Raw genomic sequence first — 223721 nt, forward strand, 5'->3', positions numbered from 1 at the left:
AAAATCAGCCCTGGCATTTAAAGCACACAGGCCCACCTCTGTTGATAAGCTGGAAAAAAAAAATGTTTGCCGCAGTGCAGTGGCGGTGCCGCCAAAGGCGTAGCTACATTATGTTGGGGGCGTGGTCAAAATGGTACGTTGATAAATACATTATAATAAAACATTACATTTATCAGACCCTCCCCATCCACATTACGCCACCCCCCCAGATACATTATGACACCCCCAGCCAGAGCTGGATTAAGGCTCTGGGGGGCCCGGGGCACTTTAGGCAGGGGGGCCCCTATGATGTAACATGGTTATCATTTTAGACAAATACACAGGCAATGCAGTGTGCACTACGGTTAGGTGCACGCAGCTCTGCCTTTATGAGCAGTACAGTGTGGAGGGGGACATACCTCCCAACTGTCCTTGTTGTCGGACCCAATCCTGACTACACAAGACAGTCACCCAAATTCAGGACTGCCCGACTAGATTCAGGACAGTTGGCAGACTGTCCTGCTCTCTCCTACCTGTTCTTGTCACTCTCACCACCTGTGGCTGCTAGTTTCTCTAGTTGCTGCTTGCCTGGATCCTGGAAAGTTGGGGGCCCTATTTGGAAAAAAACATGGGTACATGAAATTTAGAAAATTCCAACCAGCCCCAGCATTAAATCAATAGTATTCCCATTTAATATATAAAAATATTTTCCTCCCTCGAAACAGCCCCAGCAATAAATTAAATGGCATTTACGTTTAAAAAATATAACCATTTTCCACAACCATCCTGGCATTAAATAATTCATATTTCACATTTAATAAAGTCTAATTTTCCCCAAACAGCCCGACATTCATTTATGAGCTTCCAAGCCACCCCAGCATTAAATTTAAAGGTCCAATTACCCCATCTTAAATTGATAGCCCCCACTATTAAATTAAATTGCCCCACCATCACCCCACAAATAAAATAGCACCCATTAAATAAATAGCATCCACCTGCAATTCAAGATTAAATTAAGAACCCCCCTTCCCTCACACATTATATTAACATACTACCCCCCTCACACACACATTATATTAACATACTACCCCCCCTCACACACACATTATATTAACATACTACCCCCCTCACACACATAATATTAACATACTACCTCCCTCACACACATTATATTAACATACTACGCCCTCACAAACACATTATATTAACATACTACCCCCAATAACTTTGCTCTATCCGCTCACTGTATGACCTTGTTTCTCTTCACAAATGGGACGGCACCTGTCACGTGGTGTTCGTCCCATGTGACACCAACAGCAGGCCACACATAGGGGAAGGGGAGGATGGATCATAAGAATCCAATGCCAATGATAGAAGGTGGCTGGTCTCAGAGGAGGGGCCAGCCACCAAGTAATAGAGACTTGGGCCAGTGCAGGGACCGGACCAAAATAGTCTTTTCTCTGCCCGGCCCAACGGGCATATGCCCCCCAGCTCCCCATCCCAGAAAATAGCATTGATACTGCACATTAAAAAAAAAAAGAAACACTGATAAAATGACATCAGTTTTAAGTAATATATATATTATATATATATATATATATATATATATATATATATATATATATAAAATGATTAATAAAATAGAGGATCCTAAAACTTATAAGTTATAGGAACCTTTATTTTATTAATAATTATTAAAGTGATTACTCAAGCAAATATATATATATATATATATATATATATATATATACACACACATACACACACACACATACATATACACACACATATATACATACATATACACACACATATATACATACATATACACATACATATACACATATACACACATATACATACATATACACACACATATATACATATACACACACATATATACATACATATACACACACATATATACATATACACACACATATATACATACATATACACACACATATATACATATACACACACATATATACATATACACACACACATATATACATACATATACACACACATATATACATGCATATACACACACATATATACATATACACACACATATATACATACATACATTGATTTACCAGTCTTTGTCACTTCTCATGGAGTATGAGTCCATTAAGTCGTAACATGGGGCATTTGTATTGAACTACTGTCATACCGAAACTTTATAAACTTTTGTAACATAACTAAAATGACAGTTTTGAGTTTAATAAGCAACAATATTAAGTAAAATTGGCTGTAAAGAAGTAATAATAAATACTTCTTTAAAATTGAATGTGCTAAAAATATTGATATATCTGACTTTAACCAGTGTAAGTTTTGGGCACTGGGTTTAGATGCAGAAAAGAAGGATGTTTACCTTTTGCTGACCTTCTTTTTTCCTCCTGCTTGCTTGTACCATACTCCAAGTGAAAGTGTGATTCTGGAAGCCATGTTTAGCGCTGTAACCTCTTTTGGTATGGGAGGAGCTGCTGCACATGCGCAGCAGCTTAATTTCGGCCATCATGGAATGGCCTGATGTACATCAGCACCGCGGCTGCTGTACATCAGGCAAGCTGTCAAATTTTGTGGGGGCGTGGCGGTATGCCTGCGTCAGGCGGGGGGCCCACAACCGCAGAAGCACTAGAATCGGATCACTGACAGGTGATCCGATCAGCGTGTGGCCGGCGGCGGGGGACCCTCAGAGAGAGGGGGGCCCGGGGCACGTGCCCCCTGTGCCCCCCCCTTAATCCGGCCATGCCCCCAGCCCACTGTACTTATCTATGCTTCTGATGCTGCTGACATTCCTGTAGAGTGAGCAGGGAAGCTCTTAGTCTCATGAGATTAATAAATCTCGTGAGACTTAGAGCTCCGCTGCTTGCTCTGCAGGCTGTGCCCTGTCTGGGACGGAGCACAGATCCTCCTGCTGACCAACTGGATTAAGGCTCGGGGGGCCCGGGCACTTAAGTCAGGGGGGCTCCTATGATGCAATTTGGCTATAAGACAATTTTTTGACAAATACAAAGGCAATACAGTGTGCACTACTGTTAGGTGCACGCAGTTCTGCCTTAACAAGCAGTACAGTGTGAAGCAGGACATATCTCCCAACTGTCCTTGTAGTCAGACCAAATCCTGACTAAGTGGGACAGTCACCCATCAAATTCAGAACAGTTGGCAGACTGTCCTGGTCTCTCCTACCTGTCTTGTCATGGTCACCACTTGTGGCTGCTGGTGTCTTTAGATCAGTTGCTGCTTGTCTGGATCCTGGAATGTTGGATGCCCTATTTGGAGAAAAAAATGAGCAGATGAAATTTAGCCCTGGTGTTAAATCAATATAGCATCCATGTTTTAAAATTAGGCCTCACTGCAGCCACAACATTAAAGTACTAGTATTCACATTTGATAAATACATCTATTTCTCTCCAACTAGCCCTGACATTAAATAGTATTCCAATTTAATAAATAAAACTATTTCCCTCTCTCCAAAGCACCCCAGTATTAAATTAAAAAGCCAATCACCCCATCTGAAATTGATAGGCCCCACTATTAAATTGCCCCCATCTTCACCCCACAATAAATAATTAGCCCCCACCTGCAATTCCCTATTAGATTAACAGCCTACCTCCCACATTATATTAAGAGCTACCCATACACACATTATGGTCATACACCGGCCCACACACACATACTATAGTTATACTGTTACACACATACACACTATAATCATAAAGGTCATTCTTTGGATATTTTTTTGGGGGTTATTTTTTTGGTAATTTGTATTCATTGTCATTCAGAGCTTGATTTATATATTTTTTAACTTTGTCGATCCCATTTTTATTGGCGCCTGTCAGTAAATTCTGTGTTATTTTTTGTTACACTATAATCATACCCTGTCACACAAATAGATAGATACCCTGTCACACAAATAAATAGATACCCTGTCACACAAATAAATAGACACCCTGTCACACAAATAAATAGACACCCTGTCACACAAATAAATAGACACCCTGTCACACAAATAAATAGCTCCCCTGTCCACATATAGCTCCCCTGTCACACATATAGATCCCCTGTCACACATATGTAACCCCCTGTCACTGTAGTGTGGGGTGCAAAGGGTACACAGTGCACCTCCTTCTCAAGCCCTGGCTAGCTGATGGGCATGGGTGTAAATGATCAGGGGGTCCCTGCACATGCAGGTGTTTCTTTGTAGTTAGTGGGACACAGGTAATGTCACTTTGGTGCAGTGTAATAGAAGTCACAATAATTTGGGCGCCAGACCATCTCTATAACAAACTCAACTCTTTATTTACACTCTTCCTCCAGCACGATAATCATAATGGTTGCAGCAATAAAGAAATATATGTACAGCTCCTTACTCTCTCCAGCACAGTTCTTAATGAGCAATACGAATATGGTTGCAAATATATCTCATTACTCCTCCTGCACAGTTCTTAATGTTATCCAGATGTTATATAACATAAATCATTGGTCTCTCTTACACTCCATACTCACTGCAGATACCCTTTCTGCAGGGGCACATGCATGGATGCTAATAGGCAGGCAGCCTCTCCTCCATGCAGCTCTGACACACTCTGTGTACCTCTCAACTGCAGCTCATCCCTCCTCTGCGGGGATGATGTCTCCTGTGCTCTGACACGTCACTCTGTGTACTCTCAGCCTCAGGATCTGACACTACAGCTACCTTGCCTCTTGTAGCAGCCCTCACTCCAGGGCCTCTTCCATGCAAAGTGTCCCCCTCTCTCTTGGGTTCTCTATAGTGGCATGGAGTTCTCCCCCTCATCCAGTGCACACATTCCTTGCCCTGGCTCAGTCACCATGCTCAGACTTCCAGGCAATGCTGGGGGAGCCTGGGAGCTTCCATCCCACTCTCTCCCAGGTCCCCAGCTACCATCTCCTCTTGTGTCTCCCTTCTCAGTTCCTATCCCCCCTTAATGACAGCCCCTCCTTCCTCTCACTTAGTCTCACAGGCTGGGCTGGGTTATCACCATGGTAACCAGTTTATGTAACTTTTCAGAAACTTCTATCTTACCCTCTAGGTGACCCCTCCTCTATTCACTGAGGTAAAGGTTTAACTAAAACACCACTAGGGGGGTGTTACACATATAGCTCCCCTGTCACACATATAGCTCCCCTGTCACACAAACTACCCCCTCCCTCTTACCTTGTGCGCTCCGCAGCGCGCTGTACAGTCTCTCCTAACACATGGGACGGCACCTATCACATGGTGCTCGTCCCATGTGACATCTCCAGAGCCATTCATAGAAGAGAGGGGAGGAGCGACCACACCAGGAAGTAAGTGTAGTGCCGACCCCACTGCTCAGCACACAGACTGTCATGCTGAATTCTGGCATGACAGTCTGTGTGCTGAGGGATGGGGCCGGCCAGCTAGTAACCGGCCCATCTGGCCATCGGCCCTTCTGGCATTTGCCAGAAGTGCCAGATGGCCAGTCCGGCCCTGGTCATGGTGTGTAAGACTATCCTATTGTTAAAGACCCAAAAACAGAGGCTCACATGTGTGAGCTGTGTGTCACTCTTCAGCTGGGAGAAGTCTGACAATTCTCTTACAACTGCCTCAGAAACGTGCCGTCACCTATAAATAGTGGACGCAGCTAGTTTATGAGCTGAATCAATTCACTACGAGTGACATCACCACAGCATTAGTTCCTAATGAATGCATGGGCAATGTTGGGAGTTGTAGTGAAACACGATCTGGAGCGCCACTGGCCGCACATCTCCGAGCAGTGTTGTGCTTGTAAATCCAGACACCACATACTTGAATTGCAGTGGGATACACATCTGACTATATATCCTCTAAAAAATACAAAGCTGTATGAAATGCTCTATAAATTCAAATATCATCCTTTAGGACCAGACCAGGGAGTTTATTCACCCCCAGATCACTCATAAGCTAATATCAGTTTTATGTCAAGAATTTATTTACCGTATTTCCCCATGTATAAGGCGCTCCCATGTATAAGACGCACCTTACTTTTGGCCCCGAAATTTGGAAAAAAAAATATTACGGTAGCTGTCAAAAAAGGCAGGGAGAGTGTAATGGCCGGCTGCTTTGATAGTGATCAGAGCAGCCGGGCAGCACACTCTCCCTGCAATCGCTGCCACTGTGCCTCTGTCCCCCTCCTCCTGGATCCCCGCTGACACTCTGCCTGCTGGCTACTGCATCCCCGCTGACACGTTGCCTGTCTCCGCCTGCTGGATCCCCGCTGACATGCTGCCTGTCCCCCTCCTCCTGGATTCCCCCCCCCCCCCCCCCCGCTGCCCCTGTAACGCTACCCCCCTGTATAAGACGCACCCAGGTTTTGGACCCAAAATTTTTGGGAAAAAGGTGCGTCTTATACATGGGGAAATTCGGTATGTACAAACATGTTTCACGATTTGTTTACCTTTGATGTGCACTGAAAGAATTTTTATTTATTTTTATTGTTCTAATTTTTATGTGGACACTGAAGGATGTTGTAATGAAGTACATTTTCTAACTTAATAAAATTATATTTTAATATCTTGAAATAGTCCACTTTCTTTTTTTAAAGCATATTGGAAGCAATTGTGAAAGTAGCATTATGTATAACACTGTCCTGATTATCGAGTATTCAAATAACTTTCATGGTTTATGTAGAGACAATGAGGGATATCTGTCAGTTTTCTTTTGAAATATGAAAACACAACAATAAACATGTTACATTAATATATATATATATATATAAGAAAACTAAAATAATATAAAGTACTTATATTAAATCTTCATGCATATGGTAATCTAATCATACACGTGAAAGTGATAATTGGGCGGGTGTTCCATGCTAACAAAGCAGCATTACCACGTATAGCGGAGAACATCTTCATTTACCACTTTATAATGGCTGGAGGAAGGGGGTGTGAGCAGGGGGACCAATCAGAAGCCCCAAGGTCTGTCATTACAGCTTCTCAATGGTTCTCACGCTCACACCACCTTCCAAAGTGTCAGACAGCCCCAGTTTTCACTGCAGCGCGTGCTTTGCGAATAACCACAGAGCACGGGGAAAACTACTGTACAGAGAAATCCCCAGGGCACAGCTCTAGGTAGAAGTGCAACTTTAAACAGGTATTGCAATCTTCTACTCAGTTCTAATAAATCTGTTTTTCTCCTTCATCCACTCTGGGGGACACTGCTACAATGGGGTTGTATGAGGGCGCATGGAGTTGGCACTTAAATAGTTAACAACTAAGTTTGCTGCTGACTCCTCCCCTCTGCAATCCCACAGACCTCAGTTTTGTTTAAGTGCCCAAGGAGTTGGGCTGTGTTTAGTACTGCTTAGCAGTACTAGCTGCTTAGGTTTAGATTTTTTTATTTTTATTAGATTATTGGTATGAGTGTAGGTGAGGATGGATGTATTTAACATTTTTTTCCTCACAGATATTTCAAATGGAGCAATGCTCCGTTTTCCTTTAAAAAAAATAAGAAGAATATTTATAAAACAGAGACTGCACAGCTCAGTGTGGTGTTTATTGATCAAGAGCAGTGACAGCGCTAAGCGACTGTCACTGCATTGTCACAACGGGTCCGGCGCTGCCACAGGCAGAGAGTGCCGCACTCCATCCGAGGACCAGACATACTGGGAGATACCAAGTCCCCCGCTGAGGCGGAGGGGGGACTTGGATCTCATAGAGCCCTAGAAAGAATTCCGAATGGGCATTGATACAGGAGCACAACGCAGTGTGGCAGCCTGGGCTGATAGAGGCCTCCTATGGGCGTTTGAACCATCAGACAGCGGGGAGTGAGTGAGAGATTCTCCGGCTGTCAGTGGTACGCTCCGAGACGGAAGATATTCGCACGTTTTCCTGTCATCGCAGTCGGACCACAGAGGCACCTCAGAGACTTCTACTGCTGCTGGCTTCTCACAATTCCTCCTTGTGTCAGCTAAGTACTCCATAGGGGATATATATTTTTAAAAAAAAGAAAACACCAGTGCTGATAGTGTAAAGGAGACCCCCCCCTGCTGATTGGTACACTCCAAAGGTGGGAAATTCAGCCACAGTTTACCTCAGAGGACTCCTGACTGAAATAATGGAGAATCCACCTGCTGCTGCCTTCCCTTCCTTGACAATTGCACTAAGTACCCCAGTTGTTTATGATATAAGTCAGCAGAGTTTTATATATATATATATGTGTATATATATATATATATATATATATATATATATATATATATGTTTACAAAAGGCATATAGGGTTATAACTAGACTCTAACTGCACTTAGGTGATTTTATACAATATCTTCCACTTTTACATTATTATTACCACAGATATTCATATTACTGGTTTGAGGCTATTAGCCAGAGTCAGAACTAGTAATTATTTTACTGTATTTTTATCTGTGAAAGTTGCCTAATCTGTACTTCTTAAAAAAAAAGAAAGAAAAAGAAATATAATGTCTGATAAGAACAAGAATTATTGTGCTGAATTTTATAACTGTTCACTATACCTGTCAAATTATCTGTGGGGTAAATAGACCAGGGGGCCGTTTGTGCTCAGTGTGACACTGTCCTCAAGTACCCCACTGGGGAATAACTAGTTAATGAGGCTCCTTGTGGTAATAGAGAGAAAGCTGTAATATATATCTACCTACAGAGTTTTATTATAGAAGGATCTAAAGTTAATGGAGACAGTATTTTACATGAGTGTTCAATCAATGATTATGAGACATAATTTTATTATTCATAGATAAATTTCCATACTGTTTTGAGGCATTAGCCAGGATCAAAACAAATGTGGTTATACTATCTATTATCTCTGTGGTCTGATTGTTTATGGCCTGTCTGTTTCTTTTTAAAAAAATAACATAAAAACTGAGGAGGAGCACGTTATTTTCCTATAGGACTGCTCACCCTTCACAAATTGGTCTGTTCCTTTAAGCCAATTCACAGAACTGGACAGTAGACAGTTGAAGAAACTCCTGAGCAGTTTTACTTCACAAGCACTGATCAGCAGTATATACTGTGTGTGACTGACAAGCTGCTCTCTATCAGCAGTATATACTGTGTGTGACTGACAGGCTGCTCTGTATCAGCAGTATATACTGTGTGTGACTGACAGGCTGCTCTGTATCAGCAGTATATACTGTGTGTGACTGACAGGCTGCTCTGTATCAGCAGTATATACTGTGTGTGACTGACAGGCTGCTCTCTATCAGCAGTATATACTGTGTGTGACTGACAGGCTGCTCTGTATCAGCAGTATATACTGTGTGTGACTGACAGGCTGCTCTCTATCAGCAGTATATACTGTGTGTGACTGACAAGCTGCTCTCTATCAGCAGTATATACTGTGTGTGACTGACAGGCTGCTCTGTATCAGCAGTATATACTGTGTGTGACTGACAGGCTGCTCTCTATCAGCAGTATATACTGTGTGTGACTGACAGGCTGCTCTGTATCAGCAGTATATACTGTGTGTGACTGACAGACTGCTCTCTATCAGCAGTATACTGTGTGTAACTGACAGGCTTCTCTGTATCAGCAGTATATACTGTGTGTGACTGACGGGCTGCTCTCTATCAGCAGTATATACTGTGTGTAACTGACAGGCTGCTCTCTATCAGCAGTATATACTGTGTGTGACTGACAGGCTGCTCTGTATCAGCAGTATATACTGTGTGTGACTGACAGGCTGCTCTGTATCAGCAGTATATACTGTGTGTGACTGACAGGCTGCTCTGTATCAGCAGTATATACTGTGTGTGACTGACAGGCTGCTCTCTATCAGCAGTATATACTGTGTGTGACTGACAGGCTGCTCTGTATCAGCAGTATATACTGTGTGTGACTGACAGGCTGCTCTCTATCAGCAGTATATACTGTGTGTGACTGACAGGCTGCTCTGTATCAGCAGTATATACTGTGTGTGACTGACAGGCTGCTCTCTATCAGCAGTATATACTGTGTGTGACTGACAAGCTGCTCTCTATCAGCAGTATATACTGTGTGTGACTGACAGGCTGCTCTGTATCAGCAGTATATACTGTGTGTGACTGACAGGCTGCTCTCTATCAGCAGTATATACTGTGTGTGACTGACAGGCTGCTCTGTATCAGCAGTATATACTGTGTGTGACTGACAGACTGCTCTCTATCAGCAGTATACTGTGTGTAACTGACAGGCTTCTCTGTATCAGCAGTATATACTGTGTGTGACTGACAGGCTGCTCTCTATATGTGGGTACTACAGGGATCACTGCTACTGTTCAGCAGTATTCTGTGTGTAACTGACAGGCTGCTCTCTATCAGCAGTAGACTGTGTCTGTCTGACAGGTTGTTTTCTATCTGCGGGTACTCTGTCCTAGACATGGTTCTGGAGGGATGAGTACCTTACATCAGTTTTGCCTTACACATATCTGTACAAATAGATTACTGGAGAATATTTACTAATTCCTTCACATAGTTATCAACTTATTGTTGACCTTCTACTGTAAGGATTATTCTGTTTTATATATATATATATATATATATATATATATATATATATATATATATATAGTGACACAGGATTGTGTTGGATACTATGATTAGCCAAGCAACCGCAGGTAAAGGTACTTTACTGCCGGTGAATGCCCCTAAATCACGAACTACGTGTTTTGGGTCTTTTTGGAAATCCTTTCTTGTGAACACGGACTATTAAGTTCAGCCCGCCAATAGAGGTAGTCTCCTTGCAATTCAAGGACAGTTGCAAACGGGTGAAGATGCTTACTCTAGAAGATGTCTGAATCCCAAGATCTTAAAATAAAAAAAATGTAAAAAATATTAATAATAAAAAATTAAAAATTAAATACTAATCCGCATGACGGGACCTTACTCTCCTTGCGACTGCGGAGGTAGGTGGTCACCTACAATTATTCAAATATCAGTGGGCGGCGTACACCTAAGATATTTGGAACTTGGGGATCATGTCCAGAGTGGAGAAACACCGAGGGCTTCATTCAAACCTGTTCTTGGTGCCCAAAACAGGACGGATCATTTCTAAACCTCAAGGGGCTAAAACAACATCTACGAGTAGACAAGTTTCGGATTGGATCAGTCCTTATTCGGATGGGATCAGCTCCCATTATCAATTCAGGGGTTTCCCCTTTGGCTTTCCAGAGCCCAGAGAGTTTTCACAAAGATTATGGCGGTAATGGCAGAACGTTTACGTGCCTTGTGAGAGAACATTATTCCGCATTTGGACTATTTTCTCCTCAAAGACTTATCAGGTCCTTTTCTCTATTAGCATCTGACCCTGTCTATTTGAATTCTGGAGCAACACAGTTGGATAATTAATTATTCCAGATCCCAGTTGATACCCTCACAGAGGATGAGGTTTCTAGGATTAATAATGGACACCACTTTTCAGATTTTTTTTTTTCCAGAAACTTCTCTACAGATCCCTACAACTCTCTGTACAGTTAATCCTGAGTCACCCTGGTCCTTACTTGTGTTTGGGCATGGAGATTCTAAGGTTGATTTTCGAAACCATCCCATACAGTTGTTTCCACTCTCGCACGTTCCAGTGGAATCTACTAAGACATTGGTCGTGTCACCCTTTTTCATCTGGTGACCCAACAAATCAGACTCTCCAGGGAGATTGTCAACCTCTGAAATGGTGGCTAGTTCAAGAGCTTCTGATGATGGGACGATCTTTTGTCATGTGGTATTGGATTCTGGTGACCACAGATGCCAGTCTGAAGGGCTGGGGAGCTGTTGTTCTCCAGCTTCATCTCCAGGGTCTTTGGAAAGACAGGGAGACGCTTCGGCCCATAGATGTTCTCGAGCTAAGAGCCATGCTGTAAGCCCTCCAGGAAGCTCATTCTCTACTTCAAGGATAACCAGTCCACCTCCAATCCTTCAATGTCACTGCAGTGGCATATGTAAATTGCCAAGGAGGAACAAGAAGTGCAGAAGCTATGCAGGTAGCGGAACAGGTCTTCTTGTGGGTGGAGAAATTTGTTCCAGTGATTTCGGCAGTGTTTATTCCCGGAGGGAACAACTAGAAGCGGATTATCTCAGCAGGCAGGCAATCCTTCCAGGAGAATGGGAACTGCATTCTCGGGAGTTAGTTTGGAAATGGGTGTGTCAGATCTGGATCACTAGGTTCCAAGATTCTGCGCAAGAACCAGAGTTTCTCTGGCTGTGGAGGTAATGTCCATGAGGTTGGACTCCTGTTTAGGATATCACTTTCCACCAATTCCGAGGATTCTTCAGGTCCTAAGACGAGTACTGTTGGAAAGTTTTCCGATCATTTTGGTGGCACCGAATTGGCTCGGTTGGCTCTGATTTTCCAACATCTTGCTGCTAGTGGATGGGTCAGGCTGGGCTTTTCAGTCAAGAACCATTTACACCATCCACACTTGCCTCGGCTGGCTTTAATGGCGTGGCTGTTGAAGCCAACCTCTGACGGTCGAGGAGGTTCTCTTCCAGGGCAGTGCAGACCCTCATAAAGGCTCGGAAGCCGATATCAGCTAAGATCTATCACAAGGTGTGCAGGATCTATGTACTGTAGGGAAGAAGTGTCATAACCCTACCTTTTTCAGATTAGCCGTTTTCTGGTCTTTCTTCAGGATGGGTTGGAGATGGGACTAAGACTGAGTTCTTTGAATGTTCAGGTCTCTGCGCTTTCTATTTTCTTTCAGCGCCAGTTGGCTTTCCTCCCTGACGTTTGTACTTTCCTTCAAGGGGTTATTCATGTTCAGTTTCCCAACGTTTCTCCGTTGGCCCCGGGGGATTTGAACTTTGTTATAGAGGTTCTTCATTGGCCTCCATTTGAACCCCTGAAGTCGACTGAGCTGCGTTTCTTGACATGGAAGTTGTTGTTTTTGCTGGCCATTGCATCTACCAATGTGTGTCGGAGCTTGGAGCCTTGTCCCGTAGGCGTCTTTATCTGGTGTTCCATGAGAATAGGACGGTTCATAAGACTGTACCTACTGTCTTGCCTAGGGTGGTTCCTGGTTTTTATTTATACCATGAGGTAGTGGTTCCGGCCTTTAGAGAAAGGATTGCTCCTTCTGGGCCTTCTTCCTCTGTTAGTCTGGACGTGGTCTGGGCTTTACGGGTTTATGTGGACAGGACTTCTGCTGGTTGCAGGACTGACTCTCTTTTTCTTCTTCTTTACGAATTTCATAGGAGAGGTTGGCCGTCTACCAAGCAGGCCATTGCTCGTCAGATCAGATCTATGATTAAGCTTGCTTATTTGTAGAAATCTACCTGTTCCTCAGGTTCTTACGGTGCACTCTACGTGCGCGGTGGGGGCTTCCTGGGCTGCTCGCCATGGAGCATCTGCAGATCAGCTGGGTAGGGTGGCGACCTGGTCCTCAGTTCATACCTTTACGAGGTTTTGCCAGTTCAACATTTTTGCGTTTGTGTACGCCAATTTCGACCGCAGTGTTTTGCGAGCTAGTAGACCAGAGAATTTGCTCCCTTAGGGGCTACTTTAGAAGGTTCCCATGGTAGCAGTGTCCCCCAGAGTGGATGAAGGAGAAAAGAAGATTTTTGTACTTACGTTAAATCTCTTTCTCCGATTCCATCTGGGGCACACTGCGTTCCCTCCCTTTTGCTGTTCTACAGTTAGTTGAGTTGTTGAGCCCTTTTCTTGGGACTTTAGTATTACTGAGGTCTGTGGGATTGCAGAGGGGAGGAGTCAGCAGCAAACTTAGATGTTAACTATTTAAGTGCCAACTCCATGTGCCCTCATACAACCCCATGGTAGCAGTGTCCCCCAAATGGAATCGGAGAAAGAGATTGAACGTAAGTACAAAACTCTTCTTTTTTGTTACTTATTGAAGGTAAGTTTGACTAGGGTTATCAATCACCGGCTTGTCTGTATTTTTACTACATTTGATTTGTAAGACACCACAATGCTCTGCAGCATTGGACAGTGTGGAAATACATTTGTGGAATACATAAAACCTATGCACATAGTTGGGGAACACTGTTCACCTTGGGGAAAAGAGGGCGATGTGGGAGTAATGGCACTAAAAACTTGTCTACCCTGCTCCCCTCCCCTCTATGCCCCCTCCAGCAGAAAGCTGTTTTATTAATAGTGCCTAATGAGTAAGGCACATTTTTAGTTTAGTCTTAAGTTTTACTTATTTTTTTATTTAAAATAGGTCTATTTTTAGCCTCATCATTGCAGCGTTCAAACTGTGAATGCCGCGGCTGTAATCAGTGAGAGCGCATTTGTGCCACACCCCTGAGGTAGTGTGGGCTCCCGGATAAAGGGTTACCTGACGCTATAATAATGTCCAGGAACCCAGCTCCTGTTCAGGGCAGTGTGATTTTGGACTGGTGCTGCCGGCGGTCTAATCTCGCGCCCAGGACACAGACAGCGACTGGGCATGCAGATAGCAGGGGCAAGTTTACTGGTAGGGAACTGTTGTTATCGCAGCTCCCACCAGTTTTTATACAGGCACCACTTTGTGAAACTGACTAAGGGGAAGGAGGAGCTTCATTATAGGTGTAATCCTCACTGGTTCCTGGGCTTTTCTAACGTTTTTTCTAACTGACATTACAGATGTCAGTTTAAAAAAAAAAAAGGTTGCCTGCACAGATTACCCTGGGAAGGAACCATTAGATATATACAGGGTGTTCGGAAAGTCACTGCGCACTTGTATATTTATTAACACACATGTTTTAATATACAATTTATAATACATGATGTAAACACGAATGATAATTATAAGCAATGTTGAAAATAACCACCGTTAGCATCAAGACAGGCTTGGATCCTTTTTATTTTGTTTCTAAACACCTCTATCAGTTGCTCGCTTGAAATAGACTGAATGAATGCTGTTATCGCTTTCAAGTCATCCAGTGTGCGCGGATGATCTTGATATACTGCAGATTTTGCTGTTCACCATAGATAAGTGTGGTGGATTTAGATCTGTTGAGCATGGTGGCCACCTATCTTTCGAAATAATGCGATCTACAAAAAATTCCTTTAATAGCTGCATAGATCTGTAAGATGTGTGGGCAGTAGCCTCATCCTGTTGAAACCATGAATAATTGATTTAATCACTTGTCATCTGACTGATAAAGGGGTAAAGAATCTCCGAACAATAGCGCTCGCTGTTTATTTTGTTCATAAACAAAGTAGGGCCCACAATTCGACCTCTGGAAATCGCAACCCATCTGTACTTAATTACTCAAGCTAGATCAGGTTAGGGGAGCATCAATGGACAGCACGTGTCAAGGATTTTTAATGAGATTCAGTACTCCGAGCCACTCAAGGAAATCTGTTTTCTTCCTTCTAAGTCACTCCAGTGATTCTTTTACTGTGTGCTTCCCATCATTGTCCTGCTGATAGACTAACATCCTACCCAGTTTCAGAGGCCAGCAGGTTCTGTCCAGTGTTTGTCTATAGTGTGCACCATTCATCCTCCCCTTACAAGATTGCCGGCCACTGCCACATCTCTGCAGTATCTTCTACATGGTATTTACAGATTCTTTGCAGGCAAGAAAAGTGCATTTTTCACAATTTGTTGCCACAAATTCTGAATTTGAAATTGAGACCACTGTAAAGGCATTGAACTCTGAGATTTCGGTGCAGTCCATGTGCAGCAGCCTAGGTGGGACCACCCTCTACTCCCAAAACTTGGTTCTGAACAAGAATGAGCTACAGAAGTCAGTGACTGCAATGAAAGATAACGCACCAAATCTCAAAAGCGTACCACAAACATGGGAAATGGAGAAACATTTATGGAAGGGGTCACACAGAACAAGTCCTGACTGGAAACATCTTTTTTTTTCAAGGCTCTGTATATGCTGAGAATTGAGTTCTTGTTACGTTGATAAGAGCAAGTGTCTGTCGTTAGTTTGTACTCATAAAATTTATCCCAAGTTTAAATATAATTCATTCGGTTTTGTACGACCTGAATTTGATTTCTCTGAACTCCTAAGATGACTTTATATCAAGTTTTTGCTCTTGGAAAAATAACTTTTCTGTTCCCCTGAAACAGGCATGAGATGCATGCATCCTGAACCTCCACTAGATATCCAGCAGCAGGCATTGCTGAGGAACCTGAATAGGAAAAGGAGAACTGTGATTCCAGATGGTAAGAAGGGGTCTTTCTTTTCTATATATGAACCGTATAAGGCACTGATGCCATTTTACAATCTTTGATAATCAGTCTGTAGACTTATAGTGACAAGATTGTGTGTTACCCGTAGCAACCAATTAGCTTCTGTAAAGTAAAAATTAAGACTAGACTAAAAATGTGGCTCGTTATGTACTATTAAAAAAACCTGTGAGCTTCCCTGCTGGAGGGGGCATAGAGGGGAGCAGAGCAAGCTAGACAAGTTTTTAGTGCTATTTCATCCACAGCGCCCTCTATACCCAAAAGCACCCTCTATACCCCAGTGTCCCCCACCTGTGTTAAGAGAAAGAGATTTTACTGCAAGTACAAAAATCTTGTTATCTCTAGTTTTGAAGTAGGTGGGGATAGAATGCTCACAGCAGCACAACTTATTTCAGGAAATTATTGTGCTAATCTTATGGGAGGCACTGACCTGCCAGTTTGTGGGATTGTTAGTGAAGATAGGGATGTATGTGGCAGCGTCATCGTATGAGGAAGGAAAGCCGGAAGTAAGTGAGACAGGACAAAAAGAAGGATTCCCCCCAACAGCGCAGAGTAGTGTGGAACATTACAGTGTCAAATGGATCTCAATATGTAGCAATGTTCATACAGCTGACTTATACTGAGAGTAAAGAAAATTGTGTAATATGTAAATGAAGTAAAAAGAAAATGTATGAGGTACAGATAGTTTACTTTTATCTATGTTTTTTGTTTCTTTTTTTTTTTACCAACAAAGCATGTGGATTGAACTTTCACAGAATTCTGCCAGCACTCGGCGACATGCAGTGAGCAACTTAATTTTAATTCTTCTGATAATACAAGGAAATGTTGACAATACATTTAACTTTCTTTAACATTTTGTGTATTTAGTTTTACTTTAAGGGCAAAGAACATAAACTAGGAAACAAGGAGGCCTGATAATAGAGGGGTTTAGTTAAGCTTCAGTGTCTTCTCTTTGGGATATGCTTACCACACTCTCACATTTTATATATTCAAGCTGAGGGAAGAAATGGGAGAACTATGGTCATATATCACATGACATCTCCGCAATATGGTAACGTGTCCAGAGCCTCTCAGTAAATATACATCACACTGTTGTCACTTTGACTGGTATTAATATGTACTTTAATTCTGCAACTACTGGAAATGGACAGGAGCAACATCAGGAAATTGTATGGAAGTACCAACACTTCAGGCACTAAGAGCTCACTTTATAGTCAATGATTGATTAAAGATAGATCAGTGCAGTCTGAGCCAGAGGTTTCCCAGGTTACAGCGTTCCACCAACTCCTCTATTCTGGACTTAGATATTTATTTGAACTGTTTTCGTCAGTGATGTTGACATTGTTGTAAATGCTGAGGACATCATTTTTACAAGTAAATAGATGCATAAATCAGTTGGTAAACAAATCTATGAATCATTGATGAGTATTATTTATTTGTGTACAAACATGTTTCACGATTTGTTTACCTTTGATGTGCACTGAAAGAATTTTTATTTATTTTTATTGTTCTAATTTTTATGTGGACACTGAAGGATGTTGTAATGAAGTACATATTCTAAATTAATAAAATTATATTTTAATATCTTGATGTAGTCCACTGTCTTTTTTTAAAGCATATTGGGAGCAATTGTGAAAGTAGCATTATGTATAACACTGTCCTGATTATCGAGTATTCAAATAACTTTCATGGTTTATGTAGAGACAATGAGGGATATCTGTCAGTTTTCTTTTGAAATATGAAAACACAACAATAAACATGTTACATTAATATATATATATATAAGAAAACTAAAATAATATAAAGTACTTATATTAAATCTTCATGCATATGGTAATCTAATCATACACGTGAAAGTGATAATTGGGCGGGTGTTCCATACTAACAAAGCAGCATTACCACGTATAGCGGAGAACATCTTCATTTACCACTTAATAATGGCTGGAGGAAGGGGGTGTGAGCAGGGGGACCAATCAGAAGCCCCAAGGTCTGTCATTACAGCTTCTCAATGGTTCTCACGCTCACACCACCTTCCAAAGTGTCAGACAGCCCCAGTTTTCACTGCAGCGCGTGCTTTGCGAATAACCACAGAGCACGGGGAAAACTACTGTACAGAGCAATCCCCAGGGCACAGCTCTAGGTAGAAGTGCAACTTTAAACAGGTATTGCAATCTTCTACTCAGTTCTAATAAATCTGTTTTTCTCCTTCATCCACTCTGGGGGACACTGCTACAATGGGGTTGTATGAGGGCGCATGGAGTTGGCACTTAAATAGTTAACAACTAAGTTTGCTGCTGACTCCTCCCCTCTGCAATCCCACAGACCTCAGTTTTGTTTAAGTGCCCAAGGAGTTGGGCTGTGGTTAGTACTGCTTAGCAGCATTTGCTGCTTAGGTTTAGATTTTTTTATTTTTATTAGATTATTGGTATGAGTGTAGGTGAGGATGGATGTATTTAACATTTTTTTCCTCACAGATTTCAAATGGAGCAATGCTCCGTTTTCCTTTAAAAAAAGAAGAAGAATATTTATAAAACAGAGACTGCACAGCTCAGTGTGGTGTTTATTGATCAAGAGCAGTGACAGCGCTAAGCGACTGTCACTGCATTGTCACAACGGGTCCGGCGCTGTCACAGGCAGAGAGTGCCGCACTCCATCCGAGGACCGGACATACTGGGAGATACCAAGTCCCCCGCTGAGGCGGAGGGGGGACTTGGATCTCATAGAGCCCTAGAAAGAATTCCGAATGGGCATTGATACAGGAGCACAACGCAGTGTGGCAGCCTGGGCTGATAGAGGCCTCCTATGGGCGTTTGAACCATCAGACAGCGGGGAGTGAGTGAGAGATTCTCCGGCTGTCAGTGGTACACTCCGAGACGGAAGATATTCGCACGTTTTCCTGTCATCTCAGTCGGACCACAGAGGCACCTCAGAGACTTCTACTGCTGCTGGCTTCTCCTCACAATTCCTCCTTGTGTCAGCTAAGTACTCCATAGGGGACATATATTAAAAAAAAAAAGAAAACACCAGTGCTGATAGTGTAAAGGAGACCCCCCCTGCTGATTGGTACACTCCAAAGGTGGGAAATTCAGCCACAGTTTACCTCAGAGGACTCCTGACTGAAATAATGGAGAATCCACCTGCTGCTGCCTTCCCTTCCTTGACAATTGCACTAAGTACCCCAGTTGTTTATGATATAAGTCAGCAGAGTTTTATATATATATATATATATATGTTTACAAAAGGCACATAGGGTTATAACTAGACTCTAACTGCACTTAGGTGATTTTATACAATATCTTCCACTTTTACATTATTATTACCACAGATATTCATATTGCTGGTTTGAGGGCAAAGAGTAATTATTTTACTGTATTTTTATCTGTGAAAGTTGCCTAATCTGTACTTCTTAAAAAAAAAAAGAAAAAGAAATATAATGTCTGATAAGAACAAGAATTATTGTGCTGAATTTTATAGCTGTTCACAATACCTGTCAAATTATCTGTGGGGTAAAGAGACCAGGGGACCGTTTGTGCTCAGTGTGACACTGTCCTCAAGTACCCCACTGGGGAATAACTAGTTAATGAGGCTCCTTGTGGTAATAGAGAGAAAGCTGTAATATATATCTACCTACAGATTAGAGTTTTATTATAGAAGGATCTAAAGTTAATGGAGACAGTATTTTACATGAGTGTTCAATCAATGATTATGAGACATAATTTTATTATTCAGAGATTAATTTCCATACTGTTTTGAGGCATTAGCCAGGATCAAAACAAACGTGGTTATACTATCTATTATCTCTGTGGTCTGATTGTTTATGGCCTGTCTGTTTCTTTTTAAAAAAATAACATAAAAACTGAGGAGGAGCACGTTATTTTCCTATAGGACTGCTCACCCTTCACAAATTGGTCTGTTCCTTTAAGCCAATTCACAGAACTGGACAGTAGACAGTTGAAGAAACTCCTGAGCAGTTTTACTTCACAAGCACTGATCAGCAGTATATACTGTGTGTGACTGACAGGCTGCTCTGTATCAGCAGTATATACTGTGTGTGACTGACAGGCTGCTCTGTATCAGCAGTATATACTGTGTGTGACTGACAGGCTGCTCTCTATCAGCAGTATATACTGTGTGTGACTGACAGACTGCTCTCTATCAGCAGTATACTGTGTGTGACTGACAGGCTGCTCTCTATCAGCAGTATATACTGTGTGTGACTGACAGGCTGCTCTGTGTCAGCAGTATATACTGTGTGTGACTGACAGGCTGCTCTCTATCAGCAGTATACTGTGTGTGACTGACAGGCTTCTCTGTATCAGCAGTATATACTGTGTGTGACTGACAGGCTGCTCTCTATCAGCAGTATATACTGTGTGTGACTGACAGACTGCTCTCTATCAGCAGTATACTGTGTGTGACTGACAGGCTTCTCTGTATCAACAGTATATACTGTGTGTGACTGACAGGCTGCTCTGTATCAGCAGTATATACTGTGTGTAACTGACAGGCTGCTCTCTATCAGCAGTAGACTGTGTCTGTCTGACAGGTTGTTTTCTATCTGCGGGTACTCTGTCCTAGACATGGTTCTGGAGGGATGAGTACCTTACATCAGTTTTGCCTTACACATATCTGTACAAATAGATTACTGTAGAATATTTACTAATTCCTTCACATAGTTACTTATTGTTGACCTTCTATTGTGAGGATTATTCTGTTTTATATATATATATATATATATATATATATATATATATATATATACACATATATATATATATATATATATACATATATATATATATATATATATATTGATACAGGATTGTGTTGGGTACTATGATTAGCCAAGCAACCACAGGTAAAGGTACTTTACTGCCGGTGAATGCCCCTAAATCACGAACTACGTGTTTTGGGTCTTTTTGGAAATCCTTTCTTGTGAACACGGACTATTAAGTTCAGCCCGCCAATAAAGGTAGTCTCCTTGCAATTCAAGGACAGTTGCAAACGGGTGGAGATGCTTACTCTAGAAGATGTCTGAATCCCAAGATCTTAAAATAAATAAAATAAAAAAAATATTAATAATAAAAAATTAAATACTAATCCGCATGACGGGACCTTACTCTCCTTGCGACTGCGGAGGTAGGGGGGTCACCTACAATTATTCAAATATCAGTGGGCGGCGTACACCTAAGATAATTGGAACTTGGGGATCATGTCCAGAGTGGAGAAACACCGAGGGCTTCATTCAAACCTGTTCTTGTTGCCCAAAACAGTACGGATCATTTCTAAACCTCAAGGGGCTAAAACAACATCTACGAGTAGACAAGTTTCGGATGGGATCAGTCCTTATTCGGATAGGATTAGCTCCCATTATCAATTCAGGGGTTTCCCCTTTGGCTTTCCAGAGCCCAGAGAGTTTTCACAAAGGTTATGGCGGTAATGGCAGAACGTTTACGTGCCTTATGAGAGAACATTATTCCGCATTTGGACTATTTTCTCCTCAAAGACTTATCAGGTCCTTTTCTCTATTAGCATCTGACCCTGTCTATTTGAATTCTGGAGCAACACAGTTGGATAATTAATTATTCCAGATCCCAGTTGATACCCTCACAGAGGATGAGGTTTCTAGGATTAATAATGGACACCACTTTTCAGATTTTTTTTTTTCCAGAAACTTCTCTACAGATCCCTACAACTCTCTGTACAGTTAATCCTGAGTCACCCTGGTCCTTACTTGTGGTTGGGCATGGAGATTCTAAGGTTGATTTTCGAAACCATCCCATACAGTTGTTTCCACTCTCGCACGTTCCAGTGGAATCTACTAAGACATTGGTCGTGTCACCCTTTTTCTTCTGGTGACCCAACAAATCAGACTCTCCAGGGAGATTGTCAACCTCTGAAATGGTGGATAGTTCAAGAGCTTCTGATGATGGGACGATGTTTTGTCATGTGGTATTGGATTCTGGTGACCACAGATGCCAGTCTGAAGGGCTGGGGAGCTGTTGTTCTCCAGCTTCGTCTCCAGGGTCTTTGGAAAGACAGGGAGATGCTTCGGCCCATAGATGTTCTCGAGCTAAGAGCCATGCTGTAAACCCTCCAGGGAGCTCAGTCTCTCCTTCAAGGATAACCAGTCCACCTCCAATCCTTCAATGTCACTGCAGTGGCATATGTAAATTGCCAAGGAGGAACAAGAAGTGCAGAAGCTATGCAGGTAGCGGAACAGGTCTTCTTGTGGGTGGAGAAATTTGTTCCAGAGATTTCGGCAGTGTTTATTCCCGGAGTGAACAACTAGAAGCGGATTATCTTAGCAGGCAGGCAATCCTTCCAGGAGAATGGGAACTGCATTCTCGGGAGTTAGTTTGAAAATGGGCGTGTCAGATCTGGATCACTAGGTTCCAAGATTCTGCGCATGAACCAGAGTTTCTCTGGCTGTGGAGGTAATGTCCATGAGGTTGGACTCCTGTTTAGGATATCACTTTCCACCAATTCCGATGATTCCTCAGGTCCTAAGACGAGTACTGTTGGAAAGTTTTCCGATCATTTTGGTTGCACCGAATTGGCTCGGTTGGCTCTGATTCGCCAACATCTTGCTGCTAGTGGATGGGTCAGGCTGGGCTTTTCAGTCAAGAACCATTTACACCATCCGCACTTGCCTCGGCTGGCTTTAATGGCGTGGCTGTTGAAGCCAACCTCTGACGGTCGAGGGGGTTCTCTTCCAGGGCAGTGCAGACCCTCATAAAGGCTCGGAAGCCGAAATCAGCTAAGATCTATCACAAGGTGTGGAGGATCTATGTACTGTAGGGAAGAAGTGTCATAACCCTACCTTTTTCAGATTAGCCGTTTTCTGGTCTTTCTTCAGGATGGGTTGGAGATGGGACTAAGACTGAGTTCTTTGAAGGTTCAGGTCTCTGCGCTTTCTATTTTCTTTCAGCGCCAGTTGGCTTTCCTCCCTGACATTTGTACTTTCCTTCAAGGGGTTATTCATGTTCAGTTTCCCAACGTTTCTCCGTTGGCCCCGGGGGATTTGAACTTTGTTATAGAGGTTCTTCATTGGCCTCCATTTGAACCCCTGAAGTCGACTGAGCTGCGTTTCTTGACATGGAAGTTGTTGTTTTTGCTGGCCATTGCATCTACCAATGTGTGTCGGAGCTTGGAGCCTTGTCCCGTAGGGGTCTTTATCTGGTGTTCCATGAGAATAGGACGGTTCATAAGACTGTACCTACTGTCTTGCCTAGGGTGGTTCCTGGTTTTTATTTAAATCATGAGGTAGTGGTTCCGGCCTTTAGAGAAAGGATTGCTCCTTCTGGGCCTTCTTCCTCTGTTAGTCTGGACGTGGTCTGGGCTTTACGGGTTTATGTGGACAGGACTTCTGCTGGTTGCAGGACTGACTCTCTTTTTCTTCTTTACGAATTTCATAGGAGAGGTTGGCCGTCTACCAAGCAGGCCATTGCTCGTCGGATCAGATCTATGATTAAGCTTGCTTATGTGTAGAAATCTACCTATTCCTCAGGTTCTTACGGTGCACTCTACGTGCGCGGTGGGGGCTTCCTGGGCTGCTCGCCATGGAGCATCTGCAGAGCAGCTGGGTAGGGTGGCGACCTGGTCCTCAGTTCATACCTTTACGAGGTTTTGCCAGTTCAACATTTTAGCGTTTGTGTACGCCAATTTCGACCGCAGTGTTTAGCGAGCTAGTAAACCAGAGAATTTGCTCCCTTAGGGGCTACTTTAGAAGGTTCCCATGGTAGCAGTGTCCCCCAGATGGAATCGGAGAAAGAGATTGAACGTAAGTACAAAACTCTTCTTTTTTGTTACTTATTGAACTAGGGTTTGACTAGGGTTATCAATCACTGGCTTGTCTGTATTTTTACTACATTTGATTTCTAAGACACCACAATGCTCTGCAGCATTGGACAGTGTGGAAATACATTTGTGGAATACATAAAACCTATGCACATAGTTGGCGAACACTGTACACCTTGGGGAAAAGAGGCCGATGTGGGAGAAATGGCACTAAAAACTTGTCTACCCTGCTCCCCTCCCCTCTATGCCCTCTCCAGCAGAATGCTGTTTTATTAATAGTGCCTAATGAGTAAGGCACATTTTTAGTTTAGTCTTAAGTTTTACTTATTTTTTTATTTAAAATAGGTCTATTTTTAGCCTCATCATTGCAGCGTTCAAACTGTGAATGCCGCGGCTGTAATCAGTGAGAGCGCATTTGTGCCACACCCCTGAGGTAGTGTGGGCTCCCGGATAAAGGGTTACCTGACGCTATAATAATGTCCAGGAACCCAGCTCCTGTTCAGGGCAGTGTGATTTTGGACTGGTGCTGCCGGCGGTCTAATCTCGCGCCCAGGACACAGACAGCGACTGGGCATGCAGATAGCAGGGGCAAGTTTACTGGTAGGGAACTGTTGTTATCGCAGCTCCCACCAGTTTTTATACAGGCACCACTTTGTGAAACTGACTAAGGGGAAGGAGGAGCTTCATTATAGGTGTAATCCTCACTGGTTCCTGGGCTTTTCTAACGGTTTTTCTAACTGACATTACAGATGTCAGTTTAAAAAAAAAAAAGGTTGCCTGCACAGATTACCCTGGGAAGGAACCATTAGATATATACAGGGTGTTCGGAAAGTCACTGCGCACTTGTATATTTATTAACACACATGTTTCAATATACAATGTATAATACATGATGTAAACACGAATGATAATTATAAGCAATGTTGAAAATAACCACCGTTAGCATCAAGACAGGCTTGGATCCTTTTTATTTTGTTTCTAAACACCTCTATCAGTTGCTCGCTTGAAATAGACTGAATGAATGCTGTTATCGCTTTCAAGTCATCCAGTGTGCGCGGATGATCTTGATATACTGCAGATTTTGCTGTTCACCATAGATAAGTGTGGTGGATTTAGATCTGTTGAGCATGGTGGCCACCTATCTTTCGAAATAATGCGATCTCCAAAAAAATCCTTTAATAGCTGCATAGATCTGTAAGATGTGTGGGCAGTAGCCTCATCCTGTTGAAACCATGAATAATTGATTTCATCACTTGTCATCTGACTGATAAAGGGGTAAAGAATCTCCGAACAATAGCGCTCGCTGTTTATTGTGTTCATAAACAAAGTAGGGCCCACAATTCGACCTCTGGAAATCGCAACCCACACACCAACCTTGAGATCATGTAGGGGTGTTTCGTGCAAAACGTGAGGATTATTGAATGACCACAATCTTGAATCTTGTGAATTAACATAACCCGAGTGATGGAACCACGCTTCGTCTGTGAAAAAGGTCACATCCAACACATTATCTGTATCCTCTCTGATAAATTACTTAAACCATCTGCAATAGTGTATTCTTTTCTCATGGTCAGTTGCTTTCAGTTCTTGTAACACCATTATCTTGTATGGGAACAGCCATAACTTCTTTCTCACATCCTTATGAGCAGTTCCAAGATCAATATCATGCTTCTGAGCTAACTTTCGTAATGATTTTGGTGGACTCTACAGCGTTTGGCATCAACCACAGATCCTGTTTCAGGAAACTTATCGATAATGTTACGAACTGCATTACGATGTGGAGCAGGTGTGTCACTACACACTGATAATACACTAGTGGTATTACCTCACAGAGCATACATAGATTAGGTTTACTGTGATCACTGTTTTGGACTGTTTTCTGCAGTGTATGTGTCCTGCCGGTTTCTCTTTCTGTATCTATTCATCGTGTCAGAAAGAAGTTCCAGGTCCAGAACTGGTTCAGTAATGTATTTCACTTGTTTCATGTGCCAATCCATAATTAGTGGTGAACGGTCAGACCCGCATAGTCTCTGCACAGCCTGTGAGTCTGAGGGCCTGAGTCAGTGTTCGTCTGAGAACGCCGTTGCTGTGGTGGTACCAGCCTGGGCTAGAGGCCTCTTCCTTCGCGACAGGCATCATAGGGACATTCAGACACCTCAGTGGAATCCCGATGACCTGCCTGGGTGCAAAATCTAGAAAGATCTGTCTAGTGTTTGGTCGGGTATATTCCTCTGATACATATCCGTTCTTTCAAGAGGTCAGTGAAATTCTGGAAGAATCTGATAGTGAGGACTTGTGTGTGTGGAAGGAGGATCCCTACAATAGGCAGGGGGTGAAAGATCTGATTGTGGCGGTCAGACAGGCCCTTCATATCACTGACGTTGAACAGGCAGCATCACATGGTTTCATGTTTAAATGGGTAAAAAAAGAGCAGTGTCTTTTCAATCCTCTACTCAATTGTCAGAAATCTGGCAGGAGGCCAGGCTCAACCCAGATAGTTGGTTTCAGATACCAATAAGATATTGCCTGTATTACTTCTTTCCAGAACAGTAGGTTGCATCATGGGAGACATACCCAAGTGTGGATGCTCCCATCACGCATCTGGCTAAGGCAACCATTATTCCTGTTTCTAGTGCTGCATATTTGAAAGACAGCACGGACAGGAGATGTGAGGGGCTGTTAAAATCCTTTTGTTTATAATCTGGTGCTTCCCTCCTCCCTATCATGGCATAGGCATGGATGGTTACAGCCATGGAAAAATGGGCCCTCACACTGTGTGATGGCCTCCAATCTGGTATAGCCAGGTCCAAATTATCCCCACTAGCAGCTCACATTAAGGGTGCTGCTGATTTCCTGGGGGATGCGGTTTTTGACGCAGGTCAGGTTTATCCAGGACCTCCTCATTAGTGGTGGCGACCAGATGCACCCTCTGGCTTCGATTTTGGGAGGCGGACGCCGAATCCAAGAAAGCTCTGGTGGCCCTGCCTTATTATGCGTATGATGGTTCTGGCTTATTTAGCCCAGCCTTGGAAAAGTTAATCTCCCAGGCCACGGGAGGTAAGAGTTCACTTCTTTTGGTGGCTGGTCCCAAAAGAAAGGGCACAAGATTTTGCTCCTTTCATTTTGTTGGGAAAAAAGGGATGTCTCATCGAGGGGATCAATCTTCAGCCCCGCGGGGGGCTGCTCAGAGAGGTAGACAAACATGGATGGGACAACATCCTGGTACCAAGCAGACTAACAAGCAATCAGCATGACTGCCTACACCCCCCACTGGGAACTTCAGTGGTGGGGCTCTACTGCTAATATTTCAGGATCAGTGGTTCAGTTCTGCCACAGACAGCTGGGTATGGGGGGTGACGGACAGAGAGGGTACATGATGGACTTCTTAGGGATGCCTCCACAGCGGTTTCTGTCCACTCCCTTACCAAGAGACGAGACTCAGACCACTTCTGAGGGCCATTCAGTCCTTGGTAGCAGCAGCAGTCATTGTTCCAATTCCAGAGGAGCAATGGGGGTTGGGTTATTACTCCCCACCTCTTTCTTTTACTGAAACCAGATATGTCTTTTCATCCCATTCTGAATTAAAAATCTCTCAACACGCACTTGAGGGTACCCGGTTTTTGGATGGATTCCATCCGGTTGGTTATCAATTCAATGTGAAAGAACGAGTCTCTAGCATCATTAGTTATAAAGGATGCTTATCTTCATATTTCCATATCAGTCACCACAGACTCCTCTGGTTTGCGTTGAACCAGTGCCACTTCCAATTCTGAGCGCTCCTGTTTGGGCTGGCCTGTTTGGTTCCTTCCCAGGGTAATCTGTGCAGGCACCTTTTTTTTTTTTCTTTCTTTCTTTTTTTTTTAAAGGTGATGGCTGTTATGGCGGCAAGGTTACATCAACAAAGTGTGACTGTCTTGCTCTATCTGAATAATCTTTTGATCAAAGCATATTCAGCCACTCGCCTTTGGGATCATCTGGACCTCACGGCAAAGAGGTTTCATTCCCATGGCTGGGTAATCAATGTCAAGAAGTCCAGTCTGATCCCTACGCATGGATTTCTTAAGTCTTTTGTTCGACACAAGATGCCAGAGGGTCTTTCTAAACCCTGGCAAGATACAGAAGATCAAATTCCAAGTAAAGGTCTTGCTGTCCCTCAAGCGACGGTACCCTGGAGGTTAAGTTTAGTGTATCTATTTCCTCCAATTCCAATTTTGCTCGGATCTTGAAAATTCAAAAGGGGGGCAGTAATTCTTTTGGCACCAGACTGGCTGAGAAAATCTTGATACACAGATCTTCTCAACCATAAGCATTTCTCATCCTTGGTGTCTTCCTCTCGGGGGAAGATCTTCTCAGCTAGTACGTTTTTCCATTAGAACCTAGCACAGCTACATTCGACGGCGGAACGGTTAAATCCTTGATTCTTAGACAGAGAGGTCTGTTGAAAAGGGTCATCCAGGTGATCATCAAAGCTCAGAAATCCACATCTTCTAGGAATTATCATCATATATGGAAAACAGGTATCTGTTGGTCTGAGACGAAACAAGTAACGACTGCTTCCTTTCAGTTGGCTAGGGTGCTAGAATTCCTTCAGAAAGGTTTGGACAAAGGTTCAAGTTTCGGCTTTGTCTATTTATTTCCAAAGGATGATGGCAGATGTGCAGACGTTTTTCAGGGGTTCTTCATGTTCAACCACCTTATATTCCTCTGGTGGCTCCATGGGACCTCAACTTGATGTTAACGGCTTTACAGAAGTCGCCATTCGAACCACTGGAGTCTGTATCTTAAAACTTCTTACATGGAAGGTTTTGTTCTTATTGGCTATTTTCTTAGCCAATGAAAACAGCAAAATGCCACACAACCCACGGCGCTTTGAAATGTTATAACCATACTGACATACAATCAATAATCAGTTTCCCTATGTACTTAAATAATGCAACATATACATATAAAAATAGCCAGATGTAGTAGTTCTTCTCATAAATTCTGGAATCAGTCAGCCTATATTTAACACTGTTTAAAATGAGACAGAAATCAATTCTTCAGAATAGTTCTCCCTTCCAACAGCATATACTTCGTGACTTCTTCCAACAGCATAACAGCCCCTCAGGGAAATACACTTACTAGATCTCTGTAGTTAATCAGCGGAAACATCCCCACGGCAATAATTTTGCTCTGCGGACCACGACACTCGGGACCCGATATTATACGGCACACTCTTATACATCCATCGTGAGATATTTACTGCATCAATGAGGATTGTGTATTCGGTTTGATACTCTTTTTTATTAGAAACATAATCCACCCGAAGAGTGACCGCAGGAGGGTATAAGTTGCCAGCTATCGATACATTGGAGGACACAGGCGCTCTTGGTGGGGAGTTGTCGCCGCGGATATCTAGCTGCCAGTCGGTGGAGACTCCTGGAAACGAGAGATTCACTGCGCCTTGTTTACTTTTCTGTGTATACACGTTTTTTACTGAGGCATTACAACGAATTGGAGTATTATATCTCCTTTGCACTATATGCTTACAGCTACATTTAACCTTAACGGTTCAATTACGGACTCCAAGGAGGATACCAGGAATATTCATCAGTCCCTGTAAGGTACAGCAGATGTTTGTTTGTTGAAGAGGAGATATTTTGACATACACAGTGTGTTCGGGCTCCATATATGCAGCTCACTATCACTGGACTCATTCCTTACTAAGGTCGCAATTGTGTGGGTGCACTCACAATATTTTTGTAACTAGGGGTTCTTTGCTGGACATTCTCTCTGTATCATATGTCATTATTGGACATTGGGTCTCTATAGCTTTCAATATTAGTGCTTTTTTCCTAGTTTTATAATTCTATTGTTTATAAGTGCTGCTTTATTGGCCTACTGTGCGTTCATAAATATTTTATTTGCCATCTAAACCCGTAAGCAGTTGAAGGATGTCTCAGACTGCTGAAGTTACATTTCATATGGGGAAATTAATCTGTAAAGAGACAGTGTCCACCACAAGACAGTCTGGAGTATAATGAAGTGACAGTGTCATTCTAAGCAGCTGTACCATCAAAACCGGAATCAAAAACCGCTCTCATTTAAAGGTTATCTCGACAGGCAGGCCTCTGTCTTTTGTCCTCCGAGGACTGAAAATCAGTAACCTCCACATTTTGTCCTGATCTGTCCTGCTGTCACGGGCACTAGGAGTCTTTACCCAGGGATCACCAGATGGTAGGCTTACCAGAGCAATGTAGATGGTAATAGGGTACTCTGGTAGCTGGGTGATCACGGAACATGAAATGATGGCCGATGAGATGCTCAGGAAAGTCTATGACTAGCAACACTGGTAATAATGAGGTAATGATACACAAGGAACTGTATGGACAAGGACACGTGAAGGTAGTCAGTGGTCTGCGATAGCAAGTTGTACCACTGCTATAGTGAGGAGGAATGTCCAACAGGAACAAGGAGGTGATGAGAGTCAGCGGTCTGCAGGTAGCAAGTTGTACCGCTGTCTGAGTGAAGGTATGGAATCCAAGTGGAGGTATCCAGGTAGTCAGTGGTCTGCGGTAGCAAGTTGTACCACTGCTATGTGAGAGGATAATGGAACAGGTGATACCGGAAACAGGGATCAGTGGTCTGACATCAGCAAGTTGTACCACTGCATATATATGTGAGGAGGTGCACAGGGGAAGACTGCAACACAGGATATACACAGGCACCTTATACACGATCCACAGTAATATGCACAATATAGGTATATATATATGTAAATGACTGATCAGGTCTGCAATCTAGAAAGTCTCTTGAAGTAGTCCAGCACAATGATAACACAGTCAATGATGGCAAGAGACTCAGCGGGTAGCAGACTCCAGAGAGAACCAAACACAGTCCAGCAAGATATGCAATACACAGCACAGTCAATGAAAAGTATGCATACCGTGGTTCAGCAGTAGCAGTCAGATGGGATTGCAGCGGTACCTGAGCGGCTGGAGGCCGACTGGATAGGAAGTCCCTGGATAGGAGAAGCAGCGGTCTAGCAGGTGCAGCGCACAGGTGAGTAGACCGACAGGGACACGAATCCACAGGAGTCAGCAACACGTGGAACCGGACTCATAGGAAACCCAGGAGAATGGAGATGATCCAGCAGAGGGTAGTAGAAGAGATACAAATCCAATGCTGACAGGAGGGTAGAGGCCAGTGGAACACGTGAAGGCGTGGAGAGTGGATCAGCAGGAGATGGACAATAGCGCTGACCACAGCGGCAGGACTCAGCGGCACACGGAGGTAACCAGTAGCAACCACAGGAACCAACAGCGATGAGAAACAGGAGTGCAGCGCAGGGCAGGAGCTGTAGATCACGAAGTGTAGCAGATGGTAATGAAAAGCGGCAGTCTCGAGGAAGTCACAGCAAAGATGAGATGAGAGTGTAGTGGACGGAGGCAGCGGATAGTAATCAGCTGGCAGTCACGATGTTGAGCACAGGCGAGTTGCAAGCAGGAGACTGTAGTGCACAGAGGCAGCGGATAGTAGCCAGCTGGCAGTCACGATGTTGAACACAGGCGAGTTGCAAGCAGGAGACTGTAGTGCACAGAGGCAGCGGATAGTAGTCAGCTGGCAGTCACGATGTTGAACACAGGCGAGTTGCAAGCAGGAGACTGTAGTGCACGGAAGCAGCGGATAGAAATCAGCAAACAGACTTGATGAGAAGCAGGTGAGTGAGGTAAAAGCTGGAGTGCACGGAGGCAGCGGATAGCAATGAGCAAACAGTCACATTGATATAAAATAACGTTGAAGTGGTGTAGAAGACTGTAGTGCACGGAGGCAGCGGATAGGAATCAGCAAACAGTCATGATGATACGGTTGATGGTAGAAGTGGTATGGAACCACAGTAGTAGAAGTGGTTTGGAAACCACAGGAATCAGCAGCACTGAATACACAAGTAATACAGGAACACCTTCAGAGACTCATGAGGAATGAGACTCCAAGATCAGGCAACGTGGTGGTGACCACAGGTGCTTAATATAGGGAGGTTGCCTGATCTGCCAATTAAGTTAAAGGGGTATACACTGAAGTATAGAAAAGGGCTGCGCATGCGCAGACCCTCAGGATGGTGGACGGCCACGGTTCCTAAATGTCCGGGAAGAGGCACTCACGGTCCGGTGAGTGACAGTACCCCCCCTTTTAAAGGTGGGCACAGAACGCCTGGAACCGGGCTTGTCCGGATTTTTGGAGTAAAACTTCTTCAAAAGGGCAGGAGCATTAAGATCTTCAGCTTTGATCCAAGAGCGCTCCTCAGGACCAAAGCCCTTCCAATGAACGAGGAAGTGGAGGACTCCTCGCGAAATTTTTGCATCTAGTACCTCGGTAATCTCAAAATCCTCCTCCTGATGGACTTGAACTGGCTGCGGAGCTGAGGGAGGAGTTGAAAAACGGTTGATAATAAGAGGTTTGAGCAAAGATACATGGAAGGCATTAGAAATCCGAAGACTCTTAGGAAGAAGGAGTTTCACACATACTGGATTGATAACTTGAATGATCCTATATGGACCAATAAAACGAGGGGCGAATTTCATGGATGGAACCTTCAAACGAATATTTTTTGTGGATAGCCAGACACGATCTCCAATTTTTAGTGGTGGAATAGCCCGCCTCTTCTTATCAGCGAAAGATTTATATTTGACAGATGTCTTCTTCAAACAGGTTCTAACCTGAGACCAGATATTTTTAAAGGTCTGACAAACAGTCTCCACCGCAGGAACTTGGGTGGGCGGGAGGGCAGGAAATTCCGGAAAAGACGGATGGTGACCGTAGACCACAAAGAATGGAGTTTTGGATGATGACTCATGGTACATGTTGTTATGGGCGAACTCAGCCCAAGGGAGTAACTCTACCCAGTTGTCTTGATTGGCTGATGAAAATATCCTTATAAAAGTCTCAAGATCTTGATTGACGCGTTCGGTTTGTCCATTGGATTGTGGATGGTAAGAAGATGAGAGTGCTAATCGTATGCCCAAGGTTTTACAAAGGGCTCGCCAGAATCTGGACACGAATTGTACTCCTCTATCAGACACAATCTCAGATGGACATCCATGGATACGGAAGATCTCTTTAATGAAATGTTCAGCCAGGATAGACGAGGAAGGCAAACCAGACAGAGGGATGAAATGAGCCATCTTCGAAAATCTGTCCACTACCACCCAAATAGTGTTATGGTTCTTACTAGGTGGTAAGTCAGTAACGAAATCCATACTAATATGGGTCCATGGTTTGGACGGAATGGGTAGTGGTCGCAGCAACCCTGCTGGGGTTCTGCGGGAGGATTTGAATTGCGAACATAATTCACAGGAAGCAATGAACTCTTTGACGTCTCTCCTCATTGAAGGCCACCAGTAACTTCGAGAGAGGATCTCAAAAGTCTTGTGTTCACCGGCGTGTCCAGAAAAACGAGAGGCATGGAACCACGAAAGGATTTTCCTCCTTAGAGTAGGAGGCACGAGGGTCTTCCCAAATGGTAGCGTTTTGGTGGATGAAGCAGCCAGTGAGATACATTTGGGGTCTAGAATGGTATGGTTGGAAACCTCTTCTATATCAGAGGACGTAGCAAAGGCTCTAGATAAGGCATCAGCTTTTTTGTTCTTGGCAGCTGGTTTGAAGGTAATTATTAATTCAAAACGGGAAAAGAAAAGAGACCATCTTGCTTGACGAGGGTTCAAGCATTGGGCAGACTGGAGATATGACAAGTTCTTATGATCCGTGAAGATCGTCACCGGATGGCGAGCTCCCTCCAACAAGTATCTCCATTCCTCTAATGCGGCTTTGATAGCCAGTAATTCCTTGTCTCCGATGGTATAATTCTTCTCTGCGGGTAGGAGACCCCGAGAATAGAAGGCACAAGGGTGGAATTTTTGCTGTTCCGAGCGTTGGGAGAGAATAGCTCCTAAGCCCACATTAGAGGCATCTACTTCTAGGAAAAAAGGGAGTGTCACATCAGGCTGACGAAGGATTGGAGCCGAAGAGAAGGACTCTTTTAATGTTTGAAAGGCTTGAATAGCCTCAGTAGACCATTGCTTAGGATTAGCCCCTTTACGAGTCAGGGCCACAATAGGAGATGCAATGGAAGAAAAGTCTTGAATGAAGCGTCTATAGTAATTGGCAAAACCTAAAAAACGCTGGATGGCACGAAGAGTAGTTGGCTGGGGCCAATGTAGTACAGCATTTACTTTGTCAGGATCCATCTTCAGACCAACTCCGGAAACAATATACCCCAAGAATGGAATCTGGGGTAATTCGAATGAACATTTTTCTAATTTACAGAACAATGAATTTTTCCGTAGCCTGGAGAGGACTTCTGCCACATGTTGGTGGTGAGAAGGCAGGTCCTGTGAAAAAATCAATATGTCGTCCAGGTAGACGACGACACATACATATAATAAGTCCCGAAAAATCTCATTGATGAAGCCCTGAAAAACAGCGGGGGCATTACATAGCCCGAAAGGCATTACCAGATATTCGTAATGCCCGTCTCTGGTGTTAAACGCCGTCTTCCATTCGTCACCGGAACGGATTCTGATTAAATTGTAAGCACCACGAAGATCCAACTTAGTAAAAATACGGGCTCCCTTAATGCGGTCAAATAGCTCAGTGATCAACGGAATGGGATACCGGTTCTTGATAGTAATGGCATTGAGTCCACGAAAATCTATACAAGGGCGTAATGATCCATCCTTCTTTTTGACAAAGAAGAACCCAGCTCCAGCGGGCGAGGTGGAAGGTCGAATGAACCCACGCTGGAGGTTCTCCCGTATATATTCAGATGTAGCTTGAGTTTCAGGTAACGAGAGTGGATAGACCCGGCCTCTGGGAGGAGTCTTGCCAGGAAGAAGATCAATCGGACAATCCCAAGAACGATGAGGAGGAAGACGTTCAGACTGAGCTTTATCAAAAACATCGGTAAATGAAGCATATTGAGGAGGGAGTCCCGGTGAAATAGCTGAAATGGAAGCTTGCTGTACCTTGAGAGGAATGACTTGGGAAAGGCAACGATGGTGACATTCAGGCCCCCAAGACGTGACTTGAGGGGTGCGCCAGTCAATCTGGGGAGAGTGACACTGAAGCCATGGAAGGCCTAGGACAATCGGACTTGTCGTAACAGGAAGAATTAAAAACGATATCTCTTCATGATGCAGAGCACCAATCTGAAGGGTTACTGGAGACGTACTCTGGGTGATGAGACCGTTGATGAGACGTGATCCATCGATAGCCGTCACAGTAATGGGAGTTTTTAAGGTAATCATTGGTAGAGACCATTGATTAACTAACGATTTGGAAATAAAATTTCCTGCTGCTCCGGAATCAATCAATGCCTGTGACTCAAAGGTCTTGGTAGCAAAGGAAATAGTCACATCAAAAGCGCAGACTTTAGATTTCATAGACGATGGAGAGGACTCCAGGGACCCTAACTTCACCTCTCCAGAACTAGTTAGGGCCTGGCATTTCCCGGTCTCTTAGGGCAGGAGCTGAGGACATGAGTGGAATCAGCACAATAGATACAGAGTCTATTCTTGACTCTTCGTTTCCTCTCCTCAGAAGATAACTTGGAACGTCCAATCTCCATGGGAATCACAGCGGGTGACACTGGACGAAATTGAGGGTTAGAGCGAAAAGGTGCTTTAGCAGAAGTCGTTTTCTCAGCCTCTCTTTCACGAAATCTCATATCAACACGATGGCATAGAGAGATCAAATCTTCAAGTGATGAAGGAAGCTCTTGGGTAGTCAGTGCATCTTTAATTTTATCGGAAAGCCCCTGCCAGAAGGCGGCAACTAGGGCTTCAGTGTTCCACTGAAGTTCAGAGGCTAAGATCCTAAATTGAATGACGTACTGGCCTACAGTATGAGATCCTTGTCGCAGACGGAGGATGCTGGAAGCAGCGGAGGTCACACGACCTGGTTCATCGAACACACTTCGGAATGTAGAAATGAATTTGGCACTATCTTGTAATATTGGATCGTTCCTCTCCCACAGAGGGGAGGCCCAAGCCAGGGCTTGTCCTGAAAACAAAGAGATAAGATAGGCCACTCTGGAACGATGGGTAGAAAAATTTTGAGGTTGGAGCTCAAAATGGACTGAACATTGGTTAAGGAAACCCCTACAAGTTTTGGGGTCTCCATCGTACTTTGACGGAGTAGGCAGGTGAAGCGTGGAAGCTATAGACACCTGGGATGGCAATGGGGAAACGGAGGAAAGCACAGGAGCTTCAGTAGTAGCTGTCACCGTCTGTCCAGATGTTCCTTGGGAGGTTAATGACTGATAACACTGAAGTAACAGCTGTTGGCGGGCATCCTGTTGCTCCACACGGCTAACCAGATGTTGCAGCATCTCTTTGGCGGTAGGTTCCACATCTGGGTCTGTCATGGCCTGATCTTACTGTCACGGGCACTAGGAGTCTTTACCCAGGGATCACCAGATGGTAGGCTTACCAGAGCAATGTAGATGGTAATAGGGTACTCTGGTAGCTGGGTGATCACGGAACATGAAATGATGGCCGATGAGATGCTCAGGAAAGTCTATGACTAGCAACACTGGTAATAATGAGGTAATGATACACAAGGAACTGTATGGACAAGGACACGTGAAGGTAGTCAGTGGTCTGCGATAGCAAGTTGTACCACTGCTATAGTGAGGAGGAATGTCCAACAGGAACAAGGAGGTGATGAGAGTCAGCGGTCTGCAGGTAGCAAGTTGTACCGCTGTCTGAGTGAAGGTATGGAATCCAAGTGGAGGTATCCAGGTAGTCAGTGGTCTGCGGTAGCAAGTTGTACCACTGCTATGTGAGAGGATAATGGAACAGGTGATACCGGAAACAGGGATCAGTGGTCTGACATCAGCAAGTTGTACCACTGCATATATATGTGAGGAGGTGCACAGGGGAAGACTGCAACACAGGATATACACAGGCACCTTATACACGATCCACAGTAATATGCACAATATAGGTATATATATATGTAAATGACTGATCAGGTCTGCAATCTAGAAAGTCTCTTGAAGTAGTCCAGCACAATGATAACACAGTCAATGATGGCAAGAGACTCAGCGGGTAGCAGACTCCAGAGAGAACCAAACACAGTCCAGCAAGATATGCAATACACAGCACAGTCAATGAAAAGTATGCATACCGTGGTTCAGCAGTAGCAGTCAGATGGGATTGCAGCGGTACCTGAGCGGCTGGAGGCCGACTGGATAGGAAGTCCCTGGATAGGAGAAGCAGCGGTCTAGCAGGTGCAGCGCACAGGTGAGTAGACCGACAGGGACACGAATCCACAGGAGTCAGCAACACGTGGAACCGGACTCATAGGAAACCCAGGAGAATGGAGATGATCCAGCAGAGGGTAGTAGAAGAGATACAAATCCAATGCTGACAGGAGGGTAGAGGCCAGTGGAACACGTGAAGGCGTGGAGAGTGGATCAGCAGGAGATGGACAATAGCGCTGACCACAGCGGCAGGACTCAGCGGCACACGGAGGTAACCAGTAGCAACCACAGGAACCAACAGCGATGAGAAACAGGAGTGCAGCGCAGGGCAGGAGCTGTAGATCACGAAGTGTAGCAGATGGTAATGAAAAGCGGCAGTCTCGAGGAAGTCACAGCAAAGATGAGATGAGAGTGTAGTGGACGGAGGCAGCGGATAGTAATCAGCTGGCAGTCACGATGTTGAGCACAGGCGAGTTGCAAGCAGGAGACTGTAGTGCACAGAGGCAGCGGATAGTAGCCAGCTGGCAGTCACGATGTTGAACACAGGCGAGTTGCAAGCAGGAGACTGTAGTGCACAGAGGCAGCGGATAGTAGTCAGCTGGCAGTCACGATGTTGAACACAGGCGAGTTGCAAGCAGGAGACTGTAGTGCACGGAAGCAGCGGATAGAAATCAGCAAACAGACTTGATGAGAAGCAGGTGAGTGAGGTAAAAGCTGGAGTGCACGGAGGCAGCGGATAGCAATGAGCAAACAGTCACATTGATATAAAATAACGTTGAAGTGGTGTAGAAGACTGTAGTGCACGGAGGCAGCGGATAGGAATCAGCAAACAGTCATGATGATACGGTTGATGGTAGAAGTGGTATGGAACCACAGTAGTAGAAGTGGTTTGGAAACCACAGGAATCAGCAGCACTGAATACACAAGTAATACAGGAACACCTTCAGAGACTCATGAGGAATGAGACTCCAAGATCAGGCAACGTGGTGGTGACCACAGGTGCTTAATATAGGGAGGTTGCCTGATCTGCCAATTAAGTTAAAGGGGTATACACTGAAGTATAGAAAAGGGCTGCGCATGCGCAGACCCTCAGGATGGTGGACGGCCACGGTTCCTAAATGTCCGGGAAGAGGCACTCACGGTCCGGTGAGTGACACCTGCTCCAGATCTGGGGGTAGAGAAATTTTAAAAACAAGCCCGGTGGAAAAATCTTCTAAGGATAGCACGGAGTTCTGGCATTAAGTTAAACTGGATGGTTTCACACAACAGGGGATAATAAAAGGAGGCGTGAGCTTTAAACTGCAATAGAAAGGAAATAAAACCATTAGTATTTGTTCTTAAGTTAATGTGTCTTACAGCTAGTTTTGTCTGGGAAGTGGAAGGAAATATCTCTTATTACTGTTACTGCTTATCCGCTCATCACTGATCTTCAGGACCTTCGTTAGGAATAGCAGCAGAAGATTAGTCCAGGCTTCACTGTGTCTTTCAGATGTAAGTGTATAAAAATAGCTCAAAGCTTCACTGCAAACACTGTAAAAGAAACTGCACATGATCTCAGCCAAAAGGTAGGAAAGCGCTGTGAAGTGGCGCATGCACACGTACATGGACTAACAGCACATGCGCAGTACCTACAGTGCACGTGCCGTGATCGGTGTCTACATGGACACACTCTAACTGTCACATCAAACAACCCTACTGTGTGTGCTGACTCAAGCACGCACATACTGGTGTAAGACGAAGGGGTGATGACATCATTTAAAGATGACAGAAAATATACACTACACTACAGAAAAGGACTCTATACTACAGGAACGTTCCCTACTTTGCAGACAAAGAATTGGATCCAGGATACAAGGATTTGATAAGTATCATTGATAATATATATCTATAAAGCTAAATGTGTTTGTAATGTTAATTTAATTATTTATATACATATAACTGCATAGCTATTGTTTGATATCTGTGATAGTTAAATCAATATTATAAATACTAATTCTTATTAAAGATACATATGTAAAGATAATAGTGCAAGGATAGTGTAAGGAATAAAGGTGGTGAACCTAGGGTTAATTTTATATTGATATACTATGTTACGTTGAACAATGTTATGATCTATGTGTGAACTGTGAATGCAGGGTTTTCTGTCTTAACATTAAAATACTTTGATTTGAATACATACATATGTTGTGAGTATTGGTTATTTATAACGAATATATACTGTGAAGTACTGCTGACCTCAGTGGTTATTGGATAAATAATTATGTAAAGCTTGTGTTATTAGTGTGGTTAAAAGACTGAGTAAGGCAACATTATTTAAAGAAAGCTGCATAAAAGTGTGAGATTTATACTGAGTGTATCTGAGAACAGAATAAGAGGATAGCGTGTGCAAGCGTAACTACAGGTCCTTTTACATTGGCGAGCCATGGTCCAATTGTTTTAATTGTAATATTCATACTAGGATATAGTAGTAAAAATTGTTATACTGTAAACCATATTCGGTAGAGGGGTCGGGACGAACAGCATAGGTACACGAAGGAGGTGATGCCTATGTGTTATTAGCGTACACTTTTTCTGGAAAGAGGTTTGGACAGATAACATTGTTTTAATTGACCACTAGAAGAAATACAATTAATTACAGCGAATCTAGTTTAAAATGTTAAGTTTCTTGGATACTCGTTGTTTTATTTTTTCTTTAAGAAGGAACGGATTGTCGCACTGTAAGCATTTGTGAGAAACGTGGATTCACTTTTCAAGGTTGCAACAGTCCTTTGGAAGGGTCCTGCCGAGAGGAGAAAGACGTTCCTGAACTGAAGAGGATCTTTCTGGAAGCAGCATTTTTGAGTCTCGGAGGCTTACGGGGACCATAATACTACAGTGAGGAGTAATACTGAACACAGGACAAAAATTACTTCTGTATCTCAACAGGCGAGTATGAATGTTATTACAATTGAGAAGTTGTCAGCAAATAATATGTTTATCCCAGTGATACCCAATAACTACACATCTGCTGAAAATTTAGGGGTAACACTTTTAGAACAGACTTATACATGATACGTTGCGTATTAACAGGCGAACTATGTTCAACAAAAAACTAAACGTCTCAAAATGTTATCTAACTTGGTACATGCTTACGAAGATCGGATTTGGACATCTGAACACGCTAAGATGTTAGTTAAAAAGAAAAAGGGTGCTGATGGAAATTTCCATTGTCAGTGCTGCATTGAAAAGGTTAAAAGTGTTTCCATACTTGAAGCACAATTGGAAGACAAATATATTGCCAATATAGATAGGGGAAGGCAGATTTGTATGCTCAATTATTAGAGTGAAAAATATTACACAGATGTTGATAAGGAATTGGCAGAACTGTATACAAAGATCAATTTATTCAGGGATAAGGTAGCATCTAACGAAGTTCTAATTGCCGAATTACAAAGCTATTTAATCAATAGAGCACAGATGATAACCAATATGCAAAAAATTATCAATGAGTTATCACCCTTCTCCACAACACATAATACATCCTTGGCTAGAAAGCAGGTATGTATAACAGTTAAGAGAAGCAGCAAAACGGAGTATGGGACATAATATGTCCATACTTACTCCTGCGGTAGATTCGAGAGATCCAATACCCTTGGTGGCTGACCCTGGATATCATGTAGCACGCACATTTACTTATTCCCCAACACCCATGGGGAATGGATCTAATGGTTGTGTACAATTTTTAGATGATCAAGTTTTTGGCCTAGGCATCGGTTGGGAAACTGTACATACCGCTTCTACACCACAAATAAGTCACGGTAATGGCACAGGATTGCATGTTCCTTATCAAAATTATAGTATGGAGAAGACTCAATTTCTGTTGAAAATCCGTAAGGAATTTCCAAAATATGATCCCAGTATAGACCCTTTTACCTCTTGTGATTTTGAGGGACATTGTGACAAATTTAGTGTCGCCCCAGAACATTGCAAGGACTTGTTTAAACTATGGTTACCCACTCACCTCAATCAGAGGTATGCAGCAACTGGAAAAACTGCTCCCAAAAATTGTCAATTTCACGATGAGAAAGAGAGACTTTCTGTCCTCATGAAATTGGCAACCGGTCATTGGGAAGTTACCCCAGAAATTCTATCTAACTTTAAACCAACCATTCACAATGAACCATTGTCTCTATGTGATAGGTTTGAAGCCATGTATAGAAAAGTAACAAAAGATCAAGGTACAGAAGTTCCACAAGGCATGATACGGCTGTTTGTGGAAAAGTTTCCATACGTTGACCCAGCAATTCGCTTAAGTGCGGCTAGAGAACCAATGCAATTTGGTCAATAACAATGGCTTTAAAAACAAGCCTCACTTTAGAGAGTTAGATGTGCAAACACATACCCAGTCAAAACTGCAGCAGCTGAATCAGATACAAAAATGTGTGTCGCTTGTAAGTAGACATACTGGCCAAACAGGACAGTCTCATGTACAGTCAGTGACTCCACAGACACATAACTCTTTAGAACAGGTAAACAATTGTGATGTACAGAAAGCACAAGTAGCAGTTCGCACAGCAGATGTCCCTACTGGGAATCTTGTGCAACTAGATTGAAGGTTAGGGACCCCTAAGGACTTGCCCCAATATGCAATATCATATTGGATTCCTCAGGGAGACCCCACAAAATGGCCAAAATAAAAAAATGAATTACTGAAAATTATGCTTGATACTGGGGCAAAAATTTCAATCACCAATGTAGAACATGACTTACTACCAGACAGCCCTCAGTGTGCGGTGACTGGATATGATCACCAACAAGGGGGTGTAAGAGCCCAAATAATTGATGAAGTTGCTATGGAAATCAACAATGATTTCAAAGGGCCCACAAAACGGTCTGTGTGATAAAGAAACAACACTTAGGACCACCTATACATGAAATTAGTGGAGCAGTCAACATGGTTGTACACAAATGGCCAGAGGTCTCACATAACACAGACCTTGAACCTATTGTGTACAAATACCCTGAGCTATGGGCTCAAGGGAAGAATGATTTTGGAAAGATGATTGCGTCCAGGACATACAAGGACCAGATCCACCACCTCCATGTCAATATCGTTTCCCCTCTGAAGCCATGGAACCAGTGATAGAAGCTGTGACTGACTTAGAAGTAAGAGAGGTAGTCATAAAGGGAAATTCCAAGTGCAATAATCCCTTCTGGCCTGTCAAGAAGAAGGAGACTAACACCTGGAGACTCACAATTGATCTCAGGGGTTTGAATAAATATACCCCCATGTCAGCACAGGTGGTAGCAGAGACACCGGACATATTGGCAAGAGTAAACGGCAAATGTAAGGTATTCTCTACCATTGATGTTGCCAATGGATACCATTGACAGAAAGCTGCCATTACAAATTTGCGCTCACCGTGCCGATACGCAATATATGTTTTGCGTATTACCCCAAGGATTGCACAGTAGACCCACATATTTTCATCAGGCATTAGCAGAAGAGCTGAGTGTGTTTTCACACCCAGAATGCTTGCTGTAATATGTGGATGATCTACTACTCCATACAGAGACTATGGAGGAACATTTGACACTCCTACAGGAATTGTTAGGCCTCCTTGTACGTGCAGGGCTCAAACTGAGTACTCACAAAGCAAATCTGGCTAGGTCAGAGATCATATTTCTGGGCGTCAAGATCGCTCATGGGACAAAGGGTATAATGGCCGCCCGAGTTGAGGCAATGGTCAATTTACCTACACCAAATACCCTACAAGACTTGTGCAAATTCCTTGGTGCTACAAACTTTAAGAGGGAGTTCATAGAGGATTTTGCTACAAAAGCGAAACCTCTGTATGAATTGCTCAGAGGTGAGGGACCTTCATTGAAAGGATGGACAGAAGCACAGAAGAGGCATTTTCTACTCTGAAAAGAGATCTCTCTTCTGCCCCAGTTGTGGCCACTCCACACCCAGAGGGTGAGCTGGCAATTCAGGCTCACACTGGCCCAGAGTCCATATCAACAGTCTTACTACAAGAAGTAGAATCTGGGACTAGACCACTAGGGTATTTCTCTAGACTTCTTTCTCCTGTGGAAAGAGGTTTTGATGAATGCGCAAAACAACTGGCTGCAATACATTATGCTGTCAAAGTGACAGAACATATTGTGGGTTTTAGACCCCTCACTATACAAACCCCACACTTTCCATTAATCCTTCTACTCCGGGACATGCTGCCTGGTGTCTCTCAACAGAGGTTTGGGAGATGGATAATGGATTTGAGTGGGCATAATCTCAAAGTAAGTCACAAGGCCAAATATGTATTGTTTCAACTGCTAAACACAGCAGGGACGGAACACGACTGTGTGAAACAATGACTTTGTTTAGACAAACAGCGCATATGGATGACCAAGTCATTTTTATTGATGGGTCACAGTCTCACACGGATGGGAAATATGTGACAAGTTATGCAGTCTTCGATAAGACTACAGGGCTTCAGTTTTCCTAAATTACCTGGTCACCTGATGGCACAAAGGGCAGAATTGGAGGCAGTAAAGGAAGCCTTACTACTCCAACCTTCAGGACCACATACTATATATAGCGACAGCTCATATGTAGTTCGGTCCCTGAAATTACACTTGGATACCTGGCACAAGCGTGGATTCGTGGAAAACCAGAATAAACCCCTGGCGCATGTTTCAGTGCTCAAAGAGTTATGGGAATGGGGAATGATGCATCCTGCAGAGGCTGCGATCATTAAAATTCCTGCCTACCAGTTAAGGAATGATCCCCTCGTCATGGGTAATAACTCTGCAAAAGAAGCCGCCAGACTGGCAGCTTTATCTGGGATTTTCCGAGACCCAGATTACAAAGAAGTATCATTTTTTAAAACAACAATATGAAACAAGACTCTTGAAGCAGGAGCAGTGTCATTTGAAGAGGAACAAGCAAGGGATTCTATTCTCTTACCCCACAATGAAACAGGGCATTCTGTGTCACACGAGCAATGAGGGCTCAGAACCCGTCAGTTGTTCCTGCACAACTTCAGGTAGAGCTGACAAGACTCAACTATCAGTTCCTCGGACACGCTGGCCAAGATAAACTCATGTCCCTATTAAAGGACTATTTATATTGGTCAGGGATGTCAAAGACAGTGGAAGTTGTCACACAACAGGGTCTTGTATGTGTGTACAAGTGAACCCCAGAGCTCCAGCTTTCAAGCCAGCACTACAGCCTGTGCCCCCTGCAGAAGGACCATGGGCTGCCCTACAGATAGATTTTATAGGACCACTACCATTTGGCAGTTGCAGTTGTCGGTATGCCTTGGTAGTTGTAGATGTATTTTCAAAATGGGTTGAGGCCATCCCAACTGTAAATGACTCTGCTGCTACCACACCAAGGGTCTTATGGGAACAGATTCTGTCACGTTGGGGAGTTCCCAGGATCATTGAATCTGATTGGGGAACACACTTTACTGGCAAGGTCATGAAAGCGCTTTGTGAACTACTGGACACTACCTGTACCTTATCATCCCCAGTCAGCAGGAATAGTAGAACGAATGAATTAAACAATTAAATCTCGTTGGACTAAAACACTGTTAGAGAAGGGCTCCTCTTGGATGACAGCCCTGCCTGCATTACTGATGAGTATTCGGGCAACTGAGGCATCTACAACAGGGATCACTCCATGTGAGCTCATGACATGATATACTATGTTATGTTGAACAATGATATGATCTATATGTGAATTGTGAATGCAACGTTTTCTGTCTTAACAGTAAAATACTTTAATTTGAATACATACATATGTTGTGAGTATTGGTTATTTATAACAAATATATATTGTGAAGTACTGGTGACCTCAGTGGTTATCGGATGAATAATTATGTAAAGCTTGTGTTATTAGTGTGGTTAAAAGACTGAGTAAGGCAACATTATATAAACAAAAATGCATAAAAGTGCAAGTTTTATAACAAGTGTATCTGAGAACAGACTAAGAGGATAGCCTGCGCAACGAATGCGTAACCACAGGTCCTTGTACAAGCGGGAAACTTTTAATCTATATTACACATAAAAGAGTAAGCAGTATAGTATAAGATGGTAAATGTAGACCAATTATAAGTAGTTATTGGTAAAATAATTGCCTTACAAGTTGTAATTGGGATCCTATGTTAATGTGTGAGGAGCTTATTTCAGGATATTTAGTGAAAGTCTTATGAGCAGATCACATGAATAACCTAACATTGTCTTGTTTATTCCAATGTGACATTTAACTTAAATCTCTTAATGATTCTATCTGTCCCATCAGTTTTCTGCATACAGGAATGGAGATTTCCTGTATTGTGTCACACTACAGCTGTGCAGAGACTTTCATTTTCCTCTGTGACACAGTTTGATTGCGTCATACATAGAACATTGGGCAGTGATGTCACAGTAATATGATTTGAGCATTCTGTTATATGTCAGGAATATTTCATTCAGTACCTGAGAGCAGTGAGATTTGTGCTTTTCTGTTCGTGCATTTAATACTATGGAAGTAATTTAACCAGACCTACGGTACGTTTGTTAAAATTTGAAGATACCTTTTCATAATGAGCTGACTGTAATCTATGTTTATTGATCTCACATGAGACTCCTGTGTAGGTTTATTTTAAACTGATTTATTAGTAACAAAGTGTTTTATAGATTTGATCTAGTGCAGTGTGTTTGGAGCACACCGCAGGATAGTAACTGGCTGATGTAGTATAAATTATGTACCAATCATAAGCTGCTGATCACGGTATATGGTTGGTATTATTTCATATGGCTGCATGTTTTATCTACTCTGTATCCCCAGTTAAGAGACCCATGGAAACCTTTGGTTACAGTCAACACTGAGTATTAAGGATTATTTGCAGACAATTAATTGGAATTTGTATTACCTTTTGCCTATTTTCATAACTTATTTTGTGGTTAGACAACAATGTTCCCAGTGTATATCGACTCAAGGTTCTATAGTGGACATTTTTTATTTATTCAATAGCTAATTGTGCAGAAAAGTTGGTGTTTTACAGTCTAGAATAATAAAGCAAACATCTGATTAGTTGCAATGGGCATCACTAACATTTTTTCCGTAACCTGTGGAACAGTCTTCATAGCATGTCCCTGACTATAGCAACGTGTCTTGTTTATCTGTCCTGTCCACTGATCACTGTTTCAATAGACCTTTTATTAAGTTTATGCATATATTCATTGTAATCTGCTAATAGCCCCCCATCTGACATACCTATGTACCATTGCACCTGAATTTTAGTTTTAAATAGTTATATTTACTGGAGACTGGTAGAGAGTGGAAAAGTCTGTACAATTCAGAAAGTTAATTTTGTATATACAAATTAGTAATGATTTAAAGTTAAAACTTGTATGGACTATATGATAAATGAGTGAAAGATTGCATGGCTCTTAAGTATATGGTCTTGCTGACTATTAATGTAGTTGGGATAATATTTTATATTCAGAACTTTACAGGGATTATTCCAGGTTCCAGAGTTTCCAGAGTTTCATATCTTATGATCAGGCATAATCTCTGAACTACTGGAGCATGCTTATTTTAGGACTTCATGCTCTAATTACTTGCACAGAGTAGGTGATGTAAGCCCTGAGTTTCTGTCACAGGGGAACTGATATGTACCAAAAATACTGCAGTAAAAGATAAAATGGATTACAAAAACTAAATTAAAAAAAGGTGAAAGGTATATTTAAAAACAAACAACTCCTCATCATAAGCCCACAAGAAGACTGTGTCATGGGTTGTCAAGACCCCAACATTTCAGCAGTTGTCTTTCCAAGCACAACCCCTGGCCCTATTGTAGCGTTATGGACAGTTTGTTAATGAGCACAAATACTAACAGGCTGACACTGGCTAAGCAACAGGGGATCATCTCTTTGTCTTATTCACTATATATGTGGGTCAGGATTGACTAAAAAGGGGTTGTCCAATAGTGATCAAACCCTTTAAATATGTAAATACAAGCAGCAGTTATAATGCTGACTGGGGCGAATTCTGCAAATCCTTGCCTGAGAACCCCAGACTTCTGCTGGTTAGAGTGAGAAGGTATTTGTGTTAAAGAATAATTTAAGGGATGGAATTATTGTTCAAAGCAGAATAATTGCTCCAGACATAGTTATGTGGCTTTGCCAGTCAGTGGAGAAATTGATACAGCAGCCGGTGTACATTAGTTTGGTTGGGTTGTAGTGGATGGAACTAAGTGTAATATATTTCATTAATACTCACTTTGACTAATAAATTGTCAAATTATTAATTAAAATTTTATTTGGCATACAACATGTACCTGTGCTTCCTTGTTCATCTATATTTGTTAAAAAGACAAAAACTTACTCATCCAATCTTTTTCAACTTGCAATCTTTCAGACACTGGATATGCCTCTTGGAGAAAGACCAAAGCTCATGGAAAAACGGTTTCAAGATTACCTCAAATACCTCAATCAGGTAGGAATGGGCTAATCAACATTCTGCTTTGTGACTTTAAATGCAGCTTAGAAGCTTTTCAGTAATACTGCAACATTGTGTTTTACAATGTCAGAATTACAATAATCTTTACATATAAGTATTCTCTAGGTCACACAATCATGTGTTTATGGTGTAGGAAAGGTACACAGACCATTAGTGCCATGTGGAAAGGTTGGGAGTCACCCAAGGGCAAAACAATTGGCTGTATCAGGCTATCAGCAACCATTCACTTCAGCCTGTGTGATTTCAAGTTTTTCCAGGCTCTAATGCCTGGAGAGCCAGCTGTTGCCAGTGAGAACAAGTAGCTGTTTAACCGTGGCAGACCCAGGCCCCCTGAAGTTCTGCAAGTTAATGGGAAGGGGGTTTATTGGTATTTTATTATTTTTTATTTGCCTTAAGTTTTCTATTAAAGGAGAAGTCACCTAAATCAAATATTTAATATTAAACAGCCCCCTTTAACAGAAAGACAGAGTCCAAGGTCAGGAACCCTGGTGTATGGGATATACTCCACCTCATTCGTTCGTTTCTGAATTAGCCAATAGGGAGCCCTCGGAGCACGGGTTTGGAGACTGGTGGTTTGGTGTCCGTTCAATAGAATGGTGTATCAAAAAAAATACTTGTATTTTGCTACTAATCTCAGTAAAGTCACTGTTCATTTGGATTTATTTGCTTTTATATCTGGCTTAGACAGTGGCTGAGATTCCTTTTGTTGCTAGTTTTCTGTACTGTGGTTTCGTATCACTTGTCCAGTCGCAATCTGTCTGTTGCACCCATTCATTCACCTATTTAGCTGAGTAACAAGGGAGAAGTCTAAGCCTTCTTTCCCCCAACATAAAACTAATAATCTATAGAATGCACTTCTTTTTTCAAGTGTCTGGAAGTGTACGTACCCATTACAGATGCGTCACTGAATTGGGAAAACTGGCACTATTAGCTGGTGTTACGCTCCACACCGCTGGAGGCTGGGTACTTTTTTTATTATTTATATTATAATTGAATCCCTCCATTACTTCCCAGGCAGGGTCAATTGTTTAAGTGCCTTCTGCTGTCTATTAATAAAGATTTTGTTCTTTTTTTAGAGTCCATATAAAAATAAAATCCCATCAATTATCTGCCTTTATTTGTTTAATAGACAAAAAATTACTAATAATATATGGATAATAATAATAAAAATATTTATTTATATAATATATGTTTATACAGTTGTGTTTTTTGTTGTTTTTTTCTTCCGCCAATATTCCGATTTATATGAATTTTTGAACACTAATATTTAATCTCATATTTATATTTGTGTGCCTGAAAAATAAATTTTTATTCTTGATAACATAATGCAAACACTGGCATACCTGGTCACATGTTTCATGTAGAATACATCAGCAGCTAGTTTGGAAACAGTGTCCTATCATGTCCAAAACCCAGGCTTGTTGGCAGTTTAATTTAGACGTTGTTCATTGTCAGTAAATTTCAGATTAGGCATAGGCACTAAGTAGTTATACCAAAGAGACCTTGGGTGTAATTCATCAGGAAAATGATCTCTACACTAAGTATAATTAGACAATAAACAAGACAGGAAATTCTGTCATCCACATTGCTTTATTACATGACTATTCAACTGACAAGTTGGGTGTAACTCTCCAAGGGAACTCTGTACCCAAAAAACCTTAGTTGGCCATACTAAGACATTTTTAGGTGCATATGACTAAGGTCAGATCATCTACTGCATTCATTCTTCAAAACTAGGGACACGTGGGTGAGCTGTAGATGGACTGGGTGGAACTAGAACAACCTGCAGCCAATCAGAGCAGTTAGCGTTACAGCATCTAGGAATATTTCACAGCCAATTGGAGAATTGACAGCAGCACAAAGCAGTGATTAGGGCAGTGGTTCCCAAACTTTTTCAGTTCGCGGCACCCTTAGAGTCCATCATTTTTTCAGGAACCCCTCCAAAATAATGACCAAGCAGTACCGTTTTATAAGTAGTTGGGTCAAAATAATGTAATAAGTATTTAGGTCAGAGCAGAAATACTTAGTAAGTTGTTTGCAAAAATAATACACATAAATCCAAGGGAAAAGAATAGTTTTATATTTTTTCACACTGTGCCCCTTCACGATCACACTGTGCCCCTTCATCCACACACTCTGTGCCCTCCTTCATCCACACACACTCTGTGCCCTCCTTCATCCACACACACTCTGTGCCCTCCTTCATCCACACTCACTCTGTGCCCCCTTCATCCACACACACTCTGTGCCCCCTTCATCCACACACTCTGTGCCCTCCTTCATCCACACTCACTCTGTGCCCCCTTCATCCACACACACTCTGTGCCCCCTTCATCCACACACTCTGTGCCCTCCTTCATCCACACACTCTGTGCCCCCCTTCATCCACACACTCTGTGCCCCTCTTCATCCACACACTCTGTGCCCTCCTTCATCCACACACTCTGTGCTCTCCTTCATCCACACACTCTGTGCTCTCCTTCATCCACACACTCTGTCCCCCCTTCATCCACACACTCTGTGCCCTCCTTCATCCACACACTCTGTGCCCTCCTTCATCCACACACTCTGTGCCCTCCTTCATCCACACACTCTGTGCCCTCCCTCATCCACACACTGTGTGCCCTACTTCATGCCGACATTCAGTGAGAAGTGACGAGGGAGGAGGATGCTGGGTAAACTTTGAAAACCGCAAAGCATTCTAACCTGTATTGTGTCTGTATATGGAATTTTTCTCAGACCGACCATAGAACTCATTTACCAACATTGCATTTATGTGAAACATTTGTACTAAACTAGAGCAACCAATCAGACGCTTGCTTTCAGTTTCTAAGTAGCACTAAAAGGGTACAGGATAAATTGATTGCTGTGGTTTAGTGCACTGAAATGCAGCATTCCAACGTTGTCAGACATCGCCCTCAGCTGCGTGACCGCGTTGCCAAAGTATCATTGTGAGAAAATTGTGCTTTGAGGTACAATGATAATTTAATATTTCTCTTTCCTGTCATTGGGGAACGCTGCAAAACATTGGGGTATAGTAGGTGGACCAAGAGTAGGGCACTTTAAATGTAACTTCTTTAAACATTCACTCCTCCCCCCTACTATGCCCCTCCCATCTGGTAATAGGCTTAGTTTTAGATAAAATACTCAGGAGGTAGGGCATTTTTATTTTGGGCTCCTGCTTGGTTTTTAATGGATATTTTGAATTTGTATTTTAAAGGAGGATTTATTGCTGTGGGATTTAATTGCACATTGTGTATTTACAATATTGCTGGAAAGTCTGTAGAACATTATACTTGTGCAAAATGTAATGTGAAATTATCTTTTGGACAGTCTGATCCGGACGTCCAGCGTGCAACATGCAAGTCACGCGTACAGTGTGCGCCTGCACTGGCACCTCTAGGACAGGAAGACCGCGCTTGGGCTCGTTCATTGTCGGGATCAAAAGCCGAACTTGCTCGGGCAATGGCTCAGAAAAGAGAGGTAGGTGACTCTTCTACTTCTTTAAATGTACCACATTCCACCTTCAAGCCAGACAGCACCCATGAGTGGGGCTGCCTTGCCTGAAACGGATTTGGCCATATCTCTTGCTAAGTCCTCTTAGTGTCTGGTGAGTGCTTCATCCTTACTGGAATGTCTACTCGGCGCCCCACGTGGGGTGGCTGCAAAACGCCAGGTTCCGGACTCTATTCAGGTTTCTGTTCCCCTAGCCCTGAATCTGACCTTTCTTCTGACGAAGATAAGGAATTACACTACACACTCTCGGATTTAGCCGTGTCTAGCAGTGTGCCGTGGTGTTGGCCGTGTCTAGCAGTTGGTCCACCTAGTTCTTTGGAGAACTGGAAGAGATTTTTTCTATTAATCATCATCATCACCATTTATTTATACACCACCACTAATTCTGCAGCGCTGTACAGAGAACTCACTCAGATCGGTCCCTGCCCTAAATACACACACACACACACACACACACACACGTGTATATATTTATGTTCTTGCAGACTAAAAGGAATAGCAAGTGTTCCAACGATATCATGTTGGTCTTTTGGTTTTTATATATATTTTATCATATATATATATATATATATATATATATATATATGACACCCAAAAATTCTTTAAGCTATAAAGCGCTTATTAACACCAAGTGCAAATATTAAACAGGAATATACTTAAATTTTCAATAGGCAGCTCCCCAGTCATTCAACACCTGTCTGCAAGTGTCAAGCCTAATAAATGGAATACAAAAAGACAGGGGGCACCAAACATAGTGTATTAAAAGTGATATATGACACTCTCCACAGATATGTAGTGCTCGTACCGAATAATCAGTGAATCTGGGCCAAGATTAGCAGTCACTCTGATGGTACCGGATAAGATAGGAATCCTCTCAAACGAGCCCTTTATTCAGATGGCACATCAAGTCATATTTAATGGCAGCAAATTAGCTCTGCAACAGAGTAAAACAAATGCCCGTACATAAAAAAGGATAAAAACACGCTTATCTGTCCTCTAGCACATGCGCAGATGAAAGGAGTACCAGCCGGCAACGTCCCATACACATCCCACAACGGTCACAGGATACAGACAAGAAACAGCTCTCCGACGCGTTTCGTCTTATATAAAGACTTTTTCAAGGAGTAGTGAATACAAGCCATTATGGACTCTTATATACTTAGTTGTCTTCATATCCAATCAATCAAAATGCGATTCCGGAAGTGTGGGTGGAAGCCATCTCAATCCCGATACCTCACATCCGGTTTGGTCATTTCCGGTATAGCGATCCCCACAAAAAGCATTCCTAATCAAATAATACTATTACATATAGAGCTATTATATCTGAATCCCGATACCTCACATCCGGTTTGGTCATTTCCGGTATAGCAATCCCCACAAAAAACGTTCCCAATCAAATAGTATTATTAAATATAGAGCTATTATTACATATAGAACTATTTAAAGATGTATATACTAGAAGTCCTGTAAACATAATATATATCTAAATCCTCTTAATATATAACATTAACAATATGGGCAAAAGTATCTCAAGCCCAATATGTCATATCCTATTAGATCCGGTATGGCGAATAAAATACCATACCAGTAGTCCAAAAACAGGACCTGTACACATAAAGACATACATTAACATAATTAATATTATAATCAAAGCCATCATTAAAAGTGCTATCTAGTACATGAACAGATATTCCATACAATAGTACAATAATACATACAATATCAAGTACATATAATCAACCCAAAAAATATGGGTTCCATATGACAGATCTAACTAATACAAAGCCAATCTAGCTATATAAATCACTGTTCAATATTAGTAAAAAGTATTAGTATAAAAGACATCACACCAATATAGTACCAGATGACGATAATCCTAAAAGAGAGAAAAGGGTTACCAACTAATACATATTATACAAGATTATACAAGAAAAGAGGCCATTTCAAATGCCTCATTAAGGCCTGTCGGTGCCAAAGTGTCTAATTTATATAACCAATACATCTCTCTACACGTAAGTTTCTTTCCCAAATCTCCACCACGTGTACCCAACACCGCATGCTCAATCCCTTTAAATTTAAGACCACTGGGATCAGCATTCTGACAGGTCAAAAAATGTCTGGAGACTGTATGTTGATCTGATTTATTCTTGATTGCCCTCACATGTTCTTGAAGCCATAGCTTAAGAGCTCTCTTAGTCTTGCCAATGTACATCTTACCACAAGGGCATTCTAATAAATAGATGACAGATGTTGTGAGACAATTAATTTGATCATTGATTTTATATTCTTTTTGATGTGATGAGTCATAAAAGACCTTATTCAGAGGAGAAAGATACCTACACATATTACAGCTGTTACATCTAAATGCACCTTTCCCTAAATTATTGAGAAATGTAGTCTTAGTATCTTTCACCTCTTTAAGTAGGCTAGGTGCTAACAGGGACTTCAGATTCCTAGTTTTCATAAAGACAATATCTGGTTTAGATGAAACTACCGAACCCAAAATAGGGTCCATACAAATTAAATTCCAATGTTTCTTCAAAACAGACTTGATTCTCTTCTCATCTTTACTATATTCAGTAATAAAGGGGACAAAACCCTGTCGTCCCTCCTGATTTTTGTTCTTATATACCAAAATATCTTTTCTATCCACATCATTTGTTTTAACTACTGCCTCAGAAATAATTGGATCTGGATAACCTCTCTCCCTAAATTTTTCTACAAGTATAAGGGATTGTTCCCTATATGAATTATCATCTGAACAGTTACGTTTAATACGATTGAACTGCGACTTGGGGATATTATCTTTCCATTTCATCAAATGACAGCTGTCATAGTGCAGGTAGCTATTTGTATCAACCTCTTTTATAAAAGTCTTAGAATGAATTTCAGAACCTTTACTTTCAAGGGCCAGATCTAGATATTCTATACTGGTACTATCAATCCTGGATGTAAACTTTAAATTAAAATTATTTATGTTTAGATAACACAGAAAATCTTCCAACAATTGAGTAGGGCCATCCCAGATGACAATGATATCATCTATATATCTACGATAGAAGATAATATATATAGAGAAGGGATTATTCTCACTATAGATATACTCAAGTTCCCATCTACCCATAAGGAGATTGGCAAAACTAGGGGCAAAAATAGTCCCCATTGCCGTCCCACATATTTGTAAATAAAAATTCTCCATAAATTTGAAATAATTCCGAGACAGGATAAATTTAATCAAAGTACAGATGAACGTCTTAAGCCCATCATCTAGATCCTTATCTAACTGAAGATAGTAATTTACAGCTTCTATACCTTTCATATGGTCAATAGAGGTGTACAATGCTTGTACATCAATTGTTACCCATTTGTAACTAAATTTCCATTGTATATCACCCAGTAGTTGTAATAAGGAAGTGGAATCTTTCAAAAAAGCAGGTAGAGTAAAAACATACTTCTTAATAAATGAATCTACGTATTGTGACGCATGTGACGTAAGGGAATCAATCCCCGCTATAAAAGGTCTTCCGGGGTTTTTTTCCAAGGATTTATGCACTTTAGGCAAGTAATATAAGATTGGGATTACTGGTGAATCCTGAAGTAAGAATAAATATTCATTTTTATATTTATATTTTTAACTTTTTGACTTTTATGAGTATAGAGAAGGATGCAGCACAGTTCTGGGTGATACAAACTGTTGTCTAAGCCGGTAATATACAGTATACAAGGAGTGTACATTAACACAACATAAACAAGGCATTATTACATATTATATTTAAAGCCATAATAATGCATTTAAAATAGTAGATTTTCCCATAGCTGTAGATGGAATTGACAAAGTTCTATATTGGACAGAACAATAATACACATATTGTGACCCTGAACTACAGTGTAAACCTATTTGACTTGTTTCTAAGGACCAGGCAATATGGGTGTGGAATCTAGGAAATTGTAAAATGATGGAAACATCTAAACATGCCCATAACTTTCAAATAAAATAAAAAACAAAAAATAAAACCACACAGAAATTTTGAATTGATCACATACTTGCCTACTCTCCCGTAATTTCCGGGAGGCTCCCGAATTTCGGAGGGTCCTCCCGGACTTCCGGAAGAATAGGCAACCCTCCTGGATTCTTTAAAATGCTGAAATTCACGGCATTGAATAGTGGAAGCGGGGCTTAATCGTGTCATTAAGCCCAGCCCCCGTTCCAACGCTGTCAGACAGCGCCCTCTGCTGCTTGACCGCGCTGCCAAAGTATCATAGTGAGAAAATTGTGCTTTGAGATACAATGATAATTTAATATTTCTCTTTACTGCCATTGGGGAACACTGCAAAATATTGGGGTATGGTAGGTGGACCAAGAGTATGGCACTTTAATTGTAACTTCTTTAAACATTCACTCCTCCCCCTTACTATGCCCCTCTCATTTGAGAATAGGCTCAGTTTTAGATAAAATACTCAGGAGGTAGGGCATTTTTATTTTGGGCTCCTGCTTGGTTTTTTATGGATATTTTGAATTTGTATTTTAAAGGAGGATTTATTGCTGTGGGATTTAATTGCACAATGTGTATTTACAATATTGCTGGAAAGTCTGTGCAACATTATACTTGTGCAAAATGTAATGTCAAATTATCTTTTGGACAGTCTGATCCGGACATCCTGCGTGCAACATGCAAGTCACGCTTACAGCGTACGCCTGCAGTGGCACATGTAGGACAAGAAGACCGCGCTTGGGCTCGTTCATTGTCGGGATCAAGAGCCGAACTTGCCCGGGCAATGGCTCAGAAAAGAGAGGTAGGTGACTCTTCTACTTCTTTAAATGTACCACATTCCACCTTTAAGCTAGACAGCACCCATGAGTGGGGCTGCCTTGCCTGAAACGGATTTGGCCATATCTCTTGCTAAGTCCTCTTAGTGTCTGGTGAGTGCTTTATCCTTACTGGAATGTCTACTCGGCGCCCCACGTGGGGTGGCTGCAAAACGCCAGGTTCCGGACTCTATTCAGGTTTCTGTTCCCCTAGCCCTGAATCTGAGAAGATAAGGAATTACACTACACACTCTAGGATTTAGCCGTGTCTAGCAGTGTGCCGTGGTGTTGGCCGTGTCTAGCAGTTGGTCCACCTAGTTCTTTGGAGAACTGGAAGATATTTTTTCTAATAATCATCATCATCACCATTTATTTATACACCACCACTAATTCTGCAGCGCTGTACAGAGAACTCACTCAGATCGGTCCCTGCCCTAAATACACAAACACACACGTATATATTTATGTTCTTGCAGACTAAAAGGATTAACAAGTGTTCCAATGATATCATGTTGGTCTTTTGGGTTTTTATATATATATATATATTGCATGCCTGCCTGTAGAGGATTGGACAACATAGACCATGGCATATTTTTAACTTTTGAATGTATTTGAAATTCTTTAAGACTTTTATGAGTATAGAGAAGGATGCAGCACAGTTCTGGGTGATACAAATTGTTGTCTAAGCCGGTAATATACAGTATACAAGGAGTGTACATTCACACAGCATAAACAAGGCATTATTACATATTATATTTAAAGCCATAATAATGCATTTAAAATAGTAGATTTTCCCATAGCTGTAGATGGAATTGACAAAGTTCTATATTGGACAGAACAATAATACACATATTGTGACCCTGAACTACAGTGTAAACCTATTTGACTTGTTTCTAAGGACCAGGCAATATGGACCAGGCAATATGGGTGTGGAATCTAGGAAATTGTAAAATGATAGAAACATCTAAACATGCCCATAACTTTCAAATAAAATAAAAAACAAAAAATAAAACCACACAGAAATTTTGAATTGATCACATACTTGCCTACTCTCCCGGAATTTCTGGGAGGCTCCCGAATTTTGGGGAGTCCTCCCGGACTTCCGGAAGAATAGGCAACCCTCCCGAATCCTTTAAAATGCCCAGCCCCCGTTCCAACGCTGTCCGACAGCGCCCTCTGCTGCTTGACCGCCCTGCCAAAGTATCATTGTGAGAAAATTGTGCTTTGAGGTACAATGATAATTTAATATTTATCTTTACTGCCATTGGGGAACACTGCAAAACATTGGGGTATGGTAGGTGGACCAAGAGTATGGCACTTTAAATGTAACTTCTTTAGACATTCACTCCTCCCCTACTATGCCCCTCCCTTCTGGGAATAGGCTCAGTTTTAGATAAAATACTCAGGAGATAGGGCATTTTTATTTTGGGCTCCTGCCTGGTGTTTTATGGATATTTTAAATTTGGATTTGTATTTTAAAGGAGGATTTATTGCTGTGGGATTTAATTGCACATTGTGTATTTACAATATTGCTGGAAAGTCTGTGCAACATTATACTTGTAATGTCAAATTATCTTTTTGACAGTCTGATCCGGACGTCCCACGTGCAACATGCAAGTCACGCGAACAGCGTGTGCCTGCGGTGGTAACTGTAGTAAAAGAAAAACAAGCTTGGCCTACTTCATTATCGGGATCAATAGCCAGACTTGCACGGGTAACGGCTCAGAAAAGAGAGGTAGGTGACTCTTCTACTTCTTTAAATGCACCACATTCCACCTTCAAGCCAGACAGCACCCATGAGTGGGGCTGCCTTGCCTGAAACAGATTTGGCAATATCTCTTGCTGAGTCCTCCCAGTGTCTGGCTAGTGCTTCATCCTTATTGGGATGTCTAGTCGGCGCCCCCCATAGGGCAGCTGCAAAACGCCAGGTTCCGGACTCTATTCAGGTTCCGGTCCCCCTATCCCTGAATCTGACCTTTCTTCTGACGAAGATGGGGAATTGCTTTGGGATTCGGAGGGAGAAAACTTCTTAGATGATGATGATACATCTTCCTCACACAGTGTAGATAATTTGATTTTGGGTGTTAGAAGTACCTTAGGGTTTGCAGAACCAGAGTGTACTGAATCATCTGGCTTCTCCCTAACTGACAAAAGTAGCAGTTAGTTTGTTTTCCACCTTCTCTACAACTCGTTGTGTCTGAGGCCTGAAAAACACCTAACAAAAAGTTCCAGATGCCAGGTAAATTTAAGCAATTTTACACTTTGTGCCAGAGGAGTCGGTTAAGTGGGAAGGTTATCCAAAGGTAGGTCCTCCTATTGCTCGCCTCACCACAACCACTAGTATTCCGGTTCAGGGGGCAATATCTTTCCGAGATCCCACTGATGTGTTTTTTTTTCTCCTCGCTCAGCTTAAGTAACGGCGGGAAGTTTGTTTTGTCCCAATATGTCCTCTACATTGGTCAACAGGACCATTCAGACCTTTGCAGAACAATTGGCAAAGGGCCTTCAAGATAATGTGCCCAGAGTTGATTTATTGGTTTTGGTGGAGCATATTCAGGATGCTTCTGATTTTGTAGGTCAGGCTTCCTCAGACGTGGTTTCTATTACATACAGACTTTCCACACTTATTATTACAACCTGCTGTTTGTTGTGGTTGCATTCTTGGTCAGCGGATGCGGATTCCAAGCATGACGGGGTGACTCTGTTCAGGTTACAAATCTGCGTCATGACAGGACACATCACAGTCAGGTGGTAGGGGCCATCTACTGTTGTTTCAGGACCAGTGATGGGCTTCGACTTCAAATCTTTGGGTGCAGGGGGCTGTGATTCAGGGCTATGTTATGGACCTGATTCACTGCAATGAGGTTCTTCAACACTTCTTCCTCCCTGTGCCCACAAGAGACTGGCACTTCAGGAGGCTATTCAGAAGTTGTTGGCCTCAGGCATGATTGTTCCGTTTTATAACCTTTTCTTGGACTTATTCAATCCACACCGCTACTAATACCCTTAAATCTATTGATCTTTATTTGATGATCTAATGGTTCTTGTGCTAAAGTCTGCGCTCTGTGTAATGTCCCTAAGCTTTCCTTGCTAATTGTCCATAATATATGGAGTAATACATTTATAATATGTAGAGGAGAAAGTAGCAAAAAAAAAAAAGGAAGATAAACCTAAGTTAAATATATGTGGATAATTATACTGTACAAAAATGCCTATTGGGGCATAGCTATATATAAGTGAACATAAACAATAATTAAATATCCTATGAAATTGATTTGGGATCCATATTTAAGGTGGAAATAAAGGATTTGAGATTATAGGAGCAATATACTAACAGTGAATATATTGCACACACACTCACACTCACTCACACACACACACACTCACACAGACATAACCTACCAGTATGTTTTTGGAGTTTGGGAGGACCCAGAGGAAACCCACGCAAACACAGGGAGAACATACAAACTCCACACAGATAAGGCCATGGTCGGGAACACTTTGATGACCATCTATTCTGAGCTTGGTTATACGAAAGCTGAGTCTATTCCTAGATGGGAGGGCCATGGTAGGGTAGAAGTGTATGTTCAAAGAAGTTATGTTTAAAGTGCCTCACTCCTGGTCCCCCTACTATACCCCAATTTCAGTGTCCCCCAATGGAGCTAGAGAAATGGATTTTTTGGTATGTGGAAAAAGACAATGTACACATCAATAATTTACGCGGCTCCTTGTAGTTTGTAATGGAACATGGTTCCATTTTCTTCATTAAAGAAAAAAAAGAAGAAAAGAAGAAGATGCTAGCAGGCAATGACAGTCGCTATGTGACTGTCTATGCGGGGAGTGTAAGGAGACTCCCGCCACTAGTTGGTATGCCTGGAAGCAGGATATTTTGCGCCAGATCTCTTCAGACAGACTCCTTACTGACAAAACACGGAGACCACTCTCTGCTGCTGGCTCCCCTTCTCTATTTCCCCTAACATAATACAGCTAGGTTACCTCTGTTTGTGTGTAACATTTGGGCATTGCAGGACATTTTGTATATAGATTAGACCAGGACATATAGGGTTCCTTTCAGACTCTGCACTTGTAGTCTAGCCTTACAGTACCTTCCACATATATTTAGATATAGATATATATATATTAACATACAGGGGTACTTTTACTGTTCTGGGTCTTTTAGCCAGGGTCAGAAGAAATAATTGAATTGCCGTGTTTATCTGTGGTGTTTTTGATTACTGTATTACTCTGATAAGAGCAAAAGTTCTCACATTAAATTTTGTAGCTGCCCAAAATTCTCTGGCAAATTGCCTGTGGGACAACAGGATCAGGGGGCTGTTTGTGCACAGTGTGAAATGGGGGATCAGGGTGGACAGTCCCGGGAGGACCCATTTGCAGCTGTGGGGGAGCCTGCCTGGGTTTCCTCCTTGGCGCAGACGGTTCAATGCTTACCCAACTCATCAACCGCCAAGCAGAAGCTACTGCTGCTTCTATAAATGTTAATGCTGGATCCTCCTCAGCGACCTCCATGGAGGTGCCTAATGCCATGGCCCCAGATGGTACAGAAGGTGATATCGCTTAGGCCATCCTATCCCCATCCCAGGTCGCACAGGCCAAACCTGCATGGTCATCTTCTCTGGGTAAACGTCCGAACCGCCTGAACAGGTTATTAGACTCCACTAGGCATTTGGCACCTAGGCTCAAACGCTTCCGACTTTCTCACCCTTTGTTGTTCTCTGACTCCGAGGGTTCCTCTGGAGAGGAAGACAAATTAGTGAAGGATTCAGACATTGCTCATTTGGGTTACTGGGAGGACAATGCCAAAAAAAGGGTATTCAGAATTTTGTGATGGCGGTGCACCAAACCCTCGACCTGGTAGACGAAGACCAGGGTCTTCCTGCAGGGCTGATTTAAACGCAGTACACCCAGAACTGTTTGTTTTCCCTTATCAGCGGAACTCTCTGAGATTGCAGACTCCGTCTGGAAGCAATCAGATAGGAAGTTTTCAGTTCAATTACAGAAAGCATCTCATTGGGAACAATTACCCAGAGTGGTACCTGGCTCGACGGATCATAAAATAGAGGGGTTTCTGAAGACCATCTTTCTTGCGGCCTGCACGGCATTTAGACCCTTGTTCTCATCCGCGTGGGTGGCCAGAGCTATGGAGTCTTGGGCCGACCAATTAGCAGCCGGTCTGCAGGATACCGAGTTACTTCCTTTTGGCTCTTCACCTGAAGGAAGCTTCGGATTATCTTTTTGAGGCAGCTTCCATTTCTTCTTCAGTATTCGCGTGCGCAGTGGTGGTTAAGAGAGGACACTTAGGCTTCGTACCTGAGATGCAGATGGAGAATTTAAAAAATCTTTAGAGGCTTTACCTTTTTCCGGATCGGTCCTTTTCAGTCCCGAAATAGATAACTGATCAGTCAGACGACTGGAGGTCAGAGTACATTTCTGCTGGTGAACTCTCCTACACCTAGGATTTCTAGGTTTGTTTTTTTTCGACAGTCCATTCGTGGGAGCAAGGCCTCTAGGGATCAGAATTCGATTACAGGCAGACCGCTTGCAATCAGGGGACAATCTCAGAAAGGCAGAGGTTCCTTTTCCAAGAGACATCCCATCCCCAAGATCTCGGACAAATCTCCCGCATGATTGGATTTCCCCTCTCCTCGCTGCTGTGGGATGCAGGGTTGCCTACAATTGTTCAAGGAATAGTGGTGGCCGTCCACCAGGGATATTTAGATCTTGGGAATAATATCCAGAGGCTATATCATAGACATCATGGGACCCGCTCCTCAGCGATTCTTCCAGGATTCCTTGCCTCGCGACTTGATCAAGAGACGTGCGATGCTCCAGTTGGTCGCTTCTCTTCTTTCAGCTGGGGTCATTTGCCGGGTCCCAGACGCTCAGATGGACAGAGACTTTTTTATTCAAACCCAATTTTGGTGCCCAAACAGGACGGTTCGTTTCAACCTATCCTAAACTTCAAAGGTCTCAATCTACATCTTCGGGTGGACAGGTTTCAAATGGAATCAGTCCGATCAGTGATGAACCCCAGGAGTTTCTGGCGCCTATGGACATCCGGGACACTTACCTTCATATCCCCATTTGGGAGAGACATCAATCACTTCTTTGCCTTACCGTAGGCAGCTGCCAATTTCAGTCTTTCCACCGCTCCCAGAGTCTTCACGAAAATGATGGCAGTCATGGCGGCAGGTTTGCGCGCCCAGGGGGTGAATATAGTTCCACACCTGGACAATTTACTCATCAAGGTCTCTTTGGTCTCTCTCCCAAGCATCTGACTCTCTCTTTGGTTTCTGGAACAGCACTGGTGGATAATCAATTATCTGAAATCCCAATTGGAGCCTTCCCAAAGGATGATGTTCTTTGGACTACTGATGGACACCTCCGGAGTTTTCCTACCGGAGCAGAAGATTTGCTTTGTACAGAACTCTGTTCAACTACTTCTGGATCATCTGCGCCCTTCCATGTGATTGGGCATGTGGGTCCTGGAATTGATGTGTCCACATTCGAGACCCTTCATTCCAGTCTGTTCCACTTGCGTGTCTTCCAATGGGATCTTCTGAAACAGTGGTTGAGATCTCCTCTCCATCTGGAGACCCAGTGGATACGACTCTCCAAAAAGGGCCCGTCTTTTTCTGGCATAGTGGCTCAAACAGGAGCATCTGATAACGGGTAGGTCCTCTGCCCCATTGGCTTAGATCCAAGTCGGTCCAGGTTTCTATGGACCAACACATTGGCTCTCCTGCCGATCAACATTCTCGAATTACAAGCCATGTTGTTATCTCTTCCAGGAGCAAAACCCTTCCTTCAGTGAAAACCGGTCCGGATCCAATCAAACAATGCCACAGCGGTGGCATATGTAAATCGTTAGGGAGGAACCAAAAGCTCAGGAGCCATGCATGTGGCAGAACAGATTCTGGCTTGTGCAGAAGTCTGGGTCCCAACAATATTTGCAGTTTTCATTCCTGGAATAGACCACTGGGAAGCAGATTACCTCAGCAGACATGGGAGAATGGTCCCGGCACCCTCAGGTTTTTCAACAACTGGTCCAGAGATGGGGTCTTCTGGATCTGAATTATACAATAGTGGTATCTTTGTTTTTTGTCTCTGTTCAATAATCTCACTTTCACTTTATAAAACCCTCTTCTCAATCTTTTCCCCGTCTGTTAATTGTAGTAAAAAAAGAGAGAGGTGTCTGGCTATTGTCAGACCTGTAACGCCTACGGGGAACAGGACAGACGCAAACATATATCTTACCTTCAAAATGATGACCACCTTCCGTCCGCTTCTGAAACACCCCAGCCGCTCTCCTATCCCAGCAGACCAGCAACTGAACCTCTGTCACCTCACTTCACTTCCCTCTAAGGAAGAAACAGAAGTTAAGGCCGTGCGTACCAGAAAAGGACTGTCCGAGACTATGGCAAGGAGCAGAGACACTCAAGTGATTATCGCTTGCCACCACCTCGATTTGTTCTTGCCAAGGGCGCAGGACTACGAGAATTTAGGACTAGGAACAGTCCCGCCCCAAACACTCTACTCACCCCTCGGTGAGGGCCTAACCAGAAGTAAAGGATCAAGAGAGCTATACTCACCTGGGCACTCCAACTTTCGGTCCCTGCTCTCCTGCTCCTCTCCGTCATCTTTGGAAGACAGAAAACAACACAGCCTTCCTCTACTCTACAAGTGAGGCTACAGTGTACCACCCACACAACAGGCACTAGCTAACAACAGGCGCCCTGGCCCTACAACAAACAACTAATGGTCGAATAGTGCAACTTCGCTAGAAACTTGGTGTAGTGTACTCCCTAAGCCTCCTCCTTCTACCTATGGGGAACACCAGCCGGTGTTCACCTTCTACTCCGAAGGACTGATCCTAAACTCTAACCCAGGTCGTACCAATAAGACTATCTTCTCTCTATGGGGTTAGTCACAGAATCCCAAGGAACAGTTGCCATCTGCCCGACTAGGGCTTAATGGAGCAACGCGCTACCTGGGTGGCAGCTTCTGCTCGGAACCATCAGTGGCCACTGCTGGAACTCGGGACGGTCGCGTCCTCCCAAGTGGTACCACCCCAATCTGGAACCGCAAGGGACCCTGCCGAAACTCAGACTGGGACACCCAATTGGAATATTGGGATGCACCCCTGGAACTCAAAAGGGCTGTGCTGCACTGCCAGTGAGGTGCCCAATCACTGCCTCAGGAAACCCGCGTAATCCCAGGGACCTACAGGACGGGAAGACTACCGTGTGTCCTACCCTAACTGTGTGTGCGTTTTAACTACCCCTTGTCCCCACAGACACAGAAAATCACAGGAGTACAGTAAGGAAACAAGAGCCTACCTTGAATGGGGCCTGACGTCTTGCACATGTAAATAAACATACACAGCACAACCGAACACAAGCGCAAAACAATATTGCACCATACAGGCTCAATAACACTTTGCTGCTGTATCTGGAAGGCTGACAACGGGAGACACTTACCCCTGCTACCTAACCAGCCGGTTTGTATAGCAGTAACAGGAGCCTTCTGCTCAACTGTTGCCTAGGACCATCACCTAGATTTACTTACACAACTCTGGGACCTGCACCCTTTCTAACTCAGGGCTCTCACGCCCATACTACATATAAGGCCCTGATGCCCTGGCTTTACCTACTGGGGCCTTGTGCCCCTCTCACTACAGGGCCTTGCGCCCTTCCTCACTATGTGCTCTGAGCCCAGCTAACTAGGGCCTTGTGCCCTTTCTGACTATGGGCTCTATGTCCAACTAACACTAGGGCCTTGTGCCCTGATTATGAGCTTTATGCCCAAATAACAGTAGGGTCTTGGGCCCTGACCATGGGCTTTAGGCCCAACTAATACTAGGGCCTTGTGCCCTTTTCTACCTATGGGCCTTATGCCCAACTGACTAGGGCCTTGTGCCCTCTATCTGTGGCCACGGGCCTAGTGCCTGACAGTATCCCCGGGCCTTGTGCCCGACCTAACAGTAGAGTATACTTACCTGCTCCGCGCAGGATACTCTACTTGCCCCCGACATCTTCTCTGGGTCTTCCAGACCCTCCAGCCTGGTTCGGTGCGGCTGTCTTCTGGGCGGAGGCACTCCTAGCCCTTACAAGGACACCCCGCTGACGTTTCCGGCGCTTTCTTCTAGTGGAATCATAGCTCCTTGCCCTGACAAGGGCACCCTGCCACTTCCGACGGCGTCTTCTTTCTTCTTTACACCGGACGTCCCACAACGTCCTCTCTTCTCTGCTCCGCCGACGGACTTCTTGAGAAATCATGGCGCCCGGCGGCTTAAATAACCGCCGGCGCGCTGATGTCATTTGGCTTGCCGCAGCGCAAATAATTCAAACGGCCACCAATTGGCCAGCAGGGGGAGGTGAGCACTGATTGGCTCACCTGCCCACTGCTGCCCGGACCTGCGGAAGAAGAGGAGAAATACTCGGCGCTGGAACGCAGGGATGGTAAGTGGAGTTCCTTCTATTCTGTCTTCACCCTCTTCACAGGCATAGCAGCGGGACACATCTTCGCCTTCTTCTTGGGCACCGCAGCGAGGCACATCTCCACAGACCTAATATTGAGTGTGTTGCATAGAAACAGAGTGGGGAATTCAATTCCCCCCAGATTAACCCGGTGTTTATCCTACTACGGTTATTACTGTAAATTTAACCCAGCTTTCTGCTTGCAGCTCAGGAAGATGCGATCAAAAATATGGCGTTGAAGTTACCGTAATAACGGAATTTAAATGCACTATTGCAGTAATAACGGTAGTATTGCGCAGGCTGTGTTACTTTTTACAGTAACGCCTCCATTAGTGTGTATAGAAGGACATCATAAAACTACGTCTAGCATATACATTCTCTTTCAAATTAAGTTTGACATTAGAGTGCCTTTAACACTGACATAAGAACTTTGTGAAGAGTAAAAGTGGATTATGTAACATAAGGCATTGGTATTCTAGAATTATATGAACTTAGCCGAGTTAATAACCGCTATGGATGCTAGTAAAACTATTCTAAATGGAATTTTATATACTTATATTTATATTCCTGAGAGTAAATTACTAAGGGAATTTAAAAACACGGCATTGGAAGTTAGCATTTTATTTTATTAGGAGAATGTTTTACTCATTGCTAGTATGAAATTTAATAGGTGATGTTCCTTGTAGTCTGCAGCGGTTTCAAGTGCCGTCTGTAGAAAGCATTCACCAAAAAGGGCCGGACCTGTCTGTAGACAGCAGTGGTAACAGTAGCTACAGGTTGTAAAGTGATGAAATAATATGAATTGTGTATCTTGCTAACATTTGTAGGATGGGAGAATAGTTGTTTAATTACTAGAAATATTTGCACACATGTATATTTGAAAACATTGATACAACAATTTTACAGTAAAAAATAAACACATATATGTCAGTACTCATGGTTTTTTTTTTCCCTTGAAAGCCTGACAGATTAAGACCACTTGGAGCAGTCTATCTACCTGGAATAGTCCATAGACCTGGCATTGTCCTTGCCCCACTGAAGTCGAGCAGGTGGGTGTAATACAAACCAGTAGCTGAAAGACCAATAGTATCTTTCCACACCCTTCTCCCTGAGCCATCTTTCCCCGGCAATGGTTATAATCCAGCACATGAAGATTACCACCGGGGATTATCCAAAGCTCTTGGGGATATAGTCGCCCCCAGGTAGTTGTGAGATCAGGCAGCATATACGCTTTGTGTTCATTCTGTTTTTCTTGTTATCATATACAGATTTTTGTATAAATAACTGACTCCTATATTATGTATAGAAAATAACTTTGTAGCCAGAAAAGCTGATTTGTATTTTGTATATAATTTTGTCTTTTTAAGGATGAACAAATAAATAAAAAGACCAAAATCCGAATTATTAGTTAACGGTCACAATTTGTACGTACAAACAGATTATTTTCAGATGCATTAATGGATCTTAAGGCCATTGTCACACATGCATGTTGGAAGTAGTAATTTATGAGTCAGTCTAAAGCAGTGATGGATTCAGTGATCTTTTATGGGGTCACAGATGTCTGCATAGTATAATAATTATAGCACTGACAGTAGGACAATGGTGAAAAGACTTCTTATGGGAGCTGCAGTAGGTGTAATGATAAAACTGAGAATATATACCTAATAGTGGGCAATTATGAGGAAGGGTTACAGCTTGTAGAGTGGATTGTGGCAATGGCAAGTCACCTATAACAAAAACTTGCAGTAAGACTAGATACACACTGAAGAATTTTCCGACCAATGTGTTATCTACAACGATTGTACCTACGGCTGAAGGTCCGATCAGTCGAGCGATTCATGCGTATACGCTAGACACAATTTACCTTCAGATCTGTGCTCTTCATCTAGTCCTCATTAGAGGATGACAGCACAATAGTCATTCATTCTTTCATTGATTCCTGTCACACTAACTAACCTCCTTGTTATAGCTAGCCACATGTCATTATGAATTTTGTTAGCTTCTGTGACTCTGAAAAGAAATATAGTCTCAGAACAAACAAATTATTCCATCTACAGCACCTCTTTACATTTGTTCACTGGGACATATTCATTGCCGGCATCAGCTGCAAAGATCATGCCTCTAAACTCTATGGAGATTGTGAGTGCATACACACTGCATGATCAGAAGGTGATTGGATCAAGCTTATTAAACAGTATGACAACCAAATGAAACAACAATCGGCACTTTGGATCGACTGACGTTCTTTGTGTAAGTATACACACTAACGCGATATGTGGCCGAGCAGTCGTTTATCGGGTGATTGGCCCGATAATTGGCTGAAAGAGCTCCCGTGTGTACCTAGCCTAGTGATTCCCAAGCTTTCTCAGTTCGAGGCACCCTTGGGGTCTCCATAATTTTTCCAAGGCACCCCTATGCCAAAATAATTACCGGGTAGTCCCGTTTTTTAAGTAGTTGGGTCAAAATAACGTATTAACATAATTAGGCCCCTTCACCATCACATTGATACATTCATACCACTGTTCCCATTCATCATACCACTGTCCCCCTTCACCAACTCACACTCTGTCCCCCATTACTATCCCACATTTTGTCCCCCTTTATTATCTCACACTCTGTCCCCCTTCACCATCTGTCCCCCTTCACCATCTATCTCCTTTAACCATCTCACACTCTGTCCCCTTTCACTCTCTGTTCCTTTACTTACCTTCTTTAATGTCCTCTCTGCTGCTGCTCCTTACTGACACTGTCGGATGTGATGACGTCACGCCAGGCAGTCAGTGAGAACAGTGAGGAGGAGGAGGATCCGACGCTGGATTGGCAAGTTCTTTTTTGTTTTTTTCTTTTGCAACGGCAAAGTCTCAGTATTTTTATGTAAATTGGCAGGAAAGGCCTTCTTCGTGGAACTTGAAGTTCATTTTTATGAACATCATCTTTTCCAAATTTTGAGGAAGTAGCCTCCTACACCGATCACTGACAAGGTTCCCGGCTGTGCTGAAAACTCTTTCCGAGTACACACTGGTGGGTGGGTAGCTTAGGCAGTGCAAAGCTAGTTGGTCTCCAAATTCCCTTTTTTTCCTCCCAGTATGTAAAGGGACTGTCTGATATGTCTATTTCTATGCTGTTGTGAAAATAATCCTCCACCAGCCTTTGGATGCTGATAGTAGGATCAGGTGGAGTTACGGCAGCGGTGTTACTTTTTTTGGTCAATTCTTTTAGACCAGACCAGATGTCAAAAGTTGGTGCAGAGTCATCACTGGGTCTCTTGGGAAAGCTAAGTTTTTTCCTAACAGTTGAGTGAGAAACTGAAGGAGAAGACGTCGTTCTGGCACGTAACACTTAAGCTATCAACTTGCTCCCCAGGAGCTCCTTGCATTTCTTCAGATCTGGGTCAGTTGGAAACAAAGAGAAGACATAGCTCTTAAAACGAGGATCAAGCACAGTCGCCAAACTGAAGTGATCTGATTTCAAGATTTTGATAACTCTTGGATCCTGTCGAAGCAAATAAAGTACTTGATCTACAAGTCTGACATACTTTGCGGAATTGCTTTGTTTAATCTCCTCCTTTAGTTTCTCAAGCTGCTTTTCCAAAAGTATAATTAAGGGAATCAATTGACTCAAGCTAGCAGTGTCTGAACTCACTTCACACGTGACTACTTCGAATGGTTTCAGCACCTTGCACAACACGGAAAGTATTCTCCACTGCGCTTGACTAAAATACATCCCCCCTCCTTTCCCAATGTCATGGCTTGTGGAGTAAGTGTGGATGGCTTTTCGCTGTTCCTCCATCCGCAGAAGCATATACAGGGTGGAATTCCACCTTGTCACCACCTCTTGCTTCAGTTGGTGGCAGGGCAAATTAAATTGCTCTTGCAACTGCTGCAATCTCCTGCACGCTGTTGCCGAATGCCAGAAATATCCAGATATTTTATATGGCACAGACAGCATCTCCTGCACGTCCCTGTCATTTTTTAAAAAGCTCTGCACCACCAGGTTTATTGTGTGAGCAAAACAGGGAATGTGAGGGAATTCACCAAGCTGCAATGCTCTCACAATATTGATTGTGTTATCAGAAATGACATATCCTGAGGAGAGTCAAAGCAGGATAAGCCATGTTGCAATGACATCCCTTAGTTTTTGTAACAGATTGTCAGCTGTATGCCTCTTAGTGAAGCCAGTGATACACAAAGTAGCCTGCCTCTGACAAATGTGACGTACTTGGGTACATGCTGCTGCTGTTTCTGCTGGTGAAGGCGAATCACTAACCCAGTGGGCTGTCACAGTCGTATAATATTTTGTTTGCCAGTTCCGCTTGTCCTTATATCTGTGGTTAAGTGTACAGTGGGTAGATTGGCATTTTGCAGCCAGATAATAACATTTTTACGAACCTTCTGGTAGAGGTGAGGAATAGCTTTTCTACTGAAATGGTGTCGTGATGGAATTTGGTAACGGGGACACAAGACCTCAAGTAACTGTCTGAAACCAGCTGAATTAATAGTGAATATTGGACGCAGACCTAATACTAGCATAGTCGCCATGACGTCTGTGATCCGCTGTGTGACTGGGTGACAGCTTTCATACTTGCTTCCTCTTGCAAAGGATTGTTTAACAGTCAATTGTTGTAAACAATTGTTGTAAACTACTAGTAGTCTTCTTCTTGGTCTGCTTCTGGGATGAAGATTCATCCCCAGCAGCAGCAAAAGCAGTGGGACTAACGCTCAAGAATTCTTCTGAGGAATCCAGGATAGTGGAGGAGTCATCTAGCCTTACCAACTTGGATACAGGACTAACTTCGATCACTACTGAGGATATTGATGAGGATGGTGTTGTGGGTGTAGATTGCTGCCGTCGGTATGTAGGTGAGAGAAGGGACCTAGCTGATGATAGACTGCTTGTTGTTATTTTTTTAGCATAACTTTCTGATTTTCCCAACACCTTGCCATGAACTCGCATCAAATGGCGTAACATGGATGAGGTAGCTAGATGGTTAAGGTCCCTCCCTCGACTGACTGTGGCTTTACATACGCTACAAATGGCTAGACAACTGTTGTCAGGATTTGGGTAGAAATAATTTCACACATAAGAAGGGGATTTTTTGGTCTTATGTCCAGGCTGTTACGAGCCGCGGCGGCTCACTTCCGGTTCTCCCAGACGCCCCAGTCGTCTACTTGACGACCGGGACGTCACTTCCGCCCTGCGCATCCCGGTTGCCTAGGCAACAACCGGGACGCTCTGCCTCGTCTGCCGCAGCGCCCGGCCAGCTGTCCTCTAGCCGGGCCACTGCGCGCAGCAAAAAGTAACACACTAAGATATATGAACTGGCAATGGTTTTTATGAGCCAGTGAGTGTAGTGATCAGCGGCAGCTGTCTTGTGAAGAGGAACACCCAGCTGCACTGAGCATGCAGGAGAGGAATTGCATAGTGAGCATGCTCAGGAACTTAGAAAATATCCCACTAATTCAACTGAGCATGCCCGGGGATGATATTCTGCACTATGGGAGGAGTCTCGCTGCACTCTGCTCCTATTGGTTCCTCTCACTACTTAAGGCAGTGAGGATTAAACCTCACTGCCAGTTATAGCTTCCTGTGTGCTGTACCTCTAGTTTGGATTTCCCGTGTATGACCCCTGTCTTGTTTCTGGACCTCGTTGTATTGCCTGTGACCCCTGACCTTGGCTCGTTATCTGGTGTCGCTGCCTGCTGCCGGCCCTTGACCTTTGCTTGGATCTCACACTGCTGTACTACTTCGCTACCTCAGGGTTCTCCCCAGTCAGTGCACATTACACGACCCTCCGTTCATCTGCAGCCAAGTCTGTCCCCACCACTAGGGGCTCCAGTGAACACCAGACTTCGGAGCAGACTACGGGTTTTGTCGTGCTGACTGAAGGAGTTCCTAACACAGGCATGACAAAGGACTTTTTTGTATTACATGCCAGAACTGTTTCCACTGGTGCAGAACTTACACAAACAACATCATCCCCATCAACATCCTCATTAGAGCCCTCGTTGGCTACACAAATATCTCCCTCATCCTGTTCTAATTGCAAAGTGGCATCCTGAATTGGTGTATCACTGGCTACACTTGGGCTGTTCAGGCACACATCTGCAGAAATGCTGAAAGGGGCCTTCTTTATGGGTACACTATCAGAATGGTAAGGATTATACATAGCACTCATGGATGGACTCTCCTCAGGAATTTGTGTCATTTCTGAATCTGAACATACATTTTCCTCTAATGCCTGTTTTATTCCAGCTCGGCTTTTACACGTAAAAGTATTTGGGCACCACTTTTGGAGTCCAAATTACTTGGTCTTGCGTGGTCACGAGGGACCTTACAAGAAGCCTCAGTAACAGTTTTAGATATCGCACTTATAGAGAAAGGCGAAGGCCTCATTCTTTCTTTGCCACTGCGTGTGTAGAATGGCATGTTGGCAGTTATTTTTTTTGTTCGGCAGATAACTTTGCCTGGATTACAGCTCTTTTTTTCTTGACCATAGTAAAAGGTGTTTTTTTTAGATGTTTGTTTCCCTGACTTAAAAATACTATGAACTTTTACATAGGCTTTACCAGATGACGTACAGGGATTACGATCATCATGACTGGTGGCAGCAGCTGCTTGTTGCTCCTTCTCTTCTGTGTACTGCTGTGAATCCATTTGGATAACACCATACACTTTGACTGCAAATTCACAAGAAAAGCCTGCAAAGCCTAGGATTTGTATTCCAGCAATGACAATTAGCAATGGAGCTCTTCTCTTTGTGTGTTACGTATATAAGACAGTAGAATTGGACTGCAGAATTACACTTAGCCAGACAGCAGTAGTATTTGTATTTTTCTGCAATGAGATTTCACTATGGAGCTCTTCTCTTTAGGTGTTATCTATGGAACACAGTAGAATTGGACTGCAGAATTACACTTAGCCAGACAGCAGTAGTATTTGTATTTTTCTGCAATGAGATTTCACTATGGAGCTCTTCTCTTTAGGTGTTATCTATGGAACACAGTAGAATTGGACTGCAGAATTACAAGTAGTCAGACAGCACTAGTATTTGTAGTTTTCTGCAATGAGATTTAACACTGCAGCTCTCCTCTTTGTGTGTTATGTATATAAAACACTAGAATTTGACTGCAGAATTACATCAACCCTGTAAGCATAAGCACTGTATATGCATTTGTATTTTTCTGCAATGATATTTTGCAATGGAGCTCTCCTGAATGTCACTGATTACGTAGTTTAACACTGCTACCACCCTCCTCTTTCAATTCTATAACTTTGCCTGCCCAACTGCTCTACACTCTGTCCTGCCCCTTCCGTGTCCCGCTCTCAAATGGCGCTAGATCGCTGTGGAGGGCGGTATTTATAGATTCCAAAACTCGCGAGATCCAAGATCCGATGATGTAACAAAAACGTTTTGCCTCGTTTTCGATTCCGAAAAAGCGCGACTCAACGACTCGACTCAGTACTCGGATCCCCTAAGTTTGGGTGTGTTCGGTTCCTGAGCCTGAGCATCTCTAGTTTGAACTCAAGTCCCCAGTGCTATAAATCAGCAATGCTCACCACTGTGCCACCATAAGCTAGTTGCTTTTTTTCTCCATGTGTGTTGCGGGTTTAGCACTATAGCCAAGTCGTAATAAATCGCTGCACATAGTGAATGTCACTTGCCATAAGTGTAAGCTCTAGGTTGACAAAGATGGATTTCACCTTTGAATTGTCCACCTAATAGTACTATCTACCTTTGAATTGCCCGCCTAATAGCACTGTCTACCATTGAATTGCCTGCCTAATAGTATTGTCTACCTTTGAATTCCCCGCCTAATAGTACTGTCAAAGTGATTGTTGTCGACTTTCTAACCCTGTCTATATTTTGGTGTCACCCATATAAATGTTGATCCTGTAACTGTCGAACATAAGTATCACACCCTATTCTGTAACCAACTTGAATGGAAAACTACATGCATTTGATAATGAACGGTACATGTAGCCTTGAGCTTGTTTCTGTAGGAGGTCAGTATTGACCCACTCAACAAAAATATACTTATATGAGATAACAATACAGACAAAGTATTCATCAAGTATCCCAGAAAATAGAAAATATGATAAAAAAATAAAGATAAGATGACATAACACAAAGTGCATGTTTTGGTCCACCCTCTCTATTTTCGTGGTATATATTCAACAAAGCTACTCCTCCATTTATACGGAGATGATGCTAATGTATGCAAAACAATGTCCTTCATATCCAGTCACATACATTCTAGGAAGTCATTGTCAGAGTTTTTCCTCCACAGCTTGTGAAACAGCCTACAGGGCTCGAATACAGAACAAATGTAGTGGTTCTCTATATATTTAACATTCCTTGTTTAGCTCATCAATCCCTTTACAGAAATAAGAACACTGTGTAGGTTATAAGAGACAGATCACCATGTGTCATAGGCTACCCCCAATGGATACATGTGCACTGACCAATGTACCCAAATGTACTTTCCCACAGTGACGACAGACAGAAAACCTGTGGTGGTAAAGTAGTAGTTCCAGATGAAAAACCTATGCAGACCAGAAAAACTATTCTTTGGTACCAGGATAAGTTGCAACATCAGGTACAGTTTCTACTATGCCAGTAGTTGCTTAAGATGTTCTACCAAAGTGATGGGGGTAGGGGTTAACCCCTTTTGAACATGATGGTGTCCAGTTTAAAATTAAAAGCTTCTTAATTCATATCTACTTATCTGACATCTACGGTGTTGGTTGAATTGGGTATCCTGGTTTAAGACATCATTTAAAGCTCTCTCATGGACATGACTGCATCCTCACAAACTATATGTGAAACTGCAATCATTACTATTTATAATCAAAGAGTGAAGGATTAAACATATTCAGAATCCATGATAGTTATAAAATCCGTACTTGTCCCTGTTGACCCAACCATGTGTCCAGAGCTGGCGGCTTACTAACATGGAGACAGCTACAAATCCAGCTTGCAGACAGGCAGCTTCAGTGTTGCCATCATTTAATAGTGAAATGCTGCCCAAACAGGGACTTGAACCCTGGACCCTCAGATTAAGGGCTAGATTTACTAAGCTGCGGGTTTGAAAAAGTGGGGATGTTGCCAATAGCAACCAATCAGATTCTAGCTATCATTTTGTAGAAGGTACTAAATAAATGAAAGCTAGAATCTGATTGGTTGCTATGGGCAACATCCCCACTTTTTCAAACCCGCAGCTTAGTAAATCTAGACCTAAAAGTCTGATGCCTTACTGACTGAGATATCCAGGCTCTTTTGAGAAGGACATAACAGTGACTGAGGAACAGAGGGGGGTAATAAATGCTCTGTTCTGTCTCCTTCTGTCACTGGCTTTCCATGTAAAACAGGACGAGGAGCTGTAATGGTTTTATGAGAAGGAGAGAGCAGTCCCTGTGACTGAGGAACCAGAGAGGGTGGGCAATAACATGAATGAGTGCTGGTTTCTGTCTCCTCTGGCTGTAAGACCACCCCCCCCCCCCCCCATTACTACCATTCTATGTAAGACAAGTATAGGGAAAGAGGAGAGATTCTGCAGTCAGTTATTGTACAGTCCAGTACATGTTTCTTATACACTGAACCCATCTGGATCCTGCAAAATCATATGGTCTGTTTCTGTAATGTGGAAATAAATATGGATTTAGAAGTGGAAATGATACAGGCAGATTGTGTTTTTTTCTCCGAAGATCACCGATTCCCTTAGCTGTGTCCCAGATATCCCAGAGCAATAAAAGCACAGAGGGATTACTTTGAGGGGGTTTACTCGTATGTACAGTAACTTCAAAGAGACAAAGAAAATATTGCTAACAAAATGTAACTTACCGAGCTTGCAGCTTGGGTTAGAGGAACATTGCAGAGCCAAGTAAAGAGGGCGAGTGGTCAAAATGTCGTCAGTTTAATTTGTTAAAGTATAAAATGACTTGTATTGAGCTGACAACACCTAGTTAATGCTGTCCAGTCATTGTGTAATTGGCATCTGTGATATGAGAGGAACGTTATATCTGGTGCTGTTTGATCTCTGGAACAGGATGAGCCACAGTCCCGGGCAGTTTTTCCACCAGTTCCTGGCAGGAGGAATCAGCTAAGCGCTAATGGTAAGTAATACTTAACATTCCTAAGAGAGGCATCTTACAGTCTGCAAGTGTAATTTGTTTGGGATGTGTTTGTTTATTAGTGGCATTAAATATGTTTAAACATCTGTACTTAATTACTCAAGCTGGATCAGGTTAGAGGAGCATCAATGGACAGCACGTTTGAGGTGTCAAGGATTTTTAATGAGATTCAGTACTCTGAGCCACTCAAGGACATCTGTTTTCTTCCTTCTAAATCACTCCAGTGATTCTTTTACGGTGTGCTTCCCATCATTGTCCTGCTGATAGACAGACAGACATCCTCCCCAGTTTCAGAGGCCAGCAGGTTCTGTCCAGTGTTTGCCTATAGTGTGCACCATTCATCCTCCCCTTTCAAGATTGCCGGCAACTGCCACATCTCTGCAGTATCTTCTACATGGTATTTACAGATTCTTTGCAGGCAAGAAAAGTGCATTTTTCACAATTTGTTGCCACAAATTGAGACCACTGTAAAGGCATTGAACTCTGAGATCTCGGTGCAGTCCATGTGCAGCAGCCTAGGTGGGACCACCCTCTACTCCCAAAACTTGGTTCTGAACAAGAATGAGCTACAGAAGTCAGTGACTGCGCTGAAAGATAACGCACCAAATCTCAAAAGCGTACCACAAACATGGGAAATGGAGAAACATTTATGGAAGGGGTCATACAGAACAAGTCCTGACTGGAAACATCTTTTTTTCAAGGCTCCGTATATGCTGAGAATTGAGTTCTTGTTACGTTGATAAGAGCAAGTGTCTGTCGTTAGTTTGTACTCAGAAAATTTATCCCAAGTTTAAATATAATTTATTCGGTTTTGTACGACCCGAATTTGATTTCTCTGAACTCCTAAGATGACTTTATATCAGGTTTTTGCTCTTGGAGTAAAATAACTTTTCTGTTCCCCTGAAACAGGCATGAGATACATGCATCCTGAACCTCCACTAGATATCCAGCAGCAGGCATTGCTGAGGAACCTAAATAGGAAAAGGAGAACTGTGATTCCAGATGGTAAGAAGGGGTCTTTCTTTTCTATATATGAACCGTATAAGGCACTGATGCCATTTTACAATCTTTGATAATCAGTCTGTAGACTTATAGTGACAAGATTGTGTGTTACCCGTAGCAACCAATTAGCTTCTGTCTCTCCAGCGCTCTTTCCACTAAGTGTGTTTGATTGCAGTTGTGTTTTTCACACCTCTCGGAGTCTTCAGAGTAAATCCAGCACGATGGTGCAGCTTTGGAGAAGAGGGGGGATTGAAAATGGGTGGACAGATTGGAATTGGGAGGAATGGATCTCCTAACTACACTTTAAATTACAATGTGAAAATAGAGCTGCCCGGTATTTCCCTGCATGCACATGAAAGTAAATGGCATTTGTACCCCTTAAATCACATCATGGTTTGGCTGGGTTTGCTACTTACTCTATGTGGACTGTTTTAAATATGGCTAATAAGCCAAGCTATTTCAAACATGCATGTGATTTTGTAATATACCAGAACATTCTAGAAGGTGGGACATGCGAATATTCTAGCTGATATATACAAGTGATTGGTCACCCAACCAGCAGTCAGTTGGCAGAGGGCTAGTATCATAGTATCCTATGATAGTATCATCAGATAGTAGGGCGAAACAAATCATTGGAAAAAAGTGACATGGCCTTCAAGAGAAAACATTACTGTAGGTGCAGTGAACATCATTAATGAGAGATTGGTTGACAGGGAAAAAAAAAAATCATTCTCCCACCACTCCATATCAAACTGGGACTAATGAAACAATGTGTTTAGGCCTTGGACAGTATGAGGTACAGATAGTTTACTTTAATCTATGTTTTTGTTTCTTTTTTACCAACAAAGGATGTGGATTGAACTTCCACAGAAATTTGCCAGCACTCGGCATCATGCAGTGAGCAAATTCATTTTAATTCTGATAAATAAAGTGAAATGTATTTTCAAAATTTCCTTGTATTAACATTTTGTGTCTTTAGTTTTATTTTAAGGGCAAAGAACATAAACAAGGGAACAAGGAGGCCTGGTAAAAGAGGGGTTTAGTTGAGCTTCAGTGTCTTCTCTTTGGGATATGCTTACCACACACTCACATTTTATATATTCAAGCTGAGGGAAGAAATGGGAGAACTATGGTCATCTATCACATGACATCTCCGCAATATGGTAACGTGTCCAGAGCCTCTCAGTAAATATACATCACACTGTTGTTGCTTTGACTGGTATTAATATGTACTTTAATTTTGCAACTACTGGAAATGGACAGGAGCAACATCAGGAAATTGTCTGGAAGTACCAACACTTCAGGCACTAAGAGCTCACTTTATAGTCAATGATTGATTAAAGATAGATCAGTGCAGTCTGAGCCAGAGGTTTCCCAGGTTACAGCGTTCCACCAACTCCTCTATTCTGGACTTAGATATTTATTTGAACTGTTTTCGTCAGTGATGTTGACATTGCTGTAAATGCTGAGGACATCATTTTTACAAGTAAATAGATGCATAAATCAGTTGGTAAACAAATCTATGAATCATTGATGAGTTGTATTATTTGTGTACAAAAAAATCTCTATCTTTAATATCATTAAAATAATTGTGTGTGTGTGTATGTTGATGGCCCTGGATGAGTGTTTTTTTCCCTCTTAAAGGGACAAGGAGAATGAATGTTAAAGGAATAATTCTGGGTAAACAATTAAAGACCGACTTTTATTTGCCTGAGCATAGGATGATTTTTCCCTGCAGTAGAAGACATAACTATTCTGGGGACCACAGGGATGCAGGGGCTGTGAATAACAGTGCAATTAATTCTTTTTATGCTATGGGTCATTGTTCCATTGAAGTTTGTCAATATTTTATTTCAGAGTAACCGATATAATCACTCAAATCTATAAAATCATGAGAATAAATGTCTATTAAATTTAATGGGTGGGAGTTAAAGTGTACCAGGAACTGATTGGCTGTCTCTACAGCGTGTACAGGTGAAAATGATTCCTACTTCCAGGTCGGATTTATGTTCCCTGACAATACATAAGATAAGCACTATGACTCCAACTTGGTTTGCAAGATGAAAGAATTCAAAAACTTTATTGACCTATAACCTGATTAGATTATGCCAGATGAGAACCAATATAGTACAGAAAGTTGTACAGAATTTTACATAGAAAACTTTACAGGTCTGTACCATATATATATGTCCAATAATTCTACATCCACTGCAATAAGGAATGATCAACACTTGAATCTGATTCTTGTTTTGTTACCATTGAAGCACAATTCACAGTAGTGATATAGTTCCCGAAATTTCTGTTTTACTTTCCCACAGACTTTCAAACCAAGCTTGTTACTTTTATATATTTAACATTAATTTCTGTACAGTGAAATCTACATCAAACAAAGGAACGTAATTAGAACAGCAGACACAACCTAGACTTGCTACAGTGATTCAAGTTCCAGGTCACTGGAGGAATTGCTCTTAATTTTATTCAAAGCCCTACCATTATTTTACAGGTTATTCAAATGCAACATTGTCAGCCTCTGATTTGAAAGGTCAGCAGCAGTAATGTCAGGGCTAAAAGAGAGTATTAAAGAAAACTAAAAAAATATTTATTTTTTTTCAAATCTCAAAAAAATCTAGTGCATTCCATAAATGATAAAATAATGGGATCTGCAGCAAATCAGTGAAGAAATCATATTGCAGGAAGATCGGCATATAGTGTTTTACGATTTATATTACAGACCTGCACATCTGTACATTATTACCCCCTAGAAGTTCATAGATAAACAGAGTGCAACATAAAATAGGAACATCAGATTCCTTCTCAATCTTCTTGGCGGTAACGTGAGTTAATTCTTCAGTTCAAAATACTAGTAAGCAAAACTGACAATTGCCATCTAACCCCGTAAGCAGTTGAAGGATGTCTTGGACTGCTGAAGTTACATCTCGTATGGTATGTATGTTTCCTCCCTTGTTGTGCTGTACAGCAGTGGGGAAGGAAGGAAATTAATCTGTAAAGAGACAGTGTCCACCACAAGACAGTCTGGAGTGTAATGAAGTGACAGTGTCATTCTAAGCAGCTGTACCATTAAAACCGGAATAGAAAACCGCTCTCGTTTAAAGGTTATCTCGACAGGCAGGCCTCTGTCTCTTGTCCCCCGAGGACTGAAAATCAGTAACCTCCACGTTTTGTCCTGATCTGTCCTGGTCCAGATCTGGGGGTAAAGAAATTTTAAAAACAAGCCCAATTCGGTGGAAAAATCTTCTAAGGATAGCACGGAGTTCTGGGATTAAGTCAAACTGGATGGTTTCACACAGCAGGGGATAATAAAAGGAGGCATGAGCTTTAAACTGCAATAGAAAGGAAATAAAACCATTAGTATGTGTGCTTAAGACGTAAGTTAATGTGTCTTAGTTTTGTCTGGAAAGCGGTAAGGATATATGTATTATTACGCTTACCCGCTCATCACTGATCTTCAGGACCTTCGTTAGGAACAGCAGCAGAAGATTAGTCCAGGCTTCTCTGTGACTTTCAGATGTAAGAGTTAAAAAATAGCTCAAAGCTTCACTGCAAACACTGTAAAAGAGACAGACGTAGCTGTAGTACTAATATATTCAGCCGTGTTTTACAGTATCACACGGCCGCAATGCAACACGCGGGTGGTAGACACATTACTTACTTAAGTAACCGTTGCTGGACCTCATCCCAAGCACTCCTCCGGCTCTCATCCATGTACATGCGGAAGAGAATCCGCAAACCACAGGCCAGGCTGCTGGTCTCCTGTTTCAGGAGGTTCGGCTTCGATTTACCCTTGAAACCTAGGAATTGTGAAAAAACATTTTTCTTTTTTGTTTGTTTTTTACAACGGTTTTCTGCCAAATATATATTTTTTTTTTTACAGATCATTATGACCTTAAACATAAAACCAAGCTTAAGCACTACATCTTCTGCTCCTGAGTTTGACTGCATGGTGCCATACCAGGGACTATCTAATGGTTTATATGTTTAATCATGTACACATGTATCAGCCTGCTCTGCTGTATAAACATGGAATATAAACAGCACTGAGCTATAAGGTGAATTAAACTAAGATTTCCTGAACATAAAATTTAGCAGCTGTCCAGGCCAAGGTGAATGGGATTTACAGTGCATTCATTGTGTTGTGGGCAGCAGCGAGATAAAAACAACAGTAAAATACAGCAAAAAGCTACAGTCATGGAATTGGGGACACAAATAGCAATTATATATATATATATATATATGTATATATATGTATATATATATATATATATATATATATATATATGTATATATATATATGTATATGTATATAATAGGGCCAGCAGTAAATGATGTTATGAGGTCCCACTGCCGAGTCAAAATCCATCCATTACATGTTACACATTACCTCTACATTCACAAGCATGGGCGTTGTAGAAATAAAGCCAGTTTCTCCATACATGCATGCTAGATGACCACAATACCAAGGGAGATAGGCCAAGTAGAAAAGCTGTCTGACTACAGGTGAAATATCTCTGAAATTCAACTATTTACAGCACGATGGATACAAGGCTATAGGTGTTCTGAGCTTAGAGTGTATAGATTCTGCGCCAAAGAAAGGCTGGAATAGGGTCTCTGTCTACCCCATTAGCTATTGGAGGAAGATTACCGTACATAGAAGTCAGAATCTGGAACCATAATTCCACAGCTCTACAGATACTTACAATCTCAACATTACTGCCCACATATTGTAGTGTGCACATAAAGGCAGTTGAAGTGGACTTTCTGTAAATTAAGGTCCTGTAGCGCGTGCACTTTGTTACCATGTTCTTCATAATACAGGCATTGGCCACACTCACCTGCTTTCCAGAGAGCCGTTCTTTGCTCGTTATTGGAGTTAAAAGCTTTTGCAAATCTGTGAGATTCCAGCAGACAATCCAGGAGTTTGAAGAGTTGCTGAGATGTGAGGAAGCGGTACATTCCTTGATCCTGAGTGTCAATGTGGACATCAAGATGAACTGCGTCCCTCTGTAAAGGAAACACACAGCTTTATATCGCCAGCTGTCAGCCAAGCATCAGGAGAATAAAGGAGCTTGTTCACACAGTGTACAGGTTTATAGTAAAACCTGTCTCTCTGTAGCCCTACACTTCTGTCTGTTCAGCCATAGACTTATCTATCCTATTTCATCAGATGTGGTTGTGCAATCTCTTGGGAATCAAAAGATATAATAATGAAATACATTATTTCAAAATCATAATATATTTATATAGCACCACCGTATTACACAGCAGAGAATACGTGTCATCCACCATCAGTCTCTACCCTATTTGGAGCTTACAATCTATAGTCCCTACTACACACACATACTAGGGTCAGAAGCCAAATAACCTACCAGTAGGTCTTTGGTCTGTTGAGGAAATCGGACCACCTGAATTAAACCCAGTGTTCTCCCCAGAAAATGTTGCCAGCCGGGTGTTATTAAGAAGTAGCCGGGTGGGGGCAGTTGTTATAATTTGCAATTATATTGAAAAAATGTTGGGGGCTATTGCCCACACCTGCCAGGACTGGTCAGACTGGTGGGCAGTGGTCTAACACACACTGCTGGCTGTAGTGCTCACATAGTGCCTGTTCTGATAAGAGAAGCAATGGTGTGTCCTATTATAATAGGACTCTGTTGGGCTCCAGGAGCCGTGTGGCAAGTAAAAACAGCCGGGTGGAGCATCCGGGAAATAGGTGCTGGGGAGAACACTGAACCCCACACAAACACGTGGAGAATATACAAACTCCACACTTGTAGGGCCCTGATTAGGAATTGAACTCATGACCCCAGTGCTGTGAAGCAGCAATGCTAACCAATGTGCCCCCAAAAATGAAAGGAAACTTAAATACTCCCATAACATTCCACACAAGCTGCCAAGTAGGCATCCTGACTAGTAAGCAGCCAAAAGAGTAATTGTACTCAGAATGTGTAAATCCCTCCTTTAAGCCTTGCACACCTGTTATAGATTTATAAACACAACACACACCTGAGCTGCAGCCAGGTTCTCAGCATCCTCCTTCTTACTGGTTGCTGGGAAGAACACAATGTTGTCGATGGTCTGAATGAGTTCCAGTTGCACCACACATTTAATTAACAATGCTGCAAACAGCTTCTGCTCCGGTACTTCTACAAGAAACACAAAGTGATTTATCTCTTGCAGGACAGAACATTACTTTTCAAGTTCACAGCAATTTCATATCTTCCATCTCCACAAATGATATTATTGATGAACAAGACAATCTAACATGCCTTGCAGTAATGAAAACACATCATAATTAGAGGATGAAACCAATGGCATTAACATTTTGCAAGGTATGCTACAGGTCAGCAAAAGCTCTGGTTAGAATCTAAAATCAGCAATTATAGGGTAAATACACAACACAAGTTTGTAAAAGAAATCTTTTTTTTATTTTACTTTGACCTCATTAGTTGCTTGTGCACTGTAACGTGAAGTTCCAAACTCTTTTATCCTGCACTAAAAACCCTACAACTCACTTGCTCCGAGTCTTGTAGAGTATGACTCCTCATTGGTGACTGCTGTTATTCCAGACTGGATACTCCGCCTGCCATCTGCTGGCCGGGGCTGGATGGACTCATGGATATCCACAGATTTCTGAGATACAGAATCCTGAAACAGTCACATATATTTCAGCTGCCTGAAAGCTTTGCAATTTAAATGAACACAAAATAAATCAAGGAGACTATCACTATATATTATTTTGTGGATCTAATGATCCAGGTTACACTGCATCTATTAGTGCTGACAGACACAGGTGATCCGAGAGACCTTCCATACCGTACCCTTTTAAATCCCTGATGAATTTACTGCTGTGACATCACAGAATTTGCTACTATAAATGAGGAAGCCCAAACTACCCCACTGAACACCAGGTGACTAGGAATGTTAAGCAATAGTTTCTGGCCCCTTCACTGGAACCAAATGATGTCACAGCCAGGTTCCAAGTACGTGGGTTGTGTGGTCCAGCACACAGCTGACACAACCAGCCAATGTTAGCTAATGTCGGACGGGAGTGAAGCCTGCCTGCCGTTGATGTGAATCTTCAGAGAGGAAGGGGCTAAGCTATATGGTTCGCCTGAAAAGCAGCAGCTACTGGCTGTACTGGGACTGCACAAAACACCAACACAGACTAGTATATACAATTCATCATACAAATGGGTTCATTAGATGTAATCAATACCATACAGCAGGGAAATTAAAATCTTGCTGTGAAATCCCAACAAATGATTATCAGCTAAGCTCTGTGGTTTGAATGGAACACTGGCAAAAGTTCATCTTTGTGCGAACAGATCACAAAGATTTCTAGAATCAAACCTCAGTTTTGCTGGAAAATGGACTGGTAAGACTTCTACAGCATGTATAAAATAATATACAAGTAATCACACACTTCAAATGCAGTATAGGACACTTACCTGCTGCTTTTCAGACTGAGTGCTTAAATCAATATCTCCAGCTGCCGGTTTCCACGTCAATAACCTGAGCAGGAAGAGAGAGTCAAATCTATACCACTGCAGTGACTCTCAGTTGTTACCCTGCAGAGACTTACACCATACAGACTTAGTTACACAGTAGTGCTTGCATTCATATCAGCAGAACACTGTATCCATATTGATTGATGTGTTTTGAATGGAACGAAAATTCAATAAAAACATTAAAATGTAATAAATTATTTTAACAAGTGAAATGCATCAATGTTAAAATCTGTCTTTTTACTGGCCCCTGGTGAGACACAAGGATTAAAGCACTCACGCGTGTGGAATCGTGGTCTTGAAGATATCCAGCATACAATTGCCGGTTTTGTCCCAGATATCCAGGGTGAATTTTTCTCCATTTAGAATAACAACATTTTCTAGACAGTTGGTTCCAGAACGAGCAAGCTGTTCATTGTCTGCAACATATAAAATAGCATAGTGCCGTTTATTAGTTCAATTACATTGCTGGGAAAACCGCAAAATGTGTTTTACCATGATACTGGCTCGTTTGGCTGTAAGAGAGATGAAATACATCAAAGTACAAAATTATCCAGATACAGTTATTATCATTCAATGTGTTCTATTATTATGGAGGTAGTCCTGTGCTGGACCTAACCAATACATGGCTCACTATAAATTAAGACAAGAGACTAATAGCAGTGAGGATGATGATTCCCCACAAATGACTTTATTCATTTAGGGACTCACTGGATGTGGAACCAGGCACAGTGCTTTGGGTACATTTTAAATAAATAACTGCAAGCAAAGCCTCCCTAAAAGATTTACTTTGGACTACCTTCTCAGAGACTATAAAGAAGTTAGAAATCAGTGAGCCCCCCTCATCTTTAGTTGGTGGAAATGATAGGGGTATCTTACGGTTGCTGACCTGTGGACTTGGATAGGGGTTCCCACGTTTCAGCTACCTTGTCTTAATAGGGAGATCATACTAGGTCCTACTTCTATTAGCATTTTAAACATTGTCAGTATGACTCAGTTTTGACTACTCACTGTAACCACACTTCACTCCAAGCTCCTCTTCAGTATCCTATTTCTCCCTCTCCCAATATTATTCCCCCCCCCCATTCCTCATTACTTCCCCTCCTCACTTGTCTGCACACATGAACTGTTCTGCTCCCGTACCCACCTCACTCATCAACCTACAGACACTAGACCCACAAACCATCCTCCCATATCCTCATTCTCGCACTGCTCCTTCACATGGCTGCTGGCTACATTTCAACCATCCCTGGGCCCCATGCAATCCACACAATCTGCTCATGCTCCTTTTTCCACTCCAAAACTTCCCATCCACATTGTACTTTCAATCCCTCCAGTCTTACCCACCTCTCTCCACAACACTCCCTTCCCTTCTTTTGCACTCTGGAATCCATCCATCAACTATTCACCAAAACCCTCAACTTACTTGCCATTACAGAAACCTGTGTTGCCTCCTGTGACACTATATCCTCTGCAGCTCTCTCCTACTGGGTAACTCTCCTTCAGCCACACTCGCAGACCTGGAGACCGACAACGTTGTGGAGTAGGCATCCTACTTATCCAAGCTGCACCTTCTGAGTCATATCCCTGGTACCCTCCCCCTCTCATCTTCCTTTGAAGTACTCGCCATCTGTCTTTTGTCTCTGCTCCAGCTTTATATTGCTGTCATTTATTGTTCCCCAGGTCCAGTCTTTCCCATCCTTGATCATTTTGCAGCTTGGCTCACATATTTCCTATGCTTTGTCTTACCTAATCTCATGCTATGTGATTTCCACATTCTCCTGAACAGCCCCACTGTCTTTGCTGCCCAAAACTTTTCACTTACCGGTACTTTAATCTTCCAGTGGACTTGTTCACCGACTCAATGTGATGAACACTCCATTGACCTTGTCTTCTTTCACTTCTGCTACATAGGTAGTTTCTATAACTCTGGTCTCCGACATCCCAGATTCCTTCCTCATGCTCTTCCCGCACCCAAATCAACAAGCGACTCCTAAATGCTCTTGACCAGATTCACTTTTCAGCCGCACTAAAACTACTCCTCTTGTCTATAACTACCCTGCCCTGATCTGTCTGCCACTATATACAATACCACACTGCCTTCAACCCTAGATACCACATACAGTGTCTGATGTGATATGGTTGAGGTTTGGTTTATCGAACTGACCTGTTTTCAAAAGTGCTTCTGCTGCGCTGAGCACCACTGTACGAAATATCGCATCAGTGCAGACTTCCTTCATGATAAATTCATTCTTTCACCTTATAACACTGACTTTCACTTGTCAAACAAACCTACTTCAGTTCTCTAATATCTTCTAACTCCTGACATCTCTTTGACACTTTCAACTTGCTTCTCTGCTTACCTACACCACATTCCCCTTCCTCCCTCATAGCTCATGCACCTACATAAAAAACAAAAATTACATAATTTGAAACAATATCTCCTCATGCCAGACCTTCAGTGTCCCATAACTCATTTCATCATCTCACCCCACAATTCGACCACTTGACACTATTCCCTCTCAACTTCTCTAGCTCTTCAACCTCTCTCTCTTTCCACTGGCACATCTCCATCGTCCATTAAACATACGATTATCTCTCCAATTCTAACGAAACCATATCTTGACCAGGTCTCTCTCTCCAACTACCACCCTATTCACTTCTTTCCCTTTGCCTCCCAACTACTTGAGATTGTGTACAACTGCCTATCTCCTTTACTCGTCTCTCACTCAATTCTCAACCCTCAAATGAGCTTTCACTCCCAACATTCCACAGAGACTGCTCTCACAAAAGTTATCAACCAATCTACATACAGCAGTCTAAGTGTCAATTCTCCATACTCATCTCCTGGACCTCTCTGCTTCTTTCAACAACCTCTTCTCATGCACACCCTTCAGTCTATTGGCCTTTGTGAATTAGTGCTTACCTGGTTTTTATCATCCCACTGAAACTGTGGCTACCTCTGCAAACTCCTCCCCTTCAATCCTACTATACTTAGGGCTCCCACAAGGCATTACTTCCTCTTCTCTACTATCTTTTGTGATCAACTGTGTCTTAGGTAGCATTGGGACATCCATGTGGAAATAGCCAAAACTCAATATGTTCCATACAGAGCTCATCACTTTCCCTCCTCCTAGATCAGCACTTCCACTCCCCTCCTTCAAGGTCAATAACATCACAATTTCCTCAGCTTGCTGTGTTGCTGTCACACTTGGCTTCACCTCCTGCTTTATTCCTCACATACAGTCTCTCTCTCAGTCCTGTCACCTCCAAAATATAGCTAGAACATACCCTTTTTCTTACCCAAAATGCAACCAAAAATCTTACTTATCCTCTAATCATCTCCCGCATGGACTACTACAACCTGGTTTTCTCTGGTGTTCCCCTCTCCCATCTGTCATCATTTTAATCAGACTGATCCAGACTGATGGGGCAAGACTGATCCTCTTCTCTTACCACTCTCCACTGACTCTCCAGAATCCAATTGAAATTACTTACTCCCACCTCAACATCATCACTACATCATACATCTCATACTTCATCTCTAAATATTTTCCTTCATGCCATCTTTGATCTGCCTTTTAGTTGTTCCTCGCATACTCACCGACAATCATCTAAATCACCTAAATAATTCCCTACCAGGCCTGATCAATCTCTCCCCCGACCATTAAATCTTTAGACACTCTGAAAACCCTTCTTTTTATTAGAGTCTACCCAAATCCCAACCTATACTACTCACACAGGCAGAGTTTTGGTACTGGTCCAATCTTCACTGAGCCACACTCACTCCGCTGGTCTCAGCTCTGCCCTTTTCAGATTAGATTGTCAGCACTCATGCACAGGGCAACCCCTACCCTTTGTTTCACAACCGCACTTATGTTGTCTCCCTTTATGTCACGATTTTACATGCGCTCTATTTTGCTCACTATCCATCATGGCAGAGCAGTTTCAGCTTACATATAAATGACAATATTAATTTATAAAGCTCCAACATATTAAGTAGCACATCTTTTAATCCGTCACATCAATGGACAATAACATTTAACTAAGACTCAGATGATCCTGAGATCTGAGGAAGAAATCTTTAAAATAATTGAAGTGTTTATCATCCGTTTTCATCTTTTGTTCATATGAAGCTTTATGTCCATAGCCTGTTCTACTTGAGATTTTGAACACTTGTCTTTGTGATGTTAACTATCTCCCTCCCCCACCCATCCCTAAACAGGGAGGCTGTTTACCATACTACTTTAGCTGTATGTATGTATGTCTCCTATTTACAAAATAAAATAGTTTAAAAACAAAAAAAATAGCACACTATGCATCATATTTAAAAAAAAAATATGGCGCTCTGCGCAGAAATGTGCTGTAACCGTAACTGTCATTTGACTATGTACTTTAGAGGAAAGCAAAGATCCGCTTGGTTGCTATGCTTTACAGCACGCCTGTGCAAATAGAAGTATGGTTTTTATTCACCAAGCCCTCTACATTGCAAGTTAGTCTGTCAGCTACATCAGTGTTTAGGTAGTACTTCATATAGTTCATGTTCTGTTCAAAACAGCATATAAACCTTGTATTGAAATCAAAAGCGTGTAACAACATTAAATATATCCTATTTATAATCTAGGATTAAGTTCATTTTAGATATAGAAATATTCAGTGAATCAAATGGAAAATTATATTTGACATAAAGTCTGATATCACTGTATTTATTAATGGGTTGCAGCTGCCATATTTCATGCTTATTTGAATTAACATGAAATCTCATTTACACACAGCAAGTGGAGGTATTATGAAATATAGCAGAATGCTTGGCATTAAAAGCTATGACTTCTGAACAAGGATTCTCTCATACAGGAGTATCGGCAAGAATGATAAGATAAGAACAGTTGTAATGTCTTTATCAGTGCAGTAAGCATTGGTTTATAGCCTGGACTCACTCACCTTGCTGTACACACCAGTAGAGCTGAGAGAAAATGTCCTCCAATAAGACGTCGCTGAGCACCTCAAAGTACTGTGTGAAGACGTCACATATTGCATAGAGGGCGTGATTGCATGTAGTAGTCATCCATTCAGCTTTCTGCAACACCACAAGTAAACTATACAATCAGTACATACAAAGTCATGTTTATTAAACATAAACGGCAGGCTTGGCTCACAGGCACAACACTATGATCTAGTCCCCACTCCAATATATGCACACATATGAAGAATGAGATGAAGTAGGTGGAGGTCATAAACTACAGGTCTACATAGACACAGTGCAGTCCACATAGACGTAGCATAAGACTGTGGCCTACCAATACACTAGGATCAATGACATGACCCTGTCTCCAGTGAATCCATGTGTTGATTTATTAGTTCCACAAACACCACCACTACACCCTAGTTTCATCCTACCACCGGTCCAAATCCATCTGTTAATCAAGATTTTCCTGGGGGGAGAGAGGCAATATCCTTCTTGTGGTTTAATTAATGGGGGACAAACAAAAAACTGCTATCTTGCCTGTTCCTTCTGATGGAAGGGAGGTGGCAGATAGGAGCCTTTCTTGTATCAATCAGGCTAGGGTCCAGGAAAGCCCCTCTTGCTGCACCCACATACAGAAACAAGACTTGGCATTCTCACTTTACCAAGTGGTCTCAGTGCCTCTATGACCTGACTTTTACATGTCCCTGGAGGTGGCAGATTTGTGACAGCTGCCTATAATTTCAATGGGTCACCTTTTGCATCAACCAGGCAGACTTTACACTAGAAAGTGCAGTTTTAATTGTGAAAACACGAATGTAATGAAAACATTAAAATAATGTAATAACATCAGTCCAGATGTTCATTTACCCCCTTGACTAAAGATAGAAATAAGGTATGAATGAGCAGTATAGTAGGAGAAAAATGTAATGGCAGAAATGAAGGGCATTTAGATAAAGCGACAGCTTTCGAGTGTGGAATCAGTGGTACGGCAGGCGTGACATATTTGTGGATGGCCAGGCCTGAGGTCAATAAAACAACAGAGATCAAACATAATGGAGGCATCCACAACCCCTGAATGTGTTCACAGCCTGTTATAGACAGACAGCATAATACAATGTCATCCTATTATTGTTTGCCTGTACTATACACAAAGTAGTACTTTTTTTAGGACACTTTAATATGCTGAAAGATTAAAGAGATAGAAGAGAAGATGCCTATGAATAATATTTTGTATTAAACACAACATACATTTAATAAAGGTAAATTATTCTAACTACAGACAAATCAATACTAATATTCCCTAAATTGGAAACTAACCTCTAGCCCTTTCTTACAGTTATAGAAAAGAAGATTTTTTTACTTGCGTTAAATCTCTTTCTCCGATTCCATCTGGGGGACACTGCTACCATGGGGGTTGTATGAAGGCGCATGTAGTTGGCACTTAAATAGTTAACAACTAAGTTTGCTGCCGACTCCTCCCCTCTGCAATTCCACAGACCTCAGTAATACTAAAGTCCCAAGAAAAGGGCTCAACAACACAACTAATTGTAGAACAGCAAAAGGGAGGGAACGCAGTGTCCCCCAGCTGGAATCAGAGAAAGAGATTTACCATGGGGACCTTCTAAAGTAGCCCCTAAGGGAGGGAATTCTCCGGTCTACTAGCTCGCAAAACACTGCGGCCGAAATTGGCGTCCACAGACGCAAAAATGTTAAACTGGCAAAACCTCATAAAGGTATGAACTGAGGACCAGGTCGCAACCCTACCCAGCTGCTCTGCAGATGCTCCATGGCAAGCAGCCCAGGAAGCCCCCACCGCACAAGTAGAGTGCACCATAAGTATCTGAGGCACAGGTAGATTTCTACACATAAGCAAGCTTAATCATAGATCTGATCCGACGAGCAATGGCCTGCTTGGTAGACGGCCAACCTCTCCTATGAAATTCGTAAAGAAGAAAAAGAGAGTCAGTCCTGCAACCAGCAGAAGTCCTGTCCACATAAACCCGTAAAGCCCGGACCACGTCCAGACTAACAGAGGAAGAAGGCCCAGAAGGAGCAATCCTTTCTCTAAAGGCCGAAACCACTATCTCACTATTTAAATAAAAACCAGGAACCACCCTAGGCAAGACAGTAGGTACAGTCTTATAACCCGTCCTATTCTCATGGAACACGTGATAAAGACCCCTATGGGACAAGGCTCCAAGCTCCGACACACGTTGGTAGATGCAATGGCCGGCAAAAACACCACCTTCCACGTCAAGAAACGCAGATCAGCCGTCTCCAGGGGTTCGAATGGAGACCGCTGAAGAACCTCAATAACGAAGTTCAAATCCCCCGGGGCCAACGGAGGAACGTTGGGAAGCTGAACATGAATAACCCCTTGAAGGAAAATAGAAACATCAGGGAGGAGAGCCAACTGGCACTGAAAGAAAATAGAAAGCACAGAGACCTGAACCTTCAAAGAACTCAGTCTTAGTCCCATCTTTAACCCATCCTGAAGAAAGACCAGAAAATGGCTAATCTAACTTACAGTACATAGATCCTCCACACCTTGTGATAGATCTTAGCTGATACCGGCTTCCAAGCCTTTATGAGGGTCTCCACTACCCTGGAATAGAACATCCTCAAGCGTCAGAGGTTGGATTCAACAGCCACGCCATTAAAGCGAGCCGAGGCAAGTGCGGATGGTGTAAATGGTTCTTGACTGAAAAGATTGGGCCTGAGAGGAAAAGCCCAGCCTGAGAGGAAAAGCCCAGCCTGACCCTTACACTAGCAGCAAGATGTTGGCAAATCAGAGCCAACCGAGTCAATTCGGTGGCACCAGAATGATCAGAAAACTTTCCAACAGTACTCGTCTTAGGATCTGAGGAATCATTTGAATTGGTGGAAAGTGGTATCCTAAAAAGGAGTCCAACCTCATGGACATTACATACACAGCCAGAGAAACTCTGGTTCTTGCGCAGAATCTTGGAACCTAGTGATCCAGATCTGGCAGGCCCATTTCCAAACTAACTCCTGAAACACCTGAGAATGCAGTTCCCATTCTCCCGGAAGGATTGCATGCCTGCTGAGATAATCCGCTTCTAGTTGTTCACTCCGGGAATAAACACTGCCGAAATCTCTGGAACAAATTTCTCCACCCACAAGAAGACTTGTTCCGCTACCTACATAGCTTCTGCACTTCTTGTTCCTCCTTGGCAATTTACATATGCCACTGCAGTGACATTGAAGGATTGGAGGTGGACTGGTTTTCCTTGAAGGAGAGACTGAGCTCCCTGGAGGGCTAACAGCATGGCTCTTAGCTCAAGAACATCTATGGGCCGAAGCGGCTCCCTGTCTTTCCAAAGACCCTGGAGACGAAGCTGGAGAACAACTGCTCCCCAGCCCTTCAGACTGGCATCTGTGGTCACCAGAATCCAAAACCACAGGACAAAAGATCGGCCCATCACCAGAAGCTCTTGAACTAGCCACCATTTCAGAGGTTGACAAGTCTCCTTGGAGAGTCTGATTCGTTGGGTCACCAGATGAAAAAAGGAGGACACAACCAATGTCTTAGTAGATTCCACTGGATCGTGCGAGTGGAAACAACCGTATGGGATGGTTTCGAACATCAACCTTAGAATCCCCATGCCCAAGCACATGGAAGAACCAGGGTGACTCAGGATTAACCGTACAGAGAGTTGTAGGGATCTGTAGAGAAGTCTCTGGAAAAAAAACTTCTGAAAAGTGGTGTCCATTATTAATCCTAGAAACCTCATCCTCTGTGAGAGCATCAACTGGCATCTGGAATAATTAATTATCCAACCGTGTTGCTCCAGAATTCGAATAGACAGGGTCAGATGCTTATAGAGAAAAGGACCTGATAAGTCTGTGAGGAGAAAATAGTCCAAATGCGGAATAATGTTCTCTCACAAGGCACGTAAACGTTCTGTAATTACCGCCATAATCTTTGTGAAAACTCTCTGGGCTCTGGAAAGCCAAAGGGGAAAGCCCTGAATTGATAATGGAAGCTTCCTACTGTAAAAACAAAGGACTGATCGCATCCGAAGCTTGTCTACTCGTAGATGTTGTTTTAGCCCCTTGAGGTTTAGAAATTATCGAACTGAACCGTCCTGTTTGGGCACCAAGAACGGATTTGAATAAAGCCCCCGGTGTTTCTCCACTCTGGACATGATCCCCAAGTTCCAAATATCTTAGGTGTACACCGCCCACTGATATTTGATAATTGTAGGTGACCCCCTACCTCCGCAGTCGCAAGGAGAGTAAGGTCCAGTCATGCGGATTAGTACTTAATTTTTTATTATTAATATTTTTTATTTTAAGATCTTGGTATTCGGACATCTACTAGAGTAAGCAACTCCACCCGTTTGCAACTGTCCTCGAATTGCAAGGAGACTACCTCTATTGGCGGGCTGAACTTAATAGTTCGTGTTCACAAGAAAGGATTTCCAAAAAGACCCAAAACACGTAGTTCGTGATTTAGGGGCATTCACCGGCAGTAAAGTACCTTTACCTGTGGTTGCTTGGCTAATCATAGTACCCAACACAATCCTGTGTCACTATATATATATATATATATATATATATATATATATATATATACAGAATAATCCTCACAATAGAAGAATCTCAACAATAAGTTGATAACTATGTGAAGGAATTAGTAAATATTCTACAGGAATCTATTTGTACAGATATGTGTAAGGCAAAACTGATGTAAGGTACTCATCCCTCCAGAACCATGTCTAGGACAGAGTACCCACAGATAGAAAACAAACCGTCAGTCACACACAGTATATACTGCTGATACAGAGCAGCCCGTCAGTCACACACAGTATATACTGCTGATAGAGAGCAGTCTGTCAGTCACACACAGTATATACTGCTGATAGAGAGCAGCCTGTCAGTCACACACAGTATATACTGCTGATACAGAGCAGCCCGTCAGTCACACACAGTATATACTGCTGATAGAGAGCAGTCTGTCAGTCACACACAGTATATACTGCTGATAGAGAGCAGCCTGTCAGTCACACACAGTATATACTGCTGATAGAGAGCAGGCTGTCAGTCACACACAGTATATACTGCTGATACAGAGCAGCCTGTCAGTCACACACAGTATATACTGCTGATACAGAGCAGCCTGTCAGTCACACACAGTATATACTGCTGATCAGTGCTTGTGAAGTAAAACTGCTCAGGAGTTTCTTCAACTGTCTACTGTCCAGTTCTGTGAGTTGGCTTAAAGGAACAGACCAATTTGTAAAGCGGGAGCAGTCCTATAGGAAAATAACGTGCCCCTCCTCAGTTTTTATATGTTATTTTTAAAAAGAAACAGACAGGCCATAAACAATCAGACCACAGAGATAATAGATAGTATAATCACTTTTGTTTTGACCCTGGCTAATGCCTCAAACCAGTTTGGAAATTAATCTCTGAATAATAAAATTATGTCTCATAATCATTGACTGAACACTCATTTAACTTTAGATCCTTCTATAATAAAACTCTAATCTGTAGGTAGATATATATTACAGCTTTCTCTCTATTACCACAAGGAGCCTCATTAACTAGTTATTCCCCAGTGGGGTACTTAGCTGCTGAGGACAGTGTCACACTGAGCACAAACGGCCCCCTGGTCTCTTTACCCCACAGATAATTTGACAGGTATAGTGAACAGCTATAAAATTCAGCACAATAATTCTTATTCTTATCAGACATTATATTTCTTTTTTTTTTTTTTGGTAAGAAGTACAGATTAGGCAACTTTCACAGATAAAAATACAGTAAAAGAATTACTAGTTCTGACTCTGGCTAATAGCCTCAAAACAGTAATATGAATATCTGTGGTAATAATAATGTAAAAGTGGAAGATATTGTATAAAATCACCTAAGTGTAGATAGAGTCTAGTTATAACCCTATATCTGTCTTTTGTAAACACATATATACACATAAACCAATAAAATATATATATATATATATATATATATATATATATCTGGGAAGGAAGGGAAGGCAGCAGCAGGTGGATTCTCCATTATTTGAGTCAGGAGTCCTCTGAGGTAAACTGTAGCTGAATTTTCCCGCCTTTGGAGTGTACCAATCAGCAGGGGGGGGGGGGGGGGGGGTGTCTCCTTTACACTACCAGCACTGGTGTTTTGTTTTGATTTTTTTAATATATATATCCCCTATGGGGTATTTAGCTGACACAAGGAGGAATTTTCAGGAGAAACCAGCAGCAGTAGAAGTCTCTGAGGTGTCTCTGAAGTCCGACTGCAATGACAGGAAAAGGTGCGAATATCTTCCGCCTCGGAGCGTACCACTGACAGCCGGAGAATCTCTCACTCACTCCCCGCGGACGGAGTGCGGCACTCTCTGCCAATGCAGTAACAGTCGCTTAGCGCTGTCACTGCTCTTGATCAATAAACACCACACTGAGCTGTGCAGTCTCTTTTTTATAAATTATTTTCTTCTTTTTTAAAGGAAAACGGAGCATTGCTCAATTTTGAAACCTGTGAGGAAAAAAATGTTAAATACATCCATCCACACCTACACTCATACCAATAATCTAATAAAAATAATAAAATCTAAACCTAAGCAGCAAATGCTGCTAAGCAGTACTAACCACAGCCCAACTCCTTGGGCACTTAAACAAAACTGAGGTCTGTGGGATTGCAGAGGGGAGGAGTCAGCAGCAAACTTAGTTGTTAACTATTTAAGTGCCAACTCCATGCGTCCTCATACAACCCCCATGGTAGCAGTGTCCCGCAGAGTGGATGAAGGAGAAAGAATTATTCTATGGATCAATCAATAATTCACAGTATAAACAATGAATCACTGTAATGCAGTCAATAGATTTTCTATTCCACCCTTAGGGGAGCTGTCATTAATTAGGTATGTTCCCCTTGTAAAGTGATGGGTTATATCCCCGTTAAATGATTTGTACCAGTGCCCTCACTGGTACAGGATGAGGAAACACATAGCATTACAATAGAGCTCTATAAAAGTAGTTGGGCCGCAAAGCAGGTTGCGGAGGAGCCTTAAATAGAGGGGTCACTACAGCCACCCTCCCGCAGATAGCTGGGGCTTCAAAACAAATAAGTGCTATATACACTATTATAGAAGGATTATTGAATACACCTAAAGTAGAGTAATGGTTATAGTTGAAACATACAGCCTTAGGGTCTATTTCCACATATAATCCCTAAACAGAACCCCCCCCCCCCCCATGTGGAATCAGCCATTGAATGATAAATACAGAATCTATTCTGATTGTTATTGTATTTACAGTCACTTGCATGTAGCAATAGTCTTTTCAAATACCATTTCACTGTGTCAGTATCTCACCTCAGTCTGCTGCTCTGGGAGTTTCATGTTATCAAAGATCCTGAAGACAATTCTGAATAAATCCTGCCACCAGTGTTTCTCAAAGGTATGTCCATATGTCTTCATTACCTCAAACATGACGGTCAGACCCCTGTCAATAAAAAAAACCAGTTAGAAAAAAGAACAATTCTGGACTTGACTAAGCACACGCACATTCACTCCAATAGATGCAAACATTCTCTTTACAGCGCATCTGTTGTCTCCAAACAATGGGGGCAGCCATTTTGTGCGCTGACCGAATAATCATCCTATCAATTGACTATAAACTTGTGACATTACTAAGGAATGGGCCTTTTTGTTGCTAATGGATGATGTCTCTAAGAGGATTTTTGAACCAGCCCACAAAATGGCTGAGTGAGTGACAACTGCAAATTAATCATTAACTGATCAAGGGATAGCGAAAATAGGATTGTTGAGGAATTATATACTACACTAGCAACATGCTCCAAATCTTACAGACATACATTTAATCTGTAACCTTCCTCAAAGTGCTTCTCCCTGGCTTTACTAAGGCCTTAAAAATCCCATAGATGCAGTACAGTGTTTATAACATTCAAATCAATTAGATGCTTATTCACATTTTGCAAGATAGTACTTGTAATTTTAGTGTGTGAGTGTGTATATATATATATATATATATATATATATATATATATATATATATATATATATATATATATTCGTTTCAGCTCCTAAATACTGTGTGATCACTGGCTTGACTATGCATATGTGCACACACAAATAGCAGCTATTTGAAGGTAATATATATTAAAATGCAGCCAGTCATGTCACTTGGGAACCAGCATCAGGACCTTGAGGAATATTACAGTCCACAAAATGGCTGCTTCCACTAGTGCCTCAGTGATGCTGCTACAGATATGTAGCTATATTGCATTAACGAGCGCAATGTCAGGCAATAGAACTGGATCTCATCCTGCTGTGGCCAGCTTTAGCAAATTGCTAAACTGCATTTACAAAGCTGTAACTTTCACTGATGTAATGGAGCTTTGAGAAAGTCTTGCTTGGATGAGATGAAATGCGTCAGCTGTTATACTCCAGGTGCAGAGACCTGGCTTCTTTCCTATACATTATTAACTTAGACAAAACTTAGTGTTTGTGGTCTGTGTTCTATTATTGGAGGATTCAAGAGGTGCACGCACCAAGACGGTAACTTTTCAGTTGTTACGGCCATGAAGATTTTGCATGCAAGCTAAATATATGTCCCGCCGGAGGGTTGACCATTAGACGAACTTGGGTAAGACGCATTTGCACTTCACTATTTACTGGAATTGTTATTGCATTATATTGGAACATGAGGATTCTGCTAAGTCCTAACATCTCCGATCTGTTTTGTCAGTGGGATCTGTGTGAGCACCTAATTACTCTATATGGGATTCACTATTTTCCCCTAATTGTCAGAGCTTCAAGGATTCCTTAGGAGAACGTCTACATACAGAGTTTCAGAGGACTGTGTTGATTATATTCTTTTGATGATATTACTGGAATTTGCCCATGACTATATATTTTTATATTTTATTATTTTGGTTTTATGTGTATTGCTATTGATTGGCATGTTTTATTTATGTATCGATTAAATTTCAATTGTACAGAGACCCTCTTTTGTTTTGTTTCTTAATTTATATGATTACTTATCAAATTATATGTTAAATCTGCACAGCGCAGTTCTGTTTTCTTCCTTCTTTGTTTATCACTTTCACGGATGTAACTGGTTCCTTAATGAGCTGCATTCTGTCTATAAAATGACAACAGTCTACAGTATATGTATATAAAATGTACACTGTAAAAAGCATAGTTTAGTGGTATGGTTCCTGGTTACGATTTAATGTGGCATTATGAGCTGTTTTAACCATCAATACCTGTTTTTATCCATCAATACCTAAAAATGTGTATTCAGTTTAATTTACACAAAGACTGCCACATTTGTACATACAAAACCAGTCCCATTTATTATGTAACCACAAACATGTCAAATAAAGAAAACCAAATCAATCAAATGAAAAACACAAATATTTTATATAGTATTCCAAGTTATTGTCATTTTTAGCTGTAAAACAAAGCAACACCTGCATAAGAACCAAGTGTGTGCAACAAGCAACTGAAGGCGGCTAAAATACTGAAATAATTAACACCAATTAACACCATCCACCAGAGGGACTGTCAGGATAAAAAAATGCTAATTGGGATATCATAGTGGTACATTACTTCTTTTAAAAAAATATCTGTCACAACTCTTTTAGCTTAATAAGGAAAGTAAAACTAAGATTCCAAGTACATTGGGGGAGGGGGGGGGGGGGGGTTGTTCTGGGATCTAGTGGGAAAGTGACAACTCCCACTCAACCTAACAGATGCAAACAAGACAAGTATGGTTCTTTCTGCAGATAGTTATAATCTTACTCAAAGCACAATAAACTGAAATAAAACCTACCTAATTGTTGCTTCTGAGTAGGAGCGGTGGTTTTTATATTACATGTGTTGGAATGTAAATGTGAACATATATATGTAGGAGACACTGTATGCGTTGACTCCACATGCTCCCAACTCTTCTGTGCCCCCTGGCACCCACCGCAACTGTAAGCAGTTGGGTGAGAGACGCACGCTTACGCTGCGCAGCTACTGTATGCAGTAGCTGGGTGATGCAGCCAATCCTACACTGTTGTTCTGGGTTCCGTAGCTTGGATGGGCTCAGCCTGCCACACCTGACAGTGCTGTCCTGACCCGTTATCAGACATTGCAGTCTGGGAGCCAAAATCTGGAAACAGCAGGGGTCGCAAGAGCACATGGGATCCAGTCTAAATCGCACCCTTATGACTTAAGAACAGTAGGAGGATTGTAATAATACCTTATTAGGATGTTTATGGTTTCAATAAATCATACCAGTACACTAATATACAAGGGGTTAAACACCATAAAACTAAAACATTAATTAGGATATAAGAGGATAGCACTAGGAACTGAGAAAAGAAAATAATCAGCCCTGGCATAAAAAAAGCTGACCAGTTCATTTCTGCCCCGATTATGTAATTTATTGTAGGGCTTATACATGTATCTGTATATCGCAGGCAGTGCTGACCAAGTGTGGTAGTGCAGAGGGCCGCTACAGCGCACCAAGACTGCAATCATTTATTAAAAGCATAGATAGGAGGCTGACTGAGGCAGTGACCATTTTAGCAGAAGTTTGGGAGCCCATACCAGCCTACTAGTAAAGTGAAGCGCACCAGCCCTTCTGCAAGTACCAGATTGTTAAAGGACCAGGGCCTGTTAAACACCTTCAGTCCCATACATGTGTTCCTATGCATGACCTTGCTTATGTTCAACACTTCACCAGCAGACAGGACCATAGAAAGGCCAAAGATTGTACAGTATTGTTTATATAAAACAAGAACAGAATAGTATTAAAGTGCACTTCTAAGCAGATTGATAAAAAGTAATCCATCTAAAAAAACAATGACATGAAAAGTTGACCATGCAAATAAACAGTGCTCCCCAGCCACAACATTTACCCTTCTAATTCATGGTGGTGTTATTCCACTAGGATGCCACGGCATGAAGATGATTGTGGTAAGGGTGAAAACGATGACCAAGGTGGAAATACGAGTGGTAAAGAAAGTACAGTTCCCACTTACGGTAAAACTGATGTGATTAGTACAAAAAAGAAAAGTTGTCTCGATTTAGACAGTTATTTAGATCTGGGATTTTCTGTGCTCACAAACATAAAAAGGCTACAATTGGTCGAGTAAGAAATGAGAGTATGTCTATCCAATATTCCAGCTAATATCAAAAGGATCTGCCAATCATATCAAGTAAAAACCTCACTAAAAACTTACAGAAGACAAGTTAGTTTCTGTTTGTTTTGTTTATTTTATTGTGATCTATAATGCTTGTGAATTACTTACAGTGTAAGTACACACGGACAGGCTTTTATATCTTCTATTTATCATGCATGTTTTATGTGCTTGTATATTTTTATTATTATTAATAATTAGACTAAGTACTCTTGGGAAGCGGTACTAATAGACAACTAGTGGTGCCACAGATAAGATATATAACTTGTGGGCACCATCACTGAAAAAAGGTTGAAAACCATTGAACCAAACATTGGTCTTGTGTCAGTAACAATATAGCCAGTGTGCAAGTAACAAGACGAGTCCTTCTCGTTACACTGTGATTATGATAATTAGTCGCCCATTCCTCCAACAGACAGCCACTTAACACATTTTTACATTATGACCACTGACATTTTGAGATTCCACCCTGTGCTGCAGACAATAAGCAGTTTGACATGTTTAAAACACTGATGACATTTTATTTCACATGCACAAGGTGTTATCATGGAGAGAACTTTGTCTACTGTATATTCTGATTTAACTTCACAAATATCACTGCAAATGTCACAAAAGAGTGAACTATTCTCGACAATATAAATAAAAACAACCAGAACATGATTTAAAAAAAAACTGTAAAACTGGAATTGCAAATACTGATTGTTACCTGGTTCTTACATCTAATTTGCATCTGTTGATGATGCAGGACAACTCAAACAGAATGGGAAACCATCCTCTCACCCACACCCGGTCTTCAGGGGCTACATTCATATCGTCACTTGTGTACTCCTTGAATGCCTGCAAAACAATACATGGATGATATGTCAGGGGAACTATCATCATCATCACCATTTATTTATTTATTCTCAGTGACTATAGGTTACATAGTAAACAACAATGATTGGTGGCTTTAGTGACCTTAAAATGAGTTAAAGAAACCCAGATAATAAAATGAACACATGTAAGGATAAGGAGACAGGGAGGGGACACAGTGGTCAGCGCTACTGACTCACAGCGCTGAGGCCTTGGGGAAGATTCCACTCAAGTTCTCTGTACAGCACTGTGGAATAAGTTGGTGCTACATAAAATAAGAATAAAGGCACAAAGATAACAAAATAGAAAACCTATCCAAATTTAAACATTTACAAACTTAGGTGTGGGTAAAAGCAGTGGTATTAAATAAACACAGGGACCCAACAAGCACGAGATCACCTGGTTAGAACAGCAGCAGCCAATAAATATAAAGGAGTTGGCCACTTTTGGACAACTTCCTTATGGCAGCACGGTGGCTCAGTGGTTAGCACTTCTGCCTCACAGCAATGGGGTCATGAGTTAGATTCTCGACCATGGTCTTATCTGTCTGGAGTTTGTATATTCTCCCCGTGTTTTTGCGTGGGTTTCCTCCCACACTCCAAAAACATACTGTGTGTGTGTGTGTGTATGTTAGGGGATTTAGACTGTAAGCTCCAATGGGGCAGGGACTGATGTGAGTGAGTTCTCTGTACAGCGCTGCGGAATTAGTAGCGCTATATAAATAAATAGATGATAATGACTAATGTAACCTGTTCCCCCATGTAGCAATAAAGCTGTATATTTCTTGAAAGTAACCACTATAGTCACCACCGCCTCCCATGGATCCCAATTCTGCATCCTTACAATGGACTCCATAAAGGAAGCTTGTGTGTGATCTGTAACCCTTTCCTCCGATAGCACACTCATTACAGATTATACTTGGGAAGAAATAATAAGATGAAAGTGGCCCACTGTAAGGGTCAGCAAGGTTCTCTCAAATAAATATCTTACAGTGTGGAAATTACAGACTGCACACGGTCAGCCTTTGTTACTGGAAGAAAAGGATAGATCAAGGTATCTGACTGTAGATACCACCTATAGTATGCCATAAACATACACAGTCTTACCAGCTATATTCATACAAATGTATCCTTACTTATTATTCATTTTACATACAGTACTTCGCTTCCATGAAGTATGAACAACACTAAGCACTGTTCACACCTCAGGAATTACCATACATGTCGTACTGTATTATTTCATCAGCGCGAGTCTGTCAGACATGCAGATCCATACCTGAGGCCTGTCAGACACGTATTTAGCACAATGGCGGATGAGACGTATGGCTTCCATGCTGGTGTCTGGGAACGCTGCATTACATGCAAACTCTGACAGACATTTCACTGCATCCTGGAAGGAATCGATGGTGGCAGGAAAGTGTTTCTCAAACACCAGGGCTGGGAGACAGGAGGGAGGGAACAACAGTAACAACGTTATACAGGTACCCTTATATTAATAAACTTAAATAAATAAAACCACTGTGGAGAGTCTTTGTGACATCTATTGATGTTTTTCCTACATTTGTGTAAGTATAAGCACTTAGCTTGAAGTGATCACTTAAGAATGGTGTCTGTAATATATAATGAGATCCCTGATACAGCAATATCCAGACAAAAGTCAGGAAAATAAATGGGGATGTCGGATGTTAGGAAAAACATTTTTCTAGCCGATTGTTATTTATGTTTTTCAGAGGAATCATATTATTTTCTTCAGATCACTTCCCTGTTTATGCTTCTTCCCCATAAGAACTAATCTGCTGCTATTGAGCCGCTGACAACAAAACAGGAGTCCCCAGTTGTACATAGGTATGATCCATTCTAGTCTGTGTGCCCTGCTCTCTGCCTGAGAGGTACAGTAGATAAGTGTTTGTATTCACCTAAGCACTGCATGATGGGAATAACCATGAACTGCAATGTATGTCTGGAGATAGTTTCATGCTTGATGATTAACACCAATTTTCATCATCGCTAAATATACAGAACCCCTATGTCTGCAAATTTAAAATGCAGTGACAGGTTTATTAACAATGAATGTTTATTCTCTCTGCATCTCCCTAGATATACTGAGGAACCTATTTTATGCCATATAGTTCATTCACTGAACATGTTCTGCATTGTTTCTTGTACAAAGCGTGAAAATAAAGAGATTTTCTTTTAAGAAAATACAACTGCTAACAATATAATAAAGTTTTTCAAATGTATATACGTATATATTCAGCAGTTATTTTAAATTAGCTAAATAATTAACTCTTCAATGTGTACAGTGCATTTTGAAAATAAATCTTAAATGCATAGTTATTCTCTGATCACTTAAAAAAAAATAAAAAAATAAAAAAAAAAGTTTATTTTTTCTACTTTTCAAAATACCTAATTTGTTTTTCGAAGTATGAGAAATATGAGTATGAGTCTACTTGTCCCTTTTAAAATAGGACATTTCCGTTTCCAGCCCTCTCAGTGTGTCCATACATCTAGTGTATTTAACAGTTGCTATTACTACTGGAGTGGTGGCTTATGTTAACCTTTATTTTATGCTCTTTCTACATATGGAGATTCAACATTACTTAAGTACCATTTCAAATATTTTAATGCAAATTTAAATATAATGTATCAAATAAAAATCTGAGTAATATTGCCTATCAATCAAGGTCTTTTTTCTAGATAGTCATTTAGACCAGGGTTGTCCAACCCGCGGCCCGCGGGCCTCATGCGGCCCAGCACGCCTGTAAATGTGGCCCAGAAGGAGTTTTGGTTGTGGCAAGGGGGCAGCACTGTTAATGGAAAAAAAAAATCCTGCAAAAAAAAAAAAGAAAAGAAAATACTTACCTTGCGGTCACGCGGTCACGTCAGCTGGTACTCCGGCTCCCTCCCTTGTCTCCTCCTCCGTGCGGTGCTCACAGTGAATGTCGGGCGTGATGTCATCACGCCCAACATCCATTGCGGAGCGCAGCACAGAGGAGTCACCCGCGCGAGAAGAACAATCAGCAGCACAAAATTGGAGAAAAGAAGAGAAGAGGACAGGAGAACAAGCCGATTAAAAGGTAAGTTAAGGGGGATTTTTTTTATTATTCCAAGGGAAGCTGACCAGTGAATAAAAGTCACCTGGTCCTGGAGCATCATGGACCTTATCTCCCTGCTACATACTTCTACTTGTAATACTAATGGGGCATTATATATTATTCTCTTTGGCCCATTATAAGTTGTTATCCCTTAACTAACATAGTGGTGTAATTAGCAAAACAGGTCACAATTTGGGGTCACAGTGATGTATATGTCAGGTACCGCAGGCCTGGTCAGGGAACCCTGACATACAATGCCTGGCTTAAATGCACTTTATTGATATTGCATCTAAACAATACAAAAAAGTGATTATAGTATAATAACTAGAGAGGATTTTTAGAACAGGGCGATTGAAAGGCAAGTATAGGGGGATTTGAAAAAAAAGTTATATATTTATATATATATATATATATATATATATAAAATCTATATCACTTTTTTCTCATATATATATATATATATATATATATATATATATATATATATATATGTTAACTATGTTTTCAATGGTTTTTTGGATGATCAGCTATCGTTATTGTTAGTGTATCTTATGTGCGGCCCAAACCAACTCGTCGTCTTCCAATGTGGCCCAGGGAAGCTAAAAGGTTGGACACCCCTGATTTAGACATTCTATAGCCCTACACACCCACAGACTGCTGCAGTGTTCATTTGAAGAACAGATGCCAAATATTATGTTCTGACTTAAACATGCTCTGAATACCGAAAGCATTTCCTGAAAGTGATGCTATGCAAATGAAAATCTCAGAAGTAGCACATATGTGACACAGTATTCTCTCAGACACAATGTATAATACAGACCGTTACATCGCAATCCCAGTCTTTCCACCAACATCCTTGTATTAAAGGAGCAGGGCCTGATCAACCAATAGGCAGATCAGGCTGCAGCCTGGGGCACTGGGACCTGGGGAGGCGCAACGCCAGCAGCATGAGGTCATAATCACGTCCCGACTGTGTCAGTGAGGAGCTGCAGCGAGAGGAGCTGACTGCTGGCGGAAGAGAAACCCGATAAGTAGATTTGAGTTGTGCAGGGGGACGTGTGTTTTGAAGGGGGACAGGGCGTGTTCTGAGGGGGACAGCGTGCAGAGAGGGGGACAGAGTGCAGAAAGGGGGACAGCGTACAGAAAGGGGGACAGAGCGCAGAAAGGGGGACAGAGCGCAGAAAGGGGGACAGAGAGCAGAAAGGGGGACAGAGCGTGTGTTCTGTGGGGGACAGAGCGTGTGTTCTGAGGGGGACAGCGCGCAGAAAGGGGGACAGAGCGTGTGTTCTGGGGGGGACAGCGTGCAGAAAGGGGGACAGAGCGTGTGTTCTGAGAGGGACAGCGTGCAGAAAGGGGGACAGAGCGTGTGTTCTGAGGGGGACAGCGCGCAGAGATGGGGACAGAGCGTGTGTTCTGGGGGGGACAGCGTGCAGAAAGGGGGACAGAGCGTGTGTTCTGAGAGGGACAGCGTGCAGAAAGGGGGACAGAGCGTGTGTTCTGAGAAAGAAAGGTAATAGAATCTATCTCAATTAGTTTGCTGGAAAATACTCCTGAATTTTCCTTTATTGATTTGAGGGGGGGCATTACGGGAGTATTAGCCTAGGGCGGTCAGAACTCTTAATCAGTCCCTGTGAAGGGGAAACATTTAGTAATTCGTAGAGTCAAAATAAGACCTGAGACAGAACGTTCATTACATGTCTTTCTATGACTCAGATTACAAATCCTGAGACCTGATTGCTATGTTATTGCATTTGCAACATCAGAAACCGCAAATGTCAAGCTAGATCAGTACAAGCATCAGCCAAATACTCACTGACTATATGCCCAGTGGTCTGAAAAGCAAGTTCCACGATGCTCTCATCCTGGTCTGACGCAGCCAAGTGAAAAACCGAGAATATGTTTTTCCAGCCTGAGCGAATGTTAGCAGCTTGGGAATTTACCATCTGTGCAATACAGCGGACCACCATGTCCCTAATGGTGGGTGACCTTAATATAAATGCAACACACTACATGAGAACATGGTCATAGCTTTCTTATATCATTTTCACAAATAAAACAATTCAGATCAATTTAAAAATGTACAAAACAAACAGTTCATAACTTCCGTTCATTATAAATGACAAAAACACATAATACATATTAATTTGAAATAAACACTCATTTTCAGGATAATAAAAACCAGAAAAAATAGTAAATGTAGACATAATTTTTTCAGTGCCACTCTATGTGAGAAAACAGGTTGATTGGGGCAGCACTGCGGCTTAGTGGTTAGCACTTCTGTCTCACAGCACTGGGGTCATGGCCTTATCTGTGTGGAGTTTGTATGCACTCCCCGTGTTTGCCTGGGCTAAATCAGTTTCCTCCTACACTTAAAAAACATACTATAATTGGTTGCTATTAAATTAGTCTCTCTCGGTCTGTGTGTGTGTATGTTAGGGAAATTAGAATGTAAGCGCCAATGGGGCAGGGAGTGATGTAAGCTCTCTGTACAGCGCTGCAAAATTTGTGGCGCTATATAAATAGCTGATGACGATGATGGCTAGATTCTGCAATTTGTATACTTCATGTTTAATTAAAAAATTTAACTCAAACTTAAACTTAAGACACCCTTCTCTTGTGATTGGAGGATGACATTTATAATAATTATTAAAGAAAATAAAATCTGCAGCACCTGCTCTGCTAGTTGATGTGCACGGCACAGATGTAAAGGCCTTTTCCTTAAAAACGAGTCACAAACACCAATGTCATGGACTCAAGAGGGCGCTGCAGGGACAATTAATGTTCTTAGGGTTTGCCCTATGTTAGTTAAAAGATACAACAGCTGCTCTATGAACCCCATGAATGCAGAGTGCAGTGTTACATACAATAGAGCAAGGCCAGCTCCAACATGGGCAACCTTATGCATACTCTCTATCACATGGACTATTTTATTGTTAGAAAATGTGTGTAAACGTAGTGCTACACTTAAATGGGTTGTCACATGACTTTATTAGTATTTATTGAACTGACATGTAACATACTCTAGTACAACTTTTACTACCTATGTTGCTAATCTTTCTGATTTCGTTATGTACAATTCCTTCATGTAGTTATCTCAGGATGTTATTACAACATAACGGCAGTGAACCATAGGAGGAAGCCAGAAAAATAAAGCAGTGTATTTAGATAAACGTTGCAGTATGGCGCATGCTAGACCATAAATGCAATTCAGGTGTTTTCATTCATTTATAAGAAAAAAATTCTTGACAACAGAAAGGACATAAAAAGATACATGAAGTACATAAAACATGATATTGTACACTTACCTATTTCTTTTCATAATGTGCTCAAATGGCCTTAGGAAATCCTTCTGGAAACGGAAATTGGCTAGCTCTCCTTTTTCTAAAAATTTCATAGAAAGCTGCCTTAAAGAATCTACTGCAAATATTGCAACATCCTCATTAGGACTGCAACCGACCTAAGGAGCGGAGCAAACACAATGTTTATCAACTGGACTGGAGGTAGACACCCTGGGGTCTGCACTTGTTGGGACGTCCCAGAATGAGTTGTTGAAAACAGTTAATAGTGCCACTGTTTTAGAAATCATATAAATTCAGCATATTACATATACAGAGATTGGGCTGTGTGTTTTTAATTCTTGCTTTTTACACTACATTGGTCTATATCAGGCTTAGCGCCGTGTGGCATGCCCTGTTAGTCATTGGCATACTGGGAGCTTGTATTCCCACATCAACCCATCCACACAACAGGACATCCTGGGACAACCAGAAGGCCATAGCCAGGGAATGACCGAAGCTTCCTCAAGGCAGGAGACCTCTGCCCCTGGCACTTGTAGTCCTGAACAATACATTTTATAATAACAAGCAACAACCCAATTCAATCCTATTCATCCTGCTCAATCTAATAGCAAAGGTTCTGCAGTAAATAATGTCCTCTATCTCCAAGAATCCGATAATCTGTTGGGATTCAGCAGGGAAGTGACATAAAGGAGAGTTAGTGCTACTTTACTGTTCCACACAGATCAATAACAATTGTATGTCCCACTATAGAACTGTCAAATACATGTAATAGTCAAAGACTCCACATATATATGACTAGTTGATTGACTGATGCTACTTACAAAGTATTATCTGAACTAGACTTCTCAGGTAAAATAAAGCAGTGAATGAAACACATTCACATGTTTGTTTGTTCTTAAATAGAAATTAAATGTTAAAAAGTTGTCTTAGAAATGTGTGATGTTTAACTAGATTTCCACAACTGTGTAAAAGGCGACTGTATTTGATATCAACAACTGACAAAAAACACTTCACCTTATTAAAGTGATCTCCGATGACCTCCCATATCCTAGACCACTGCAGTCTGATACGGCCCATGTTGTAGTAGGAGATCTCCACAATTTTCTGTAAGCTAAACATACGGGGGTGTGTGGGGGAAACCAGTTCATCCATGGAAACCGCACACAGCCAGCGCACAAAATCCACTGCAAGCACAGAAGGGGTCAATTTAATGAGGAAACATGATGTAACGGTGAAAGCACAAGAAATCATGACGTCTGTCAGTTATAGGAATCACTATGAATTATTTACCTATAGCGTTTCCATCCAGCCTTGTAGATCCAGTGAATATCCTGTAAGGAGACAATTTAACTTAAACTGTATATCCAAAGCAAATGTTCACAAAGTTCAGAACTGCACATAATTACAATGTAACATAGGGTAAAATAATCACATAAGTAATTGTTTTGCTATTCAACAAAGTTTTTCTAATAAATTTATAAAGTACAACAAAACGCATAAGAAAAGAGAAATTATAAGGACAGAACAAGAACGATGCACTACAGGATAAATATACATCTGGTAGGAACCTCAATTTTCTGTGATTATTTGTTACTAGCACAGGGGAATGTATATGTTAGATGTAGTTTTATATTATTCCCCTGTGCAGGGTACAAGCAAGCAGACTTGCCAACACAGATACAAAATGAACTTTAACCCCAAAAACATAGGGTTAAAGTGCCTTAAGTATAGGCACAGGGCAAGTACAAAAAGAGTGCAACTAAGAGCGGAAGGGGAAACTGGGGTACAACATACCCTAATCTGAATCTAAGGGAGTGTAAAATGCTACACATCAGCACTCTTTATCTGTTGCCTAGAGGTCATGGTAAACACATATAATAGACACAAAGAATGGGTGATATGACGATAATAGTAAAATTCTTCTTCTATTCTCACATGTAGGTGTAAGTGCCACAAAGGGAACATTTTTGTTTTTCAGTATAGAGCTTTTTCCTGGAAGCAAACGAGAATAGAGCTAGTCATCATAGGGATCAGTGATCCCTACAGCCACCTCTCTTCCCACTTATTAGAAGCACTCCCTGCACAAATTAAAATAAACACACATATATAGAGATAGGCATATAGTTAAGCTGGTCAGGAACCTCACTGGTGTCACGTGGGCTTGGAGAGCACCAAAATACCCACAAACCATCAGCTATACATCATACATCATATCTAGAAAAACAATGAGAAATGTTTTCAGACTACAACAGTCTAATCTTACCATGCGACCCCTTGGGAGTGTTTTGTGTTTTTTTTAGTCTTTTGGTTTTTAGTCAAAACATTATTATAATTTTTAACCTACATAAATACATGTCATTGGTCTTGTGCAATTATACTCACAGATATCCTGGGGTCAGATTAAGCCCCCACCAAGCATTATAATGATTTATAACACTCTTGATGCTTGTGTTATAAATGCATCTCTGCAGATATTGGTGTGCACATATTCTGAATTAAAGCTTATATTCTGCATAATATATAGTAGGGACATTTGCTCCATCATTCACTTTGTATTCCATTCAACGCATCAATCAATCGGTACATAAAACAACAACAGGTAGGAGAACCTGGCCCCCTTCCTCTGCTACCGAGTCACGCATGTAATCTCCTTTATCGTCATAGGCCCACTCCGCTGTGAATTTCTTATCGACAGTCAGAGCTAGAAAGGTCAGGGAATGAGCGTTGTAATGCTGTGACGCTGGTCCTCTAACACGTATCGTACATTGTACGCTCTCTGACCTGTCACTGAGAAGCTTAGAGAGGTTCCTGCTAGCAAGAACTCAGCCATCTGGAAAATCTGACCACAATGAAAGATTCATTTGTTCCAAATATTACCGTAAAAGCTGTAATAAGCCTGCATACTTCAGGATGTAATGAAGCATTAATTGTTAAAAGAAAAACAAATGATGTAGAAATAATGAGAACAGTTTAATTACAGTTTTCCATTTAGAACTAGCCGGTGACAGAGACGTTGCTGGGATGCGAGTCTACACTGATATACAGTCGTACGCTGCCATGATGATATGAACATTTTAATTTTAAATTAAAGCTAATATACCAATAATTTGAAAAGTGTACCTTTCACCTACACTTAGTGGAGGCAGACATTTTTGGTGGATTGAAATGAAATGCATTTGTAATTAATTAATAGCATTTTCATAAGTAATATGTTTCAACAGCACAAGTGTTGATGACAAAGCAGATCAGGAATTTCGATTCAGTATTATTTGCAGGATATGTGAACTCTGCGTTCCATTGGCTGGAACAATGGAAGCGTCTCTGGTCATCCAGCCAATCACGGTGCTACTCAGGAGAGGTAAAGTTCTAATGAAAGCTATTTATTAACAGTACTGAAAGGTGAAAAATTTTCACTATAGTAAACGGACATTTGCTTGCATTGCCTAGCTTGCACTAGACACATTAACTAATTACTTACTGGTTGCTACAGTTCAGTGCAAATGTGCACTTTTGAGCAATGTTAGCAAGTAACCTTCATTGTGCCCACAGCAAACACTGAGAAGTCGTTGATATGGGATAATTATCCAAACTGAACACAAATGACAAGCTTACCATGCTAAGAGAAGCAAGATTCCATGATAATGTCCCTAAACAACGCATATCCCTATAACATGTTAAATTAAATCTAACACAACACACATACTAGAGCAGGCTGGTGGCTTGAGCGTATGTGGAAGTTATTTTTGTTTTGTTTTAAAGTTCTGTGATAAGTTCAACATGTTATTTTACCAAGCTTTTCCCAGTAAGTTCCAGTCTTCATGGAAGCTAAACTAATCCTGATTTACACTTAAATCCATCTACTTGACAATAATTCAAATATCAATCACAACTTATTAACATCATAATCGTTCAAATATGAAGTCACACTGAGCAATGGCCGGGTCACTTCTGGAACTTATGTGGCTTTTATTATAAATGCTGAATGACCCAGTAGTGACATAAGGACAGAATTGCACAGCTGTATCTCAGAACTGTTTTTACTCACTTCCCAATGTCACCATTTGGATATGGATATAAGAGAAAGTAGATCTAATACATTCTACAGTGATCTAATAAAAACTATTCCACAAAAAATTCTTGCAAGTTTAATGGTAGAGTCTCGTTCTTGATAACCCCTGCTCTCTCAACCGGAAGCGGGGAGAGGTCACTGTTCTGGGACAACCCTGCTAGCACTCAGGATGGACTAACATCTCCTACACGGCAAGCTCACACAGCAAGCGGATTCCAGCTTCAGCTAACAGGGTGCTGTCCAAAGTGAACAATCTTTTATATCACCCTAATTAAAACAAAACACATACCTGTCAACAGCCACCACGACGCTTTGAGAGCTTGTTTCCCCTATGGATTCCTGAATACTTGCCATTTGCTTCCAGTCAACATTTCCTCCGACTTTTAACATAGAACAAAATAAAAATTAAATGTAAAAGCAGATTATACCAGCTAAGCCCACTAGAGCCCTTCTCTGCTGAATGACTGGGAACACTCACCTAGGCCAAGAAACTCATCTGAAGCTTGATCTTTGGTTCCAATAAATGACCCTTCTCTATTCCGCACTGTCCCAGAGATGTAACGAGGTTTCACCCCTGTGCCTATTAATTGTGCAAGTTCCAGCTGGCTGATACACTTCAGAATCTGAATGTTGGGGAAATAAATAAAATAAAATGGTCAAAAAGGCTGAGTTATATGCTAATACATAATTAAGGTAGATAAGTAACATTTACAGTGTGACTTCTTAGTTACCCTGGTAGTAAGAACAGTAGTATGACACAGTGTATAGAATTACACACATTTTACAATAGATAATGAAATTATGTTATACGTCTTATATATGGCCACAGTTAATAATCACAGTGGCTACTATAGGACAAGGTATTATTATTAGATGTGTACATTTTGCACTAATATTAACATTTTAAAGGACAACATATAATCAACAAATTAGTAACAAGACACCACACGCTAAAATCATAAATTCATTTATACAGCGAATGTAGAATCTACTGATGTCATGTAGCAGGGTCCAGGCTACAGAATAGAATTACCATAACTAATAACAGTTCTGTGAGTTTAATTCCTATGCCACGCCCCATGACTACTATATGACTAACACATACATAATCCACCCTGTAAAGTAATGCACCGCACAGTCGTCTAGTAAGTAGTGTCCACCTCCTAGTCCCTGACCTTGGTACAACAAACAAACAGGAAAAAAGGACACAGTACCTCATGCCAAGAGCTTCCCAAGTAGTTTCCATCTGTATGAGCCACTGTGATGAGAGTTTTGATAGTATCTATATTCTTCTGTTTCATCTCCGTAATTCCAGAGCTCACGGTTAGTAATGTAAACCTCGCTAAGGCCTGGACATAGGCATCTCTTTCAAGCTAAAAGACAGGCCATAAATATTATTGTAAGACCCTTTAAATAAATATACAACATATGATCTGAAAATAAACTAATGCCCTATATAATTTAGCACAATACTTGATAGTATATTCATTAAGTTAACAGCTGCTTTTTTCTTGCCAAACATCCACCATACCAATGATTTTCAGAAAGTATAAGCAGAAAAGTAAGGGATGCCGTGCCTCATGTTAGGTCCGATGGGATTAACACTCTTTTTACTACCACTGTTATATTTTATAATTGCCTGGAAGAAGCTAAAACACATCTCAATAGTTTGTGTGCCGTAACACAGAGTGATAAGAATATAATGTCTCACACGTGTCTGCTATCATCTCTCCCTAACAGCATGTGGTATAGGAAGCTGCCTACATGAATAACTTGTAGCCATTCATATTTGAGGCTATGCATAATTGTTTTACCAATGTAGTCTAAATATGCATCTTACACATTAGCACTACTAACTATAGAGGGTATCTTAGGGTAGTGGCCCACTAGCGTTCTCTGCGCTCCACATTTATCAGCCAAAGGAACTCAGTCCTTTTGCTGCAGCTAATATAGAACTTATCAGCTCTAATGTGTCAGGGACCCAGCTTTAACATTGCCTGCACCAGATAAATGCACTGGCTGATATTGCAGGAAACAAAGATTACCGGTAGAAAGTGCCTTAAAGAATGTCCACATTTGGGAGGTGAACAAATATTTCTAGTGACTTCACAACCTAGCAGCAGTCTCATACATTTCAGTTCAGCCCATCAAATATGACTATGTATAATAATGTATAGGTAATTAAACTATCCTTATAAATGACCTAAGTTAGTTTACATAGTGTACAAAATAAAAGTATGGTGTCATATATTCTATAGTCAGGTAATGATGGCTTCAATCACACTATAAAAAGCTCCAGTTTGTGTAAACTGAAGCATCACTTATAGAATTTGCATCTTAAAACAATAGTACACTTGTGACATTCCAATATAGTATTAAAAGAATAAAAACATATATCTACAATACCATTTGCCCACACAGATATATAGAGAAACGCTAATATAGATTTAATTCCCATAGCTTTGTTCTGCAGGGAGAGTGTTTTATCTGTAATGGACCATTGCAAATAAATATTGCAAGCATTTGGTGTTCTAACGATTGTGCTATTTAATCTAGGAAAGTAATTTTCTGCTGTACTTAAAATCCTAACTAGAAAGGACCCTTTTCTCGCCGTCTCTGCATTATATTCAATACTCTGACTAATCTTTGCAATAAGCAGGCTGGACAATTTCCTGCTTATTTCACAATGGAACAAACGAAATTGCTTTCCTGAAGCATATATGCCCCTCTGCTTCCCTGCATATTAGATATGTTCTGAATGTCAGCATAAAATTATATTTATTTGTTGCACTTTAGTCTCAGCGAACCGAAATAGGCAAAACAATCTCAACATGTTCCTTCTTTGTTTGCTTCGGAAACAAAGAAGTCTATCCCAACACAATACCAAAAGATACTGGAAAAACTGAACCTCGGATATGTGGATATAGAAACGTAACTAAGTCACATTTTGATTTTCTATTCAGAATATTTTATGCGTAGAAAACCTACAGAGGTGCTGTGTCATCATTTTTTGTCATATACAGCGGTTCTGACCTCATTAGATCTCATCAGTGTCAGAAATCGATTCTGATTCCTGGGGTGGTAAAGTCAAAAGACAATTTTTTTTGCCACAATTTCTTTAGATCTCCGTGTCCTCCATTCCCTTATCTAAATGACATAATGGCCACCAGATTTGTCTGACTAGCTTGTGAATTCAAAATACTTTTGTCCACATCTGCAAAACTACTTCAAAATTAATGCAATTTGTCTTATTTTAATTTATATAATAAATGTAATTAATCCACTAATGCTGACTAGCTCTCAGATGCACCTCCACAGATATCCAATAGCCAAAATAATACATAAAAAGGAGAAGCTCACTGTACTAAACAAGTGATTGTGGACGGGAAGGTCTGCACCCGCCTACATGAATCAGGAAAGCGCTAAGCGGTAAAGTTTTTTCCATCAGCAACAGATGGAAACAGAACATGGGATGTCCCAAAGACCTTCAGGAGAGAGAGAAATGCTCAAATTTGGAAATACCTCTTGCAAAACTTTCCTACCAAAGGAACGTTCCATAGAAGCAGTCACAGGAACACAACAGAATTTGGAGAGTATAGTCAGAGGACATGTGGCTGTTGTACACCTGTTCCACTGACGCACCTAAATGTGCTAACAATCTGGATGGAAACCGATCCACAGCCACCACATAAGTCCTACGAATGGTGGTTTTAGTCCATCAGGAAAGAGATTAAGAAGAAGTTCCCTTTTCCAGCCTGTCAAAGAGAAGCAGAAGGGGCTCTCACTTGTGAAATTACTGAGATCGGGAAACATACATTTGAAAACCAGGAACCACATCCAGTGTATGCAATGCTGCCACTTGAATACAAAGACAGAGCCAAACTAACTGATGTGGAGACATGAAACTAGCTGAAAACATGGCACCACATGTAAAACTGCTCCCTGTCTGTGAAAAATAAGATAAGGGAATTAACAGTCAATGTGACAAATTGTGACACAATCACCAGAAATAAGGCCGTTTTCCAGGTCAAACATAACAGGCACACTACATAAATGCTCAAATGGTGGATTTTGCCAAGCCTGCTTAAACCACATGGAACTGTATCACAAAAGGAGGTCTAACACAGCAAATACCCTGAAAGTCACCTAACTACCAAATGATGCTGGAAAAGAATTGAAAGAACACTCACATTTTTACAGAACTTAAAACACTGCACTGAAAGAATAGAATGATTCTAGGGGGTCCCATTCAATTTGGCCAAGTTAATGTAGGAATAACGCAATGCTAATTGTATTACTGTTAAAACGGTAATTTTAAACTGGATTTTTGCTTGTGACTTTGAGCAAAAATCAGCGTTAAAATTACCGTACTAACAGTAATATTGCGCACATTTATCGTAGTAACAGTAATAGTGTGCAGGCGGTGTTATTCCTAGAATAACGTGGCCAAATTGAATTGGGCCCTAGCAATGTTAAAAGTTATAGGTCCCATCCTTTATCCCCCATACAAGTTAACATCTCGAAAGTCTAAGATAAATCCGGGATGAGGAAGCCTTCCATAGTCCCTATTACTGATTCTACAAAACCGTATCTTCAAAGGATCATAGCTTAAACAGCCGAGCCATCAAACTAAAGAACTACAGACCCTAGTGGAAAAAGGGACACTGCGAGACAGTCCATTTTGAAGTAGCTGAAGAATTGACTGAGGTATCTATGGTAGACTAGCCTTCGTAATCATAGCCTACAACTTTGCCAAGTAAAAGGGCTTCCTGATTGTCAAGTGAGCAATCACCATTCACCAATGAAGCAAATTAATCCTTTGGGAACACAGGAGACCTGACTTGGAAATATGTGGTGAAAAGATCAACTTCATCCCCAGGAGAAAAGCATTTTGCAAAGGTCTGATTTGAAACTAATCAAAAGCAACAGGTGGACACCACTTTCTTCACCACTCCACACCTTGGTCAGGTTAGGTAACAAGCAATGGATGAGGTTTTGAAGTACATGAACCTTCTGCTCTGGAAATAAAACTTCCGTTTTACGGTGGCCATGCAGCCAATTAAAGAAAAACAAACAAAATCGCTATCTAAAGAAGATTAATTTGTGACCATCCAGAAGCTGTATTGCCAAGTGACGATGGAAATCATGGACCTTCACCAAGATATTGTTCATAATTCATGATCCTCTAGAGACACAAAAGCACAGTAATGGAAGACCTCACCCTGATGAAGGCTCATGTTGCTGAGGACAGACAAAAGGGTAAAAGTATGGAACTGGAAATGAGCCATTTGTAAAGCACATTGAAGATAATGTTGGTGCTCCTACCAGATTGTGAAAAAAAGCATCCATGATGTCAAAGGATGGCCAAAATTAGATTGGATAACCAATCTGTTATCATCTTGAACTGTTTTGAAGGCAGAAACCTGTTGTGGGCTTTCAAGTCTAAAACTATCCTTTTATAAAACGAAAATAAAATGATTCAAATAAAAACATTTTTTGTTAGCTCCAGAGGAACTGCATAAATCTTCTTCCTCTCCAGTAAATCTTGAATGGAAGGTTCTCCTGTGCAACAAGTCCTAAGAAATTCATGGCTGAAAGAAATATTGAAGGAGTAATATGGAGAAGTTGATCCAGGAATCTTGGGAAAGTATTTGCAGATCCAGGGGTCCAAATCTGAAGCAGTACATACCTTCTGGAAGTATAGCAGGGCTGCTTACGTCGTGGAGGCCGACGGGGGGTAGTGGAGGCCGGAGGCTCTGCACACTTGCTCTGCTACCGTGCTGATCAGCAGCACAAAAAGGCTGTCTCCTTCTGGTTCAGTGCACCGCCACATTTTCGAGTCAGAATACACTACTTGCAAACAATGCACTTCAATTATAAATTAGTTATGTTTAGCTTGCAATATTTTGTTTACAGATGGTTTTCACTGCAGTTCCAGCATTATCAATCTTGTTTCCTGTATTACACTACTGAAAGATAAATGCAAGCCAATTATGAAAATCAAGATGAAAAACATTTTATTCAATGTGAAAATACTTTCTAATAAACCAATATTGAAAAGGGTCCTGGATCAAATTGAATATGAAGACTCATTTGCAGGCTCCCTCATGCTCAGTCACCTTATGATGTAGTATCAACTGTGGTTTGTGAAAATTTAAATCATATTCAAACTCCTGACCAATTTTGTGCTGTCTTGTTTCCAAGTGTATGAATGTTTTTACACCGCTGCGAGATTCAGTAAGAGTCATGCGGTGCTACACTCTCCTTCTCTGTGTCTTGTATTGAGAAAGAAAGGCAGACAGCACATGGTTCCTATAGGGAAACTGAGTTTTCCTGCTGAAGACCTTCAAAAAGAAGGGAACGGAGCCATGGAGGTGTGTGTGGGGAGAGGTCATCCCTAGTAAAAATAAGTTCGTAAATTTGGGAGTCCTTTAAGCCAATCTGGTGCTCAATAGAATAGCAACTACTGAATGTGCATCAGAAAACAGAACCTGGCAATTCAATATAGGAACCATCATTGCCCATATTAGCTGTGGCTAATTTGGGGCATCATTACATTCTTATCCCTGTTCTGCCTGTTCCTAGGTTCCATTCTCTTGCATCACTATCATGCAGAGCTCCATTTCTCTTTTCCAACCTGTGTGCTCATTAACTGTAATATTTATGGAATGTCAAATCTATGGTCCAGTTTCAAGTCTTTAAAATAATTTACTTCACTTCATATCCTGTACATGCCTGGGGGTAACAGCTATAAATGAGATCTAAAATAGAACTGTACCGAAAAGAGGATTTTTTTTTTTTTGGACAATTTCTCAATGACTTTTTTAGATTTGACTATTTATAGCTCTAAGATAAATGTGGCAATTATCTTTTCGGGCCATCTCAAATATCTCATGTGAAAGCTATGTCTTCCTGGTATAACATTTGGTGGAATAGAAGTAGTAATAATACTTTATGTCAGGCAGCTTTTAGAATCAGAATTTACATCAAAGCAAGATTTAACAAAGAAGGGACTGCACTTGCGTCATTCATAAGAAGTTATGGTTAGTCTATTTATATCAAAATATTTTTATTAGCATTGGTATAAAAAAACAAACAAAAACAAACAAAAAGGTATCAAAAATGAAAATAGCTAAACTGGTCAGTGTACAATCCACAGCAGCGCAATGCACCACAAAACGGGGGTCAGTAGCTAGATGGAGCCGAGGACTAGGTCACCTTTACAGAGCACAGAAGGAGATATATCTATATAGTAACTGGTTCCTCCCATTATTCTATTCTACAACTAACACCCCCAGAGAATTATAATTCTGCAATTGCTGGTGTACCTTATGTTTGCCAAATATTATGACAGGTAAAAATATCTATTGTTATCATGTAAGTGGTATAACCCTAAAAAAACTATAAACTTGCTATTAGGCTATATCAGCAAGGGATATGTTTTACATCATCAGCACCAATTATTTATATAGCGCCACTGATTCCGCAGCGCTGTACAGAGAACTCATTCACATCAGTCCCTGCCCCATTGGGGCTTACAGTCTAAATTCCCTAACACACACACATACAGACACATAAACACAGCATAGCTGTGTATAGTTGAAGCATTGGGCGTGAAATAAAACTATAAGCCCTTTTCAGATATGTTGCCTGTTTTCTTTGAATCCCACAAAACACCACAGTGTGATAAATGTCAAATGAAAGCGCAGGAGTAATATAGCAGAATCTTGACACAAAATAAAAAGCAATCAATATGAGCCTCTTGTTAGCCTGGAAACCTTTTAAGAACTGTAGTTGTACAGAACGTTGGGCTGGGCTGTGCAAGAATAAAGCAATTTAAAGGCAGGTCACTTAAAAACATGGCAATAAATCTGCAGTAAAGAAGTAGCAGATATAAGTGTGCTGTAAGTGCCTCACTCTACATTCTGATCACAGAATGAGCATGGTTCCTGGACAGACTCAGAGGTATTAAACACTGACTAATAACACTGCACTCAGGGAAATTACTGATAGGAATGAAGCACTGGAAGGTGATACAGATGTGCCCCAGGGACAAAAGAAAATGATTACTGTGGCTCAGTGCCAATAATTACATTGTACAAATTACATTCTATTGTACCTGAGCATTGGAGAACATTATCAAGGCAAAGTCATGCCATGTAACTATCACCACCGTGAAGAGGCTGCTATGTAATGAGAAAAGTTTTTCTTTTTCACCAGTGCAATTATATCAAAGTTACATAAATGACTTACAAGTAAATTGTGGTTTTTTTTTCTAGACTGTCTGCACTCTCCGAGACTTCCACTGTCCCCAATACACTCACTTCCGCCTCTGCTGGTCACGGTCAATGCCCCAAGGCTGGACGCCGCCCCCCTCAGTACAAATCTAACATTCAATTCCCCCCAAAGTATCGCCGCATTAAAGCGAATACCTTTAATACTGTAAATTTAACCTGACTTTCTGCTCGCAGCTCAGGGAGCTGCGAGCAAAAAGGTGGCGCTAAAACTACTGTAATAACGGTATTTACGTGCAGAGGTCACGTTACTTTTTCAAGCATCGCGGCCAATTGAATTCCCCATAAATGGATTTTAAAGTGTATTTGTATCTGTGGGCATTCTTACTTTGATACTCCTTCCATGTTGAACAATTATTATTTTTTCCTATACGATCCACTTAGTTGTCACTATAAGTACAGGATGCACATCACAGTATTTGTGTCTGTGCTACCCATACTACTACACAACTTAGCGGCAGTAGAAGGATATGGTGGACTTAGGCCACACGTATACATCTGCCATGCTGTGTTCACTATGGTAACTCTTTAATTAAAAAGTGCTCTATATTGAGGACTTTATGCCAGTACACAGGAGAACTCAATCTGAAGTGTGAACGCAGGTAAATGGAACAAATGTGATAGACGTAGCACCGGACTAATGCACCAATATATTGTAATAGATGGAAAAAGACTGTACATAGTCTAAGTGTCAGCAAGATTTGAAAAGGTCCAGTTAGTTCTGTTTAAATTCCAGAATAAAACAGAACACCTAACTTAGTTAACGGCTTTCATTGTCATGAATGGACATATTGTTTTGAAGCAAAAGATGCTGCAGAGTTTATAATCGATTACCATTATATGTACAGCGTCAAAAGATTGCAATATTTTTTAAGAAAAACAAAAACACATTGTGTTGGTGTCAAAGTTCCCACTGCTGCTTATGGAGAAATGGGGCGTTCAACCAAACAGCACAGTTCAATTATATTTAATTTTACACACCATATTTAAGAGTCCTGCTTTGATTATACAACCCTTTAAGCAAAATGGTCTTTCCTGTGCTTCACATTGGAACTTAATTCCTGTGAAATGAGAAGTTACTCTCACAGACAGCTATGACTTTCATATTTATTTGATCATGAGTGGTGTGAATGGATGGTAATATATTTCACTATGGTGTCTGCGTTAGGATATTCGTTATCCATGCCAGAGAGTGACAAAGATAATATAATTTACATTTCTTAATATGAACAATACTGATAGCTCATGTCCTTCATTCTTGTCTATCTCCTTCAGCTAGACCTCACAGCATGTAAGAACACCAGTCCCTTCCCCATGTAGCAGCCGCTCACATATTCCCATAACAGAGACACAGTTGTATAACAGGCTGACAGCTCTGCATTCCCTCATTAACAATGGAAATACTTAATTAACTAAGTGTATCAAAACATAATTGAATACAATAATTAAAATACTACCACTACTTGTGTCAAATATAAGGATAATACAAGTACATCTATGACTTGTGCTTTTATACATACACAGAATTCCTATGTGATATCTATCATTTCCCACTGGGACCTGCATCCTATACATATTGCTCTCTCTCTTATGGAAATTCCTACACTGGCTACTAACTCTGGTCTATTAACAAATTCACACAAAAGCAACGCAGAGCAAAGTGGCAACAAATATTTGGATAATTTTGAAATAAAATCCCAGAATGAAAATGGTTTCTCCTGGGAAGACCTGAAACGTGAACCGTGTACATGATAACGTGGGTGCTAAACATATGGGCACAGTCCGGTGCCTACAGGTATATACCTCTCTTGGCCCAGTCAAGTCCTGGCATCCCCTACAGGCACAGGTAACACTGCAGATCACAATGGGTATATTGTACCTGGATGCTGAAGATACATGCAATCCTTATCGCACAGCGAATACCCTCCAAACAGAGAGAGGCAACTTCTGTGTCATCACAGTCTTGTAACCCCACACTGAACGCTGCTAGAAACGGTGTCCACGCCAACTGCAGAGCAAGAGAACATGCATTACTGTCATGTGGTCTGGTTACCCCACCATAACAATGGCCGTATTTTTTTTTTTGCTGGATTAATTAGTTGGGTATATAGTGTTAAAAAAGCTAAATCATGGCACATACATATATAACCAGCATGAACAACTACTCCATACACACATATATAAGCAAGGATGTATTCATCTATTACCTATCAGGAATATGTATAAAATAACAATTACGAGTCAAAATGGTTCAGAACGATTTTGTCCTTTACATATATGGAAGTAGACACCAGTCTGTGGGGATGACCACCCAATAGCATAGTCATTACATAGGGAAGGAGGCTCACCTTGAACATTGGTCTCACATGCTCCAGATGAGTGGCACTGGTGAATGGGGCCTGCACGTGGCTCACTGCCTCCATCAGAGCCTTAGCCGTCTTCGCCATCTGCTCCATCTCTAGGTTGTACAACAACCTCCTCTGCTTCTCACTGGCTACACCTGTAGGAGTCACAAAGACAACAAATGACAACGTACACTCTGCCAATATGATCAAAATAGCATTAAACTCATTACAAGGCCAATCTAATCCTTCATGGTGTGCCCATGTCACTGAAGCTGGACAGCTGTATGCACCAGTACTTTGCTATGCAGAACATTGGCTTCACCATCTGATATTATACTGGGATAGGTAGGGTAAGGTGTGTGATGCTAAAAAAAAAGAAGCTAAAACTCGGATATCTAAATAATTGCCTTGCTGTAACCCAAGAGCGATATCAGTCAAAGGGTGATTTCTGTGCCCACCATAGAACCTGCATTTATCCTCTCCTGATGGCTGTGTACACACCAGGTTCCTATCACACTACTGGAATTATCCTCTGTGATTTCTGCCTGAAGTGTCCATGAAGGGTATTCGCAGTACAGTATTCCTGAAGCCATTGTAAGCTGAGCACAGAAAGTGGCCATCTATTACCACATAAATTAAAGAGGTAACCTGTACATTTTGGTAGGCTGTAACACTAACTTTGAATGCACATCATATGCTTTTCTGTGTCAGCTACTTCTACATCTCAACAGTCACTCTTATGTAAAGTGTGTCTTCTGATGTTTGTGTAAGAATGAGGAATTATATTTTACTTTTCAGCAAATCTAGGGTGAAATTACCTCCATGCTTCCTATAGGAAAAATAACACTTTTAGGGATCAGTGAACCATTAAAATACACTTTCCGTACCGTGAACTAGCTATGACTAATAGTTATAAACCTATAACTAAATATAAATGGCTATTTCCACAGCATGTTAAAGAGCAACAACAGTGAGACCATTAAAACCTAAAATTATAGTATTACAGTCAACCAAATAGAATGGTTCATGCAACCTCAAACATCTTCTGCTGACATAGTTTTACATATATAGATGGATGTTAGAAGACGCCTTTTCACACTGGATCAGTTTACAGATTAGATTTAGTGGGTGTAGGTATTTTTTTTCTTATTACAAGCACCCATTATTCATAATTCTCTGCCTCTTTACATACCACATGAATCTACATAAACAGCTTCTAACCATGGTGGCACAGTGGTCAGCATTGTTGCCTCACATTGCTGGGGTCATATGTTCGATTCCAACCAGGGCCCTATCTGTGTGGTGTTTGTATGTTCTCCACATGGTTGCGTGAGTTTCCTCTGGGTGATCTGGTTTCCTCCCACACTCCAAAACAGACGGGCAGATTAATTGGCTTCTGACAAAATGTACCCTAGTCTGTGTGCATTATAGGGAATTTGGGGCAGGGACTGATGTGAATGACTACATATTATCTGTACAGTGCTGCATAATAACTACTGCGCATACAAAATTAAAAATCACAGATACATCCCTGGGTCAGCTTTACACCTACACAGACATATCTAACTCTTTACACACAATGTACAGATAGATGCCTCTATTACATATCATAGGAACTGGGTGTTAACATGTATAACCTCATAGCCATAGTGACTAGACCACTCACTTGGCTTGGATGATTTTGTGGTGATCGCAAGCTCCTTTGTCTCTTTCATGGAGATTTTCTTTCCAGCAATTTCATTGTAGATAGCGGACAGATACTCTTCAGGAAGATCCTTGCTGTCATTAATACCCCTATTCATTTTAATATACTGTTCTTTTGTCATTTTGTTCTTCACCTGTGTTACATAGAAGACCAATTACTAATAAAGGAAGGAGGAATGGCCTGTATGTGATAACAGCCTGTTCCTAATGGCCACAAGACTTCATAGGTGACAGATCTCTATGAAGTATAACATGTATCTCCAGGATTATTTGAACCTTCACTGCTAAGTATTTATGTTTATAGAGCAGGTATTGTAGTTATGGCAAAACAGTTTGTCTCAGAAGCTGTGTAAAATGTGATCACATAACATAATTCATCCATTAACTAGTTTCTGATAGCCCAGAATGCTCAGCACTTGTGCATTGGGTGGAGATGAAAGAAATTATTCACTACAAGCACATGATCCAGTTTGGCCAACATCACCAGCGGTTCTCATCTCCAGATCGCCGGATGTGTTCTCTAGCAGTTTGTAGGGTACAAACTCGACTCGCCGGTGATGTGTGACAATTTCAAAACATCTAACCCAATGGCGATTTAGTCAATTCGGCCAGAGAAGACGCCTGAAGAAACGCCATTATTTTAGACCTGCTAAATCGCTCAAACAGCATGAATTATGGTGCAATCATTATTTCATTAAGAGGGAAACATAATTTATGATTAACTTATAGGGCAAAATAAATGGATGATCAAATTACGGGCTGGACCATTCACTTTATTTAGACTAACTTGCAGAACACAAATCAAAGCAAAAGGCTTACTGCACCTAGGATAGGAAATAAACCCTGCTGTGATATTACATATGTGACTTATATAACCATTTTCTATACTAACTGATACAACTATGTGAGTTTACCGACATTGAATACATTTCTGCAGACTAAAGAAAAACAAACAAATCAATTTATGTATTTTGTACTGACAATACTGCGCACAATAAACACATAATTCTGTAACGTACCTGAGGGCTATGAAGATCGGTTGTTAACATGATAATCGAATATGCCAAAACATAAGCAGTGTCAGCACTGGCAAACAAGGTTTGTCTGAAAAACAACAACATAACAAAATACAGTAAATATAAATGAAAGTTAATTATTACAAACTTAAAACAGATCTGTAACCTATTTTTCTTTATTCGCATACAACGGTGGATTTTACAGCTCTTTAATATAACGATAGTTGTTAATGTACTAGGCTGAACATACAATGGACCACTGGCCGGTAAGTGACTTCTCATTGCATATGTCTCAGTGATTGGTCGGCACTGGATAAGCCTATAATATGACTACCTCTGCTGTGTATAAACCAGTACATTTTAACATTCTTACGGTAAGCGTCCGTTCCAGTGAAACATGGAAACATTCTTACGGTAACCGTTATAGACTTTTATCCCTTATTTCGCTTATGGGTAGAAACATAGAAATCTCTAAAAACATTACCCAATGATTTCCAAAATTACAAAACAAAAATGATTTACTAAAAGTACAACCAAACATACTGTACATGGAACATTTCATCATTTATGCAGCCGGGTGTCTTTTTTATGGCTAAAATGGCAACAATCTACATGGGAAAACAACATGCTTTGTATAACTGTGATGTTGTACCATTCATTATGTTTGTGTTTTTAAATATAGGTAGGAAACATTTTGAAAAGTTGCCCTACCCTCTTGATCTAAATTATAGGGGTTCTTCCACATGAACCCCTCCTCTGCATTGTTAGCGTTAATCATTCTATCTGGTCTTCAAAACAGAGAAAGCATTGTGCTGGGACCACAAATGCTATAGGCCTGAAGCAGCGCACTAGCCGGCCAATATAGGTCGGCTAGTGACCTACTCGCTCCTGGGGTCATACAAACCACTCGTAGGTGGTTCTGGGGGAGGGACACCCAGAATTCAGGTTAGAGGGAGTAACACACTGTTTTATCTTTGTACAAGGTTCACATCGGGATCTCCACTACCACTAAAAACGATTAGATCCAGAACTACCAGGATCCAATAGCACAATGATATGCAATTATTCCATGCAATGACTGCCAGCCCAAAACTCTTAAAATTAACTTCGGACTCCAAAAATTTGTTTTCCCAACCTTTGCCCTACACCACCTCCTCTTCATCTAATTATGAACATGGGTACAGTACAGCCAGAAGCAAATGTAGCACAGACAGGAACAAACAAAACTATAATGCCCAAATTTCTTCCTGGACCCTATAATTATGTAATATGGTATCGGTATAACTAGGCGATTACATTTTGGTGTAAATATTTGGGGCTGGGTGAAAGGGACTATGGGAAGAACAATGAAAAGTGTATTTCTCCCCATTTTTGTTTATTATCACCTATATATTAAAACAATATGTATTGTAATATACTACCCAAAAATAGCCCTATTTGACTGGAAAAAGACAAGACAAGACTAAGGAATAAAAAGGTTACCCCCAGTGAAACTGGTACATGACCAAAACTAAAATAATAGTCTGAAGGGGCGTAAACTATTCAAAATAAAATGTCAAGCTAATGTTTTTTCTGTACATTTTACGGTTTTGGAACCAATGTATGTACATATCTCTCGGTGTCTCTACAAGAGCCGCACACTGCAATTAGTTGCCCCTAATATCTCTAGGGTATTACTTTGTAGTCTCTAGCACATCATGTTTACCAAATATGGCTTAGGTCTGCTATTGTTTAATAAATAAATCGTCATTTTTTTTCCCCTTTAAGGGGCATATTCAATTGTCTGTGGGATTGCCGAAAATCCCGCGGTCCGCGCAGGATTACCGAAAAACCGTTAATACGGTAATTTACTCGCTGGATTTCCCTGAGCTGCGAGCTGAAATCCAGCGAGAGATTACTGTATTAACGGTAATAGTTTTTCCGCGCTCGAACCCGCGGACAATTGAATACCCCCCTAAATGTTCGTCCATACAGCTAAAGTAAACCTGTATTTTGAGTTAAATTTAGCAGATTGAATAACCCCGTGAATTTGTCTGACATACCCACAGGGGACACTGATAATAGAACATTGACCAACACTACATAGAACATTATCAGCCAATCATAATACACATTCCCATAGCAGCACAGTGCAACCAGACAAATTATTGAGACGGACAAAGAAAAACTACAACAGTAACATAACGGTAAATCGAAACTACCAATAAGAGAACAGACATATATGAACAATTTTACTTCAGACTATTTTTATAGAAAGTGTATACAACCCACAAGTATATCTGTGTGTTAAAGGTAAGTGCTTACACAGGGACTAGCATATTGTATATCACTAAGGAGAGCACCACACAGCAGCATTTCAATGTTGTGTTTTTAGCGAAGAGAGACAAATTGCTCCTGTAATTGAAAAATGGGGTGTGGGGAATAGATGCCTGAGTCATGAGCACAATTCAGCTGGGAAGATATGTAGACATCGGATGACATCGGAAGAGCATGATCAAATGACAGGGACAGAGTGTTGCTATGGGGACGATTCATCTTTTGAGCATGCTGCCATGTAAGGCCACCCTGGTACCTGACACTAAGACAAGACTGTAGTGTAACATACCCCTGATTGCACTCTAAGTAACGCGCAGCAAACTTCTCCATTAAACGGTCAATCTTTTGGGCTTCACCAGGCAAACGGAATCCTTCCAAGAACATTCGCAGAGCAGACACAAAGTCCTTCCCCAAAAAGTCATGTTGGTCCACATATGCATACATTACTTCCTTGTTAAACTTATCGTTGTCTCCTAGGAACTCTCCCACTTGAGTCTGTAACATAAAATACAAAAGCAATGAGACAACCAGTATATCTTGTTAGAAAGAGATCCTGAGTCCCCTTGATTTGTGTTAAATGTACAACCTACAATATTATTATTTAACAGGAACGAAACATAAACAATTTAAACATTATTTAAAAGTGTAAGATATACCCATTTATATGAATGAAGTTACTGTTATATTATATTCAGAACATCAATTCGTGTTGACTATCAAACAAAGTGGACAGTGCTGGATGGTGATTTTGTTTAGAAGATAAAATCACCAAAATCGCCATAAGATTAATTGTTCATTTACCAAACTCTGCAATCTTTTAAAAAATAGAATTATTTTAAATTCTGGCGATTTGGGACGATTTTACTCAAAATGTTTGCTTTTCTTATCCATCTGAATAGGCAATACATTTACAATTGGCACAGAAAGCGCATTGAAAAGCATTGTCCATAGAAATGAAAAGGCAAAGCTCAGCCAATCACAAGTCATGCTTAGATGTTGCCTGCTTCCCATTAGCTGAGCAGGTAGTGCTTTCTATCCCTACTGAAAACAACAGCTTTAGTGGCAAAGCAAAGTAAACTATTCATACAGATGGCTCACTGGGACTTTTAGCTCCATAATAGTGTTTCTTACTTGTTAAAAAATATATCAATATTAAAACAGAATATTTTCCAATTCGTATCACTAATGCATTTATATGGGCTATATGCATTGTCCATTGAAGTTAATGGGAAATCTCATTCATCTGAAACCAATGAGATTATTTTTGGACCTTTTCATGGCGATCTTGTAAATGAAAATTTCCTCCTGTTCTACATATCACAATGTAGAAATTTTTGTGATTGAGAAATGTATTCAAATAGTTTTGGAGGTTTTAAAAAGTGGAGACTTACATGGTGATTTGCCTTTAGTAGATCACCATGTAAATCACTAAAAATATGAGGAGATTTCCTCAAACAGTAGAAGGATGAAGGTCCTGTAGCAGCACAGAGTAGTCACGAGGCAGCTATTAAGCTGGTGCAGGAAGATTGTGGTGATGAAAACACTTCTATATGAAACATAGTTCATATGAATAACTGTTGTTTCTTTTGCAGTTACATCCTGCAGTGTGGAACTGATGCAGCCATTTCCACGCTGGGACGAGGCGACTTCTGAAGTGTTTCAAAAGCATTTACATTCAAATGAATGGAGAAGCATCTTAATTACGTCTCAAGAGCATATTTGAAGATTCAGACCTTTCATATATAAAGAAAACAATCTGGAATCAACAGCCTTAGGCCTCATACACACGGACATTTTTTTGCATTTAAAAACGCTAATAAAAACGCATGTCAGATACAAATACATTGGGAATTCACTGTAGGCTTCCCCCATGTGATTACCCACAGTAAGCGCAAAGAAAGAATAAGATCATCATCAGCTAGATTTAGTTCCAAAACTAAAACACTACCGTAATTCTACTAAAATAAGCACTACAAACCATGGTTCCTCATGTCTCACCTGTTCACATGCATTTTACTAGTGTCAAAAATGCCAGCAAAACGCCAGTATTGTGTGATATGGAAACAGGTAAAGTAAATTACTATCTACAAGGCACCAACTGGCATATGGGAGGGACTTTTTTTTAGAAAGTAGTTAGCAACACTTCTAAGCCTATGTGGGGCAGATTGAAATGGCCGTGTTACTGTCAAAAGTAACGCGGCCAGTGCACCATTAACATTAATGCGGTAACTTTAACCCGTATTTCTGCTCGCGGATCCCTGAGCCGGATGTACAGATATCATGAAGATTGTGTTGTACTGTAACATTGGTAGTGGAGTTCCACACAGTCTATACACATGATATTGTCTATACAAATATATATCTGGTCATTTTCAACAAGACTGGATGATCATTGTACTGTATGTGGTGCTGAACGCCTCAAATACCAAAATACAGCTGGAATAGATGCGATGAGCCAGAACAGAAAAGCAGATGTGTCTATGCCCTCCCCCCACTGATACGTGTGTTACATCATCAGCCCGATCAGTAATCAGTAAGTACATGTGCGCGGACAGCTTTACGTTGGTATCTGGCCTTTCCGTCCTACACCTGAGGGATTGGAACAATAAAATGTGGCACTGACAGTGTTTTCATACATCCACTGTGTAAAGTGTACAAAATGTGACTATATCTTCGGCTACTATTGATGCATTTATGAACAGATGTACTTTACTTTGCCATCACAGTAATGATTATCCTCAGCTGACATTCTGGCTGGAACAAAAGGTTACACAACATAATGTAACATGGACTTCATCAAATATCAGACATCAAAACAAGTTCTGAGCCTCTCATCTGTAATCACAGTATGTTCCACTGTAATGGAATTAACTCATTCTTACAGAGTCTAATCGCTCTTCTTGATGCAGGAACTGAGCAATATCTTCTGGTGTATTTCCCAGCATCCCCTGCTCTTGCAAATATTGTATTCCTCTTTTTGGTTTCTTATTAAATCTGCAAAAGTATAAGATACATAAAATTAGTATACGCTATAAATATCAAATCTAACTTTGTTTTAGGCATAGACTGTAAATCGACATGTCTGAAACACAGACTTCCTGAAACACAATTGAAAGTTGTCTAATTGTTAGGATCTAGAGTAACCTTTATACTTTAGCTGCGGAGAGGCTGTTTCATGCAGCATGCTGGTACACTAAGCTATAAGACACATTACATTGAGTGCTTCAATGTAATCATGATTTTAGCACATAGAACTCTTCAAAGCAAAAAGTAGTTTGAAGTACATCTACTGTACCAAACATATATTCTGAAGTAAATTCATATAATTCCAATTTGAACATCTTATGGGTCATCATGCTCCAGGACTAGATAATGATATGTCGCTCGACACGATGGCGACCCCATCGTCTGTTAGTAAGTAATCCTCAGTACCACTTACAAATCTATCCCTTGTTCTATTATCTCTTTCTGCTGTTTCAAGACTTCAAACTGCTCTGGGTTGTCGGTGCCGGACATCTGTGTGCTGTAGCTGCCGATGCCCGATGATGTGGTGGAATCCAGAGAGTTCAGACTTCCGTATCGGTTGATGGTCTCCGGGTGTTTGGTTTCATTAGTCTCCTGCTCCACCGGTTTTTCCTGTCCTATTGCAGCAAAATAATCAGTTAGGAGAAAAAAATTCCTCGACAATAAATTGGAAATAAACCAGGATGTCCTCCATATAATCTGGTACTAAGACTAGCGAATAATGGTAGCATTGCTTAAATTGTCTATGTTCAGTCACTGATCTCCGTATCTACAGTGTAACACTGCGAACAATCTCCCTAGAGAATATGACACTACTAGATATCCTTACCAAGGGTGGTCTGGGAGTTTGGATTCACATAAAGGTCTTTACTCCACTCCACCATACATTTCAAAATGGACACCAAACATTCCAGGCCTTTCTTCCTCAGACTTAATTCCTGTAAAACAAAACATAGTACAAGCTATGTAAAACACTGCCACTATATAACAAATACACACACATTATGGTCAATTGGCTTACAAAAACAGTGTGCCTTTCCACTTCTCTTCATGGAAATGGTAATTATTTAGTTTGAGATCATGTACAGAATGAGCAGAATGGTGCAGAAACAATTCTATACATTTCCATAGTAAGGTACTGAGTTGGTGTGATTTTCACGAGGGTTGTTCAAGTGTACAGAAAATGTCAAACGCCATAAAAGTCAGGTTTAAGTCATAAGTAATAATTATGAGACCAGTTTCCAATTTTACATCTGAAATCCACCCCGTTACTGAGCACTATAAGGATTTTCATATCATAGGTCATATTTTCAGGATCCTCTTGGAAAATTATTATTTAACTAGCACAATAATTATCCAAGTCATAACCACAGAGATAAATTGTCAAATCATGATCTGTCATAGGACCAGTGGGACCTTTGACATATCATGTTTAAAAACCATGGTCTTTAGAACACAGTGCAGACACCAAACCCAATTGCACAGTCTCTGAAAGCTAATTACAAAAACCTAGTAGTGTATCTAGACACCTTCGGGTATATTTATCAAGCAGTGGTTACGCAAAACCGCTGATTCTCTGCAGATAGCAGACATTTGTATGTTTTTTTTTTATCAAAGGCAAAGCTCGTTGTCTTTAACAAAATAGCCGTTTTTCATAACCGCCACTTGAATATACCCCCAAGCGTGGGTTTCAAAAGAATTGTCAGATATCCTATGAATTCTATTATAAAGCCATTTGGAATGCCAGAACAATGTCATTTTGAAACTTGGGTAAAAAAAAATATTTAAAAAAAATAAAGTTTAAAGACCACTGTTATAGTCTTAACTACAGTACAGAAACAAAACACTTATTATAAGAGCCCCCCCCCCCCAAATGCAGCTCCAACAAGAAGTGCATCACTTGGAGTCGAAGACTGGACAACCCCTTTAGCTAAACAATATTTTCACAGACCTATTTAACATTATTTTCCCAGAAATATAAACCAAAGATACTGATATAGTTTACTACGCACAGACCACAGGATCCTATAAATATTAGTCTAAACAAAAGAGACACTTGGAGGAAGAAAATTAGCTTGGGAACATTAAAAACAAAAAAACAATTCTGTAACTACTGAAAAAGGCAAAATGTACAGATGGCGCACAGTAATTAAATACAAAAATGTATTCCAGAACACGAAGGCTTAAATAACAGGTTCTGGATTGGCCCTTCTCTCGCTGTCTTACACAAATCTACTGAAACAGGCAAAATAACACTACTTAATCTAACTAATGAATATCTTGTCAGAGCTTCAAATGGATGAAAATGCACGTAAATACTTAATTTTATAGTATTTGGCTAAAATCTTTTTTTTTAACCACCAAGAAAATTATATAGTAACAGTAATTACATACCTGGACATTTGACACGCCAAGTTCTTGATTGCCTCTTCCTTGAGCGATCTTTGAGAGATCATTAACCAATCTTTCAAAGATGTTTGCTGCATTCAAGTCACAGTCGTAATTGACATAAATATCCACCACACCTTGGGCATCTGCATGTTTGTACAAAGCAGAGCTGATTAGATCCAGACACGCAGACTATTATCATATTACTAGGGGGCAAACATTTATGTATTGTGTGATATGAGGGCAGGATAAATGGGTCATTCATACCTGCACAGATTCTTGTCAATGTCTGAATAACCATCCATTTGTGATCAAATGAGCTAGTTGATGTTTCCAGAATGTAAAGGAAAATTTCTTTGAAGAAAACCTAATTGAAATATAGAAAGGATGTAATTACTTTGGATATACAATGTAACATAGCAGCTTCACCTACAGGCAGAATACTACACTATGTAAATTACACTCATAAGTTTTCCAATTATACAACATGAAGAACAATCTCATCTTTATCAGCGAGTTTGTGCAGACAAGTTTAAAGACAGGTCATGCATGTCGTCCTGATTTTATGGATTATTATTCATTTGTTGGCTGCGCATTAAAGAAACAACCATAGGTTATTGTAGATATTTAATGGTACGATAATGAGAGGATTACATTGCAGAGTGTATATGTGAAAATATTTCTTATTTTGTGAAACCTCTCCCTGAAATCTAAACCAAATTAGCGATTAAAAGTTATGATTACCAAGCTTAAAAATATACCTGTAATAACTTAAGTGTTTATACTTTAACTATGTACGTCATTTGGTGCTCATTCATCCCTCTGTTACAGTGTGAGAAGAGCAGTGCTTGTTCTCACTGAACCGGCAGAGTGGGAATAACAGGCTTGCAGCCATGCTTTGCAGAAGTGCATTGTGGGGTTGGAGGATTCATATAGAAGAGTATGGCCAATAATGTCTTCTTGACTGAAAATTTCAGTTTATTAATCTGTATTGGATGCAACTAGGATATTTCCCTAAAGATATAAGGTGTGGTTGAAGTGTAAAAGTAATAAATCTTTTTATCTTTACTTTTTAACAGAACTGCCCTGGAATGTCATGGTAATACTGAACAATAGGATTAACTGAATGCATGAAAATAATCCTTTCAAAAAGGTGAAAGGCCTTCTGGGCAAACCATTTACAATCCAGTCACTTGATTCACTGCATTAAAATTGGAGATAATTATCCCAACCCCCTCCCGGAGCCCTTTTCCCGGAGTCTGTGATTTGTCTCAGAGCCCCAGAGAAAAACTGGGGGTACGTGATGCTGTGGAGGGGGTTGTGTGAGCAGGAGGACCAATCAAAAGTCACCATTGCGGCTTCTGATTGGTCTTCCCACTTACACACCCCATCTACAACCCCTGAACAATTTTTTCTTTTTTTACTGTTTAGGTGATAATGCAGCTTTAAGAGCAGGACACAGGCATGTTTTGACACCAAACATTAACCTACAGACAGATCTACTCTGGCCTAGTTTGTCCTCCATATGGCAGTGCAGGTTTTTCTGGTCAGCAAGTAAAGAGCTACAGAAGTAGCATCAATAGAAAAAGAGGAGTCCAAGCTATACACCTTGGGAAAAATTATTTTGGCGACAATACATAGTAGCTGTTATGCATTACATTAAATGCTGCAGATTTGCATATAAACAAATGCAGTAATCAAACATTCATCTAAAATAATTACATGTGTATTTTGTGCGTGCCTGGTTTTAAATGGTTGACCTTACAAATCAACTTTTAAAATAAGTGAAACATGTGTATGGGTCCTAATTATTGACTACATAGAAATTAAAAGATGCATTAGACAATCACAATGGGTGGTCGGTGCTTTGGGCAGAACATACCTCAATCTGCATCTTTAGATGTAGTTTAAAGTTTGATAAAAGTGTCAAAAAAATGGATAGAGAAAGTTCAAAGACTTCAGGGACGGATGAAACACCATTTTTTGACAGTGCTACACAGAGGTACTGCTTGATGGCATTGATAAACATCTCATTTGTCTTGAAGACAGGGCCGGCATTCTGCAGGATAGACAAGAGCAGCTGGAGCGATAGTACCTTTGAACGTAACTCATGGGACCTAGGCAGAAATACAAGAAGATGAGTTATAATATGAGGAAGAAATAACTGTCATTCTATACCATGTCAACATATCTTCTAGTTACAAACCACACAGGGATTTTAAGGAAGAAAGCTATAATACGCATCACCTTTCTGCTATACCGCACTGTGTGTAATTGAATATCTGAAGAGATGAGATTCTCTACATAACTGGTCATGTAGAATGAGCAATTTATTCTGTATTAGTAGTTGTACGAGTTTTGGTTCTTCTCTATTCCCAAAAGACTGCTTCATGCTTTATAAACAATGAACACTCTGAAGAAAGCAACACTGGAGAAACTATTGCAAGATTTCTAAACACAGACAACACAAAATAATAAATTAGTGTGTTCCCAACTATCTGTAAAATGTGCTCTGTATTGTGTTTCCGCACAATAAAATCATACCAGAGGAGCCAAACCCATTACATCCTGAGGAATAGATCTACACATCTATATGCGTCAGGGAGCCAGGGAGTCATCAGAAGGACCCACATTTCAACTTGTATTTAATAATATATTTACTTTTAATTATTATTTTAATTATTTTGCTGTTGCCTACAAATTAAATATTGTATACCTCCTACTTGCTATACATATAGGGCAGGATGGATTAACATGGGTTTGCCCAACACATACTCTAATGTTGGCCACACACATATTGTAACAAAAGGACAGTGGTGGACAATATAATGTAAAACTTAAAGGACAGCCAATCAAATCTAGCAGTCAGCAGGGTCTGTTAAGCAGCCAGGAAAGATGTGCATCCAATGACATCAACAGAAATGACTCCCAAAAGCAGTAATATATTTAGGGGCATTGGCTACTGGCACCTGGGATTTGGCTAGCCCTGGAATGTGATCACATGACAATTATTATTAAATAATATGCATCTTACAATAAAATGAGTGAGGGTCCCATAATTGTAGTATTCGTGAATTAGATTACAGCCCTTACTGGCTGGTGTCTAAATGCTTTTACTAGTGCCTTTTAATACAAGTATGGTAATGGAACCCGTAGTTTCCAGTGACTCCATACCCACTAGAATTTTCACTTATAGTTGGGAGCACTTGTGTTGCAGCGTTGTTTACTGGATAATGCCTACTCTATTTACTCGCGTTCAACACAGCGTCCTCCATTGACCTGGCCCCCACCCACCTCAAGGGCAAGTTCCCATTAATCACTGCATGTCAAACGTAAATCACATTTGTCATTCAGTGTCACTGGAGGTTACCCCAACACCAGCAAATAACTTGCCTCAACCCACCACTCTAAGGGGGAGGGGGTCTTCAATTGTCAGTGAGTTGTTGTTTTTTTTTTAGCGTGTTAAGTCATTTTAACGCTGTTTTTTATGATTTTCGAGCGGGTTAACTTTACCCGCAAATTCAATTCCGATTTTAACGCTATGTTTTTTTTTCATCAAACGGTCCTCTCGCGCTCCAGTAGAAGGTCTATTGAAAGTATAGGGTGTGTGAGAGGCAGCCGCGTTAAAAGCTATTCAATTGTTTTTTAATGTGGCGGGTAAAACAGGCAAATATGCTGTTTTATCTCGCACCTCCTTGTGTTAAAAATAAAAAAACTCTGAAAAGTATTTGTAATCATGTAAAAATGTTGAAAAAAGTTAAACTTATGTTTATTACTAATGCTTAACTTGTGTAAGTTGATTTTCTTGTGAAAAAATATTGAAATAAGAAAAACCGTAAAAAAATAAAAAAATCCCTAATTAATTAGATTTATGTATGTTTTTGGTATAAATATGAATGTAGTAATGTGTTTTGACATGGTATAGATGATTGTATGGTAAAAAAATAGTTCAATAAAAAATATGTTAAAGAAAGTACTGTAATGTAGATATAATCAATGTGTAATGCAATCTAATGTATGGAAATATATGCAAAACCTTTCTTTTGTGTTATACATGACAACGTTAAAACTCCCCCTCACTCCCCTAAAATCTCGCAAACACAATTTGTAACGCGCGGGGGCAGCATTCCCTCTTTTTCAATTGAATTGCACGAGTTTTACCGCTGCGCTAACTCAAAACAGTCGCTATTGCCGGCAAAAACTCGTATATGTTGAAGAAAGTACTGTAATGTAGATATTATCAATGTGTATCATTGTGTAATGCAATCTAACGTATGGAAATGTATGCAAAACCTTTCTTTTGTGTTATACATGACAACGTTAAAACTCCCCCTCACTCCCCTAAAATCTCGCAAACACAATTTGTAACGCGCGGGGGCAGCATTCCCTCTTTTTCAATTGAATTGCACGAGTTTTACCGCTGCGCTAACTCAAAACAGTCGCTATTGCCGGCAAAAACTCGTATATGTTGAAGAAAGTACTGTAATGTAGATATTATCAATGTGTATCATTGTGTAATGCAATCTAACGTATGGAAATGTATGCAAAACCTTTCTTTTGTGTTATACATGACAACGTTAAAACTCCCCTTCACTCCCCTAAAATCTCGCAAACACAATTTGTAACGCTCGGGGGCAGCGTTCCCTCTTTTTCAATTGAATTGCACGAGTTTTCCCGCTGCGCTAACTCAAAACGGTCGCTATTGCTGGCAAAAACTCGTGGGAGATTTTTTTTTTTTTTAATGCGGCGGGGGAAAAAAACAAACCTCGCTAGCAATTGAATACCCCCCTAAGTATTATACCAAATAGTAATCTCAGAACCGTGTGAGAGGATACTTTATTGTCAGAAAACAATGCAACTCTTGTCATATATTTAGAAGTAATATTAAGTGACCCCTAAACAAAGAAAGGCAAGTTAATATAAAATTAAAGGTCACATGTAACCATGTGAAATAAACAATGGTTTGGTAAAAGTGAAAACTGATTCAAGAACATGGCGCAATAACATCTATGGTTATGTTTCAAAATTAGACTCCTAATGATGAAAATGACTCTTATCAATACACATTCCCATAATATACACCAGTCAAATCAAGTCTGAAATCCTCCATTTACTGCTACAATAATAAAAGACAGATAGTTTCTAGCTATTATCATCAGGTTTGGATTAAAAAGAAAAAACAAACAAACATGTATAAGTGAATGTTTACATGTTATTAAATAAAATGTAAAGCAAATCAAATTTTTAAATACGAAAAGCATATTTAAAAAGAATTTAGACACCTAATACTACGTTCATGAAAAGCATCCATGATCCGTGGCACATAGCTGTATTTTGATTAATTATAAGCACAGTTTGGATGCATTTCAAAATAAGGATTATTAATTTCTATGGAGACAGCGGCAATAGTAGTCATAGCGTTCATGTGAATACTGGACGGACATTGGACCCATCATGCACTGTAACTTGCAACAATAGTCACAGTGTCAGCTGTGAGCTGTTTGCACTGTGTACATGCCCTATAGAGGTCAATGATCCCTGTTTTTATGTGTGTTAAAGCTGCTTGTAATGTGGTCTAGAACACACAGCAGAGCAACAGACCGCAGGCACCTGAAACACAGCCATATGTACAAGCACTAATACATCTGGATAATCAGGATTAGTGGCATTAGACATATGTGAAATTCCTCTAGTGGGTTAATATAAATGTTCACAAAACAAAAGAACAATTGTGTTGCTAGGATGCAGGCATTGCTGTGATGATTAAAGCAACTTGGAATCTCAGGTGTAAATCATAATCACTACAATCATTGAATGCTATTATTATTTACAGTGCAGCCTGGAGCTTGGCCCAACAATATATTCCTTCCAATCAAGACATAAATCATTACACTAAAAAAAAATGGGGAAAGGCAATTACAACAACAGGTGCTTCCATTTATTGAGTCTCTTTCTGTCAATAAGAATATTTTGCTTTCTGTGTGCAGAATGGAAACTGATAGGATGTGCCCAGAATGTCACATGCATAGTCTGTAAACACAAGTGTGTGTGTGTGTGTGTGTGTGTGTGTGTGTGTGTGTGTGTGTGTGTTACAAAATGTGGTGCTCAGAGCAACACAAAATATTAACACAAATAACGATTAAGATGTACAGTTACCCAACAGGGGGAGAGAGGGGAGAAATAAAGACAAAAGAAGAAAGATATGCAAAATTAATTGAAACATGGAGTGACATCAATTCTCATTTATGTGGAGTGCAAAAATGTGTGCTCAGCTAATAATCCATAGCACATCATTTTCCTGAGCTGTTGGTTACACAGAGCAAAGACAAATGGTAGGGCAACACGTAAGAGCAATGCAGAAGGATTTCAGCTCCATCATGCAACTTGATTAATAGCCTTCAAAATATAGTATAAAGTGGAAACAACTGGCTGCAGCTGTGAATTCCAAAAGCTGCACTGACTATTCTCATACTGCCTGGGGCGAAGGTGTACGTCCCTGTATACCACACTTACAAAACTGTGACCTGTTGTGTGGCAATGGTTTGACCTTTATTTCCTGCCCCAAGCAAACACGGAAAGACTTTACATGACGTTACAGGCTGAGAACCAGATGTCATAGGTCAGTAAACATTGAATCATTTTTGGTTATGTGACTGAAACTCGTAATTAAATCGAGCACTTTACCCAATAGCTTATGTGTCTTTACATATATTGTGTTTTTAGACTGGGAACAGATTTACAATACGACACCTACACTGATGTTTTGCTGAGGAACAGTTCAGACCATGTAGGATTATAGCAAAAGAACATACAGTACTGCGTGATTTTGTTTTTTCAGTCAACTGAGAGAAAATATTGAATCTTATCAGTCCTGTTAGAGGATGAGGATCACTGGGAATTACAAGCAGTTTTGAACTTGGACAAAAAAAATATAATAAAAAAAAAATACTACTTCATATGGCAACTACTATAGCAGAACGGTATTCGTAATGACAAACTAGACCTGGAGATACATATGGAAGTAGAAGTCATACTTACTTCGGGTCTGGTGGCCCATCAGACAACGGCTTCATAGATAATTTACATAGTGACCTGAAGACTAGGAAGGCATCTTTTTGTAAGATATGTGAGAACTTAGCACCAGGAGTAGGTCCTGAAGTATTTCCAGATTCCTACAATGAAAAGGTACATACTGTACGTTATGATATAGGTGTGCATGGTTGGTGCTGTCTTAAAGTTGTTAAAGCATAACTACACCCAACAAATAAATAAACACAAAATTATAAACAATTTTTACCTACTTTTCAAAGTGTGTTATCTGCAACTGCAGCTTCCCAATGGGTTTGACAGTTCCATGTGACAGGCGGCTCTCCGCTTCCCCATCGGCTTATTTGAAACAAGCTTAGCAGGTGTCGATGTCCCTCAAGTGTGAACATCCTTGTGAATGGTAAGATCACAGGGGAGGACCCTAGACACCGGCTCAGCATTTCCAAGCATGCGGAGGGTGAAGAGGAGAGTGCAGGGTGACGGTTATACCCGTCAGACATCCTGCCAGACGGAGCGTGGAAGGTAAGTGCTTGTTTTTTTTTTCGATCTCAACCAACTGAAGTTACACTTTAATATTGGTTTTATTATATCTCAACAGGTCAATTCCTGTAAAACATATTTTGGTGGTTGTAATAAACGGTGTGGTCTCTTAGGAGAAACAAGTCTCTCCTTCGGAAAGGCCCATTCACCCACCATCCAGCACCCTGCAAGGAGGAGGCACACAGACCACAGCTAACAACAGGAAGCTGCCACATCAGAAGGACAACAAAATAATCAAAACTAACAATGTTTTGAAAAGAGCTGAAATGATAACAAAAGTGTATTTGATTGTCGGACTACAATAACACATTATAAACATCTTTCATATTTGCCTACAGATTGACCCAATATATTTTAAAATGAATAGGTATTACCTTACCCTACTATATTCTATCCTGTACACATTATCAGATCAAACTGTAGCATATAAATGTTGTAAGGCTGAATAAAAAAAAAAATAGGCAAAATATTATTCAGTAAATATATATTTTTAAAACTCCATTACTGCATAATATACAATATATACTATTAGCAATATATTACTATAGAGCATTTATATTGCCATGCAGCTAGTGCTTTGGGAAATACAGGTTTAACAAAGCCCTGGCTTATTAATTTCCTATGTTGCTTGCAAACATTGCCCGTTTTCTTAGATGCTGGCCAGCCAACCTATTACTGGTTATTTGGGTGTGGTTTAATCACCAACCTCATTTAAGCCTATTAAATTGGAAGGTGAGTGCACATGATTTAACTGCATTTCAGTGACGTCTGGAACATAGATCTAGGTGGAGGGACTCACAAGACTCACTTGACATTGGGCTGCAAGCTTAAATGTTTTGACCAATATATGAACCAATACCTCATATTTTCATTGTACAAGATCTAGATTTCTACAGATTTGCAGTGTTTGTTTCATATACAATATAGACAAATCAATTGTAGAGTAGTAATACTTATTTGGACTTTACTGGCTATTATATAATAACATTTATATTTTAGTACTGCTCAGGTGGACCATTTTTCTCACGATTTATACTGTTCGCTTCCAGCATTGAGTAAGCAACTCCTCTTAGCATATGTGGGAGTCTTTACAGTATAAAACTTTCCATATCTAAAGGGTAATAATGTAACATGTATATAAATATTTACATCAATTTAACAAACACATGGAAAATTCTTTCCTACCTGAGTGTCATTGGAGGAGATGGACAGTCTGTCATCTGGAAGGGAGGGTGTGTAAGCCATAGATATTGGTGTGCCGGGAATACCATTGGCATGAATGGCATCCCCATCACTCCCATCTTCCGATGTCCTTGTAGTACATTCATTGAGGACAGTCTCATCACCTATGTATACAAGAGAGTAAGGCGTTAAATTGATACATTTTACAAGAACCATGCCCATTTTTTTGTATTTACTAAAGTGTTATTCCATTTAAACTCTGTTAAAAAAGACTGCCGTTTTTGATGAACGAAGCTAGTCACACTTCTGTGGTTTCTAACATTAATATTTATAAAAGCCATGTTTTATGCTCAGCATGCTGTCAACATGCTGTCTGTACTGACAGTTACTATCTATCCTGTATCAAGCTGGAAGGTAGCGCAGACACTGGAAACTGGGTGACGCGTTTGTACTCTCCTAGTTCATATAACAGATTGCCCTGGGCATCAGTATTGGAAATGGGATCCTCAAAGGGACCACTGATTGCTAGGAAAACAGAAGCAATACAACAAGGATGTAAAACACAAAATATACATTTGAAACTATATGCCATCACTTAGTAGGGGCATCTAGCTGAGAACAGAAGGATTTTGTTCTGTATTCCCTGCTATATTGCTTTTTTTAGATAATTGTACCAAAAACCGTAGTTTTATTTTAACTCCTAAGATATCTATTGGACTGCAGACTTTATTCCCAATTATTTCAGCATGTGTTGCCCTTAATCCCGAATCCTATGCTGCTAGAGGAACCCTGATGTTAAGGGAGCTGGCATATTGTTTAGAGATTGAAACCGCCTGTTACGCTGTACGACGTAACAGAGCTGCAGAGGAAAGGTGAGCCAGGACTAAAGACTGGATATTACCTTCATGCTGCACACATGTGTTTACTATATACAGCAGTGATTTCTTAACAGTCCTAGGAAAAGATGCTCTACAGCAGGCCTGGGCCACTTGTGGCTCTCCAAATGTTGAAACTACAATTCCCAGCATGCTTTGCCTGCCGATAGCTGGCAGTGTTGCTGGGACTTGGCGTTTGTCCAGGCCTGCTGTACTTAGCTCCTGAAATACTTCCATAGTCTGCAAAGATGACATTATCCTGTATTTTACCAAGCCTGTAACAAATATAGTGAACATTTCATGAAAGTAACACCTCAGTAAAGGATAAATAGAAGGTGTCCGATTATATATATATATATATATATATTATATGTATACACACATATACCCACACACACATATACACACACACACACACACACACACACACACACATCTTACCCATGACGCAAACATAGTGTAAAGTACACAATGCTACATGTAAAGCAGGCTTTCAATCCAACTCATGTATATCACACACTTTCTATGCTACACAGGAGCCGGTGTTATTTTGTACAGGTCACTTAATCTCAGAGATATATTACTATCATCTGTCTGTCCATGCTTTAGCCAAGACCACAAGCCATGAAATGCGAACAAATTAAAGCCTATAATTTGCATGATGGAAAAACAGTTACTTTACCCTTCTACAATGTGCTACAATTATAAACACCCATCAATGGGTTGTACAGAAAATAACAAACGTTCATAGTCTATCAGGCTCTTACCTCCTACCACAGAATTCAGCATATCCTGGATTATGTTCTGTATAATCTCCTGGGTGTTCACCTCACACTCGTGGCTGCCATCTACCCCATTCCCTAAATCAGGTTTGGAGTGATCTAAACCAAAACAAAGTCAGTCAGTGTGTCATTAATGATGCAAACCCTATCTGCAATCATTAAGTGAGAACTGAGATAAACCAAAGTAAAATTAACTGACAGTGAACTGAGTGCCGCAACACATATTTTCATGTTTTATTGATAATTTCAATAAAATACAAACACACACAAGACATTTAGTGGTGTGAGGAAGCAACTAGCACCTTTAACAAAATAAAAATGGCTATAAGACATTATCAGGTAAAGTACAAGAAATATGAACAGTTATGGTTGAGAGATGAAATTAGTGCTTGTACGGTCCGAACACTTCATCCATTGCAACTAAAATGTATCTGTGCACATAAAGAGTTAACCATAGAGCAAAAACATAATTAGGGGACATCTAAAAAAACAACACACACAAAAACAACTTGTGCCAACTGTGTTCATTCATAATTCCCACGCGTAAAACAGAATATGATCAAATATTATGGAAGTCAAAATGTACTGATAGAGGTACAGCACTGAATAAGGGGAGATGATGTGGCAGAAAGAGCCAGTGTACAAACGCAGCAGGTATTACATAACACAGGAAGACAGGATGTTTTACATCTATGTAAAGGAGTTAGAGGAAAGAACTGAAGGAATTTAAAAAATCTAATGGGAGCTTTGAACAAATTTAAGCTCCGATAACAAAAGAATAAATTGATATTCAAGACAGAAAACAGCTTACACCTAGGGAGAACATCAAATATAAATCTATAGTAAATCATCACTTAAATCTGAATACCACTTAAGCCAGGTTACTAACATAGATGGAATTACTATAAGAGACCCATAACAATAAGAATCATTCACCATCCAAGCATTAAGATCAACAGGGGAAAGTGATTTTTCTCATTTCACCAGAAAACAGTAAAATCATCTAAGAGTGACAAAGCTTTTATAGACATAAGCCCAGGAGAGACAAATAGCATCATAAGTATAAAAGGACATTAGGCCCAGATAAGGGACAAGTGGAGAATGAGTAATTCATGGGGTTCTAAAGTGAAGAAAGTGACAACTTCTGCCCTGTAAGAAGAAGATATGGTAGCGATATAGGTGATGGCCTGAAGTTTGGCACAAACAGAATGGTAAGGTTACTGCACACACAAAATCCTTAAAGACAGCCCACAGATAGGGACACTTCATAAAGCCAAAGCTTCCACAAATCAGTTACTAGAAACCAGGGGATATCAACCTTCGTGTTAAGATTAAGAAATAACCATTAAAGGTAACACGAGAAGACATGAAGCTGTTGTGATCTGAGCGGCTGACAATATTGTGGAGACATAAAGACACCAATGAAGCAAGAATATGGACATCACGATTCAGCAATAATATATGATAGCAAGAACCATACTGTGATTTCACAGGTTTAAGGGTAAGATATATGGGTGGCACAGTGGAAGGGCAACCCCTAGGTTAACAATCTCTGCTCTAAAACACCATAATTTAGAAGAAATACTATTATTTGTCACTGTTAGTAAACCAATGATGTTAGGATACCGCACATACGAGCACGCTATATTCTCATTACAACAGTCTTGACATGAGAGTGCTGCTGAGTGTCACCTACTTTCAGCATCAGCAGACTGATTTGCCTGGGGATTCTCATTCTCTGTACTTTGAGCGTCATATCCATTCTCCTGTTCTGCTTCTTCTTGTACAGTGTTTTCTATGTACTTGGGATGTCGATTCAAGTCTGCTTCTTGTTCCCGAGTCAGCGGATCATTCTGCTCCAGAACGTGTCCCATCTGAGGTAATTCCAGGTCATGGTGGCTTAGCGGAGAGTGCTGTAAATGGTGCTGCTGCTTGTGCCGTTCCTTCTCCATGTGTTTGGCTTCTTGGAGCTGAAAAGTGTAAATACCATCTTTATATGAAATACATGTGTGGCTCTGAGCACAGATAAACAATGTGTTTTTTCTTTAATGCCTGGGATACATCTAGATGAACTAGTGATTAAAAAGGACTGTTATGGCTCAAACACATGAGCATAGAAAACTAACACTTCTTATAAGCTATGACAAAACTTTTTACTTTGTCTTCATAACTGACAGAGCATTAAAAACATATCCTCAAAATTCAACATAGTTAATGGGCTCCCCCACATAAATCCATTAAACTGCAGAAAGCGAAGCCTATGTACAATCCCATTCACTTTACCAGGCTTTAAGAATTCATGCTGTACACCCGATTTAAAATCCTGTGTTTAGGATTATAGCAAGAGAGTCTGGTAGTTGTTTTATTTATGAGGTAAAGTGCACAGATCCTTCTCTACATAGTGATGGATTCACCAGGTAACTATCTAGATAAAAGCCCAGCTTATAACCAGCCCTTGTCATGCTAATTTCTGAAAACTTCCCGAGGACAAGTCCACCTTCAAACTACTGGTCCTAGATAGATGCAGCCAGTGAAAACCTGCATTTCTCTACATAGAATCCTTTATGTAAGTTTAATCATCTCTGCTAGCTCTCTCTCCCATTGTGTGGCTATGCTGTACTCCAATGGTAAGCTTGTTGCCTAGGGGAAAACCATATGCACAGTCTGAGTACTACATGCCTGCAAATTACTGGCTCCTCTGTGATGCATCAAACTTGGTCATGGTCAAAACCCAGCTTCCTGCCCTTCTGTGTGGCTACAAGCCCTCCTTTGACTCTGTACAGCACAAGATCCTGCTTGTCAATGAGCAGAGCAGCACATTAGATTTTAGGATATGTAGTCCTAGGTCTGCAGTGCCTACTGACATGGTAGCAAACGTTACAGTATAATATAGAGGCAACCTATGACAAGATTAATATGCCACACTGGGATTACAGGCTTTTACTTTCTGCAAGTGATGAGTACAGATAGCACACCACAACCAAACCTATATGTGCAGTAGTAAACGATATGGAGTGAACAACCCAGTAAAGACTGCAGTAAGGACCTTAAACATGAGTTTATGCTTCAGATCAGAGCATGGTAGAACACAATTAAGAACAAATGCACATTATGTCGAAAAAACTCAGTTTCCACACTATAGCTTTTGCTTCGTCATTCGCAGCTACTGATAAATCCAGGTGTTTGGAATAAACTACAAGGACAAGTCATGTGATCTGGAACCAGAAACATATTTCCCATCTACAGGTAGTCTGTGTTTATACCATGCATATTGGGCAAGCCATTCCACGTGACAAAAGCAGTATTACCAAGAGCAGTGATAGACATGAAATGTTCAGGCACTCACCGCCTGGTTTTCCATACGTGCAAATATTACGTTGAGCATCTGTGTCAGGGTAGCCTTGGCGGTGGTCTGATTGACAAGGTTTTTGCTGGCTAAGTAGATGTTGTAACATGTTCTGACAGCTTGTAGTACGGTTCCTTCGTGAATTTCTATATGTTGTGAAGTGACTGCTGTGAGCAGGGCCTGAAATAAAATAAAAAGATAAAAGTTCAAGAACAAATATCCAGCAGAAGGCGCTATTAGTTACCCACGAAAGTGTGTCTGCAATATATTTACTATAGTCTGTAGGTGGCACTGCTGTTAATATAGTATGTGGACATAAACTATCCATCAAGTACAATACCAATAGAGCAATTGGGAGACTCCTAAATACCAACATCTCATCGAATCAAACAGATTTGTGCATTAAAGAAATAGAATAAGAATCCCATGACCAAGAAACTGCTTTTCAGTAACACAATGATTTATTTATGCCTTTATGAGCTTCACAGATCTGACGAGTGAAGAGTTTCTGTACTAAATGACTACATTTCAGTGCTGTATTTCTCACAACTGAATACGTGTGGAGAACAAAAACATAACTAATTAAAAATACATTAAAACTACATTTCTTTAGGGAATCACCAGAGAATGTACAAATTGTCTGTTTTGACTGTGGTCTCAGCACCTTATTGTATTCCATCTATATATCCCATTTATGCTTGTGTATCGTTTATTAGCCAATCAGATGATTGGAGCGTTCACAGCTTAACCAATCGGATGATAAGAATGTTCATAGCAGCAGGAGATAAGAGGACTGATCTTGGGGGAGGCAGTGACCTGTGCCCTCATGCAGATATGTCATGAGGGCAGTGCTGCATGTGACCTGAGATGGGGAATTGTTCTACTGCTACTATCTTTAGAAAGACATATACTGTCTTTTCTGTATTTTTAGCAATGAGGGAAGAGTTGAGAAATGATTTTAAAAAAAAATACAACAGTGAATAATTTAATACACCTTTATGATTTGTAACTGGACATCTTCGTCTGTTTGGGGTCCTTGGAAGCAGCCACATATCGTTTCAATGATTCTGTCAATTAGCTTCTTGCCAGGAGTTGTGCTATCAGGTGCGTTGCCAGTCAAGTGTCCATAGGCTATAAGTTTCTAGATAAAAAGCAAAATCAGGAGATGTAATTTCTACATATTTGTTACAGCACCTGTGAATCCAACTCATGGATCCACATCTGACGCTAAGAAATAACAATTGCAAGCAGTACTTTTTTATATTAAAAAACCAGGACACACATTAATGGCACTTTCAAGGTCACAAGGTTAACGAGGTAGTCACCTGAAGCAATGTCCTGATTACCCATAACACTCTTTGATGAACAGAAATCATCAACATTTAATTATATAGCGCCAGCAAATTCCGTAGCGCTCTATAATTAGAAACAAACACAGTAATAAAACAATACTGGGTAATACAAACTGACAGAGAGGTAAAAAAGCCCTGCTCGTAAGCTTACAATCTATGACAACATAGCGCATTCAACTGTTAGTAACTGGATACATATGAAGAACTAACCAATCAGACAGCGGCAGCAGAGTGTAATTACACAATTCATGCCCTAGGAAAATTGACACAGGAATGAACCCTTTCTCTATGACAGGGCAAAGCAGATTATGCCCTTATTCTGAGACCAAACATATATGTGACCCAAAGATAATTTATTATGAATATATGCCACTCTTGTTAATTTATTTAGCTTTAGGAATATGCCGGATGGAAGCAAAAAGAAAACCCAATGTTTAATGCCAGGATATAAAAACACTGCCCAGCACCAATGAATAAATCACTGCAATGCTGAAGATTAAACAGAGATATGTTTTGTGACGGAAGACACATTTTGTCTATTTAGGCAAAAATTATGACCTTTATTTATTTAAAGCTGTATTCCTGTTTTTATGTGCATTAATATACAACAGTTTGCTGTTATTACACAAAAAAGCTAAACCTAAGGAAAAAACATGACTGTTACACAAAGAGCTCTGTAATGATAGTTTAGTCTGTCTTTTTGTTTTGTGTGCGATTTTTTTTTTTATATTGATTTTGGGGTTATAAGTCCCCATTACAACTGCAGTTTTCCTCCTGCTAATGTTAAAGTGTATCCCCTTGTTCTAAACTTTAAAAAAAAAAAAAAAAAAGAAAATGCTACATTCCTGGACTGTATTATTTGTTTGAATATCATCTCTGCCCCTTCTCTCCTCTAAGCTGTACACGTTCAGCTCTTGAAGTCTTTCCCGCTACGTTTTGCGATGCAGCCCATACACCATTTAAATCTAAATAAGCTCGATCCAATGATCCGCTCTGATCTATCACTTAGGTTACAGAGACATAAAATCCATTAGATATGTTTGACATGCTGCCACAGCAGCAAATCTATGGGCCTCATCTAGAGATAGCAGATCCAGCTATGGTGCAAATATGTTATGTTTTCTCGTTAGCAGCAAATAATATATTGCCGACTTTCTGCATGTAGCAACAAGTATGGAATATCTTTCTCCTTTAGTGCAGGTGACCCCTTTGGATTTTTACTTGTAATCCGCCTTCAGCATATCCACCATCCAGTTTATTTTTAGCCTTACCATGTCTGTCTTTGTGGAGATTTTGTTTTACTTTTTCAGTAATGAAAAGAACATTTTGGGGTCACCTACTAAAAGTTGATTTGTAGAAACAGCGATAATGAAAAGATAAAATTCACTTTTTCTTAGTGATTTTGCCTATACCCCAAAGTTAGAGGCACATCAACCTAAAAATCAACAGTTTCTCAACCCCCCCCCCAACAAATCACCACAATCACCGATTTCTCAGTGAAAAGTACAGAATGGGTGAAGATATTATTAAATTGATCTTGGAAATCAGTTTCAGAAACAGAGATGAGTCTAAAAACATTGAGATAGGAAAAAAAAATCACTGAAAAAAGAACACGTTCATTCATTTTAATACAGGTGCATTAATAATTCAATTGAAGTGAATGGGTAATTTGAAAAGAATGTGAAAAGCTCTGTCTATAGAATTTTCCATTACAAGCAACCAGGCTAGTTAAAGAATAGTCTGACATTTGGAAACCCTTCCAAATGATCCCGCAGAGACATAATTACTAAATGTGTTCTACAGACACTGTGTAGAGGGAAATACTCGGGGCAATGTCAGGAAAAACTGTTTTTTAAATGTAGTTTAGTCAGTTTTAGGCATCGTATTTCAAATGTCAGAAATCCTCCTTGGCTAATAGATTTCAAAGATCCAATGATGACGAGTAAAAAAATAAAACGTTTTTTTTTTCCTTAATTACAAATGAAAAAACAGATAATTGATAACATAATGTAAAGTAAAAACACATGTTAGTGAGGTCATCCATGGGCCTGTAGCAATGCTGAGTACAGTCTTCCATTGAACATATGGGAGGACACTGTTCATAGTACAATAGCCTGGGCACTTCACTAATCTGTGCTATATGGGAGTGTGCACAAAGAAAGCCAATGCGAAGAAAACTCACATGAAATATCACCAGGAGTTTGCCAGAAATAAGAAGGAATATTCTATGGTCTGATGAGGCCAAGATTACATTTTTTAGCGACAACACTAGGTGCTATATTCTATAGCATAATGTTGAGCATAATGTCATGGGGATGCTTTCTGCATCAGTCTATAAAAGAGACCAAGGACTTGAAAGAAGATTTACATTCCAGCAGGACAAGAAACTGTATAGAACATATGTGGCAGATGCACTTGGGACGGGAGGCATTCATTGAGGATACAGTCTGCTGTAATTTTTGCTGTATTTTGTGGGGACACGGGTTGGTGGGTACTGTGTCTTTCACAGTGAAAAGGATAGCGTACACTGCCTGGTAAGGGGCACAGGTGAGCGCCATGCTGTCTTGTAAGGGGCACAGGTGAGCGCCATGCTGTCTTGTAAGGGGCACAGGTGAGCGCCATGCTGTCTTGTAAGGGGCACAAGTGAGCGCCATGCGGTCCTGTGGGGGGGGGGGCACAGGTGAAGGCAAACATTTTTGGTATGGGACACACCTGAGCGTAATTTTTGGTGGTAGGCACAGCCGAGCGTAATTTTTGGTGGTAGGCACAGCCGAGCGTAATGTTTTTTGTGGGCAGCATATATTGATGGAAAGTTTTTTTTGCAGGACTACAGGTTGGTGTGTGATTCTTTTTGCAGGGGTATAATCCAGTGTGCAATATTTTTCTGGGGGCCACAGTTGTGTATAATCACAGCGCGACACTGTTTTGTGGAGGCATGTAATCATTTATTGGGGTCGGTGTAACCATCTGAGGGTCAGAGATTGGTTATGTGTTGACCATAGGCTAGGTTAGTATAATGTGTTTGGTGCATACTGTGTATATTATCCTGGGCATTTGGGCTTTTACCTTATAATTGTACAATCAATCATATGCTGATCATTAAAAAGTATGAAGCAGTTAGCTACCAATGTGCATAATTCCAGCCCAAATAATTTCTGCGTGGTTTGCAAATTTTAAATTACAAAATTCTGCTGGCAAAAAATATTTGTCCCTGGCTCCTAACATCGGAATAAATGTGTACTGTTCTAAGGTTCGCCTAAGTCTGTTTGCAATGTCATTCAGCAGCAGAGGATAAAATAATAATGGTATTTTTTTAATATTTAATATTTGATTAATGAGAACAAAAGGTAGGATGGAGTTTAATGATTTTGTTTCAATAGCAATTCATTAGGAGAGAACCAAATACAGACCTGCAAACAGTCCAGGGATGTGCTAACAATCCGGGGGCATTTGGACTGGCACGCTAGCTCAAATGGTAAAAAGTACTTGTCAGCTTCAATAAAGGTGGCCTTTGATTTCACGGGAGGAAGGGTACTGGATCCAGCCTTCACATCTCCTTGGGGAGGACTGAGTGAAAAGAAAGAAAACAGGCCAATTAAAATGCAGTCCACATAACCCATACGTGTGCTGCCACATTCATCTATGCTGGTGTATACAATCCACTAGCTGAGACACACATGCCATCTGCCACATTCTACATTCCTAATACGGTGTATGGAAAACGGATAATAACATTAAGAAATGTTTAATGATTTACAAGGTTAAAGTACAATCAATAACAATAGAAATTCAAGTAACATTGTGAACTGCAATTTGAGATAGTTAATAAATAGAGGCCAACAGGTAGCTGTGGTTGAAGCACTCTCTCTCCAGTGCAGGTGTGTGTAATGTTCGCAGCTGTTCTGTTAGTCAGAGTATGGCTTTCGTATAGACCCTCTCCCCTGACAAATAGGACAGATGGTACATTCCATGTAACCATATTGTACTTTACTACACCTTGTACCGTGAGGCACAGTATAATTGCTGTTTTGCAGGGCCTATCTGTCCACATTTAGCCATTGCATTAACATCCAAACACAAAGTAATAGATATTAATGAACCATATAATTCGGCACTGGTGCACATCCTGTCATAATATTTATCTACATTTTTACTCAGTGCCACGGCGTATATCTCCTGCTTTGCCTCAGAATGCCGTCTATTTCACTCTCCAGCATCGAACAGTCTCTAAATGACTACATATAGTGCATCAAGAACAACATATAGTTTTGACTCTGCACATTCAAATACTTAGTACTATATAACAGTTCAGCACATATGAAGATTCTGTCAGCACATGCATGTATTTACTGAATGCCAAGAGAGTGAGCTGGAAATGCCATTTCTTCTTGAAGTCTTCTCACGAATACCAGTATTTAGAGCATACTGATGAGATGACAAATATTTAGTGCATATTGTTTTCTAATATGACAATATAGGTAACAATGTGTAGAAAAAAAAAAATCTAAACAAAACTTTTAACACAATAGACAAAGAACTGAACATATTTTGCTACATGTAACAGGTGTGAGCTAATGTGTAAAACAAACTTCTCATGATTTAACTACAAAAAAAAAATTATTTTACTTAAATTTCTATTGTTTAGAAAAATATATTAGAGAGAGGTGCGACTTTCACGCCCCAGTTTATCATAGCGAGAGCCAGACCATATTGTGTATAAACGTGTGATTAGCTTATGAAGCACCAGCCAGAAGATTATACACATATACATACACACATATATAATAATAATAATAAATATTATATATATATATATATATATATATATATATATATATATATATATATATATATATATATATATATATATATATATATATATATATATATAATTTAGAAGTAGCCACATGTAACAAGATCCACTCATCCTGCATTCAGGAGAAACAGCCAAATCATATGGTTCTGTTCGTGCAGTCAGAGGAGGAGTCAGCAGAGATCACCTGATTTACCCATGTGTCTGATAACAATCTGATCACAAATGATTGTGATCAGTCAGTGAACATGGGAGCATGGGGGCCTATGGGGGAAACACACACTGTGATACTGGGCCAACTGCTTGACAATGCTACAGATACTGAAGTACACTATGTGTGGCCAACATTAATCAGATAATGTTTATATTTACATGTATTGTAAGCAAATGTAATCTCTATTTTTTAAATTTGTGCTTCAGACTTGTTTAGTTTGTCTGTGATGGAAAAATGAATGACAAGCTAACACATGCATGTATTGGAAAGCCGTTCAGATGTATACTATTTAGGCGTTACACGTCCTCTGACTAATACTCTAAGGAAATGAGACCCGGTGACTTTAGATAGTTACAGAGAACATGCCCACGGTGTAATCGGGTACAAGGTAAAGATGGCAGATGGATTAAATATGCTAAATATATCATCTAAAGTCCATATTACATACCTTTGTTTATCTGTTTCACATTTTATTTCCTCTGTGGAAAGCAAAGAAAAGACAAAAGGTTAAATTAAAAAACAGAGTGAAACACACTATTACATCAATCTAATAGTATTTATATTGTTTTATTATTTGCTCGATATTTAGACAATTATAAACAGAACATAACACATTTGTGCATGAGAACAAACCAGTGAAAAGAGACATTTATATTGCAGATAATATAATATATAATATAATAGCCAAGCGTAACCATTTCCATTCAGGGTTTAAAAACAACCAGTGTACAATTCAAACAGTATCAGTGTAATCAGGAATAAACTCAGAGGAACAGCCAATGTAATAGTTTTCAGAAACAAGTGATGACTAAGCTATATGTATCTGGAATGTTAAATATTCTATCATACAGTACACCCATTATTTAGTTCCATTTATTATTGATGTATATGTTTCACAACTTCAAGACACAAGAGAGTAAGATGTAGGCAATTAATTCCTAACCGTGTGTGAAAAATGTGATACAGTAGACCACAAGATGTGTATATGGTTGATCTGATAGTTTGGAAGGGTATCTTAGTGCATTATTTGCAATAATACCATAGTTCCTGTCCTTTTATTGCCTCACAGAGCCTGCCCTGCTATATGTTCACTGAACTGGAGCTACAGGTACAGTTCTTTTGTTGTTCAAGGCCAACAAGCAGAGCCACAGCGGCCGCCAAGGCCAACAAGCAGAGCCACAGCGGCCGCCAAGGCCAACAAGCAGAGCCACAGCGGCCGCCAAGGCCAACAAGCAGAGCCACAGCGGCCGCCAAGGCCAACAAGCAGAGCCACAGCGGCCGCCAAGGCCAACAAGCAGAGCCACAGCGGCCGCCAAGGCCAACAAGCAGAGCCACAGCGGCCGCCAAGGCCAACAAGCAGAGCCACAGCGGCCGCCAAGGCCAACAAGCAGAGCCACAGCGGCCGCCAAGGCCAACAAGCAGAGCCACAGCGGCCGCCAAGGCCAACAAGCAGAGCCACAGCGGCCGCCAAGGACAACAAGCAGAGCCACAGCGGCCGCCAAGGACAACAAGCAGAGCCACAGCGGCCGCCAAGGACAACAAGGAGAGCCAAGATTAATATGCAGAGTCATATCTGATGCCAAGGATAATATTCAGAGCAATTTCTGGCATCAAGACTAATATGAAGAGCCATATTGCATACCAAGAATAATATGCAGAGCCATTCTTGGCACCAAGAGTAATGCGTAAAGCCATATCTGGTACCAAGACTAACCTGCATTGGATTTTAGGGAGAGAAATCACAATGGGGCCTGCTATAGTTTGCACAATAAAGTATTGTGCATTGTGACACTCTGTAAACCCGAAGTTCTCACCTTGAGCTTATTAGTAAATATCAATGCTAATGTGCTTGATTGTACATCCCAGAAGAAGAACATATGGAGGGGCAGGGATATACAGTTAGTGGATGGGTCTATTGGCAGATTCAACTAGACAAGAGGTCTCATAAGAACCTGGCATGATGAGTCTCCGCTGGATGTTTCTGGTAATAATAATTGTTCATTTTGTGCTTTCACCGCAAAAAGGTACAATGTTTTCTGTACCGTTCATAATACCCAATTTTGTGCACAGAAATCATGAGTGGGGTTTCTACGGAGCCAATTGAATTGGTCCCTGATTTTTTTGGTAGGTATTCTTAGTGCATTCTTTCCTGAATAAAAGTAAAGACAAATTTTGTTTTTTTCAAAAATATTTAAACCGCTGGCTCTGTCACTGTATAGAACATCACAGCTCTGCTGTCACACTGAATTAGTTCAGGGAAAATCACCAAGAACTCAAGACAAACAGTATTTTTGAAACAATATTACTCAGCATATGCACAAGGGACAAGAGCTTTGACTTATTAGTCACACTACCAGGCTGCCTTGGGAACTGAAGGCACAAGCTATACCAGAAGAGGTGATCGCTCTGTTGTAAATCAACAGCGCAGACAGCAGCTCAGAAACTCTCACAATGCATCTGCTTATCAGTTTATACAAGTTACTTAAAGAATAAACACTGCAGTAATGAAGAAATATGTAACTTGTACAAGTAGCATCAGAATACCAATGTGGGTTGTTTCAAATACACTGATATTTCAAAACAACTATTTAAAAATAAATTAAAAAAACACTGAGATTGGATGCACACTAACACGTGATTGGACAATTTGTTGCAATTTAACCAAATTGCCTGAAATTGTACTGTTTGTGTCCTCATCCTGATCAAAATCAGAATCAAATCTTGACAGTTAATAGTCTCATTTGTTAATATTTCATTTGGATGCAAAACTCACAGTGAACTACAGTAAGCAATAGCGGTTATCTGTTTAGTGCATATAAAGCTAGGTACACACTGGAGCTTCTTCCAATCATCGTGTCAATCATGTGACATATGACCGTTCGGTCGGATGTCGCGTTAGTGTGTATAATTACACAATGGTCAAAAGTCGTTCCAAAAACCCGATTGTCTGTTCTTTTGGATGGTCATAAATTATTATAATAAATTAATAATCTCGTTCCAATCGCCTTCCGATCATGTAGTGTGTACTCCTTTCCGGGGCGCGTGTATGTAAATTTCTGATGTCTGTAGCTCTCCCACGTGTTGCGGTGTCCGCACGTTAGTCAATTGCCAATCAGGTGCTTTTAACGGGAAAAGCAACAGTAGCTGTCTACTGCATTTATGTATATAGCATAGGTCTGCTTGCCTAATTATGCACTTTTTATCTGCACAGTCTACAAGAAAAGCAAGTAGCTTTGTTTTCTATAGATGTGTATTGGATATGTCTGGATATATCTGTTCCAGAATTATACACCTATGTACATCTAGGGGTAAATGTATCAATATGCGGGTTCTTCAACACCCGCGTGTTCAGCCTCTTCCGCGATTAAATTTCAAGCGGCGCTGCATTGTAAAGGGAAGTTAACCCTTTACAATGCAGCGCCGCTTGCAATTTAATCGCGGAAGAGGCTGAACACGCGGGTGTTGAAGAACCCGCATATTGATACATTTACCCCCTAGTGTTGAAGAAAAGCACATTGCTATGTATTATGTAGATGTGTTTAGAAATACCATACATACTTTTTCCTTTTAAGAGTTTTTGGGAGGTTCTTACTGGAGATGTTCTGCCTTTTATTTAAATTTCCTGAGCATATCGCTGCAGGAACATCGTATGTCATTTCTGTGTGTTCGAAATCCAAATCTCTTAACAAGACAATATCGCTGTGAAAAGTCGCTGACGCTCGCTCTTTTGTTAATCGTTTAAAACATGTCTAGTGTGAACGCAGGAACCGCCCGAGCGATCGGACCATCAGTCGTAGGTACAATCGTCATAGATAACATGTCAGTCAGAAAATTCTCTGTGTGTACCTAGCCTTAGACAATGGAAGCAAGAGGCAGATTAGTATCTATGATTTAGAGCAACTACTAGAACTGAATGCAGGGTTAGTAAGTGAGCCATAATGCCAGTATACGTGTGTCACTGCAATGTCTCAGTCATTCTCCCGGACCTCCAAAAACGATTGGAAAACTTTAGTCTGTAGGTGTAAAATTGGCTACAGATTGATCATTTCTGCGGCTTACAAAATGTTCGTAAATTTCAGACAAATATGTGTTTTACACAATGAGGCAGCAAGACATGCATGGGACATAGTCATCAGCAATGTCCCTGTATATAAACGCTGTTATAAATATATACTTAGCATCTATGTAGCATAAATGCAACTGTTAAAATGTAATGGGTTCATCTATTACTTTCTACTATGAATTTCACCTCTAACATCCAAAAGGGCTCCACATTAACCTTAACTTAGTTGTAACAATATATTTCATCAAAGAAAGAGGCACCTATCTGTAATAACAGATCAGCAGATATTTCATACATGTGTTACAAACAAAAGTTATAACAAATCTGACAAAGCAGGAAGGAGCTGGGGGCCGCAGGTGAGCGTGGCGGGCCACCGGTTGTCATCAGTGCTTTAAAGTGAACTAGTTATCTACACACAATGGAGGCGCCATGCTGTGAGTTTAACCTATATTAAAGAGCAGTGGCAGTCATCCCACAGCTGTCCAGCTGTATGCAGATCTTTGTGGCTTCTGGCAGGGAGCATGACCACAGCTCCGGCCTCAGACAGAGGCATACTGGAATCAGTCAGCTGCTTAATGGACTGGGAGCGCATCATGTGACCTCTGCACAACGCATGGAGGTTACAGTGTCACTGATTAGCCAATCAGGGGAGGAGGAGGAGAGTGTAGCTTGGGGAGGTTGGAGGAGGCAAGCTGAGAACCTTGTGTCTACTGCCCCATGGATGGTGGTGCTTGAAGAAACGCTGATCGAAGCTTGTGAGCAGTGGTTAATAATGAATTCCTGCCTCTCTTTAAGACCATGCAGTAGTAGTTCACTTTTGCAGTTTATAACTGACACAAACACCTATGTCCTATTTTTATAAAGCATTCTAAACACGGAAACATGGACTGTACTCTAGAGTTCTTTTATAACAGAAATAGTCAGATTTCCTTTGTTAGGACATAATGTATAATATTGCTTAACCAGGTTTCCACTCACTGGTTCTTACCTTTGTCCTGTAAATCTAACTGAGTACACAATATCCAGTTTTCAGAAATACAAACAAATGATGGAGTACAATGTATATTGTCTTAAGCTGTGTTTATTGTGAAGTAAATACATTTTCAATGATATATCCGCTAAACGCCCCCCACACACACTCACGGCTTTAAACACCCTGCCTACACACAGAGGCCAGGTGTGGGAATTGTAACATGTAAGGGGCACGCAAATGAGACTGATCGGCATGTAAGGAGATCTGTTGAAATGTGTGGAGGTCTAATGGTATGTGGGGAGGTCTGATGGTATGTGGGGAGGTCTGATGGCAGGTGGTGATGCCGATAGGCAAGTAAGAGGCATGTGGTGTGGTGGGAATGTGGCGGGGTCTGATGGCATTTAAGGGGCATGTACTGACATCTGGTGGCATTGGGGAATTCTGATGGCATTTAAGGGGTATGTACTGAGATCTGGTGTCATTGGGGAAGTCTGATGGCATTTAAGGGGTATGCGGAGATGTCTGACGGGCATGTTAGGAATTCTCATGGCATGTGGGGATGTCTGATGTGGATCTAAGGGGCATGTGGCGTGGTCTGATTGTAAGGGACATTTAGTTATGTTTGATGGCATGTGGAGTGGTGTGAGGGGCAAGTTGGCTATTTTTTACTTATTTTTATCCCCACTTCAACAGTACCTTACACAGCGATTGTGAACCTATAAGTGGTCCTTTGAACCCTCCACCACTGGATACAGCAGCGATGTAAGAGCTGTACTGATTTGATGATTATGGTGAACATTTTAGTATTGTTGAATATTTGTTCTTTCACTTAGCAAGATACTGTAAAATATGTTATATTTCCAATGTATGTGTGCACGGTATGTATATGTGTGTTTATACAGTGTTTATGCAGCCTATATACACACAAATATAAAAGTTGGCTCTTTGCGGTATCTATAAATATTTTTTGCTCTTCGTGTCTGACTGGTTGGCCACCCTGTTAAAGAGAATGAAATCTATTAATTCACTAGGAACCAATGACATTAATCACAACAGACATCAAGTCGTCTGTTGTGATTTACATACAATTAGCATGTTAATCACAGCAGACAACTTGATGTTGCACCCACTTAGGCTTTTGGCAGACTCTCCTATGTTTATTAATTTTTTAGAAGGTGGGTGGGCTACATTTGCCATTTACTTCATTAATTCACAGGTAATGAAAAAAAAAAAGTTGGGATGTTATGATGGCTTTCATAAATTCCTACATTTTCCATACTATATTCTAGGATTGGTATTATCCATTATTATTAATTACTCATAGTACTGTGGCAGTATTGTACTATGCACACTTCCTGTAGTCTTCTCTGTGACATACTTAATTCTCCCACAAGGACATGGGAGGTTATATATCCAGTGTGAAATATAATTAGTGAACTGCAATTTGATTAATCAAGAGCACACCCAAAGGAAAAGGAAAAAATAGAAGAAACTTGAATTTGATTTAACCCCTTCATATCCAGTAGTAGTTTGCACACAACAATCAGCCCAAGTTTCAAATGTTAGCAATCCATCAGTTTCACTTCTCTTGTCTCCCTTTGCTTTTTTTATATAAAGTTTTCCTGGATTGAATAGAATCAAAACTGCAAGAGCAGAGTGTTCCATTCTGGCTGCAGTTTGCCTACACATAAATGAGAACTGACAATGCATCATGAAAGAATGCTACACCTGAACGAGCTTAGTCTACACACAACATGTACAGCGTGTGCACTTTACATTCGTGTTCTGTAGCACGCAGCCATAATTATGTAATGTACCTCCTTCATCATGTATCAAGTCAAACAGTCATGTATTAGTGCTTTAGCGATTAAGTTCATGCTTGAAAGCCACGGTTGTAATAGTTTCTGTGACATTATTCTTGATAGGAATCTCTTTACCCCCATTTCCTAAAAATCAGATATCTTTTAGGTGAGGTCACACAGGACTATAAAACATCAGCATTTTGCTGCTGGTTTCCATCCCTGTTAACACACAATTATTTATATACAGCGCTAGAAAACGCTCATATGGCTCCAGGGTGGTTTGTTTACAAATACAGAAAACAGGGGTTTTGTCGATGCTGCTTATGCAGTCTGAAGGGTGTGATGTCATGAACCAATAAGTTGTTTACAGTCATATAATAAGAATGGCTTTCGTTGGAGGGCAACCAGGAGGAAACTTGGGTTTGCAAACTTACACTGAACGAAACAAGACTTCTGGAACGTCCACTGGACAGATGAGACCAAAGCGGAGTGGTTTAGTCATATATAACAACCAATATTGGTGAAATCCAAACAATTTATCACCACAAGAAGCTCATACCAATGGTCAAGCACAGTGGTGGAAGGATTATGAATTGGGGTTCTGTTTTGCAGGCACCTGACCTGGAACGCATAATTCTGTAAGAAAATCTCAGACAACCAGTAAAGCTTGGCCTAAATTACTTTACGTTACTGCTGCGAAAGGCGATTCTACAAGCTACTGATTAATGGGGTGTACTTCATTTATCAACCATGGCTTCTTCATGTCGGCTCATTTTAGTTCAATAAATAATGACAGTGTAAAATCTGCTGTGTGTTCTATATCACACAAGATTAGATGTATACATGGCAGAGAGCAGGGTGGACGAATAAAAATTATTTTAGAAAACCGCCTTACCATCCCCCCTCTCTCCCCGCACAAGCCGACATCTAATATGTGTATTAATGAGGTGGGAATGACGACATATGATGTTACGGTCGTTCCTTACATATAACAGAAATGATGACAGACTGAGAATCAGTATCATCACAGTGCCTTATATATAATTTTAATATGTAATTTGTATTCTTGAGTCCAAATCAGGTCGATTAATCAAGAGGACTAGATGTGAAATGTCTCACAATAAAAAAAAAATCTGCATATAAAAGCATTCTACAAAATAATAGAAGAAACATATCACCCTGCTTTATGTTAATACACAGACTAGACGTGGACAGCAATTGACACAACAATGAATAGACCGGTGTGACAGGACCATTGTATATTCCCTTTACACACCTGGGCATTTACGTGCTTGGCACAGAAGCTACAGAGAACACATAAATAGCTGCTGGCGGATCATGAGAGGTTAGAAGCTTCTACTAAACATCTCATATTTCCTGGGATATATTTGTCTCAGGAGAGAACGCCATGTTCCATCAAAGAACCTCTGTTCTTTTATTGTATATGAACTTTAATCCGGCTATACGTGTCATATCACAGGACTAGAGTAAGTATACTTCCTAGAAAGTATGTCATTATACAGGCCTACATCAGGCAAACACTATTTTATTCATATTACAGACACAATTAGTTGTTACCATCATTGAATACTTTGCACACTCACACAGGAGACAATCACAATAGTACAAAAAATAACAGCCAAATAACATTTTTGTTGTTCAGATATTACATGAAAGTCTTTAGTCACTCAGTGATGACCTTCCATTTTTTTTTTTAATATTTAGACTGAAAAGCATGACAACAGGTTAACCGCAATTGTACTAAGAGTCCTCATTGAGAGAAGGGGTTGAGAGAAGGGGAAATATTCAGGTTTTTGGGTTGAACATGTCTATAGTTCTAGGGCTATAATTTATATAGATTATATTTGTTATGTGTCTTAGCACAGCCGTACTAGTTGGTCACTGCTGAGATACAGGGTAGATCAGGCGGCAGATGAAACGCCAGCTGCAGAACGCTTGTCCTTCATGGTGCCTTGCCTATTACTGCATGATGCAATGCTTTATATCAGCAAAGACCCATTGAACATGATCACATTTGGCTGAGAAGACCAGCTGCTCACTCAATGCAATCCTTAATGCTTCAGCCCTTGTATAGATATCAGGCCTGCAACTAGTGCTCATCAACACAAGCTTGGAACTTATTATTATATATTGTACATTAGGGAAAAAAGCAAAAGGAAAAACAAATGATTCTGCATCAGTCTATGAATTTCCTGCATAGAGGAACAGCATTGTTCCTGACATTGGGAGCGTGTAGGCTTTGTGATTTCTGAAACATCTTGTTATTAAAAATATCATTTGTGGGGGGGAATTCAATTGTAAGAAAATCTGCTGGGGGTGCCTCCGTAACGGCCACGAGACACCTTGCGCGGGTTTTATTTTTTACAGAAGTAGCGCTCACTTTTGCTCGCACCCCATAGAGGTGCAAGCAAAAATGGGTGTTACTTTTTTCCGTAGTAGCTGTAAAAATGCGCGTTTGCGCTGTTCTGGTAACATCGTGGCCAACTGAATCAGCCCCTTACATAGTATGTTAAACAATACATCTCAAACACTCTGTGGGGGGAATTCAATTGGCCGTGTTACTGTAAAAAGTAACATGGCCTGCGCACTATCACCTTTATTACGGTAATAGTCAGGCCCGGCGCTCCCATTAGGCAATGTTAGGCAGTTGCCTAGGGTGCCGGGCTCTGAAGGGCGCCACAGGATTAAAAAGCAGATTTACTTTTTACTGTAAAACTGTGCGGCGACCGCGGGCATACCTTCCACGGCCGCCGCACAGCTATGGATCACCATCGCCACAACAGCCCGCAGATACTGAACGGGCTCAGCACCTGCTCTGCTCCTACCAAGCAAAACTTTGTGCTCCGGAACAGCAGATTGGGCGGGCGCACCTCCGTCTCCTCCACTCCCCCTCCCCTCACTGACTGTCGGGCGTGACATCATCATCAGGGCCCGACAGTGTCAGTGAGGGACGGGACCCTGCAGAGAGGAGCAGCGTCATGGAGTTTAAGGTAAGGGAAGTCCTGGGGGCGGATATTTTGGGGGGGTGGCAGATTTTGTTTTTTTGGGGGGGGTGGATTTATTTGGGGGGGCGGATTTTCAAAATTGCGCCTAGGGCGCCGGGGATCCTAGCACCGGCCCTGGTAATAGTGCACTTAAATAGCGTTATTACAGTAGTTTCAACGCCGGCTCCCTGAGCTGCGAGCAGAAAGCCGGCTTAAATTTACCGTAATAATGGTAATAGGTTTAGCGCGGTGGTACTCTGGGGGGAAATTAATTCCTCCCTGGGTGTATAAACGCCCAAGAATGTAAAACCCCCTCCAGTGATAATAGTACAAAAACAATAATTGGTTTTGGTTGTTGTGTGTAATGGGTAAAAACACAGATTTGAAACAGTCTGTACATTCTCTCATGTGACTGTATGCACAAAAATTTTAAAGGGAACCTTTAAATCTATTACAAAGTAAATCATCATTAAGGGATATACCGGATATACATATTGTTACACTACGCAATTATGTACCTGGATAAACCTGAAAAATGGATGCTGCAAATTACCAAAAGACAAAAAATTGCAGCATGCACTCTGGCCCACAAAAAACAGTGTACGGTGGATAATTCACAAATAGATTTATTTAAGATGCAATCAATATAACATGTAAAAATACATAAAAATATATAATATTCAAATTGACACCCTATTAAAATATAACCTGGATATATGAACTGTACTTAAATATGATCCTGCAAATTACACTGTGCACTGTATACAGGATTAGTCACAGGAACGTTTATCATCCACAATCTGCAGCTCAGATATGGTGAGTGATACATTGCACTCATGTGAGAGCATGCACCATTTATTACATTATTTGCAGTTTAATGTATGTAGGTGAAAAAGATTACTACAATTACGAAACATGATCATTCATCTGGAGCCTACCTCCAGCATAGGCGGTCATCACCATAAAACACTAAAGAGAAACACTTTGGTTTCATCACTTATATCAGGAGTAGTATACTAGTAGTAGTATAAGTGAAAACGCTGTATGAAACATTTTCTGATCCCGCCTGTGTGACAAGGGATGAGCCTTCCCCATTCATTCCAATGTGTCAGCTTTTGACAGCTATGAGCAGTAGCCCTTGCCTTTCAATGTCAGAACAGTCCTGTTTACTCAGAGATCATTCAGGAGCTTTTCATTGATTTGTCATATTTCTGTGCCTGTCCCATAAATCAAGTCACTGACTTGCATCACTTAAGCTGCTCTGTAAGAAGCAACATGTACTAGAGCGGACGTGTCTTATTTCTTACCTGTCTGTATCAGAACAAATAGTTTATTTTTTCTCTCAGCGTATACAGATCAGTTCTGTCCACTTTTCATGCAAAGCAGTAAATGTTACATGCTGTTAAGTGACACAAATCTACAGAAGCATCTTGTGACAGCTATATGAATCTATAGAAGTATCCTGCGACAGCTATATGAATCTATAGAAGCATCCTGCGACAGCTATATGAATCTATAGAAGCATCCTGCGACAGCTATATGAATCTATAGAAGCATCCTGCGACAGCTATATGAATCTATAGAAGCATCCTGCGACAGCTATATGAATCTATAGAAGCATCCTGCGACAGCTATATGAATCTATAGAAGCATCCTGCGACAGCTATATGAATCTATAGAAGCATCCTGCGACAGCTATATGAATCTATAGAAGCATCCTGCGACAGCTATATGAATCTATAGAAGCATCCTGCGACAGCTATATGAATCTATAGAAGCATCCTGCGACAGCTATATGAATCTATAGAAGCATCCTGCGACAGCTATATGAATCTATAGAAGCATCCTGCGACAGCTATATGAATCTATAGAAGCATCCTGCGACAGCTATATGAATCTATAGAAGCATCCTGCGACAGCTATATGAATCTATAGAAGCATCCTGCGACAGCTATATGAATCTATAGAAGCATCCTGCGACAGCTATATGAATCTATAGAAGCATCCTGAGACAGCTATATGAATCTATAGAAGCATCCTGCGACAGCTATATGAATCTATAGAAGCATCCTGCGACAGCTTTATGAATCTATAGAAGCATCCTGCGACAGCTATATGAATCTATAGAAGCATCCTGCGACAGCTATATGAATCTATAGAAGCATCCTGCGACAGCTATATGAATCTATAGAAGCATCCTGCGACAGCTATATGAATCTATAGAAGCATCCTGCGACAGCTATATGAATCTATAGAAGCATCCTGCGACAGCTATATGAATCTATAGAAGCATCCTGCGACAGCTATATGAATCTATAGAAGCATCCTGCGACAGCTATATCAATCTATAGAAGCATCCTGCGACAGCTATATCAATCTATAGAAGCATCCTGCGACAGCTATATCAATCTATAGAAGCATCCTGCGACAGCTATATCAATCTATAGAAGCATCCTGCGACAGCTATATCAATCTATAGAAGCAGCCTGCGACAGCTATATGAATCTATAGAAGCAGCCTGCGACAGCTATATGAATCTATAGAAGCAGCCTGCGACAGCTATATGAATCTATAGAAGCATCCTGCGACAGCTATATGAATCTATAGAAGCATCCTGCGACAGCTATATGAATCTATAGAAGCATCCTGCGACAGCTATATGAATCTATAGAAGCATCCTGTGACAGCTATATGAATCTATAGAAGAATCCTGCGGCAGCTATATGAATCTATAGAAGCATCTTGTGACAGCTATATGAATCTATAGAAGCATCCTGCGACAGCTATATGAATCTATAGAAGCATCCTGTGACAGCTATATGAATCTATAGAAGCATCCTGCGACAGCTATATGAATCTATAGAAGCATCCTGCGACAGCTATATGAATCTATAGAAGCAGCCTGCGACAGCTATATGAATCTATAGAAGCATCTTGCGACAGCTATATGAATCTATAGAAGCATCCTGTGACAGCTATATGAATCTATAGAAGCATCCTGTGACAGCTATATGAATCTATAGAAGAATCCTGTAACAGCTATATGAATCTATAGAAGCATCCTGCGACAGCTATATGAATCTATAGAAGCATCCTGCGACAGCTATTTGAACCTATAGAAGCATCCTGTAACAGCTATATGAATCTATAGAAGCATCCTGTAACAGCTATATGAATCTATAGAAGCATCCTGTGACAGCTATATGAATCTATAGAAGCATCCTGCGACAGCTATATGAATCTATAGAAGCATCCTGTGACAGCTATATGAATCTATAGAAGAATCCTGTAACAGCTATATGAATCTATAGAAGCATCCTGCGACAGCTATATGAATCTATAGAAGCATCCTGCGACAGCTATTTGAACCTATAGAAGCATCCTGTAACAGCTATATGAATCTATAGAAGCATCCTGTGACAGCTGGACGAGGAGCAGATCTTAGGGTCTGTAACTGCAACCACAGTGTTAAACTGGCATTACACTGTAAGGTGACAAGCACCATTGCCCTAAGTGTTCTACACTATACTGATTAATAAAAGGATTATATATACCAACATTAACCAGTAAGCCACAGTGCTGGGACAGGCTTATAGCCAGACAGGCAAACTGTAAGAGTCATTAGGCCCCGTTGTGTTATGTAACAAAGACCTTACTGCTAAAATATACATTTATATATGTTATAACTAGGCAGTAAACTGTGGAGCTTGTAAGGATCATAACCTGAAAGGAAAATTGTCTGAATCATCAGACATTGTGTTGTGTAACAAGGACTGTAGTGTTTAATGTTATATTTAGTAGCTGTATCACTAAGATATGGTGCTGGTAGAAAATAATAAAACCAATAACCTGGAAGGAGAAGTGTGCTTTAATGTGATGAAAATTATATTATGCCAAAAGGTGAATATACTATACACACTAATTGTATATCTGCAATAAAATCATAGAGCTGCCTCACTTATCCAGCGTGAAAGACGATAGAAACAGGCCTGGGAAGGCACTCCTTAATTAGAGCTCTAAAATGTGCCCAAGTGTTTTCATTTGCTAGACCCAACATGTATAAAATGCATATATATATATATATATATATATATATATATATATATGTATAAAATGCATATATATATATATATATATATATATATATATATATATATATATATATATATATATATATATATATATATATATTCCTTTAGTTTACAACCTAATGGCCTCCATAGTATTAACACGAAGAGCTGTGCAAACTAATTTGTCTTTCATTTGTCATCTCACCTACAGCTGGTTGACCTCCATCTAGGCTTGAGCGCAGCTATTTCAACTTTAGATAGGGAGCGTGATGGAGCAAGAAGTTAGCAGGCTCTATTAGAGCCCACGCTCCGATGAATGTGCCCACGCTGCAGTTACACTTGTTGCAAGCTTAAACAATGTACTGTGATAAAATAAAGGCTTTCCTACAGAGATCTGAAGTGCAAGCTGAGGATATTGTGATGGCAAATAGTATGTACAACACATCCTTACTGCAGACACTGGCACTGAAATCCCAGAAAAGGTGGGAGAGAATAACAATAGGGATTATTTATGTATCAGTTTGTAACTTTATGCCAAGTTTATTAAACACGTTGTTTAAACCTTATAGCTTGCTTCTGTCCTTACAGGAATATATTTATATCACCAAACAGATAGTGTTTCATTACTGTTGCCCTATAGCGATGCTGTAATCCCTTCACTGGATACAAATTCAGGCAGCAGCTATACATTATATTCACCTTTGTACCAAGTGGTGCACTCAGAACACAATATATACTATACACATAATAATACAAACTATACTGCTTCATTGTCCAATACGTGGCCAATTACTTGGCTGCAACACAAAAATACTTTCTTAGAAACTCCAACTAACTTGAAATTTCAGCCTATTTTTCTAAGTTTATTTCAACTTTGTTTCAGCAGGTCTGGTCCACCCCATGAAAAAGTTCGGAAGAAAAACTGTCCTTATGGAAATAACAGTTGATTTATTATTCGGGGAACCTTACATTGGCACAAATCAGAAACAAACTGAAATTTTTAAACGCTAAACACAATATTAATTAGTAAGAGGGAAGGAGAAGTCAATTCTGAGCAACCATTAATTTGTGTTCCAATGAGAAGAATGCTGTATGATATTTACGGTTTTCTACCAGAAACGTAACAAATAATTGTGTATCTAAAACTTATAGGCAGCCAGAGGACACTTGACAATGCCCACATTTCAGCTCCTGTGTATGTCTATTTAATCTAATTAAATATTCCTGCTGGATCTCATATTATGTGGGTCAGTATGTCTGAAAAACACATTGAAGAGGACTTGACAAAGCAAATCATGTTGTACTTTGTAACTTTAGAATGTTCATTTGAAATTGGTTGGAGTTTGCCGTCTATAATTTAATCTTTTGTATACAACATTTTGAATATGTAATTATCAAAAACACAAATTAAATATAGAAACATATTGTTGTCACGCTTATGACGACATCTATTTCTTCATTTTAAACATACCTATATAAATCCAAACACTGGTCTTAAAGAGCCAACAAACTAGACAAACAGCTATGGACTAAGTAACACAAGCAAGTCACTGTATTATGACTGGCAATCTTAACACCTGCACAAAAGTAAAGTGCTGGCCAATCACAATACAGCAAGAAAAAAAGGATCAAAAAGACAAAAAGATGCCAGCAGAGTAAATGAGATTTAAGTAAAATAATTCAGCTCTACTACAATTGTACTCCCAAATATGGAAGTGCTCTCAAACAGGCCATGAGGACAAGGTTCACATGTGGAAAACATTTAGGAAGAGAACACGAGTACTTATTAGTTCGGATGTAAACCAATACATTTTATAACACAAAACTCACATTTATTTCAATATAAAAAATATATGTTATGACATTTCACAAGGAGAGTGGTCTGCTCTCCATTCAGGTATAATTTAATTAATTTCAATTAACATTTTGAAAGCAAATTCAGACAGGTATGGGGGGGGGGGACTACATCAAACTAGAATAAGGATGACCTTGTTAAATGACACCCCACCTATGCCCCCTCTCCCTCAGTTTTACACCCTCTATGTCCGCTTATCCCCTTCAGACTGTCAGCTCTTAGACGCAGGGCCCTCTCTCCTAGTGTTTTCCTTGCTTAATTATGTAATTTTGCAGGTTGTAATTGTGTCATTTTATTGTTTGTATTTATTTACTTTTAATCACTTTTGTGCTGTTGTCCATATAACTTGTATTTGAAGGTGCAACAAAGTAAAAGTGATCAAAAGCTGCATGAAACACATGCATCAGTTTTATACTAAGTAGAGGAAGAGGCTGGGGGAACGGTTCTATTAGAAGTCATGTTGCTAGACAACCAGCTCCCTCCATCCTATCACCAGTCTCACAACCAAATGAAAGCTGCTCCGGCTTTCAGCACAGTGAAGATCACAGCATCTGCACCCTTCTATTCACTACAACTAATGCGATGACCTGAGCCCGGAGCTCCATCATCATCCCCATTGTTCCTGCACTACTTTCTCATTCATTTGATCTTCAAGGAAAGGGGTTATTTGGAATCAAAATGAAATGTATTCATGAATCGTTTTCATCAGACATTCGCCATGTTGCAGGATTAGTCAACATAAAATACAAGGCCAATCCAATATGAACAGCATACTGTAACATTTATTTTTTACATCAGGCAATTAAACTATATATTTGGGAATCCTCCACATTGGTCAAAACAAAGTACTCTCTAATGTCAAATGAAAAATTACAATGCTAAAGTTTTTTCTTAATTACCTACATATAAAAAATAATTCAGTATGTAAGTCACTTTAACTGCATTGTAGCAGTGAGTCTATTTGGGCAAACTGACCAGCTTTATATATCTGGACACCGCAATTTTCGCTCATTCTTCTTTGCAGATTTTCCTCCCAGATTTGTCTACATCTTGCTCCATCTATTTTGCGCTCTATATTGAGGAGTTTGACATAACATTAAGCACCTGCCACAGACTGCATTAAGCTTCTGCCAAACATAGTGCCTAGCATTGAGGCTAAACATTTCAATGTCTGTCTCATCAGACCATATAATCTCCTTCCACTTGTTTTCTGGCACACTCTGGGTGAGATTTAATGTGAGTTTTCTACAACCAAAGGCGTAGCTACCATAGCTACTATAAGGGCCCACATCTGAGTGTTTTCACCGTTGGCAATTACACAGTGGCCCTTGCAGGTGTTGCCTACAAATGTCTGGTTATGCTCTTGTCCTCAAAAATGTTTTTCTTTTTGTCATCCACCAAAATAAAAACAAATGTTTGTTTAGTACCAGGGTTATTGCCCATGGACTGTTTCTCCATCTGTGTCATAGAAGACTAACTTTATATCCTTCCTCTGATTGGTGCTTCCGTATCCTCTTTCCTTGGATTTGAATGTACTTTATTATTATCGTAGAATTGTAAGACGCTACAGTGCTCTGCAGCGCCGTACAATAGGGAAAACAGTACATTCATAAAACAGGGACATACAAGGTAGACAAAATAAATGCAGACATGAAAACAAAGGGTATGAAGGACCCTGCTCATTAGAGAGCTTACATTCTAATTGGAAGAGGACACAGCTAAAACAAGATGAGCAAATGTGGTTCAGACTGGAGATTGGGACACTTGTGAGGGTGTAATAGTGTGAATAGTATTATCGGGGATAAGGTCACCTTTAATTCTTATGACAACACTCTTGAAAATGCATTATCTGTGGGAATTCTAACAGACAGCTGATTTATTGAAACATTCTAATTGCACATTATTAAACTAATTATGTGACCTCTGATTGCACCAGGCTTTGTTATGCGAATCTTACAAAATGGCAATCAATAAATACCAGTGTTGTATTAGTTGTTGTTTGACATTACAGAGAATGTTGTGTTAATTGATGGTAAGAGTTCCCAATTAATCCATTTTTATTCCATGATGTAAGAAAATACAATGTGGAACATGCCAGAGGGATGAATACTTTTAATAGTAACTGCACTGTGCATTCGTCTCCTGATACTAGACTTCCCATTTAGCTTTCAAACGAGCCATCGCCTATTTATACATTTATATAAATATCGAGATATCGAAATGCCACTACTCATAAGCTTGCATAGCTATTTAGGAGTGTAGTGGTAATGTTCAGTTGGATGCAAGGCTATGGAGACTGCAAAATAAATAAAAAGTAAACTATCACAAAATATAAATTCTAATATGTTTATTAAAACAAAATAAATTTTATTTATTTAAAAAAAAAAAAACTTAGCCATGGTTTAATAACAAATTGGAAACAGATATTATATATTATACTTTCCCTTTAGCTTCACTCTATAAAACATTTTTGATATAGGTTGATATATGAATATATTAAATGGTAGATCTGGCTTTTCTTTTCCGTAATAAAAAATGACATCAATCTCGTGAACAAGGACTAGGATCCACCAAGAAGGGAACAGCGACCATGTTAATTGCACAGAACTCTTAATTGCTGAGGGAACTGGAGATCTAAGAACAGATTAATTAACCTCTTTATTTGCCAGTACAAGCAGGCAGGGGGATGAATCAGTTTAAATACACATGTAACATGCAAGTACAGGCCTGATCTGATAAAACTAGAATATCCTGTGTCATAAAACAGACAAAACAGAAACAACTGATGTTTTCTTTAGAATGCTTGTCATTGGATATACTGTCCCTTCTAATGCAACTGACTGGACTATTAGAAGGAAAAAATTTTTAAAAATACAGTAAAACATATGACGGAATTATGAAATTCCTCTAGCTAAGTAAATGAAAAAACACATGATAGCCGCTTTTCTCAAAAATCATTATTTGTAAATGAAATTAAAACATTCTTGCGCCTTTCCTGATAATATGTGCCATCTATGAATGATAATTCAGTGCAACCTCCTCCCTAATATTCTGAAAATAATACAATTTCAGATAAAAATAAAATATTCAGCTCTTAGGATGGTTATCCACTGGGGTTTAAATGCTGTGTCTGGCTTACATGCAAGCCTATGTAATAATAAAGCCCATGCTATTCTGTGTGTCTATAGCCATTTGCATTCATACATATGGCTGCATTGCAGTGCGCTATTTTAACACTGCTTGTTCCAATTCAGTGCTTTCAAAGCCTGTCACAGAAAGCCTGTTGATCTCTATGGAAGCACATTGTAATGCAAGTTGGCAACATGAGCGGTTTAGTCAGTGTTGTGTTGCACTTTTCTCATTCATGTCAATGGCCCATTCAGTTCAATGGGTTTGTGCGCTACAAGTAGACTCTTGCTGAAATAAATGGTACTCCCCAGCCTTGTCATATTTCCTCCACATAAATAGAAATGTAATTAATATTTATAGGAGTGTGATCAAAGAAGGGTTCCCCTGGGAATTCCCTCAACGCCAATCAAACACATCACAACTAACAAGCAAAAGAGCTTGTAATTGGCTGAGCAGCTAAGGGTGGTCCAGGCAGGATCACATTCATCCCGCAGAAGAGGTTTTTTTGGGGTGGAGGGGAGGGGTGTTCCCAATGTCCTGTTGATTACAACAACATCTCTGTGGATCACAAGAGGAATTACTATTATCTATTCCCATTACCCCAGTACACACAGCCCAGGGGTGCTGACAAGAGCTCCAGCTCCATTGCTTTGCAGATGGACTTTGGGGTGGGGGTGGGGGGGTGACACCCTGTTACACATAAAGGCTTCAGCCTCGTACTGACCAGTCTGGGCTGGTTCCACTAGGACATGGGGACCACACACTGCAGGTTTTACTCTAGCAGGGGGACTCCACACTTGTTGTCTCACTGCTTTAGTGGTAACCTGCCCAGGCTGTCTAGCGCAGAGGTTGGTTGAGGAATTTTGGCGATGGGGCAAGTTGCCAGATTTTATTTATTTTCAATGTTTAAACCTAGTTAAAAACTGCCTGTATCTCAATGGATTGCAGACAACATATCAACAATTGTATAGATGGATAGAGACACTTGGAAACAGTGTAAATAGTAAATAGTGTAAACAGTGTTTTTCAAAAAGGATCACCTGATACAATGACTTGTTTTATAGTCAGTGCTAGAAACTATGAAGGATGATTACAAATGATGCAATACGGTCATATAATGTTAATAAAACATCAGCTTAGCTATACTGACATCAGCATGCATTCTCCCTCCACTATCTACTGTACATTCCACTTTTAACACTGTCCCTAATTGCCAGGAACATTCCCAGGAATTAAAGAGTTATCTCTGGAAATGCCCCTATAGTTCAGTATTGACCAATTTCACAGTCCAACTACTCATATTCTGTATGTTTATTGCACTTTCCATGCTCTAATTCTCTGGGCTTTTAATGTTAATATTTATTAACATGAGGCTTGTAAAGTGCTATAGGAATTACATGTGACCAGTAACTATATGACAGGGTTGTAGCACAGGAAGGACCATTTAGGCAGCACCACGTGAGACGATATTACAGGCACCTGCTCAGCAGCTCAGTGCCCTGGAAGTTAGTTTAAATGACTGCCAATTATGCCAATGCCTATCTCAGTACACTGCATAGTGTCATGGAAAATAGATGAAATGACCAGTGTAGAAAAGATGAGAACATTCAGCAAATCAATTTACACTAAACAAAAGCCACATTATAATTTTTGTCTCTCTTACCTTCTTCTGTCCATTAGGACAGGAGAAGGTAAGAGAGACAACCTTGCAAGAGACTAATACAAAGCACATCACAGATAAGATAAAATAATAATAGTAAATACTGGCAATACAATGGAGATGTCTCCTGTTTGCTTCTGATGTTTTAAGGTTATGTTACCACCTGAATTTCACTAACCAGATCATTCAAGAGTCCCAGGTGGCTGCTCCATGCAGCTGTTTATCCTTGAGGCTCCTCTGGTTCTGTATACGTAACAGGCAAATTGATCGCCACTTTAAAATGCTGGAGGAAGAGGTATGTGATTGCGAGGGAGGACCAATCAAAAGCTGCACACACCTTTCATGCTTCACACAGAATCCCAGGAGCAAACGCTGCATGAAGCCTGGGCTCCGTCTAGGGGAAGGACCAACTTATCAAAATTTAGGTGGTAGTGCAGCCATAAACCCGGTCTTAACAGACAAAGCGCGAGATGCACCAGAATATGGTTTTGGGTATGGTTGCAGCTTATGATTGGTCCTCGACAGTTTTTCAAGAGCACAGTGAGCATACCCCTGCCCTGTACACAAGGTGTTGTCTTTAATTAATAAATATTCATAACTGCGCAGAAGATAACTTCCTGCCGACATGTTAAGAAGATTACATTTATACATTACATTTCCTGTCTTAAAGCTGTATAGTTTATTTGATGTCAGTTTAGGGAGGCTTACACACTGTAAGGACACAAGAGGAAATTATCACACTGTCCGGTTTCCATGTAGACAACTGCATGAAATCCAAATATTTTTGAGAGTACAGTGGAACAAGACAAAGGGCTACACTATTTGTGACTCTGTGATTGCGTCACTACTTACAGGTGAATTTAAAGGCTACATTCTTACCAATATTGGTTCAGCCACCAAAATGGTTACCCACACTGTGGCTCAGACTAAAAGAACCATTAAGCCTAAATTGAAAATATTTTTTATTTAAATGCCCCCTTAACATAGTCTCCATTGCCCCCCTATCTCTAGGTTTGCAGAAAGGTAGGGAACAAGGTATCGGTGCTGCGGGATGAACATCATATGATGCAAGGCTATCTGATTGCTGCAGTACTTCATGGCAGGAGTTCAAGAGCACCAATACCTCGCTCCCTACTGGTCTATAGGTGGGCAATGGTGTGTTAACTGTGCCAGCACTAAACAGCAGGATGGAGTGTAGAACTATGTTTGTCACAGAAGTAGAGGGACATTTTATGTAGGTGGTATTTAAATAATACATTTCTCAATCTAGGTTTACTGGTCCTTTAAATTTTCCAACATTTTAAAAGCATACATTCACTTTTCAAACAAATGCTTTCTATTAAACATAGTATATTAGACCCAAACATACATATTTGTCAATACAACATGGTACCTGAGAGCTTTAGAAATGTCTGACCTCATGTGCAGTAATAACGGAGCTCTGCTATGAAGCCATAGGACTGTCTGGCCCTCCCTCTGCCACGGCAAACTCCATTTTGTGTTACCTTTTCTGTAGGTGTTAGCTATATGCTGAATTCATATTTGCAATGGCTTATGTGAATTGGAGCTCACTGCCACAATTATTGCACATAGTGCTGTTGTATTACTGCAAGCCGCCCTTTGTATATATAAAAAAGGCAGTTCATGTGGCACAATGTCTTGTATTCACAGAAACCAGTCCAAAAAGGTATTCTGGGGTCGCAAAAACAAAACAAAACAAACAGGCATTTGTTCTTGGGAAAATATTAATTAATTAAAGATGTAAATGTTCTTAAAAAATACAAATTCCTTTTAAAAGAAAAACCTTTAGATGACAATAACATTTGACAGGCAGCAATATGGAGAAAGATCACAGATATAATGCTACAAATGACAGCTATTACCAAATACAGCATTATACAGTATAAGAAAACCACCCTCACATGAGCTGAGAAAATCCAAACCTTCCTAAAACAAAGTGAAAAGTCTAGTGTAAAGTAGCTGGCAGCATGCACGAATATGAGAAGTGACAGGCTAGAAAGGAAAATGATAAATAATGCAGTACGGCTGTGTCCTACAGTATGGCCGCTAATAAGACGGCAGAGTACAGTTACTATACTAGAATGGCCAGGAAGAGACACAGACACCATAGGAAATAGGACAACATTATTTATTTATTAAGAACGAAGACTCTAATTCTGTTTCAGACATGAGCAACTCTGGTATGTCCGGCAAATAAAGGTTCAGTATTTTAGCACCAATTGTATAATTAGACTATGCATAATTAGACTATGTTTGTTTACTTTATTCCAATAGGACCATAATGGTCATATTGGAATAAAGTAAACACACTTGGAAATAAAACACACATTTTATCAAGTTAAGGATTATTGTGATCTTCAGTTTAGTATTTCAGTGACCAAAACCACAGGAGAGTTGATGTAACTGTGCAGCTTCAACATAAACCTCACAAGGTCAGCATCAGGATATTTATGTCATATGCACCTAACATTGGGTTCCTCAGCTGTTCAGTATCACCCCCCCCCCTCCTCTGGATTGTAAGTAAATGTTTACCAGGCATCCACTAATTTCTATTAAAAATAAAAAATGTTTACTATCCCTCTGTTCACTAATATAAGGAAGACTGTTTTGAATCAGATTAAATTGAAAACTCTGAGTCATCCCTTGAAACAGGCCGATATTGACCCCAGGGCTCTGCCTACAGATTATAGGCATCTATTTCACTAACCTAGTCAGTCTGTGTGTATTTATTCAGTAAACAGATAGGGAAAATAATCCACAGTGAAATACATAAATGCTTATACACACGGGCATGGTTTCCAAGTGGATAGGAGAAGGAATGTAATCCACATTGTGAGCCTCATGTACAAAAAAAAGTGCAAATTTGCTCCTGGGCAAACCATGCTGTAATGCAAGGGGTGCAAATATATTTGTGTATTTATTTGCATGCTTGGAAAATACTGTCTGCTTTTGCATGTAACACACACATTTTATGTATTATTTTCACACTACAACTAAGAGTTGAGCAAGGACACACCACCGCACATTTTAAATTTGCCTCCCCTTCAGTGCAACATGGTTTAACCAAGATGCAAATCTGGGGCCTGATTCATTAAGGATCTTAACTGAAGAAACTTATTTCCGTCTCCTGGACAAAACCATGTTACAATGCAAGGGGTGCAAGCTAGTTTTCTGTTTTGCACATAAGTTAAATACTGACTGTTTTTTCATGTAGCACACAAACACTTGATAGCTTATTTGTACACTGAAATTTAAAGTTGATATTTGTGTGCTACATTAAAAAACAGTCAGTATTTAACTTATGTGCAAAACAAAATCCAGCAGCAAATAACATAACTTACAGCAGTATATACACATTTTGTAACACCAGGCAAGAAGTGCATTCATAGATATCAATAAAAATGAATCCTAAAAGTTTAACACTAGCAATAACTTTTTATGAACATTGTCTACTTGGCTCTTAGAGTTGTCCAGCCCTGTGTTAGTCATGCAGTCACATTTTGCTTCTCTAATATGTAGAAATCAGAAATACCTGTTAACCGTGTCTGTCACAATGGAGGCGTCCATTTTGTGGGTTGAAAAAAATATTCATGAGAATGTAGCATATAAATTCACTATGAACCTGTGACATCACGGAGGCACAAATGTCAGTCAGCCAATTACTTATGAGAATGGAGCCTATTAATTCCCTAGGGACCAGTCACAACACTGAAGTAAAAGTTCTAGCGAACTGATCAGCAAAATGGTAGCTTTCACACGGTGTAGGTGAACTAGCTCCCGATCACCTAACTTATATAAACAGCTAAGACTTCAACGATAATTTTCTAACCCTCTAAATGATGTCACCCATTAATGCATTTTGTATGAGTGTCGCTGATGCAAAGATGCATAAATGCCAAGCAGAAATCAAATGCGGTTCCAAACCTCCAAAAATTCACTTTCACCCAGATACTGCCCGCTTTGCATCTGTGTGCAGCCACAATATACAGTTGTGGCCAAAGCTATTGACATAATTGCATTTTACTAATAATGCACCACTCCTTCCAGAAAATATTTACCCACATATGTATTTTACAGTGGAATAAAACACAAATAGCAGGAAAAATATCCCTAAGTCTCCGCATATTCCACACAGAAATCCTTAACGAGCAGAACAAAATTACTAGCACCTTTTAGAAGTAGTTAGAAATAATTAGATTTCAAGCAGGCGATTCTATTTTACTTTGGAACTGAACTCGCCTATGGCGAGTAGCAGGTGCCTGCAATATAAAAATTGCTCATTAAACAAGCTTGGATAGAGAAAATGACTCATTCTCCTGTTTTGTGTCACTGTGTGCACTCCAATGATCATGGAGAAAAGAGGCCAGAGAACTGTCTGAGGTCAGACAGAAGAATAGCCAAGCATGGACAATCTCAAGGCAACAAATCAATCTCCAAACACCTTGATGTTCCTGCTTCCATGTACACAATGTTATCAGGAACTTTAAGGCCCATGGCATTCTAATCAACCTTCCTCCACGTGGCTGCAAGAGAAAATTTTGCAGCGCAGGATTGTTTGAATGGTGGAGAAAGTTCCATGATCAACTACCAGAGTCTATCTTCAGACACAAGGTACAACAGTTTCACCTTGCACCATCCATCGCCATCTCAATGAAAGGGGGTTATATGTAGGAGGACCAGGAAGGCCCCACTGCCGAGAGACCCGAATGGAGTTTGCCAAAACACACTGAAACCAGCCAAAATTCTTATGTGTGGATCAAATTAGAGCTTTTTGGTAAAGCACATAATCCCTATATTTATAGGAAGAAAAAAAAAAGATTTCAAAGAAAAGAAAACCTTCCTTATAGTCAAACATGGAGGTTCAGGGATGTTTTGGGGTTGCTGTGCTGCATCTGGCACTGGGTGTCTTAAACATGTGCATGGCATCATCTGCAGATTACCAGGCCATTCTGGAGCACAATGTTGGACCAAGTGTCAGAAAGCCGGGTCTCCCTCGAAGGTCATGGGTCCTCCATCAGTACAACGATCCCAAACACACTTCAAAAAGCTCACAGGAATAGTTCAAGTCACATGCTGGACTGTTCTTTAGTGGCCAGCAAGGAATCCAGATGTAAATCCCACAGAACACCTGCAGAGAGATGTGACAACATCACCTGGGAGACGGAACCTTCACATCTGGGAGAACTGGAACGGTCTGCACAAGAAAAGACGACTGGACCACACTGCCAGAAGAGGTGTGCAGGAAGCTCATCCATGGCTATAGGAAGTGGCTGATTGCAGTTATTATGACCAAAGGCTGTGCTACCAAATTTCAAGGTGTTAATAATTTTGTAAATGCCATTTCTCTTCATTTTACAATTTAAAGGGATATACACTTAAATTCTGCATAAAAAACAAATGTTCTGTAATACAAAGAAAGAATTCTGGACACCAAATATCGTTGTGAATTTTACCTTATGTTTAGAAGAAATGCTAAGTTATTTAAAAAAAAGTGGCAATATTTTTTTACCAAATAGTTTTTAGATTGTACCCCTAAAGGAGAAAAAAAAAAACAACAACTGTAACTAAAACGTATACCTCCTGGCCCTATCACTGCGTCAGCCCCTGTACAAAATACCCATATTCAGTATCCTTATACTCAGGAAAACTGCTGGTTCAAGTAAATGCATTTCTGGGTTGCACTAATCGGGTTTAGCTTTGAAAAGAATCATAGAAAATTATTTATTCTTAATTTTTCCTCTATAAACCCATAAAATAATAAAAAAAAAGATATTTATTACAATATGCTATAAAATAAAGTACTATCTGTCCTTCAAAAAAGCAATATAAAATTTGCTTGTAGTGACTAAAAATAAGAACGTTATTTCCAGTGAAACCTACTTCTCAAACACAAAAAAGTATAGTCTGGTCATGAAGGGGTGAAAACCTTACAGTCATTAAGTGGTTAAGGCAGTGGTTCCCAAACTGTGTGCCTAGGCTCCCTGGGGTGCCTCGGCGATCTCACAGTGGTGCCTCCGCCAGGGCCAATGGTAAGCAAGGCGGGGGACTACTTGGTAATTATTTTGGCTTAGGGGTGCCTTGAAAAGATTATGGAGACCCAAAGGGTGCCTTGTACTGAAAAGTTTGGGATCCACTGGGTTAAGGGATCTTCTGATGAAATAGAAGCAGAGATTCTCACAACTGAATTAGCCAGTAATACCTAGGAATGTCACACATTTCTCCCCTATCATACAATGCAGGAATATGATTTAATACTGTACTTTTTTAGTCCTATCCTTTACATCTAAGTCTTGTAGGTCACATACAGTCCATCCCACTACCAGGGGGGGTATATTAGCTAAACTACGGGTTTGCAAAAGTGGAGATGTTGCCTATAGCAACCAATCAAATTCTAGCTGTCATTTTGTAGAATGCACTAAATAAATGATAGCTAGATTCTGATTAGTTGCTATAGGCAACATCTCCACTTTTTCAAACCCGCAGTTTAGTAAATCTAGCCCCAGGACTCTATAAGCACTCAGAAGTTACGTTTTTTAAAAATTATTTTTTCGCACAAGAAACTGGGGCAGTGCCATTGAATAAAACTGATGAAGTGTATTCCATTAGTAAGAAATGAGAGGCTTTACTTTTTACAAACTACACCGTAGAACACTGATCACATCTATTTATTAATATTCTCTATTCATTTTTTGGCAATTATGTTCAATTATAGCAGCAGCAGCCACTGATTTGTTTCAGAAACATTATGTTATTTATCCTCTGTATAAAATGTTTTCCCAATTTCTTGCATCATATTCTATACATCCAGCAAAATGCTAATTTCAAATGTGTTTATTTTAAATCAAGCGTAATTAAAGTCTTAGCAGATTAGCTATTTAATTCAGATTGTACATCCCTGCTAACATCACACCTCTCGCTTTAATTAAAAAGTTGTAAGAAGTGTCAGCACGATTATATAAAACTGTAAATTGAGTTTGCGGGACGCTGTATAAGTGTGATGTACCTGTAAGCATTTTTATTTTCTAAGCACAGTTTCGGGGGGAGTGGCAAGCATTGTTACCATTAGTGCCTGCAGTACAATGATTTCTTATCCATGACAAGTCTGGTACAAGACTTCACACACAACTTTACAATTTTTGGCAAGTCCATATGGACTGAAAACTTTACGGATGATGACATAGTATTAAAACTACTAGGCAGCACAGTGGCTAGCATTGCTGCTGCACAGAGCTGAGATTTGGGAGGGGAATCAATTAGCTGCAAAGTGTTTCCGGAACGTCTGTTAGACACTTCGCGGCGGAGATTTGAACGACAGAGGTGCGAGGAAAAATTAGTGGAGCTTTCTACCGTAACTGCTGGCAATGCTCGCGCCACATTGCCGGCATCTGAATCCTCCCCCATGAGGCTGATTCCAACCAGGGCCCTATCTGTGTGGAATCTGTATGCTCTCCCCATGTTTATGTGGGTTTTCTCCAGGTGCTCCGGTTTCCTCCCACAATCCAAAAGCATACTGGTAGGTTATTAGCTTCTGACTAAACAGATCCTAGTCTGTATTTGTGTCATGGCGAATTTAGATTGTAAGCTCCAATAGGGCAGGGACTGATGTGAATGACTACATATCCTGTATATTACACTGTGTAATATGACTGGCTCTATATAAGTAAATGATAATAAACTTAAGTATGTCAACTATGAGATCTTATAGTTCAACAACAGTTGGATAGTTGATGAAGCCTGATATAAGTGTACTCAATGAAACACAATCCAAATCAATGGTTCTCATGAAAAGCTCTTGTTAGCGCAAATAATATTGAACGAAACAGAACAAAACAAAGTAGTAGGCTTAGGCCATGCCCCTTTTACCTATTCCTCCCCTCCATAATTATGTACATTGGACCAGAATGCAGTGTAGCACCCAGCACTTTTTGATCAGTATTCTTAGGTCAAATACCATGCATTAAGTGGTTATAAGCAGCCAGCATCCTTTATCCAGCTCCTTATGCCTTAGTAATGGTCCTTAGTAACTAGCACCAAGAGACCCCTGACCAGCGACCGTTACTTCTTGTCTCAATGACGCATCCAATGAAGAGTATTTACAGTCGCTCACCACTGCAGCCGGAACGTTGGCCGTCTTTCTCGATCTTCAATGACTAGTGGAGGTCAGTTTGGTAGCCAGCATTCAGCATTCATGTTCTTGCAGCTAATAGCTTTTTGGGTTCTATTCTTATGGTGCCACAAAAACCCTAAAACTTTCAATGGCTGCAGTTGCAACAACACCTTGTGGATATGGTCACTTTGGTCGTACTTGAGAACTTCTGATCAAAACAGCAACACTGACATTAAGGTCTCTGAAATTCTTCCTAGGATTAGCCCAAGGCCAATTCACACAGTTCTTGTTTGTGGATACAATGGGAAAGAATTCCTTCTGATAATTTACAGCCAGCAGCAAGGAAAGCATTAAGGTGCACAGGAGATAAATACTGTATAACCCCGTCATATAATAATTTCAGGAACGATATATACAATTTTATGGAAGAAATCATAAATCACTATTAGATAAAGCTATACTAAGGATCTGTTCTTAATTTTAAGGTTTTTTTTTAGTTTTGTTTTTTTAACACAGCTCCAACATATTCCGCAGTGAGATATCTAAGCTGTACCTTTTGCACAATTAAACAGATGCTGACAGGAAGCTTATTAGCCAATCTTCCTATAACCATACAGAGTCAGTCAGCATTTCTTGCATGACCATAACATTAAAGCAGGGTTGTCCAACCTTTTAGCTTCCCTGGGCCACATTGGCAGACGACGAGTTGGTTTGGGCCACACATAAGATACACTAGCAGTAACGATAGCTGATCATCCAAAAAAACCATAGAAAACATAGTTAACATATATATATATATATATATATGAGAAAAAAGTGATATAGATTATATATATATATATATATAGATTATATATATATATATATATATATATATATATATATATATAGATTATATATATATATATATATATATATATATATATATATATATATATATATATATATATATATATATATATAAATATATAACTTTTTTTTCAAATCCCCCTATACTTGCCTTTCAATCGCCCTGTTCTAAAAATCCTCTCTAGTTATTATACTATAATCACTTTTTTGTATTGTTTAGATGCAATATCAATAAAGTGCATTTATATATATATATCTATCTATCTATCAACAGTATCAAAAAAACAGGGGCGCTTCCATAGTGTATTATCCAAGTAAAATGTTTTATTTCAAACATTAAAATAGCACGTACCAGATGGCAAAAGTATTTAGGCATAAATAGTACAACAGCTCTGATATTCATATACGAACGGCACTATTTGAAGCAGCTCGAAGTCAGAGAGTCTCCACAATCACCTCTACGCGTTTCATCCCTTAGGAATTCGTCCTGACGAGCACAGAACTAGATAGAACACTGTCTGAGATGGGACATCTGGAGGGCTGCATACACAAATAGTATTGTATGGATATATGCTCCACACAAGATGACTGACAGCACATGTTCTTTTTCCTAGAAAGCAATGCTGGGGGTACAGAAATGTAGCACAAGTCACAGAACCTCTGAGTTTAATATATATATATATTTTATATTATTATACTACTCAATCTCTGTCTGTAACTCTTAAGATATACTCCTGAGTGTTTGTGCATGTACTATATTCTTTATTCATGCAGTAATAATTGGAAGTGCCCCTAAGGGAACACATACTGCAGATTGATGATTCATGGTATACACAAACCTTTCTCATTCTGTGTATCCCACATAAAAGGGTTCTGTCTGTGATACATCTTACAAATGCAGACACAGTGGAGGTGTGCTGGGCCCTGTACTCCACCTGCAGTGCATGTTAGCTCTCTTCTAATGCAAACCTGCAGCACAGACAGACCAAGCAATCTCCAGGAGGTCAATGTAGACAATTACTGGGATCCAGTCCAAACTTCCTGTCTGTTCTGTCCTCAGCAGCCAATCTCAATATAAACAAAAGCAGGCGCTTGTTGCATTTGCCATTTGTTTCTATCTTTTACATTTATGCTAAGTAAACGCTGGAGGTTTTTCAGCCGATCATCAGCCCAATCACCCGATAAATGACTGCTCAGCCACATATGGCGTTCGTGTGTACTGTATACTTACACAATGAACAACAGTCGTTCCAAAGTGACAGCTGTCATTTCATTTGGTTCATGGTACTGCTTAATAATCTTGTTCCAATCACCTTCCGATCATGCAGTGTGTATGCACTCACAATCATGATCTCCATAGAGTTTACAGTGTCATGGTCTTTTCAGCCGATGCCGGCAATGAACACGTCCTGGTGACTAAATGTAGAGTGCTGTAGATGGAATAATTAGTTTTTTCGTTCTGAGACTGAATATTCGGGTGAGGGCAGTTGTAATACTTTGTAATAATATTGAATAATATTGGAATTTATTGCCCACACCTGCCAGGACTGGCCAGACTGGTGGTCAGTGGTCTAACACACACTGCTGGCTGTAGTGCTCACATAGTGCCTGTTCTGATAAGAGAAGCAATGGTTTATTCTAATATAATAAGACTCTGTTGGACTCAAAGAACCGGGGAACAAGTAAAAACAGCCGGGTGGACACCCAGGAAATAGGTGCTGGGGAGAACACTGCTTCCTACTGTCGAAGCCAAAGTCATCTGAGCAGTCACCAGGTTGCACATACTGCTCCAGGTTCGGGGGTAGGAGGGCTCAAGAAGCTCCAGGGACTGGGATTTCTCTCATAAGCGATGAGGAGGATCAATAGGTTTCCTGATTGGATATATTTATCACAGTTGATAGGTTATTTTAAAACTAGAAAGGTAGTGGAGGAACAAATAATCAGAATCTCTACATGATGGTTGTTATATTTTATATAAATAGGCCGAACCACTTCACATTAAAAGGCTGCAAAGGTCACTTGTCTGTTTTTCTTTGCACTTCAAGCGAATATGAGATTCACCCTACACACTGTTACACATGGAAAAGCGGATTGACTGAACCCCTGTGAAACAAGCCACAGTGAACACCCATTAATCCAAGACATATTCATCTCTCCTTAATTACAGGCTAAGATGCCTGACCTGCATTCATGTAATGGACCATAAGCTTGTTCTTTGTGTTATTCACAAACATTCATGTTCAATGTTCCATTCACAAACATTTCTAATCGGTGTTATTACTGTAAAACGTATATAGGCGAATACACCTACTGGGGTCCTGCTGGGTAACTGCATTTCCAATATGGTTATATTGTATTTTATCCAACAATAAACATATAAAATCTAGATGGAACCGAGGTTCACATAGAAATAGTAAGAAAAGCTGTATACAAGCTGAGTGTATCCTGACAACCCTGCAGAGTGTTTACCATGCATACATAATATCTGGCATTATCCATCAAACAGGCTCAGCGAGGGAAATCCTGCTTTAATGACTTTCTGCTCTAATGAGCAGCCTTAGTATACAAGAAAAAATATTCTGTTTTTCTAGTGAAATAATTGGATAAATACAGCAATGATGTAGGCTTGGGATACTACCGTTCTCACTAGCTTTTAAATTGGATAAAGCTGACACTATCCTTTGTTGATAATGGAGGCAACGAACCAAAATGGGGGGTAGATCAGTGTTATGGTTTTGTGCCATATTGCCATTATTATACATGAAAAAAAACAATTGTGCCAGAAAACAGATTAATTTGCATAAACAGCCCCAATAATGCAAACCCCCAAAATTGCGAAAATATGCACTGGAAAAAGATGCTGACCAATCCAATATATAGTTCGGTCACTATTTTAGAGATTTGGGGTTTCTACAAAATAAACATACAGCAAACATTAGCTAATATTGCCCAAAAATCATTAAGGAGCAGCCTCTAAAATAGGCCTTAAAAAAGGCAAAAAAAGAAACAATGCACTGGAATATGAACGAACAACAGACAAATCCAGTTTGCTGGGCTGTGCAGGAAAATATATACGAGGGTATAATGCACTGGCATGCCACCACACTGTATAAACGGATGTTGGGAAATGACTTGAATCTGGTTGATCACTGGAACACAGACAAGTAATATTCTGCAGTTTTGTTAATTGCACCCAAAACTGTGGATGAGAGATGCAGATATTGTACACATGTGTTAAATGTTTATTCCGTGCACAATAGTAAACACTCATTTCATCCTCCCATTCAAGTTTACAGGACTTTTTTTTGAGCTGCACCCACTCTGTGGAATTCCCTCCTTCGCGCAATAAGACTTTCTTCTGGTCTACAGACAATCATTCTCTGAAAACCAACCTCTTCAGGCAAGGTTATAATATTCCCCAACAACCCTCTTACCCCTCACTAGGTTACCCTATTACCACCTTTTACACAAGACAACAAACCCACTAACCCCAAACCAACACCGGCTGTGTGACTGGATCACATAGCATACAAATCACATTTTATCCTTTGCAATCTGGCTGGACCAATATACAGTATATAGATTTAACCTCATGTATCCGACTCCCATTGCCCCATAGATTGTAAGCTAGCGAGCAGGGCCCTCTTACCTCTTTATTTTACCCAGTATTGTTTATTACTGTTTACCCCCAATTGTAAAGCGGAATTTGTTGGGGCTATATAAATGATGATGATGAGGACTGTCTAGGATTTTTTTAAGCCACAATGATAACAATTTTTTACCTAGTTTGGCTTTTGATCCCTGCATAATGGCATTATCCTTACTTTCAAAAATTTGACACTCTGATCTTTTTTTTTGTATACTGAGGATAAAAGGGTCCACTTTCTACCCATAGTTGTAACTGTAACTTCAGCAACAAATCCCATTTGTACGGAACTTGGTGGCAATGGTTAAAATGGGGATACACACTGGTCTAGCCGGCAGCGGTGTTAAAGTCATATAGTGCCTCATTGGAGTGCCATTCTATACAATGTTATAGATCAACAAAACTGTGACAAGGCTATATAGTTAAAGAAAAAAAAAAAACATTTTGCAATGTAGCAATGCAGGACGCAAGATAGAAATAAATGTGCCACCCAAACATATTTTGGCGACTGGATCGTTTTAATAATCATGTCCGTATATCAACATGAACATGCATTTACTTTTATAATAATCTTACCTGACAAAGTTTAGAACTAGATTTAAATGTATTCTATCTACTGATTGACAACAGCAATAACTGCTACAAATGAAAGTCAAAGATATCAAACATCACAAAACCTAGTTGAACATTAATCTTTCAAAGTAACATTACTGCAGGCGGGCAATGAAGTGACAGATTAAGAGCCAAGATAAAAGTCCCGCTCTACATTATGAATAAAAGCCATGATGAACATCCACAAGACAATCACGGACTGTGGACTCGGATCCTGTGATAAAGGTTTTTCCATCCATTACCAGAAAGGACTATGCTGTAATGTATAAGATACACAATTATGTACAGTACCCACAGTCTCTGATCCAATATATCCCATAGAAACAGAACTACATTTGAAAGTATCCATTATGTTCTGAGAACAAATCTGATCACATCATAATAAAATGAAGTAAACCTGCAAGTTTAGGGTTGTGTCACACAAGCGCTTTTCAGTTTCAGAAGCGCTCATGCCTAATTTTGATAGCGTTTTTGTTGCAGCTCGAAAAGTGCATAGGTTTTAAATTTTGCGGCTTATAATGAGCGATTAAAACGCTCTGTCAGACAGGGTGCGCTGAAATATAATGTATCTCAATTGGAGAGTGTTTGTATTGAATGATAGTGTTTAAGGTGCTAGTGTGACATCCTCTCCATATTAGTCATAGAAATTAATTCTCTCCATTAGATGCTGCATTATAAACATGGACTGAAAACTGGCCGTGTGACACCACCAAAACCCAATTCAATCTCATCCCCACATCAGTATCTACAGTGATACTTAAATTAAAACATATGTATACCAATTATGTATATAAATATGTTATTTGTCTTTTTGCTGTTTTATGTTATTCAATCCATACTGGGGATGGAAGCATTTGTTCTTTGTACTCCATGTATGGCAATACATGGCTCTCCTGCTCCCACCCATATCACATTTCTGTATCCTATTTTACCAGCCTTGTGATACAAGTGGTCTTGTTTCACATTATATGATCCAGAGACAGGATTTGCCTGTAATCATATGGAGTATATTGGTTGTTTATGCTTGTCAGTGCAAAATACTAAGGAGGCAGAACTAATGCTTTTTTTACTGCTGTACATCAGAGACACAGGAACAATGGATCAGGTGGTTCATTTATCAACATGTAAATGGGTATTCAATCGAGCAGAAAAAACAACCATATGTCAGAACACTCACTGTTACTTACTGCACAGGTCTGAGAATTAATACGGTGACTCACGGATTTATTATATTTTAGAGAGAAAAAAAGGCCACTATTTGACCTAAATTTATAAATAATATCTGTATCATATATCAAAAACAGTATAATTGTCAAGCTGATAAATATACTTGAAATAAATGGGAGTGTTTATACATTACTAAGTGCTTCTATGTCCATCATGCCCTCACCTTCCTCTGCAGCAGGCTGTCATGTAAGAGGGAGGGGCTTCTCTAATGTAGTGCACAGAGTGACTCACTGCTTGCCAGTCTTTCAGGGAATCCACTTTGTGGATTGGTGGATTCATGTACAGACAGGGCCAATGATGTAAACAGAAGCTCAAAGTAGTATCAGACTTCTGACCCTTATCAGATCCCATTAGGACACTATTCTAAATATTTGGGGTGCGTGGAGGAAATGTTCATACCTGAACATTTATATTTTTAGTGGCTCTTTAATAAACTAATGTCCCATGCTTATAAAGCAAAAACATGAACAGATATTTTTATTAATAGACACAGCAACATTAGGAAGCTGCCTAAGGCACCGCAAATTGGGGGGCGCCACCATCGGGCTTTGAACAGAAGTCTTTATTTAATTCCAGCTGGCGCAAAGATTGACTCTATGGTGGCTGCAGGACCAGTCAGGTGCGCATGCTCTTCCCTGCTGACATCCATATGGAAGAAGGTAAGTGTGGGGGAGGACAGAGAGAAAGTTCTTAGGAGCATATTGAATTAGCTCTGGAGATCACGGTTATGCTCCAGAATGGCCCGCAAAGATAATCCACTGCAAAAACGCTGATTTCCCTTTGTCCCCCCATAGGGTTGCGAAAGAAAATCTGCGTTGTTGCGGTATTATATTACCTTATGTAATGCGCAGAAACGGGTGCTCCAGTTTCCTCCCACACTCCTAAAACATACTGGTAGGTTAATTGGCTGCTAACAAATGGACCCTAGTCTGTGTGTTAGGGACTTTAGACTGTAACCCCAATGGGGCAGGGACTGATGTGAGTTCTTTGTACAGCGCTGCAGAATAAGTGGCGCTATATAAATAAATGGCAATGATGATGATGATGATGAAGAAGAAGAAACAATCTCCACAGCTAATTGAATATGCCCCTTAATGTTTTGGGATGGAGGCCTGGACTATTAAATAAAGGTAGGATGACATTTCACTGCTCAAAACAAAATACAATTACATGTTATAAAATAAGTTTTGTAATCTTAGTGGGTGTTTATGATATTTAAGTTCTATTTAAACTGTATACAATTAAACAGTACATTAGTATTTAGTAGAAACAATGATAAATTATGCATTATGATTTTCCACATTGCTGATAAATGACTCCACTTGGAATGACTAATGTGATTGTGTAAATGGGATTATCAGGTTTTTACAATTGATGCTGTAGGGAAGTCACCAGCCGCATTTCTAAATATTGTGTTTTCAAAAGTAACTCAATGCTGACATCTGCATAAAGGATTTTGTTGATTAATTTAGAGATATTTCTTGGAATCTTAGCAACAACTTTATCAAAGAAGTAATATAATGTATTCCTCAGCTTTTGGACTAGTTTTGCAAATCATTTAGTGGTGGGTGGAACATATCCATGTAATAGTGGAGGCTATTTAATTGATAGTGGGGGGTATTTACTATAAAAGTTAGGTCATTGTGGTGCCTATTAATTTAAATTGGGGTGATGGACTATAAATTTATAGTACTGGAATGATTTGGGGGCTAATAATTCAATGTGGGGCTAGTTTATGGGGGAAAGAAATCTATTTATTAAATGTGAATACTAATTATTTAATGGCAGGACTGTTTGGGATGGAAATAGGTCAATTTATTAAATGTGACAACTATTAACTTAATGTCGGTGCTCACTGAAGGAAAATAAGTCTATTAATAGGAGTACTATTAATTTAATGTCAGGGCAGGTTGGGGTAAATAGGTATATGAATTAAATATGATTTAAACTAAATTAAGCTTGGGACTAGTTGCAGGGTGAAGGAGGCCTAATTATTAAATGTGGATGGTGTTGATTTGGCGGGAGAAAGGACAAGAAGGTTCGGTCATTGTTAAAGTTTCCATATTTTATGTACCTGTCTTTTTTCCTAAACAGGTTCCCAACATTCCAGGATCCCAACAAGCAGCAAACTGATAAGACCCCAGTAGACACAGGTAATGAAAGCTGCAAAAACAGGTAGGAGAGAGCAGGACAGTCTGCCAACTAATCTGATTATCGTGGGGCAGTCCTGTTTATGGGTGACAGCCCCGCTCAGTGAAGACTTTGTCCTCACTGCAAGGTCAGTATGTCCTGCTTCACACTGCTCTGCTTGTAAAGGGCAAGTTGCGTGCACATAACAGTAGTGCATGCAGCATTGCCCATGTATCTGGAGGGGATAGGAAGGGGTTGTAGAGCAGCCTAGCACTGTATATCTATAACCACTCCCTTGCATAATGTAATAATGTAGACATGCACATTCTGGCAGCATGGCATGGAAACCCCTATCTACAAATCCTGTTTCTGAGACAAGTGTGTGTGAGGGGTTGTGAAGAGAATATTGGGGGTAGTAGGGGCATATATATATATATATATATATATATATATATATATATATATATATATATATAATTTGTGTGTTTGTGCAAAGCTAACAAAAGCCAATGAAGCTCCAATCACAAACCAGCATCCTCACACAATATGGATAAAAGTGTGGACAAGTACAAACATAAATTAACCTGTAAAAAATCTGATTTAAAACGAAAAAATGTTATAGGTACAATGAGATCCATAAACAATAGAGTATTTTACTGTCATTCCCTTTGTCTTTGCTCATTTTTGGAAGTGGAGTGTGTGTGTGTTATCTGTTGGCTCGACATCTGCAGTGCGTGGGGAGAGGGTCAGGTGTGGTTGGTTCTGATCCTCTGGTTGGTCCAGTGAGCTGCCCAGTACAAAGTGGTGGGAACTGGTCCCAGAGTTCTAGTAAAATGTTATATAACCACCTCTGGACATGGATTTGACCACAATTCACAATCTACTACATTATTGCGAACTAAGTGATATATATTTTTTGCTCACAAGTGTCCTCCTCCTCCACTGCTTTACATTCTGAAGTTACCAGATGCACGGTGATCCTGCTGTTTAACCTGGGAGACATGTGATACAATCACTATCTAATGGCCAAAATGCAGTAGAACAAGTGGTTTGGCCTGTCATCTGGATCACCTTTGTACAGCTGGCAGATTACCGAATACACAGGCTGAAAGCGGTCATCTTCCGACCACATTGTCTCAAGATGCCGAATAACACGATAAGGTTCAATTTAACCATTGTTGTACACTGTACATGCCTTGAGACCATACATGCTGCAATATAAGGTCAACTGCTAAATACCGCCGGTAAGATTATAAAGTGTGAGATCAGCTGAACATAATTTCCTCTGTAGTTGGCAATAATGAGAGTTCCAAATAACAACAGAAAACTTGTTTTGGAGTAAATTATATTGCCTATTAACCTGCCTAACCTTGTGACCATGCCACATTGTACTGAACTTGGCTTTACATTCAAAGTTTTATTGTCCAGGGAGTTGTGGCTGTCAATCATTCAATAGTTTTGCCCGAGTAACATTAGGGTGACATACACAAAAGTCAAAAAGATCATCACAAGGTAAACAGCAGGAAGTACCGGGATCACATATCTAAAGTAAACTCGTCCTCAGTACACACTGAAAGTTTTTCTAATGGGTGATGAACCTTGAATGTTCCGTTTTCTATTTTTGGTCTACAATCTATTAGAAAAAGTGCCAATGTCTACTGAAGATTATTATAGAGATCAATGATCCTTATACCTACAGCGATTCAAGGTGCTTTAGTTCTAAGAAGTAATGGAATGAACAATGTACAATGCTGAAGGGCTGAATAGGTATCATGAGCCCTGTAACCTTGTCATCTAAAATTATGTAGCTTATACCAAAAGGTACTGGGTTATTTTCTTTAAACAACAATTAATGTACTCTTTGATTAGGCCCATAAAACTTCAAACCAACTCCAGAAATCAATATTTCTCGCCTTGTTTAAAATGTCCAGCTTGAAATGAGTAAAATCTTCCTATGAACCAGGAATTCATAGCATGAAAATTGTGTAATGTGTATAAAAATGGAACGGTTCTGTGAGTGTGACAGATTCTATGACGACTGTGGATTAAGATTCAGGGACTTCGGCCACCCATGGCAGAAAAAGTTGAAAAACTGAAGGGAAAGTGTTTGTATAAAAATACCTACATTTCTTATAACAGTCTGCTCTAGGCTAGGAGACATATTTCCAGGTTTAAAATGTTGAAGTATCTTAAACTTATAGCAGACACTCCCTGTACCAGTAATATTTCTACAGTACAATCAATGCTGGTACTGTACCCTGATGCATAAGAACAGCCTGCTTGTGTGATTATTTATAGGACTCATTGTTACCTTTGCCCCTGTCTCTTACCACCATAGGTATACTCCTTATAACTATAGATGATAGCTTGCACATCATCCTTACCCTTATTGTCTGCATGGCTTATTGTGAACTACTAGTCTGACAAATTCTTTCCCACTCGAATTACCAAAATGACTGAAAGACATTACCCGGTGTCTACAAGGGTAAATATCACATAAATAATGAATTAATGTGTACCCGTCATCTACAGACAAAAGATAACGAAATAAAGAAGGCTGGTCTTTGTAGTCAATAATGCGATATAACCCACACAGTAAATCTGCCAAATAATTTTCTGCTCTTACTCAGAAGATTGAACTACATTCAAGATTTAATCAGCAGTACAAAAAAAACCAACCAATTTTCCTATTAGTGTTGCAGAAAATCAAATTAATTGCAACTGGTGATGCATTTTAGGGAGTTTACAAATCCAAAACTCAAATATAAATAGCCCACAAGGCTTCATAAAGCCAGAACCAGTGTTTCCCAGTGTGGTGTGGAAGATTAAAGCAGTCACATAATCCCCTCCCCCCCACTTCCCTCTCTCTCTAAAATTATTACCAAAACTCAATGAAGCTTCAAAATGGAAACATTTGGCTACGAACTATGTTTTTTTTAAAAGAACTATAACCCATTTCAAATATTAACATTTCTATTGTTCAAAGCACTTATTTTGTAGCATTTTTGCCACTCCTGCCTAAAACTTTTGCACAGTATTGTGTACTCTATATCTATATATATATATATATATATATATATATATATATATATATATATATATATATATATATATGCGCAAATATATTATTCCAATTTTTTACTTTTTTTTAGAAAACGTGGGTGTTCGTCTCTAACTACTTTCAAATCTCCAACAATATATAAATGGCACACCCTCTTTTCAGGGAGAGAGTATATAAAAACAGCACAGATAGCCCGACACTGATTCCAAGTCATGCCATGTAATGCCCTCTTGCTAACAAGCGTTCCTTAGGCAGGGGAGCAGTCACCCGCCACAGAGAGAACATAATGAAGCATGTGGATCAACTCAGAAGCTGTGTCATGTAATTGTCCTCAGCACACACTCTTTATGTCGTCTCCTGACCAAAGAGGGGCATTGAGGGACCAAGTTTTATTTTTTTCCTACATATGCATAGTGTGCAAGCCACTATGTTAAAAAAAATGTTTTAATTGAAGAGAACATGTCCGCTTTGGGTTCAACCTGAATTACTGATTATAAATATTAGGTCAAAATGGGAGCAGCTACTGCTGGAACCAAGCTGTCAGTGAAAGTCTTGCACTAAATCACTTTGTTCGGAAATAGTTTGATTTGTTTCCGGGGCATTTGATCAGAGAATGCACGTGTGCTTTGTGTTGATTGTGTTGCGATATACTTTCTTGGGGGAAAAAGCTGTATACTTTTGTTTATATGCCCGATCACTGTAGCAGACCTTAAATATCTGGGATAATTATATTTAGGGGAATGTTACATTTTGGCGTATATTCCTGGGCTGTACTAATTGCTTATTTTTTTGGCAAATATTCGCTAAATAAATCACATAATAAAATATATTTTATTCCAATATGCTACCAAAAGAAAGTACAGAAAAGAAAAACAATATAAAAAGCGCTTGGAAAGAAAAAATGTATACTTTATGTTATACTACCACATCCCCAAAACAAACTGGTGTGGTCAAAAAACGTCCAATAATTCGGTTGTAATAGTTTCTTTCGCTTCTTTGTATTGAACAGAACATACAGCCCAACTTCTTACCACGGGACAAAACTGGCCGCTGGTGGGACAGAGCAACTAACAAGGCTCTCCTGCCTAAATCAGGACACTTGGGAGGGCACTTTGCTGTTTCTTTACAAATAATACAATTATTATCCGGAATGTTGAGGATTGTTATGTAATTTGTAGCACTGTGCATATAATCTACTAAAATACATTTTAAAATTTCCCTTATTTTCCAACACTGTCCCAGTCATTATATTGTTTAGCTGAGCCACTCATAATAACTGTAGAAGGAAACACTTGTGTATATGACATCCCCTAAATGCAGCAAAAATTTGGAATTTGGGAACTTTCTGGATAATGGGTTTCCAGATAAGGGATCCCATACCTGTATACAAACCTGTCATTGTAAACACTTGGGCAGGGACATCAGTACCTTCTGTCTATGGGGCATATTTAACAAATCACGGTAGTGCACTATTGTGCACTTACCGTGGAATTAAAGTCCCGATGTGTCCTCCCCAAATTTATTAAAGGTGCATTGCAGCAGATATCATGGATATCTGCTGCTTTGCACTCCTGATCGTTTTTGCAAGCAGTCACCATTCAACAGAATGGTGACTGCTCTCGCCGCAATCTAACAAGTCCCGAAAAAAAATTTTTTTTCGGGAACTTGTCTTGATAATGTACGCCAGCTGAAGCTGGCGTACATCATCCGAATTGAAGACATCCACTGCTGTCAGCTCTGCTACGAAGAGCAGAGCTGGACAGCGCATGTGTGGAGGGATCACATGATCCCTCCCTGTCACTCAGCACGCTCACTCTGCAACGATAGTTGCAGAGACAGAGTGGGGACTTTGTGCGCATGTGCACTGCACATGCGCAATTGAAGGAAGAAGAGGAACGAAGAGGAAGGTAAGTGTGATTTTTTCTATCACAGAAACAGCAGTTTTTCGGAACTGCTGTTTCTGTGTTCCTTTTTAATAAATGTGAGAAATAGTTCAATCCTTATCCTTGCGATAAGGATTGATAACTATTTCTCACTTTTGCCGATTAATGATAAATGTGCCCCTATGACATTGTTTGTATCATTATCTGCTCAATGTACAGCACCACCTTATATGTTGCCACTTTATAAATAAAAGATAATATATACACAATTGTAAATGTATTTGCACAGCCATACATGCTAGTATGTAACATAGTTACATAGTTAATGAGGTTGAAAAAAAAGACACCAGTCCATCAAGTTCCACCTATTTTGGATCTCCTGCGATCCCTCTCTTATATTTGTAAATGGTCCAAATGGAGCAACCGTCAATCTGTTTCATCGGATAAAATATGTTCTGACTCAATATTGCAGTCCTATTTCTGCCTGGATCCACTATTATCCTTCATTTTAATTAACGGTCGTAACCCTCAATACCATTTTCCGCTGAAAATTTGTTTAACCCTTTCTTGAACATAGCAAATGAAAATGCCTACACAACCTTGCCTTGCCTGGCTGTGAGTTCCATAACTTGACTGCCCTTACTGTAAAGAACCCCTTCCTTTAACTGGTTGTGAAACTTCCTCTTGAGAAATGTAATTTTGCTAAGCTGACGCCATCTTGTTGCCTTATAGCCATTTTGTTCTGTTATAGCTTAAATACAGATTAGATGCACCTATTTTGTAGGAGTAATTCATCATTTGCAAGAATATGCTTATAACCTTGGACATAGCAGACAGGAGTTAAGCCACCCCCCCTGGAGAGTTTTCCTGTTCATAATGAGAGACTGTATTAACATCTGTGTAAAGGGAGCCTGAGTGGTTAAAACCTTTTGGGGCGTAGTTTTCTGTCATACGTGATTTTTGCTATATAGATAGGGACTTGTAACTAATAAAGCAGAGTACACTCAAACCATGCAGTGTATTTAATTGTCTCCAGCTGATGATCTCATAACTGATAGACTGACACTTACAGGTGAACAATCTGAATTAGATTCGACACTCTAACCTTAGTGGATGATCATGTGTCCTGTGTACAGTCCTTGGGGTAAAAAGTTCCCACAAAAGTTCTCTGTATTGACCCTTAATGTATTTGTACATAGTAATCATATCCCCTCTTACTCTTATTTTCTAAAGTAAACATGGCTAAACTGGCTAACCTTTTGTCATGATTTAATGATCCATACCCTTTATCAATTTTGCCGCTTTTCTCTGAACCCTTTCTAGTTCCAAAAGGTCTTTTTTATAGAGTGCTGCCCAGAACTGTACTCCATATTCAAAATTAGGTCTTACCAACGAATTATATAGTGGCAAAATTACACTGTCTTCCCTTGCATCTATGTCCTTATTTATGCATGCCAATACTTTATTGGCCCTTGCAGCTGCTGCTTGACATTGAGCACTATTGCTTAGTCTACTGTCTACATGCACTCCCAAATCCTTTTCCATTATAGATTCCCCTAAATTTATCCCATTTAATTTATAGATTACGTCCTTGTTTTTGATCCCTAATTGCATAACCTAACATTTATCCATGTTAAACTTCATCTTCCATTTGGCCGCCCAATCCTCAAGTTTATTCAAGTACATCTGCAGAGAAACTATGTATAGCCCTACTATTTTTTTATTTATATTTTTACATCAGAAGAACCAAACATCATGGGGGTAATTTGACAAGCCTGCCGTTCTATGTAGCATACAACACATATACACTGTCTAGACTGCAAATAAGCCTCAATGCAAATATACAGAGCTGATTTTCTGTAACCAAATGCTGTCAATATGTACAAACATCAATATTGTGAAGGATACAAAATGTTTGTACTCAGCACTGCAGCTTTCAATAAGTGGTTATATTATAAAATATTCAGTACACACAAACACACCAATGCAATTATTTCTTATAAAAGCTGAAACTTTCTACTATGCAGAATAATTACACACAAGACATCCCATAAGACTATAATGCGTCCGCCCATATTCCTCCACATGCATCAATTTTCTCCCGTTGGTAGTCATGTTAATGATTTAGAACTACATTTCACAGGATTTCATTAGTGTTGGAGTTACAAGCTGCATAAACAGCCCAATCCTCCAAAGGTTTAGACATGTTTACTGAACTATGGAGTCACAGAGCAATGTGCCACTCTTCATGGCTCAAAAAGCGCTTAATTCAAGAAAGACATACATTGATCTTGCTGAGGATGCCGCAAAAATAAGTAATTATACATGAATTATTCTCAGCGATCGTTACTCACTATTCCTAACACCCAATGTATGGGCCAAAGGATTTCTAATCACCAGTTTTAGCCAAAGAAACTTACAAAGGCACACTCTTGGCTCATACCTATATAGACATAAGCAATGACAGTGTGCAAAAATAAAATAAGTACTGGTTATAATGCTGCAGCACTGTACTTTTTAAAGGAACATAAAAAAGAGAACTCTATTATTTATCAGTATACAATAATATTGAAGAGTGGGGCTGCCAGGTCGCCATGGTGCCTAAAACTTGGTCTATGGCACCTAACCCCTGGGGAGCCTTTCCCACCGTGAATCAGGACATTTGTTCCAAGCGCTACTGTATCATGTTGTACATAGGTTCTGTAACAAGCTTTCATCGTCACCACCATTTATTTATATAGCGCCAACAATTCTACAGTGCTGTACAGAGAATATTTGTAATTCACATCAGTCCCTGCACCTTTGGTGCTTACAGTCTAAATTCCTTGACACACATACAAACTAGTGGTAATTTTGTCAGCAGCCATTTAACCTATATATTTTGGGAGTGTGGGAGGAAACCAGAGCATCCGGAGGAAACCCACAAAAACATGGGGAGAACCTACAACCTCCACACATATAAGGCCATAGTTGGAAATCAAACTCTTGAGCCCAGTGCTGTGAGGCAGAAGTGCCAACCACTAAGCCACCGTGCTGCCCAAGCTCTCTGATCTGACCGCTAACAACGGCACGGTATTCTGGAGAGCCACATTTAAACTTGCTCAGAGGATCAAGTGGACTTAGGGTTTGTGATGACACGGAAGTACTCAGGGTAACTCATGTGTAAATGTGGAGTAGCAGCATGTCTGTGAAAGGGAGCAGTTTATAATGGAGGGGATAATAATAATAATAATAATAATAATAATAATCATAAAAAAGGATGAGGGAGATAATGGTAGGATGTCAGGTTAATAATGATACAGCACACTAGAGGGATTAATAATGATTGGTGCAGGGGTTAATGAAGATGTAGGAAGGAGGGATTAAGGAAGACTGGTGATGAGGGGGTTAATGATGGCATTGTTGATTGGGGGGGGGGGGTTATTAAGACTATAATGGAGATAAAGGGAGCAGGTGATGATGATAGTGATGAAGGATACATTTTGAAAGAGGGATCAGGCAGAGAGGATGATCATGAGAGGCCAATGGGATGGACAAGGGGTAATTATCAGATGGGAATAAAGGAGAGCGATGAAGAGGAGGAGTGCAGTAGAGATAGAGCAGAGTTATGCTGTAGGGTGAAGGGGGTGTAATGTCTGTAAGAGAGGTGAGCTGTGTGTAACAAAGGCTGGGGGTTGTGTGTGCAGCCCCCTAGTTAATGTAGGAATTCAAACTTGCCATTGAACTCAAATCTTTAAAATATATGATAATCATAACAATAGCCATATGTATTCTCTACTTGTGGAGTTATTTCTAAACCTCTCTTCCTATCTTAGCATTATTGCAATCCACCTGCACACTGAGCATGAGAGTAGCTGATAAAATCAGCATTGTTTGCTTGGCTCATTCCCGGGCCTCATAAAGCCTTTATTCCCCTGTCCTGCCATTGTAACTCTCTCCCCTCCGTACAGAGCACCTCTGACTGCAATACCTGATACCAGGCATGAATTTTAAATGACAGTAGATCACTGCATGCCCCTTTGTTCCATCTCCTCCTCCACCCCTATCTTATTCCCTTTGCTGACCAGCTTCCTTTCTCCTGGGTCTGTCATGTTGTGTCAGAGACAATACGGATACATAAACAAGGTGTATATATTTCTGTACAATACGAACAAGTCTGCATAGAAGCAATAAGGCCTCACAAAAACACATTTGACACACTGCTTACAAGACGTATTTCTGTCTTCAAGTGTAATGCAGAAAGTATTCATTCGCAGCAGAGATAATAGCTAGATGGAAGGATTGGCAGGAACACAAATACTTCTTGCTAGTTTCTTTACCTCAGACAGAACAAATGCATTCTGTGTAAACAGTCACCCAGGGGTTAAACCTACCTATACATACAGAAAGTCGCTTGGTCATAAAGTAAACTGGGTCTTAGGTGAGCTATTATACTAAAACTATCCATAGCAATCCAGCTTACTCATCACAAAGCTCTGCTCTACCTGTTACCTGAGGCCATTAAAGGTTAACACCCACGTACACCTTCCCTCTGTCTGTACGTCATATCCGCAGAATTTGGAAGCAGGGTGTGGAGACAGGTATGTATCTCTTAACAAGAACTTGTCTGTAACATGGCACACAACTATATAAAGATTAAGTATCTATTTTTATTATGCTGAAGAAATCAAAACCATAATCTTGTAGTAGTGTGCAATGCTTCTATCAGTCCACATTTGTGTTGGTAATGTACAGTAACACTCTTTTTCATTAATAACCCCCCCCCCCCCCCCCCCGTACTGTTATTTCAGTTCCTTTCCTCTTTATAAGCAAACCTTGCTTTCATTTGCATAACCAATGAGAAGACTCAGTCAAGTGAGTGTGCATCCTCAGCCAGAACACATCTATGACCCTCATCTCACCAGCATTGTATTCAGTGGTACACCACGGACAAGGGGCAAAGCTAAGACATCAACTATTTATTAAAACTAAATGAAGACATACTAATAATATTCAAATATGCAATAATATTTTTCTGCTAAAATTAGAGGGAAGGCATATGAAACGTGTTTACCTGTCCAGTAAACTAACTTAAAGACACTACAGGGAGTCATTTGGAGCCTAAAGTGGCAAGTAACAGAAAATGTTATTAGCATAGATTTAATACTTATATACAATACCAATTATTGATAGTGATGAAATGTAGCATTCCAAATTATTTCAGCAATATTAACAGGTGCAGAGGATTAGTATACTACACTCTCTTGTGATGTCAAAATCATTTAAGATGCTAAACCTGATGATTACCCAAATATTTTAAAAGGGTTTGTACACATTTCTGTTCCCTGCTATTTAGATACACCATACCCCGTCATCTATTAACGGACTGTAGACATTCAGCGACAGCCAAGACACTAGCATTGGGCTAGAGACACAAAATCCTGTTCAGTATGTAAGTAGTGAACAGAGCTCCTGAACAGACTGCATTCAGAGACCATACACACCACCTGCCTTGGCTGTTTGAATAGCTAGGACAGGTTGGGTTCAGCAACAATGACAACTCAGTCCTCGCTTGGATGTCAGTACTGCAGGGCTCGTTGCTACATTCCAGTAATGGTGGAGAACCAAGAGAAGAAGGGGACACGACAATAGTAGTACATGGATGGAGATTTACCTCACTAGCATGTAAATTTTACATATACAACTGAGTATGGCTTTTCATATTGGATAATCTGCATCACAGATACAGTGGCCCTTTAAAACAAAAACCACCAAATAAAAGTAATAGATTTCCTTAGCCCAAGCCAAACAAAGTAACGATGGATGCTTAACCTCAATAATATTTTGAGCAAACGGCGTTCTGCATGGTCTATAGAAAAGTAGAGATCTTAATGAAAGTACAGAGGATGTTGTGAAACACGTTATGGCCAAACAGTAATAAATCTAGCAAGACTGTGCTGTCTACTAGTTTAAATTATCTATATGGTACAACACTAATGGATTTAAATTAACCAATCCAATGCCAAAGAACCTAAGCAGTGTAAGGAAATAAAGGTATTTTACGTTTACTTTAAACAGGGACGAGATAAGAATCAACCATTATATGTACTTTTTGTCTCCACCATGTGTAACATCTTATAATTGAGCATAAGGGATCACATACTTCCCTTATGTATAAATACTTCTGGGCAGCATCTACTTCAGACATAGGCCCAACCATTGTGTTACCCCAATGATATTGCTTTCAGAGGTCTGTCTTAATGAACAGGTTTTACTACTTACAAACTGTCACATCTTAGGCTATTGTCATCAATTGACATTACAAGTCACAAAGTGACTGTTACATGGACATGCCCATAACATTATGAATTCCACATACAATAGTCTATGTGGCTGCACTACAGCCCTAGCTCTCTTCAAAATGTGAACAATTTCCACAACATAGACTTTCATTCATTGTCAGTCACACAATGCACTCTCCAAATCATAACTGGTGCATTGCAACTATGTGTCAGTCAGATGTGACCATCACCCATACACAGTAGCATACACTGAATTACACACTGTGCAAAGTGCCAAACACTAATAATATTAACCAGACTGATGTATCCTCCTGTCACACACAAAGCCCCTCCTCACGTCAGTCAGACCTCCGCCTGTCAGTGATCTCCTCCTATCACACACTGCCATGCACTGTGCATAATGTCACCTATTAGCACACACAGTATCATCCATTGTCACAGACACACACAATGAACCCATCCCAGATCACTGTCACCGTGCAGCTCTCACCTAGCGCCACCTCGCAGGCTTTGCGCAGCTGGCTGTGGTGGGCTCTCTTCACCTCCTTGTCGCTCAGGATCTTCTCCAGGGCTCTGGTTAAGAACATTGTTATTATTGAACTGTGTGTAATCCACCTCCTCGGGTCTGAGGTCTCCGAGTCAGGAGCTGGCGTTAAATCCCCGGCTAATGTCCGACAGTCTCTGGGGCTGCAGGTGGAGGCCGCCCCATCACCTGTCACCCGCGGGTGGCTCTGTGGCCGACGCTAAGTCCGTCACCCAGGGAACGGCAGGTTAATGTGACGGTGCTCAGCTGCTCAGGGAAGCTCGGCTCTTCTCGCCATGTTGGAAGGAAGCGACGTCAGGAACAGACCCGCCCAGAGTAGATACTGCAGCAACACCCGGGGGAGGGACGGGGGAGCTGAGGAGGTGGAGGGCGCAAGGTGGGAGTGAGGAGAGGGCGAAGTGTGGTTTTCCCAGTGCTGTAATGTCATGAAGACAGTCCTGTATATGTATTATACATAAGAGCAGCATATGACATGTGCCCTTCTTATACTTTCATCCTAGGCCTAACACCAATCTGCTGACATGGTTTTATTCTGCACAGGTTACACTGGAAAGTCTGTAAAACTTTATGTGTTGCTTAAATAGATTACAATTTAAAAACAAAAACTAATTGAAAGCTGAAGTTGTTTTATTTCTAATTAAACATTTCTAACTATAGATAACTTAAAGACCTCATTCCATACTTGCCAACTCTCCCTGAATGTCAGGGAGACTCCCTGAAATAGGGGTGATCTCCCTCACTCCCTGGAGAGTCTGGCATTCTCCCTGAGGCTGAGCCAGTACAAGATGTGGTTTGGCTTCGCCATCTGTGGCATGATGACACAGTTCAGAAATTGTGTCCTATGTCCATGTATTGATGCCTATGGAGGTGGCCATTTTCATGGAGACCAAGATTTAATCAAAGATTGACAGGTAAGACAACATGACTACAGTAATGGAGACAGAAATGTAAAAGACGCTTCAGTCTCTAGAGATTCATTAGCTGCTTTTCTTTAACACATAGTTGCCTACTCTGGGAGACTCCCGCATTTCTGGGAGATCTCCCGGTTCTCGCCCCGCAATAGATAAGTGGCTGGGGTGAGGCTTAATGATGCAAATATTGTGTCATCTTAGCCCTGCCCCTGCTATAATTGGCCAATATTGAGACAATCATTTAGGGGGTAGGGCCAAAATAATGTTATTCGTCAAGCCGTGCCCCCACACAGAGCCGTAACTTAGAATTCTAGCGCCTGGGGCGAGAAAGACAAATGCCGCCCCCTTAGCCCTCAATTTTAACCAAATTAACCTAAAATATTCCTAAATTGCGCCCCCCTTAAGCGTTGCGCCCTGGGCGGTTGCCCCTGTCGCACAGCCCTAGTTACGGCCCTGCCCCCACATGCCCACCTCCCCCAGGACCCATAGATTGTAAGCTTGCGAGCAGGGTTCTCTTACCTCTCTGTCTGTATGTATTACCCAGTATTGTTTTATTAATGTTTGTTCCCAATTGTAAAGCGCTACGGAATTTGCTGGCGCTATATAAATAAGTTTTGATGATGATGATCTCCCTGAAGCCAACAAGGAAAAGTTGGCAAGTATGTCTAATGTATAGGCCGGAATTTATTGAAGTGAGGTTACATCAAACCTCTATTTTTTATGGGGTTGGATGTGCAGTATACCAAAGGCAAACCCTTACATCAAACAGCATGAATTAAAATCACCACAGGTCAGATCGCAATGTATAGTATATAGGCTACTAATGGGTGAAATAATCAGACGTCAAGAACTGAACTACCACTGCTATGCGAACAATACTTAATTGTACCTGTACGTTGCTCCTGGTACTAAGCGAATATTAACCACTGAGTGTATTTTTATCACAATGATTTTCATTCCCTATAGCAGCAGATCGTAATGACAAGAAATGTAACATTGTGACCATTTATCAAAAGTGTTCAGCCAGAATAGCACCCCCAATGAATGGCTATCACGGCAGACACATCTTACCCGATCACAGCTTGCTTCCTGGACTTGCAATGACAACTGTCTGTTGAATATTCATCTGCGTATGCTACGTTCGAAAACTTTGGGCATGTGCATTAACAGCAAAGCACAACTCACTTGCAGAGAACTGAGCAGCAGACAGGACAGAGAGTACCGCTTCAGAGCCCCGTGACCCTCCCAAAAGGACTGGAAGAGTCACAGGGAGCTTATTTAAGTTTATAATTATTTTAACAATATGGTGTAATAATATGGTGCATATGAATTAGTTATTGTTATAAGCACAGGGGCAAATTCGTGTGTGTGTATGTATATATATATATATATATATATATATATATATATATATATATATATATATATGTATATAAAACAGTAAGTATTGGCCACAAGTACAGGAGAAGCACAATGCATTATAATATATAACTAATATATGGCTTAATCCTAGCTTTATTTTTTTATTAGATTCTCTTGTTAAAAATAAATTAAAATCGAGTTACATCAGTAAGTTAGTAGCACAGGGTCAGTCGATTTATTAAAAATATAATTATGGGCCGAATTTGTGATTTGATTTTAACTGGTGCAAGTTTTTTTTTTTTTTTTAGTAAATAATAATTTTATGGGTCAAATAGAAGAACATTTGCTATCATGACCACCATACACTATTTATATGTTTAAAATTCTATAAAGTACAATGTTCTGATTGTACTATATTAGTACAGGGATAAATGATTGTAATATAATAAGAATATTAATATGAGAAAAATTGTTTAATATCTTGTAAGAGCTTATTCGACAAATGGTTTAGTGCAATAATAATATTATAGCCTAATACATTATTGAGTGTTGTAGACTGACACATACTATTTTAAGTTATAGGGGCAAAAATTATATAGATGTGTGTATATATATATATATATATATATATATATATATATATATATTATCAAAATGTTTTTATGGGTTATGATTTGTGGAAATAATTGTGATATTTTTCTGTAAAACTAGTAAGGATTTATATCTTAATTTTGTTTTTCAAGAAATAGCCCATAGACTTGACTTTAATTCTTTACTGTCAGGCACCGTCCTGCTTCTGCCGCTAAATGGGCGCCTGCCTCCCTGCAGAATTGGCGTCCCGTTGCTTAGGTACGCTTTGCCGTTCCATTCGCATGCATACGCTGAGCTTGGCAACCGTCGCATAGCAACATGACGCTGTTCCTGTTTACCATCAGTACGCATGCGCAAGGCACCAGAGTCCGTCGCCCTGCCACTAGCCGGTGATTGGTTGTGGTTTTCCCGCCGATTGACGCACCTATCAGGGATCTCTCTCCTCTATTTAACGAGCTCACTGAGACCATTTACTTCCCAGAGTATTTGGTCTTCAGCCTTGCTCCAGCATTTGTTCCTGTGATATTGCTTATTGGATTCTGACCCCGGCTTTGGTTCCTGATTTTGGCTTAGAGTGATTATTGGTACTGACCATTCTCCTGCTTCTGATTTGGCTATATCCATATCTCTGGTTCTGACCCGGATTGCTGACTATTCTTTCATACTGCATCCTGGTGGGACATCACCGCTGCCTCAATTGTTACCTCGACAGCTAACTAATACAGAGGGCCGCAACCTGCACTTCCCTTGCAGCAAATTCCATACCTCCTTGCGGGGGTCCCTGGTGCAAACCAGGGCCGTGTCAGTACTCAGTAGCGCCAACTGCTGGCAGGTATCACCAACTCCACCTTGTAATTTTGTCATTTACATTGTTAGAGTTTGAAATGCAAAATTGATAACGTATAACAATAGACTATGGGATGAGTGCCAATAGGTTGAAGACAGTAGCTTCATATTTGCCTGTATCTAAAAGGTTTGTCTCTATAATTTAGGCTTGTATACCTTTTTTTTGTCACCATGGCTTTGCCACTGAGTTAATATATATATTTTATTAAGATGCAATCTTAACAGATGGGGGATGGTGGGCATTGTATTGAAGATATCAACACTGCAGATATGGAAGGTATTTGAGATGCGAAGTGAAGGTGGTAATTTCAGCTTGATACCACTGGGTTGATCATTTGAAGAACTTTGAAGGGGCCCATGTAATTGGGCATAAATTTCATACATGGAACTTTTAAGTGTAGGTTTCTAGTTGAAAGCCAGACTTTGTCTCCCTTTTTTAGCACTGGAATAGTGTATTGTTTCTTGTCAAAGCATTTTTTGTAGCGTTTGAAGGATTTCTTGAGATTTGTAATTACATTAGAACAAAGGGTAGAGAAATCCTGACAAAAAGAGTTGACTGCAGGGTCCTCCATAGCAGGTAGTGAAGAAAATGTTGACACTAATGGATGAAGTCCATTTGCGGTGAAGAAAGAAGTAGAAAAGGAAGACTCGTGAGAAAGGTTGTTCTATACAAATTCTTGATTTAGTCTCTCAGTTTGACCATTAGATTGGATTTGGGAGGCCGAAGAAAAGTTGTGACGGATATTAAGGCCTTTTTATTACCCACCGTAATACCCAGTACAGCTCCTACACTAACTTAAGAGGCATCAACTTCCAAGAAGAAATGTGTAGTAGTGTCAGGTTGTTTGAGAACAGGAGCTGAAGTGAATGCCACTTTGAGGAAAAGAAAAGCTTCAGACTCGGCTGCAGGCCAATTCTTAACAATCGCAACTTTACAAGTGAGTGAAATGATGGGAGTGGTTAGTGTGGAGTATCCACAAATAAATTGTCAATAGTATTTGGCAAAGCCGAGAAATTGTTGGATAGCATTGAGTCCCCTGAGTTGTGGCCATTCCAGAAAGGCACAAACTTTTTCTGGGTCCATTTGTAGACCAGAGCCAATATACCTGAGAATAGGCATTTGAGTAAGTTTGTAAGAACACTACTCTAGTTTACAGCAGGTGTATGCATAGACGAAACAGAATCTCTTGAGACTTGAAGGTATTGCGAGACAAGATCAAGGAGAAATCAAAATGTTATCCAAATAGACCACCACACAGGAATAAAGTAGATCTCTGAAGATTAACAAAGCAATGGTGAAGTGTTCCGTCCTTTTTTTTTTTCTCAGAAAGAAAAAGCTAGCCCCGACTGGTGAAGGTCTAATGAATCCCACTGTAAATCCTCTTTGATATACTCTGTCATGGCTTAAGTCTCTGGGATGGAGAGTGGTTAAACACGTCCCTGGGAGGGGTTTTCCCAGGAAGAAGATCAATTGGGCAGTCCCATGCCCAATGAGGTGGCAAAGTCTCGGATTGTTGTGTGTTGTGTGTTGAAAACGTCCTTAAAGCTTGAATATTGTATAGGAAGGAAAAATCTGTAGTCTGGGTAGGTATTACTTGAAGAGGAGTAAGTTTGTGTATGCAGTGAGACAATTGGGAAGGATCCCATGCCAATAGCTTAGAAGAAGACCAATCCAGATGAGGAGAGTGCAGTTGGAGCCAGGGGAGACACAGAATAACGGGACTGGTGGTACAAGGTAAAACGATGACGAATTGTATCATTGTAAGTATGACTGCCGTCAATGGCGGTAAGAACCACAAGTACCTCCAGAAGAGGAAATTGCAGGCAGGTATGGAAGAAGCAACTGCATCAGGAAGTTTGGCTATAGCCGAAGAAGTTGGAGGATTACCCAGCATGTTTTGGAAAGGTTCTAGCCGGGTAGACAGGCCTTGAAGGCATTACATCAACTGCACTTGAGTAGCATCTTTTCTGTTCACTCTGCCCAAAATATGTTGGAGCATTTCCTTAGGCAACAGATTTCTTGTAGAATCCATAATGAACAGATCTTACTATCACAGAAACAATGGGATTCTACAATCTGCCTGGATTAATTCTGCCCACCATGGAGGTGTGGAGTCTAATGAAGTAAAGGAGATTTGGGCTTTGCTGCTTACACCCTGCAGGTCGTGGTTCTCCGGATGAGTACCAGGGGAAACTGACAAGAGAAGACGTTGTTAACCGACAAGGAGAGACCAGAAATGGATGACCAGGATACACAAATATCTTGAAGAGTAACGGATACAGTTTAAACTGTTTAATAAAGTTTATTTAATTTTATCCATAGATACTGTTCATAGAAAATAATCAAAGGAGAAGCATTTTAATGCTGCTTCTGCCACTAACGTAAAAACAAAAGTATATACTGCAAAGTTAAATTGTTAATAAATAATTTTATTGTTATTATAGAAGATAATAGAATAATGCTTAAAAAGGTCTTACTATTACGTATATAATTTCCATTTTATTAGTATGTAAATATTTTTTATTATTGCACATGAAGCTCAATCCGTGGTATAGTTCTACATAATATTTTATATAATTTTTTTCAAGATTTGTATATCCTCATCGTATTAACTATAATATATTTTTATTAAATATGCCGTTTTAAATCTTTTAAATATCTATATCATCAATAAACAACTAAATAGTTAACCGATTATAATAAAAACTTTCAAGGAAATGTTTTCGGTCTTTATAAAAATTTTTACTATAGCATATAATTATTTAAATTAATATATATTTTTTTTATTTGCCGTTCAAATTAGCTTGTCTGAAAGTGCAGGGAAAAAAAAGCTCCCACAAACGTCAACATTTTGAAAAAAACATCAGGTATGGTTGAATGATTTGTTATATAATTCATATTCTCAATTCTGGTTTCATAAGACAATGGTTGTATTTGTACAATACAAATCACATTTTATACTTGGTTTTTAATTAAAAATATGTAACATGAAGTCGCCTCCAGGTCTATCCAACGAATCTACTTTTCAGAATTCCAAAAGTACGTTCAAAAACTCTGTGAGTGGCTATGTCAGCACCCCCCACTGACACCTTCTCACTTACCATCTTCTCACGCTCCTCGGCGCAAGACAGGCTCCTGTCATTTTATACACTCAGACATGGGCGTTCGTTTCTGCTATGGACCAATTAGCGATGATACCCGCAGAGAATGGAGCATTCCATTACATACGAAGGGATTTTATTATTAGGAAATAATTATTGCATTGCACTTTACCAGTTAAATGTTTTTTCTAAATTTTTTGCAAGGTAATAAACTTCTATTTTATAGGAAAGAATGAAGAGACAGTGTTGCCTTCTCTTTTTATGCGGCTTTGGGTGTTAACTATAGAGAAAGCTCTGCCCCTTTATGCTAATGTCTTTGGTATGCTTCAGTGTGTACGTAATTAAAATTATTGCTCACGACAACATGGCTGTAAAAAGTCGCTAACGGGATGGCGATCGGACCATCGATCGGATATAAAATCGATCGGTATAAAAAGTTGGTGGAAAATTCTGTAGTGTGTACCCAGCTTAAGACACTCATTAGAAAAATATGCTGCTTTTAAGCACGGGATTATATTTATAGACACTAGGGATTAAAAAATGAGTAGTAAAGGTGAGGTTGTAAAATTCTGTCATCAGTCTAGCTGACCAATCGCAGCCAGTACTCTGCCAGAGGGGATGACAGTAAGAAACAGACTTTATAAAGACCACCTAATAATAAGTGGGGTCAGTCTTTTGGGAACACAATCAAATTGTAAGATGTCCATCTTTCCTGCCAGTCCCAGCCGATGGATATATAAATTGTATGTAAGATTATATTCTGACTTTTTTTCTATTAATTTTAAAATTGTTTTTGCTGTATGTTGTATGTCATCTTAATTAATTGTTTTTATATTCTGTAAGCATTGTACTCTTTTTTCGCATACTAAATTTCAATTTAATAAGCTGATGTCCTCATTGCGCTAAACAAATCTAAAGTCTGTTTAGAAGAGATAGATTGCTTGCCGTGTTAACCCGTTAAATACAAGTATGGAAGTGTTAGCTCTTTTAGCTATCAGAACGCAGAGTGTTCACATTTGATCAATTAAGTGACAGCCTTCATTTGTCCTTAGAACAATAGATGGTGGCAGCTATAGGTGTGTATTAAAGTGAGTTTCTGTGTTGGGGGATCCAGTTAGATCTGTAGCCTATGAGATAAGTGAATGAAAGATTGAGTGCTGGAATTCTGTGTGACCCTTTATACAAATTAGAAGTGCTAATTTAATAGATCAGGGGGTAAATGTATCAAGCTGAGAGTTTTCCGGCGGGTTTGAAAAGTGGAGATGTTGCCTATAGCAACCAACCAGATTCTAGCTGTCATTTTGTAGAATGCACTAAATAAATGATAGCTAGGATCTGATTGGTTTTTCAAACCCGCCGGAAAACTCTCAGCTTGATACATTTACCCCCAGGACTCAGTGTCCCTGACAATCCGCCATAGTCCAATGGATTCAAAAATACCTTTCTCTTCTATCTTCATCCATCAAAATCCAATGGGTTAGGATGGGGGGAGGGGAATGCAAAAATCCACTTGAAGAGTGATGCTGCCAAACACTGCAAGCAACAGTTGGTGAATGAATATGACCAAGAGCAACATTGGTTGGTGCATGAGAAAACACTTCTGACCTACAGTTTGCCAGAAAGTATATAGGAGACACTGGAGGAAAATTCAACAACCCGATGATACCATACGTGAATTTTCAGTACTCAACTATGTATCGTCCCAAGAACACAAACCCCAAAGCATGGTGTTAGGGGGGCATAATGCTATAGAGATGCTTCTCTGCTTCAGGTACTGGAAAACCTGTCAAAACAGAAGGCAAAATGTATGGAGCAAGATATAGACAAACCTTGGAGGAAATTTTCTATAGTCTGAAAGAGGCTGGGAACTTGGGAGAAGAATTCTATTACAGCTGTATAATGGCACAAAGCATGCAGCAAATACCACTTTGAAAAAAAATCAATGTCCTGGTGTGAACCACTCAAATCCGAGACTTTAATCCCATTAAGAATTTGTGGAATGATTTGAAAATTGCTGGTCCCCATCCAACCTGATAGAGCTCTAGAAATATTGCTTCAAAGACAATACACACACAAAATTCTTCTCTATCAGTCCACCTGCCATCCGTACCAGCTCCTCAGCGTTGTTTCCCACAGGCCACTTCGGTCTAGGGGAGAAACCACAACAAATTACTGGAGTGCAATAATCCAGAGTGGAAGGAATGGTTTGGCTGAGGTGCGGCCTGAAGTAGTGCCCTTGCACTCTACTCCTATTGCCGATCCCTTGATTTAGACAGGGCCTGGGTGTGGGGCTACGGATATTCGGGATATTGAAGTATCCCACCCAAATATTTTACTCGCCGATGTACTGGTGAGGACCCCAACAAGAGAGAGACGAAACCGAATGATAATACTCACCTGATAGTCACCACACAATGGCCACTTGAAATGGAATGTACAAATGGAGTCAGACCGGGCACGGGCTCAGAATGACAGGCCTATCTCCTAACTGTGCCAGGCCTAGTGCCTAAATTAACTTTTCCCCACAGGCTAGTCCTGAGTTAATTGTGCCACAGTGTAGTCCTGAATTACTTGTGCCCACAGGCTAACCAAAAAGGAACTGACAGAAACCTAATATCTAAATACCCAGGGCCTTATGCCCACGAATGCAGCATGGGCCTAGTGCCAATTTTGTGACATGGGCCTTGTGCCCGACCTAATTGGCAGGGGATCAGAGAGCAGAGTATGGGAACTATACTTCCTTGTTCAACGCAGAACACCAAACTTCTTCCCACCGTCTCCATCTCTTCCAGTCTCTCCAGCCGGCTGTGTCTTTTCTTTCACTCGGGCTCTTCTTCTGTCGTCACTCTTCTGTCCTATTCGTGCTCCTACACCTTTTCTTTAATCTTATTTCTTCCGACGTCTTCTTTCTTGATCCCGAAAGTTATCCCTATGGAGCTCTGTTTAGGTGTGTCGAACTGGCTTGTCGAGTCACGAAGCATCCAAATAATAACCGTTCCTGTTCCCTGCATATGCACCATCATTATACCAGCCTGTGGTCAGTATTATACAGCCTCTACATTATACCAGCAACAACTCATATTATAACACTCTCTAGCCCACCAGTTTTACCAACCTCTGAACATTTACCAGCCTGTGTTCAATATTATACCAAGCTATTCACATGACCAAGCTGTGCTCCTTCATTTTTGTAGGCTGTGCAACCCCCATTAAACCTCTCTGGGCACCGTTGTTATGCAAGCTTATATCCCTTCATTAAATCAACCTTTGACACCTCATTTAGCTAGTAATGTGCTCCTTTATTAAGCCAATCTGTGCTCCCAAAATAAGCCAACCTGTGCTCACTCAGTGTACCTAAATGTGGTGAAACAAGGTATTAATATCACCTTAACCAGTCTGCACCTCGTTTCTCACAAACTGTGGACTAAAAAAAAAATATACTTTTTATTCTAGCCCTCTGGTTCCCCATATTTATCAGTCATATTTAAACTTATATATGTTCTATTTGAAAGTAGTTAAAATGTCTGCCAGCATGTGTTTCTTATTTTGCCGACTGGTCCATTGTTTCAGCTTAGGCAAAAGGATTATTGTCAATCAGTCTTGTATGTACATCACACCAAGTGGTCTTATGTATTAAGATAGGGAAAAAGTCAACAGATAGATGACTACATTATATATTTAAATGTAATGTCTCTGGATTGTAACCTTACTTGTTTAAACAACTTCTGCTCTATAGCCACACAGAACAATACCTATCCTTAATTATATCAGGAGTGTCACATCTGCTATCCCTTTGTCTGTTTGTTTACCTGTGAAAAAGAAAACACAGGAAAGAACCAATCAGACAGTTCCTGAAATTGCTGAGAAGGTCAGTTATGGTTTTAAAAAGGAGCTCCAGAGAACAGCAAATTGGCATTCACTACCCAGTGATAGCTGAAGTCAGGCTGGTGTTGAGATCCAGATCTCTGCCCTGACAAGAAAGGGACAATCATTTCCTGGAGTACTGCCTTTGCCCTGATCTACCTCTCCAGGTCTTGGGGAGCTGTGTGTCCACCAAAAGCGGAGAGACAGTGACTCAGGACCACTGCCTTACTGGTAGCCTCAAAGGAGAGAGGGGGAGAAGCTTGGTTGGATAGACAGCAGTCCCTGAGAGTGACTAGGATACTGGTGAGGTGTTTTCATTATACCCTGTACGTTGTCTGTGTCAGACTGTAGTATTATTTGTTGCAGGTTATTATTTAAAGATGATTATTGCAGTTTGGTGCTACCAATTTGTGAAATAAACTTATTTATTTTATTTCCAATATTTGCCTAGGTGATTTTGAACCTTGGATAGGTACCGGGTAGGCCAGCTATGCGGCACAGACGGTTACCTTAAGCCCGGTATCTTCACACTACATTTTCCCCATTATTGTTTTTATAAGTGAACACCATATGATTAATGACATTGAGTGCCACAGAGGCAGCATTACAAATCATTGGCTGAACTTGGAGACAGATCATAGAAGGAGACAGTAGACTTAGAGGCAAACTGTGGGATCTAAGTAGCTGCTTTTCATACTGTAGGAGATATTTTTGTCCATACTACCGTAATTTATTTTTTTTTAAAAATTTTATTTACATTTTCAAATACAGCACGAAAAGCAAAACACAATTACCAAAGACCACGAAAATAGTCATTGTACAAAGTAAACAAACTGAGTCACCAAGCAAGTATAGCTGGTGTAAACAATGCAAGAAAGGGAACATCAATTATGTGAAATATCCGGTAATGGTAAAAACAATGAACATACAAAACTGAAAAATTGTATAACAGTGTCTTTTAAGGGGGGGGGGGGTGGAAGATGGGGAAGGGGTAACTTCCAGCACCCAAAGTGGAAGAGAAATATATTTATACAACAATTAAACCTGACAATTGCCTAAGACTAAAGGAAAAGGTCCGAAAGGTGTTGAGAAGTATTAAGGTTTATGGCGCCTATTTATAATTTTCCCATACCTTCCAGGAGAACTGCCATTAACCCTGTACCCTTTGAAGAAGTTGAGGAGATTATAACTGTAGGAGTGGGAGAGGTGGGGCAGCATGGTCTAGATGCAGTGAAGAGAGGACAGCCTCTGCACTTAAAATTTGGTGTCATGTGCAATTTTTCAGGTTGAAACATATCCTGAACTAAGTGTTTCCACATAATGCTGCACCTGTACAGGTGTCTGATTGAGCCAGATATCTCGTCTAGACGTGCCTGTTATCCTGCGTATACTATTACTATTGTGCAGCCCTTGGAGCCTGTGAGTACCAGGGACTGTGCTGTCACTGTGAACTTGTCGGGTGTGCTCTACTATTTCCTGGAATGGTCCTAGGATCCCCTGCACCATCTGAGATGCCTGATTGGGACTCCCCATCGTGAGCGTGACCATATCTGTATAAACCTAATCAGAAGGGAAGCAGCCCAGGAACATGCAATCTTGGTTCCTGCACTGTTCCCGCTCACTGGATCGAAGACACAGCACATCAAACTTGCTGACACATACCAGCAATCGAAGAACAGCCTGTGCTGTTATAGCTACTGGCAAATATACTAGTTATCTTGAAGTCTCACACCAGGGTACAAACTAACATCTTCCCTTGTTTGCTATTTATTGAGATTCTTCAGAGTCTCTTTGTCACCACCTAGTGGCAAACAGTTTAATACACATTGGGTCAAGGATCAATTTTTCATCATTGCTGTTTGTCACACTGTAGAAGTTTCATTATACACAAATTTTGACAGCGCAGATTCTGATTGACCCTCTCTGCTTTAAATGGCAGGGAGGGCTTAGCCTCCCTGCTGGTTATATCGTTGTGCCTGTACCTCTTTACCTGCTCCTATTGCTGTATGTTTATTGACTTGATTACTTGTTGCCAACCTTCTGCCTGTTCCTGGATATTCTCTGCCCGCTGCCCATCTTCACCCTTGGCTTGTTTCTGGACCAGCCTTGCTACTTGTTTGCCTTGATCTTTTGGCTTGTCTTCAGTTATTCTTGCTCTCTTCTTGCCTTTGACCATTTGCATTGTTACTGGTTTAACCGCTGTATACCATGTGGGGTGCTGCACTCCCTGTCTCTATACATCTTCGCTACCTGGTACCTGTGATAAACTTTTACTACTTGGAGTTTGTCCTGGGGGCATCAGGCCCCTTGTAACAAATTCATATGAGGGGGCAAAAGCCCAGAATCAGCAGACCCATATTGGCTAAATCCACAAAAAGCAAAGGTTCGCTTACTTTCAAACTACTATTTTGCCGCCCAATCATATTGTTTTTTGGCATTCCAAACTGAGACTCAAGAAATTGGCAGCCATTGAGAACGCCATTGTGAAAGAACGACCTGTGAGTTATCTCCCATGGTTAACCAAGATAAACAGCCCTACCTCAGCATATGTTTGCCCTATGATTAATTTTACTCTCTCTACATGGGGCAAAATGAATGTCGATTCAAATTATCTCCCTACCCCTCATCATTGCCCTCAATCTGGCAACACCCACTATTTCTCTCTGGTCACTCAGACAGACTCTCCAAACCATGGAACTCTAGGAACTTTGATAGATTCATACATATAATGGGAGATTTTGCTCCTACTTCCTTTACCGATATGCAAGACAAATACCACCTCCCTCTGCACTACACTTCCAATACCTGCAAATTTGCAGCTTTATTAAATGACAGACATGTTCAAAGAATCTCCGCAAACGTTCCGTTTTTGAAAGAAACTGCATCTGCTAAGTAGGGTGTAATGGAACTATCTCCATAATATACAATTCAGTACTTGCTACCAACACACTCTTATTGGAACCCCATGAGTAAGCCTGGGTGAGAGACCTAGGGATCTCTATGGACAACAAGGGATGGTCTACCATCAAGGAAAGAATAGCTAAAGCCTCCATAAATGTGAGTCTAAAGGAAAATCTGTATAAAATATACTCACGTTGGTACATGGCCAGAAAAGATTAGCCACATCTACCCCTTATCATCATCATTTAACAGGTGTTGGAGAGAAATTGTTACATTTCTCCACATCTGGTGGGAACACATTGTCATTCAACAGTTCTGATATATTACTATAGATTTGATTGAACAGGTTACCAAAATTTTGATACCAAGGGATGCCTTAATACTACTTCTCAATAGCCCCATCACATAACTGAGCAAATTCATAGACAAACTGATATTACATATATGTCAGTCTTACAAATTATTAATAGCCAGAGATTGGAAAAATTATGTTCCCCCCACTAGAATAGCACTGTTGGATACGATATGGCATATATCCTCTATGGAATATATTACTGATCTACTCAACAACACTGGTTCCATTTCAACAACTCACGTACCCCAGGTTTAGAATTATACAGAGCTCATGGACCTCCCCAGTATTTTCCCGCCCTGTTTTTCTCTCTCTCACCTACGTTTCTCCATCTGTCACTTCATTTACCCTCCCTTAACTATAATAAAAATCTGAATCATAATCTTTTTTCTACTTGTTTATATATTTCTCTCACTGTTGTATACTATATAATGTTTAATGTGTTACCAAATTATTGTATGCCATATAGTCTTATATAGTATAGTTTTATCTGCCCATTTTATTTTACCTGTTATGTGATATGGCTGTTCTATTAGTTATATGCTTTATTTTTATTGTGTATTTGATAAAGTTCAAAATAAAAAGTTAGTTTAAAAAAAAAAAAAAAGCAGCAGTGGTAACACCTGAGGAGTCTGTTGATTTCCGCTTAGAAGTGTTAGCTGGTGAAAGCAGAGAAGAGGGAGTGTTAGACATACCTGACTTAGAGGTATCACTTGTCACTTTTATTACATCCTAGTTAAGAGATCGCACCTTAGTGAAAACCAGGGAAAATATGAACTGACCTGTGATTTTGTTTTGTGACCAGTGTTGGTAGGGTAGGCTGGATAAGACACATCCTCTTAGTTAGAGCTCACGGGAGCAGGATTTGGATTGTTTGAATGCACACAGCTCAGGAAACACTGTGGACTTTGTTTGATGCAAATAAAGACCAGCCAGACTGGTTTTAAAACTGTACCTATGGACTACCTGACTGTCAATTTAGCCAAAACCTGCTGGGTCAACCTGATAAAGGAGCTAAAACCCCACACTTGGTATATCACATCTTGCTGATCATATTATTATACATATTACATCCTACTTGGTATAAAACTTTGTATGCATACTGTGCTTGTGTATCACGGGCATGGAGCTATAGTTCGGTCCATGTTGTGTATTAGGATCGTATGTAAATGATTTACTTTTTTTGCTATAATATGCACCATGTTATGCATGTCACACTAAGTATACAACTCTTTACTGTATGTCAGGATTCTCAATATAAAGACCACAGAGAGTAAACTGAATGAAACAAATTGATTTTATTTTAAACACAGATCACACAGGTAAAAAGGAGATGCAGTATATGGTAAAGCAGCTAACACAAGTCGTCGTCATCTATTTATATGGCGCCACTAATTCCGCAGCGCTGTACAGAGAACGCACACACATCAGTCCCTGCCACATTGGAGCTTACAGTCTAAATTCCCTAACATACACAGACAGACAGAAACACAGACTAGGGTCAATTTCATAACAGCCAATTAACCTACTAGTATGTTTTTAGATTGTGGAAAGAAACCCATGCAAACACAGGGAGAACATACAAACTCCACACAGATAAGGCCATGGTCGGGAATCCAACTCCTGACCCCAGTGCTGTGAGGCAGAAGTGCTAACCACTAAGTTACCGTGCTGCCCTGTAAGGCAGCTAACACAAGTCCATAGAAACAGTTAAAACAGGATTTCTAGATTACTAGGTTAGCTGAAGAGCAGAAGTACTAGATACCTGTCACAACAGGTTAACTGCAGAAACCGGTTTGTCAAAGTAGGCAGGTTTAGCTGGGAAGCTTAAGACCAAGTACGACAGGATGACTGCAAGTAGAAGTTATCAGGATAACTGGGTTTAGCCGAGGAGCTGGAGACCAGGCACAATAGGATGACTGCAGGTGCAGATTGTCAGGATAGCCAGGTTTGGCTGGGAAGCTGGAGTCCAGGCACAATAGAAGGACTGCGGGTGCAGGTTGTCAGGATAAACAGGTTTAGGTAGGGAGCTGGAGACTCAGGTTTTCCAAGTATGACAGGTGACTGCAGATGCAGAGTGTCTGGTTTGCCAGGTTAAGCTGGGAAGTTGGTGACTCTGGTTTCCCTAGTTTGATAGGTGACTGCTAGTATAGGATGTCTGGATTGCCAGGTTAAGTTGGAGACTCTGGTTTCCCAAGTTTGACAGGTGACTGGAGGTATAGGATGTCTGGATTGCCAGGTGAAGCTGGGAAGTTGGTGACTCTGGTTGATCTACGGGAGAATCAGGCAAACGTAGGGTCAGGTAAGCCAGGGGTCAGAACCTGGAAGATCAACAATAATACCAGGGAGTAAGCAGAAGCAAGGTCAAACGAAGCTGGGGTCTGGGTCACAAGAAAGCAGGAGTCAAATATCAGGTAGGAATTCAGGATCAGATCACAGGAGTTTTCACAGGGAGACTAGCAGCAGTGACAATTAATGAACTGGCTCAGATTACTGGGAAAGACATCCTTAAAGGCCAGACACAGGTGATTAGGATCCATGAGAGATGATGAAGGCTAAGCGCCTTGCAGGCAGGAATAGACAAAGGCAGTGCGGTATTTAGAGGGGAGATACTGAACTGCAGCCTGAGGCAGATCAAAACCCAGATCTGTCAAGCCTCCGATTTGTTTACAGGTGTCACCTAAATGTAAACCCCTGGGACTAGACTCCTTCATAATTTCAAAATGGCAGAATTCAATGACAACCAGATGAAAAGTAATTAATAAACTACTATGTGGTATTATGTATCTGAGTAGTGTAGGTTTACAAACATGTTTTATTTTTGTTTATTGAACAGTCATTTGTATCTCTATTTATTTTGATACAGTATCCATACAAATATAGGTGATATTGCCTGCTGATAGATTCAATCCAGAGGAAATTCACACTTGTTTCCTCTCTATTCCTTCCTAAGTAACTTATAATGTCTCGGTTACAGTTTTGTATGATGTAACAACTCCCAAATTAAATTTTCACATATCTACATACCAATAATATTACGCAATATTATTAAAATTACTTCCCTGTTCTCTCTACAGGAGAGAAACATCATATACATTTTATTCTATTACTCTATTATCTATTACTACTATTATTATTACTCTATTATCTATTACTCATTCTTATTTCCTGTGATGATCTTCTGTATTACCTGCATATATCCTCAAACAAATTATTACACATTTTAATTACTTTGGTCCTGATGAACAGAGATTAACATACAATATTACTTAGACTGACTCTGCCACCTGGGATTTAGCTGGTTGCCAGCAACTATTCGACACTGACCACTCTTACTTTCTAGTTGTCACCTGGCGACTCCTACTAGTGCTACTTGGCCAAGTCACTCATGACTGTGAGCGTCAACTGCACTCTAATGTGGTGTCCCCAGTTGTGGGACCACCTTCACCGTCACCTAAATCCACTCACACTTCTTGTGCAATGTGTAGCTGCTGGTTGCTCTTGTTAAATCCTTCTTGACTGCTTACTGTAGATTAGGACTGATTGATCGCTGGCATAGGAACGATGGGCTCAATGCAGGACAGCTTAGGGTGAATTAAAGTATGAGCTGTCTTCTGTTGGTCACAGGAACACAGCAGGAATAGTTAATACTAACTGTGACCGTAATTTGTCTGTTCATCATTATCAACTCCTTTTTTAAATCAAAGAAATAACAACATTAGATTGTTTACTTTATTATAATAGAATGCAATACTAATTACAACTGTAATCACTTTATTCTAGTCAAATAAATAGCACAATAGGCGGTTCAGTTTACTGAAACATTCTTAATAGCAAATGCAACAATAAATTGTCTGTTCACCTGGGCTAAGTAGTCAAAAAAATCTTTATTTTTGTGAATTTACGAATAGGTGGTTATCAATGATTGTACTATATTTTATATCCTTAATATGCTCAAGACCTTTTGACATGTTAAGAACATATTTTTTAAAATATTGGATAACATTTTTGTCATATACTTTTTTTTTAGAAATTAAGTATTAAACTATAGCAGTAAAAGCAGCAGCAATGTGGATTTAACGTATGTGAAGAAAGTTTAACTTATTTGGGTAGCATGAGATACTGTATACGTGAAGAACATGATTTATCTGAAGAGGTGATCATTTGTATAGGATAGTATTAAGTCTGCTCTTTGGAAAGCTGCAGAATTTTCCTGTTTGGTGGATATTGCAGCCTCACAGCGCTGGGGTCATATAGATTCAAATCCAACTAGGCTTCTTTCTGTGTTCTGTGTGCAGTTTATGGGCCTGATTCATTAACCAAAGTAACCCAAAGTAAGGCAAAAAAAAGGAGTAAGTTTTCTCCTGGACAAACCATGTTGCAATGCAAGGGGTGCAAATTAGTTTAATATTTTGCACATAAGCAAAATACTGGCTGTTTTTTCATGTAGCACACACATACTTGCTAGCTTTATTTTTACACTGAAATTTAAAATTGATCTAGGACAGTGTTGGCTAACCTATGACACTCCAGGGGGTAAATGTATTATGCTCCGATTTTTTCAAGTCACCGGAAATCGGCGACTTTGCAGCTAAAATTTAAAGCGGTTTAAATTTTAGCTGCAAAGTCGCCGATTTCCGGCGACTTGAAAAAATCGGAGCATAATACATTTACCCCCAGGTCTTGTAAAACTACAAGTCCCAGCACACCCTTTCAGCAATAAGCTGCTATATATTGGCAAAGCATGCTGGGACTTGTAGTTTCACAACACCTGGAGTGTCACAGGTTAGCCAACACTCGGCTAGGACATGCCCTACTCCAACTAGAAATCTGCCCCCACAATTTCTATATTGCTATATAAATAAAGAATTGTTATTAAAATTATTATATAAAACAGTTCAGTTAGTATAAAGGATTTGGCTTTTGGCACCCAGAGGGGCCAAGTAGGTACATTCAACCCTGCACATTAGTCACAACAGAGAAATAATAAGATGAATGTTATGACTGAATGGACCCAAAGCAAACACCAAGAGAATATTCACCACCTGAAACCACCATTTAATATGAGTGCAGTTTTATTGGGGTTAGGCACATACAGCGTTGAACAGTATATTTACTATACCTCTATGGTAAGGGTTGTCAGACCTTCAGGTTATCGCTGAGGCACTTAGCAAGATCTATAATGTAATACAATATGTATAGATAATAAGTATCTAAATTTGCTGATTCAGTGAAGACCTGTTATTGTGTTATCATGATAAATAGTAAAAGATAACCGGTGTATAGTGTTTTGCTGTACTCTTGATTTTCTCACCAATTCATCAACACCAATCAAGTCACAATAATGTGTAAAGTGACAAATATTCTGGCATGGTCACAAGGATGCCCATGCAGCAGAAACGTGAACGCCTTGTCCAGAACAGGAAGGAGGTAGGGATAAATGGTGAAGGAAAGTCAAGGTTGCCAGCAGCTGACAGTCCTAAGATTTCTACAATGACTAGCATAGGCAAACCGAGGGGGGTTTCCTAGTGTCTGGAAACCCCCTTCAAGCCTGGGGCACTGCATAATTCAGGTGGCTGGACCCTGCCCCCGCTTCACACTACTCTGCTTGAAAAGGGAGAGCTGCGTGCACCTAACAGTAGTGCACGCAGCATTGACCATGTATATTATGGAGATAGGAAGAGTTGGAGAGCAGCCAAGCACTGTCTAAAATTATAGCTATGCCCCCATGCATGCTGGTCACGCCCACTGGTGGCGACGTGTGGAAACTCCCCTCTACAAATCCTGCGTTTGCCCCTGACTAGCTCATGTTTCAACATAATTTCGTCTTTAAGGGATAGGGTCTGATAATGTAGTGGTCACATCCAATTATAGCAGCTACTCTAATCAAAAGCCTTAGACAAGCTTAGGCGAGAGCAGAGGGGTGCTGAGGGTGATGGTCAGGGGTCCGGCTATATGTGAGTACCAGGACCCTACTAAATAGAATGAAGGGATGAGGGTTCAGGGAGAGGGAACCCAACAAAGTACTATTATTAGGAGGGTATGGTATTAAGTAAAGTCCTTATCCAAAGAACAATTTTATAATCTTATAATGTTACATTCATATATTAGTAAAACAAAAACAAACCAGCTTCCATAGAATGTTAGAAAGGGTATTGTAGTAAAGAGGGGTGGGTGAAAGTTGGGGATGAAATTGGATGGGGGTGGTAAGGGGTCATTCGTGATCAAGTTCTTATTACAACAAAATTCGAATGATAAATATAGGGCTGACAGGCCATGGAAGGAGCCGAATTGTGAGGTATTTCTGTTGAACAGAGTCCCAACATCTATGCGAGTTTATGAGTTTTTTATTATTTAGCTATGTGGTGATTTTCACACAGCTGCTACATGACATATTTTACTGGGTGGTGCATGTGATTGTTTCCAGAGACTAAACATTTAGGCGCATTAAGGATTAGGCCAGATTATCTATGTATATGTGAAGACCCCCTAGCAGACAGCCCAATAAGAAATCCAAGGCTCTTTCAGAATATGGTGTTAAATCATTTTATAATATATTTATTATGCTAGTGGCAGGTCCAAATACACGCTGCTGCTGCTTCCGCAAGCACTAGCTAACCACTGCGATTGGCTGATTGAGAATTCACCTCTGAAGCTGATAGGTGCTTTCTACATTGATTGTGCATATAATATAGGATGTTGTGGGCATATATTAAAAATATTGTTTTTGCTACTCTCATTAGTATGCAAGAAGGAATATTATATCTACTGTATTATATAAGTGTAATAGAAAATATGTATTTTGCTATCAATTTAAATGTTAACAAACTGTTCTTGTGCTTACGGCCTGGTTGTGTGTAAGTGTGTGTGGTGTATGTAAGCCTGATGTAAATCTGGAGTATATGCTACAGGTGCAGAGCTAGACATACCTTGTGATATGCGCATATGGGTGTCAATACGCCTTATTTTACAAACTCTTTTTTTGAGCGTAAATTACATCCACCATGCATCCTACTCAGCTTCAGGCCCCATGTTCATATTAAACCATATAAATCCCATACATCTACATCTCACATAATATGAACAACAACCTGCCTGCTGCCTAAAGTTACCATCTCTATTCGTCAGCACACTTTCTCCAGCGTCAGATTTCTCCCCATCACATTTAAAGATATCATTCAATCTATCCCTATGAATGTTATTGCATGCTGCCACTTGTAGTGATTTTTTTTTTATCTTTATTTATTTAAATGAGCTAAAACAAGTGAGCCTGGCAGGTTTCCACGCCCCATAAGCGAATTGCATCTGATTTTACTCTACGATTTTACCTAAAATGTTTGTGATTTTGGTGGTTTGTAAACCGTCACATATAGGATGCCGATTATAAACCCTGCTGTATGGCTCTGAAAATCGTATTCGATGTGTGTCTGTTTGCAAACCATACACTAAACTGTACTTTAGTAAGTTTCCCCAAAGGTGCCTCTATGAAATCCTAGTTCAATGATATTTTAAGCTCAAAAGCTGCCCTTACTATTTGGAGGCATGTTAGAAAAAAAACTGCTGAAAATACCTTGTAAGGTCAAGTAAAAAATAGCAACTCTAAAGCTTTTTCTTAATTGCAATAAAAAATAATTACAATTAATTAAATAAGTATTTCCCCCTCTTGCTTTAATAATTTGTGGAAGCACTTTGTCCTGCAATTACAGCTGTGAATCTATTTGGGTCAGTCCCTACCAGCTTTGCACATCTGAACACTGCACATTTTCACCCATTCTTCTTTGTAATATTGCTCAAGTACTATTAGTTTGGATGGGGTTATCGGCAAACAGCATTTTTTAAATGTAGGAAAATAAAATGTGAAAAATGCCAAATGCGGCGAATACTCCATATATCCATTGTACATCCACCCGTGGAGCATTGTCCTGTGCTTGATCCAGCAGGTGGGAAATCCAGATTTCATAGTCCTCAGAATAATGATCTATTATGAGGAATGTTTAGTCTACTCCAGTGTTGGCTAACCTGTGACACTACCGGTGTTGTGAAACTACAAGTCCCAGCATACCCT

General features: G+C 40.4%; 3 protein-coding genes and 1 long non-coding RNA gene across 6 annotated transcripts in view; 2 read left to right on the plus strand and 2 right to left on the minus strand.

The window, feature by feature from the left end:
- LOC142159057 (brefeldin A-inhibited guanine nucleotide-exchange protein 1-like) overlaps positions 1-3249 on the minus strand; it is a 22491-nt gene extending 19242 nt beyond the window's left edge. Inside the window, exon 1 of the mRNA XM_075213612.1 lies at positions 3175-3249. Within this exon, the coding sequence (XP_075069713.1) occupies positions 3175-3186 (12 nt within the window). The 5' untranslated portion in view covers positions 3187-3249. The remainder of the gene's footprint in view (positions 1-3174) is intronic.
- An 11476-nt stretch (positions 3250-14725) lies between these two features.
- LOC142159060 (uncharacterized) lies at positions 14726-17689 on the plus strand. The gene is made up of 2 exons (XR_012692900.1): positions 14726-16075; positions 16833-17689. It is a non-coding gene; the product is annotated as an uncharacterized LOC142159060 (long non-coding RNA).
- Positions 17690-38312: 20623 nt separating this feature from the next.
- LOC142159058 (uncharacterized) lies at positions 38313-77482 on the plus strand. The gene is made up of 10 exons (XM_075213613.1): positions 38313-40064; positions 47527-47604; positions 50962-51111; positions 55789-55938; positions 57537-57686; positions 66409-66497; positions 73940-74045; positions 75495-75561; positions 76489-76584; positions 77430-77482. The coding sequence occupies exons 2-10, from the start codon at positions 47536-47538 to the stop codon at positions 77480-77482; spliced, it is 930 nt and encodes a 309-aa protein (XP_075069714.1). The 5' UTR covers positions 38313-40064; positions 47527-47535.
- Positions 77483-78629: 1147 nt separating this feature from the next.
- On the minus strand, positions 78630-202031 carry ARFGEF1 (ARF guanine nucleotide exchange factor 1). Of its 3 annotated transcripts, none has more exons than XM_075213615.1 (39): positions 201674-202030; positions 153258-153288; positions 151193-151349; positions 147425-147571; positions 146431-146610; positions 144781-145054; positions 143070-143183; positions 141431-141591; positions 139697-139830; positions 134541-134775; positions 132926-133025; positions 132665-132804; positions 131100-131208; positions 130686-130887; positions 130129-130240; positions 127536-127741; positions 124934-125018; positions 123877-124048; positions 122214-122365; positions 121745-121873; positions 112786-112944; positions 112050-112194; positions 111861-111951; positions 108793-108833; positions 108517-108686; positions 107509-107660; positions 106017-106189; positions 102385-102545; positions 100964-101094; positions 96416-96545; positions 89043-89178; positions 84382-84520; positions 84045-84108; positions 83109-83226; positions 82600-82739; positions 81432-81600; positions 80252-80390; positions 80031-80148; positions 78630-79922 (listed from the first exon to the last, which is right to left on the minus strand). In XM_075213615.1, the coding sequence occupies exons 1-39, from the start codon at positions 201768-201770 to the stop codon at positions 79689-79691; spliced, it is 5547 nt and encodes a 1848-aa protein (XP_075069716.1). In that variant the 5' UTR covers positions 201771-202030; the 3' UTR covers positions 78630-79688. The 3 variants fall into 3 exon arrangements, with proteins under 3 accessions (XP_075069716.1, XP_075069715.1, XP_075069717.1); XM_075213614.1 differs by having other exon boundaries at positions 83109-83241; XM_075213616.1 differs by lacking the exons at positions 78630-79922; positions 80031-80148; positions 80252-80390; ... (4 more) ...; positions 84382-84520; positions 89043-89178 and having other exon boundaries at positions 96423-96545; positions 100975-101094; positions 201674-202031.
- Positions 202032-223721: the final 21690 nt, after the last annotated feature.

Source organism: Mixophyes fleayi, chromosome 5 (assembly GCF_038048845.1).
Source record: "Mixophyes fleayi isolate aMixFle1 chromosome 5, aMixFle1.hap1, whole genome shotgun sequence".
Lineage (NCBI taxonomy): Eukaryota > Metazoa > Chordata > Amphibia > Anura > Limnodynastidae > Mixophyes > Mixophyes fleayi.

Bases quoted from the DNA above. Each gene is read 5' to 3' on its own strand.
- ARFGEF1 (XM_075213614.1), bottom strand. From the start codon at position 201,770: ATGTTCTTAACCAGAGCCCTGGAGAAGATCCTGAGCGACAAGGAGGTG. The intron at 112,945-121,744 runs GTACAATATACC...CCTGTCTTTTAG, and splicing joins CATGTATCTTCAGCATCCAG to CTTGAAAGAGATGCCTATGT. The intron at 82,740-83,108 runs GTGAGTTGTAGG...TGTTTCTTGTAG, and splicing joins CTCTACAAGACTCGGAGCAA to AAGTACCGGAGCAGAAGCTG.
- LOC142159058 (XM_075213613.1), top strand. From the start codon at position 47,536: ATGCCTCTTGGAGAAAGACCAAAGCTCATGGAAAAACGGTTTCAAGAT. The intron at 66,498-73,939 runs GTGGGTGTAATA...ACTTTCCCACAG, and splicing joins GCCCCACTGAAGTCGAGCAG to TGACGACAGACAGAAAACCT. The intron at 76,585-77,429 runs GTAAGAAGGGGT...TTACCAACAAAG, and splicing joins GAGAACTGTGATTCCAGATG to GATGTGGATTGAACTTCCAC.